Below are 241,734 nucleotides of genomic sequence, written 5' to 3'. Positions count from 1 at the left end.
TGTCTAAAAACAAAGATACTAAATAAGATGAACAATGTGGGTCTAAATATACCACAATATTTCAATGTTTGTGGTACTTAAACAGTATCTTATAAACATTCATTTTATAAAACTTGAGGATTTTTGAAGATACCTAAAAGTGTTACTGAAAAAAGCTCTGATTTAGTAGATGTTAGTAGTGCGATGACATTTACGATACTTATTTGAAATTGGTCACAGATAAAACCAGTAAAAAGTATAAGGTGTGATTGATCATGAAAGGAATTGGTATTGAGAAAGAATGAATTACACGATTCTCCATCATGTAACCAAGGGCACCCACACGACAGTAAGGAGGCGGGGCAAGCAAAGTTTCTGTCTATATATGAATGATGGATTAAAGTCCAATGAACTGTGAAAACAATGCTATCATCATCTGATGGAACACCTTGAAAATACAGCTCTTGACAGCGTGACATAGCTCAGTCTAAATGCAGAATGATTTACTGGGAAGTTCCAGCAAGTATTTTTTGAAGTGAAGTAGTTCTGAAGTTATTAACAAATGATTGAAACAAAATAACAGTTCATTTCATTACACTTCTTTCTAAAAATTAGCTGGAATGGGTCAATACTTAGTGAATTGTGAACATTATTGTAATTGATCAGACTTTAGGCTAAACTAAATAGGGTATTTTATTACTTTCCAAAAAATGGTACTGTGTGCTACTCAACCACAAAACCGTGGACCCTTTCTGTAAAGCGTTCAGGGAACGGCTATTGTCAGTGCCAGCAACTCACTCGCAAAAAGAGAGCAGTTATTATTCTTGATAATAATTACAACAATGGTAGCTTGACAAAACTCTTTTCATTAAGTTAAATAATTCAAATATGCAGCCGTGATAACATGCTGCGTGCCTAATTTGGTTCATTACACTGAATTTTAATATGTGGTTTGTACTACAGAGGATGCTGCGAGTCACAGTGGGCTGTCAAATGAATGTATTGAATAAATGCTCATCTTTGCCTCCCCAAAATACTGGGAGATTTTCCAGGACTATTTCAGCCAAATTGCTGAATTCTGTGTCTGTTGCAGTACACTTCATGGATTGCTACAAATGATAGTATAAATTAATTTAATTTTTTTCTTCTTTGCAGTACTCGTACTCATTCAGAATTATTTTTCGCACCAGACTGTGTATCGCAGGCTTACTACATGGCGTTTGAGAAGTCACAAGAATTTCGCTTATGTTCACTCACACACTGTAAGTCACAACAAAAGAATACATGCTGGAATAATACAGTGTCACACTGTTAGACTGCGTACAGTGGTAGCGGTACATTTTACTCTCAGTAATTGTCAGTAAGCATCAGAGGCAGGGGTGATGTTTTCGTGGCTGAGTAATAGTGACTGAAACGAGTGTCGTGACCGTGACAATAGTTTAATTTTATGGTACATCTCAACAACGTTTTTATCTTTTAGTTCACGTTTTTATTTTCTAGTTACGTTTACTGTTGGGTTATTTTCTTTATTTGTTATAGTTGTGATATTGTGGTCGCAAGGTAAAGCAGCACCTACACAATAATTTGCCAGATTATTAAGTCATGCTAGAAGAGAGGGAAATAATTAAAAAGCAGCCTGGACAGCTGATCAGTGGAAACATATCATATGGTCCAACATTTGGCCGGGTTCAGGTCTGGAGGACACTAAAATAAGCCTACAATCCTGATTGCTTGATTCAAATGGTTAATCAAGGAGGTGGAAGTGTGATGGTGTGGGCAGCAACATCATGGTATTCTGCTAGTCCCATCATTACTCTCAAATGCAATGTTACAGCCAATGATTATGTGAACATTTTAGGTGGCCAGGTGCAACCCATGGTTCAAATGTTGTCCCCCAACAATGATGTCATATTTCAGGATGATAGTGCACCCATTCACACAGCCAGGACACTACAATCATGGTATGAGGAGCATGCAACTGAACTGCAGCATCTTCCCTGGCCAGAACAGTTCTTGTGGGCAGTATTGAGCACAGACTCCAGAGCAGATTTCTGCCTCCCTCGTCACTAAGGAGATAGAAGAGGTTCTGATTGAAGAGTGACTTATCATTCCATTGGAGACTGTACAATCATTATATGCCAGTATTCCAAGAAAAATCACAGCTGTATTGTGGGCAAATGGGGGTCTAACCCTTTATTAGTAAACCATTATTATGGGCAAAAATGGGGTCCAACCTTTTATGAATAAACTATTCCCAAGTAAGTACAGGTGTTCACATTATTTTGCCTATCCCTGTATGTTTATTGTATCTGCTGAACCCTTTCACACTCACTATACAAAAATATCAGTCTTTCTGGTGGTTTGAGGGTTCTCTCCACACCACAAGCACACTAGAATGGTCCCATTTTCCACTGTCACAAACACTGCACATACATGTTGCTTACTCCATGGAAAGCCCTCGCCTTATCTTGGTCTGAGAGCTGTATGCTGAAGTAAGTAAGATATGCTTGTTTCATAAAATCACTGAAGTTTTTCATGTGTTTCTGTGGCATATATTGCTGCATATGTAACAAAAGGCATCTGGGTGGTTTACAGAGGCTCTGCTGTTTAAAGTCATATGTCCACACCTACATACAACAGTAAAGGAATGGTATACCATATCACATGAACTAGAGCTCATAGACAAAACCTGTGTCATATTTGGACTCGGAAGCCACAAAATACCCTAAAAGTGTTGAAACATTGCAGGCAACGAAAATAAAATTTCATTATGTGAAGAAAAGAGCAATGCCAGCTGAAATTGGGCATCGAAAAATTTGATGGTGAATGCTGAAAATTTGTGCTGAACTGGGACTCGAACCCAGAACTCCTGCTTAATGTAAGTGGTTGCCTCAACTGCCTTGGCCACCTGGACAGACATCTCATCTCACTCTAATTCTCAACTAATCACAAGTTAGTCGTGTCCACTGTCCAGTCGCCTACTTGCGCTCAGCAAGTCCTTTGTTGCTGCAAGAGGCTTTGATCCTGTTGTACATACAAGCTGAAGTTTACAAAACAAGTCCAACACAACAGACAACACACTGTTGTTGATACAGCAACCACAAATACCAAATCTCAAAGGAAATACTGATGCCAGCTGCAATCAACATTGAAATAATTCGATGGTAAAAATCGAAAACATGTGCCAGACCATTTGTTGACCAGTATAGTCCTAGGTATATTGTGGGTGTTGTTATTTCAAGTGGTGTATTTTCAACAAAAATAAATGATTGCTTCACCTATTTGTACAAAAAAGCTTACATTTGCATAGGTTGAGGGTCATCTGCCAGACTCTGTATGTTTCTTCAGTATTTACACTTTTGGAGGCATTTATTCTGTTGTGTAACCTGTTCTTCTCTAGTTTACCTGTGGTAACAGAAATTCATTCATGGACAGTGCTTGCTGTTAATAACATTTAAGGCAACAGATGACCAGAAGAATAGAAGAAGAGGGAGAAAGCCAAAGCGAAAGGTTGATAGTATGAGCAACCAAGACTCCAGTATGTAAAAAAGTTGAATAGGAGGTACCACACAATTGTGAGTGGAATTTAAACACACTATCTTCTCCAGAAAGGAAATGTGCTTTGAGGTAATTTTCTCTTCAAACTCTGATCAGTACAAAGGAACATTAAGTTTACTGTTAATGTCACACACAACTGGGCTTCAGGGGTACCGAAGAAACATCAAGAAAGTGTTTTACTAGAGCAAAAGGCAAATAGAACTGCTTAATTAGCTTATTTAGCTTATTTATATGTCAACTCCATTTTACTGATTTTTTTTTTTTTTTTTTACATGTGGATCTTAATGCATTTTACACCGGGTTTTATTTAATTTATGATCATCAGCACCTACCTCTGGTACCAGCAACTCATTTTTATTTGTCTTGTATTCTGAAATTCTCATATAGCATTATTTGCTAGTAGACCCCGTCTGAGGTGGTTGGACAGCCTGGTGCAAGTCTTTCTACCTGACACCAATTCAGCAACTTGTGCATCTTCATAATGAAGATGAGATGAAATGATTTGGACATCACAAACATCCAGTCCCCAAGTGAAGAAAATAACCAGCCAAGAATTGAGCCCAGTACCCCACGATCAAGAGGCAACGATGCTAACTGTTAGACCACAAGCCACGTAGGTCTTGCATACTAATTTATATTCATATGTATTCAAGAATAAAACCTGCCTTTGTAGTCATTAGACTTCTTTGTGACCTAGCTTTATGCCCAGAAAGCATAATAAAGTAGTAGTAGTAGTAGTAGTAGTAGTAGTAGGGTTAAGGTCACTGAACAAAATAAAATCTATACAAACATGACTTTTTAATGGCATAGAGCACAAGAGCACAATCAAGATATCTAATTCCATACTGTGACTACAGTTAATATGTTTCTGGGTATATAAATCACTAAACATGGTGCTGATTGGCGAGCTGACTTGACTTGCAGAAATACATAATTGCATACCTGGGACCAGAAAAGCTTAACTCATTTTCTTCACAGTTGTTTCAAGGAGAAAGCATTGCGAACCACATTGGGCAGGGGAGTGCTTACTCCTATTTCCATCAGACCTTCTCGATGTTGGCTGTGTGGGACGTCATGAAATATTCTGCCTGTCACTTGCAGAGGTTTGTAGTTACATGATGAAAGGCTCCCAGGATGCCGTAAAATTAAGATTTATTAAAAAATGGAACACTGAACGACCAAAAAGTTGGCAAAGATGTTAAATATGAATGCGCAATAAGGCACAGACAAATGAAAGAAAAAACATTCAATTTTTGTACAGTTTTTTTGGTTTTACTCTTACACTCTCTTGTATGTAGAAGGTCAATGAAAATGTGCGATTTTAGATAAGAAGTATTGTGAGCTCTATGCATCATATGTGTGCGTGAATAATATTGTATTGAACAACAGTAGCAAGTATTTTTTTATTTATTGAAGTGAAGAGAAGAAAATATGAGGAGGATTTTCTGGATTATGACAAGCACCTGTGTTTCTTGGAGTCTGCCTCCTGCAGGTACAATTAAAATGTAAGCAAAGTCTGATGGCCAAAAGATACAAATAAGCACAGGACATTTTAATAATGCAATTGTATTATATTCTACAAAAATGTGTTTTCATTCGCATAGTCAGTAATGTTTAGTAATATTTAATTAATTTATTTAATTCTTTTTTTATTACAACTGTCGACCGATGTGCTAAAACTTTAGGGCACCAGTTGTGAGTAGGGTTTGTTAACTATTGTTATAGTAACAAATTTCTATGACGTTATGAATCATAAAAACTAATTGCCTGTATTTTCTGTTTGCACTAATCACAACGGGGAGCAAGTAAAGCAAAGAGGCAAAAATTGAGGAGAAATTTTGGAAAGGAATCAGAATTGGACACAGATTACGTAAAAATTTTCAATAGTAAGCTGTTTCGTTCGGCACAGCAAAGTTAGGATGGCTACACAAGTTGCTTACATGGTTACACTTGGTAGTGCTTCCCTTTATGTAGATAAAAACCTTTTCCTCATTATTCCCTTCCTTGGATGTTATTTGCAAAAAATTTACAGCAATTTTTCAGTGTGATACATATTGTCAGTAAAACATAAAGAATTTTGCCACAATAGTTTGCACATCATAATAGACATAAAACAGGCTTTGACATCACGTGAATTGCATTTGTCAAGTGTAATGGTTAGCATATGAAATTTTTAACATTTTTGTGAGAATTTTATTTTTTGCATATTCATACAACATGGCCGAAAATTATATGCCTGTTGTTGATAACAATAGCAAAAACGCAATCAGCCAAGATGGCGTAGAATTGCAAGATCGAACAATTGAAATTCAGGCGCCATGCATGCCTACTGCAGAAAGTTTAAGTTGATCAGAGATGAGGGTTGTAGGAATGACAAATGATAGTGACACTCGGCAGCAGAACAACCTTGATGACACAATGTTTACAATTGCTGAGACAATGTCACATATCTCCCAGAGCGACATACTGCTCACGAATGAAATATTGGAGAGCAATTCCAATACGAATTTTGACAACAAGTTACAAACACCACTTGGTCACAACACGTACATTAACTTGGAAAGTACAGCTGATAGCAACCACAGTGGTACAACGGAAGCACTGCTATGGCAGTTATTATCCAAAATAAACGTGAAATTTGATTATGTGAAACACAGTATGAACACCAATTTCAGTGATATGAAACAAGATATGAATATCAAAATTAATAGTTTGACACACAATCTGAATACCATCACACAAGATCTAAATACAATGAAACAAGAACAAAAACAAGTATTCAAGGATTTGCAAAACGCGGTCTCACAGAAATTCGATGACTTAGCCAAAATTTTTCGCACTGAAATTGACGAAAAATTGAATGATATGAAAACACAGGTGAAGCTTGAAGTGCTTTCTGAAGTTAACAGTAATATTACAGAGTCGAAACAGAAGGTAGATTCTTTCAACAATCATAATGATCTAGTAGAACAACAGATAAAGAAAATCACAGACACAACCACAGTCATTGAAGCCACACAAAACCAGTTGTGTTCGACAGTAAAAAAGTAACCACTGACATAAACAAACTAAATAAAGACTATGAAGGTGTACCTCTAGCTGTAGAAGAGCTTCCTTTAAGAGTAGCAGCATTAGAAGTTGACTCAGCATGAGCTAAGAAGGAGAGAGAGAAGATCAATGAAAATTTGAGTGATATCATCAGAAAACAGAAAATGAAATAGTGAACAAGGTAAACATTAATCTACTAGCCGCAAAAAATAAGCCCCGCAATCTTTTAGAAGAAAATATTACCAGATCTCGAAGGAATACACAGGCTAACCACAGCCTGTTGGTATTTATCCACAAATTGTCACAAGTCCCGCAGCAGATACCAGTGACAGGAGTGCAAAGTGTAAACATACCCACAACTCCAATACCTGAACAATTACCAGCCTGAATTACAGGTAACTACAATAACCACCCAAATATGACCGAAAATGCCATGTGTCTAGCAATTACACTACTGGCCATTAAAATTGCTACACCACGAAGATGACGTGCTACAGACACGAAATTTAATCAACAGGAAGAAGATGCTGTGATATGCAAATGATTAGCTTTTCAGAGCATTCACACAAGGTTGGCGTCGGTGGTGACACCTACAACATGCTGACATGAGGAAAGTTTCCAACCGATTTCTCATACACAAACAGCAGTTGACCAGCGTTGCCTGGTGAAATGTTGTTGTTATGCCCTCGTGTAAGGAGGAGAAATGCGTACCATCATGTTTCCGACTTTGATAAAGGTCGGATTGTAACCTATCGTGATTGCAGGTTACCATATCGTATCATTGCTGCTTACATTGGTCGATATCCAATGTCTGTTAGCAGAATATGGAATCGGTGGGTTCAGGAGGGTAATACAGAACGCCGTGCTGGATCCCAATGGCCTCGTATCACTAGCAGTCGAGATGACAGGCATCTTATCCACATGGCTGTAACGGATTGTGCAGCCACGTCTCGATCCCTGAGTCAACAGATGGGGACGTTTGCAAGACAACAACCATCTGCACAAACAGTTTGACAACGTTTGCAGCAGCATGGACTATCAGTTCGGAGACCATGGTTGCGGTTACCCTTGACGCTGCATCACAGACAGGAGTGCCTGCGATGGTGTACTCAACGATGAACCTGGGTCCACGAACGGCAAAACGTCATTTTTTCAGATGAATCCAGGTTCTGTTTACAGCATCATCATGGTCGCATCCATGTTTGGCTACATTGTGGTGAACGCACAAGGGAAGCGTGTATTCGTCACCGCCACACTGGCATATCACACAGCATGATGGTATGGGGTGCCATTGGTTACATGTCTTGGTCACTACTCTTTGTGAACTGTGGTATCGTGTTGAAGCTGCATGGGCAGCTGTACCTGCACACGCCATCCAAGCTTTGTTTGACCCAATGCCCGGGCGTATCAGGGCTGTTATTACGGCCAGAGGTGGTTGTTCTGGGTACTGATTTCTCAGGATCTGTGCACCCAAATTGCGTGAAAATTTAATCACATGTCAGTTCTAGTATAATATATTTGTCCAATGAATAACCGTTTATCATCTGCATTTCTTCTTGGTGTAGCAATTTTAATGGCTAGTAGTGTATTTTTGCAGACGAAGGTTTGCCGATACATCAATAGTTTCCTACATTCACTACCAAAGGTAAAAGAATGAATTCCATTTTATTTATCAGTGCTTTTCATCATGTATTTCCATGCAACTGGACAGAAGCACAGAAAATCAGATTTGTTGTGGGATATACGCAAGGTCATGTGCTTTTATGGGCAAGTGAAGTGGGCGAACGTTGCAGCACTTACATCCAATTTGAACGAGCTTTTCTCGAGAAATGCTGTTCTGAGGCAGTGCAAGAATGACTCAGACACGAGGTTTTCAACCCTGCACCATTCAATGGCAAATGTGGATACTTTGAAAAAACACCTGAACGAGACACGCTACTGGACGAACCCAATATCACAGGTAGACGTGTTAAAAATTTTGAAAAGTCGTTTACCATCGCACATTAGAGAAAAATCAGTCAAAATGCCATAGCACAACACTGAATATTTGCTGTCAGTGCTTGATTCTATTGACTTAATCTATGAGGAAAGACCTGTACCCAAAAGGGCAATAGAAAATCAGGCATAACAACAACCTAGTTATGTAAATTAGGCGGTAAAATGTGATCTAAACACACAGCAAGGATGGTACACATGACAGCAAAATTACATACCCAGAGGTAATGAGTATGGTAGTGGGAATGGAAAAACCAAACAATTTAAAAGAAATTTCCAAAACAATAAGTGTACTTTCAATGCATGAGTGAATTACAATTCATCATCACAAGGCCCTGTGCCGAATATGAATGGAAACAGTCAGCCACAGCAGCGGCTGACGCGCAGCGACAATGCCATGTCTTACGCTGTACCGCAGCCGACCTTTTGGGCAGCAAAATAACTGCACAGCAGCTAACGACACAAATTGGCGAAGTACCCACACAGTGTGACTAACTGAAATTTCTCCAGGTAATGAATTAAGTCACACTACACCGTTGGAAAACACCAACCAGTCATAGTTAAGACCCAGGCTATTGACCTCTCGGGGAGCAGTGGCAACGCAGAACCACAAACATGTTTTATAAGGTTAGACAAACAAGGTGACATCAAGGATGATTTGTATCAGCATGAGTTAGATATCATAGATAAAGTCAAGGAAGAGCAAACACAAGGAGTCATTACGGTGAAAATATTTAACATTGACATACAGTTAATTTTAGATACTGGTTCAACTACTAACCTAATGTCAAATTCATTTTTTTGTGAATTGTAGAAAAGAGGCAAGTTCTCAACTTTTTTCCTGTCCAAAATTACAAGGTGCAAACTGCTACAGGCAGTAAGACTAAATTGGTTAAACATCAGGCACTTATTCCATTACAAATTGAACATTTTACGGTGCAACTTTCTTATAATTGTCTTATTGGCATGGACACGCTTAGAACATACAAAATGCAGATTGATATAGGTAATGGTAGATGCCCCTTTTGTAAAAGATCAGATCTTTTCTATTGATTTAGTCAGAACATCTGATGAAAGTAACAAAAGCAAATTTGATACTGAACAAGAAACAAACACTGAGGTTAGTTATGATATGGTAGAGCAGAAACTAAGTGAACCACAGGTACTAAATGAGATGCAATGACGAGAACTTTCTAACTTGTTATTTAAATATACCAGTGTTTCTAGTAAGCAGACAGGAGTAATCAAAGATTATAAACATAAATTTGAAGTCTATCCACATGAAGCATTTTTTGTAATGTCATACGCTATTCCATGGGCAAAATGAGAGGCAGTAAGGGAAAAGATCAATCATATGATTAAACGGGGAATTATACAACCTTCATTTTCACCCTATTGTAGTCCAATATTACCAGTAAGCAAACCAGATGGTTCTGTAAGATTAGTTCTTGATGCTAGAGGTATTAATAAGATTATAGTACCTGTACGCATAAGACCAGACAACATAGACGAACAGCTTCTAAAGTTTTACTATACAAAATATTTCAGTATACTTAGTCTCAATATGTCCTACTGGCAAATAAAGTACCATGAAGAAAGTTGAAAATATACAGCATTTGTCTGTGGTGGCAGAAGTCACGAATTCCGTATTCTACCTTTTGGACAGAACATTAGCGCGGGAGTGTTTATATCTGCATTGGACAAGGTTTTGAATTGCTTAGCAGTCACTGTTTATGTAGATGATATGCAAATAGCCACACCCACTTGGTTAGAACATATCAGGCTCATTGAACAGGTGCTTCAACACTTTGCAGATTACGGAGTAACAACAGCCAATTTTTAAAAAATCTAGTTTTGGTAAGGAGCAAGTCAAATTTTTGGGAAATGTTGTGTCAGGACAAGGTATGTTACCTGATCTCAAGAAACTTGATGCCATATGCAATTGTCCAGCTCCAAGGAATAAAAAACAACTAAAGATCTTTTTAGGACTAGTTTTGTTTTTTTGTAAGTTCATACCACAACAACTGATGAACAGTGATGCACTGCTCAACTTGTTATGAAGAAATATGTTTTGGTTGTGGGATGATAAGTGTCAAGAGGACTTTAATAACATTAAGCAGGCGTTGGTCAATGCAAACATTCTTAGCCACCTTGACATTCCAAGGATTTTTGTCTACGCATGATGCCCCATCTCAAGGGCTGAGGGCATGCTTGTTCTAGATGCAAAAGAAAGAAGGTAAGGAAGTACTCAAGTTGCACATTATCAGAAGCAGAAAGATCTTACTCCATGTCAGAATTGGAAAGTGTAGCTGTAATATGGGCATTTAAAAAGTTTGAACATTTTTTATGGGGCAAGAATACCGAAGTTTACTGTGACCATCAGTCACTGTCATTTCTTTTAACATGTAAACTATTATGCTGTCGATTAGCTAGGTGGTGTGTATATTTACAAGAATTCAATTTTGAGATCATTTATATTAAAGGAAGTCAGAAGGTTCTACATCTACATATATACTCCGCTAACCACCAAGCAGAGGGCACAATTCGCACTACAGTCATATTTCCTCCTCTCTGTTCCACTCGCAGATCACACGAGGGAAAAACAACTGTCTGAATGCCTCAGCATGAATTCTAATATCCCTTTTCTTTGAATGGTGATCATTGCGCTATTTGAAAGTTGGCAAAGATCGGATTTCGGAATTTAGTGAGCAGCCCCATCTGTTTAGCGCATCATCTATCAGCTAGTATATCCCACTTCAAACTTTCTCTGAGATTTGTAACGCTCTCACAATGGCTAAATGTACCAGTCACAAATCTTGCTGATCTTCTTTGGACCTTTTTAATCTCCTGAATGAGACTCAACTGGTAAGGGACCCATACAGACGAACAATACTCTAAGACTGGACGAACTAACGTATTGTAAGCAATTTCCTTTGTTGAAGAAGTGCATCACTTCAGGATTCTACCAATAAACCACAATCTAGAATTTGTCTTGCCTGTTACTTGTGTAATCTGATCATTCCATTTGAGATCATTTCGAATAGTCACACCCAGATACTTGACGGATGTAACCGCTTCCAAAGACTGGGAATTTATTTTGCACTCATACATTAATGGGGATTTTTGCCTTGTTATACGCAGTTTGTTACACCTACTAATATTGAGGGTCATTATACCACACATTTATTTTCTGCAAATCCTCACTGATTTGTTCACAACTTTTGTGTGATACTACTTTCCTGTAGAGTACAGCATCATGGGCAAACAGTCTAATGCCGCTGTCAATACCACCAACCAGATCATTTATGTTAATTGTAAAAAGCAGTGGACCTATTACACTGCCCTGGGGCACACCTGAAGTTACACTTATTTCTGTTGAAGTCTCCCCATTCAGGATGACATACTGCTCTCTGTTTGTTAGAAAACTTTCTATCCAACCGCATATGTCATCGGATAGACCATAAGCGTGCACTTTTTGGAGCAAGCAACAGTGCGGAATTGACTCGAATGCCTTTATTGCGGATGCCTTGTCCAGGTTACCACAATGTTTAGAGGAATTTGGTGAATTAACAGAGCAGGATGCAGAAATTACAACGTTATTAATGCAAGGTACAGCACAACAGTCTGATTACGGTAAGTTTTGTAAGTCAATGAAAATTATACTACAGCAAGATCGCAGATGGAGTAAAGTCATGCAAAACCTTAAGCAAGATGAAGGTGGAAAGGTAAGTAAGTATCAGGAGTACAAGGGCATTTTGTTTCATAGGAAACATGAAAAATCTGCTCAGTGGTGTGTGTGGATTCCTGAAGATTATATCAACGAATTTATAAGACAGACACATGATGTATGGGGACATTATGGCATAGGCAAATGTACTGAAAGACTTGCAACACTTTGTTATTTTCCATATTTGAGAAGGTGAGTCCTACAGGTATTAAGGAAATGTGCAATATGTCAAAAATCAAAACAGTCCAATGTGTCAAAATATACTGAGTTACACCCAATACTCACAAAAATCCTCCAGATATAGTATCCCTGAACATGGCTGGTCCATATCCAAGAAGTAAAGGAGGACGAAGATACGTAGCAGCACTATATGATATTTTCTCGAAACATATTGAAATGTATACCATTAAAAATGGAATAGCCACACATATCAGAAAAAGAATTGAGGGAGACTAGAAGAGTAGGTAAACCAAAGGTACTGGGTACTACTAACTGACAATGTTTCATATATTGTTAGGCAAAAGTAGAAACAATTTGTGACCTCACAGGGCATAAAGCACATATTAGTAAGCCTTTTTCAGCCAGAAGCAAGCCCAGTTGAATGAGTCTTTAAAGAATTTAACCAGTTTATTAGGACATACACACCTCACAAAAACACCCGATAGGTAGAATATGTAACTCCTTTCATGCAAGTGGTCAATACCCTTCCACATTCTTCAACAGGTTTAACACCTAATGAATTGATGTTCTGGACCAAATAAGTGAGTGGGAGTCGCTCATACCAAAGATACGCACTACAGAAATGACACTACAAGACAAAATCGAACAAGCCATGGTTACACTAGAAAACAGGGACAAGTATCGAAGGAAAATTTATAATAATAAACTGACCCCCATGAACCACAGACCTTGCCGTTGGTGGAGAGGCTTGCGTGCCTCAAAGATACAGATAGCCGTACCGTAGGTGCAACCACAACAGAGGGGTATCTGTTGAGAGGCCAGACAAATGTGTGGTTCCTGAAGAGGGGCAGCAGCCTTTTCAGTAGTTGCAGGGGCAACAGCCTGGATGATTGACTGATCTGGCCTTGTAACACTAACCGAAATGGCCTTGTTGTGCTGGTACTACAAACGGCTGAAAGCAAGGGGAAACTACGGCTGTAATTTTTCCCAAGGGCATGCAGCTTTACTGTATGGTTAAATGATGATAACGTCCTCTTGGGTAAAATATTCCAGAGGTAAAATAGTCCCACATTTGGATCTCTGGATGGGGTCTACTCAGGAGGATGTTGTTATCAGGAGAAAGAAAACTGGCGTTCTACGGGTCGGAGGATGGAATGTCAGATCCCTTAAAAGGGTAGGTAGGTTACAAAATATAAAAGGGGAAATGGATAGGTTAAAGTTAGATATAGTGGGAATTAGTGAAGTTTGGTGGCAGGAGGAACAAGACTTCTGGTCAGATGAATACAAGGTTATAAATACAAAATCAAATAGGGGTAATGCAGGAGTAGGTTTAATAATGAATAAAAAAATAGGAGTGTGGGTAAGCTGCTACAAACAGCATAGTGAACGCATTATTGTGGCCAAGACAGACATGAAGTCCATGCCTACCACAGTAGTACAAGTTTATATGCCAACTAGCTCTGCAGATGATGAAGAAATCGATGAAATGTATGATGAGATAAAAGAAATTATTCAGATAGTGAAGGGAGACAAAAATTTAATAGTCATGGGTGACTGGAATTCGATAGTAGGAAAAGGAAGAGAAGGAAACGTAGTAGGTGAATATGGAATGGGGGTAAGGAATGAAAGAGGAAGCCGCCTTGTAGAATTTTGCACAGAGCACAAATTAATCATAGATAACTCTTGGTTCAAGAATCATACAAGAAGGTTGTATACATGGAAGAAGCCTGGAGATTCTGGAAGGTTATGGTAAGACAGAGATTTAGGAGCCAGGTTTTAAATTGTAAGACATTTCCAGGGGCAGATGTGGACTCTGACCACAATCTATTGGTTATGAACTGTAGATTAAAACTGAAGAAACTGCAAAAAGGTGGGAATTTAAGGAGAAGGGATCTGGATAAGTTGAAGAACCAGAGGTTGTAGAGAGTTTCAGGGAGAGGATTAGGGAACAACTGACACAAATGAGGGAAAGAAATACATTAGAAGAAGAATGGCTAGCTTTGAGAGATGAAATAGTGAAAGCAGCAGAGGATCAAGTAGGTAATTAGATGAGGGCTAGTAGAAATCCTTGGGTAACAGAAGAGATATTGAATTTAATTGATGAAAGGAGAAAATACAAAAATGCAATAAGTGAAGCAGGCAAAAAGGAATACAAACGTTTCAAAAATGAGATTGACAGGAAGTGCAAAATGGCTAAGCAGGGGTGGCTAGAGGACAAATGTAAGGATGTAGAGATGTATATCACTAGGGGTAAGATAGATACTGCCTACAGGAAAATTAAAGAGACCTTTGGAGAAAAGAGAAACACTTGCATGAATATCAAGAGCACAGATGGAAACCCAGTTCTAAGCAAAGAAGGGAAAGCAGGAAGGTGGAAGGAGTATATAGAAGGTCTATACAAGGTTATGTTCTTGTGGACAATATTATGGAAATGGAAGAGGAGGTAGATGAAGATGAAATGGGAGATATGATACTGCATGAAGAGTTTGACAGAGCACTGAAAGACCTAAGTCAAAACAAGGCCCGGGAGCAGACAACATTCCATTAGAACTATTGACAGCCTTGGGAGAGCCAGTCCTAACAAAACTCTACCATCAGATGAGCAAGATGTATGAGACAGGCGAAATATCCTCAGGCTTCAAGAAGAGTATAATAATTCCAATCCCAAAGGAAGCTGGTGTTGACAGATGTGAAAATTACCAAACTATCAGTTTAATAAGCCATGGCTGGGAAATACTAACACGAATTCTTTACAGACAAGTGGGAAAACTGGTAGAAGCTGACCTCGGGGAAGATCAGTTTGGATCCGTAGAAATGATGGAACATGTGAGGCAGTACTGACCCTACGACTTATCTTAAAAGAAAGATTAAGGAAAGGCAAACCTACGTTTCTGGCATTTGTAGACTTAGAGAAAGCTTTTGACAATGTTGACTGGAATACTCTCTTTCAAATTCTAAAGGTGGCAGGGGTAAAATACAGGGAGCGAAAGGCTATTTACAATTTGTACAGAAAGCAGACGGCAGTTATAAGAGTTGAGGGACACGAAAGGGAAGCAGTGGTTGGGAAGGGAGTGAGACAGGGTTGTAGCCTCTCCCCGTTGCTATTCAATCTGTATATTGAGCAAGCAGTAAAGGAAACAAAAGAAAAGTTCGGAGTAGGTATTAAAATCCATGGAGAAGAAATAAAAACTTTGAGGTTCGCCAATGACATTGTAATTCTGTCAGAGACAGCAAAGGACTTGGAAGAGCAGTTGAATGGAATGGACAGTGTCTTGAAAGGAGGGTATAAGATGAACATCAACAAAAGAAAAACGAGGATAATGGAATGTAGTTGAATTTAATTGTGTGATACTGAGGGAATTAGATTAGGAAATGAGACGCTTAAAGTAGTAAATGAGTTTTGCTATTTGGAGAGCAAAATAACTCAAGATGGTCGAAGTAGAGAGGATATAAAATGTAGACTGGCAATTGCAAGGAAAGTGTTTCTGAAGAAGAAAAATTTTTATTAACATTGAGTATAGATCTAAGTGTCAGGAAGTCGTTTCTGAAAGTATTTGTATGGAGTGTAGCCATGTATGGAAGTGAAATGTGGATGATAAATAGTTTGGAAAGGAAGAGAATAGAAGCTTTCGAAATGTGGTGCTACAGAAGACTGCTGAAGATTAGATGGGTAGATCACATAACTAATGAGGAGGCCAAAATGCCCTCTTCTAAAGTAGAAACCACATTCACACAAGCACAACTCACACATACGTCACCACTGTGTCTTTGATCAATGACGCTGGACTGTGAGCAAGTGCACGTGACAGAACAAGCAAGCCATAGGTGATGTGGGTGTCGAGGAGGCTGGGGCTGGGAAGGGGAAATGCAGCACGTTATGGTTGGGGGAGAGTGCAGTGCGACTTGTGGGAGCATGCAGGGATGTGGTGGGGATGGACTAGGGCTGCTAGGTGCAGTTGAGATTGGAGCAGGGGATGGGGGTGGGGGGTGGGAGAGGGAGGGGCGGGGGGGGGGGGGGAGTGGAAAAAGGAGAGAATTAGAGGAGGAAAAAGATTAATGGGTACATTGGTGGAATCGAAGGCTGTGTAGTGCTGGAGTGGCAGCAGGGGAAGGGTTATGTGGTTGAGGACAGGGCAAGTGAAGGTTGGAGTCATGAGGGTTAAGGGAACATAGGATATAGTGCAGAGAGAATCCCCACCTGCACAGTTCGGAAAAGCTGGTGTTGATTGGAAGGATCCAGATGATGCAGGCTGTGAAGCTTTCACTGAGGTGAAGCACGTTGTGCTGGGCTACATGTTCAGCAACTGGTTGGTCCAGGTGTCTCTTGGCTGTAGTTTGTCAGTGGCAATTCGTATGGACAGACATCTTGTTGAGTATCATGCCCACATAGAAAGCAGCATAGTGGTTGCAAGTAAATTTGTAAATTATGTTATTGCTTCCACAGGTACTTCTGCAATATATTCTATGTTCCCATAAGCCCCTGGCCCAACCTTTGCTTGTCCCTGTCCTTCATCAACCTATTCCCTTCCCTGCTCCCATTCCAGCAATATATAACCTTCTATTCCACCAACATACACACTAGTCTTTTTCCCCTCCTCTGCTTCTCTTCTTTTCCACTCCCTTCCTCCCCTCACCCTGACTCAAATCTCCCAATTACAAGTAGAAGCCCTTCTCTGTCTTCACTCCATACCTGCATCCGCCTACAAGCAGCACTACACCCCCCCACCCCTACCCTGCTATACCTCCCCTTCCCCACCACAGCCTTCTCTTTGCCACCACCATCTACAAATTGCTTCTCCCATCAGGTGCAGTTGCTCGCAGTTCACATTCAGTGTTCAAAGACAGTGGTTGCGTGTGTGTGTTATCTGCTTTAGAAAAAGGCCTTTTTGAAGCTCAAATGTATAACAGACTATTCGTTGTGCCTGTCTGCAATTCAACATCTTCTCGATATTGTGAGTAGCAATCTATCTTGTTCATAATATTGTCGTCATTTATTATAAGAATATGCCTCAGTGACATGTTTCTAGAGAGAGGGGGAGGGGGGGGGGGGAGAAAGAGAGAGAGAGAGAGAGAGAGAGAGAGAGAGAGAGAGAGAGACGGTGTGTGTGTGTGTGTGTGCAAGGATAAAGAAGTGGGGGGGGGGGTGATGGCAAGTCTTGTTTGGGGGTGGATAAGGGAAAATGATAAAAGAAACTGTTAATATGGCCAGAACCAAACACTGGATCCATGGCTGGAATCCCTGATTAATTCCCATGGATTCATTAAAGCCCACCATGTTGATTAAATTGTGATGAAATGACAGGTGGTGTTTTATTGCACTCCCCTCAAGAATGCTTTCTCCCTGTACTTTATTGCTGTCTCATTCATTATTACAATTTCTAATTACAGAAACAGAGTTTTATAGTGTTTTATTTTGTTGAAGATGATAAGAGACATTTTATGACAGCTACGATGGAATCACAGGCACAAATTATTTCAAATTTGAACAGACTATGTCGATTGATCTGATGTGGTAAAAGTAAATAAAGCTTTCACAAACTCAAAGGTTGACCTGAATGCCAGTGCTTTTCCAGAAATAGTCCTACTGGAGATGGTATGCTCCTGTCTTCCTCCAGCCCTTGGAAGTTAAAGGGGGCCCTACAGTTTAATTTGGACTCTGAACCATGGTGCAACTCAGGATTTTTCTGGTTAACAAACATTGCTAAGTGTGAAAGAAGTGATAAGTAACAGGTAAAAATCCTAGGACTGACTGGGGATTGAATCCCAGGCCTTTGGATCTGTGATGTGGCAGTTCCTCCTGAGCCACCAAATTATACAAAAAAAAAATTGAATCCTTTTTAGTTGGTCTAAATCAATTGATGACAGAGTTTTTCTTATAATCCATATTTGAGATTCTCTAATGTAACAAGAAATTACTTTTAATCCTTGCTATGTTCTCTGCTGATCAATTTAAAGAAGAACTCAGAGAATGTTGTGGCTGTATATAGTTCATCGTATCAAATTTTTATTCTTTTTATATGTCTTTGATGGGTAGTAATCTTTCCCACAGCTGAGTAACCATGGTGTATTGACAGCTTCCTGGACTAATGGTCAATTTGTTTACGTCTCTGAATGTCAGACATGATACAATTGCTAAAGTGAAATTGTTTAAAGTGAAATGGAACAAAAATCTTGCATTAGAATAAGATGGACAGTTGGAGAAAAAGTAATAAGGGAAGATGACATCAAGATACTGGCACTGATCTCGGATCCAAATCAATTTTGTGTTGAGAGTTCAAATACACAGACTGACTTTACAGTTTTCTATGGTCTCAGTTTAATTCTCTCTTCCAGGTCTTTGTCTGTTGCCATTTAGCTCCTTATTTTGAAATTTTTCAATATTTTTCACTGTAAGTCCAAAAATATTTACATGTAAAATTTGGCATGGAATAATACAACTGTGGCAGATGTAAATGTTTATAAGATCACAAAAAAAACAAACACAATTGATGATCACATGGTATAGCACGAAAGAGTGATGAACACATTAATGCTGGACTTGTTTAGTTATATGCTAGACCAGCTTGTCATAGGCAGTTCACTGTCAGCAGATATAGTGAGCAACTAGTGTTAAGCTGGACTTTCAAGGTGTGTTCAGATAGTGTAATATGCCACACCCTGCTCATAAAAGGTAGTGTTCACATTATTGATCAATAGGCTTGTAAGCTCAGTCAGCATTTCAGTTGTTAACAGCTTTTTGAAGTCTTTGGAGGGTTCTTCATATACCTTAAGTTTAGGAACAGAATCAGCACTGGACACTTTTAGCTTTAATCCTGTGGCCCAGTTTGACACATTGATCTTTGCCATTTTATTATGAAGGTGACACTCCATCCACATAAGAGGAATGCCAGTAATGTCATTACGTGGAAAGGTAACAGAAAATACCAGTGTAATCTTTTGTCTCATTTGGCTTTGCCCAATATTAGTAGATAATTTACAGTTTTATTTGTAGAGAATCCCATACAGAGCCAAACTGAGTTAGTGTTCTATTGTACATTACTTTCTCAAAATACAGAAGCCAAACTGAGATGCAGTTTACAATTGAAAGACCGGCTGCTGTGGCCAAGAGGTTCTAGGCACTTCAGTCGGGAACCATGCTGCTGCTATAGTCACAGGTTCGAATACTGCCTTGGGCATGGATGTGTTTGATGTCCTTAGGTTAGTTAGGTTTAAGTAGTTCTAAGTCTAGGCGACTAATGATCTCAGATGTTAAGTCCCATAGTGCTCAGAGCCATTTGAATGCAAGCAATTGAAAAGTGAGTTAGGATTCTATTTAAACCACTGTCTCAAAAGCTTTGAAATGACTGGAAGGAGTGAAATTCATTTGTAATTGGAGATGATTTGGTCATCTACATTTTATAGATGAACTGTAGCACTGCACATTTACATTGTCCAGCAAACATACCATGAATCATTGATAGATCACAATAGTACATCAAGGTATTGTATAAGGTCTACTAGAATAATTCCACACAGCTACATTTGACAGTTTTTTTATCATTAGATCCATTTCTTGCTGCTATTATTAGGAACTAATCACCATTGTCTTGATCTCTTTCCTAATAAATATTGCTCCAGATAGATTTTACTTTATTCTTGTAATTTATTTATTGGGTGTAGTATTTATGTTTTGTGTTTTTGATGATAGACTGGATGAATTTACAATACCTGTGGCAACAGTTTCTGTTCTTGATTACAATCTGTCCTTTCAGATGTATACAGATGTAAAAGGATTCAAAATGTTGTAGAAAAACGTTTAAGAAGGAAGAAAGAGTAAGTGTTGTCATGAACATTGTCTGCTTCAACACTTCCTCCCCAACATACTTCCTTCAAGTTCTCTCTCAACACTGTGATTAATTCTGATCAGTTACACACAGCATACATAATTTTTACATCAGTTTCTAACCGGTCACTATGATTTATTGGCGAAATATTACTACTGTGACTAGATACACAATTTATCATGGTTGTGCAATAAGTTTCAACCAACATTAGGACTTACACTGCATAATAATTACAAACTAGTCATCAGAAATTATAGGTGTTTTCAGTCAGAACTATGGGGCAGGTAATTTACATTAAAATCTCACAAATAACACATGTCTAGTCAGCTTTGTTCATTGATACTCAAATGTCTCACAAAACTGAGGATATGTTCTGCTTATGGGCTGTATGCAGTCAATACTACAAGCTTTTGTTTTTCCAAATCCACTATTATGGCATAGTATTTTCCAATTTTTTTCAATTTGTGTATGAACACGGATTCTGAAGTATGTGGTACATCCACTCCCCTTTTATTGATTCTAGAACAATACGATATTAGTTTATATTTATCCAAGTGTACTTGGTCCAAATGAATTTTAATGTGTATATCTGTTGACATTCCATTTGTTCTTTCATTTTGCTAAATTGAAATTACAGAGTCAAACGCTTTGATGGAATTTGTTGAATGTGTATTCTTTCATTTCCATGATTCTGTTGAACCTGCAGGATTTTGCTTTGCATTTTTTTAAATCACTACCTGTCACACATTTTGTAGCTATATTTACTCTCAAACTCTTATCACTTGGATAAATTTACCATTACAGAAGGCCTAGTGGAGACATCCCCAGGGCAAGAAATGAAACTGTATTGACAGCGTTTTACAAATTCACAGAAAGTGTTGCTGCCAAAAGAGCAATAATGGTTGACAGAATTTTCTGATCAAGTGTTGCAGAAGAAACCTCAGTCACTTCCCAACAAGACAAATGTGCTAACCACTACACCACCCTCGCACAGTGGCTTTGCACAACTGCACGGACTATCCTAGCACACCTCCCTCCTCAATGGTTCCCATTCACGCCCCAGCCCGCTTGGTATTCCCCTTAAACTCGAACAGCATTGTGGAGGCTCTCCAGCTGTATTGGTTGGAATAACACCTTAGCAATGATGGAACAGTGGATCCTGCCTGAAACCCAGGCATAAGTGTTTTAATCAAATGAAACTATATGGTTCCACAGGCCTTTTAATACCTAAGACATCTATGATGTATATGCACAGAATGAAGCGATGAATGAAAATTTGTACCACGACCAGGGGGGTACCAAGTGAACTGAGCCCTGAATGGGAGTTTGTATTGAGGAGACAAGCATGCTAGGATAGTCCATGCAGTTTTGCAAACCCACTGTCCCAAGGTGGTGTGGTGGTTAACACATCTTACTACTGAGCAGGAGTCCAGGTTCGTATCCTGGCCTTGGTGCAAATTTTCATTTGTCTCCAGATGTACGATGTAGATGTTTGAGATTTGAAATTGTCTCTGGAACCACATAGTTTCATTTGATTGCAGAAGGGTTTGTGTATATTGGAGCAGAAAATGTGATTTAAAATTGCATAAACACAATAATAGTTTCATCAGTTCTGGGAGTGTTTCATTATAACTTGTATATGATCTTTATTGGATTATCATTATGATCTGTGGAGCTGTGCCCAAAGAGGTGATACAGCATTTCAGTCCACATTTTTTTTTATATTTCAGATGAGGTTTGACTCTACAATAATAAACACCAATGAATCAAGGAAGGTGCTTTCCTTGACTGCTCTGTCAGTTTCCCTGACTTGCATTGATAGTAAGGCCACTAGAGGAGTTGAAACATAGAATTTCTCATCTTCAACAGCTCCCTGTAAATAGGTGTGTCTTTTTATAGGCAGAACAATCGAAAATCTCAATGATGCTATTTTCAACTTGCAAACTCTGAAGCATACCATGTCATTTCCTATGTATTGGTGACATCACTTAACATCCTATAGCACTTTCTGGGTATACCACTATCAATGTCTGCCAGTGACAATCACAAGCTGTAATTCATAATCTGACAATCTTTTGCAACCACAGAAACAAGTTCCTGAGGGGAGGGGGGAAGAGAACTGCACCACTTGAATTTCCTAATATGTAGGCTTAAATTAGAGGGCAGCAGGGACTGAAAGATAATCTTACGAAACTAAAAATGCAACTTTATGGTGAGATAGAAACAAAACAATTACCAAAATGAAAGTAGTCTTTTTGAAAGAGCATATTTGTGAAATCAAAATCTTCTGCTGGATAATATTCAATACAGTATTTTCCACCTACACATTGTGACAACTATTGATCCTCCTTGGCATGCCGTATGATATGTACTGCTTGGGCCTCACCCTTTCTTTGATGGTGGCCCTCCTGCGGTTGTCTAGTATGTACGGAAGGTTATTTATTTATTTATTTATTTATTTTATTTATCCATCTGTTGACAATACATATTGTATGGATGTTGTCAATGGTACATGTAAGCCATTTCAAATAAATGGGACACAAACAATATATACGTAAAAAGGCACAAAACAAAATAATACAATGAAGTTAATAATAATACAATGAAATTAATATAGCCTATATACATCCGTGCTTGTTATTTTAAATGTATAGTCTGTTTTTCATAAGGCTTTAGTTTTGTCCTCCCTAAACGGCAAGTCCTTATATACACAACACTGCTTAAGTATATATTTACATCACACAACAGTTGTCCTTCAAGTATGTAAATGTAATGAATGATTAGGTACAGATAGAGTATTTTCCATTTGCCTTTATAAATATCATCAGAAAAAATTTATTGACCTACATAGTCATTTACAGAATAAAAACATTGTTCTACTAGAAATTTTTTAAATTCTGTTTTAAATTTGTTATCATCTTCTAACTGCCTGATGTTGACTGGCAGTGCATTGTACAGTTTTGCACCAATATGGCTCACATGCCTTTGTGTATTCGTTCTTTTTGTTCGCTGAGTATGGAGTGCTGCGCTATTACGGGTATTGTAGTTATGAAAGTCGGCATTTGTCTGAAAATCTGCAATGTGGGTCCTGAAATACAATACATATTTGTATATGTAGAATGATGGTATAGTAAGTATTTTAAGCTTTTTGAATATGGGTTTGCAATGTGTCTGTGGATGACTGTGAGTTATTATTCGGATGGCCCTCTTCTGCAACAAAAAAATTTGTTTTAGACGCCCTATTGTGGAACCCCAAAATATTATTCCGTATGTGGCAAGTGATAGGAAATAGCCGAAATATGCCATTCTGGCACCCTCTGAGGTACAAACATTTGCAATAATTCTGAGGGCAAAACAGGCTGAATTAAGTTTCTGTGCAAGTTTTATTACATGGTCATTAAAATTTAAGTTTTCATCCACATGAATCCCTAGCAATTTTGTGGATGTCACTCTGTCTAAAGCTTTGTCACCCCACACCAGATCAAGATTTACATTTTGACATCTTTTCCCAAACTGCATATAATTTGTTTTATTTACATTCAGTGTCAACCTGTTTGCATTGAACCAAGAATGGATGTAATTTAGTACTTTATCAGCAGTTGGTAGCAATTGGTTTGGTGCACTTATTATCACACTAGTATCATCTGCAAATATTATTGCTTTGGCTACATCATCTGAGGTGTGAAAATCATTTATATAGACAAGAAACAATATGGACCCTAGGATGCCGCCTTGTGGTACTCCTATTTCTACAATTTTTTTTTGCCTCTGATCCTGAATTTATTTTGTGGTAGGAGTAAGTTGATGTCAGTCCTACAACCTGTGTTCTGTTTTTTAGGTATGATTCAAACCATTTTTTTCCTATCCCATGTATACCCAACACTTTCAATTTTTCTAAAAGAATGTCCTGGTTCACAGTGTTAAAAGCTTTGGAGAGGTCTAAATTTACTCCTACTACACTATAATCTTTTTCTAGATTTTTAATTATTTGTTCAGTGTAGCACATTACAGCTGTTTTGGTATTTTTACATGCTTGGAAGCCATGCTGATTTCTGTTTAGTAAATTATGGTCATTTAGATATTTGTTGATTCGGTGCTCCATCAGTTTTTCTAATGAAACTTCCTGGGAGATTAAAACTGTGTGCCGGACCGAGACTTGAACTCGGGACCTTTGCCTTTCGCGGGCAAGTGCTCTACCAACTGAGCTACCCAAGCACAACTCACACCCCATCCTCACAGCTTTACTTCTGCCAGTACCTCGTCTCCTACCTTCCAAACTTTACACAAGCTCTCCTGCAAACCCTGCAGAACTAGCACTCCTGAGAGAAAGGATATTGCGGAGACATGGCTTAGCCACAGCCTGGGGGATGTTTCCAGAATGAGATTTTCACTCTGCAGTGGAGTGTGCGCTGATATGAAACTTCCTGGCAGATTAAAACTGTGTGCCGGACCGAAACTCGAACTCGGGACCTTTGCCTTTCGCGGGCAAGTGCTCTACCAACTGAGCTACCCAAGCACGACTCACGCCCCGTCCTCACAGCTTTACTTCTGCCAGTACCTGCAAGGTTCGCAGGAGAGCTTCTGTAATGTTTGGAAGGTAGGAGACGAGGTACATGACATTGGAGAGCAAGAGATACAAAATTTTTGGGACAACTAGACCCGAAGAAACTGTGTCTAACAAAAAACTGGTAAAGGGACTCCTTGCACTATTTAAAAGCATTCGTTGGCTTTACTAGATATACAGGGAGTGATAGTGCACAGTAAGCTCAGTTTTGGTGCGAGCAGTGGTGGGTTAGACCAAAGCTGTTTTAGCTTCCCCATCAAAATCAAATCAAATCAACCGTCTTAGATTGTTTGGAGATGATGCTGTCGTTTACCATCTTGTAAAGTCATCAAATGACCAAAACGAATTGCAAAATGATTTAGATAAGATATCTGTATGGTGTGAAAAGTGGCAATTGGCCATGAATAAGGAAAAGTGTAAAGTTATTCACATGAGTACTAAAAGAAATCCGCTAAATTTCGATTACGCGATAAATCACACAAATCTGAAGGCTGTAAATTTAACTAAATACTTAGGGATTATAGTTACAAATAACCTAAATTGGAACAATCACATAGATAATGTTGTGGGTGGAGCAGAGTGCGATTCATTGGCGAACATTTAGAAGATGCAACAGGTCTTCTAAAGACTGCTTACACCATGCTTGTCTGCCCTATTCCGGAGTACTGCTGTGCAGAGTGGGATCCGCATCAGGTGGGACTGACGGATGACACCAAAAAAGTTCAAAGAAGGGCAGCTCGTTTTGTATTATTGTGAAATGTGAATTGGAGTGGCAATCATAAAAACAAAGGCGGTTTTTGTTGCGACGGGATCTTCTCATGAAATTTCAATCACCAGTTTACTCCTACAATTGCGAAAACATTCTGTTGGCACCCACCTACATAGGGAGATATGATCATCACTGTAAAATAAGAGAAATCGGGGCTTGCACAGAAAAATTTAAGTGCTCATTTTTCCCGCATGCCGTTTGAGAGTGAAACGGTAGAGACACAGCTTGAAGGTGGTTTATTGAACCCTCTGCCAAGCACTTTATTGTGAATAGCAGAGTAATCACATATATGTGTATGTAGGTGTACTAAGTAATCTCAATTTCTCTGTCATCCACGAATCACTAATTTTGGTACCACTGACAGAGAGAGATCTTTTGATAAGATTCTACTATGCTAGTCATTCAAGGCCTTCTGCATTGTCCTCTCGATGGCAATATTCTTAGCCACTGTCCCTGTATATGCTCCTGTCCAGAACTGAATGTTTGAATTACTCTTTGAAATATGTCGAAACTGTCTCTGTATGTAGCTTGCTGAACTTTTAAATCTTTCTACCTTTTTAGGGTTCTACATCTCAGTTGTTAAAAATGGCATCCTTGCAGCATCATTCTGTTTGTCCGTCTGTCTGTTCAATTGCTGAAAACCCTTTTCCTCAGGAACAGGTAGACGTAAGTTGAAATTTATGTCACATACTGAGGTCTATGGTCCTTTGGTTCCAAAAAAGTTAACCCTCTAAGTCAATGCAATCAAAAATGTGCCATTTACATCACAAATTTTGATACTCAAAAACTCACTTGTTGAAACCCATAGGTACTTCTGCTTGATGTAGAATCATAAAATTTGGCAAGAAGCTAGGTTTCAAAGTACAAGTAAAGGAAAAAAAAATCATAAAATTATTAATTTGCAATTATATCACACGAAATAAATATATTAAAACATTTTCAAGAGTCTTGGAACCTCTGCGAGCAACATCTTGCCAGTGTCAGTGTGATATATAAATATAGACTTTAGTAATCATTATTGCTTCAACTGCCTGATGGACACTGACACCAGTTTCAACATGGCTATCTTCAAAGGGGTCAAGTCTATTTGTTGCCATGAGACATTTCCAACATGAACTGTTTGTTTGAATTAGCTGTCAGAGAGCATTTAATATTATACTGCAGGATCTCGTCATGCCTGCAACTTATAAAACTTTTAGTTCTCTCATTTGATGGCTGATATATTTAAGTTTTCTCCAATAATGATATTACATTGAAAATATATGCATATCCAATATTTTCAAGCTGCAGCAGTACCACATCTACAAGATATTTTAATGACAGCAATGTGATTGTGGGACATTTTTATTAATGAGTTGAGGTTTTCTATTCCATTTTGATACAAGCCTGGTGGTCAAAGAAGGACCCAATTACAAGTTTATGCCCAACCTTGATACTTAATCTTGTCCAAATAATCTCTCACACAGCTGCAAATCGTCTGTCAATGGATGTATACGTACTGTCTACTGTGATGAATACACCACCTCTGTTTCTCATTTGCCCATCCTTTTGATATACGCTTAAATTTACCCCAAAAATTTCACTACTATCAATTATGGGCGTGAGCCAGGTTTTTGTATCTAGTAATAGAGAGTTCTGCTGCCTTTTAGCACTGCTTCAAACTATGGGATTATGTTGTGAATGCTTTGACAGCTGAGCTAGTAAAATTTTAATTGTTTCATCTCTGGGAGGGTTGGGTTGGGTTGTTTTGGGGGAAGAGACGAAACTGCGAGGTCATCGGTCTCATCGGTTTAGGGAAGGACATGGAAGGAAGTCGGCCGTGCCCTTTCAAAGGAACCATCATGGCATTTACCAGGAACGATTTAGGGAAATCACAGAAAACCTAAATCTGTATGGCCGGACGCGGGATTGAACCATCGTCCTCCCAAATGCGAGTCCAGTGTGCTAACCACTGCGCCACCTTGCTCGGTCTCTGGGAGGAGTTTCCTGTGTTCAAATATGCATGAATTCCTTAGGGACCAAACTGGTCATTGGTCCCTAGACGTACACACTACGTAAACTAACTTATGCTAAGAACGCCACACACCCCCATGCCCGAGAGAGGACTCAAACCTCCGGCGGGGAAGGCCACGTTGTCTGTGACATGGAGCATCAAACTGCGCGGCCACTCTGCGCAGCATTTCTTTGTGCCTTACATTAACATTGATTGGTCCAACTGATAAGACATACATAGTTTTCCTTAAAAATATTCATCACCCTGTGCCAAGTAGTAAAAACCCATGGGAGATCTGGTTAGGATCAGGTCTGAAAAAGTTCAGTGCTATTCCAATCGCTCTTTATTTTACTTTAGTCATGAGCAATAAAATACTTCTTGTATAGGTAGTGGCTTAGACAAAGGTCTTTATTAAAGTACATTCATAAAACATTTGATATTAAATGCTTGTACTGCATAAATAAGAGTTTCAGTCTTCTTTCTTTTAAACATTGGTGTTTTCTTCAAAGTGCACTTCAGTATACACATCAAACAAAAAAGTTAAAGCACCACCTTTTATCACAATTCATTTGGAAGACAGATACCAAGCCTATGCTTTGACTGTGAACTCCTCAGCAAGCAGTGTAACCTTGCGCTCATGGCTACTGAGCCACTTGTTCATTTGCCTCGAAGCTTCCATTTTTCGGCGAACGTGTCCTATTAACTGCTTCATCCAGTGCAAGCTCTGACAAGAGCTGCTCAAAATGCACCATGGTAAAAATGATGCTATAAGCACTACCCAGTTTTCAGGTATGTCAGGAAACATGTGGACTGCTTTCTGTGAGCTACTTAGACTGGCTTTAGCTTTTCCAGAAAGCAAGTGGCTTAAGCTCACCAATGACATGACCTGAAACAAGAAAATTGTTCAGTAATTGTCCTTTCACAACATATTTAGTTATATGAGGATTGTGTCCAATCTGCCAAAACTGCTTCCAGTCAGTCTTAGTCTCTCTCTCTCTCTCTCTCTCTCTCTCTCTCTCTCTCTCTCTCTCTCTCTCTCTCTCTGTGTGTGTGTGTGTGTGTGTGTGTGTGTGTGTGTGTAAAATTATTTAATTGGATAGCTAAAAAATCTACTCACCAAGCAGCGGCAGAACACACACATAGAAGACTGTTGTAATTGGCAAGCTTTTGGAGCCAGTGGCTCCTTCTTCAGGTAGAAGGGATGAAGGGGAAGGAAGAAGGGTAAAGGAAAAGGACTGGAGAGGTCTAGGAAAAGGGGTAGATTTTGGGAAAGTCATCCAAAACCACAGGTCAGGGGAGACATATTGTACGGGATGAAATGAATGAAATGGTCGTATGGCATTGTTGGCTGGGAGGCCCCATTCGGAGGAGTTCGGTCGCCATATTGCAAGTCCTTTTTAGTTGATGAGAAGGAAAGACTGATTATTGGGGAATGCATCGGACGAGATTTTCGAATCTCATCCTATGCAGTCCCCAGTCAGTCAGTCTTTCCTTTTCATCCCATACGGTTGCCAATTACAATAGTTTTTTGGGTGTGTGTTCTGCCGCCACTTGGCGAGTAGATTTTTTATCTATCCAATTAAATAATTTTGTCAATAATTGTTTTCATTGTCATATACATATGATGTTTTCCGTAAGAGCATGCAAAAATGCAACAGGACATAGAGAATGCTCCACTGAACAATTTGATGCAGGGAACCTGGGATCGGAGACGCCAGCATAAGGAGATATTGAAGTAAACTTCTCTACTGATTTGTCTAGCATTACTGTTTTCCAGTGTATGTACAACTAACATGCATAAAAGTTTACACATACTGTGCTGTTTATTTGTATGCATGTTCTTTATTTCACGCAAGAAAGCAAAGAGAATGGGCCTGATTACTAGGAAGTCATGATGCTAGTTTTGTTTACACTAATTGTCCATAAGGTGGCTCTGTTGTATCATATTTGCATTGTCCCATGACAAAATGTGCTATGAATCAACAACAGTAGAGTACACTGCCTCACTTCAGTGGGGATGTCTGCAACCATCTCAATGTGGTTTTTCCTGGTCGCTGGATTGGAAAGGGAGGTCCTATTCCATGGTCTGCGAGGTCACCTGACCTGAATCCCCTTGATTATTTTCTATGGGGATATCTAAAGTCACTTGTGTTCGAGACCCTAGTGGCTACGGATATGGAATTAGTTGCCAGGATTGTAGCTGCCTGTTATGTGATCCAAAACACATCAATATTTATCAAGGTGTGTCAGAAACTTGTTCGCTGATGTCATCCATGCATTGGATGTTGATGGCCATCAGTTTCAGACGTTTTGTAAGATACGGTACAAATACCATCACTGTTTCAATGATGGTATTTGCAGTTAACAGTAACTAATGTAAATAAAGAAATCCACAGTAATGTGGTTTTATTACTATTGTCTTCTCAAGATGGCTTCTCTGACCCCAGGTTCCCTACCTCAAATTGTTCAGCATCCTCTATGTTCTGTTAAATTTTTGTGCACTGTTATGAAAACTAAATCTAAATATATCTACACACACACACACACACACACACACACACACACACACACACACACACACACACACACACACACACACACAGAGACAGAGAGAGAGAGAGGTAGGTTTAACTTATGAAAGATTTCACAGCCAGTTGCTCCTCCACCTGCCAGAAGAAGAGCTGATGGAGAAGGATGAGAGGTGGTGAAGAAAAAGGTGTGGAGAGGTATAGGAAAAGGGGTACATTATTTTGGCAAGGTCACCCAGAATCGCAGGTCAGGGAAGAATTACTGGATGGGATGAGACGGAACAACTGATTGTTGGGGACTGCACAGGACGAGATTTGAGAACCTCGGAGCTTAAAGGTGGTAGACAGGGTAAAATGCAAGATAGAGATTACTACTAAAACACTGCACACAAGCCACTAAGAGTGAAAAGCTAAGTGCACTCTATGTAACAGTGGTGGGAGGAGGGATGGCAAAAAATACACAGGTCAGAAAATGAAAGATGTAGAAAATTAAAATGGTGTGAAGAAAGGAGTAATTACTGTGAAGAAATGCTGAGATGGGAGGAATCAACATAAATGAAGGCCAGGTGGGTGGTGAGAACCAAGGACATGTTGTAGTGCTATTTACCACAAGTGGAGTTCTGAGAAACTGGTGTCTGGAGGAAGAATCCAGATGGCATTTGTAGTGAAACAGGCACCAAGATCATGACTGTCATGTTGTTTGTTGCTGGTATACACTCCTCTGCTGTGTCCATTCATCCTGACTGGTAACTGGATGGTAGTTATGCCAATGTGAAAGGCCTAACTGTGTTTACATAACAGCTGGTATATGATGTGTCGTTTCACGGTTGGCGCTCCATTTGATAGTACACGTTTTGCCAGTTAAGGGGTTGGTGTAGGTGGTGGTAGAAGGGTGCATAGGGACAGTCGCAGGGTGGGAGTCATAGGGTAGGGAGGTGGGTGCAGAAGGAGCATAGGGCCTGACAAGATTATTGCGAAGATTGGGAGGGCGACGGAAAGCTATTTTACGTGTGCTGGGCAAAATCTCAGACAGAATTGATCTCATTTCAGAGCATGATTTTAGGAAGTCATGGCCCTGTCGAAGTAGCTGATTAATAGATTCAAGACCAGGATAACCAGGATAATACTGAGTGACAAATTGGTGTTCTCTGAAGTTGTCTTTGCAGGGACCAGCAGTGCCAAATGTGATGGCCTGGGAAATTTGCTTTTGAACTAGGCTGGTGGGGTGAGAATGGGGTGTATTGATGTAAAGAATGTGCATTTGAACAAATATGTTTGCCTCGAATTCCATGGCTGCATGGGAGGGAACGTTTGAGATGGAAAGAATGACAAATGTGAAAATGTAATTACTGTTGTTTGTTAGTAGGTTTAATATGGACAGTAGTGTGTAGCTGGCCTTTGGTGAGGATGATATCAACATCAAGGAAAGGCAAGGGATTTGGAATAGGACTACATGAAATTTGATTGGGAGAAGGTATTTACAGATTCTAGGAATTTTAACAAGTCAACCTCACCATGAGTCCATATGGCAAAGATGTCATCAATGTATTTAAACCAAACCAGAGGCTGAAGGCTTTTGGATCCCAGGAAAGACCCTCCAAGTGACCCATGAAAAGGTTGGCATAGGTACGAGCCATCCTGGTTCCCATGGTCATACCCGTGATTTGTTTGTATGTCTGACTCTCAACGGTGAAGTATTTGTTGGTAAGTACAAAGTTAATTAAGGACAGAAAGAAGGATGTCATAGGTTTGGAATCAGGTGGGCACTGACTGAGGAAATGTTCGGCAGTGGACAACATCATGTACATGGGGGCTGTTGGTATAGAGGGAGATAGCATCAATGGTGACATGCAAGGCATGTGGTGGGAGTGGGATGGGCACAGATTTCAGATGCTCTAGGAAATGGTTGGTATCTTTTATATAAGAGGGAAGTCATTGTACTATGGGTTTCAGGGATTGATCAACTAAGGCACATATATGTTTGGTGGGTGCTTTGAAACCGGCAACTATAGGGTGGCCAGGATGACTGGGTTTGCGGATCTTACGAAGAAGGTAAAAGATGTGGCTGTTTGGTTTCAGTGGGGTAAGAAATTCTATGGATTGCGGTGTAAGTCCTTGTGAGGGGCTTCAGGCTTTTAGGAGGATCTGCTGGTCAGTTTGAATCACAAGGATAGAATCTTGATGGCAGATGCTGTATGCAGAAATGTCAGACAGCAGCTGGCATAGACTTTCACTAACATACTCCTGTCAGTCAAGTACCACAGTGGTAGATCCTTTGTCTGCTGGGAGGATAATGATGGAGCCATCAACTTTTAGTGAACACAGAGCCTGGAGTTCTGCAGGTTAGGGTTATATTGTAGGAACCTGAGGAAGGGTTGTGAAGCAATGCTGGATGTGAGGAAGGCTTGGAAGGGATAATTTTGAGTTAACTGTGGTGGATCAAGTTGGATTGTGGTCAGAACTGTTCAAGGCAGTGCTTAATGCCAGGGTTGCTTTTGCAAAAGTTTTGGGATTGGGCTGAAAAGTGATATTTCCGGTTGAGATTAAGTGTAAAGGAAACTAGGTCCTTCACCAAAGCACCACGATTAAAGGCAGCATTAAGGCTGAAAGTGAAACCCTTGGATAGTACAGTAAATTCAGGAGGGGAGAGAGCCTTATATGAGAGGTTGAGAACTCTGTACTGTAGTGACTGGTCCTTGTCATTATGAGTTACTATTGGTCTGGGAGGCAGTGGTGTAGACTGTGAGATGTTAAAGAGGTTGGCCAAGCTTGGTTTGTATGAGAGGAGTGGTGACTGAAGGTGTGGCTGTTTGGGGAGGTGCAGAGGGACAGGAAGGTAAACACCACTGTTGAGGTAGTTTAGGAGAACGTGTGATAGCTTTTTGAGATGAAGTCTTTTATGTTGCTGCAGTCTGAAGTTGGCTTGGCGGATGATACCATCCAAGGAAACATGAGAGGTGGATAACTGCAGGGTTTTGTAGAAGGAGAGAAGTCTGGTGGAGTGGAAATTGGCTGATTTCTGTAACAGACCAGACAATATTGTTCTACAGTTAAAAACACTTGAACCCAAGTGTACCACTAAACTTATCACACCTTTGTCAACTGACCTTAGAAACATCCATGCTTCCACGACCAAGACTGAGTGCAACCTGCGCACACTGTGCAGCTCCGGCAGGATTGCAACGAGGATAAAGATGCAGCAACATCAGGGCAAGAGACAACCACAGTGATGCTTCGCCAGGATGACGATGAACGGCACCACTCAGGCTGCGCTTCGATTCAACTGTGCGTCTCTGAAACATTTACATTTTCAACTAAAAAAATGACTGAATATTTTTGTCACTACAACAGACATTTGTGGTAGTTGTAAATGTCTTACTTTACCTGAATAAAATGCATGTATGCTCTGAAAACTGCAATATGCATAACATAATTTGGATCATCATCATAGCTAACAAGTTCCTTTAGAACAACTTCTGTCAAGTTCAGATCTTCATTGAGCATTCCAAGAGCACATAAAGCAAAATATCCTTCAACTGATGGTGGTTTTAGTTGTGCACTGGAACAAACATGGTATTATTATTTACAATTTTAATGTAAAACTTCCCCGAAATTTGTATCTATGTGGTGTAAGAAAAAATTCAAACTTTCACCCTCCCCTAGGTACATATTTCTCAGGGAAAAAGTGTTTACCTTTGTAACAGCAATGTCTTTGAGTCTTCAACTCCCTGGAATTTATAAGCCATTGTTGCCATAGCAACAAGAACATGAGATTTCAAGCCATCATCAGAAGCAAGCCAATGAAGGACACTGTCATACGTTTCATATGATTCCTCATATTTTTCAGCTGAAACCATTACAAAAGATATTAACAGAAATATAGTGACATGGCTTGCAGTTAAAAACAACTTTATTTTCAATTACAGAATACAATTTTATAAATTTTAAATACTTTCATGCATAATAAATTTCCATAGTAGGCAAGAAATATATCTTTTCCATTAATACTTTTCCTCGGCTATGTGTAGTAATAGCAAACACTTTTACTGTATGTTTAAGTACATGTATACGTCTGTTACGATAAGTCAACCCACTATTTACATTTTCACCAGTAAGAAGGTCCCTTCCCTGTACACTGTCCTTCAGCATATCAGTGGGAGGTAGTTCAAAACCTCTCCTATTGTCATTCATATATTGGTCATTTATTAAAGAAAGGAGAAAATACATACAAAAGGTATTACAGTTTACAAGCTATCGGGATCAGTGGCTCCTCCTGGCAGGAGGGTGAAGGGGCACGGAAGAGAGGTAAAGGAAAATGACTGGTGACATTTAGAAAAAGGGTAAGACTTTTCAGTTTGGAAAAGTTGTCCAGAACCACGCATAGGGGAGACTTAACGGATGGGATGAGAACGAAAGGCTGATTGGCGAGGACTGCACTGAACGAGATTAAAAAAACCTGAGAGCTTAAAGATGGAAGATGAGGTAATATGCAAGACAGAGATTACTGCTAAAATACTGTGCACAAGTTAATAAGAGTGAAAAGCTAAGTGCATTTTATGCGATACAGGTGGGAGGGGGGGATGGCAAAAGATAGACAGGTCAGAAAATGAAAGATGTAGAAAACTAATAGAGAGTGAAGACAGGAATAGTTACTGTGAAGAAATGCTGAGTCTGAAGAAATTAACATAAATTAAGGCCAGGTGGGTGGCAAGAATTATTTGCACCTGTGGAGTTCTGAGAAACTGATGTCTGGGGGAAGAATTCAGATGACAAGTGTGGTGAAACAAGAAACAAGGCCATGAATGTCATGTTGTAGAGCACGTTCTGCAACAGGATATTGTGTGGTGTCACAACACATCCTTGTTTTATGCCCATTCATCCTAAACGATAACTTGGTAGTAGTCATGTTGATGTAAAAGGCCAAACAGTGTTCACATAACAGCAAGTATATGATGCGTCATATCGTAGGTGGCTTTCCCTTTGATAGTACATGTTTTGCCAGTTACAGGGCTGATATAGGTGATGGTGCACAGGGCAAGTTTTGCAGTGGGATGGTCACAGGGGCAGGAGCCATAAGGTAGGGAGATGGGTACAGGAGCAGCATATGGTCTGACAAGTATATCCTGGGGATCGGAGGGTGACAGAAAGCTATTCTAGGAGTGGTGGGAAAAATCTCAAACAGAATGGACCCCATTTCAGGGCATGATTTTAGGGAGATAAATTCAAGACTAGAATCATACTGAGTAATACAAGGTGTACTTCTAAGCTGCTTTTGGAGAGATCAGTGGCACCAGGATCGGATGTGATGACCCACAAAATCTGCTTTTGAACTAGGCTTGTGGGGTAATTACATACAGTGAAGGCTGAGGTATACTGCTGTAAAAAGTCTGCATTACAAAAATATGTTTGCTACAAATGCCAAGGCTATGTGGGAGGGAATGTTTGACACGGAAAGGATGGCAACTGTTAAAACATAAGTACTGACGTTTGTTAGTAGGTTTAATGTGAACAGAAGTGTGTAGCTGACCTTCATTGAGGACGAGATCAATGTCAAGGAAAATGGCATGGGACTTGTTCAAACTCTACCCCATTTCCTAAACCTCAACAGTCCTTTTTCTTCGCTCCCTTCCCTTCCCTGTCAACATTTCTGCCACAAGAAGGAGCCACTGGCTATGAAAGCTTGTGGACTGAATTTTTTTATATGTATATTCTCCTGCTGTCACTTGGTGAGTGGATTTTTTAATCTATCCAGTTACTTGTATAATGGTTATTAACTGCCCAAGGAGCTAAAATTTCTCCAGGTAAGCTTTAACCCAATTATTTTCAAGTGCTATACATTCAGTTCAAAAGCAAGGTTCCTTCTTCCAATTAGATGAGAATTCTAGTGTAGAAGGCAAATCTGCGGAGATACTTGGCATTTCTGTAAAATGGTCACTACCGCTACCACCATACCAATATTTATAGACCCAAACAAGCTCTTGTGTAACAAATGCCTGGCGATAGATGGCCTTCATCTAAACAGGCTAGGCTCCAAATTGCTTAGCAAAATGTTTATTGATGTATGTCACACCTTAAAAAGTGCTAAAAAGGGAAACAAATAAACAGAGAGGGGGGATGCAAAATTACATGTGAGAAAAAAAAAAATAATAAATAAAAAACCAAAGAGGGGCAGCAGCCTTTTCAGTAGTTGCAGGGGCAACAGTCTGGATGACTGACTGACCTGGCCTTGTAACACTAACCAAAATGGCCTTGCTATCCTGGTACTGCGAACACCTGAAAGCAAAGGGAAACTACAGCCGTAATTTTTCCCGAGGGCATGCAGCTTTACTGTACGGTTAAATGATGATGGCGTCCTCTTGGGTAAAATATTCCTGAGGTAAAATAGTCCCCCATTCGGATCTCTGAGTGGGGACTACTCAAGAGGACGTCATTACCAGGAGAAAGAAAACTGGCGTTCTATGGATCAGAGCAAGGAATGTCAGATCCGTTAATCGGGCAGGTAGGTTAGAAAATTTAAAAAGGGAAATGGTATGGAGAGCTGCCTCTAACCAGTCTCTGGACTGAAGACCACACAACAACAATACATAAATTTAATTAAAATCACATGAACAAAGATTACAGGCAGAAAAGGAATGACAGTAAGAAAAATGACAGCAAATGAAGAAATTGATAGAATAATCAAATGATGTGACAAAGGAACAGAAATAAAAAATACATTTAAACAAATTAATTGAATAAAAATAATGATCAAAGTCATTTCAGCAAAAAATAAACAAAATTTAAAATCCAGAATGAGATTTTCACTCTGCAGCAGAGTGTGCGCTGACATGAAACTTCCTGGCAGATTAAAACTGTGTGCCCGACCGAGACTCGAACTCGGGACCTTTGCCTTTCGCGGGCAAGTGCTCTACCATCTGAGCTACCGAAGCACAACTCACGCCCGGTACTCACAGCTTTACTTCTGCCAGTACCTCGTCTACTACCTTCCAAACTTTACAGAAGCTCTCCTGCGAACCTTGCAGAAGGTTCTGCAAGGTTCGCAGGAGAGCTTCTGTAAAGTTTGGAAGGTAGGAGACGAGGTACTGGTAGAAGTAAAGCTGTGAGTACCGGGCGTGAGTTGTGCTTCGGTAGCTCAGATGGTAGAGCACTTGCCCGCGAAAGGCAAAGGTCCCGAGTTCGAGTCTCGGTCGGGCACACAGTTTTAATCTGCCAGGAAGTTTCAAAATTTAAAATATCTGATGGGTTTCAAAACACCTGACCATCTGCATGCTAAGGCCTTACCCTATTATTGCCATACAACCAGTCCATACAATACCACTTTTTTCATGCTGCTGAGTATCACAAAAAATTACAATTTTTTGCCTGCAAACAAGGCCCAATAAGATGAATGCCTACAGTGTACGACACCCAGTTTCTTAACTTATATAACTGTGCAAGCGGTTTCAGAAAGTTGATCCCACCACTTGGGACTTCTCCTTGTTAGTTTAAAAATCATGAAAGAAGGTTGTATATTTGGTAGAGACCTGGAGACACAGGAAAGTTTGAGATATTATACAATGGTAAAATCAAGCAGTGGAAACTCCAGGTTGGAATATAAACAACATTGAAAAAGATATATTGCTACTCATTGTAAATAAAGATGACACATTGAGTTACAGACAGTCACAACGAAATGGCTGTTCCACATTGAGCTTTCAGCCAAAGCCTTCTTTAAAACACACACACACACACACACACACACACACACACACACACACACAAGCATGCACACCTCATGCACAAATGACCACTATCTCCAGTCACTGCAGCCAGACTGCAAGTGATGCATTGAAGGAAAGCAGCGATTCGGAGTGGGGTGGGGAAGGGGAAGAGAGAGAGTATGGGTCATGGGCAGAAAAGAGCACTGTGGCATGGCAGGACAGGGCTGCTTGGCACAGTGTCGTGAACGCTGTATGGAGGGAGGTGGGGTGAAAGTAGGTTACCATAGGTTGAGAACAGGATAATTTCAAAAGCAGAGAAAGTATTGTAAGAATAACTCCCAACTGCGCAGTTCAAATAAGTGGGTGGTGGAGAGGAGGGTCCAGATGGTCCGGGTTGGGAAACAGACACTGAAATCAAGCATGTTATGTTCAGCTGCATGTTTGGTCTCGTCCACTGTTTTGCGGCAGACATTCATCCCGGTGAACAGCTGGTTGGTAATCATAATAATGTGGAAAGCTTTGCAATCATTGCAGCAGAGTTGGTATTTGACATGTCTACTTTCAGGTGGACAGGCCTCTGACGGGTAGAATAAGCCTGTGACAGGACTGGAATAAGAAGTGCTGGGTGGCTGGACTGGGAAGGACTTGCAGAGATCACATCCCTGTGGCAAGGGGTTAGAACTGGGAGTGACATAGGGATGGAAAACCACTTTAGGAGGGTTGAGAAGGAACTTGGGTAGGATGTTCATTATTTCAGTAACTGATGAAAGATAATCAAAGCTTTGATGAAGGATGTGGCTCAGTTGTTCCAGCCCAGGGTGGTACTGGGTGACAAAGGGGGCACTACTTTGTAGCTGGTTGTTAAAGGTGGTGGGAGGACTGGGGATGTGTATGGATATTGCACAGGAAACCTAATTGTGTACTAGGTCTGTGGGATAGTGGCTGTCTGTGAAGGCCTTTGCGAGACTTTCCGCATACTGAGCAAAGGAGCTCCCAGGTGGCCAGGCTGCATGAGAGAGATTTTTTGTTGTGGAAAAGAGAGCAGCTGTAGAAATACAGGTACTTTTGATGGTTGGTGGGTTTGATGTGGTCAGAGGTGTGTATCAAGCCATCAAAGAGGAGCACATCTAGTCAGAGGTGTGGATCCAGCCATCAGAGAGGAGCACGTCAACCTCCAGGAAGATGGCATGCAGAGCTGAAGAGAGCCTGGTGAAGTGGAGGGGGGAGAAGGTGTTGAGGTTGTGAAGGAATGAGGATAGGTTGTCTTGGCTACGAGTCCAGATCATGTAGATATCATCAATGTACCTGAACCAGAGCAGAGGCTTAGGGTTTTCATAGGCTGTGAAGGTTTCCTTTAGACACCCCATAAACAGATAGGCACACAAGGATGCCATGCAGGTGCCCATAGCTGTGTTATGGGCTTTTTTATGTACCTTCCTTTGAAAGGAAAAGCAGTTGTGTGTTAGGAAGAAACTAGTAATGTTTCTGAGAAATGAAGTAGTGGGTTTGGAGTCTGAAGCATACTGGGAGAGGTACTGTTCAATAGTGGCAAAACTATGGGCATGAGGGTTTTGGTGTATAGGGAAGTGGTGTCCACATTGACGAGTAGGGATCCAGGACGTAAAAGAATTGGGGGATAGTGGAGAGTCAGTGAAGGAATCTTTGATGGTGAAGGTATCTTTGACAGCTAGATTCTGAGCAATTTGTTGGAGGTGTTGGTCAGTGAGGGCCAAAATTCTTTCAGTGGGGGCACAATAACCAGCTACAATAGGGCATCCAAGACTGCTGGTGTGTGGATTTTGGGGAGCATGTAGAAGATGGGTGTTTGGGGTGTCATACGAGTGAGAAGGGAAATAGATTCAGGGAGAGGTTCTGGGAAGGGTCTAAGGCTTTGAGCAGGGACAGAAGGTTAGGTCAGGCTTCTGAGATGGGATCACTCTGGCAAAATTTAAAGGTGGATGGAAGGAAGCTTAGGTTTAACAACCCATTGACATCGAGGTCATTGGAGATGGAGCACAAGCTCAGACTATGTCAGGGATGGGGAAGGAAATCAGTCGTGCCCTTTCTAAAGGAACTATCCCGACATTTGTGTAGAACACTTTAGGGAAATCACTGAAAACCTTAATCTGAATGGCTGGACGTGGGTTTGAACTTTCATCTTCCCTGATGACACACTGTGGTGTACACAGGAACAATAAAAAAACTGTTACACATTGAGCTTTCAGCCAAAGCTTTCTTAAAAAAAAAAAAAAAAAAAAAAAAAAAAAACGCACACATTCACACAAACAGGCACACATCAAATGTATGTGACTGCTACCTCTAGCTACTCCAGCCAGAATGCAACTGTCCCACTGAACAAAAGCAGCAATCTGGAGTGGAGTGGGGAAGAGGGAAGATAGCAGGGCATGGTTGCGGGTAGATATGAGCACAGTCTGGTGTAGAGTCCACGGGTTAAACAGTGGCAGGACAGGACTGCCTGGCACAGCAATGGGAGGCTGTGGAGGTGGAGTTTGCGTGAAAGTAGGTTAAGGATGGGATGATTTCAAAAGCAAAGAATGTGTTGTTAAAATAACTCCCATCTGCACAGTTCAGAAAAGCTGATGGTGGAAGGAAGGCTTCAAATGGCCCAGGTTGTGAAGCAGGCATTGAAATCAAGCATGTTATGTTCAATTGCATGTAGTGCCACACAGTGGACCCCTTTGCTCTTGGCCACAGTCATGACGAATGATGATGTTCAGTTGCACTCCTTTGTAGCTGTTTGTTGGTGGAGGTGAGAGGATTGGAATGTGTGGGTATATGGCACTGGAGATCTGTTTGTGGACTAGGTATGAGGGATAGTGGTTGGTTGTGAGACCTTCAGCATACTACGCAACAAAGTTGTTGTCACTGCAAATACACTGTCCCTGTGTGGCCAGACTGTATGGGTAGGACTTTTTGGTGTGGCAACAATCTCAGCTGTCAAAATGTTGGTACTGTTTGTCGTCGGTGTGTTTAACATGGACAGATGTGTGAATGGAGCCTTCAGAGAAGGGGATGTCAATGCCCAGGAAGGTAGCATGCTGAGTTGAGGTGGAAGACTAGGTGATAAGGACGGGGGAGAAGGCGTTGAGTTTGTGAAGGAATGAGGATAGTATGTCTTGGCCCTGAGTCCAGATCATGAAAGTGAAACTGAACCAGAGCAAGAGTTTGGGGTTTTGAGGAGCTAGGAAGATATCATCTAAATGGCCCATAAACAGGTCGACAAATGAGGGTGCTGTGTGAGTGCCCATGGCTGTGTTATGGCCTTGTTTGTATACCTACCCTTCAAAGGAGAAATAGTTGTGTGTTAGGATACAGTAAGTAAAGTGTACAGGGAATGAGGTAGTGGGTTTGGAGTCTGAAGGACATTGGGAAAGATGGTATTTAATAGTGGCAAGACCATGAGCATGAGGGGTGTAGGTGTATAGGGAAGTGACATCAACAGTGACGAATAGTGATCCAGGAGATAAAGGGATGGGGGGGATGATGGAGAGTCAATGAAGGAAGTGGATGGTATCTTTGATGTGGGATTATGGGCAATTGGTTGGAGGTGTTGGCCAATGAGAACCGAAATTCTTACAGTGGGGGCACAATACCCAGCTACAATGTAGTGTCTAGGTTTGTTGGGTTTGCGGCTTTTGGGGAGCGCCTTCATATGCCCATTGCCTACGTCATTTCTCATTTCCCCAACACCATCCCTGCCACAGTGGACTCCTTTCCCATCTTTTGCACTAGTTCAGAAAAGTATCCCTTTCCCTGATTAAAACCCAGTCCCACACCCTGTTCTTTAAATGCTGCCTAAAACAAAGAATCTCCCCCCCCCCTCCCAATAGTATAACCACAAAATTTTCTTTTTCTGGATCCCACTCCTCCTTTCACAATGACCTTCATCTTTTCAGATTCCATCAGTCCCTGTCCCTCAAAAACCTGGTACCGAAGAAAGACCTCTCCACGACACAAGCATCCCAGAACCTCTAGTCCCTTCACAAGATACTGCTACTGTGTAATCTCTAATACATAGTCACACCTTTGAAACTGAATCCCTTGCTCTCCAACATGTAGAGGAGCATTCCAAACACCACCTCCATAAGTTATCCAACCTGCCGACATCCCACTGCCATCTTGGGGCACCACTGTCCAACCCCTGTCCTACCAACAGTGCTCCTCATCATCAACCCCTCACTGCACCCAGATCCTGCCTAGCTGACCTTTTCGATTTGCCACATCCCATCAAATCTAGAACTGATTGGACTTGCCAGTGAGCTACCTATTTTTTCTCAACTCCTGCAATGGAAACACTTCTTTGCCTCCAACCAAAGACAGTCTAATCCAGCATTGAACCTCGCCCTACTCAGTTCAAACCACCATCCAACCATGATCCTTCCCACCTCCCACCCAACCAGCTTGTGGCCCCCTCCAGGAATTCCTTACCTCCAACACTGCCTCACCTTCCTCCCCCAAGTTACTTTCCAAGAACACCAATCTTTTCACAGAAGAAAGGGGAGCCATACACAGCCTCAAAACAGATCCTGACCTAATCATCCTACTGTAGACATAGATTCCACCACTGTCATTATGAATTTGTACCCTCTGCCAATTGTTTGACTCCTCCACCTATAAACTACCGAGCAAGATGCTACAGTGATTAGCACACTGGACTCAATATTGTTTATATAAGGGTGAGACATTTATTTCTAAAATCAGATTTGAAAATGCAAAACACCTCCAGAGCCATATGTGAACTGTGGCTGTAATTTACTGGATATGAATTGCAAAAACGTAAAAAATTAAGATGGAATCTGGACAAATTGAAAGAACCAGAGTAGTTGAGTTTGAAAGGGAGCATTAGACAATGATTGAGGGAAACAGAAAACAGGAATAAAATAGAAGATGAAATAGTGAAGGCACAAGATAATCAAATAAACAAAAATACAAAGTACAGTAGAAGTCTTTGCATAACACAAAAGGGACTGAATTTAATTTAAAAAATGCACCAAATGAAGCATATGAAAAGAAATAGATATGTTTAAAAAATGAAACTGACAGAAAATGAAAAATGGGTAAACTGATATGGTTAGAGGACAAATGCAAGGTTGTAGAACCAGGCATAATTAGGGTCAAGACAGATTCCACCTACAGGAAAATTAAAGAGACATATGGGAAAAAGAGAAGCAGCTGTATAAATAATAAGGGCTCAGATGGCAAGCCAGTATAAAGCAAAGAAGGAAAACTTGTTGGTATATTTAGAAGGTCTATTAAAGGGAAATGAACTCAAAGACAATATTGTAGGGAAAGAAAAAAAGATGAGATGGTAGATATGATACTGCAAAAAGAATCTGATAGACCATTGAAAGACCTAACTCAAAACAATGTTTCTGGAGAACATGAAATATCTCAGAAGAATTTAAATATTTGGGAGAATCAGAGAAGATGAAACTAGTAAACCTGGACAAATATCTCAAGATTCAAGAAGGCTGAAATAATTCCAATTCCAAAGAAGGTAGACGCTGACAGTGCATATTACTGAACTAGCAGTTTAATATGTCATGGTAGCTAAATACTGAAATGAATTATTTACAAAAGAATGGAAAAACTGGTAGAAGCCAGTGATGGAGAAGATCAATTTGCGTTCTGGAGAAATGCAAGGGTGTACAAAACAATATTGACCATACGACTTAGGCAAAATTTCTGTTTACAGTGTTTGTAGATTCTGCATTTATATCTACATACATACTCCGAAAACCATTGTACGGTATATTGCGGAGGGTACCTTGTACCACTACTAATAATTTCTTTTCCTGTACCACTCACAAATAGAGTGATGTTAAGAATATTGGTCTGTAATTATGGGGGTCTGTTCTTTTATCTTTCTTATATACAGGAGTCACCTGAATCTGGACTTGGCAACTTATTTGTTTTCAACTTTTTCCAGTTGCTTCTCTACACCATGGGTGCCAATTTATGTGTCTTCCAAGAGGGAGTCTGCAACAGTCAAACGAACACGTGTTTATATGATCCTCCCTTTTGCTGTCGTCTATTGCCAACCTAGACTGGCCGACATGTGACTGGATAGAAGCCTTTGACTCACTTCGCAGTTTTATGTATGACTTGAATTTTTTTGGATTCTTGGCAAGATCTTTCACTAAGGTACGATGGTGGAAGTAGTTGGATGCTTCGTACACTGATCGTCTTATGAATGCATGAAGTTGTACTAACTTTCACTTTTCACCATTTGCGCACTCTTTTTTAAACTGAGAGTTCAACAATCTCCGTTTTTTCAGCCACTTCTGAATTTTAATATTAAACTCTGGAGGGTCATTTTATGTTTAATCCATTTACTTGGTACATATGTCTCCACAGCATAATTTACAATCAGAAAGCTTTTGACAATAATGACTGGAATACACTCTTTGAAATTTTCCAGGTATTTTAGCATTTATGCTACTCTGCAATCTGTGATATATCATATTGTGTAGAACTGCATATGCCGTTGTTGCTATGCAAGCCGGTAGCAAGGACAGGTTAGCCACTCTATGCCATATGGACTGGGAATGTGGGAGAACAATGTGAATAGGCTACATTGTCCTTGAGCAATGACAGGTCGAAGGCAACTCAATATCAGACTTGGTGCCAAGATGCACAACATCCATTATTAATACATAAATACTTTAGGAGTAAAGCAGACGACTCACGTAACAGCAGAAGCACTGAGTCATTCACAGGCACTTCTGATTGCCTCTCAACAATTCAGTGCTTCTGCTTTTAGTAAGTGCTCCCCTTTACTCCTAATGTATTTACATTATGTCAGAACTTCCCAATATTAATGTTTAACTGGCTAAGAAACCAATCTGACAGTGCTGAAGACTTTACCTATATTGATATCCATAGAGGTTGTAAACAATTTATAATGTATCACTGTGGTGGAGGGGAAGTCTATATGAACAACTTGATATAGGACACTTGTGGTCTATCACACTTAAAACTGGTCTACAAAAGCAACCTAAGCTACAACACACATGCATTTTCAATAGCCTCTCACTCTTAAGCCACTGGTTTTGTTGGGTGTTTTGTTAAACATATTAATTTAAACTTTTCCACAAGGGCAAAAGAAAAGAGACTACTGTAAACATTGTGCAAAAATTAATTATATTTACAATTCAGTCTAAATTTAACACTTACAAGCACAATAGTTTCATAGTAAGAAGGCCATACAAACAAAACATTTTAATTGTTAATTTTATGCTGTTAAAATTCACAATATTTTGGAGTAAAATTTACACAGACATGAATTTTACATTTTGTAAGTGCAAGAACAAGGGGTTTTTAATATTCAAGGAGCATTTTTTGCCTGAATCTCCTGTGACACACATGCACTGTAGGTTAGGTGGCTTTTGCAGACCAATTTGAGGTTGTTTTCCAGTCTGATAGACCACAAGAGTCCTTTAGCAATTTGTTCATCTAAACTTCAACTACACCACTGTGATATACTGTAAGTAGTTACTGTTTACATTCTGTACAATTACAATTTCAATTATTAAAAACTGACCCACAGAAATTAACAAAAGAATTAATTTAAGTGTTGATCCATCACGAAAGTGCACCCTGCGCAACCAGGTGGGAAACAGCAAAATGATGTTCAATGCAGTATAGCTATGCTGTACATGAGGTGAACACATTTTAATCACAAGTGCTTCATTTTACTTAAGAAAGTTAAAATTAAATTGATGAAATGGTAATTTAACTGAAGAAACATGGAAATAGGTACTGTGCATTATTTTATGAATGTTGTGGAGCTCAAAGTGTTACATTCAGATTCCACGATTGTTACTGTGATTAATGAGTTTAGATTGGCTATCAAAGCATTGACTGTGATAAGGAAGTCTTTTGCCCATGGTGGTTTGAATTAATAAATGAGTCTGCATCCCAAGTATTGAGACATTATTGTGTAGTACCATTCCCAAAAGCCATTTCAAACATTATTGTTTACAATCGCATGTCAGAAGCTGTGGCCTACAGAGAAGAAATTCAATGGGAATATCAAGACAGCTTTAGAGGATATAAGGTAAGCAAGCATCTACTTGGTCATATAGGGTAGAATCAAGGGCAGTTTGCTGTAATTTACCTTGGTGGTTCATCCAGCGTAGCCCTCCACATGCAACCTTCCACAAACAACAACTTTTGTGGTTAGTTTGTTCGACACAGTAATGTGTCATTGCAGGAAGTTCTCTTTTCTAATGTAACAATTTTTAAAGAGGGGAAAAACTGCAGTAGCAGATAAGGAGCATATAGTCGTCTACAATAAGCAGTTATGAGTCAAAGGACATGATAGAGAATCTGTAGCTAAAAAGGGAATGAGGCAGGGTTGTAGCCTATTTCCCATGTGATTCAATCTGTAGATCAAGCAATCTGTGATGGAAATAAAGACAAAATGGAAAGGGAATTAAATTTCTGGGAGAGGAAATAAGAACTTGAGGTATGATGATGACACTGTAATTCTATCAAGAGATGGCAAATTAGTCGTTAAATGGAATGGACAGTGTCTTGAAAACAGCCTATAAGGTGATACTAAGGGAATTAAACTAGGAAATGAGACACTAATGGAATGTTGCCAAATTAAATCATGAGAGGCTGTGGGAATTAGGTTCTGAAATGAGTCACTAAATTAGTAGGTGAGTATTGCATTTGAGGAGCAAAATAACTGATAAGGGTGCAAGTGAGGAGGATATAAAATGCAGACTGGCAATAGCAAGTAAAGCATTTCTGGAAAAAAGAGGAATTTGTTAACCTTTAATATCAGTTTAACTGTTAGCTAGTCTTTTCCAAAGGTATTTGTGTGGGATGGATGAGAATAGAAGATTTTACAATGTGAAGCTACAGAAGCATGCTGAAGATTAAATGGGAAATTCAAATAACAAAGAGATACTGAATGCTATTGTTGAAAAATTGAAATACACTGCACAACTTAACAAAAGGAAGGGATCTCTCTGCAGGGCACATTTTGAGACATCAAAGAACTATCAGTTTGGTAATGGAGAGAGAGAGAGAGAGAGAGAGAGAGAGAGAGAGAGAGAGAGAGAGAGAGAGAGAGTCTAATGAGCAATATATCAGGTATGAGGACAAAATAAAATCGAGATCAGTCCAATAACCACTGCCAGCTAGATGAGGATAGGTATTAAAAACTTAAGGATTTGTAATGCATTTTGACTACCCTAAAAAGTATTTCATTAGGTTGTGGTACATGCACCTTAAACCTTTCAGTTTTGGCAATGGGTTATAATGTGGAAAAACAGCGTTCCTGTCTGATGCAGCAGAACTGGTATGTGTAATGAACACTGCCATCATCTCCTCCTTACCATCAGAAGACAAATTAAAATTGAGTGGTGATGAAGATTTATAAACCAGTAAACCCCCAATTCTTTAAAGAATGAAATTCCCATGTACAAAATGCCTGATGATTTTACAAATGAGTTAAATATTTGCATTTATCAAGTAAGCAAGAAAAATTTAGGAAAGGTTTGAAATTATGCTTAAAGTTTGCTGGAAGCCACTAGGTGTTCTCATTATGAAAAACTGGATGAATACAAACTGAGTAATTTGCACTCCATTTTATACAAAAGTTAGTTTTTCATGCATCTAAATGCTTACGATGTCATATCTCTTCAACTATATGTTGTATGTTGTACATTAATATTTTTTGCAAGTACATTCAGTGGTATATGTGTATACTATCTGCAAACTGTGGTGTGAAGAGAGTTAGTAGTAAAGAAGTAACAAATTAAAACACCATGCCTGATGCTGGAGTCTGACTGCATGAACAGCGAAAGTGTAGCAAGCAATAAAATTTTTTCCTTTTGTAATTTTGTGGGGGGTGTCAGTGAGAAAAAGTTTTGAAAAGGTAAGAAAATATGTGAAAGTTGGTTGCAAATCATTAAGCATTCTCACATTACCTCGAAACAAACAGTTTCTAACTGTACTACTTGTCTTATTATGTTAAACTTTAACATAATATTATGCCTCTTAATGATTAGATTAGGAGAGTATTTTAACTTTTTAAATTCAGTCAATAATTATGAGAAATACTGAAAATCGTATTTTTGTTGCTGTTATGCTGCAACTGGCACTAGGTTCTGGGATAGTGTTTCAGTAATACAAATGCCCTGATAATAGACTTTTTTGTTACCTTTGAAATAAGCAACAGCCAATCCACACTGTGTCTTGAATGTAGCTTTCTTCACTTGTAAGTATGATTTGATTGCTGCGTCATATTGCTGTAGCTGTACCAAAACCCTTCCATAATTGGCAAAAACTATGTCTCGCTTTTCATCACCTTCCTCAGATTCAAGCAGCTGCAAAGCCTTACAAAATGCAGCAGCTGCAGTCCCGTACAACTGCTGTCTTTCCATCAGCAGACCAAGCATATTAAGTGCACATGCATCTTTTGGTATCACACCTATAAAAAAAGAAAGATTTTTTTTTAGGTCAAGTGTAGTAGTTGTTGAGGAACCAAATTTTTCTGAAGAGGTTCTACAATTAAAACCAAATACAATTCTTACAACACCCTTCTGTATCCTGAAAATACTGTCCCTGTAAGTTGAGTTTCACCAAAACAGGTTCCCAAGCTTATTAATGAATGGGAAGATGCAGAATAAACCAGTTTCTTCATTTATACATCATCTCCTACTAGATGAACTAAGATGCTGTATTAATTATAGGCTTGAGAAATGACTTGCATTATATTTCACTCATTTTCATGCACATTACTTCAAGATCTTATAAAATTGGTAGTGGAATGTTTCCTTCCATTATATTGATATCATAAAATTGGTAATTTTTTATACAGAAGGCTTTGGATTGCTGTATCATAAAGGTTAAATAACGTGTTTGTATTGTTAGCACTGTCAGAAACAGTATTGTATCGTTTTGTGGTATAAACATGCACTGTATGTTGAAGTGCTAATGTTTTTCCGAGGAAAAGTGATGAATAAATTGGTAAATCTCTCAAAAAGTAAAGTATGATACCAAAATGAAGTGTTTTTTTAAGAAACTTGTGTTTCATGGTAATAGATTTTCGAATAAAGGGAAACACTGTGTTCAATTGGTGGCATGTGAAGTTACAGACAATGAAATACAGGCAAACTTGTCAGTATCTAGAGAAACACCCATAAGTGCTTCGAAGATTAAAATAAAACTTTGTGATACACAGTTTTCTCGAAACGAAAGTGATGTAAATGGTAGGATAGGTTATATTCTGATAGATTTACATGTTCTAACAAGGGTGTTAGGTGAATGTGTATGTTGTAAAATATGTGGAGGGCCAGTTAGTTTAAATGAAGACAGTGAGGTATCAAATGGACTAACCAGGAAAGTTATCATTAATTGTGCCAACTGTAAATATACTCATTCATTTTGGAATTCTGATAAGTGTAAAGATAATTATTTTTAAGTAAATGTTAGGTGGTTTTATGGATTGAGAGTGACTGGCAAAGGATACACTACAGCAGAAACAATGTATGCTTTGGTTAATATGCCACGTCCACCTTGTAAAATTGAGAAGTGTGCACAATTTATTGGAGCTGCTGTGGAACCTGTTGCATGTAAGTCAATGAAAGGGGCTACAAATGAAGCTGATGAAATAAATGATGGTATATTCAACATACCAGTTGCTTTTGATGGCACTTGGCAGAAGTGTGGCTACAGTTCTAAGAATTCTGTTGCTATGGTGACCAGTGTGGATACTGGAAAGGTAATAGATTTCCATATTTTAACCAAAAATTGTTATAAGTGTAAATCAGGGAATGAAGAAGGGCATATCTGTGACAGAAATAATGAAGGAACAAGAGGTGGTATGGAGGCCTCTGCAGCTATTGAAATTTTTAGTTGATCTGTGAACGAAAGGGGAGTGTGTTACACTAAGTTCTTAGGTGATGGAGACTCAAAAGCATATAACAGTGTAGCAGCCACTCAGCCTTATAGTGAGAAGATTATCACAAAACTGGAATGTGTTGGTCATGTCCAGAAGAGAATGGGCACCAGGTTGAGGAAGTTGAAACAAAGTTTGAGACACAAGAAACTTTCTGATGGTAACACCATAAGAGGCAGGCTGACAGACAAAATGATTGATGAACTACAGCAGTATTATGGGATGGCCATTAGAAATAATACTGAGGATTTGTTGAAACTGAAGCAGGCAGTACGGGCTACCTTCTTCCACCAACTGTCAACTGATGAAAAAGCAGTACACCACCTTTGCTCTCCTGGACCTGATTCATGGCGCAATTACCGCAATGCCCAGTACTCAAACAGTTCATACAGCCATAAACATTCCATCCCAGCAGCAGTCATGGATATCATAAAACCTATTTACAGAGACCTGGAAAATCCTGAAGTACTGAAGAAGTGTCTGCATGGTCAGACTCAAAGTCCCAATGTGTCAGTCACTAATCTTATATGGACTCGCTTACCAAAAAATGTTTTTGTTGGAATGAAGAGTGGAGGGTCAGTGATGCTGTTATTGCTTTTAACCTAGATAACCCTGACGTCCTTCTGGAAGGACGACGTAACTCACTGTTGAAATTATTTATTTTTGCGAATAACGCATTGTTGCAATGGACTGTGATGCATTGTTATATGAAGTAGGCAGAGTCAGTTGCGCGCTGCGACAATCAGTTTGACGCTGTCGTTCATAGTGAGTGAGAAACTGTGTCTTGAAAATAGGGCCGATTTTACCATGGACGAACTGACTGACCTTGTCATCGATGGGTATGTATATTTTCTTTCATATTGCGTCAATAATTCTGAAACTTGTCATGTAATATCTTAAAGAATTAACCTATATTATTTATGGGCTCGTATTACGATTGAAAGTTTCCGCCAGTTGTAATTCAAAAATGTTTTCAACCGTACTTCCAGAAGGACGTCAGGGTAATATGTTGTCATTTTGTATTCACAGAAAACGGTGTACACATATGGAACTTTTGGACATGTTAGAATCAAAAGATGAGGAAATACCTAATACTGGTGTGAATGTAACATTACACCCTCTTCTAAATTCAACTGATGACATAACAGATGAAGATTCGGGTGCTGAAGAAAATCCAAGTGTAGATAAATTACCCGTAAGGCAGCTCAATGCTACAGCGCTACATGACCTAAAAGAGAGGGGCGTGGAAGCAACAGGAACAATAAGAGGAAACAGAGTTAAGAATTGTACTCTATCATTTGTAGATAAAATGATAAAAGAAAATAGAGGATCATATGAAATTTGTTCTGACTCAGCATCAGGGATTTCCATTGTACGTTGGAATGACAGCAATGTTGTTACTGTAGCCACTAACTTTGACGGAGTGCAACCACTACGCTCTGTAGCAAGATTTTCCAGGGAACAAAGGAAAAGGATTAGTGTGCTTCAACCTAACTTATTACACTCCTACAATACTCATATGGGACGCATAGATCGAACTGACCAAAATGAATCCCTATATAGATGCTCTATAACAGGGAAAAAGTCGTATTTCCGGATCATTGATCATTTTACAGACATTGCACAGCAAAATGCCTGGGATCTTTACAAGCACAACAAATAACCCATAGATCATCTGACATTTCGTCATCGAATTGTCACTGCAATTCTTGAAAGTAACAAATGAGTCACTACCAGCAGAGGATATCCTAGTGAGAGGGCAAAACTACATTCTAGATTTGATGGGAGAGAACATTATGTTGCTGAATTACCAACGGACGAGATAACAAAAATGAAGAAGCAGCTGAAATGTCGAAGTTGCCACAAAAAAACTACTAATATGTGCGTAAAATGTGACGAACCACTTCATGTTTGTTGCTTTTTTGTCTTATCATACTAGTGCATAAAATATGTGTATAGGTTCTTTTCTTTGTTTTTTGTATTTATTAGCTGTTTTAGCCCATAATTCAAATTTATTTATGTTTATTTGAAAGTATAAAAACCAAAACAAGTTAATTGTGCAATGTCATATACTTTAAAAACATGATCCCTTATTGTCCTGACGTCCTTCTGGAAGGACGCCCATTTTTCGAAATACTAAATAAAAATAAATACTCAAAATTGTTTTTACTTTCTTCCTTACAACCTTGTGAATGAATGTAGATAAGATATAAATCAATTTTTGAAAAACAAATAATTCAGGACCATCTGGGTTAATGATGGCAACATTGGTAGGGTGAAAGTGCTACAGCATATGGGAATTAATCCTGGAGTAAACTGCATCAGAGAACGGATGAACAAGGTTTGCATTGATAAAGCAGAGTATGCAGTACAATTGGCCACTACTACAAAGTCCAGAAAGAAGAAAAGAAGAAAAAACTTGGAAAAAGAGCAAGAGGATGATATACAGTACAGTGCAGGATGCTTCTGAGTGACTAAAAATAAAAAAAAGTAAGCATAGATTAAATGAGTTACAGTCTCTTGAAACTTCAGAAGCCGTTCCTGAAAATTTACATTTTCTGTTGCATTTTTCCCTAAATCTCAGAAACGACTTCGAGTAGAGTATTCCAATTTTAAGGGAGTAATGATGTACCTATACTGCGTCTACTGAACTAAAAAAAGAACATGATATTATCTATAATTAAAATTATTCAGGATAATGTACAAAAAGGTACACAAAATGATAACCACGTAATTAAAAAATTGTACTTCCGAAAGCAGCGGATGAAATACAATTAATGTATTTCAGTAGTCTTAGAACATACATTTTAACGTCCTGTATAAGTTTCATGTCAATGGCTATAGTGGTTCCTGAAATACAGGGAAGCCCAATCACTAAATTTAACCTTGTCGGGATAGGGCATTACAGCTCCCCTTAAGGTTGTTACCAATAATCTCAAAAAGTTCTGGACTGTTTTGCTTCAAAATTTTACAGAATACACTAATAAATGTTCAGACATACGTAGGCTACATATTTTTAATGTATATAGTATATAAATAAATAGATACTACATAAAAAGGAGAGGTTTTTAGCAAAAATTTGAGGCGGTCTTGGCCGATTTACTTCAAATTTTTGCATGATAGTCTAACAATTGTTCAGAAAGACATAGGCTACATATTTTTTAATATATATGGTACATAAACATATATACCTAATACATAAAGGGGAAACATTAGTAAATATCTCTAATAGTTCTTAACCGACTTTTTTCCTACTTTCCACTACCACCAATAAACTTTGAGGCAGTCGCAGGCTACATGCTTTTCAAATATAAGTGGTATATAAATATTTTTGTAATACATAAAGGGGAAACATTGTTAGCAAAAATATTGATAAGTTATTGACCATTTTACTTCAAAGTGTTACACGATACTCTATTAACATTCAGACTGACATACTCTATTACTTAGGTTTTCTGTTAAAACACTGTGAAAAAGAAAACACTGTGCTCTCAAAATGCATGGTTTAATTTTCTTTCTCGCAGTCGGTTTTAACTCAGATATAAGGGCATTTAAATCATCAGACAAATTGTTTCTTGCACATATATTCTTTCTCATTATATATAATTTTAAACAAAAAATTGTACACACAACTATGTGCAGTTTTGTTTTCTTGCCAGCCAGGGTGGCCGAGCGGTTCTAGGCGCTTCTGTCTGAAATCGCGTAACAGCAACGGTCGCAGGTTCGAATCCTGCCTCAGGCATGGCTGTGTGTGATGTCCTTAGGTTAGTTAGGTTTAAGTAGCTCTAAGTTCTAGGGGACTGATGATCTCAGAAGTAAAGTTCCATAGTGCACAGAGCCATTTGAGCCATTTGTTTTCCTCATCACAATCAGTTTTAAGAGGAAAGAGGAATATATCTATGCCATATCAACTTATTAGAATACTCCTATGAAATTTGAATCATCCAAAACTTTGCTGTCCTACCCTTTCAAAGATTAAAACTATGCAAAAGGCTGCAGCTATGAAGTTTTCCACAACGGAGCCCTTTCATGAAAATTTCTCAGTTCACTTGCCATATAAAATTCCGATAAAATTCCAAGCTTTTGATGATACCCTTCGTCATTGCCATCAGAAACTAAAACTGACTGTCATGAACTGACAAGATTCCCTCTTTTATACTCACAGTTGTGAGATTAAGCATCTGAAGATGGTGTTCAGAAGGAACGGGTATTCCGTCCGTGACATTAGATCCATGCTGTTGCAAAAAAATTGGCATTCAAACAAGCCCAGAGGACAAATACATAGAATGGCTTCCATTCTATGGTGCAACAACTTGCAAGATAGTTAGAGCTCTAAAGAGGCAAGGATTCAGGCCAGTCTTCCAACCACCCAGAAAAATTAAAGAAATGTTGTAAATCGGCCTTGGATTGCCAGGAATTTATATCATTCCTTGAGAGTGTAACAAGAGTTATGTGAGCTAGCCTACAAGAATGGTTGCTGATTGTTGTGTTGAGCATCAGCATCACCTTAAAATATAGGCATTTGGGCAAATCAGCAGTGGCACAGCACAACCTGTTAAATAAGCACTAGATTTTGTTTGAGCAAACAAGGATATATGCTCACACATCAAACTATTGGGACTCTGTCATGAGAGAAATGTTGCAAAATAGCTTCAATAGAGACACCGGCCATGCACTTTTGCATTGCATGGGAGCACACACTTGACAAGGAAAAAACAAAGGAATTCTTCTTGCAATTCATCACTTGATGTGATGGATAGTGCTGCTACCAACACTAGATAGAGAGAGTGCGAGCAAAATCTATTATGCAGAGGGCACCCCCTCTGTATGTGCTATCATGAGTTAGTCCAGCCAATAAACCAGCCAACTGGATGCCATCCTTTGGGTAGAAAAGAGGGAACAGTCAGATTTAGTCCCTGATTACGATGATGTAGGGTATCATTGAAAGTTTGGAATTTTATTCAAATTTGACACGGCAAGGTACAAGGAATGCTGTAATTGAAGCTACTATCCTCAGAGATCCAACAACCGGAGAGGTCTCTCCAGTACATCTTATATTAATAATCACAACGGATTCACCCACTGATTGTAAGTGACTTCATTTCCTAATAGAGGTTTTGTTTGCAATAACAACAAAAAAAGGCTCAAGGTCACAGACAGAGGGGAAGAGGAGCTGGAGAGAGAGGTAAGGGGGAGAAAATGGACAGAGACAGAGGGAAGGAGGAGATAGACAGCAAGAGGGGGAGGAGGTGGAGTTGGACAAAGAAAGAGGGCGAGAGGAGCAAATTGACAGGGGGAGGGGGAGAGAAGGTTTAGCAATTGTGAAGAATTTGCTAGCAGAGAACGTAAATACCTTAGGAGTCAAGGAGACAACTCACTGAAAAGCCGAAGCATTGAATCATCGAGAGGCCCACACAAAATGTGTGTAACGTGGAGGCATAGTGTGTGTGTGTGTGTGTGTGTGTGTGTGTGTGTGTGTGTGTGTAGGCATCAAATTAATTTGAACCATCTCTTATCAGTAGACTGCACTGTTTTATTTGCTTTGACTGTAACACAGTTTCAACAAGTAGTGCAAAAACTCAATGCAGCAATTTAAAACTAATTACAGTATAATGAAACATTCACACTTAGTGTTCTGAAAAGGAAAACAATGAAGTTTAGTAAAGTCATTAGAACCAGCTGATTAATTCTTTTACTTAAAATGTGAGAACAAAAATGCTTTGGATTTTATTGGAAAATGTAGTAACATTTGAAAGTAAACCCTTAATGCACCAGAGCCTGCAAATCTATATCACCATGTACTATTAGTTTTAGTTGGGGATAATGAGTTATGGATTTTAAACGTGGAAAGAAACTGAGACCTGACCAAAAGCAGAAGGAAAATGGCATGTTTGGAGGAGTATGGGAGGACGATACAAGTCAACCCTTGAGCAGGCGCATCTCTGTATAAAGTGTGTCAATTACAACAAACAATGTCTTGTACCATTTCATTGTTGTTTTACAACTGCAAGCCCGTACCTGTTCTTCCATTATCGCTTCAGCTAACATGGTGGTAAGTTGTGTTGTGATACATCCAAGTGAGTCACGGTAAAGAAAATAGCCCAGATTCCAAGCTAGCAGCACTGTACCATAATAAGGCCGCTATCTATGAGATAACTAGTAATCAAATACGCAGTTGGCAGGGATCTCATGCAACTGCACTATTTAATGTTTTAACTGGCTCATTACTGTTCAGAAACACTTGTCTCTGGTAAAAGAGTGATATAATAAAAAGTTTATTTCATTATTGTTTAAGTAAACAGTGATTCTGCTCATATGTGTTTACCTTGGTAATATAAACACAGCTATTCTTGATCTACATACAAAGTGCAACACACACCTGCTTGAGGGTTAGGGAAAGATTTGATATTTAACCTCCATCTACAGAATTAGAAATGGAGCAAAAGTCAGATTAGACAAGGAAGAGACAGGAAATTGATCATGGTTTCTTCAGAGAAACAATTTAGTATTCACTTAAACAGAAGGCACAGAAATTTAAATCTGAATGTCTGGACATGACTTTGAAAGTTGCTTCTTGCAAATATCAGTTTAGTGCTATAACCACAGTGTCATTAGCTCAATAGAGAATGTTGTTGTTGTTGTGGTCTTCATTCAGTTCTGAGACTGCTTTGATGCAGCTCTCCATGCTACTCTATCCTGTGCAAGTTTCTTCATCTCCCAGTACCTACTGCAGCCTACATCCTTCTGAATCTGCTTAGTGTATTCATCTCTTGGTCTCCCTCTACGATTTTTACCCTCCACACTGCCCTCCAATACTAAATTGGTGATCCATCGATGTCTCAGAACATGTCCCACCAACCAATCCCTTCTTCTAGTCAAGTTGTGCCACAAGCTCCTCTTCTCCCCAATTCTATTCAATACCTCCTCATTAGTTATGTGATCTACCCATATAATCTTCAGCATTCTTCTGTAGCACAACATTTTGAAAGCTTCTATTCTCTTCTTGTCTAAACTATTTATCGTCCATGTTTCACTTCCATACATCGCTACACTCCATACAAATACTTTCAGAAACGACTTCCTGACATTTAAATCTATACTCGATGTTAACAAATTTTTCTTCTTCAGAAACGCTTTCCTTGCCATTGCCAGTCTACATTTTATATCCTCTCTACTTCGACCATCATCAGTTATTTTGCTCCCCGAGTAGCAAAACTCCTTTACTACTTTAAGTGTCTCATTTCCTAATCTAATTCCCTCAGCATCACCCGACTTAATTCGACTACATTCCTTTATCCTCGTTTTGCTTTTGTTGATGTTCATCTTATACCCTCCTTTCAAGACACTGTCCGTTCCGTTCAACTGCTCTTCCAAGTCCTTTGCTGTCTCTGACAGAATTACAATGTCATCGCCGAACCTCAAAAGTTTTTATTTCTTCTCCGTGGATTTTAATTCCTACTCCGAATTTTTCTTTTGTTTCCTTCACTGCTTGCTCAATATACAGATTGAATAACATCGGGGATAGGCTACAACCCTGTCTCACTCCCTTCCAAACCACTGCTTCCCTTTCATGCCCCTAAACTGTTATAACTGCCATCTGGTTTCTGTACAAATTGTAAATAGCCTTTTGCTGCCTGTATTTTACCCCTGCCACCTTCAGAATTTGAAAGAGAGTATTCCAGCCAACATTGTCAAAAGCTTTCTCTAAGTCTACAAATGCTAGAAACATAGGTTTGCCTTTCCTTAATCTAGCTTCTAAGATAAGTCGTAGGGTCAGTATTGCCTCACGTGTTCCAATATTTTTACAGAATCCAAACTGATCTTCCCCGAGGTCGGCTTCTACTAGTTTTTCCATTCGTCTGTAAAGAATTTGCGTTAGTATTTTGCAGCCGTGACTTATTAAACTGATGGTTCGGTAATTTTCACATCTGTCAACACGTGCTTTCTTTGGGATAGAAATTATTATATTCTTCTTGAAGTCTGAGGGTATTTCGCCTGTCTCATACATCTTGCTCACCAGATGGTAGAGTTTTGTTAGGACTGGCTCACCCAAGGCTGTCTGTAGTTCCAATGGAATGTTGTCTACTCCACGGGCCTTGTTTCGACTCAGGTCTTTCAGTGCTCTGTCAAACTATTCACGCAGTATCATATCTCCCATTTCATCTTCATCTGCATAGGGAATAATACAACAATACTGAAATACAAATAGTGTACTGTATAACAGCAGCATGTGGCTTCCATAAACTTTATGTTCTTATCTGCAACAAAACACTGTTCACTAAAGATGTGCACTTTAGGGAATTAGTTCACTGGTAATGTTCTGTTTGGGAACCATTCATTTTTAGTTCTTGCTGTTCCCCTTTAATCCAATTGTGAACGATACTTGGCCTTTATATAAATTTCCATAAAAAGTAACAAGTGTTACTTCTGCAAGAAAAATTGAGTACCTTACATAGACAGCATGTTTTCTTTGATTCCCTTAGTCAAATGCCTGCTCAGAAAGCATCGCATTAGTTGGCTAACATGACGGGCCAATGATTACAAGCCAGGTAGAGAGAGGCCAGAGCAGACTGAACGAAGTATGGATTACAGAACCTGTTTATGGCTCAGTGCGGACAACCCCATTCACCATTCACTTCATTTACAGAGAATAAACTGAGGTGACAAAAGTCATGAGTTACCTCCTAATATCATGTCGGACCTCTTTTTGCCCAGCATCATGCAGCAACTCAATGTGGGATGGACTCAACAAGTTGTTGGAAGTGCCTTGCAGAAATGCTGAGCCATGCTGACAAATTCCAGTCAATGATCAGCTCAGTTGGATCAGAGGACCCTGTCTGTTCCATGTAAGCACAGCCCTCACCATTATGGAGCCACCACTGGCTTGCACAGTGCCTTGTTGACAATTTGAGTCCATGTCTTTGTAGGGTCTGCACCACACTCAAACCCTACCATGTACCTCTAAAAGTGATCATATTTTATGTTGTTGTGACAGAAACAAATGATCTAATTAAAAAACCATTCAACATCAGTTTAATTGACAACTTTTTCTTAGCTTCTTTTTGAGTAAGTTAAATGACCAAAATATGCAGAAATTTATCAGTATTAGACTTCCTTTGTTTTTATTTTCAAATACATTTGTGTGTAATTTTTATTATTTGAAGTACAGTAATACGTATTTAGTGAACTGTTAAATTTCATATTCATTTCAGTCTTTACTGTTAATGGCTATCTGTGCTAGTTCAGAAATTATCTTTCTTAAATAACTGATTACTGATTCCATACATGAGCATTGAGGGTCCTTTCAGCTGATGACTAATCAAAAATTGGTTATGTTTTTCGATTGTAACGATCTTCAAAGTAATTATGCGTGCTACATCACCAAAGTTTTGAAAAAATAAAAATGTCTTGTTTCTTTTCACTTATTAAGTTCCAGTGCTCTCCCAGCATACTTGTGTAATTGCTCCCACTACTTACACAAAGCTTCTAATTGTAGTAAGCAATTTCTCAGCTCCTGTGTTGGAAGCTTTCATTTTTCTAAATAAATCTTTAATTCGCACACAGGTAGTATGTCACTCTAATGCATAGTTAACTCACATGCTGGATCACTGTAAAAGAAAATTATAATGTTGGTTTGACAGATATAAGTTTACTTCAAGTTATTTCATGCTAGCAGCACCCATGCTAGTATATACGAGGTGCATTCAAGTTCTAAGGCCTCCGATTTTTTTTCTAATTAACTACTCACCCGAAATCGATGAAACTGGCGTTACTTCTCGACGTAATCGCCCTGCAGACGCACACATTTTTCACAACACTGACGCCATGATTCCATGGCAGCGGCGAAGGCTTCTTTAGGAGTCTGTTTTGACCACTGGAAAATCGCTGAGGCAATAGCAGCACGGCTGGTGAATGTGCAGCCATGGAGAGTTTTATTTCATTGTTGGAAAAAGCCAAAAGTCACTAGGAGCCAGGTCAGGTGAGTAGGGAGCATGAGAAATCACTTCAAAGTTGTTATCACGAAGAAACTGTTGCGTAACGTTAGCTCGATGTGCGGGTGCGTTGTCTTGGTGAAACAGCACACGCGCAGCCCTTCCCGGATGTTTTTGTTGCAGTGCAGGAAGGCATTTGTTCTTCAAAACATTTTCGTAGGATGCACCTTTTACCGTAGTGCCCTTTGGAATGCAATGGGTAAGGATTATGCCCTCGCTGTCCCAGAACATGGACACCATCATTTTTTCAGCACTGGCGGTTACCCGAAATTTTTTTGGTGGCGGTGAATCTGTGTGCTTCCATTGAGCTGACTGGCGCTTTGTTTCTGGATTGAAAGATGGCATCCACGTCTCATCCATTGTCACAACCGACAAAAAGAAAGTCCCATTCATGCTGTCGTTGCGCGTCAACATTGCTTAGCAACATGCCACACGGGCAGCCATGTGGTCGTTCGTCAGCATTCGTGGCACCCACCTGCATGACACTTTTCGCATTTTCAGGTCGTCATGCAGGGTTGTGTGCACAGAACCCGCAGAAATGCCAACTCTGGAGGCGATCTGTTCAACAGTCATTCGGCGATCCCCCAAAACAATTCTCTCCACTTTGTCGATCATGTCGTCAGACCGGCTTGTGCGAGCCCGAGGTTGTTTCGGTTTGTTGTCACACGATGTTCTGCCGTCATTAAACTGTCGCACCCACGAACGCACTTTCGACACATCCATAACTCCTTCGACTGTCGATGAATTTCAATTGGTTTCACACCACACAAATTCAGAAAACGAATGATTGCACGCTGTTCAAGTAAGGAAAACGTCGCCAGTTTAAGTATTTAAAACAGTTCTCATTCTCGCCGCTGGTGGTAAAATTCCATCTGCCGTACGGTGCTGCCATCTCTGGGACGTATTGACAATGAACGCGGCCTCATTTTAAAACAATGCGCATGTTTCTATCTCTTTCCAGTTCGGAGAAAAAAAATCGGAGGCCTTAGAACATGAATGCACCTCGTATTACACTGACATGACAGAAGTCATGGGATCGCAATATGGACATACACAGTTGGCAGTAGTATCGCGGACACAAGGTATAAGAGAGTTCGGAAATTGTTACGGAATTCAGTATTCCAAGATCCACAATGTCAAGAGTTTTCCAACATACCAAATGTCAAGCATTACCTCTCATTACAGGCAATGCAGCTGAATATGAAGCTTCCTGGGAAATTAAAACAGAGTGCTGGACTGAGACTCAAACTCAGGACATTTGCCTTTTGCGGGCAAGTGCTCTACCATCTGAGCTACCCAAGCACAACTCAAAACTCGTCCTCACAGCTTTACTTCCACCAGTATCTCATCTCCTACGTTCCAAACTTCATAGAAGCTCTCCTGCGAAAGGCAAAGGTCCCGAGTTCGAGCCTCGGTCTGGCACACAGTTAATCTGCCAGGAAGTTTCATGTTAGCACGCATTCTGCTGCAGAGGGAAAATTTCATTCTGGAAACACCCCCCAGACTGTGGCAAAGCCATGTCTCCGCAATATCCTTTCTTCCACGAGTCCTAGTTCTGCAAGTTTCACAGAAGAGCTTCTGTGAAGTTTGGAAGATATGAGGCGAGGTACTGGCAGAAATAAAGCTGTGAAGACGGGACATGACTTGTGCTTGGGTAGGTCAGACAGTAGAGCATTTGCCGCAAAAGGCAAAGGCCCCAAGTTCGAGTCTCAGTCCGGCACACAGTTTTCATCTGCTAGGAAGTTTCATATCAGTGCACACTCTGCTGCAGAGTGAAAATTTCATTCTGAATGCAGCTGATGTTTCTACAATTTGAAAATATACCAGCATGTAGTGTTGCACAAATATGACGCCAAATTTTGGGGAAAAAGGCTAGCTTACATTCAGGTTAATACAGTATCTCCAGATACGGTACAGTACAATGGAATATACAGATTATAATCTCATTTTTGCTCCCATGAGTGGGCATGAGGGCAATCTTTTCATAATCAGATACAGTACAATGTACTGATAGTGCTATTTAATTAGTGTCTATGAGGTACAAGATATGAGACAACTACTGAAATCTCTACATCTGATTCAGCTACAGAATGACCACATGGCTGACTGCTAACTGAGGGCCTGAATTTGATTCCCAGTACTGAAAGTGATTTGTCCTTGCAGGGACAGGGTGTACTCAGTCTCGATGAAACAGTGTCTGTATATGTGCAGATAGGTGTGTGTGTGTGTGTGTGTGTGTGTGTGTGTGTGGGGGGGGGGGGGGGGGGGGGTGCATGCGCAAGTGTATACCTGTACTTTTTCCCCCCTAAGGTAAGTCTTTCTGCTCCCGGGATTGGAATGACTCCTTACCCTCTCCCTTAAAACCCACATCCTTTCGTCTCTCCCACTCCTTCCCTCTTCCCCGATGAAGCAACCGTGGGTTGCGAAAGCTTGAATTTTGTGTGTGTGTTTGTGTGTCTATCAACATACCAATGCTTTCGTTTGGTAAGTTACATCATCTTTATACATATATATATAAAGGGAAACATTCCACATGGGAAAAATATATCTCAAGCTTCCCTCTTTCCTGATGAAGCAACCGTTGGTTGCGAAAGTTTGAATTTTGTGTGTATGTTTGTGTTTATTTTTGTGTCTATCAGCCTGCCAGCACTTTCGTTTGGTAAGTCACATCATCTGTGTGTGTGTGTGTGTGTGTGTGTGTGTGTGTGTGTGTGTGTGTGTGTGTGTGTGTGTGACATCCATATGATATGAACTGCCTCAACCAGTCTTTAACTATGTGAAATGGATTCAATTGTAAACAACACCAACAACATCAACATAAGCCATGTGACAGTGTGTAAGCTATCTGACACTATGGTAGAAATCAGTAATTAAGTCTATACGGAATGTAGTAAAAGAAAAGATTGAACAACAGGCCACAAAACAGTGTAACATCACTACTGATTTAAATGAAAGGGCTATAAATGATCAGTCACAGGCAGCAGGCATGTTTAAGAATCACTTTTTAAATCTAATAGTAATATAAGAACAACAGGTAAAGAGAAAAATCAAAGCAGTATGTCGACAAAGCATCTCATATAAATTTCAATCATATGGATGTTTCACCCACTTCTTCTGAAATTAAGATAATTATATATTCTTCCAAAAATAAAAGCTTGCCTGGATTTGTTAGTGTTTCCAACCAAATACTAAGGACTTATTTCTCTATAATAAGTGCAGTCTTTTCTGAAGTAGGTAATGCATTGCCAACTTAATGCATTTTTGCAGAGAGATTGAAATATGCTCTTGTCAAACACCTCTTTAGGAAAGGCTACATCAAACAATGAAAATTACAGATCTCTCTCTCTCTCTCTCTCTCTCTCTCTCTCTCTCTCACACACACACACACACACACACACGACCACCATATCTGGCAGCTTGGACTGGATGCCACTGTCACATAGAAAGATACCAGTAATCTGGAGCGGGCGGGAAAGGGGAAGGGATAGCAGGGTATGGGTGGGGGGAGAGTAAAGGGCTGTCTGTCACAGTGTTGGGAGGTTGTGTGGCAGCAGAGATGGGGGGTGAGTATGAGGAGTGAAAAAGGAGAGGGGTAGGGAGGGGTAAAGATGGTTGGGTGCATCAACAGGGGGTCGCACACAAAAAGTGTGGGAAACAGGAATAGGGAGGAGGTGATAGCATAGAGGGGTGTGGAAACTGTTGAGTGGAGAGTCTGGGGAAGTTGAGGATGGGATAATTTTGGGAGCAGAGAATGTGTTCTAAGGATAACTCCCACCTGCGCAGTTCAGAAAAGCTGGTGTTGGAGGGGAGGATCCAGATGGCTCGGGCAGTGAAGCAGCCACTGAAGTCAAGCATGTTACGTTCAGCTACATGTTGTACCACAGGATGGTCTACTTTCCTTTTAGCCGTAGTTTGGCAGTGGCCGTTCATACTGTTGGATGGCTGGTTGGTAGTCACACCAATATAAAGCTGTGCGATGATTGCAGCAAAGCTGGTAATGCCATGGCTGCATTCACAGGTGGTCTGGCCTTTGATGGGGTAGCATAAGCCTGTCAGGACTTGAATAGGAAGTGCTGGGTGGAAGGATCGGGAAGGTATTACACCTGGGTCTTCCACAGGGATATGATTCCTGTGGCAATTGGTTGGCATTGGGAGTGGCATAGGGATAGACTAAAATGTTGTGGAGGTTGGGTGGGCAACAGAATGCCACTTTAGGGATGGTAGGAAGCACCTTTAGTAGGATGACCATCATTTCAGGGTATGATGATAGATATTCAAAGCACTGACAAAGAATGTGGTTTGGTAGTTCCAGTTCGGCATGGTAGTGGGTGACAATGGGAGCACTTCCTTGTAGCTGGTTCTTGGGGGTAGTGGGAGGATTGCAGCTGTGAAGGCAAATGCCATGGGAGATCTGTTTTTGGACTACGTTTGGGGATAAAGCCTCTCTGTGAAGGCCTTGGTGAGGCTCTTAGCATACAGCATATTGGGCAAGGGAGTTCTCTTCACTGATGGCCCCAGGTGGCCAGGCTGTATGGAAGGGATTTTTCGGTGTGGAAGGGATCACAGCTGTCGAAATGCAGATACTGCTGGCGGTTGGTGGGTTTAATATGGATGAGGTGTGAATGGAGCCATCAGACACGAGGAGACCAATGTCCAAGAAGGTGACATGCTGGATTGACAAGGACCAGGAGAAGTGGATGGGAGAGAAGGTGTTCAGGTTATCAAGGAATGAATATAGGGTGTCTTGGCCCTGAGTCCACATCATGCAGATATTATCAATGAACCTAAACCAGGCTAAAGGTTTGGTGTTTTGGGAGACTAGGAAGGTCTCCCCTAGATGCCCTATGAACAAGTTAGCATCGGATGATGCCACGTGGTTATCTACAGCTGTGCTGGAGATTTATTTGTATACCTTCCCATCAAAGGAGAACTAGTCGTGGATTAGGATGAAGCCAGTAAGGTGTATGAGTAATGATGTGGTTGGTTAGGAGTCTGAAGACGTTTGGAAATATGGTTTTCAACAGAGGTATGATCATGGGCATGAGGGATGTTGATATATAGGGAAGTGGCATCAATGGTGATAAGTACGGATCCAAGAGATAAAGAGGTGGGGTGGTGGAGGATTGGTGAAGGAAGTAGTTGGTATTTTGACATGGGAGGCTACATTATGGGCAATTGGTTGAAGATGTTGCTCAATGAGGTTCAAATTTTTTCAGTGGGGGCACAATAACCAGCTAAAATGGAATGTCCAGGACTGTTGGGTTAGTGAATTTTGGGGAGCCTGTAGAAGGTGGGTGTGTGGGGCGTCATAGGGGTGAGGAGTGAAACGGATTCAGGGGAGAGGTTCTGGGCTGGGCCAGAGACTTTAAGCAGGGATTGGCATTTATGTTGGACTTATGGGATAGGATCATTACGGCAGAGTGTATAGGTGGAGAAGTCAGAGAATTGGCAGAGGCCTTCCATCAGTTAGTCACTGTGTCATAACAACAGTGGTGAACCTTTGTCTGCATGTAGGTTGATTATGTCTGGATTTGTTTTGATATTGTTTATGGCTCTCCTTTCTTGTGCTGAAAGGTTGATGCTCTGAGGAAACAATCTGAGGAAGGATGGTGAGGACAAGTTGGAGGTAAGGAATTCCTGGAAAGTGACCAGGGGTGGTTAGGTCGGAGGAGAGTTGAACACAGTTGAATGGTGGTATGAACTGGAAGAAACAGGGTTCAGTGTTGGAATTATGTTGGTTTTGTTTGTAGGAACTGGAGGCCAAGAAGTGTTTTCACTGCAGGAATTGGAAAAGAGAGAGTAACTCATTGACAAGTCCAACAAGGTTAAATTTGGGTGTAGGGTTGAAGGTCAAGCCTTTGGATAGGGCTGGAACTTATATGTGGCTGAGGATTTTGATGGAGAGGTTAACAACAGTGTTCCAGGATTGTCTCAGCTCTAGATTTAATGAGGTGTTGTTAGAGAATTTTGGGGATTGTGGCAAGTCGAAAATGTCAGCTAGGCAGGATCTGGGTGCTATGAGGGGTTGATGAGGAGGAACACTGCGCGTAGGACAGGGGTTAGTCTGTGGTACTCCAAGGTAGTAGTAGGATGTCAGCAGATTGGAGGTGGTGTCCTGGAACTCTCTTGTACATGCTGGAGAGCAAGGAATTCAATGTCAACAGTGTAACTATGTAGTAGGGATTGCACAGTAGCAGTATCTTGTGGAGGGAGCAGAGATGGTTCTGGGGTGCCTGTGCCATGGAGAGGTCTTCCTGCAGTACCAGGTTTGTGAGGGACAGGGACTGACGGAATCTGAAAAGGTGAAGGTCACTATAAAAGGAGGGTGGGACCTAGTAAAAGGAACTTTTATGGTTGCACCATTGGGGGGTGGGGGATGATTCCGTGGTTTTGGGAGCATTTAAGAAACAGGATGAGTGACTGGGTTTTAGCCAGGGAAAGGGATATTTTTCTGAACTGGTGCAGAACGATGGAGCAGGAGGTCCGTTGTGGCAGGGATGCCATAGGAGAAACAGGAAGGATGCAGAAATGGGCAAAAGACGGTGTTGGATGGTTGTGAGGGGAGCTGGATAAGAGAAAAGACACAAACAAAACACACAAAGACACACAAAAACAAGCAAAGATATACAAGAACATGTAAAATATGCAAAAATATGTGAAATATGCAAAAATATGTAAATATATACAAAAATGCATTAAACTGTGTGAAGTCATATAAAAATATGCACAAATACATTAAAAAGTATATAAAAGCATGGGAAAACGACACAGATGAGGTATGGGAGTATGCATGTGTTGGGATGTGGGAAGAGAGGGGGAAGGGGGAGCAGTTAGATCGAGGATTGCAAGTTCATGTGGCTCAGGTAGGTGAGGAAAATAAAATGCTAAAATATGTAAGGGTATCAGAGGAAGTGGGATCAACAGGAATAAATATAATTATCAGTAGGAAGAATTTGGGGCATCATGTGCTGCATCAGCAATCTGCACAGTCAAGAAGCCATGTATTGTATGTGAACAAGATCAGTGTGGCTCAGAAGTGCATGCTGTTTGGAATGCAGTGAATAAACACAGGAAAGAAGAAAAAGGATGAACACTGAGAAGAGTAATGCTACAGAGAACAGTAACAAAGGAAAGCATTAAAGGGTTTTGGGATGGAAGAAAATCTGTTAGGCAATATCAAACAATGGAAACCCCAGATTAGAATATCAACAATATAAGGAAAAGATAGATTACTACATACCATAAAAATGACACATTAAATTGCCGACAGGCACAACAAAAAGACACTTACACATCAGATTTTGGCCAAAGCCTTTGTCAGAAAAGGAAACACACACACATTCATTCACACAAGAAAGCACTCCTCATGGACACATGACTGCCATCTTAGTCAGCTCGGACCAGAATGCAACTGTTACAGAAAGATAGCAGCAATCTGGAGGGGGCGGAAAAGGGGAAGGGATAGCAGAGTAAGGTGGGGGAGGGGGGGGGGGGAGCACAGCACTGTCTGTCACAGTGTTGGGAGGCTGTGGGGCAGGGGAGAGGGGAGGGGGATGATGAGTGAAATAGGAGAGGAGGGGGAAGGAGAAAAATGGATGGGTGCATCAGCAAAGTGCAGCACAGAAAAAGGATGGGAGGTAAGAATAGGGAGGGGGTGATAGGACAGTGGGGATGGGGACAGTAAGTTACTGTAGGCTGAGGCTGGGATAATTCTGGGGGTGTAGAATGTGCAGTTCAGAAAAGCTGGTGGTGGAGGGGAGGATCCAGATGGCTTGGATAGTGAAGCAGTCAGTGAAGACAAGGATGTTATGTTCAGCTACATGTTGTGTCATAGGGTAGTCTACTTTTCTTTTGGACACAGTTTGGCAGTAGTTGTTCACCTTCATTTTCCAAAATCTTTGAGAAGGTTGTGTATTCGAGAATAGTACCCACCTGAATAACAATAGTACCCTCAGTAAATCACAGTTTGGATCTCAGAAGAGTTGCTCAACTGAGAATACTATTTACATGCTCACACACCAAAGTTTGCACTTTTCAGCACACCAATGAATATGTTGTTGTTGAAATTAGGTTTTATTCATCTTATAGTAACATCTTTTCATTTCAAAAATTCAGACCATTTGGATTTTTTGAAGTTCCATCTAGGCTTTGTATAGGAGAGTATGATGGGTATGAACAGTCCTACATGGAGAATTACCGGATGACACTGTCTGGTGAGAATCTGTTTAGTACTCTGCAGTGCACCTCACTGGGCATGTTGGGTTGTGGAATAATTTCTATTTTTATAATATGTACAAGTTTATGGTTACAAATTACTTAACTCACATCTGTTTCTTTTCCTTAAAAAAATCTATATGATCAGCAAGTAGCCATATTTACATATGAATGTGCAATATTATGTGAAAATAAAATGAATCATTCCATATAATTATATTAATTGCACAAATGAGTCATGCAACATGAAACTAACATCCACTGATGAATAAAAGCCTGCTCAGATTTTATGATGTGTTACAGTCTTCAACTATACTTACTCATTAGGTCATTATCATCTTTTCTCATCTCTTAGAATCCAGAAAAGTTCTTTTTTGCTCTCCCCTACCATCCATTTGCCTGGTTGCATGTTCTGCCTACCTTCATTTCACTTCCATTACAGCCATATTTACTTCTATTGCAATCTGTTCCCTGATAATTTCCAGCATGCATCTCTCCACTGTTTACTGAGAAACTCTTAGTTTTTGAATGGTTTTTCCATTAAAGGTTTGTGTTTCACTGTCATCCATCAAAACTGTTAATATACGATGTTTGTAAAATTTCTGTTTTGGAGCCATTTTAAAAACTTGGTTTAGTTTACAAAAAATATTCTCCTGGTCATTTTTTCTTTTCTGCATATGTATTTTTCTGTTCATCCAATCAGTGCCTACCTAGTCATATCCTTCAGCAGTCCTAATTACGAAAGCTTATCAAGTGTTTTTTTTTTTACTTAATTTGATGTGTTGACTGTACATTATTTTAACCTAATTATAGTTGATATACAGGCCTACTTTCAAACTTCCTTGATTAAATACTTCCATTCATTACTGAAGTTTACTTGCACTAGAAGCAGACAGTGCAATATCATCAAAAAACCAAGGTGGATCTGATTCTCTCCATCAACACATATTCCATTCAATTTAAGGATTTGAAAACGTCCTCTAGGAGTGCTGACAATAAACTTTGTATACAGGATTTATCTGCCAGACTCATTGTTCAGCTATGAATTTCTGACCATTCTGATGAAATCTGACAGAAACTCCAGCAGTGATGTATATATTCTTCAGGAAACTAAAATACGTCAAATTAAAGCCTTATTTCTTTGGGCTGTTAATACATATCAGTCAAAAACACTCTCAAAATCTATGAATTACAGACTAACTGGTAATTCATTGCTTTGTTCTACAAATTTGTTCATGACTTTATAATGGTCCATAGAGCTGTCTCCACTTCTAAAGCCAATTCTTCTTTTGCATGATTAAAGTCTAACATTTTTCTCTGTCAAGCTGCTAATAATTTTAAAGAATATCTTGTACGTTACCAACAGGAGAATGGTTAGTCCATAGCTTTTTATGTCTTATCTGCCTCCTCTCTCATAAACTAGAATAATTTCAGCATTGTTCCTGTTTTGGGGAATCATCTTCCTCATTATGTATTATATAAATGATTTTTCCACTTCCTTTTGCATTACGTTTCCTCCAGCTTTCATAATTTCAATTTAATCTGGTACTTCTCCTTTCTTCATAGCTTTACACGCCTAGTCTACCATTATGTCTGGAATGACATTATAGTTACATATGGCCCTAACCAATCAGCCACCATCATATTGCATGGGAAATCTGTTCCTGGGTTAAATTTCAAGGGTAATACCTATTTATGAATGCCTTAAAAATATATTTAGCATACTTCAAATCTTAAGGAGGCCTTCACAGACAGGCATTACCCTCCAAACAAAGTTTGTACACAGGTATCTTGTGCTACATCCACACAAGCCCCTAATCCTTCAAAATCCCCATGAACCAGCTGAAATAATACTCGCCTCATAACCCATATTATCTTTGTAAGGGACAACTTACCTACAACCTATGCCAGGGATCTGAGTATCTATCACCTTGCACTGAAATAAGGAACATCTTTCCGACCTCTCCCGAAACTATATTCTGACATCTGCCCCAATTATGGTCCATACCTAAGCTGCATGTAATTCAATTCACTGCCACATAGATCAAATTCCTGTGGAAGCCCCCGATGTTCCAAGCACCCACCCAGCACTTGCTGTTCCATCACTGGTATATTTTATCTTATCAGAGGCAGGGCAAATTAAGGAAACAAAGTCGCGTCATACACCAACATTTACCGTAACTTTTGCATGGTATTTAATGCTGGCTAATTGTTAATAAAATGACCATCCAAGTCAATGATCACAGCCAAATAGTAGCCAAGAGCAAAGTTAACCACGCAGTGGCATAAAATGCAGCTGAGCACTATATGCTCAACCTCGACAGGAGCTTCACATATGGAAACCCCCTCCCACCAATATCAATGTCTTAATACATCTCCTCACTGTTGCCAGGATGTAAACTGAAATCTTCCTCCGATGTAACTTTCAACCTCATAACCTTCTGGCTTCCAACTCTGCTAGTCCCTATCCCACCCCACTTCCACTCCTGACTCCAAGCTTCCCACTTTGTTTGATTGATCTACATCCACACATTTTTGTCCCTTGTCCTCAGGATCCCTCTTCCTCATATTACAACATGCCAACCTCCCCCCCCCCCAAACTCATTGTACGCCATGAGAAATTTCTCCTATCTGCGCCAGAGTGAGCTCACTAGTGCCACATTTCAATCCCATTCCATTGCTGCTCCTCCCTCCCAACTGTCAGTCTCCTTCTCCTCACCCATCCAGGCTCACTTAATACTTTACTTACTGTTAGGACTGTGGATATGACAAATAAAAGTCATGGATTATGTTTACAAAATCACTGTATCTATTCAAAATAGCCTCCCCCAGAATCAAAGCACAGCTGAAATCATTTTAAAAGTGTTTTGAAACAGTCACTGTAGTCTTCCGCTGGAGTTGCATTTAGTACTGCAGTACAATTTTCTTGGCCTTTCTTAATTGCATCATAACAGTATCCTTTCATTGCCAACTTGAGGAATAACCAGAAGTCGGCTGTGGCCAAATACAGTGGGTAATCCAGGACTGTGATCCATTTGCTGGCCAAAAACTCATGCTTGCACAATCTTCGCATTGTGGCTAGTGTGTCAACACGGTGGAGCAACCAGGAAGCAGCCTCTAGGTATTCGGGTCGAATTTGACGAATGCTTGCCTACAAATGCTGGAGTGCTCAAAAAATTTGATGTTGCTTCACTGCTCCACTGCCATTTTCTGATGAAAGTCAGACAGGTCATGTTACATTTGTGGTCAGGCTGACTGCTGCAGCAATGCTAGTGCTTTGATTTTCAACACAGCTATTTTTGACATTTCAAGGATCGTAACACCACAACTCACCAGGAGACAGCACTGCAGTTTGGAATTTCACACAAGGACTCCTAATGGAATTGTGACATACTGTGAATATATTTGTCAAACAATTAACACCTAAAACAGGGGCAGCCAAGAATTCAGCTTGCGAGTAGTGCTCCAGTATGAATGCCATGGCCCTCAATTTGGCTGCATATTTTCCCCACCACCATGGCATGCGAAGGGGGAAGAGGACATGGACATGAGAAGGGGGAAGAGGGGAAACTGAACAAGCTGTGTTTAAATGACAATGCAGGTGCACTGTATACAATTTGGTTTTATATTTCACATTTCTCAACAACACCGATCCAAAGAAAACACATTTTCAGTAAATTTAATTATTTTTGGCAAACTGAAGAAATCTCTTCATCTGGTATAAACTTTTGGCATATAGACAGATGCATACAGTTTCAAAGATTTTTGCACTCAGGCTGCCACTTAATCGGGACTCATTTATTTTCATAATAAAAAAAAAAAAAAAAAAGGTGTTTCACACACTTATGTTGATCGAAATATTTTAGGACTTTAGCAGCCTCATGACGGGGAGGTTGAAAAATGTGAACACGGTTGCTTTCAAATGAAGTGTCAAACAGTACCAGAAAAAGCTCAAAAAAAATGTAAGACTGACAGTGTCCTCAAAATGTTTAGGAAACTACTCTTAATTCTTTCAAGGCCACAATGAATTCTTCAAACCTCATGTTTTCTTTAACACCACTCAGCTAAGGGGACTAGATAGACTGTGTCTGTCAGAATTTGTCCCTTCTACAATGTGATTTTCTTTCTAAACACATCTCCACCAAATCAGAAATAAGTTGCTCCCTACCTTGCCATGTCTTACAGTAGGCAGTGTGCAGTCAAGTCCACCTAATGTTCTAATTTTCATTCCTGCATTTCTTTTGCCTTCATAAATTCAACAACAGCAGGTTTTAAATTGAAAATTGTTCAAAGAATGCCCCTTGACTTACGCAACAAACTTTGCTGTAATACAATATATGAAGTCTCCATACTCTTTGTTCGATTCCATACTAAACTGTTGCAACTGATAGTGGAGTACCGTATTTACTCGAATGTAAGCCGCACTCGAATCTAAGCCGCACCTGAAAAATGAGTTTCGAAATCAAGGAAAAAAATTTTGCCGAATCTAAGCCGCTCTTGAAATTTGAGACTCGAAATTCAAGGTGAGAGAAAAGTTTTAGACCGCCCCACCAAATAGAAACAAAGTTGGTCCATTGTAACGTGAAACACAATTGAGGTCGAATGGATGAAGATACAGCTACAGTAGTTTGGTTCGAGTCGTAAGCTTAACAGTTGAGCTTTACCAAGTAGCCATTGCTACGTGTCAGGCACTCCATCCGTATTTATATGGGTACCCTTCCTTTTTCACGTGCTTTGTCTGGTTTGAATCGACTGCTTATTTTGCTTTGATCTGATAAGTGCCATTCTCTTTGTTATAGGTGTTTACGTCACTCTCAGCTGAAAATGCATTATTGTACTGTGTCATGCCTTGTTTGTCGCATTCTGATAACAAGTGTTTACGGCCTGCCGCCACTCGCAGCGTGGCTTGCTTAGTGCGCGCTACCGCCGCTTACAATAAAAAAAAAGAGGAATTATCTCATTAGCAAAACAATGGCAAGAGACTGCTATTTGTTGTTACTTACACTGCTGCTTTCTCTGATAATGATCAACAAGAACCAAATAATAGCTGCGTATGATAGATGTTCTGAACGAGAGTTTAGCGAAAATTTTTCTCCATTTGAAAATCTTTGCAGACGCCTCTTTAGTACATTACATTCTGCACAGAAATTAGAGTCATCTTAGATTTAAAAATTTAGTCAGTTGCCGTGCTTCATTTCTGACTGTATCACTATTCAGCATAAGAATAATACGAATATAAACATGACATGATATGTATATTCATCCGCGTTTGCTGTTGTCTTGGTCCAGTTTCGTAGTTTATTAGGCAGACAGGATTTAAATGAGATAGCATCAAACACGAAAGAATACATAGCATAATGTTTACATTCTTCTACCTTTTTGTTTAATTTATTTACTGACGCACAGGTTTTGGCGCCAGTATTTATCTTTGTGCCTGCAAAGCATACCTGTGTTGCGCTACATATATTTGATGGCAGAAGTTAGTTGTGGCGACACCTACCAACATTTTTCAGAACTTCTGCTTATTTTGCACTCGATTCTAAGCTGCAGGCGGTTTGTTGGATTACAAAAGCCGGAAAAAAAAGTGCGGCTTAGATTCGAGTAAATACGGTAATGTGTGTGACATCTGAAATTTTACTATTTGTACAATTGACTTCTTCACACCCTCCATGCCCACAAATTTATCACAAAGAGCTTTTTAATGTATAGAACAAGGAATATATACTGTCAATTGATGTAACTTTTTTTGCTCTTTCATTGTCTAAATTCTATCTGCACGATACTGTAATGACACTTCATAGCAAATTCAATACCCGTTGATTAAAAAACTAGATAATACACACATAAAAAAATGTTTTGCATCACCCCGGCCCCCAGAACTCCAGAAGACAAACGTTGACTGTGGATATCTTATCACAGACACAGTCCCTTTGACTGTTCAGAGATGTCACTAAGCCCACCCAAAGATCTAAACAATCATACATGAGCAGCACCTATTAGATGGAGGGGGAGAGGGGGGGTCCGACAGCTGATCAGTCCCAGTCATTCCGCCAGTAAAGAAAAAAATGGCTCTGAGCACTATGGGACTTAACTGCTTTGGTCATCAGTCCCCTAGAACTTAGAACTAACCTAAGGACATCACACACATCCATGCCCGAGGCAGGATTCGAGCCCACGACCGTAGTGGTCGCGCGGTTCCAGACTGTAGCGCCTAGAACTGCTCAGCCACTCCGGCTGGCCCACCAGTAAAGAGGTACATGGTTTGTGTTGTCTGTAGTTCAACCATGCCTAGACGGTCAACACTGCCATTCGATTGCATCCGCTTTGTTACTTTGTGTCAGGAAGGGCTCTCAACAAGGGAAGTGTCCAGGGGTCTCAGAGTGAACAAAAGCAATGTTGTTCGGACATGGAGGAGATAAGAGACAGGAACTGTTGATGACATGCCTCACTCAGGCTGCCCAAGGGCTACTACTGCAGTGGACGACCAATACCTACGGATTATGGCTCACAGGAACCTTGACTGCAATGCCACCATGTATAATAATGCTTTTCGTGCAGCCACTGGACCTCATGTTACGACTCAAACTGAGTGCAATAGGCTGCATGATGCGCAACTTCACTCCTGACACCCATGGCAAGGTCCATCTTTGCAACCATGTTGCAACCATGACACCATGCAGGACGGTACAGGTGGGCCCAACAACGTGCCGAATGGACCGCTCAGGACTGGCATCACGTTCTCTTCACCGATGAGTGTCGCATACGCCTTCAACCAGACAATCATCGAAGATGTGTTTGAAGGTAACCTGGTCACGCTGAATGCCTTAGACCCACTGTCCAGCGAGTGCAGCAAGGTGGAGGTTACCTGCTGTTTTGGGGTGGCATTATGTGGGGCTGACATATGCCACTGGTGGTCATGGAAGGTGCTGTAACTGCTGCACAATATGTGAATTTCATCCTCTGACCGACAGTGCAACCATATCGGCAGCATGTTGGCGAGGCATTCGTCTTCATCGACAACAATTTGAGCCCACATCGTGCACATCTTGTGAATGGCTTCCTTCAGGATAATGACATCGCTCGACTGGAGTGGCCAGCATGTTCTCCAGACATGAACCCTATCCAACAAGCCTGGGATGGATTGAAAAGGGCTGTTTATGGACGAGGTGGCCCACCACCCACTCTGAGGGATCTATGCCGAATCGCCGTTGAGGAGTGGGACAATCTGGACCAACAGTGCCTTGATGAATTTGTGAATAGTATGCCATGACAAATACAGTCATGCATCAATGCAAGAGGACGTGCTACTGGGTATTAGAGGTACCGGTGTGTACAGCAATCTGTACCACCACCTCTGAAGGTGTCTGTGTATGGTGGCACAACATGCAATGTATGGTTTTCATGAGCAATAAAAAGGGCGGAAATGATGTTTATGTTGATATCTATTCCAATTTTCTGTACAGGTTCCAGAACTCTCGGAACTGAGGTGATGCAAAACTTTTTTTGATGTGTGTAGGTACTGAGAATTCTCATCCCTCTCTTCTGTCATTCCCATTCATTTGAAAAGGCTTGTGCCAATAGATTGTCAGACTGCTTCTTTTTGTGCAAACAACCACTGGACCTAAAAACACTGTTCATAGCACAAACAAATAGCAATGGGTAAATGGCATTGACACCACAATTCTGTCAAACTGAGGAAAGTTGTGCCAACCAAAAAATGCACCTCACAATACTAAATGAAATGTCACTCTGTACTGGGTATCTTTGGGAAGTATTGACAAAAGCTGAGACAGGCAGAGCTGCGCTCCGCACATTCAGCTCACGAGTGATTTGGCGAGCCATGGCTGGTCTGACCTACAGTATACAAAACATGGTTACCTTTATTCCTTACTATGAGATACTGTCAAAGAAGCAGATCACAGTAAACACAAAACAAAACATTATGTTCTTCCCCTAAGGTACAATAATAAGGCTATTTGAAAACATAATCAAACAAATTTTGAGAACTGAACAATAATGGTCAGTGTGAAGTCCTCAGAGAATTTTATAGTTCGCTTCAGTTTGTATCTGTGAATATGTGACTGTGCCTTAAAATGTTATGTTAAGCTATAACACAACTTTCACAAAGGGCAACTTACCAGTGTACCACATCATAGAATCACCCGCTACAGGTACAGCATGCATTTTCTCTACACTGTAAATGTAATGTGCATCTTTCTGATGAGTTTTTGTGTTTAGTAATGTAGAGCAAACCCAATGGGCATAGCCCAAGCAACTCTCAGGGTGTACTCCAAGCACAGTTGTGTGTCTGAAAAGATCCATTGCTTCCTGGACATCTACAGTTTCTGCTATGAGAGCCTGCAAAAAAATAACTTATTTTCAGAAATATTTGTTTCAAGTTCATTGACTACAGCAAATATATGTGCCTGTCACCAGAAAACCAAACCAGAAGTTGTAAAGCTCATGCATTTGAAATGAGAATCTGTTATATGAAAACTATAATTTTATGATTTAACTCAGGTTTTCTAGTGCATTTTCAGAACTGAGAGTCTGAATCTTCTGAATTATGAGAAACTTAAATTAAACAATTGTTTACAAGCATAATCTGCTTAGAAAGGCTCTTATAAAACTTCTGTGAGCCATAAAAATGCTGTAATTGCATCCACCATGTTGTTCAAGGTTCCCTCCACCAGATAGAGCTGAAATTGAACACTCAATATTTTTTCCACCAATATTATGTTTATTCCTCTTCCTGTAAAATCTTGCAACTTGAGGAATGGTTTTGTCAGGACAGTCACATACATACACAACAGATCATTTTACCTGGCCAATCCAGCATTCCACATACTCTGGATCCGCCCTTTGAGCTTTACCAAATGCTCTGTTTGCAAGCTTTATTTCTCCGAGGCATAAATAGAGTGTCCCCAAGTTGGTCCACGGTACTGCATTGTTTTTCTCCAGCTCTATTGCTTTTATGAAGGAATGTTGTGCTAACTTCAAATTGTTTATTTCTGTGAAGAAATAAGATATGTTTCTGTCGAAATAACTTTCGTCAAATTTACACATAAAAAGTGACGTCACCACCATCTTAGATTTTACATAGAAATGCTACTTTACCATGTGTATTTTTATTCAACAATCACTATTTACAATAATGGAAAAAGTTACTTTCTATACCAGTAGTTTCTTTCTTACAATGTCCTGTGCAAAAATAGGAAATTTATAATCAAAGTACAGAAGTAAATAATTAAGTTCAACATTCACAAAATGTAACTGAATCAAACACAACAGTAAACTGAGCCTTGGACTAAATTTTGGCATAACTATCATCCATGTAACTAAGCTGTACACAAAAAGGAATCATGTGGAAGCACCTTGAGAAGTGACGGTAATTATGGAACAAAAGGGGGAGGGCCAACTCATTTGTACAAAACCAGTACTGATAAAATTGAAGACAAAGCAATATTTTACAATTACCTTGCCAAAGTTTAATACAGGTTTGCTTCCTGCAACAGGACATACTAAATGCATAACACTAAACACTCATTTGATGCAACACACTACCAATAATGTAAAAACATTTACTATCCACATACCAGGAGATGCTGCAACAACTCCAAGTAAATTCCAGTGCTGGCAATTTCTGGGACTCAGTGTAACACATTTCTTTGCAGCTTTGAGAGCCCAGTTTCGCAGCTGATTTTTGAGATTTCGCATAGCAGTATTTTCTGCTTGGTATTGGTAATTCACAGCTAGATCATGCCATATGAGATCACTATGTGGTGAGAGAGTCAATGCTCTGCAGTAACACCTGAATTAAAGATATCAATGATAAGACTTGCTGCATACTAAAACACAAACACAATACTTATGCAGTGCATCATATCTTGTCTAAACATAATTAAAACCCCTATAACATAAAAAAATAACAGAATGATCATTACAGAAGCTAATACAGGCTAATACAGTTTATCAACGAGTGCAAGGCATGGGCTTGAAAAAGTCTCACATCTTGATTTCTGTGTCAGTGATACCTTAATCCAGAGTGTGTGTGTGTGTGTGTGTGTGTGTGTGTGTGTGTGTGTGTGTGTGTGTTTGAATTTCTGATGTAATTCCCCAGTAATGATCATTTTTCTCACAGATATCACCTTGTAAGCTTAGTGTGGAATGGGGCTTTGGTATTCATTTCAAAGACTGAATTGCAAATGTGTACCACTGCCAATCATGAGAGCAGAGGTGTCAAGCTTTGTCAAAAGAGTGAAAATTGAAGTACCAAGAGTGAACATGGATGTACCAAGCTGCTAACAATATGCTGCCAAGAATTTTGATACTGAGTGAAGCTGATATCTATGCAGTACTGTGGAGATAGGAACAGTGTTGCAATCAGCAGCTTGAGACGACAAGTCCTTGATCAAACATTGAACATGCCACTGAAAAGAGTCACAGAAACTCTTTATTATCTCCCAGGTAAATTCAGGAAGTCCCTTAATAATCTGATCCTGTTGGAAGTATGTATTAATGACACTACAAGAAAGTACTACATTCTGAGCTTACTTTGTAGCTGTCGATCTGTGACAGCTTGCAGCTTTTACTACAACCCTTTCTTGCAGAGTGATCCAACAATTATCAATTTAGGAACACAGTTTCAGATAAATTCATCTGATAGAATGCTGTTCTACCTGGAACTACATTAAGCACATCCTCTTTGACAACAGTGCACAAAAAGGGAAGGCTCCAGTGACAAGTTAAAGAACTGTTATTCCTTGAACCCCAAAGGAATTGATGTTTAAAGTCTGGAAGAAAGAACTAGAAGAACATGCATTACATTTTCCACAGAGAAAACTGTTTTACATTCAGATGTGAGCAATGAATTTTTAATTTGTCACAGTTGTGACTCAAGCTTGTTAAGTTTTTTATTCTCATATCTGGTTTCAGACCCACCTAACTGCCATAAGGTCACAGTCATGAAGGCAATAAATATTTTGAATACCTCAACCACATAGCGGAAACATGTCTACCATAATTTTAAAATGTGTTTATTTGGTAACATCATTTTGGCTGTAGCATCTTAAGATAGACATAGTCTTCCTATGATCTTTCTACTCGGAAATTTTTAAGCAGGTCATCGAGAGTTAAGAGTAATACAATAAGCTTCACCCCAAGAAAGTGAGCAGAAATTAGTGAGCCATTGCAAACTAGTGACTCTCCATTATGACACACACACACACACACACACACACACACACACACACACACACACACAATCTTGGGCACTAAGGCCCAACTGCGACTCACTGGCCGTTACTGCCTGGATACAGCAGTTAGCTCTGTGTGTATGCGAGTAGTGCTCCCTTGAATGTGTGTGAGATTTTTAGTTCTCAAGAAAGTTTGAATATTTCTGGCACTCTTTTTTACTGTGCCTCAAAGCCTCCTCAATGCTGCGAGCAGTGAATATCTTTTCCATATTGTTGTTAATACCAAGTCAGCTGCAGAGTCTCCTACATTCCACATAATTGCTTGTACACCAATACAGTCAATATTCATTAGTCACTCAGGAGCTACAGAGCCATTACAGGCGCTAGCAAAGCAGTTTACAATGGATCACTCTGCAGCAAATACGAAGCTCTCCCAGGTATATTGAGCAACAAGCCCACTTGATTGATCAATGAGACCAATATAATTTTTAAGTTGCTCAATCATGAAAAAGAAGTTCTGCAAATTTCATACAAAATTGGACAATGCATATTTGAATAATATACAGAAAAAATTTATTATTAGTCATTCATGAATAACACAAAATTATTTGTTCAAGTGATCGTTCATTTATGTGAATACAAATATTTATTCATTATTTAGCAATAAAGGAGTACACAAATAAAAGATAATTTTCAAATCCACAGATATGTATTCATTCAATTCTTTGTCATTCATAGCACTGAGGTACTTTTGGTTGCTTTTACATTAGTTCTCAGAAAATTTTTTTTAAACAATTTTTGAGCCATTTTATTTGACTTTGGAACATTTGCTATTATGCTATACAAAAAAATATGTTCCACATGTGCCGGACAGTGTAGTATTGTCTTAATTTCAGAATAACAACATCAGACCAAATAATTATCTCCTCCTGCAAAACAATGGAGAGGTTATCAATTCTGCAATAGTTCATGGCAGACAACTTCACTGTGGATTCTTGTCACTCTCCAGTTTTTGCACCCTTTTACATGGAGCCACATAGCATGGATCTAAAAGTCCATAATACACATTTTTTCACCTTGAAGAATATCCATGGCCTGAACATGTTATAAACTCTTATCAACTCTAATACAGTGTCTCTCACTAAATTTTCCAAAGTCAAGGTTACATGTAATGACATCAATTTATCTTGCATTGAATAAATTTATTTCATTGCACCATACACACTGTTCCATCTTGCAACATCAAGCCTACTGAGAGTTTGTCCTAAAACACTTCCTATTATTATTAGACATCCAGCAGCATTCCACAAACCATTGTATTTCATACTGTTTTGTGATGCACTTCTGATAGTGATAAGTATCATAAATTTTCATCAGGTTTTTAAGAACATGGTTAGTATCACTTGAAGCACGGAAGTTTAGTCTGAGCAGTGCAGTACCTTGAAAGTGTCTTGGTGACTGGATATTATTTTCTTCTAGACAACCATCTTCACCAAGGCTGTCAATTAACTTCACTTTCAGCAGTCATAGCTTTGCTTTCCTCTGACTCCACTGATCTACTGATAGACATGCTAAACTCTTTAAGGACTTTTACAAAATTGTGTCCATTATCATTTACAGTTGCAATGACTATTTTTGAGTCTACACTGAATTCTCTGTGAATTTCATCTAGCATTGTGGCTACGTGATTGTAGATATGAACTCTTGAGAATACTAATATTTTGGATTGTCAGTAGAGATCATCATCAATTCAGTGGGCCTTGACTGCAAAAAAAAACTTCTTTGCAGCTTCACAATTATGTCAGCAATTATATATATATATGCATTTGACATGCAGTAGTGCCTATTTCTCTGGTAAGTGTCCTTTGGCTAATTACATTTAAACTGTAATCTGAAATGTGTAGCATTTCAGTAAAAAATGGGTCTTCACAGCATTCAGTAGGACCATCGAATGGATCAAAACCTTAACAAGATAAATGTCAAATTTATCTTATGAAACATGGATGATTCATCATTATTTATGACTATGGCAGTTTTTAACTTTCCTCCAGTCTTGTTTCATCTAATTAGTGTAAGTTTGATATTAAATGGCTTGTTCTCTTTGTTTCCATTGTAAATGGTTAAAAAGTTTCATGGAGAATAAGCATTTCCATTAATCTGAACAATATTGGTTGGTTGGTTGGTTTTGGGGACGGAGACCAGACAGCGTAGTCATCGGTCTAATCGGATTAGGGAAGGATTGGGAAGGAAGTCGGCCGTGCCCTTTCAGAGGCACCATCCTGGCATTTGCCTGGAGCGATTTAGGGGAATCACAGAAAACCTAAATCAGGATGGCCGGATGCGGGATTGAACCGTCGTCCTCCCGAATGCAAGTCCAGTGTCTAACCACTGCGCCACCCCGCTTGGTGGTGAACAATATTAGGCGATCAATTCTAATAAGTAGCCACAACACACATCTTATTCAGATTTTCAGTTTCAATTTTGTGAATGACACCATAGTTGTCTTTGACTGTAAAAGTTATTTGATTGCAGTATTGTAATTTCAAATGTAGGGCCATTATCAAGTGTGTAATTGTGTTTTAGCACATTTAAAAATTTAAAAATTTAAAAATCTAAAAATCTTCTGACATGTATAGATGTTGCCACCATCTCTATATGTTGGGTCTTTTAATGTTGTTAACACGAAACATACCACATTACTACTCATGTACACTATCTTCTACATGACAACTGAGGTAGTTGGAGTGAAACTTCAAGTTTCAAGTCTGAAAAACTTACCAAAGAGAAGATCAATGATGACAGTGAATAATTTTCATCTAAACCGCTTATCACCATTTTTTGGAGATGTTAAATTTGAAGCATCTTGGTGTTGACTGTTACCACCCACAGATGCCTTACTCTTGTTCACTCATTTTGTAGAACTACAAACATGAGATAACTGTGTCGTCGTATAAAGTGGATCTGCACCTGTTAGCTTTAGCGGTCTTGGTATTGCAAATTAGTCTCTACTGGCTACATTTTTATCTTTGCCTAGTTACCTGCAATACTTCTACATGTTGGCAGAGGGAGAGAGGTAGGTAAGTAGGAGAGGAAGCACTGCCATGTGCAGGGATCTGTTGATCTACTGGGGGACTGAAATCTGGTAGTCTAGCACTTATACACCATTAATTAAATTTTTATAAATCAGAAAGCTCATTGAGCCTCCTCAACAAACACTGATTGCGTGTGTCACAGTGCTCACTGAGAAATAGTAATAGTAATAATAGTAGTAATAGTAATAATAATAATAATAATAATAATAATAATAATATATACAATAACATTCCCGTGGAGGCCCGGGAAAAGAATAGGCCTCCGGTATGTTCTGCCAGTCGTAAAAGGCGACGAAAAGAACAAACCACCAATAGGGCTAACCCCCCTTTTAGTGTGATTAGTTGGTTCAGGACAGAACTAAAGAAGCCTCGGACAAGTGCCGTCATGGTCGGGGACGACGCTTGAACCCTATGCCCGCCCACAATGGTAACGACACTGCTAGCCAACTGGAAAATGATTCAAATCCAAATAGAGGTGTTTTGCAGGATATGCTTCCTGCAACCACCCTAGAAGGAAAACAAATACAGAGGATGAGATGGTCAGATGAAATTAATCGACACCTCATGTTCTGTTATTACCAAGCAACAAACCTAGGAACCAACACAACTGGATACAGATCACAAGTATACATAACATTTATTACCAGATACCCAGAATTAAAATTTTTAACAGAACAACGACTAGCTGATCAGATCCGTGTAATAGTCAAAAATAACAGGATACCCCAGTCAGAATTAGAAAACATCAAACAACAAGTACAACAAATGCTGGAACAACATAATGTGCAATCAGAAGAAGAAGAAAATGCAGTAATGGACTCAAACATCCCAGAGCAAACAAACAAAGAACAACATGCATCAATTAAACAATCAGAGGAAAACGAAATCTTAAGACAGCCACCAGAACAAGCACAAATAGAACACGAAGTGACACACATGTTAGATATAGAAGAAAAATTTCAGCTGACATATATAGAATACAAAGACACAAATACAGACATTAGACCATTCTTCCATAGACCGCCAAATAACCCACAAGTCGAAACAACAATAAAAACTATCAACACAATCATACACAACAAAATAAATGAAAACACAACTATGGAAGAGTTACAACTACTGGTTTATATAGGAGCACTCACTACACTAAATATACACACTAGGCAGAGATCAGAACCAACAAACACACAGAAGAAACCCACAAAACCAGCATGGCAACACAGGCTGCAGATCAGAATAGAAAAACTGAGAAAAGACATCGGACAGCTAACACAATTTATAAGAAATGAAATGTCAGGAAAAAAAACAACGTAAAAGGTTAGGTAAAATCTCACAACAAGAAGCGATAGAGCAATTAGATGAAAAGAAGCAAAAATTACAAGCATTGGCCAAATGACTTAGAAGATACAAAAAAAGTGAAAATAGAAGGAAACAAAACCAAACATTCAACACAAACCAAAAGAAATTTTACCAGACAATAGATAACACACACATTAAAATAGACACTCCACCAAACATAACAGACATGGAACACTTCTGGAGCAACATACGGCAAACCTGGTACAACATAACAGGCATGCACGGTGGATACAAGCTGAAACAGACACATACAAGATGGTACCACAAATGCCTGAAGTGATAATTACGCAACATGAAGTCACCCGAGCAATTAATTCTACGCACAATTGGAAAGCCCGTGGAAAAGATAAAATAGCAAATTTCTGGCTAAAGAAGTTCACCTCAACACATTCACATCTAACTAAATTACTTAACAGTTACATTGCAGACCCATACACAGTCCCTGATACACTTACACATGGAATAACTTATCTGAAACCTAAAGATCAAGCAGACCCAGCAAAATATTGCCCCATAACATGCCTACCAACAATATACAAAATATTAACTTCAGTCATTACACAGAAATTAATGACACATACAACACAGAACAAAATTATAAATGAAGAACAAAAAGGCTGCTGCAAAGGAGCACGAGGATGTAAAGAGCAACTGATAATAGATGCCAAGGTGACATATCAAGCTAAAACTAAACAAAGGTCGCTACACTACGCATACATTGATTACCAAAAAGCTTTTGATACAAAGTAGATCCTAAATTGATACAGTTCCTAAACATAGTAATGAAAAATTGGAAAACCACACTTAATATTCAAACAAATTAAAATAATATCACATCACAGCCAATACAGATTAAGTGTGGAATATACCAAGGAGACTCATTAAGTCCTTTCTGGTTCTGCCTTGCTCTGAACCCACTATCCAACATGCTAAATAATACAAATTATGGATACAATATTACTGGAACATACCAACACAAGATCACACATTTGCTATACATGGATGATCTAAAACTACTGGCAGCAACAAATCAATGACTCAACCAATTACTAAAGATAACAGAAGTATTTAGCGATGATATAAATATGCCTTTTGGAACAGACATATGCAAGAAAAATAGCATAGTCAAGGGAAAACACACTAAAAAAGAAGATTACTTATTGGATAACCACAGTGACTGCATAGAAGTGATGGAAAAAACAAATGCCTATAAATATCTAAGATACAGACAAAAAATAGGAACAGATAATACAAATATTAAAGAGGAACTAAAAGAAAAATATAGACAAAGACTAACAAAAATACTGAAAACAGAATTGACAGCAAGAAACAAGACAAAAGCTATAAATACACTCCTGGAAATTGAAATAAGAACACCGTGAATTCATTGTCCCAGGAAGGGGAAACTTTATTGACACATTCCTGGGGTCAGATACATCACATGATCACACTGACAGAACCACAGGCACATAGACACAGGCAACAGAGCATGCACAATGTCGGCACCAGTACAGTGTATATCCACCTTTCGCAGCAATGCAGGCTGCTATTCTCCCATGGAGACGATCGTAGAGATGCTGGATGTAGTCCTGTGGAACGGCTTGCCATGCCATTTCCACCTGGCGCCTCAGTTGGACCAGCGTTCGTGCTGGACGTGCAGACCGCGTGAGACGACGCTTCATCCAGTCCCAAACATGCTCAATGGGGGACAGATCCGGAGATCTTGCTGGCCAGGGTAGTTGACTTACACCTTCTAGAGCACGCTGGGTGGCACGGGATACATGCGGACGTGCATTGTCCTGTTGGAACAGCAAGTTCCCTTGCCGGTCTAGGAATGGTAGAATGATGGGTTCGATGACGGTTTGGATGTACCGTGCACTATTCAGTGTCCCCTCGACGATCACCAGTGGTGTATGGCCAGTGTAGGAGATCGCTCCCCACACCATGATGCCGGGTGTTGGCCCTGTGTGCCTCGGTCGTATGCAGTCCTGATTGTGGCGCTCACCTACACGGCACCAAACACGCATACGACCATCATTGGCACCAAGGCAGAAGCGACTCTCATCGCTGAAGACGACACGTCTCCATTCGTCCCTCCATTCACGCCTGTCGCGACACCACTGGTGGCGGGCTGCACGATGTTGGGGCGTGAGGGGAAGACGGCCTAACGGTGTGCGGGACCGTAGCCCAGCTTCATGGAGACGGTTGCGAATGATCTTCGCCGATACCTCAGGAGCAACAGTGTCCCTAATTTGCTGGGAAGTGGCAGTGCGGTCCCCTACGGCACTGCGCAGGATCCTACGGTCTTGGCGTGCATCCGTGCGTCGCTGCGGTCCGGTCCCAGGTCGACGGGCACGTGCACCTTCCGCCGACCACTGGCGACAACATCGATGTACTGTGGTGACCTCACGCCCCACGTGTTGAGCAATTCGGCGGTACGTCCACCCGGCCTCCCGCATGTCCACTATACGCCCTCGCTCGAAGTCCGTCAACTGCACATACGGTTCACGCCCACGCTGTCGCGGCATGCTACCAGTGTTAAAGACTGCGATGGAGCTCCGTATGCCATGGCAAACTGGCCGACACTGACGGCGGTGGTGCACAAATGCTGCGCAGCTAGCGCCATTCGACGGCCAACACCGCGGTTCCTGGTGTGTCCGCTGTGCCGTGCGTGTGATCATTGCTTGTACAGCCCTCTCGCAGTGTCCGGAGCAAGTATGGTGGGTCTGACACACCGGTGTCAATGTGTTCTTTTTTCCATTTCCAGGAGTGTACTTATGCTATACCAATACTGACCTACTCATTTGGAGTAGTGAAATGGAGTAACACAGGCCTAGAAGCACTCAATACACTTACACGATCACAATGCTAGAAATATGGAATACATCACATACATTCAGCAACAGAAAGATTCACATTAAGCAGAAAGGAAGGAAGAAGGGAATTTATCGACATAAAAAAACCTACATTATGGACAGGTACACAATTTAAGAAAATTCTTTATAGAACGAGCAGGAACTAGCAAAATACACAAAGCAATCACTCCTATAAATACATCGGCTACACCATTGCAATTTCATAACCACTTCTACAACCCTTTAGATCACATAACATCAACAGATAGAAAAAAGTAAATTGGAAAAAGAAAACACTACATGGCAAGCACCCGTATCATCTAACACAGCCACACATCGATCAAGACGCATCCAACACATGGCTAAGAAAAGGCAATATATACGAGGTGCATTCAAGTTCTAAGGCCTCCGATTTTTTTTCTCCGGACTGGAAAGAGATAGAAACATGCGCATTGTTTTAAAATGAGGCCGCATTCATTGTCAATGCGTCCCAGAGATGGCAGCACCGTACGGCAGATGGAATTTTACCGCCAGCGGCGAGAATGAGAACTGTTTTAAATACTCAAAATGGTGACGTTTTCCTTACTTGAACAGCGTGCAATCATTCGTTTTCTGAATTTGCGTGGTGTGAAACCAATTGAAATTCATCGACAGTTGAAGGAGACATGTGGTGATGGAGTTATGGATGTGTTGAAAGTGCGTTCGTGGGTGCGACAGTTTAATGAAGGCAGAACATCAAGTGACAACAAACCGAAACAACCTCGGGCTCGCACAAGCCGGTCTGACGACATGATCGACAAAGTGGAGAGAATTGTTTTGGGGATCGCCGAATGACTGTTGAACAGATCGCCTCCAGAGTTGGCATTTCTGCGGGTTCTGTGCACACAACCCTGCATGACGACCTGAAAATGCGAAAAGTGTCATGCAGGTGGGTGCCACGAATGCTAACGGACGACCACATGGCTGCCCGTGTGGCATGTTGCTAAGCAATGTTGAAGCGCAACGACAGCATGAATGGGACTTTCTTTTTGTCGGTTGTGACAATGGATGAGACGTGGATGCCATCTTTCAATCCAGAAACAAAGCGTCAGTCAGCTCAATGGAAGCACACAGATTCACCGCCACCAAAAAAATTTCGGGTAACCGCCAGTGCTGAAAAAATGATGGTGTCCATGTTCTGGGACAGCGAGGGCGTAATCTTTACCCATTGCGTTCCAAAGGGCACTACGGTAACAGGTGCATCCTATGAAAATGTTTTGAAGAACGAATTCCTTCCTGCACTGCAACAAAAACATCCGGGAAGGGCTGCGCGTGTGCTGTTTCACCAAGACAACGCACCCGCACATCGAGCTAACGTTACGCAACAGTTTCTTCGTGATAACAACTTTGAAGTGATTTCTCATGCTCCCTACTCACCTGACCTGGCTCCTAGTGACTTTTGGCTTTTTCCAACAATGAAAGAAAACTCTCCATGGCTGCACATTCACCAGCCGTGCTGCTGTTGCCTCAGCGATTTTCCAGTGGTCAAAACAGACTCCTAAAGAAGCCTTCGCCGCTGCCATGGAATCATGGCGTCAGTGTTGTGAAAAATGTGTGCGTCTGCTGGGCGATTGCGTCGAAAAGTAACGCCAGTTTCATCGTTTTCGGGTGAGTAGTTAATTAGAAAAAAAAATCGGAGGCCTTAGAACTTGAATGCACCTCGTACAGTGAGACGGAAGGATTCATGATTGCAATACAGGATCAAACAATAAACACCAGATATTACAGCAAGCATATTATTAAAGATCCCAATACCACAACAGATAAATGCAGACTTTGCAAACAACAAATAAAAACAGTAGATCACATCACAAGCGGATGTACAATACTAGCAAATACAGAATACCCCAGAAGACATGACAATGTAGCAAAAATAATACATCAACAGCTTGCCTTACAACATAAACTAATAAATTGCACCACAAAATGTACTGGAGAATGATGAATACAAATTATACTGGAACAGAACCATTATAACAGAGAAAACAACACCACATAACAAACCTGACATCATACTCACCAATAAAAAGAAGAAATTAACACAACTAATCAAAATATACATACTCAATACAACAAATATACAGAAGATAACAGGAGAAAAAATTGAAAAATACATCCAACTGGCTGAGGAAGTCAAGGACATGTGGCATCAGGATAAAGTTGGCATTATACCAATTATACTATCAACTACAGGAGTTATACCACACAATATCCACCAGTACATCAACACAATACAGCTACATCCAAACGTATATATACAACTACAGAAATCTGTAATTACTGATACATGTTCAATTACACGAAAGGTCCTAAATGCAATGTAACATATACTGTACAGTTAAAAGGAAGTAACACTTGATCAAGGTCCGCGTCACTTTCCATTTTTAACCAGACATAACGTCTGAGAAAGGAAAGAATAATAATAATAATAATAATAATAATAATAATAATAATAATAATAGTGCAGTTGTAGTGTATATTATTTATTAGCTAAGTGACAACTAATTAACAACAAATAATTATTTGTATTCACAGACGAATTATCCCCTTATCGGTCAATAATTCATTCATGAATTATTATTTTTTAAAATTGTCTACTTATGGAGCCCTTTTCTGACAAATTAGTTGACTACAATTTTCTTTTCTCAGAGATAATCTTATGACTTCATCCACACTGGAATTCATTTTCTTCGTTATAGAGTTTCACATTATTTTCATTGTGCATTGAAACTTCTCAAGAACTCGAAATTTCTGGGTACACTTCAGTCTGTCCAGTGACAGTTACACCCAGCAGGAAAATGTGCCCAGGGCACAATATTCCTCTTCCTTTAAGACTGGAGTAAGAAACTAGAATTCACTTTGGTATCTGAGAATGTTGAAACTCAAGCCAATATGGTGGCAGATCAAGCAGTGAAACAATTCGTGAGATACAAAACAAATGGTGATCATTGGGGATGCATGAAGAGTGACAGAAACTGAGTGTAAAACAGACTGAAGAGAGATGGGCACCTCTCTAAAGGAGGTAATTTTCAGGCAAAAGATTGTGCCCCATTCTGAGACATTTAGGAGTCATTATTGTGAATTCTCTCTATGTTCAGTGATATGTCTTGAAAGGGAGACGCAGGGCTTGTTTGAGAACATTTCTGCACATAAGCATCTTATCATTTGTCATCCGCTCCCCTCTTTTCCCTCACACACAACCACATGTCAATTTCCACTACTAATTGTGATACACACGGTATCCAAATCTTGCACTTGGACATCCATGGCACCCCAAGTGGTCGGTACTAATTGTAATACAGTGATATGTACTGTATAGAAAACTTACGGTTTGAGCAACTCTGGCACTCCTCTCAGCTTGGGGTCCCAAGTTATTCCACACCCTCGAAAGTCATCTCATTTTTGGGTCTAAGGAACGAAAACTGAATGTAATCTAATCTAATGGTGGCTTGCAAAGACAAACTTAAGGGGTTGCCTGCTGCACTTTCGAAGTGTGCAATATACTAATCACCACAACACAGCAAAATAATACACTCCTGGGAATGGAAAAAAGAACACATTGACACCGGTGTGTCAGACCCATCATACTTGCTCTGGACACTGCGAGAGGGCTGTACAAGCAATGATCACACGCATGGCACAGCGGACACACCAGGAACCGCGGTGTTGGCCGTCGAATGGCGCTAGCTGCGCAGCATTTGTGCACCGCCGCCGTCAGTGTCAGCCAGTTTGCCATGGCATACGGAGCTCCATCGCAGTCTTTAACACTGGTAGCATGCCGCGACAGCGTGGACGTGAACCGTATGTGCAGTTGACGGACTTTGAGCGACGGCGTATAGTGGGCTTGCGGGAGGCCAGGTGGACATACCGCCGAATTGCTCAACACGTGGGGCGTGAGGTCTCCACAGTACATCGATGTTGTCGCCAGTGGTCGGCGGAAGGTGCACGTGCCCGTCGACCTGGGACCGGACCGCAGCGACGCACGGATGCACGCCAAGACCGTAGGATCCTACACAGTGCCGTAGGGGACCGCACCGCCACTTCCCAGCAAATTAGGGATACTGTTGCTCCTGGGGTATCGGCGAGGACCATTCGCAACCGTCTCCATGAAGCTGGGCTACGGTCCCGCACACCGTTAGGCCGTCTTCCGCTCACACCCCAACATCGTGCAGCCCGCCTCCAGTGGTGTCGCGACAGGCGTGAATGGAGGGACGAATGGAGACGTGTCGTCTTCAGCGATGAGAGTCGCTTCTGCCTTGGTGCCAATGATGGTCGTATGCGTGTTTGGCGCCGTGCAGGTGAGCGCCACAATCAGGACTGCATACAACCGAGACACAGGGCCAACACCCGGCATCATGGTGTGGGGAGCGATCTCCTACACTGGCCGTACACCACTGGTGATCGTCGAGGGGACACTGAATAGTGCACGGTAAATCCAAACCGTCATCGAACCCATCGTTCTACCATTCCTAGACCGGCAAGGGAACTTGCTGTTCCAACAGGACAATGCACGTCCGCATGTATCCCGTGCCACCCAACATGCTCTAGAAGGTGTAAGTCAACTACCCTGGCCAGCAAGATCTCCGGATCTGTCCCCCATTGAGCATGTTTGGGACTGGATGAAGCGTCGTCTCGCGCGGTCTGCACGTCCAGCACGAACGCTGGTCCAACTGAGGCGCCAGGTGGAAATGGCATGGCAAGCCGTTCCACAGGACTACATCCAGCATCTCTACGATCGTCTCCATGGGAGAATAGCAGCCTGCATTGCTGCGAAAGGTGGATATACACTGTACTAGTGCCGACATTGTGCATGCTCTGTTGCCTGTGTCTATGTGCCTGTGGTTCTGTCAGTGTGATCATGTGATGTATCTGACCCCAGGAATGTGTCAATAAAGTTTTCCCTTCCTGGGACAATGAATTCACGGTGTTCTTATTTCAATTTCCAGGAGTGTATATGGTAAAATGACTTTTCCATTGCTTTTTTAGTGCTGGCAGACACTTTGTCGAGTATTTTTATTCTTCTGTTGTGAGCTTGAGGTACAGAAAAGAATTCCTCTTTTGATGTTTAATGGTAAATGGGAGGAACAATGCATGTGGCTTAGGAAATGCTATGAATGTAGTGAGCATTTACCACCCTCCTCCCAATAATAACAGTACAGTATCCAGTTACCACCCCCCTCCCCCCCTTCCCATTCATGAACCACGGACCTTGCCATTGGTTGGGAGGTTTGTGTGCCACAGTGATACAGATAGCTGTACCATAGGTGAAACCACAACAGAGGGGTATCTGTTGAGAGGCCAGACAAATGTGTGGTTCCTGAAGAGGGGCAGCAGCCTTTTCAGTAGCTGCAGGGGCAACAGTCTGGATGATTGACTGATCTGGCCTTGTAACATTAACCAAAATGGTCTAGCTGTGCTGGTACTGCAAACGGCTGAAAGCAAGGGGAAACTACAGCTGCAATTTTTCCCCGAGGGCATGCAGCTCTACTTTATGGCTAAATGATGATGGTGTCCTCTTGGATAAAATATTCTGGAGGTAAAAAAAGTCCCCCATTCAGATCTCCAGGCACAGATTACTCAGGAGGACATCAATATCAGGAGAAAGAAAACTGGCATTCTGTGGATCGGAGTGCGGAATGGCAGATCCCTTAATCGGGCAGGTAGGTTAGAAAATTTAAAAAGGGAAATGGATAGGTTCAAGTTAGATATAGTGGGAATTAGTGAAGTTCGGTGGCAGGAGGAACAAGACTTGTGGTCAGGTGACTACAGGGTTATAAATACAAAATCAAATAGAGATAATGCAGGAGTAGGTTTAACAATACATTTAAAAAAAATAGGAGCTTGGGTAAGCTACTATGAACAGCATAGTGAACGCATTATTGTAGCCAAGATAGACACGAAGCTCATGCCTACCACAGTAGTGCAAATTTGTATGCCAAATAGCTCCTCAGATGATGAAGAGATTGAAGAAATGTATGATGCGATGAAAAGAAATTATTCAGGTAGTGAAGGCAGATGAAAATTTAGTAGTCATGGGACACTGGAATTCGATAGTAGGAAAAGGAAGAGAAAGAAAAATAAAAGGTGAGTATAGAATGGAGGTAAGGAATGAAAGAGGAAGCTGCCTGGTAGAATTCTGCGCAGAGCTTAACTGGATCATAGCTAACACTTGGTTTAAGAATCATGAAAGAAGGTTGTATATGTGGAAGAGGCCTGGAGACACTGCAAGGTTTCAGATAGATTATGTAATGGTAACACAGAAATTTAGGAACCAGGTTTTAAATTTTAAGATATATCCAAGGGCAAATGTGGGCTCTGACCCATATTTATTGGTTGTAAACTGTAGATTAAAACTGAAGAAACTGCAAAAAGGTGGCAATTTAAGGAGATGGGACCTGGATAAACTGAAAGAACCGGATGTTATAGGGAGTTTCAGAGAGAGCATTAGGGAACGATTGACAAGAACGAGGAAAAGAAATACAACAGAAGAAGAATGCCTAGCTTTGACAGATGAAATAGTGAAGGCAGCAGAGGATCAAGTAGGTAGAAAGATGAGGGCTAGTAGAAATCCTGTGGGTAACAGAAGAGATACTGAATTTAATTGATGGAAGGAGAAAATATAAAAATGCAGTAAATGAAGCAGGCAAAAAGGAATACAAACATCTCAAAAATAAGATCAACAGAAAGTGCAAAATGGCTAAGCAGGGATGGCTAGAGGACAAATGTAAGGATGTAGAGGCACATATCATTAAGGCTAAAATAGATGCTGCCTACAGGAAAATTAAAGAGACCTTTGGACAAAAGGGAACCACCTGTGTGAATATCAAGAGCTCAGATGAAAAACCATTTATAAGCAAAGAAGGAAAAGTAGAAAGGTGGAAGGAGTAGTAGAGGGTCTATACAAGGGCCATGTACTTGAGGGCAATATTATGGAAATGGTAGAGGACATAGATGAAAGTGAAATGGGAGACATGATACTGCGTGAAGAATTTGACAGAGCACTGAAAAACCCAAGTCAAAACAAGGCCCCAGGAGCAGACAACATTCCTTTAGAACTACTGACAGCCTTGCAAGAGCCAGCCATGACAAAAATCCAGCAGCAAGATGTATGAGACAGGTGAAATATCCTCAGACCTCAAGAAGATTATAATAATTCCCATCTCTATGAAAGCAGGTGTTGACAGGTGTGAAAATTACCAAACTATCAGTTTAATTACTCACAGCTGCAAAATACTAACACGAATTCTTTACAGACAAACAGAAAAACTGGTAGAAGCTGACCTTGCAGAAGATCAGTTTGGATTCCGTAGAAATGTTGGAACACGTGAGGCAATACTGACTGTACAACTTATCTTAGAAGACAGATTAAGGAAACGCAAACTTACATTTCTAGCATTTGTAGACTTTGAGAAAGCTTTTGAAAATGTTGACTTGAATACTTTCTTTCAAATTCTGAAGGTGGCAGGGGTCAAATACAGGGAACAAAAGTATATTTATAATTTGTACAGAAATCAGATGGCAGTTATGAGTCGAGGGGCATGAAAGGGAAGCAGTGGTTGGGAAGGGGGTGACACAGGGTTGCAGCCTATCCCCGACGTTATTCAACCTGTATATTGAGCAAGCAGTAAAGGAAACTAAAGAAAAATTTGGAGTAGAAATTAAAATCCACAGTGAAGAAATAAAAACTTTGAGGTTTGCCGATGACATTGTAATTCTGTCAGAGACAGAGGCTTGGAAGAGCAGTTGAATGGAATGGATGGTGTCTTGAAAGGAGGATATAAGATGAACATCAACAAAAGCAAAATGAGGATAATGTAATGTAGTTGAATTAAATCAGGTGATGCTGAGGGAATTAGATTATGAAATGAGACACTTAAAGTAGTAAATGAGGTTTGCTACTTGGGGTGCAAAATAACTGATCATGGTCGAAGTAGAGAGGATATAAAATGTAGACTGGCTACAGCAAGGAAAGCGTTTCTGAAGAAGAGAAATTTGTTAACAGTGAGTATAGATTTAGGTATTAGGAAGTCAAACATGGACGATAAATAGTTTAGACAAGAAGAGAATAGAAGCTTTCGAAATGTGGTGCTACAGAAGAATGCTGAAGATTAGATGGGTCGATCATGTAACTAATGAGAAAGTACGGAACAGAATTGGGGAGAAGAAGAATTTCTGGCACAACTTGATTAGAAGAAGGGATTGGTTGGTAGGACACATTCTGAGGCATCAAGGGATCACCAATTTAGTACTGGAGGAAAGTGTGGAGGGTAAAAATTGTAGAGGGCGACCAAGGGATGAATACACTAAGCAGATTCAGAAGGATGTAGGTTGCAGTAGTTACTCGGAATTTAAGAATTTTGCACAGGATATAGCAGCGTGGAGAGCTGCATCAAACCAGTCTGTGGGCTGATGACCAAAACATCATCATCCAGTCACCTACATAGATGATAGACTCAATCCACAAAGCTTTTCAGTGATGGAAATGAAAATGTGGTAGCATACTTACTATTTTTTTCCAACCTGTTTTGCAGATAGAGTTCATTAAAGTAGCACATTTAGATGACAATTACAGTTGTCATAAAAGAATAATTAACAAATACAGTGCCATTTAACAGAACTAAGGGGAACTTTAAAAATAATTCATCATTAGCTTTTAAAAGAGCTGTGGCAGACAGCAGAATATTGATGACCAACAAGATGAATGTGTAAACTAGTTAACAGTATCTGCAAACAGGGTAATTGTTATTAACATATTATCAGACACTAAAAATGCCAACACAAAAAGCAGCCACACATTTACATTAGCCACACATTTGGTATGTGCCTGTTTCCTTACTGCTTTAATCTGCCCTTGGCTATCTGCTGCTTCGCAAACTCCAGGAGTTAAGCTGCATATATTACCGGCTGAGCTCACTGAAGATAAAGGATGGTACAAAATTGGAATTGTTTGCAGAATAAATCTTTTCAGATCTGTTAAAAAATCACCTGAGGGATTGAAGCTTTAAGCAAGTGCAATCCAGAAAGCTAGGGTCTGGGACGGAGTCCCAGTCTGATACACCGTCTCAATCAGGAGGTTTTGAAACATTACACTGCGGGTAAAACTGTTGAATATGCAAAGGCTTTATTTTAATGATCAGCTAACAATGTAAAATTTCAGCATTCTTTTTCAGACAAGAAAATTCAAGCAGAATACGTAATCACGATAGATCATCAATTATGTTTAATGAAGTATGGTTATCTGTGTCAGACAACAAAATATGTTTCATCATCAAAAAGTTCAAACAAAAGATTCTTAAGAATTCAAAGTAATTACCGAGCTCCGAGCTGTAACACTTCTTCTTTGCTTAAATATTTCACTCCTTCCTCAAGATTAACAGTTGGTTCTGTCTGAGCAAGCCATGACTGAACCCGAAGTGTAGCAAGCTCTTCTGGAAAGCCTTGTATTAGATTGAATACATCTCCCAACAGCTTCCAAAGACAAGCCAAATTTCTTCTTTCTTCTACAGCTCTGAGAACAGAATCATGATAAAGAATACAGAAATAATGTTAGTGGATGTAAATGTGAAGTGATTAGTACTGTCTTCAAATCTTTCATTCTAATAACAGAGAGAGAAAGAGTACAGAACAGAAAATTCACTTAAGGCAACAAATAATTCTTTTTTTATATTCCATGGATCAGTTGTACAATTAATCATATGTAAATATAGCGACCATGCCGATAGTTAACTTAAAAAATAAATAAAATATAGATGTGAATTATTAATTCCAATCTACCACTCTTACCATACTACATAAATTGACATTCTTCTATATAATAGAAGTAATTGTTCAAGAGAAAATTTTTCAGTTTGCTGTTTGTCAGACTTTAATATAATCTGATAACTGAACAATACTTTTCGTGGAAGCATTGTGAGCCTCTTTTTGTATTAAACACAATCTTAATATGAAATAATGAATGTCATTTGTTTCTTCTTGCATTGTAATAAATCATTGTTCCTTTGGAACTGTTATAGGTTATTTACAACAAACATCACAAAAATATACTGTGAAGCAGTGATCAAAACAGATGTCTACTAGATGATTACGAGAGAGCACCACACATTATTGCTACAGCACGTTTTTGAACTATGAAGACATATTTTCTTAAAGATGAGTTATCCCAGAAAATTTTTCTATACGACATTGTTGAATGTAAATATTCAAAATATGTAAACTTACTGATTTCTCTCTCCTCAATATTTGAAACAATTGGTGTAGTGCTAATGTAGCTGATCTCAGCTGTTTAAGAGTTCAAACATGTGCGCGCGCGCGCACGTGTGTGTGTGTGTGTGTGTGTGTGTGTGTGTGTGTGTGTGTGTGTGTGTGTGTGTGTGCGCGCGCGCGCGCGCATGGACATATAAAATATTTGAAGCTTGCACCGAAGTTGTCATTTCTTCACCATGTGTTATATTTACCACTGGGATAGTGTGGAACTGAATACAGTAAAACCCCCTGTTTACACTTTTCAACAGACTGACCCCAAAAAGTGTAAAACGTATGAAAATATAAAATACAGGGAAGCATAGGAAATAAAGCACAGAAAAATGGAAAAATTACTGCCACTTTCTTTATACTGTTCAAACTATGACACTAAAGCAATTTAATTTTGCCTGTTTAAAAAAAAAAATGAAACACTGAAGCGAAAGTCTTTCATGAAACCACATTACAATAACATTCAAGAAACTTTTAATTGATAATCATTATAAAACTTTTAACACAATATTGGTTAAAATAGCAAAAGTTGGCAGTCTTCGTAAACACACAACAATAGGCATGAGGATTATAGCTTGTTGCAGACGAGGTCACTCAATTCAGGGACATCCTCGGTGAGAATGAGGGCGGAAATTGTTGTCATGTTAAGGAGCATCTTCAGGAGGGATTTTTATGCCTGAAGACTGCATGCCTAGAATGGATTAGTATATTTCACATGGAAGTAACAATGGTTTGTGAAAGCCCATTATAGAGACGGCCATCTTCAAAAGCAGCGCTTATTTGAATAATGACTGAAATTAAATTAAAGCTGTTGTAATACAACATAATGAGTACAAAGAAGGTTGCTACTTGAGTCACTATTGTCAGATCATGATCATTAAGGCAGTGACTTATGATATTTTCCGTCTCTTCCAAGCACTATGAACCTATTATACAGGCAGCCACGACCCAACACACCAACGACAAAAATCTTGCTCATTGTGTAAACTTTGTATCTGATCTGTGTTTTCTGCTTTGTTCCAAGGTTGAATTTGAGCAGGAATATGATGCACGTCTTGCAGAAATCTATATGAAAATCAATGTTACAGGTCATGATAACATCAAAGAAAACTTAAAATGTTGTAACACGGAATCATTAATGGTGAGAAAGCATTGTACTGAGAGAATATGACTTCTGCTGGGACTGACAAAAATCAATGTAAAATGAGGGCACATGTAAAATGTGGAAATATAAAAACAAGGTTTTAGTGTATGTTGCGCTTTTTGAAATTGAGAGGGAGAATAATTTCTGGAAAACACTTCAACAGTACTTTTAACAACATTATTTACCATTTGTTCTGTTGCTGTATGTTTGTTTGGAATGGTTACAATATTGGTGTCATCTGCAAAAACAAATAATTCTACTAGTTGTTTATTACACAGAAGGTCATTTACACGTGTGAGAAAAAAACAGTGGACCTAAGACAGAGCTCTTCTGCTTACTAAAAGAAGAGTGATCAAAAAACTGGTGGACAGGGATAAAAGAATTTGTGAATCACTTTACTCTGAGGGAGAGCCCAATCATTTAAGAACTACTTTCAGAAGAAATGGCTACTCTGACAGAGATAAATATGGCACACAATCCTAAAAGATCTGGAGTTCTAGTGAAAGAGAATCCACTAAGGGTAGGTTTGCCTACATTTAAAAAAAAAAAGGTCACAGATCACACCAGCATAATACTAAGACGACACAATATTGGCCCTGTGTTTAAATCACCAAGAAATGTGAGTGAATATTTGAACATTGCAAAGGATTCACACCAGCCACTTGCCACAGCAAGAGTATACAGGGTGTTCATAAATGAATATTGGGGTTTTAACGCATTATAATATTTATCAAATTAAACTTACACTTATAAATGATATGTCACATGAAGGAGCAACTCAAACAGATGTGTTTGGCACCAGTGCCCATGCGCAGCGCGCATGTTTCCACTGCAATCTGCAGGACAGCAATAGTAGCAAAGATGGTGACTTGTGAACAGAAAGCGTTTCGTGTTTTGCAGTTTGCAAAGACCGAATCTGTAGTTACTGTGCAACTTTCGTTCCAGCTGAAATTCGTTTGTGATCCTCCAAGTGATAATAACATTTGTAGATGGTACCATCAATTTGAAGATACCGGCTGCCTTCATAAAGACAACAGTACAGGACGACCAAGAGTTAGTGAAGAGACTGTTGAGTTAGAGAGTGAGTCGTTCACTCGTAGCCCAAAGAAATCAGTCCAGAAGGCTTGTCGTGAATTACAAGTTCCCATGTTGACTGTTTGGAAAGTTTTAAGAAAACGCATACAACTATGTCCTTACCATTTACAGTTATTACAGGCTCTAAAGCTGATAGACCATGGATTCCATGCCAACTTCACAAACAAAATGTTGTTTCATGATGAAGATTTTCTGGATCATGTTGTCTTCAGTGATGAATCAACCTTTCACCTTAGTGGACATATTAACACTCACAAATGCGTGCATCCGTGGCTCACAAAATCCTCACGAGGTGGTACAAATGCAATGAGATTCCCCTAAAGTGACTATTTTTTGTGCCAAAATCCCGGCGAAAGGTTTATGGGTCTTTCTTTTTTGGTACACCTACTGTAACTGGCACTTCTTACCTTCATACACTAGAGCAATGGCTCTTCCCTCAGTTGGAAGAAGATGAGCCAGAGAACTTCATTTTCCAGCAAGATGGTGCACCACCTCACTGGCATAGCACAGTACGTGATTGGTTGAATTTCACTGTACCCAAGCACTGTATAGGTTGCAAGGGGCCCAATAACAGGGCATGCTTTGCATGGCCTCCACGTTCGCCCAACCTAACGCCATGCAATTTTTTCCTTTGGGGCTTCATCAAGGATCGTGTGTACGTGCCTCCACTACCAGAAGACCTTCCTGAATTAAGAAGCTGGATTGAAGCAGCTGCTGCTACAATCACTGAAGACACACTTATCAACATTTGGGAAGAACTCTGCTATAGACTTGATGTGTGCCATGTGACAAATGGTGCTCACATTGAACATTTATAAGGTTCTTGGTAAAACTGTTTGAGTTGCTCTTTCATTTGACATATCATTTATAACTGTAAGTTTACTATAATAAATATTATAAAGCGTTAAAACCCCGATATTCATTTGTAAACACCCTGTATAAACTCCCTTGCATAATAGGTCAAATATACATAGTAACTACAAAAAGAAGCATCAACACGTCGCTTGAGGAACACAACAGCAACTGTGCCTGCGAAACAAGGATCAGATCACGCACTGAGATCAGGGAACCTCCAAATTCATTTCTTTGATACTATGGTTTTATCAAAATTCAATCATTACTATGCAAAAGAGGCCACAGGTCATTTCTTTGATACTATGGTTTTATCAAAATTCAATCATTACTATGCAAAAGAGGCCACAGGAACTCAAAAGCACAATGAAACTTTAATGGAAAGAAGGATTGAAAATAATTAGCCTTAGTGCTATGTGAAGTAAACAGCACTATCTCTTCCACACTACAAGCTCCATAACACACATTAGTGCGACTCCACGAACTTAGGCAGTGGTCTGATAATATCACAACCTCACCATTGTGTAGCTACATATAAAAAGCTTGGCTTTTTGAATTTAAGTTTCAAACTGATCTCTGGATCTTCATAGGCTCTGATGATGTCTCCAATATTCAAAGATGAACTTTAGACACAGCAATATGCCTTAGACCACAGCAGAATGAATATAAAAAAAATTCACCAAGGACACTTGGGTTTGCCAGAAACAAAAAAATAATGGCGGAATTAAAGATGTGAAAAATCACTAACTGCAAGATCAGAAAAATGGAGAGAATGGAAAAGTTTTTGAACACTGAATGCTATGAGCAATTTAAACAACAAAGAAAAGAGACATCTAGGATAATATGGGTAATCCAAACATAATTTGAGAAACAACAATACTGAAACACAAGAAAACTTCAAAAATAATAATTCCGATATTTATATCAGACCTTCAAGAATAAATAAAAAGGCTGATAAGCATTTTCTTCAAGACTGAAAGAGGTAGCGATGGCTTACATAACAATGAAAATCATGAAATACTTGCAAAATATTCTGATAAATTGTTAAACATCCCAGAACTTCGTCATAAATTAGATTTCTCAATCATTTGTGAGAATCAAGAACAATATACACCACAAGCCACTGAAGAACTCAGATAAACAATTAAATCTCTGAAAAAAATAATAATGTCAATGAGGAAGATTCCATATCAGCTGAACTTCTGAAATGGTCACAAACAAAGATTATAAAACATCTGCAAACAGTTTTTGAAAAAAAAATGTGGAAAACAGAAAAGATTTCTCTGGGAAGGCACACTAATACATCTGTCATAAGAAAGGCAATAAAGACTTCAGTAAGTATAGAGGAATATCTCTCTTCCCCGTTGAATATACATTATTTTCAAAAATTCCACTGTACAAAACAGTAAAAACTCTTGGTAACAATTAGATAAATATCAGAGGGTCTTCAGAAAAGGCAAATCCTGCTCACAACAGATAATCAATTTAAAATCTATAATCAGTCACAGACCATTGACCTCACAGACATACTTGCAACACTTGTGGATTTTAAGAAGACATTTCACTATCGATAATAGAACTGTAGACAAAGTAACCCAAGCATGTGGTGCTAAAATTAAATTGGCAGATCTAATCTGTGAAATGCTTCCAGACACAGTTCACAAAAATAAAGGTCATAGGCAAAATTTCTAAGCCCTTACTGGTGTAAGATGAGGTGACGGCTTATCTCCTCATCAGCTGGGTATTAAAAATATTGAGAGATGTGAAGTAGAGAAATTAAAAGTGTATCAAATATCACCAATAAAACCATGAAGAAAGAAAGGTACATTGAAGTAAGCAACCTGGAATGTGCCCATGACTTGTGTAGCATCTTCAAAACCAAGAAGTGCAGAAGTAAACTGGTCTCCTGAAAGTGATAGCCAATAAAGAAGGTTTACAAATCTCTGCAGATAAAACCAATTTTATCACTAACATAAATGCACCAAAGTTTTTATGGACAGACATTGGTAAAATAGAAAAGGTTGAAAAAAGTTCAAGTGTGTGTGAGAGTTAGTTCAATGGGCGACAAAAATCTGCCAAATACGAAAGAATACACAAAATTAAAAAGGCTTATGGAAAAAATAAAAGTATTACAATAATAAAGTGCACATTGAGAAATACAAAAATCATGCATTAGAACATAGCACCGAAACCAGAATGTGTTTATGCAAGTGAATGCCTTGCACTGTGCTGTATTCTAGTACTAGTGCGTGTGAATGTGAATGTGAGCATGCCAAGTGTAGAGTCGCTGCACATGTGTGCTTAAATCAATTGCCGACTGTATCAGCGCAGGCCCTCCAGTACAGGCCAGAAGCATGCACATAGGACAGTCTCCGTCATGTCATCTACTGACTAGGCCTGCCTATCCACGCATGGAGCAGCACTGACTCACCCTGACTATGTTGTTTTAGTTTGTACCGTTCCATTCACATCAGTTGTTCTGCACATCGTTTATGTTACACCTTCTATACATGTGGAGTCAGGAGGCTTATTTCCATTAATATGTCTGGTAACATGCATCCATCCATGTCCATTGTGCATTCCAATGGAGTTGGGAAATTCCAGGAGGACAATGCAACACCTCACACATCCAGAACAGAATTGCTACAGAGTGACTCCAGGAACTTTCTTCAGAGTTTAAACACTTCTGCTGGTCACCAAACCCCCCCAGACATAAACATTATGGAGCATATCTGGGATGCCCTGCAACATGCTGTATTTCACAAAGTTATACTGACCTCTTTGCAGTGCATCTTATGAATCACTGGTGACACAGTGCACAAACATGCTGGTGGTGTTTATTTTCCACGAAGTGTATTAACACTACATACAATACATACACACGAGTAACACATATGACGATCACCTACTAAAATCTTTGCAAATTTCTCTACACTGCTGAAGGGGAAGCTGATTCTTGGTCATTCTATACAGCAAATGTAGTGTTCTTCAGAGAAAGGCATCAACCCTATCACAAGTGCTGCTCAATTTTCAGTCTACATACAGACTGTATCTCCTCTACATTTCCTGTCCAATTCTCTTATGTGAGTAGACAAAATAAATTCACTGATCTCATGTTTAAATAGTGAAGATATTTTCAATTTATTAAGTTAATAGTTATTTTCAGTTGTTAAGTGATCTATTGTCTAAACAATAGTGGCAGCTGGAGCTGTCACTATCTAGCACACTCTAAAGGCTGCACAAGTGTAACATACTGTCAATACTGTATTTACTCGAATCTAAGCCGCACTTGAAAAATGAGACTCGAAATCTAGGGAAAAAAATTTTCCCGATTCTAAGCCGGACCTGAAATTTGAGACTCAAAATTCAAAGGGAGAGAAAAGTTTTAGGCCGCATCTCTAAATCGAAACAAAGTTGGTCCATTGTAATATGAGACACAATTTAGGCTGAATGAATGACGATACAGCTACAGTAGTTTGGTTCGAGTCGTAAGCTTAGCAGTTAAGCTTTACCAGGTGTAGCCATTGCTATGCGTCAGGCACTCCGTCCGTATTTATACGGGTATCCTTCCTTTTTCACGTGCTTTGTCTGCTTTGAATTGATTGCCTATTTTTCTTTCATCTGATAAGCGCCGTTTTCTTTGTTATATGTGTTTACGTCACTCTAAGCTGAAAATTAGTTACTGTACTGTGTCATGCACTGTTTGTCGCATTCTGATAGTGCGTGTTTACGGCCTGTCGCCACTTGCAGCATGGCTTGCTTTTATGCATGCTACCGCCGCTTACAATTTAAAAAAAAGAAAAAAGAGAGGAATCGTCTCATTAGCTAAACAATGGCAAGAGACTACTATTTGTTGTTACTTACACTGCTGCTTCCTTTGATAATGATCCAACAAGAACCAGATAATAGACTGCGTATGATAGAAGATGTTCTGAACGAGAGTATAGCGAAAATTTTTCTCCATTCGAAAATCTTTGCAGGTGCCTCTTTAGTACATTACATTCTGCACAGAAATTAGAGTCATCTTAGATTTAAAAATCTAGTCAATTGCTGTGCTTCATTTCTGACTGTATCACTATTAGGCATAAGAATAATACGAATATAAACATGACATGATATGTATATTCTTCCGCGTTTGCTGTTGTCTCACTCTAGTTTCGTAGTTTATTAGGCAGACAGGATTTAAATGAGATAGCAGCAAACACGAAACAATACATGGCAAAATATTTATATTCGTATTATTCTTATGGTGAAGAGAATACTCATGTGATTCACAATTCATAAAAGTTTCTATTAGCAACCATCTCTTCTCACAGGTAGGAAAAAATTCAGAACGTAGAGTTGGCCGTATTGACAAACATCCCAAACAGTCTTGCCAGTCGGATTTTCATAGTACATTGAAATGCTGCTACATTCGAAGATGAACAGTACGGAATTTGTATTTACTTCGTTGGATAATGTATGGAAATGCAGTGGTCGAAACTCAGGGCAGAGAAAAAAGCTCGTCTTCCACCCTTTTTTTAAAATTTATTTACTGACGCAGAGGATTTGGTGCCAGTACTTATCTTTGTGCCTACAAAGCATGCCTATGTAGCGCTACATATATTCGACGGCAGAAGTTAGTTGTGGCGGCACCCACCAACATTTTACAGAACTTCCGCTTGTTTTGCACTCGATTCTAAGCCGCAGGCGGTTTTTTGGAGTACAAAAACCGGAAAAAAGTGCAGCTTAGATTCGAGTAAATACGGTAAGTATTTGACAATGTGAATTTCACTGTCTCCACTACTAGTAGCTGGGACATTTTTCACAGCTTGATATTCAAAACCATTTGTAAGATATACTGACGATGTATGGTAAGTGGATCCACTCATTGCACTCATTGTAGCCCACCTTAGAGTGTCAGCACTTTGCAAATGGGAGAGATTTATGCGCTCCATCAGTAACACACATAATAGTGAGAGAAGTGCAGTTACTTTCTTGTCACTCATTAATTCACCATGAAGTGATTACAATATGGTTCAATTGCTTTACAATATGCTGTCAATGACCGGCGGCAAGAATGTGCCACATTTACCAACCCAGTCCCTTTCCCACCAATACTACATAGGTCACTGACATTACATTTCCAAATTAAATGCTCCTCAGGCATTGTTTGTTATGTAGGAACATATTTTACATAAAAGCTCACTTAACAACTACAATTTAAGTAAATACACAAAAAATAACTCCACTATTAAATATGAGCTCAGTGAAGTTATGTTGCCTACTTGCATACGAGAACTGGGCAGGAAATGTTGTGGAGGTATAGTCTGTCTAAATTGAAAAGTGAGCACCACTCATGGCATAACAGGTTGCCTTTCCTGGAAGAATGATACAACTGCCATACATCATCCTTAAGAATCAATTTCCCCTCTAGCTGTGCAGAACATCGTGCAGAGATTTACACAGAATGAGTCCATATGCCTTATGTGTACTAGTATTAGTAGTACCTAATATCTGCATTCTGTGTAGTGTTAAAGTACTCTGTGAAAAATAAACACCCTCCCAAGCATGTTTGCACATTGTTACCAGTGATTCATAAGGTGTGCCACTGAAGAGCTGGTATAACTTTATAAAACACTCTGTAGTTGCTTCTTGTAATGTAGTACGGTAGAAAGAATGGGTTTTGGCTGGTTGGTCCTCAGTTTGCAGACCTACAGTAGTGTAAAGAGTGTGTGTGTGTGTGTGTGTGCAGGTGTGGCGCGCGCGTGCGGGGGTGTGTGCACGCGCGCCTGTGTGCACGTGCGGGTGTGCGTGCGCATACACACTTAGAGACTGTTACTACTGTGAAACCCCTATTTTACATTTTCATGTGGTCCAGACTTAAAAAACACAAAATTGAGGAAAATGCAGAAATGATGAAAATATATAAAGATATATATAAAAAATGAGCAAAAAGAAACGTAATTGCCTTATATGATTAAATATCACAATACTCTCCAATAATTTGCATAAAATCTGTCTAAGTGAAGGAAATTAAATGTACAATACAATGTTTATACAATAATTTGTGGTAATAAATTTCACCAGTTCTCAAAAAATCACACATTTGTAACAGCAAGTAAAAACTCATCAAAAAATTGAAACTTTTATCTGGGTACAAGGTAATTGAGCTGTTTTCCAACATGTTACGACTACAAATTATATGTTCAAAACATGGGTTTTTGAGAGATCATCCTTTGTCCTCATCCAGAATAAAGCAAAATTGAGGAACATGTTTAATTAAACCAAAAAACATTACAGGAAATACATGGTTAAACCGTATGCATAAATGCAGATATCTGCTTAATCACATACTTTGTCACCATCGCTGTTATTGTTTAATACTTTTCTTATGAGCCGCACTTCATATGCTGACCACTGTTAAAGTTTTGTTTTAGGCTTGATGAGAGAAACAGAGACTTGAAAAAAATGAGTTTACTTCCCCAAATGATGTTACAAGCTTATTACAAGTCAGTTCGGTGAATTTCTGTACATTGTGTAAAAGGTAAATCTGAAAGAAGGCTCAGGTGCTACAGTTTCACTTAATGCCCTCTGTCACTGCTGCCAATTTTTATGATTTACGGCATGTGGTGGAAAGCATACAAGTGAGTTGTGTATGTAGTAGCTGCAACTGTATCAAGTCAGATATAAACACGGAAGTCTTTAACATGTGCTATCGCAAAACCTGTCTTCTGCACTGAAGATCCAAAGAAACTGGTACACCTGCCTAATATCATGTAGGCAACACTACGTGGCAGGACTTGACTAATGTCTGAAGTAGTTCTGGAGGAAATGATACCATGAATCCTGCAGGGCGGTCCATAAATCTGTAAGAGTATGAGGGTGTGGATATCTCTTCTGAACAGCACGTTGCAAGGCATCCCAGATATGCTCCATAATGTTCATTTCTGGGACTTTGGTGGCCAGCGGAAGTGTTTAAATTCAGAAGAGTGTTGCTGGAGCCACTCTGTAGTAATTCTGGATATATGGGGTGTCACATCAGCCTGCAGGAATTGCCCAAGTCTGTTGGAATACAAAATGGACATGAATGGATGCAGATGATCAGACAGGATGCTTATGTACGTCTCACCTGTCAGAGTCGTATCTAGATGTATCAGGGGTCCCATATCACTCCAACTGCACATGCCCCACACCGTTACAGAGCCTCCACTAGCTTGAACAGTTCTCTGATGATATGCAGGGTCCATGGATTCATGAGGTTTTCTCCATACCCATACACGTCCATCTGCTCATCTGAGCAGGCAACATGTTTGCACTCATCAACAGTCCAATGTCAGTGTTGACAGGTCCAGGCGAGGCAGCGTGCAGTCATCAAGAGCACACGAGTGGGCCTTTGCCTCCAAAAGACCATGTCAATGATGTTTTGTTGAATGATTTGCACGTGGACACTTGCTGATGGCCGAACATTGAAATCTGCAGCAACTTATGGAAAGGTTGCACTTCTGTCATGTCGAACGACTCTCTTCAGTTGTCGTTGGTCTCATTCTTGCAGGATCTTTTTCTGGCTACAGTGATGTCAGGGATTTGATGTTTTAACCGGATTCCTGATATTCACAAAGGACTCAAGAAATGGTCATATGGGAAAATCCCCAATTCATCGCTACCTTGGAGAAGCTGTGGCCCATCGCTCGTGCGCCAAGTATAAAACCACGTTCAAACTCACTTAAATCTTCATAACCTGACATTGTAGCAGCAGTAATCTATCTAACAACTGCACAAAACACTTGTTGTCTTATATAGGCATCGCTGACTGCAGTGCCGTTTTCTGCCTGCTCACAAATCTCTGTATTTGAATATGCATGCCTATACCTTTCTTTGGTGCTTCAGTGTATTTCCATGTAACATCTCAGTCAAAGGACATCATTTACATGAAAAGTATACTTTCACCACATCAGAAAATGCTTTCACCCCTAACTCCAATCCCGTCACTGAAGGGCCACTCCCCCTTTCCACACATCCAGTAGATAAGCTCATTTTATGTGCATTAGTGTGGAGTGGTGTGGTGGCTGTGCTGGCTATTGGGCGACTTAACAAGTCACCAGCCAATAAGAGTTCATTAGCTAGAATTGGGCAACATTTCCTCAATTATGACCAATCAGATTCTTTGAGACTCAGTATTTGAATTATTATTGACACTTATATTGTTGTTGAATACAGTACATAGAAATACATGCAAAAACATGAGACTAAGTTACAAGTGCCACAAGAAAAGATGACATCTCAGCCCCTTCATCATATATTGACTCAGTTCAGAACACTTCGCCTTGACTGTCTTGTTTTTCCATTACTGCTGCAACATAACATTAGTTGTATAATAATTGTGCAGTGAAGGTAAATGTTCCAAGTTTTGCTGGCAACACCAATCGTGGATTACGTCAGCATTTCCTCTCTCACATCTCCACAACAGCCTAAAATATTCCCTTAACTCCGCAACCACCCATGGTGGGGACCATCTGTCTTTTGTGCCACTTATAATTCATTCAGTCACATCAAATGTCAATAGGAAGAAAACGGACGCCGAGTAAGAACTTAGAATTGAGGTAAACCTTACTAGGAAGAAATGTAAAATCAGGGAATTTTTAGCATTGATTTTATGGACTTTTCACGGGAGCTACGAAATTATGGTGTAGAATCGTGAAAAACATACAATCGGAAAATGTAAAATTGAGGTTCCACTTATGTCAGCTTAAATCTGCTTCAGCTGAATCTGTACAAGTTAAGTGATAAAAGCATCAAATAATACTAGGACAACTCTCTACTCACTAGGAAATATTCAGAAATGTCATCTAAAATAAGAATGACACAGTAAAAGGTTTCAGGCCAATTCCAAAACTTTGAGACGTTTCAACTTCCATGTGAAAAGTCAGATAGATATATATGAAGAAGAGACTGGGATGAGTGTGAAAGGCAAATATCAACAACATTGGTGGTGAGAGAGTGAGAGAGTGAGAGAGTGAGAGAGAGAGAGAGAGAGAGAGAGAGAGAGAGAGAGAGAACTTTTGATTTTATGGACCACGCAATTTAAAGTTTTTAAAAAGGTGAAATTTGACAAGGATATGTACTCCGAATTTCTTTATTCAGCTATTCACTGTTCATCTTATGATAGAAAACTTGAGCATATCAGTGAGAGCCATGGAAGAATGGCTACATCAACAATGCTTCGTCTTTAGCAGATGAGCAACAATTTCTGGAGTCAGTCAAAACATTGCCATTGTTTAAAGCTTTAATATGCTAATTGAGATTTTTTTCCAGTGTTGGATACATCCTATCTGTTGTTCTGAGAACTACTTTCTATTTTCTTTTGTACCTTTTCATTTGATGAATAACATATGAGCCATGGCAGGGTTGCTGGCATTGCCTTTCAAATTCCTGGCACCACTAGCTTGATCTGTCATGTGATTTTCCTCTGGTTTGAGGCCACTAAGATCTTTGTTCAAGGTTGTTGATGGGGACGGGGTGTCTTGGGGTGTGGAGTTGGGGAGTGGTAATGGAGCGAGGAGGACAGTGAATAAGGTGGGCACTTGGGCCAGCTTCTCGGGCACAGAGTCCGGCGAGTTGTTGCTGGGCATATTTTTGTGCCAATTTGAATCCATGGCTGACTCTGAGTGCCGTGTTCGTGTGAAGCCTGGCCAGCCAACTCTAGGGCATGACAAATCAATGAAAAAGTTGAAGTCAATTTTGTTGTATTGAAAATTCTGGGCTCCCTTTGGAACCAACAAGTTTCAGCTTGGTCTTAACTGTTATTTTCTTAATGGCACCTACAGGTCTGTTGTGATCATTTCAGTTTCTTAGCTGACCTATTTCACCACCACTTGGCTCCTTGAAATGGAGCTGCTGTTTGCTTTTCCTGTTTCCTGAGTCGTGGCGATACTGTGTTTCTTCTATGTTGTGTCCGGATGCCTTCTCTTGAAATACGGCCAGATGCCGGTTTCGAGATACCTTTCAGCATTGCAGATGACATTGCTCTGTTAATTATATTGTTACGTAGAAGATCGTGTAATTAGATGATGTAACAAAGGTTTATTCAGCACTTGTACACACAAGAGTGCAGAGCGAACTGCCTCCGACCAGAACACAAAGTATATACACAGCTACAGAACATTCCAGTACAATGATGCTTGACATTTGTTGATACTTCTAGAATGTATTCGAACTGAATATAGAAATTAAAATTGTACAGTCCAGGTGAGTTTTGAACTCATGAGCCTCCGTGCAACAGTTTAGTATCATAACCACTACACCACAGTGACTGTGCTACTCAGCTTCTTCTGCAACATTGCTCCCTCCTTAAGAGAAAAGCGTCTCGGTGTTATGTCCTCCTAGTCTGGGAACAAGTCATCGATCCTGCATACTACTACTCCCGATGACTGATGCTCGCCCTGGTGGTGATGTTCTTAGAACTTCTTTTGCCTCTACGATCTTCATCACTTTTCCATTTGTTGCCTGTCGCTGGAGCTTCGAATTTACCCTGGGTTGCAGGATCCTTGTGGGGCTTCATTCAAATGACATGGACCGTATCTCTGATCTTTCGTCGTCTTGTGTTTGGGTCGAAAACTTCAACTTCATAAGTAACATCAGACAACTGTCTTACAACTTTATAAGGTCCAAAGTGGTGCCTGAGGAGCTTCTCAAAGAGACTAACCTTCCAAACAGGAGTGAAGATCCAGATGAGGTCTCCGGGCTGGTAAACAACAGGGCGGTGGCTAGCATCATACCTTCGGCGTAAATTTTCTTGAGCCTGCAGCGTGCAGAGTCAAGCTAACTGCCGAGCTTCCTCAGCTCTGGTTAACACCTGGCCAATGTAGTCGTCGTCCACGTCATCAGCATGTAACGGAAACACAGTGTCCATCATCGTAGTCGCCTCACGCACATGCAGCAGGAAAAATGGCATAAATCTTGTGGTGTCTTGTTTGGCAGTGTTGTAGGCAAACATCACAAAAGGTAGCACCTCATCCCAGTTGCTCTGCTCAACATTGACGAACACTGATAGCATCTCGACCAAGGCATTCAGTTAACCTGCTAGTTTGCGGATGGTAGGCAGTCGTCATGTGATGAGCAATGTTGCAACGATGGTTTATCTCTGTCACAAGATTTGATTGAAAAACTTTCACTCGATCCGTAATTAATGACCTTGGGGCACCGTGTTTTAATAAAATGTCTTCCACGATGAATTTGGCTACCTTGAATGCTTCGGCTGTTTTTACGGCTTTTGTAATGGCATAGCGTGTCAGATAATCAGTGGAAACAATAATCCGTCTATTGCCACTAGCAGACATTGGAAATCGCCCGAGGAGGTCAATCCCAAGACGCTGGAAAGGCGTTACGGCTGGTGGAATTGGTATGAGTTGGCCAGGTGGTTTCTGAGGGACTGTCTTTCTCCTCTGGCACTCTCGACAGTGCAACACATAGTGACGGACACTCCTAAATAAACCTGGCCAGAAAGATCTCTTGCGGATTCTATCGTTTGTCTTAATAAATCCTAAATGCCCGGCCTCAGGTGTGTCATGGAATTTCTGTAGGACATCTAAGCACATGTGTTTAGGAATTACTAGTAGCCACCTCTTTCCAAACGGATCAAAGTTTTTCTTGCAAAGTAACCATTAACTACATTAAATTGTTCATTCATATCTTCTGACCAATTTAAGGCAAGCATAATTTGAGGTATTTTGGTGTCGTCGTCCTGCTCAGCAGAGAGATCCTGGAGTGCAGGGAGACAGTCACTACATTCATCAAAGTCTTGATGGTCTAGCACAGGGTTTCTTGAGAGACAGTTGGCATCTTGGCTTTTGTTCCACTTTTGTACACTATGGTAATGTCATACTCTTGAAGACATAGTGCCCACCTGGCAAGTCATTCTGTTGGATCCTTAAGACCTATCAACCAACAAAGTCTGTAACAACTGTGAATGGCCTTCCACAGAGATACTGTCGAAATTTGCACATGGCCCAGATCACAGCAAGACATTCTCTTTCTGTAGTTGAGTAGTTTCTCTGCTTTTGTCAATGTCCTAGAAGCACAGGCTATAACCTCCTCTTTTCCATCTGAAATTTGCACCAGAACAGCACCAATCCCATACCCACTGGCACCTTTGTGTATGTCTGTAGGTGCTCTCTCATCATACATACCAAGGACAGGGTCAGGCATCAGAGCTTTTCGCAGCACATCAAAAGAATCTTGTTGAGCACTGCCCCAGATAAATTTAGCATAAGCTTTTACCAACTCTTGGAGTGGCCTGGCTTTGATACAAAAGTCTTTGATAAATCAATGGTAATAAGAACATAATCTGAGGAAGCTACTCACATCTCTAATACTTTTAGGAATAGGAAATTCCATTATAGATCTCAACTTTTCTGGGTCTGGCCGCACATTTTCGGTTGACGCAAGGTGTCAAAGTATTTTGATTTCTTTTGCTCCAAAGAGACACTTTCTTGATTAAGTTTCAGTCCGCCTTGTTGGAGACACTTAAGAATGGCCTTCAGTCTTTTTATATGTTCATCAAATGTCTCTGAGAACACTACAATGTCATCTATATAACAAAGACACATTGTCCACTTCAGGTGACGTAGAAGATTATCCATCATCCGTTCAAAAGTTGCTGGTGCATTACACAAACCAAACACCATTACCTTAAACTCATACACGCCCTCAGGGGTGATGAATGCAGTTTTCTCACGATCAGCTTCATCTACTTCGATTTGCCAGTATCCTGAGTACATATCCATGGTTGAGAAAAACTTAGCCCCCTTCAGACAATTTAGTGTACCGTCAATACGTGGAAGAGGGTAAATGTACTTCATAGTTATCTTATTAAGCTTCCTGTAATAAACACAAAAGCGATAACTGCCATCCTCCTTCCTGACGAGAACCACTGGTGACGACCATGGGCTCTGTGAAGGCTGAATGATGTCATTCTTCATCATTTTTTCTACCTCATCACGAATTATTTGACGTTCCGTTGCTGACATATGGTATGCTCTCTGGCTTACTGGTTGATGGTCTTCAGTGCTAATCTAGTCCTTCACTGTTTATTTGTCTAATTTGCTCTTCACCTGTGGACTGAAGCACCCTGAGAACTCGTGAAGAACGGCAAGTAGCTTTTTCTGTTGTTCCTTAGTGAGATCTGGTGATAGTCGAGCTAGAAGATCTTGTCTCGTAGTGGTACTGTTAATTTCGCCAACAAACTTGGCATGGGAGGTTTCTATGATGCTCAGCTGTTCTTCAATTAATGGGTCAGTGTTTGCTATGCACATGCATCTTGGAAGGATCTGTGGTTCTCGGTGACAGTTAACTATCCACAATTCACCGAATCCATTCTTAAACGAGACGATAGAGGCTGGGATGACCAAGTTATTCTGCAGTGGTATGCTTCTCTTACATTCCACTACAAGATCCATGGATTGATGCATGGCATGACATAAGACAGTTACCTTTCTAGCGCTGACTGCAGGAATGATCACTTCATCCAGCACACATAGTCTCCACATACTCAGATGCGCATCTTCCTGTCCACAGTCTCTCACCTCGTCTAGCATAATCTTCAAGCGACCACAATCGATAATTGCCTGAGAAGCTTTCAAAAAGTCCCAACCGAGAATGGCGTCATGACTACACTCTTGTAAGACAATGAATTCTACAGGCTGAGTAGGGCCAGTTATACCCACATGAATGGTACATCTTCCTGTAGGTTTTACATATTTCCCATTAGCCACCTTCAACAGAGATGTTTTGCTGTCAACGAATGATTTTTTGCAACTGGCGATGGTACTTCTCTGAAATGACTGAATATGATGCTCAAGAGTCCACAAGAGCTGGGGCTGGTCGGCCATCCATGAGGATATTGGCGTAGTTTCCTATCATTTTTGTAGTGATTGACGGTGGAGGATTTTTCTCCTCAGCGCCCTCACCTCCAAGGACGGTCGTACCCTTTAGTTTTCCAGGTTACGGCAGCTAGGTGATTGGCTGGAGCTTCAAATGCCGATGGAGACCTTGATTGGCATGTTGGCGAGTCTCCTCTCCAGCGGCTAGCTTGCAGCGATGGTGACCAATGTCTTACTGTACCCACATCTTCTTGTTCATCTTCGTCATACCGGAGTTGGCGTCGGCTAAGATCGGTCTGCTGTCTTCTGGTGTGGGCGTCATCAAATTTCAGCCGCCTTTCTCGACAATAGCTCACCTCATGTCCCAGTCATCCGCAGTGGAAACACACTGGTTGGTTATCCTGTGTCCTCCAGACGTCAGTCTTCCTTGGTGCCCAAACAGGTTCCTCATGCAGCATTGTAGGAACGTAACTTTGTCTGGGTCTCAACTTTTTCATTGTTTTAAAGAGAAATGAAGGACGAGAGATTGGGTTCAATGTCTGTTCCACTTCCTCCCTTATGACCTCTTGAAGCGTCTTGATTTTTTGCTCGCCGTGCAATCCAAGTGCCTTCTGAACTTTCTCTCTCACTATATGACGAAGAACACTTCTGAAATCAGTTGCTTCCTCCATCACAGACATCGATATGATGTTTGGAAGCCATTCAAACTTCTTGTGTGTAATTCTTTTTTTGATGCATTGTCTCGATATATTGGCACCATTTTATGAAGTTGTCTGCTGTTGAAACTTCCTTAAGGAGTAAGGCTTGATACATGTCCTCAGCAATGCCCTTCATGATATGTGCAACCTTGTCTTCCTCTTTCATTCTAGGATCCACTATTTTACACAGCTCCAAGACGTCTTGAATGTAGGATGCTGTAGTTTCTCCTGAACGCTGTGCCCTGCACTTTAATTTATCTTCAGCCTTGCTCTTCTGTCTTTGTGTCGCCAAAATACTTGCGCAGTTCCGCCTGGAATACTTCCCAGCTTGTGAACTTCTCCTCGTTGTTCTCATACCATTGCTTGGTAGTGCCCGCCAAGTAGAAAAATACGTTAGCCAAATATATGGTGTCATTACATTTGTTAAATTTGGCTATACGCTCATATACCTTCAGCTTCTTGTTTGGATCTTTGCCATTGTCACCAGAGAACCCAGAAGGATGTCTCACGTGGTGGCACACCATTGCTGTCATCGTAACATCCTCTTCTTCTTCTGTCTATGGTAGATTGCAATGTGTTGAATATCGCTTGAACTCTGGTTTCTTGCCACATAAATGGCGGCTCTGTCATGGCCTGATAGGGAGGCACTGTGTCGTCGATAATGTGCACTATCAGAAGTTCCAATACTCAGCGTCTCCATCAGGATAATGTCACATAGAAGACAGTGTAATTACATGAATGACGAACACTAACATGACTTAATGAAGGTTTATTCAGCACATGCACATACAAGAGCACGGAGCGAACTGCCTCCAGCCAGAACACATACAGTATATATACAGCTACAGAACATTCCAGTACAATGCTGCTTGACATTTGTGGATACTTCTAGAATGTACTCGAACTGAATACAGAAATTAAAATCGTACAGTCCAGGTGAGTTTTGAACTCGCGAACCTCCATGCAACAGTTTAGTATCATAACCACTACATCACAATGACTGTGCTACTCAGCTTCTTCTGCGACAATATAGGCTTAGGAGGTGCCTGGGTCTCAAAATTTACAATTACTGAGGCTATTTAATTGGGTTTGGCAGCCTAGTTTTGTATCGGGCATTTCACCATCATTGTACTGGTTGTATCTTACAGCGATGTGGGTATATCATTTGACTAGTTAGTGTTGCTTTCACGTAATTAACCTTGCTGTGTTAATATTTCTTTTTCCGGTCTGTACACAACGAAAAGGGCCTCGGAAGGCCAGTTCTCTCATTTTAACCTTTCTTGGTCTTCCTATTTGGTGTAGTGATGTGCTCCTTGTGTATAAGCCTCTTGATGCACCCCTGCTGAGGAGGCATTCAAATGCATTTGATAATTTTGCTTAACTGAAGCTGTTATCAATGAAGGCCTGTCTGTTTTCTATTTGGTAATTTTGCTTACCTGAAGCTGTTATTAAAGAAGGCATGGCTACTTTCATTTGATAATTTTACTTAACTAAAGCTGTTATTATTGAAGGCTTGCCTATTTTCTATTTGGCAATTCTACTTAGCTGAAACTGTTATTACCGAAGAACTGCCTGTTTCTTTCTAACTAAATTAAGAGCTATTTCATAAACTCTTATTATTCAAGTCCTATTACTGAGATCTGATATCTTACTCAATCTGTGTTGTCGTTAACCGAAATTGTGATTACCAAATGCCTACCTGTTTCAGAGGTCAATAAGGTAGTAACAGGCAATGACACATGACGGTACACGGGCCCTAACCTTTCACCTTACATCCCTTTACCCATAACTGTAGGTTTCAATGTATGTTTTCCAACAGGAAAGAAAATAGTGTTTACCTAGAGAGGGCATCAACTGCCTCCTGACAGGAATCCTTACAACGACCAATAAGCTTCTGTGATGCGTACGATCTTGCCAACAGCAAACAGGTTTCACCCAGTCCTTTAAGTGCAGGCACATACTTTGGATTGGCAGCAACCACAGCTCTGTAGTCACTCACAGATTCAACAAAGGAGCCTACAAGCTGGAATAGAGATGAGATAAGCCATAGTAAGTTACATGTATATAGTATGTTACATTTAAATAAAAGTGCAATTATTAGTGTTATGAATAATTAAACTAATGCACCAACATGACAGTATCATTTCTAGGAAAAAGTAAATCCAGCTTACTTGTTTTACAGAAGCAATTTGATATGCTGGATACAAGGCATCAGGAGACAGCTCCTGAACATGTTCATAACATTTTAGTGCTGCATTATATGATCCTCTTGCATAATAAGCATCAGCTAAACTCTCCCAACAATGGCTTAAATATGTGAAAACACAAAAATAAATTAGTATTGAATATTTCTTTAAAAAAATATTAAAAAGTAAAATTAATATCACTAAGTTGTTTATTACAGGAAACCTACTTGGTTAACTGATCAAATGTAATAGTTGCTAGTGAATCTTCCAGGTTATATGGTCATGGTCCATGAGATTCTTCCTAATTCCTAATGTTTTGTTCAGAAGTGCTTGTGGTTGTACTGAGTTTTGCCTACTGTTTGGCCAGACATCAGACAGTGACTTCAATATCATGGAAAAAAGGGGGCTGGATGAAATGTTACGAACAAAAGGATTTCATGGCCTACGACCCTAAAACCCAGAAGATTCATCAGCAACTAAGACACCTGGTTGTGAAAGCCTTCATTATATGTTTCTGAAACTAATGTTTTCAAGCTAATGAACTGTTACAGCAAGCAAGAAACAGTTTTCCGGAAAAGAGTACTCTGTGGCTTTGTAATGCAACAAATACAACAGAAAATTAAACATTTTACTGTTTTAGTCTGGAAGATGATACCACTGATGATGCATAAGCTAAAGAATAAACTCCTGTTGAATTGGAGTGCCACAACCTCAATTCCCTCACAACATGAAAAACATTCCAGTACCTATTACCACAAAATTTAAAATAATAATAATAATTAATATTATTATGTTGCAATTAGCATAAAATCAATCTTTAATGTTGTAAAAGAAATTACTCACTTGAAATTAGCTAAAAGAAGACAACCTTCATCTTACCTGTCACACAGGTCGGCACGTACAGCAGACTGTAGGCAGTTAATAGCCTCATCAATGTTACCTTGATCCTGGTGATGTAATCCAAGCCTAAGCCATGCCCACTTGGCACCTCCAGGACCTGCTTTTTCAGTTATGTAGTTCAAAAGTTGCAGATTCAGATCCTATAACAATATTTATTCATCTCAGAACCATCAAATTACAAGTTTAAAAAATAAAACAGAACTACACATTATGGCAATAGAACTGTTATACACTTATCAACATCAAACAATGCCACATCTTGGATGGAATAACAACAATATGAAAAGGAAAATTGCTACTCACCACCTGGAGGGGGAGTTGAATGGCAGACAAGCACACCGAAAAAAGGCTGCTAGATATCTTTAGGTACTGGAGTAAGTGCTTCATTAGACGTAGACAGGACAAGACAAGACAAGACAGGACAACACACACACACACACACACACACACACACACACACACACACACACACACACACACACACACAGCCACAGTCATTCCCAGTTGCCAAGGCCTGACCGTGACTGGTCACCATCCCAGCCCACACATGCCAGTGCACCTGGATAGTTATTTCCATTCTTCTACTTCTTTCATCTCCTTTTAGCCCTCCCAGCAGCCCCACGATCCTACCCCCCCCCCCCCCCCCACTCCCAAAGGTAGCACTAGCATATTCCCTCACCCTTATCTGGTTACCCCTCCCCTTCTCTCCCTCATGCCATTTCTGTACCCCAACTATCACCCCTGCAAAGACTGCCACCCACTTCAGACACAATCGAGCCTTAGTGATCATAGATGACAATGAGCATGTGTGTGTGTGTGTGTGTGTGTGTGTGTGTGTGTGTTTTGAATGTGTGATAGTGCATGTATTTTGTTTTGTCTATGCCTGATGAACTTACTTCAACAGCTAATAATATCTAGCAGCAGTTTTTTTTTCCTTTTTTTTCTTTGATGTGCCTGCTGTCCTTTTGACATTACTGTTCTACACTTACGATACTTAAAAAACAAATTAGACACTGCAAATTATATATTACAAAAGAGTGTTCAATATGGTTCAAATGGCTCTGAGCACTATGGAACTTAACATCTGAGCTCATCAGTCCCCTAGACTTAGAACTACTTAAACCTCACTAACCTAAGGACATCACACATATCCATGCCCGAGGCAGGATTCGAACCTGCGACCGTAGCGGTCGCGCGGTTCCAGACTGAAGCGCCTAGCACCGCTCGGCCACACCGGTCGTTACAAAAGAGAGTGCATTAGATAGACTAGTTTGTTTCAGAAGTGAGCAATGCCAACTGATTGGGTATTGCTGACAAGTGGTCCTCTAGATCGCACTGGATGAGGCACTCAAGGCAGGAATACATGTGTTTGGAAGACTAGACGTCACTGCAATCACATGCGTCAGACTGTACTGTGTATCCACATTCTACAAGATTTACTTTTGATCTTCTTGTTTCTGTTTACAGTTTGTTGAGAGGTTTCCAAATTTTTGAATTGGCCAGAGACTAATTCTCCTGATTGTTTCAGCTAGTCAAATGCCATAAGGCAGGTGTTATACTGATGGGGAGGGCTTCATTCTCTCTTTGCAGGTATCATATTCCACTAAATTGTTGGCAGTGTAATTACAACCATATGATAATGTTTAACTGGTCTAGTAACTTTCAAAATTTTGCTGAGTGCAACATCAACCTGCTTAGTTTGGGTAGATTTGTACCAGATGGGAGAGGCACATTCACTAGTGGTATACCAGTGCTGTTGTTTTAACTACTTGTGGTTTAGCACCTAATTTTCCAGAGGAGTATTCATAACAAAGATCCCAAATTTACTGCCCTGCAGGAAAGTTCCACACTCATATTATTCTTGACACAGAGGGCTGGCTGAAATCCCAAAGTAGAAGGCTCCAAAATATTTATCAAGTCATGGAACATTCATCATAAAGACACATTAGAAACCACAGGAGAGGGAGTGATCACTGCAGTTGACAAACGTATTGTCTCTATCGAGGTCGAAGTTGCATGTGACAATGAAGTTATCTGGTCACGTATAACAGGTCCAAAGGGAACAAAGTTAATTGTTGGATGTTTTTACCAGCCACACAATTCTGCAGTGACATTTCTAGAGTCATTCAAAGAAAGTCTATGGCCAGTAGTGTGTAAATACCCAGGATCACGCAATATTAATTGGAGGTGACTTCAACCTATCAAGTGTAGACTCAGAGGAATACGGTTCATTGTCAAGGGGAACAGACAAAACAGTCTTTAGAATGAGAGGAATAGAGATTAATTGCAGAGAGGTACGGACAAAACAGTCTTGTGAAGTACTTTTGAATGTGTTTTTTCGGAAAACTGCCTTGAGCAGCTAGTTAGAAAAGCCCACACACAATGTAAATATCTAAGACCTTGTAGCTACAAAAAAGTTGGACCTTATCAACAGCATCAGTATACAGATGGGGATTTGTGATTATATATCACAACTGACATCACTTAGTTCCAGTAAGATGGATGTATAGGAATTATAGCTTAAGTTTAAATAGATTTAAATCATAGTCTGGAAAACTCTATGCCTGGTAAACGATTAAGAATGGAAAAGACTCACCATGGATCAGTAACGAAATTCGGAAAATAGTGAGGAAGAAGAGGCAGTTGCTCTCTCAGTTCAAAAGAGAATGCACAAATGATGACAAGCAAAGGTTAGTAGAGATCCACATGCCTAAGAAAAAATTTATGCAAGAAGCATACAGCAACTGCCACTGACATACCTTAGCAAAAGATACGGCCAACACCTGAGAAAATTCTGGTCCTATGTAAAATTGCTAAGTAGGTCTAAGGCTTCTACCCAGCCACTTTTTGACCAATCTGGTGTGGTGCTTAAGATAGTGAAATGAAAGCCAAAGTACTAAATTTCCCATTTAAGTAATCATTCATGCAGGAGAATCATACAAACATACCATGATTTAACCATCAAACAGACTCTCAAATGGACGACATAGCAATAAACATCCTTGGCGAGGAGAAACAACTGAAAGAGCTGAAAACAAATAAGTCACCAGGTTTGGATGGAATCCCTATTCAGTTTTACAAAGAGTACTCTGTGGCATTGGCACCTTACTTACTTACATTTATTGTGAATCTCTCGCCCAGCGCAAAATCCCAAGTGATTGGAAAAACATGCAGGTGACTCCTGTATATAAGAAGGGTAAAAGAACGGACCCAAAAAATTACACATCAACATCCCTAACATTGGTATGCTGCAGAATCCTCGAATATAATCCCAGTTCGAATATAATTTCCTTGAGATTGAGAAGCTTGTCTATGAATATTCATGGTTTTAAAGAGCATCACTCTTGTGAAACTCAGCTTACCCTTTTCTCAAACGATACACTGTGAAATATGGATGAAGAGCAACAGGCAGATTCTGTATTTCTACTATTAATGAAGGTATGAGCATATGGAATAGGTTCCTAGATATACGAATGGCTCAAAAACTTCTTAAATAATAGAACCCAGTATACTGTCCTCGCAGGTGAGTGATCGCCAGAGACAAGTACATCATAAGTGAAATGTAATAGGACCACTATTATTTTCTATATATATAAATGATCTGGCGGACAGCGTGAGCAGCAATCTGTGGCTGTTTGCTGATGACACTGTGTTAAAGTTGAGCTACTGTAGGATGATACAAGATGACTTAGATAAAATTTCTAGTTGGTGTAATGAATGACAGCTAGTGTTAAATGTAGAAAAAAGTAAGTTAATGCAGATGAGTAGGAAAAACAAACCAGTAAGGTTTGAATACAGCATTACTAGTATCCCGCTTGATGCCTTCACATCATTTAAATATCTGGGTGTAACACTGCAGAGCAATATGAAATGCAACGAGCACATGAGGACTGTGGTAGGGAAGGTGCGTACGGCTGACATTAATTTATTGTGAGAGTTTTGGGAAAGTGTGGCTCATCTGTAAAGGAAGCTATGTAGGACATTAGTGCGACCTGTTCTTTAGTACTCCTCAAGTGTTTGGGATTCGTACCTAGTTGGTTTAAAGGCAGACATCAAAACAATTCCGAGGCGGACTGCTAGGTTTCTTACTGGTACGTTTGAACAACATGTAAGTGTCCAGGAACTCAAATGGGAATTCCTGGAGAAAAGGTGACATTCTTTTCAAGGAGCACTACTGAGAAAATTTAGAGAATTGACATTTGAAGCTAACTGCAGAAAAATTCGAATGTTGCTAACATACATTTTGTACAAGGAACATGAAGATAAGATATGATAAATTAGGGCTCATATGGAGGCACATTTTCCCTTGCTCTATCTGCAAGTGGAACAAGAACGGAAATGAGTAGTGGTACAGGGTACCCTTCACCACACACTGTACAGTGGCTTGCAAAGTATGTATAAAGATGGAGATATTAATTCCGTCACTGGCTTTCATTCTGATGCTGGCGCAGTGCTGCCCATTTGTAAGTACCCTGCCCAGGGTAACATTCAACTATTTTGGGTAGGTCCAGTGCCCCAACAACATTCCTCTCTATGTACCCTGGGAGTCTCCGAATGCATGTTGCAGATATGAAAGTTCAAATCTGTGTTTTCGTGGGGTTGAGCTTAAGTTGGTTTCTGACATATTATTGTTCGATTTTGCTCAAAATGCTTGTCTGTCCTGCACAAACCTCTTCATCTCTGAATAACTACTGCAACCAACATCCATCAGAGCCTGCTTACTGTACTGTGGCTAGGTCTCTCTCTACAATTTGTAACCACCATACTTTACTCCATTACTAAATTGTCTTTCCTTGATGCCTCAGGAAGTCCCCCCCCCCCCCCCCCCCCCATCAATGATCCCTTCTTTTAGTCAAGTTGGGACATGAATTTCTTTTTTCTCAATTAGATTTAGTGCCTTCTCACTTGCCATTCAATCTACACATAATCTTCAGCATTCTTCTGCAGCATCACAGCTGAAAAGCTTTTATTATCCTCTTGTCTGAAGTGCTAGTTGTACTCTTGTGCAAAGTTACATTCCAGACAAATACCTTCAGAAAAGACTTACATTGATATTAGATGTTAATAAATTCCTCTTTTTCACATATGCCTTTCTTGCTATTGCCAGTCTGCATTTTATATCATCTCCATTCCAGCCAAATAGCAAAACCCATCTACTACTTTTAATATCTCATTTCCTAATCTAATTACATCAGTATCACTTGACTTAATTTGACTAGGCCTACATTCCACTACCATTGTTTTACTTTCACTGATGTTCATCTTACAATCTTTTGAGACACTACCCATATCTTTCAACATATCTTCCAAGACCTTTGCCATCTCTGATGAAATTACAATGTCGTCAGCAAACCTCAAAGTTTTTATTTTTTCTCTCTGACCTTTAATTCCCTTTTCAAATTTCTCCTTATTTCCTTTACTGCTTGCTCAATGTACAGACTGCGTAACACGGGGAACAGGCTACAGCCGTACATCACGCCCAATGACTTCATGTTCAACTCATAACTGCAGCCTGGTTTCTATACAAGTTGTACATAACCTTTTGCTCCCTTTATTCCCTCCCTGCTACTTTCAAAATTTTAAACTATGTAGTTAAGTTCACGTTCCCAAAAGCTTTCTCTAATGCTAGAAATGTATGTTTCCTTTTCTTCAACATATCTTTTAAGAGAAGACAAAAGATCAGTATTGCTTCACGTGTTTTTACATTTTCCTGGAACCCCATGGCTGGTTTCTATCAGTTTTTCTATTTTTCTATGACTAATTTGTGTCAACATTCTGCAAATGGTGGTTTGATAACATTCAAATCTGTCAGCACCTGCCTTCTTTGGAAGGACATCACATCTAGAATGTAGAGTTTTTTTATTCATTACGGAATTCTCAACCACTTCTAGAAGTGATTTCCTGTGATCGTGCTAAATCTTTTAGGTTTCTGATCGCTGTGGGACAATATTACAGCGTCTCAAAAATGATCAACTCATACACAAAAAGTTGCAATTTTAATGACTCTTGTCAGTCGTCCTCTTGAATAAATTTCTGCAAATCCTCTTGCTCAGCTCACAGATCTTGCAACCTTGTGCAGCAGTTTTGTCATGGGAACAGCTTTCCAGAATCTCAGTAATTCTGAGGGAATGTTGTCTACTCCAGGGGCCTGGTTTCCAATTAGGTCTCTCAGTGTTTGTCAAATTCTTCTTACAGTACCCTATCTCCCATCTCATTTTCACCCTCTTCTTCTCCTTCTTCTTCTTCTTCTTCCTTCTATAATCTGAACTCAAGTTTGTTCCTCCGATACACACCTCTGTATATCCCTTCCACCTTTCAGCTTTCCTTTCTTTGCTTAGTACTAGCTTACCATCTCAGTCTTGATATTCATGCAGCTGATTCTCTTTTCTCCAAAGGTCTCTTTAATCTTCCTATTGGTGGCATCTATCTTTCCCTTAGTTTTGCATCCTTTTACATCCATGCATTTGTCATCTAGCCATTCTTCTTTAGCCATATTGCATTTTCTGTCAGTCTCATTCTTTAAATGTTTGTGTTCCCTTTCACCTGCTTCTTTTGCTGCATTTTATATCTTCTCCTTACATCAATTAAATTCGATATCTTCTGTGTTATTCAAGAATTTCTAATAAGCCTTATCTTTTTACCTATGTGATCATTTGCTGCTTTCACTATCTCATCTTCTATTGTAATCTTTTTCTGTTTCAGTCCAACACTATCTAACGCTCCCTCACAAGCTCAACAACCTCTGGTTGTTTCAGTTTTTCCAGGTTCCATCTGCTTAAATTCCTACTTTTTGCACTTTTTTCAGTTTTAATCTTCATTTCATAATCTACAAAATACAAACTGTGTCCACGCCCGTCTCTGAAAACATCTTACAGTTTAAAAACTTATTTAAAAAAACTCTGTCTTATCATTATACAATCAACATGAAACCTTCCAGAGTCCTAAGGCCTCTTCCACATAAATAACATCTTTTCCTGACTCTTAAACCAAGTGTTAGTGAGGAATAAATTATGCTCTGTGCAAAATTCTGTCCAACAGCTCCATCTTTCATTCCTTTCCATCAGTCCATGTACTCCAGCTATTTTTCATTCTTTTCAGTTTTTGTGCAATTGAAAGCCATTCACCTGTCACAATTAATTTTCATCTCCCTTAACTATCCAAAAAAATTCTTTAATATCATTATATATTCATTATATCTCTTTATCTTTCCATATGTAGCATTAGTTGGCATATAAACCTATCCTACTGTGTGCATTTTGGCTCTGCATCAATTGTGTTGTTACATATCAATCTGGAAAAGTGATGTGTAACCCTATGTCTATCTTGTTGATGAATCTTACTCACACCAGCCAGTGTGGCCGAGCGGTTTTAGGCGCTTCAGTCTGGAACTGCGCGACCGCTACAGTCGCAGGTTCGAATCCTGCCTCGGGCATGGATGTGTGTGATGTCCTTAGGTTAGTTAGGTTTAAGTAGTTCTAAGTTCTAGGGGACTAATGACCTCAGATGTTAAGTCCCTTAGTGCTCAGAGCCATTTGAACCATTTGAATCTTACTCATGAATTATAAAATGACATAATAAGCTAACATTCAGGAGAGCAAAATTGTTTTGTGGATTTGTTATGTATTTTGCATATGGTGAGTCATCTTGGGGAATGTGGTGTCTTCGAAGTGGGATCACAATTGAATTAACTTCATAAGAGGAAGTATGTGCATGGTTTTTGTGCACACTTCACAGATTGTCACCTCAGTTTGGAGAAGCTCATTGGCACTTGAGCGTGAGCCACAGTTCATAATATTGATAGCCATGGAAGAAAACAAATAAACAATTTAAATTTAATCATTCTCTGGTGATACTTAGAACTGCCAAGTTGATGTTTGTATTCTTATGTCAGACCTGGAGAAAACAGACTGTGTGATGTTCCTGTATTAAGAAACTATTATATAGAAGAGTTTACAACTCAGTTTTCAAAGAAGACATTGAAAAGTTCTCAAAGAAACTCTTCACAGCTCTTTCCAAGAACTTTATGTTAAGGCCTCTTACTTCCAGCTATATTCCAAATTGCAGAAAAGAAGTAGTCCAAGATATTTGCACAGTCAAGGTCTAGAATTCATCAAACTAAATACTATTCAATAAATACAAAACAGTTGTAAATCAAAACTAGCTCGTCGTGGAGTAAAAAGCCACAGATCAAACTAGTATGGACAATACAAAGATGGCAGAGGATGGTAGATTCCTACCGGCAGAGAGAGAGGGAAAAATATCATGTGGTGGGAGTATCCTTGATTGCGTGAAGTTTATTAGACAGGTGGGTAGCCTCCCATGAGTCGACTCACAATTGAGCAAAAAGGGATTTGATGTAAAGCTGCAAATTCACTCCCCAAGGGGGGGTACGTGGCTGCCCCTACCAGCCAGTCAGACAACGAATTTATTACCCAGGATACACACCTGGCAAGGAATCCAAAGGAAGTCAACTGAATAAACAGCATCACCAAGATCAGCGAGAAGGTCACGGATGGCAGAGCCCAAGGGGTGGTGGGAAAAATTCCGAGTGACAGCCTGAAGGCCACTCATTGAGTCTGTATATAGCAAAACACAGGTTGGTGACAACCATTTAATGAATCAGAGGGCCTGACAGATGGCATACGGAGGATGTGATGGCACCAAGCTGTGTCGTAGGCCTTCCGAAGATCAAAGAAAACTATGACAAGATGGTGGCACTGAGAAAAGACCTGAACTGTGGTTTCCAATTGAAGCAGATGATTGATCGGAGACCGTCCCTCCCGAAAGCCACACTGGTAAGGAGATAAGAGGTCCCGAGATTCAAGGACCCAAAAGAGCTGACGAACCACCATCCATTCTAGTAACTTGCAGAGGACACTGGTCACGGTAATTAGCCAGTAACTATCAAGGGACAACAGATTCCTTCCAGGCATAAGCACAGGAAACACAATACTGTCTTGCCACTGAGAGAGGAAAATGCCTTGAAGCCAAAATTGGTTAAATACCTGGAGGAGATATTGTCATTGTGGAGGGCTGAGGTGTTGAAGCAATTGGTTATTGATGGAATCAGGGCCAGGAGCTGAATTGTGGGAAGAAGGAGAGGGCAAGAAGAAGCTCCCACACAGTAAAAAGTTAACTGTAGTATTCCACCTGACGAGTGGTAAAATATAAGAAAGAAGCTTCAGCCCTCTGTTTCCGGAGAAGGAAGATGGTTGGATAGGAAGCAGACAGTAATGCAGTTGCAAAATGGGTTGCAAGTTATTTCACAAAAACTTACGTTTCTGTACAAAGGCCACCAGGAAAAGCAAGACCCGGAATGGAAGACTGCCACTGACAACCTTGGAGGGTGTTGTGTGTACCCTACACTGAAGATGAAGGGACAGAAGAACCTAGAGAAGGGACAAAGCACTCCAACACACCCACTTCCTCTATTTGATTAAGTAATGTGCTTTGGCCTGAACATGTTTAAAGGTAATAAGACCAGCAGAGGATGGGTGCCGCTTAAGATGTTGCAAGGTGTGGTGGTGATCACAGATAGTGATGGCAATGGCTTTGCTCCATCAAGGAACTGACCAACAGCAAATGGGGCCTGCCAAGTGAGGACGGCAATGCCATTGGCATGGATTATCTTATCAGACAGATCACAGATGACTTCATCAATACAACCTGACAAAGAAGGTGTAAACACAACATGGGAGGTATATAGAGACCAATCAGCATGATGGAAAGCCCAGCTGGGTAACCTGGTCATCAGGAGGTGGGAAGGGAATGAGAGAATCAATGGGAACTGGTCATTATCACAGGATCACCACTTGGCAACCAGATTAACGAATGAAGAAGCAGAGGGGAAGAGAGCAAAAGATCTATGGCAGAGAAACTACCATATGCAGCACTAAAATGAGCAGGAGAACCAGCACTAAGAAAGCGCAGCTCATGCTCTGCATGAAATTGGTCAATGAGGAGCCCCCCGAACAGACAAAAAAGCATTGCCCAGAAAGGGCATTTTTTTATTTTTATTTATGGTTTTAGGGCGCAAAACTGCTACGGTCATTAGTGCCTGGTCTTTGACTTAGGAAAAGGTAAAAAAACAAAACTGGAAACCAGCACCAATGGCAGCGAAACTCAAAAAGTGGGGAAACTAAAACCAGAAGGAAAGCTTAAAAAACCACTACAGAAGGGGGGTTGTTTGTCCCCAAAAAGAGCTTCAAATGACTGACGTCATCTCACTGGCACTAATAAACTCGAGAAGGTGATCGGCTAAGCGCATGTCATCTGCTAGAATGGAAGATATATCAAGTGACAGCTGTAGCCGGGCGCATATCAGAGTAAAATAGGGGCACTCAAGTAAAAGGTGTCTCACCGCCCACAGTTGAGAGCAGTGGGGACAGAGTGGGGGAGGATCGCCACTTAAAAGATGTCGATGGCTAAAAAGACAGTGCCCTATCCGGAGTCTAGCTAAAATTACCTCCTCCCGACGACAAGTTCGGGAGGAAGAGGTCCAAGCACAGGGAAGAGCTTTCACATCCCGCAATTTATTATCGGGAAGAGTTGAATAATGTGCATGCCATAAAAGAGCAACACGACAAATGAAACACTCCGTAGATCGGCGAAGGGAATCATGCGACTAGCAGACTGAACAAGAGAGACTGCAGCCTTGGCCACTATATCGGCCGCCTCATTTCCACAGATGCCAACATGTCCTGGGATCCAGAGGAATGCCACAGAGACGCCGAGCAAGTGGAGGCAGTCCTGAATCCGGTACACCAGAGGGTGGACAGGGTAGAGAGCTTGGAGACTGAGGAGAGAGCTGAGCGAATCTGAACAGATAACATACTGTATCCGCTGATGGCGACGGATGTATTGGACAGCCTGGAGAACGGTGTAAGGCTCCGCAGTAAAAACTGAACACTGGTCGGGAAGCCAAAATCGATTTGGGGTGTCGCCAACAATATAGGCACTCCCAACACCAAACGATGTTTTTGAGCCATCAGTGTAAATAAATGTGACATCCTTCATTTGTGCGCATAGAGCAACAAATGCCCGACGATAAACAAGAGAAGGAGTACCTTCCTTGGCAAACTGACAAAGGTCACAGAGCAGGCAGGTCCGGGGCCGGAGCCAAGGTGGTGCTGTACCCCAAGTTGTCAAGAAAGTCTTAGGAAAGTGGAATGAAACCGAATGTAGCAGTTGACGTAAGTGGACTCCCGGTGGTAATAGGGAGGAAGGGCAGCCTGCATACCCTAAATCCAAGGAGGCATCAAAAAAAATGTCATGGGCCGGATTAGCAGGCATGGAAGATAGATGGCTAGCATAACGGCTCAGAAGGACAGCTCGCCGATTGGACAGTGGAGGTTCAGCAGTCTCAGCATAAAGGCTTTCCACAGGGCTGGTGTAAAAAGCTCCAGACACTAAACGTAATCCACGGTGGTGGACAGAGTCGAGACGCCGAAGAATAGATGGCCGAGCAGAGGCGTAAACTATGCTTCCATAGTCCAATTTTGAGCGCACTACGGTGCGATATAGGTGGAGAAGGACCACTCGGTCCACTCCCCAGGAGGTACCATTCAGGACACAGAGGGTGTTGAGGATCGCAGACAGCGAGCCGAAACATAGGAAACATGGGAGGACCAGCACAGTTTTCTGTCGAACATTAAGACCCAAGAATTTAGCGACGTCCGCGAACAGAAGGTTGACAGGGCCTAGAGGTGAGGAAGGCGGAAGAAACTCCGTACTTTGCCAAAAATTAACACAAATGGTCTTACTGGGAGAAAAGCGGAAGCCAGTTTCGATGCTCCAAGAGCGGAAGCGATCGAGACATCCTAGAAGACGTCATTCAAGAAGGCTGGTCCGTTGAGAGCTGTAGTAGATCGCAAAATCGTCCACAAAGAGGGAGCCCGAGACATCAGGAAGGAGACAATCCATAATTGGATTTATGGCAATGGCAAACAGTACAACACTTAGCATGGAGCCCTGGGGTACCCCATTTTCTTGGGAGAAAGTAGTGTTCACCTGCACTTTAAATGTGCGCTCTGCCACAAATTCACGAAGAAAAAGGGGCAGCCGACCTCGAAACCCCCAAGAGAACAGTGTGTGGAGGATGCCTGTCCTCCAACAGGTATCGTATGCTCTCTCCAGATCAAAAAATATTGCTACTGTTTGGCGTTTCCTGAGAAAATTGTTCATGATATAAGTGGAGAGAGCAACAAGATGGTCAACTGCAGAAAGATGCTTTCGGAAACCGCATTGAGCAGGTGTTAAAAGACTTCGGGACTCCAGCCACCAGGCTAAGCGGCAATTTACCATACGCTCGAAAACCTTACATACACTACTCGCGTGAGAAATGGGGCGATAGCTAGAGGGGAGATGTTTGTCCTTCCCAGGTTTTGGAACAGGAATGACGATAGCTTCCCGCCATCTTCTGGGAAAAGTACTGTCGGTCCAAATTCGATTATAAAGGCGAAGGAGGTAACGCAGACTACGGTATGATAAGTGCAGCAACATTTGGATGTGGATACCATCCAGTCCTGGGGCGGAAGAGCGAGAAGAAGTGAGCGCGTGTTGCGAGTTCCCGCATGGAGAAAACAGTATTACAGCTTTCTCGATTTTGAGAGGAGAAAGCAAGAGGTTGCACTTCCGCTGCACGTCTCTTCGGGAGAAAAGCTGGTGGGTAATTTGAAGAGCTCGAAATCTCAGCAAAGTGTTGACCCAATGAGTTAGCAATTGCGACGGGGTCCACTAATGTATCGTTAGCAACAGTGAGCCCAGAGACTGAGGAGAAACTAGGCGCACCAGATAACCGTCGAATCTGACTCCAAACTTCCGAGGAGGGAGTGAAAGTGTTAAAAGAGCTAGTAAAGAAGTCCCAGCTTGCCTTCCTGCTATCGTGGATGATGTGACGGCATCGCGCACGGAACTGCTTATAGCGGATACAGTTGGCCAAAGTAAGATGGTGCTGGAAAACACGAAGAGCACATCGCCGCTCACGTATTGCGTCACGGCATGCCTTGTTCCACCAAGGAACTGGGGGACGCTGGGGCAAATCCGAGGTGCGAGGTATTGAACGTTCCGCAACTGTAAGAATAACTTCTGTAATATGAGTGACCTCAGCGTCGACACTAGGAAAGTGACGGTCATCAAATGTCGCTAGAGACGAAAAAAGTGTCCAATCGGCTTGGGCAAACTTCCAGTGGCTCGGGCGCATATATGGCAGTTGCGGCTGCAATCTAAGGACACATGGAAAGTGGTCACTCGAGAGTGTATCAGCAAGAGCTAGCAGAACAGTACCGACCGATAGGTCCAAATGCAAGAAATTTGTAGTGGAGGCAGACAAAAATGTAGGGTCCCCAGTGTTGAGGCAAACAAGATCTGTGTGGTGGAAGATGTCTATCAATAGTGAGCCGCGCGGACAAGGACGCCGAGATCCCCAAAGCGGGTGGTGGGCATTGAAGTCCCAAACCAGCAAATAGGGAGGCGGAAACTGACAAAGAAGATGAAGGAGATCAGCTCTTGCCATTGGTGTGGGTGATGGAATGTATATAGTACAAAGAGAGAAGGTGTATCCAGAAAGGGAAAGACAGACAGCGACAGCTTGGAAGGAACTGTTTAAGAGGATTCGGTGATAATGGAGAGTATCATGGAGAAGAATCATGAGTCCTCCATGTGCTGGAGTGCCTTCAACAGAGGGGAGATCAAATCGGACTGACTGAAAGTGGGGGAAAACAAAGCGATCGTGGGGACGCAGCTTTGTTTCCTGAAGACAGAAGATGACCGGCGAGTAGGATCGTAAGAGGATCGACCATTCATCCCGATTGGCTCGAATGCCGCGGATATTCCAATGGATAATGGACATGGGGTCGACAGAAAAGTGAAGTATGTGGCCAAGATCGCCCTCAACTCAGCGACTGCTCAGAGCCGGCGACCGACAGCGTGAAGCAGCATTCAGCCGAAGGCAGAAGATCCTGATCCATAGGTTGTTCGGGAGCAGCTCCTGCCACCAGCGATCGGCCGGTTGATCGGCCGCCAGCAGTGCGCCTCGGCGACTCAGAAGACGGCCGAGGGCGGTTACCACCAGGTGGTGCTGTAGATGAGACACACCGTGACGGGGGAGGAGAGGAACTGGGTTTCTTATTAGCCTCCTTGGAAACAGGACGTTGAGATGAAGGAGGAATCAATGGTTGTGAAGTCGGGGTACGTAAAAAATCTTCACGATTAGGCTCTTTTTTGGAAGTCTGGGTGTTTGATGTTGGGGCTCAGTATTTAGCAGAACCCGATGAAGGTTGTGCCATAGAATGAGCAGGTCAGAATGGGAAGGTTGAATGGGCAATCTTTGTGCTGGCCGATCTGACGACTGTGGCACTAAAGGTGAGGTCACAAGTCTGCGTGGCTGCCTCCTTTGTTGGCCGAGGAGAGGCAAGGACAGTGCTGTATATACCTGCGTGAGGCACAGTGGGCTTTCAACTGGCGAATAACTTTCGAGCAGCAAAGGTCAATACCTTTCCCTTCACTCTGATTTCCTGACTGAGCCGTTCGTCTTTAAAAATGGGGCAATCTCTAGAGGAAGCAGTGTGGTCACCCATACAGTTGATGCAACGAGGGGATGGAGGTGAACGAGTACCCTCATGGGCATCCTTGCCACACGTAACACATTTGGCCGGATTGGAACACGACTGGCTGGTATGATTGAACCTCTGACACCGATAGCAACGCGTAGAGTTTGGGATGTAAGGGCGAACGGAAATTATCTCATAGCCCGCTATTATGTTCAATGGAAGCTGAACTCTGTCAAATGTCAAGAAGACAGTAAGGGTTGGAACGATGTTCTTGTCAACCATTGTCAACGCGATGAACAGCCGTGACGCCCTGGTCAGACGGATAGTTTTGAATTTCCTCGTCGGACAATCTGTCAAGGGAGTGTGCATAAACGACCCCATGTGAGGAATTTCAAGTGCAGTGCACTTCCACAAGGACAGGGAAGGTGTATAGAGTGAAGTACACAGCAATTTTTGTGCCTGGAGGGCACTGACTGTTTCTAACAACAAGGTGCCATTTGGTAATCGGAAGCAAGACTTTACAGGACCTGCAATTGCATTGACACCTTTCTGAATAATGAAAGGGTTGACTGTGGAGAAGACTTGACCTTCGTCCGACCGAGAAACAACAAGGAACTGTGGCAATGATGGAAGAATTGTCCGTGGCTGAGAGTCGTTTAATTTTCGCTTGTGAGCAGACATAGTAGATGATGAGGAAACCATTGTGGAAGTATCCCCCATGATTACCGGCGTCCCCGATGGCGTGCTCCTTCCTTGTGAGGGCCCTCTCTAAGGGCACTCCTGCCTTAGGTGATTGTTCACGGATGGACCAATCGGCACTTTCGGAAGGTATCAGCTCGGGTAATCATCCCTCCCTGGGCCTGGCCGTTACCAGGGGGTACGTACGTGTCTTACCTGTCTACCTGGGGCAGGGAATTACACGTTACCCCGTCACCGGCTACGCGTGGGAATGGGTAGGTCGGCCTTCAGACATGCACAGGGATGAAAAAAGAGAAAGGGAGGAACAAAGGAAAGGAAAGGAAAGGAAAGAAGAGAGGTCTCAAACACTGCAGCAGAGAAAATGGCAAAGAGAAGAGGTAAGGAAAAGAGAAGGACAAAGGAAGGACAAAGACTTGCCAGTAGAGAAAAAGAAGAAGAGAGACTGTTATACAGTTTTGAGCGTCCGTCTCTGGATGTAGGCACTAAACATACTCCCAGAGGGAGAGAAAGGGAAGGGAAGAGGCGGAGGTGGGGGGGGTGGGGGGGGGGGGAGGATGTGGAAAAGGAAGGTATGCAGCCCGGAAAGGAAGGAGGGCCACACTAGCTCAGAGTCTCGTGCTCGCTACGCACGTATCCATAAAAGAGTTGTGAATCCCCATGGGAGGAGGGGGTGGGGGGGAAGGGCAATGTGTGTGTTGTCACAACTCATGGAGTGGGTGTCCACATTCACCCAATAGAGGGTCCGCAATTCATCAGGAAGACGTGTTCGAAACGCAAGCAGTGAAAGCATGTCAAGACGTGTTCGAAACGCAAGCAGTGAAAGCATGTCATGGGTGGCGGAACGTACAGCTTCACATCACCCCGATGACACATACCTTGACCTTCTCCTGGAAGGTATCTATCTATCTCAAAAGCCAGAATAAAGCATTGGTATCAGTGCAATTGTCCTTATGACCTTTCTGCACATGCTGAGCATAATGAATGCGTCATCATTCCAGATTGGCCTGGAGTTCTTCATAAGTTTGAAAGATGATGTCCCTACGAAAAATGACTCCCAGAACCATATTCAAAGACTGGACACCAGCAAGATGAGCTCCTGGACACCAGCAAGATGAGCTCAAGCAAGGACTCCAGACTGAGCAGCAGAAGAAGCTTTGATCAACAGTGAACCTGACAGCATCTTAATGAGAGACTTCACTTTAGCAAACTTGTCTTCAATATTTTCCACAAAAAATAATGGCTTCGTGGCTGTGAACGTGTCCCCATCTGTCCTAGCGTAGATCAGGTAGTGGGGAAGTGTTTCATCCGAAGCCACGGAGCCTGGCCATCCTACCACGGTATAGCCAGGGACAGAAAGGCTGCAAGGTCGTAAGAAGCAGCATGCAATGATCCATTACCAACCAAAGAGATGGCTGTAGAAGAATGGGCAGTTTTTTGAAGCTCAATACATTTCATACGCAAATTATCTACCCTGATACCACCCACACTGATCAGGGGCTCTCCCCATGGGCACAGCCCAGCCACAGCAAGGGCTGTCTGGCACAGCGACCATTGCTCCCAAATGACAAGCAACTACTCCTAGGCATACGTAAAAAATGTGATCCCTGTGTTGTCAGCGAGCTTAGCCACATGGGTACATAACAGTCCCACAACATGCACTGGCTACATGTGCTGGTGACTTAGTGGGGCAGAGGAGGACTATGGTGGGAAAGGAAGAGGGTAAAGAAGGGGGGAAGAGGTATCCACACCATAGATTCTAGGGATGGAGTTCTCCCCAAATGGCTTACACAATAGATAGAAAGGAACCATCCCAGCATCTGCAGGGTTGTTTGGGGGAGGAGACCAGACAGCGAGGTCATCAGTCTCATCTGATTAGGGAAGAACGACAAAGGAAGTCAGCTGTTCCCTTTCAAAGGAACCATCCCGGCATTTGCCTGGAGCGATTTAGGGAAATCACAGAAAACCTAAACAGAATGGCCTTATGTGGGTTTGAACTGTCATTATCCTAAATGTGAATTCAGTGTGCTAACCACTGCACCACCTCACTTGATACGGAGGAGCAGTTTAAAGAATTTTTTACAAATTAGAGTGAACAATTTAAGGAACAGCCAAACGAGTTAGAAGCCAAACTAGATACAAACAGTTAGAAGTAGATTTAAATGCTGAAGGTATTGAGTTAAAGGCTGAATGGAATGCCAGATCAGGTGAGATGAATGACAAGGTAGGTCAAACCAGCTTTGACTTAAAGGTTCTGTCTAAAACAGTTAACAAATTAAATGTGTGTTTATAGATGATCTGGATGTTAAAGCTGAACAACGTACTGCTGAGACACATGCAAAGTTAGATGTGACTAATATCAAGATAGATCAACACATTACTGAGTCACATCAAGAAAAATTAGAAATAAATAGAAATCTATTAGAATTAGGAGCCATTATCTTAAATATAACATGATAGATACATTCTGAAGTACTTGAATGGTCTGCCCTAATTATAAAAAAAAGTGAATGACTATTCTCTCGAATTAATATAGATTTTGAAGGCATTTCAGACACTAGTGTCAGACTTAAGATTGCAGAACAAGGTACAGATTCAGATAAATTAGAAACTTCATACTTTTCTTTGACAACAATGGAGGAATCTGTGGACATTTGAATTAAGCAAAAGGTTCAACAAAATACTGCATTATCTGCTGACAAACCTCTTTCGTCTGGTATTGTAGGGGAACAATCTATTTGGGAGAGATTGTTTAAATTTAATACACAGCTACAGTTAAATTGCTGGCTCATATATAAAAAGAAATTTTATCAATAATTCACAACTAATATCAATGAATTTGGTGGGCCATTATTATTAGATATTGTTTCATCTGAAATGTGTGTCTTTTGCATAGAATTTTTTAATCATAACTTAGTGTTAAAGGTAGGTGAGGAGATTGTCAACAGAAAGAACAGAGTTAGAGTCAGTTTACATTTAATTTTAAACTGCCGTTACAAACAGAAAGGCCATGATGGCTGGTGTTGCAAGGGTAGATCAGTCAACCATCTATACTGTTGCCACTCTAGCTACTGAAAAGGTTACTGTCCCTCTTCATGAACCACGTGTTTGCCTACATGTTTGTCTGGCCTCTCTACAACTTTCCTCCATTGTGGTTGCACTTACGGTACAGCTATCTGGATCATAGAGGCACACAAGACATCCCACCTCACCCAGATCCATCATTCATGGGCAGTGTTGTACACTAACCAACCAAAACACAAAGCGCACTGATAATTATTCTACCACATTGCAACATTTTTTTTTTTTTTTCAGGAAAAATGACAATGTAATGCAATTTTGGACAAATGAATGGGACTTCTTTTGTAATCAATAAAAGACTCCTGAACATTATTTCCCACAAGGAAAGCAATGTATGAAAGAAAATAAACACTTTTTTTTCTCTGACTGAAATTTGTTATCATTATTTGTTAATATAGTGTACTGATACAATTTATAAGAGCTGCATGCTTCCTCTCTTTTTACCACAGTGTTTCTTGATTTGCCCCACTTGCCTGAAGGCTATTCATGAAGACGAATGGTCTACAATTTCAGTCATTAAAATCATTATTATAGAAAATATGCAGCTGAAACCCTGTCCTGAAATGCAAATAAGTTCCTCCTCAAAGAAATGAAGAAAAAAAGTGTGCAGAATCAGTATAACAATCATGGGATTTCATTACAAGAATGGCATACACCACAAAAAAAAAAAAAAATCCAACAAGGAAGTCTATGGCAACAATAGATAACATTACGGACACAATCCACGAAAGACATGCACGATTTTACAGTCACGTCAAAAGAATGGACGGGAATAGGTTCTTCCAACTTTTTTAACTGAAACCCCAAAACTTTAATGACCTGATTTAGAAATACCAAAGAAGACTTCAAACTCCTACAAAACAACTCATCATTGTACAGCAGTACAATATGACTTTATACACCATGATGGCATCTGGTAGGCAGATCCTGGAGATATACCTAAGGAAAAATCAATGAACAGCCAAGGACATATTTGTTTTTACCTGCCTGTGTAGCATGTTAAAGTGTAGCAGTCATATAAAAAAGAACTACAAACTGGACAGGTGCTACTAGATCTCACCCACTTAGGGTTCTGGACAACTTATTTATGTTTATAGACAGTTAATCCATTCCGGGAATCAAGAATCTTGACCATTTTTGCTTGTATCAATATTGATACTGGCTAGATATCGATCCCAGGGACTCCAAGATTTTCGAGAATGTTTTAATTCCAATAACATAAATTTGACAACAGTCATGCAGGAGGCAGGCAACCATTATTATAATAATCAGTAGTTCTGCATTCAGGCTGACTGGGTGGCAATGGTAAAAGTCAAACATCAGGAAAAAATGACTTTATTGCTCATATGATGAGTTTTGGAATTTATCTGTCATCAGGTATCCAGAAGTGATTACAGCACGTAGATGTGGTGTTTCACGTTGTACGTGAAACAAACATTCTCAGGCTAGTCTGAAGTTGTTTCGTAGATTGACGTGTTTTAGCAATACACTGCAGGGCTTTATATATACAAGATTGTGAAACCTGGGCTATCTACTACAGGAAGCACACTTTTTGTCTCAAAGGAAATATCAGAACTGGCCCAAAGAAGCTACTGTAGCTTAGTTAATTTCTGAGCAACGGGAAGCTCCAGAGCTTGGATTTTCCACAATATAAATTTATCTACTACAAACTGGAACTGGATATGAAGAGGCTTCTCTGCTCCTTTCAAGAACAGAGCACTGGATAGTGTTGAAGGCATCATTTCAATGCTGATTCTGATGCAACAGTGCTGTTTTTGTCTAACTGGTGAGTTGTAACTCGATGAAGCAGTAGGATGAGACTGCACTGTAATCCAACCGTGGTCGTATCAGTGAACTGTTACAGGGCAAGTGTTATGGTAGCATGTGCACCCTACTAGGTACAAACCGATGCACAGAGGATGTTTATCATTTAATGAACCTTGGAACCCAATGTCAGTCACAAGTTGTAGATAAAGACAGGAAATGCGTAGTTGAGGTTACTGGTATTGTGTAGTCCCCCAAATTCATCTGTGGAACAAGATGCCACACAATTTGCAAGTAAACACCACTACTAATAATTTGCAAGGTGATACAGCTAGTCCAATATTTATAAATCAAGAAAAAAAGGTAGAAGAACCTAGTCTATGCCAAATACTCCAGAGTTACGTGACAAATGCATATAGGCAGATACTGTCTGCATACTATAACAATTTGATAGTCAGTGAGATAAATTGCAGTATCAGCTGTAAATACGATATACATTAGTGGTCTGTGGACAATCTCTTTTGTTTTGTTGAGACTGTTTTTAGTTTATGAGGTAGGAAACACTGAAGTTTCATGAGAAACTATGAAAATACAGATTGGTTGGCTGGATGGTTAAAGGGACCAAACTACTAGGCCATCAGTATCTTTTTCTTCAAACAACAGATCTATATAACTGTAGATCAGAGACAGCCTACCGCACAAAACCACGGGGAAGAAAATCCGAAGGTCTACCAATGGTAGCAAGCTGAGCTAAGGGTCAGTAAGAAGAAACGGAGACAGAGAAAGAAAGGCAAAACAAGATGCCCCAGCTGGAAGCCCCAAAAATTAGAGTGCAATGAGGTGACACACATCCCCCAGCCCCAACCACTTACCAGAGGTACTCTCCTCCGAGACTGCCTTGTAAAGACTAGAAATGCACACAGGGCAAGAGAAGCACACAGGGCCAAAATATGAACAAGTCTAACAGACCACCACGACAGGGAGGGGGGGATTGGGGGGGGGGGGGGGGGGAAAAGAAGGATAAAAGAGCAGGTAGGGTGAGGACTGGCCTGGACCACCAAGCCCAAACAGTTACAGCCTGGTATGGGTAGATGAAGGAACAGAGTTTCTGCCAATGCCTCAATGGGCCAATAAGGTTAAACGCCCCTCCCTTAAAGAGAGTGGTAAAAGCCCACTTCATGAATAAAACGTAAAACTAAGTCAGCCACTGGAGCATCGTCTCCTAACACGTCTCCTAACACCAGTGGTAGCAGCACGTCAGGGAGATTAATAAGAGTCCACCACAGGACAGCTAGATTGGGGCAGTCTAGCAAAATGTGGAACCCCGTCAAACAGGAACCACAACTACAATGCGGTAGGTCTTTGCTATGGAGGAGATGACCATGAGTTAGCCAAGTATGGCCGATACAGAGCCAGAAAAGGGTGGTTGAGTTCTTGCGAGAGGCCTCCATGGAGGACCTTCTCAGAGTCGTCATCTCCTTTATCATCCATAGTTCACCTGGTGAAGCCAAGAGACAAGCCATTCTATATTCCAGGCACCTAAAACCTGACAGCGTAATACCAACTGGAGATCGGTTTTTGGAATACCAATCTCAACGGTCGATTTATTGGTAGCCAGTTTCTCCAGGCTATACTGACCAAGGGATAGCACTGGTCAAGAACTTGCAAACTGCTCAAGGAGTCACTGCAGATGAGAAAGGACCCACCAGTGCAGGAATGGATATGCTCAACAGCACGAGAGATGGCTACCAACTTTGCAGTGAAAACACTACAGCCATCTGGTGAGGAGAGCAGTTCACTATGTCCTGCATGAATATAAGCAAAGCCTACAAGACCAGCAACCATCAAGCCATCATTGTAGACTACTTGTGAACACTGGGATGTGCCAAAGATAGAGAAAAATTGGCGGCAGAGGACCTCTAGATGAGTCGAGTTTTTCGGACCCTGTGGTAGGTCAAGATGAAGCTGTGGTAGAGGGATGCATCATGGAGAAATAAGGGAGCAGGTCCAGAGGAGAGTTGGAAGAGAAAAAAACTGAAGTTCAGAAAGGATAGACCGGATGCAGATAGTGATCCAGTAGTTCGCATGATTAGGGGAGCTGCTAACGTGTGTAGCATAATCGACAAGCTGTTGTTGGCACCTGATCCACAACACTAAGACCCCAGACTCCACGCGTAAGCTGTACACAGGGCTAATTCAAAAGGCTCTTGTTGCTTGCTGAGCCCCACAGTTGGGTATCAGATCCAGTATCTGCAATGATGTAGAACCGTATGCCAGACTCCCATAATCATGACGGGATTTCATCAGGGCTTTGTAAAGTTGCACAAGGGTAGTGCAATCTGCACAGCAGCTGGTGTTAACTCAGGCAGCAAAATGTATTAAAGTGCAGCCAGCACTTTTGCTTAAGCTGAAGATGGGGAATCCACATCAACTGAGAATTGAAGACCAGTCCTAGAAAGCAGTAAGTCTCCAACAAATTGAGTAGTTGGTTGTTGGGGTAAAGTTCTGGTTGGGGGTGAACAGTATGATGTCGACAGAAGTGCATGACATGAGTCTTGGCCGTGGAAAATCAAAGCCATAGTTGAGGGGCCCATGCCTGCACCTTTCGTATGTCTCTTGCAGTCGATGTATAGCAACACCCACACAGAAGGGCAGTAGTAGATGTAATAGTTGTCAGCATACAAAGAGGGTGATACTGAGGCCCCCACAGCTGCTGCTAGACCATTGATGGCTACTAGAAAGAGAGGGACACTCAGTGCAATGCCCTGAGGGACCCCATTCTCTTGGATATTGGGGGGGGGGGGGGGGGGGGGGGGGTACTGTGGGAAGCACTAACTTGAACATAAAGTGCAACAGGAAGTTTGGGATGAAAATCAGGGGCAGAAACCCAAGGACCATACTCGTGTCAGGTAGTAAGGATGTTTTGTTGCCCTGTAGTGTCATAAGCCTTTTGGAGGTCGAAGCCAATGGCTAAAAGACGTTGATGTCAGGCAAAAGCTTTACGGATGGCAGACTCCAAGGAAACCAGATTATCAGTAGTGCCTTGGTGAAAACCACCCTGAGAACGGTGCCAGAAGAATCCGAGACTCAAGGTGCCAACATAGTCGCCTGCTCATTATGTGTTCCAGCAACTTACAGAGAACATTGGTGAAACTTAATTGGGTGATAACTGTCCATCTCTAAAGAGTGCTTACCCTGTTTCAGTACTGGAGCACTGACGCTTTCTTGCAGTTGCAATGGGAACTCACCCACGCTGAAGGTGCGGTTAAAGATGGCAAGGATATGACGTTAACAGGCCACTGATAAGTGCTTCATTATTTGGTTGTGGATGTGGTCCAGCCCTGGGGCTGTATCAGGGAAGTGGGCTAGGACACTGACAAATTCCAGCCCAAAGATAATTGCTTTCACTCCAACTGCTGTTTTAGGACACGAAAGGCAGGATGATAATCATAAGACGCTGAGGCTTAGCATACAGCAGAGTAAAATGTTCAGCGACAGCGTCTTGGTCAGCGTAGACAGTGCCATTCAAGGTAATACTAGGTACGCCTTCAGGTGTCTGGTATCCATACACACATCTGATTTTAGCCCAAACCTGCAAAGGAGAGGTACGTTGTCCAATGGTTGAAACATACTGTTCCCACATTCCTGCTTCCTTCTTTTTATTATGTGGCGGACCCGAGCACCAAGCCGCTTGTAGGCAATGAGGTGCTCAATAGGTGGGTGTCCCTTATGGCTTTGGAGAGCCCGCCCACGATCTCGAAGGGCGTCTGGGATTTTCAAGGGACACCAAGGTACTGTCTTCCGTTGGTTGGAATGACCGTAGTTGCATTCTGACCTTTTTCATCGATATCTCCATATGGGGGGGAAGCCAAGGTCAACAGCAGATGTGAAAGCATCCTAGTCAGCACTGTTGAGAGCCCATCTGGGCAGGCGTTCAGGGGAGTGAAACTGAGGGAGACACAGGAAGATTGGGAAGTGGTCACTACTACACAGGTCATTGTGGATGGATGAGAGAAGACAAGGACGCATAGTTGAGCAGCCCTGAGTGCCCACTGTAAGAGATGTAACGAACAGGAGTACCACCGTCGCCAAAGGGGGCATCATCATCATAGCTATAGCATATGATATTGTTTGACATGCTGAGTGCAACCACTTGTACTACTTCTTGGCCTCTTGGTAACTGAGTTTATCCACAGTCTTGAATTCTTGTCTTCTTTCCTCTCCGGAAAATAGTGCAGTCTGGTGAGCAGGGAGAATGGTGCTTTCCAAAGTTGACACAGATGGGGGAAGTGCACAGGGAGTGTTCACATGCTGCACTCATCCACAATTTCAGGCAATGAATCACCCTCAAAGGCCAAGATAAGGACACCAGTAGTAATCCTATTGTCCTTTGACCCCCTATGTACATGATGGACAAAGTGCAAGGTCAAATCAGGAAAATTAAGCATCCGGAAAGCTTCAGATCAATACACAGTTCCATATACCACATTAGATGACAAACTCAAGGAAAGGTACAAACAAAATAGGCAGCCAACCAGCATTAAAAATAGTTAGGAAAAAAGCCTTATTGAAGGATTATTGTGTTGTGCAAAATGGGGGTTTCCTTGGAGGAATAATGGTGTTAGGGACATTGTACAGGCTTATCTCAATCGAGCAGGGAGGACTGAAAAGAGATTTCATGACAATCAACCTGGGCATGAGTGGGTAAAATCTTTTTTGAAAAGAAATAAAGAACTAACGATTAGAGTAAATGAAAATGTGAAGAGGGCAAAGGCAGCAGTTACCCAAGAAACAGTGACTGATTATTTTAAAAACCTTGAAGTGACCTTGAGTGGTCTCCCTCCCTCCAACATTATAAACTATGACAAGACAAAATTTTGTGCCGATCCTGGACAGGTGAAAGTAATAGTGAAGTGAAGCACAAGACATCCTGAAAGAATAGTGGATAGTTCTAAGACAAGTATCAGTGTGATGATAGCAGTACCTACCGACGGCTCAGTCCTCCCACCATACACAGTTTATAGGGCAAAACACCTTTAAGATACTTGGACAGAAGGGGGCGTAACTGGTGCAGGTTACAATAGATATCAAAGTGGTTGGTTTGACCTAACAATGTTTAAATCATGGTTTGTTGAAATTGTCTTGCCTTATGCCTGGCAATTAAAGGGACCTAAATGATTATAGGGACACTCTCTCAAGTCATCTGTCATATAATGTGATTAAACTGTGCCTGGAACAGGACATTAAATTTGTGCTTCTACCACATAATTCTACTCATTTGAATGAGCCACCTGATGTGGCCTTTTTTAAACCTTTAAAACTTGCTTGGAGAAATGTGCTAAATGATTGGAAACGGAAGAATAGAGGAGTGGTGCTAAAATTCAAATTTCCTAGGTGGTTGAAGAAAAAAAAAAAGACACCTTTGAAAACAAAGCTATCAAGTCCAAATCAAATGTAATATCTGGGTTCAGAAAAGCCGGAATTTTTCCTGTCTGTCACGATAAAGCCATTTCACAAATTACAGATAACAATGCACATGGCACCAGCTCATCAGAAAGCTCTTGGGCAGCAGCCTTCGAAATGCAATTGAAACAGATTTGCTCTAATGAAACAAAAGGAAAGTTGTGCCAAGCAAAGCATTTAGCATTAACTCCAGGAAAGGGATTTGTTATCAGCGACTTCAATGAAAATTATAGTGATGTGGCTGCAACCAGGGATTCCCTATCCGGAACATCTAACAGTGATCTATAACAGCACAAGTCAAATGAAAATGAAGAAATGGACAAGGAGAAGGATACAGATCGGCATACATTTAAAGAAAATGATTTCACCGTAGTAACATTTCCTAAAAAACACGTTAGGTTTTTTTATTGGTAAAATTGAAAGCATCTCTAAAAAAACCAATGAAATGACATTTCTGAGAAAGGAAGTTCCTGATGGTAACTTTTAGTTTGTCTTTCCAGAAGGTGACGATGCAACTTATGTAAAAAGAGCCCAAATTATTAAGAAAGTTGTTCCAGAACATAGAAGGCAAGGTAAATTTATTTTTGAAGGGATAGATGATTATGACATTGAGTAAATACCTTTCACATTGACAATGACACACAATAACTAAAAATTAATATTTGTTTGTCAATTTTTGTGAATGCAAGTTTTTCTATAGCAAAAATCTCAAATTTAATGACCTTGTAAAAATTTGTTTGGTCTAAAAATTGTAAAATTTTGTTGCAAATACAGCAATATATTTTTTAAATATAATGGTGATCGGATTCACCCCAACTGAGGAGGGGAAACCTATCCACAATTGACTTAAAATAATAACTGCAATTATAAGCTAAAACTAATGTAATACATGAATATATAATTATCAAGGTTGTGAAATTAACATACTGAATTTTTATTCCGATAGCACAACAATAAGTAGATGAAATTTAATAAAATAATAAAACTGCCATTTTTGGTCGGATTCACCTCATTTTACAGTATTGCTGGGAGTATTTTCTTCCCAAGGCGTAGCAAGTGAAGGGAACATTTTATAGTTGTGTATCTCTGCATTGAAACAGGACTGTGCTTTAATAGACTGCTGGGCCATTGGGCCACCAGTAGGAGATAACTTTATTCGCTTCATTTGTGGCTGATCCACCATGGTGACACCCCCCCCCCCCCCCCACTCCGGACGGGGGCTCTCCCAATGGGCACCACCGAGCCTCAGCGGTAATCCATTCCTCGGAGTCCCCATGCACCAGTCATGAAGGGCACATACTCCTTGGCATACATGGGGAGTTTTCAGCTCAAGCATCAACAGTGCAATCCCTGCATGGTCAGGAGGCTACCACCATGCAGGTACTTGACAACCCGCCCCCACAATGGGTTGGAGGCCATGTTGGGTTTGGGGTGTATTACCATATTAAAGGGAAGGGTACACACGTTAAAAGGGACAATGGTTTAGCACACACCGCATTGGGTAACTTTCCTTGCACAATCTGCACTTCTGGAGAATTTTTCACCAAGAAAACCATCCAATGAAGAAGCAGAGGGAAAAGGGATAGTGGAAGTATAAGCATGCAGCATGGAAAGGAAGTAATGCCGCAAATGTTGGGGAGCCATGGTAGTCAAGCATGTACTCACAAAAGACTTATAAGGCCCCTGGGGGGGGGGGGGGGGTGGATTATAGGCTTACTTCAGGCAGAATTTCCCCCACCATGTTCCCATTCCTGAGTAAGTCTACTGCAATTAAGAGTGTGATCAGCGTCCGAAGTCCCAGTGGTTGTCTCCAAACAACTCCTTTGCCTCAATAGCTTTCCACCCCATATACATATAGGGCATCTTGAGTATGAGGATGTTTTAGAGTGGTTTGTACTATCCATGTGATCCAAGCAGTTAAGCTACCAAGATATCTATTACCCATGTTCCCCGACACCTGAGTTTCCTGACCAATGATAGTCACTGCAACACATCAAGAGGTTATAGCAGTAACAGGGCACCAACCTCCTGCTTAAGATCTCAGGTTAGCTAAACCCAAACCCAGTCGGAGCTTGACTAGCTTCTTGTGGTGCTCATTATTTGCCACATCCCAGGTCCTTGTGTCACTGAATGCTATGATTGAATAGATTGTTACCCAAATCCATCTCACCCTCCCTACTCAGCTTTATGCTGTATTGATGAATGAGGCACAAAAATTGAAAAGTGAGCTTGCAGGAATGCTGAACATAAATTCTTTACATGAAGAATATTTTTCAGTACTTTTCGCTCCACCTTGCCAGTACAATCCTGCATAAAATCAAAAATACACATATATTCTTGAGAGTTAGGCACAGTTTATTCTTTCTGTGTCTCCATCTCATATTCAATTCTTTATTTCAAACGTGGTGAGTAAACAAAACTTGAAAATTTCAGTTAACAAAAATACTTTATATTCAGTTTATTAATAATGTTAAATTTATATATAAAAACAAAGATGAGGTGACTTACCGAACGAAAGCGCTGGCAGGTCGATAGACACACAAACACAAACATACATACACAATTCAAGCTTTCGCAACAAACTGTTGCCTCATCAGGAAAGAGGGAAGGAGAGGGGAAGACGAAAGGAAGTGGGTTTTAAGGGAGAGGGTAAGGAGTCATTCCAATCCCGGGAGCGGAAAGACTTACCTTAGGGGGAAAAAAGGACAGGTATACACTCGCACTCACGCACATATCCATCCACACATACAGACACAAGCAGACATATTTAAAAGACGAAGAGTTTGGGCAGAGATGTCAGTCGAGGCAGAAGTGTAGAGGCAAAGAAGTTGTTGAAAGACAGGTGAGGTATGAGTGGCGGCAACTTGAAATTAGCGGAGATTGAGGCCTGGCGGATGACGAGAAGAGAGGATATACTGAAGGGCAAGTTCCCATCTCCGGAGTTCGAATAGGTTGGTGTTGGTGGGAAGTATCCAGATAACCCGGACGGTGTAACACTGTGCCAAGATGTGCTGGCTGTGCACCAAGGCATGTTTAGCCACAGGGTGATCCTCATTACCAACAAACACTGTCTGCCTGTGTCCATTCATGCGAATGGACAGTTTGTTGCTGGTCATTCCCACATAGAATGCATCACAGTGTAGGCAGGTCAGTTGGTAAATCACGGTGGTGCTTTCACACGTGGCTCTGCCTTTGATCGTGTACACCTTCCGGGTTACAGGACTGGAGTAGGTGGTGGTGGGAGGGTGCAAAAATGGTTCAAATGGCTCTGAGCACTATGGGACTCAACTGCTGAGGTCATTAGTCCCCTAGAACTTAGAACTAGTTAAACCTAACTAACCTAAGGACATCACACCCACTCATGCCCGAGGCAGGATTCGAACCTGCGACCGTAGCGTTCTTGCGGTTCCAGACTGCAGCGCCTTTAACCACACGGGGAGGGTGCATGGGACAGGTTTTGCATCGGGGGCGGTTACAAGGATAGGAGCCAGAGGGTAGGGAAGGTGGTTTGGGGATTTCATAGGGATGAACTAACAGGTTACGAAGGTTAGGTGGGCGGCGGAAAGACACTCTTGGCGGAGTGGGGAGGATTTCATGAAGGATGGATCTCATTTCAGGGCAGGATTTGAGGAAGTCGTATCCCTGCTGGAGAGCCACATTCAGAGTCTGGTCCAGTCCGGGAAAGTATCCTGTCACAAGTGGGGCACTTTTGTGGTTCTTCTGTGGGGGATTCTGGGTTTGAGGGGATGAGGAAATGGCTCTGGTTATTTGCTTCTGTACCAGGTCGGCAGGGTAGTTGCGGGATGCGAAAGCTGTTGTCAGGTTGTTGGTTTAATGATTCAGGGATTCCGGACTGGAGCAGATTCGTTTGCCACGAAGACCTAGGCTGTAGGGAAGGGACCGTTTGATGTGGAATGGGTGGCAGCTGTCGTAATGGAGGTACTGTTGCTTGTTGGTGGGTTTGATGTGGACGGACGTGTGAAGTTGGCCATTGGACAGGTGGAGGTCAACGTCAAGGAAAGTGGCATGGGATTTGGAGTAGGACCAGGTGAATCTGATGGAACCAAAGGAGTTGAGGTTGGAGAGGAAATTCTGGAGTTCTTCTTCACTGTGAGTCCAGATCATGAAGATGTCATCAATAAATCTGTACCAAACTTTGGGTTGGCAGACTTGGGTAACCAAGAAGGCTTCCTCTAAGCGACCCATGAATAGGTTGGCGTACGAGGGGGCCATCCTGTTACCCATGGCTGTTCCCTTTAATTGTTGGTATGTCTGGCCTTCAAAAGTGAAGAAGTTGTGGGTCAGGATGAAGCTGGCTAAGGTAATGAGGAAAGAGGTTTTAGGTAGGGTGGCAGGTGATCGGCGTGAAAGGAAATGCTCCATCGCAGCGAGGCCCTGGACGTGCGGAATATTTGTGTATAAGGACGTGGCATCAATGGTTACAAGGATGGTTTCCGGGGGTAACAGATTGAGTAAGCGTCAAAGATTTACTGTCCTACACTCGTACTCTCTGATGGAAGTATCACTTTGCCACGAAGAAAAATGATCCTAATCCTACTCCTAATGATCCGACTCCCCAAGACACCATCCAAATTGAACCCTGCCTGGAACAGTTCCATCCTCCGTCACAGCGGGACCCACCTCCTCTTCCTCAAAATCACCCCCTCCAAACTTTCCAGGAATTTCTGACTTCCAGCCTTGCATCTCAATCCTTCTTAAAAAAACCTTAATCCTACACCCAACATCACCACTGCTGAAGCCCAGGCTATCCGTGATCTGAAGGCTGACCGATCCATCGTCATTCTTCCGGCAGACAAGGGTTCCACGACCGTGGTACTTGATCGTCGGGAGTATGTGGCTGAGGGACTGCGTCAGCTTTCAGGCAACACTACATACAAAGTTTGCCAAGGTAATCCCATTCCTGATGTCCAGGCGGAGCTTCAAGGAATCCTCAGAACCTTAGGCTCCCTGCAAAACCTTTCACCTGACTCCATCAACCTCCTGACCCCACCGACACCCCGCACCCCTACCTTCTACCTTCTTCCTAAAATCCACAAACCCAATCATCCCGGCCGCCCCATTGTAGCTGGTTACCAAGCCCCCACAGAACGTATCTCTGCCTACGTAGATCAACACCTTCAACCCATTACATGCAGTCTCCCATCCTTCATCAAAGACACCTACCACTTCCTTGAACGCCTGGAATTCTTACCCAATCTGTTACCCCCGGAAACCATCCTTGTAACCATTGATGCCATGTCCTTATACACAAATATTCCGCACGTCCAGGGCCTCGCTGCGATGGAGCATTTCCTTTCACGCCGATCACCTGCCACCCTACCTAAAACCTCTTTCCTCATTACCTTAGCCAGCTTCATCCTGACCCACAACTTCTTCACTTTTGAAGGCCAGACATACCAACAATTAAACGGAACAGCCATGGGTAACAGGATGGCCCCCTCGTACGCCAACCTATTCATGGGTCGCTTAGAGGAAGCCTTCTTGGTTACCCAAGTCTGCCAACCCAAAGTTTGGTACAGATTTATTGATGACATCTTCATGATCTGGACTCACAGTGAAGAAGAACTCCAGAATTTCCTCTCCAACCTCAACTCCTTTGGTTCCATCAGATTCACCTGGTCCTACTCCAAATCCCATGCCACTTTCCTTGACGTTGACCTCCACCTGTCCAATGGCCAACTTCACACGTCCGTCCACATCAAACCCACCAACAAGCAACAGTACCTCCATTACGACAGCTGCCACCCATTCCACATCAAACGGTCCCTTCCCTACAGCCTAGGTCTTCGTGGCAAACGAATCTGCTCCAGTCCGGAATCCCTGAATCATTACACCAACAACCTGACAACAGCTTTCGCATCCCGCAACTACCCTGCCGACCTGGTACAGAAGCAAATAACCAGAGCCATTTCCTCATCCCCTCAAACCCAGAATCCCCCACAGAAGAACCACAAAAGTGCCCCACTTGTGACAGGATACTTTCCCGGACTGGACCAGACTCTGAATGTGGCTCTCCAGCAGGGATACGACTTCCTCAAATTCTGCCCTGAAATGAGATCCATCCTTCATGAAATCCTCCCCACTCCGTCAAGAGTGTCTTTCCGCCGCCCACCTAACCTTCGTAACCTGTTAGTTCATCCCTATGAAATCCCCAAACCACCTTCCCTACCCTCTGGCTCCTATCCTTGTAACCGCCCCCGATGCAAAACCTGTCCCATGCACCCTCCCACCACCACCTACTCCAGTCCTGTAACCCGGAAGGTGTACACGATCAAAGGCAGAGCCACGTGTGAAAGCACCCACGTGATTTACCAACTGACCTGCCTACACTGTGATGCATTCTATGTGGGAATGACCAGCAACAAACTGTCCATTCGCATGAATGGACACAGGCAGACAGTGTTTGTTGGTAATGAGGATCACCCTGTGGCTAAACATGCCTTGGTGCACAGCCAGCACATCTTGGCACAGTGTTACACCGTCCGGGTTATCTGGATACTTCCCACCAACACCAACCTATTCGAACTCCGGAGATGGGAACTTGCCCTTCAGTATATCCTCTCTTCTCGTCATCCGCCAGGCCTCAATCTCCGCTAATTTCAAGTTGCCGCCACTCATACCTCACCTGTCTTTCAACAACTTCTTTGCCTCTACACTTCTGCCTCGACTGACATCTCTGCCCAAACTCTTCGTCTTTTAAATATGTCTGCTTGTGTCTGTATGTGTGGATGGATATGTGCGTGAGTGCGAGTGTATACCTGTCCTTTTTCCCCCCTAAGGTAAGTCTTTCCGCTCCCGGGATTGGAATGACTCCTTACCCTCTCCCTTAAAATCCACTTCCTTTCGTCTTCCCCTCTCCTTCCCTCTTTCCTGATGAGGCAACAGTTTGTTGCGAAAGCTTGAATTTTGTGTGTATGTTTGTGTTTGTGTGTCTATCGACCTGCCAGCGCTTTCGTTCGGTAAGTTACCTCATATTTGTTTTTATATATAATTTTTCCCACGTGGAATGTTTCCCTCTATTATGTTAATGTTAAATTTACTAAGATATCTTTTCCAGGAGGAATCTGTGATAACATATGCACAGATATCACTTGCGTTTATTATCAGTCCAAGAAGTGTGCAAGTTAAGTAGATGTATCACTTTACAACCGGCTGATCTAAACACCCAAGTTCTGTGTAACTCCAACTTATTCCAGATGATCAACCATGTACTTACCACATACTTCTGTCGCCTGTAGGTATCACTGAGTCCAATCCCAGCCTCATCACCCCGAGGATTAAGTTGAAATGCTTTCTGATAACAGCGTCGAGCTTTATCAAGATCTTTGTCATTTAGACTGTAATATCTTCCCAAATACACAAAACAATAATAGCTATTTGGGTCCAGTTTGGTTGCCTGTTAACAAAACACGCAATTTGAATTATTGATGAAATCAAAATATAGTTTGTATATTTTCTATGTCAAAAGATTCACAATGTGCTGCAAGCTTTACACAACTAAAACAGAAGACAGCTAAAAGCAACCAAAAAAAAAGGGGGGGTATATTTCTGATGAATATATCATTCTGAATGAGGTGACATTATGCACACTGGACACAGTTATTCATTTCAAATGTCTTTCAAATATATGGAATAACTGAGGGTACGTGTGGAAAATCAGTGTGGCACCAATTTTAGGGTATCAAAAAACTACTGAAGCAAAATGTTGGTAATGCAAAAGTTCTACAGAATAATATAATTTTCTAAATATTACCACAGAGAAAACACAAGGAATAAAGTGCTGTCAATGTCAGAAGCTACTTACTGTAATCAGGACTATATCAGATGCTTAGCATGTTCAGCATATTGATTATATTAAACAATGTACATTCACAAACTAGTCTTTTCATAAAAACCATTTGATGTAATGATAGGATTTAAAATGATTAATCAACCCCCTTCTAGGTGTATTAATCTGATAGCAACTGTTTCACTTGGATTTATTTTACCCAACAGCTTAACGAAATAAAATATTCACAAAATGAGTTAAAAAGATACCAGATTTTACATTCCAGCAAGGCAGTTTTTCGTAATTGATGCTATGAGTATGGAACTGTGATCTCTTTTGTTATAATAAATAGACAAACACCTTATGGATCACAACTTTTTATTACTGACTACTTGTTTCAATCTTCACAACAGATCACCTTCAGGTCATAATAGGTTGAGTGACAATCAATGAATTAGTGTGTTTATGCATGAAATATGCGGCAGTCTCTGTTGAAATCCTTCCATCACTCAACCTTCAATGGCTAATAGATGATGTGGAGGCGCAGATTGAAATCAGTAGTTGGCAGTAAAAAGCTGAGATCCAGATGATGTTTGTTTATATGTTAAAGCAGTTTTTGCCACTCAGTGTCAGATACTTAGATAATACTTTCATCAATGATAATTCTCATTCTTCAAGGAGTAAAACATGTGCGGCTCACTAATTTCTGCAATGTCACTTTGGTGGTTTGAGAGCCACACTGCTACATTGCAGCTTCTCAGTTGGTTACATGAGTCTTATGGGTACAGTTCCAGACTTTTTTTACTACAGAAAATAGTTACTCAAACAAGACAATAGGTTGAAATGATGGTGTTTTTTTTCCAAATTCAAAAACATTACCCATTTATTTGAGTAAAATCAACATCAAAGACTAAGAAAATCCCAACAGCAACTAGGAAGAAAAAAAGTGCAATATCTGCGAAAAGGGTTTCTGACCCGAGAAAGTATATTATAATTAGAACAACATTAAGCATATTCAGTAACTGTTTAAATATTGAAAACGGCTGTAGCAGACAGTTCTTCAAATACAGTGTTTCCCACGAAGGGGTTTACACTGTTTGAACTTTAATAACACTAACAAAAATTAATGAAAATCATGAATTTTTAAGTCATATACATGCTCACAACATTACTGATGATGTTTTACTGCTGAAGACTTCAAAATGTCTTCAATTGACAACAATACAGAGTCTGCAATGTTGCAGAACAGATCGACAAACTGAAATGGTTGCCATTGGAATGCAGTCAAAGGCGGTCACAATTGCATCTCTCTCATGTTATCCAGCTTATGTGGCTTTGTGGTATACATGGTGTCCTTCAGAGTTCTCCACAGAAAGAAGTCTAATGGCGTTAGATCAGGAGGTCTGGGTGGAAACTCAACACTGTTTCACCCAGGAACTGCTGCATGTCACAATAAGGCGAAAGAAAGAGGAAAAAAATCATGTTTGTAACAGTTGATGAACAGCTGCTGCTATTCTTTCATGCAACATGGTAAGGTACTTTACACTTGTCACTGTTGCTCTAAAAAAGAATGGTCCTCCAAGTCTTCTGACACATACCACACCACACTGATAATCCAGGAATATTAACAGCTCGTTCTTTGACATGGGGATTATCTTTTGTCCAGTTCAAACAGTTATATCAACTGATGCTTCCATTCAATTTAAATGACATATCATCAGACCAAACACTGACATCAGTCAACTGGTTATTATCACAAATCCGTTCACAAAATTGAAGGCCCATATCCAGATCATCCTCACTCATTGCATGAAGCATCCTGGAAATGTACGGTCCCGCACCTTGCTTGCTTTAAAATGTAGTGAACACTATTTGCTTGCACCTGACTCACATGCAGCTTGCCTTATGGACTTCTTTGAGGACCTTGTGAAAGCCTTCTCTCTCAGATTCGTCATGATATTCTGTTAACATTACATGTAAAGGAGGTGCAATCTCAAACTCTGCCCACCATCCGTCTTTGCACTTCTTTCATGTTTTGACATTTCAAATAAAAACCACTTTCTTTGGTCCAAGGACAAGTTTCCAGGCATCTTGTTATTTATATGTAGTTACTGGTGACTAAAAATTGAACAAAAGAAAAACAGTTGAAGAGCTACACACACTAGTCATGAGAGCATGATACAATCACAATTGGATCTGTTTATCATTAATACTTCAGCTATTAAAGTTTAAACAGTGTAAACCCCTTTTGCGGGACACCCTTTATAAGAAGAAAGGTTTAAATATCTAATTAATCATTTTACTGTGAAGTAAGGAGCACTGATAAATGGTAGCGAAGCAAAATACTTTAGTTTTCAAACAACAGATCAGTACTGAATATCAGTGACTAGAAAAACTAAGAATCATTTAAAATTCAAATTCTTGCAGGTCATCTCCTAACTCCATGTGCTTGCATAAATTCCTCAACTGTTGATTTGTGTGCCAATACTCCACCACAGTAGCCCCCTCTTGAGAGTAGGACAGAGAACGACCAGCTGAGCGATATTGCCCAAAGTAGAGCACAGCTGTACTGCTCCTGTGTTGGAGTGTCATTACCAGTTGAGCCACAAATCTCTGTAAAAGCAAAGTATAGCTCATTATCACTGACTGAAGATTTTGCTTGCAGGATCTGAGGATGCTGGGAATACATAGGAATTTGGGCGCAATTTGACTCTTAGTCTGATCACGAGGTGTGGCCATTAATTGCACGCACTGATCACGTAGGAACATGAATTTGCTGTATGTAAACTAGTTGACTCTGGGCCAGACCAATGTATATTTTAATAGTTCTCAAGCTGAGTAGTACAATAGGCAAAGTATCACTCCAGGTATTGCCGTGCCACATGAGCACTGCCTTTCCACCATTCCATTACTCGTCAGGTGGCAGCTTGTAGCCTTGAGGTGGGAGTTTCAATTACTTCTGAGAGTTCTGAAAAAAGCAAACAATCAAACTGATGGCCACAATCCATAGTCACTGTAGGCAGAACTTCAAATATGACATCCACATGCAAACAAACTCATTAGCCACAGCCTCTGCCAAAATATTGGTCTCTCTTCTGGCCAACAGATAGAGCTGTCTATTATAGTCAATAAGTACCTGTACGCAATGGAGTAAGGGAATGGTCCAGTGACATCCAGGTGCATATGTGTAAATCTTGTTTCTGAAGTGACTGTATCTCCAATAAGTGTGAAGCCATGTTGACTGACTTCGTTTTGCTGGCAATGTAAACATGCTCGCACTAGCTGGCAGCACTGCTCATCAGCTCCTGGCCATGTAAAACACTGAGTTACCTTTCCAGAGTGAGAAAGATCACGAACAACATGGAATATCTTCTCATGGTATGTTGTGGGAATGTGGAGGCGCAGTTGATCTTGTGGTGTGTCACACCATAAGGTGACTTCCAATGCTGGAACAAATATTTCCTTAAATTTGCAACTGGAGTTACAACTGTGCAATAGCATTTGTAGTTCTGGGTCCGTGCACTGTCAGTGATGCCCGTCCACAACATTCCACTGACTGCATTGTATGCTCATGAGAGGCAATGTGACACAATGTTTTTAGTCCACTTATAAGGTGATTGTCCGTAGTAAACTGTCCTATATACTCTAAATGTCTTATGAGGCAAGGTGGGCTGTGCTGACATTCTCTGGAAAGCTGTGATGAGAGGTTGATGATCTGTGAAGACAGTGAATGTCTTTGCTTCAAATTCGCTGCAGAACTATTTTGCTGTTTTGTACACTGCAGTAACTCTCAGTCTCTTGCAGACCAAGGGGTTTGAGCCTGCATAAGTTTACAGGGAAAAAAGCTAACGGCTACCAAGTTCCCAATACCCACTACTGTAATGCTGCACCAATGGCCGTTTGGCTAGTGTCTACTGTTAAAGCTAACGGCTCAGAGTGATTTGGATGAAAGAACAAGGTAGCCATTGCCAATGCATCCTTAAGTCTATTAAAGGTTCCAGTCGTCGTTTGTGTCCATGATACTGGGTGATTGCTGGAGGTATATTTTCCTTTAAGAGCGACAATGGGTGGGGCTTGTATTTGCACAACATTTGGTCAATCTCTTCAGTAAAAGTTTATGATGCCTACAAAACATCTTAACTCTTCATAAGGTTTTGACTGAAGCATATTCAAAATTACCTGAATGTTGTCTGGGAGTGGTTTGGTACCCTGTGTCAACACTTCATATCCTAGAAATTTAACAGACAGCTTCCCTAACATGCACTTGTTTATGTTTAGGAGGACACTATACTGCTGGAGATGTTGAAATCATAACTGTAAATGCTCCTTGTGTTCTTGCTCACCACTTGAAGAAAAAAAAGATGTAATGTATATACATGAAACAAAAATTCTGGCCTCTTCAAATTACAATATGTAAAGTGTTACGATGTCTCAAATGTGCTGCACAATCCAAAATGAAAATAATGGAATTCAAATAACACGAACAGGATAACGGCGACAACCTTAGGAATATCAAAGGGGGCTACAGGAACTTGCATATAGGCCTTGTCACAATCAATTGCACTACAAATCGTAGCACCGTGTAACGCACTTGCAAAGTACTGGACATTAGTAATCGCATAGTGATCTGGGATGGTCCTAGCATTCAGAGCCCTAAAATTGCAGCAAGGATGATAGGTACCACCTTTTTTTACTCACCAAATGGAGTGGTGACACCCAGAGGCTGTCTGATCTGCATGTAATACTTGTGTCCAACTACTTGTTGAAATGCTGCTTGGTTGCCGCTTAATGTTCTGGTGCTAAGCGGCGGGCACAGGCAGAGAGAGGCTGTTCAGGAACTGTTCGAATGTAGTGCATTGTTGCATGCCGCATTTTCTTTTGAGGTACGCTTGGCATGACTAAGTCTGAAAAGCTTTGTAGGAGTTGCTGAAATGGATCGTTATCCTCACTAGCAATGGTGGTTATATTTGGACTTTTCATCATTGTTGTAGGGTTTCTATGTTGTAGATCCATCTTGATTAGCTGACAATTGTGTACATCCACAAGAAGCTCAAAATGGTTTTAAAAAGTCCACCCCAAGGTAGGAATGACTGTACTGTTTGCAGCTTTTAGTGTGCAGCTCTCCTTACAATGTGCAGTTTTAGTGCACTGTGGGGATGCGATGCTAATGTCCGATCTACTGCCAATTAAATAATTTGATGCCGTTCACTATGTCTTTCGCAAAGATATGCTTTTCTGAAGCACTTTGTATTTGCTGATATGCACACCGTGAGGAAGTGCAGTTGTCATGGACTTGCTTTCGCTTAGTGCCTGCAGGATGATTGAACTGTTGTTTGTGGCTGATAATGTCCCTTATCGCTTGCTTTTGGCATTTGAGTAACAGCACAGTTGTTCACACTTCCTACCTGATATCAGAATTTGACATGATACCAGCACCACGTGGAAGCGTGACTTTTGTCGACCCTTGACTTGCAGCTGTGTTTTTGTGCAGGTTGAAAACCATTTGTGTGGTGGTAGACTTCAATATCGTCCTCTAAAATACTAAAACGGTGCTGTAAATCTTTTAAAGTGTCCAAAAGTTTACCCTTTTCCTGATTTGTTTCAACAAGAGTGGTGTCAATCTGAATTTATTGTGTGTTGCTTTCTTTAACATTATCACAACACACAACGTCCAGAACTGAGCTTGTTGTTGCACACTTATTCTGAGTGAGTGCAGTAGGGGGAAAATGGAAAATTGCATCTATTTTCTCTGTTGAAATTGATAATGTAAACTGTCATATAGTACCAAAATGATACTCATCACAGATGGAAGACAGTGGAGACATACTGCAAATAATGTGTCTTCTGAAGAAAGGTTCTGACCTGCCAAATCAAGCAGTTGTCATAATACTTCTGATGGATTTCCATTTCTGATTTCCTCCTTATGTAGGACGCGTTGCATATCTTGTTCCTTTTGCACTGACAGGTGCTTTATTACTGTGTCCTTAAGACTCTGATATGATTGCTTGGTGACTGGCTGCAATATCAAGTCTTGCACCGCTTTAACCAGCTCCTGATCCATGTTGGTGGAGATTAGGTTTAGTTTGTCTTCGTCATTGTGCACACTGTATTACTGAAAGATGCATTTCACTTGAACAAACCACTCTTCGGGAAAAGTTGACCAAAAAGTTGGCATTTGTACTGATTTTGATGTAGGTGAAATATTCATTTGTGAAGAAATTGATGACAAAATGAGAGAACTGTGATTCTGCTGCTGCCTATCTTCCCGCGTGAAGAGGGGAGGCACTTGATCTACCATTTTGTGGTGGCATAATATGTTATATGATGTGGATGAATTAATCTCTGAATTGCAAGGTTACCACTGTAGTTTCTTGTTTTAGCCCAGCATAAGGAGTGCTGGTAAATGGTAACAATGCAAGATACTTTATTTTAACTTTCATATAAAACATCGACACCAAATACCAGCAACTAGATAAAGCAAGTATAATCTAAAATTGCAGATCATCTGTCAACTCCACGCACTCACATCGATTCCTCGACTGTTGATGTGTGTCGCCGATATGTTGCCACAAATATGAGATTTTAACACTGTGCTGTTATTGTGAATACTGCATCTGTCAATTGAAGAGCTAACAGGATTATGTGGAGGCACCTATTAATGAGATTATACAGGAAGTGGGTCTGGCCATGTTTATCATAAAAACAGGTTATCAGCTGGCAAACAAGGTAGAATTAATCAGATGGGCGCATAAACACAGTGATGGAAATTTCAGGATATCTAGATGACTGCATGAATGTTTCTTCTCATCCCTTCCCACCAGATAACTTTTCAAGTTAACACAGCATATTTGCCTACTATGATGAGTATGGACACATACCATCATCACGATTCATCAACACTGACACAGTTGAAGGCAATCTGTAAAAATTATTGAGGCACCTTATTGTGCCTTATTGAGGCACCTTATTTTTTAGTTATTGTCTATTATCTCTTATTATTAGTTTTCCCACATTGAGTTTTATTTGCCTGTTCTCTGTCTCCCTTAACCTAGCCAAACCAGCCATAAATAAGTAGTTCTATTGATGAACCCATATGGAAGAGAGTATGTAATGGAAACTCAAATATGCAATAATAGATATAAATGACATTTCCACATTTTTTTCTTTAGCAACAATTATTAAGGAAGAGAAAATGCTGGATTCCTTATGTTTATTCTCCATATCACATAATACACATTCTAGCATCGCAATTCAGTGAAGCTGAGAGCCGCTCCACAGCTACCTCAAACATCAGTAGTAATCAAAAACCCCTCCTTTCATAGTTCAGGTACATTATTTCCATTGCAAAACTAACATCAGTGTCTTCATCATTATAACAGATCATGTCTTTCAACTCAATTTACAGTCAATGTATGTAATACATTTGTAGATTCATGTAGCCTTACTAATAAAAAAAAAATTAAACATATTATTACTATGCCTTTGAAAAAAATTACTGTCAACTACCACCAATTATTTTTTCATCTCATTCACCTGTCACTGACTGTTAATCAAAAGAGGCCAAGATACTTCTTGTTTTCTGGACTTTGGGTATCAAGCCTCTGTGAAGGATTTAAACCCTTTGTTCATGAATTATGGGTTTGTAATGAGCTACATGGCATCCATAACATAAAATCCCTCAGTGGAAACAAACTTTTCTAACCTTTACTGATTACATTTGCTCTCAAGAAAACCATCAAATTTGAACTAAACCAACTTGAACAACAAAAAGTCTCTGATAACATCAAGCCAATGAGCCATGTCACTGGTTATCTTCAAGAAGCCTACTGGCAAATCATATTTGTGACAACTTCAAAGCAAACATTAACACAGGCCAAGGATGACATTTATTCAATTTCCTGTGCCAAAGAATTTCTCTTCCAGTTCACCAGCAGAAAGTGATTCTTCGTGACTAACATAGCCAATGATTATGATTAGTTACAAATAAGCCTACTGTTCATGAAAGCTCAGCACATCTAGCAGTGTAGCAGTGATGGCCTGTGGAAAAAAGGTGTTCCATTTAAATGAAGATTAACTGTGACAGGGCATATGTGAAATTAAAGCCGCTATTACACTGCATCCTACTTAGCAAACTTCATGCTTGGCAGCATGTTGATTTTGGCAGCTGGTATTTCCAAATATGGATCAGACTATCACTCTATCACAATGTAGTTCTGATGGCTTCAAAAAACCAATATATCTCTAAGCCCTTAATCAGAGCCCACAAAAATTATTCCCAGATTATGTAGGAGGCATCAGTATTAAAATACTCCAATAACAAATTCTATACCTAACCTTATAGCTTGTGGGTCTAAACGATGACATGCTTTTAACTACGAGATTTATTTTAAACCAATGTTATAGAATGTAAACAGTGATTTACTCTTATTATTTCCCACTGGCTCTGTTCCCTCTGTAAAGATAACACAGTAAATTGAGAATGATTATGGTCTCCAGCAACTCTTATCATGCCCCCTATATGGTTGGCCCACAGGGATTCCACATTATCCAGTCTCTCTGCTTGCTTACTTTATGCTGTGCCTTTGCCTTTGGCTAACAGAAGGTGTCACTAAGCTGCACACACAATGAGACGAGAACTTTCTGGTCATCCCCAGATCTTTCAAGATCAAATCATGTAGGTGAATTAAGTTGGGTGATGATGAGGGTATTAGATTAGGAAATGAGACACTTAAAGTAGTAAAGGAGTTTTGCTATTTGGGGAGCAAAAAACTGATGATGGTGGAAGTAGAGAGGATATAAAATGTAGACTGGCAATGACAAGGAAAGCGTTTCTGAAGAAGAGAAATTTGTTAACATCGAGTATAGATTTAAGTGTCAGGAAGTCGTTTCTGAAAGTATTTGTATGGAGTGTAGCCATGTATGGAAGTGAAACATGGACGATAAATAGTTTGGACAAGAAGAGAATAGAAGCGTTCGAAATGTTGTGCTACAGAAGAATGCTGAAGATTAGATGGGTAGATTACATAACTAATGAGGAGGTGTTGAATAGGATTGGGGAGAAGAGGAGTTTGTGGCATAACTTGACTAGAAGAAGGGATCGGTTGGTAGGACAAGTTCTGAGGCATCAAGGGATCACCAATTTAGTATTGGAGGACAGCGTGGAGGGTAAAAATCGTAGAGGGAGACCAAGAGATGAATACACCGAGCAGATTCAGAAGGATGTAGGTTGCAGTATGTACTGGGAGATGAAGAAGCTTGCACAGGATAGAGTAGCATGGAGAGCTGCATCAAACTAGTCTCAGGACTGAAGACCACAACAACAACAACAACAACAATGTGGTTATGGGAGGTGGGCAGAAAACCTGGCACACTTCTGCAGATATTTGCCCCCTACCTAATTCCCCACAAAATATGGGACAGGATCCTTATTGACAAAGTAGGTCTATTCCTTAAGTCAATGTGAACCAATAGGCCGCACTCTGGGTATTACAATGAAACATTGGCTATGTAGGGCCTACCAGAGACCGTCAAGCCCTTAGTTCTGTCAGTATAGCTACTCAGACTGTTTCAAGATTGAAACAGAATACTGTACTAAATAGCACCAGCATGCCATACACAGTGCAATGACTAGGCTAAGTGGTTGGACAAACTTTAAAGTGCGAAATGCAGAAGGTCGTACGGGTGATATGCACTTATGGAAGGTCTGATGGTCTTTTTGGGTAAATCTACACCTACATCACACTGTGCAAACCACCTAACAGTGTGTGGCAGGGAATACTACTGTTAACACTAACTGATCGCCCCCTTCGCTGTTCCACTCGCAAATGGCACATTGGTAGAATGATTGTTGGAAAGCCTCTGTATTAGCTCTAATATGTCAAATTTTCTCGTTGTGGTCATTTCATGAATGTATGTGGGAGGAAGTAATATGTTGTCTGACTCCTCTCAGAAAATGCTTACTCTAAATTTTGATACTAAACCTCTCTGTGATGCCCAACACCTCTCTTGCAACATCTGTCACTGGAGTTTGTAGAGCATCTCTGTACTGCTCTCATGCAGATTAAATGAACCTGTCACAAAACACACACTCAAGTACATCGCCCTTCTCTATCCATTCTATCAGTCCTACGCGGTAAGAATCCCAGACTGATGAACAATAGTCAAAAACCAATCGAAAAAGAGTTACATCTCCTTAAGATTCTTCCTACGAATCTCAGTCTGGCATCTGTTTTTTCAACTATTTGTTTTATGTGATCATTCCACTTAAGGTTGCTCTGGGTAGTTAATCCTACATATTTTATGGTAGATACAGTTTCCAGCAATTTGTCACCAATTGTGTAGTTATAAAGTACTGGATTTCTTTTCTTATGTAGGTGCAATATGTTACATTTATTTATGTTTGGTGTCAACTGTCAGACATGCAGTATTCCTCAGTCCTCAGCTGGTCATTTTACAAATCAATAGTCTTCTGGCACTGCTACTTTCTTACAGACAACCGCCTCTGCAAACTGCCTTAAAGCACTTCTGATGATTTCTATTAGATTGTTTATATACTGTATTTTACGGCCTATGAGAACTACAGACTAAGACGCACCATAATTTTTAAATAATTTTTGTTAAAAATAGCATTTTTATTATTAGACTGCTAACACAGACTAAAAATATTAGTTTATAAAACTGAACTGGCCTTTAAAATCCCTGAAAATTGTCATCTGAACTTTCTTCTTCTTCCTCTTCTTCTTTTTCTTCTCCCTCCTCCTCCTCCTCCTCCTCCTCCTCCTCCTCTTCTTCTTCTTCTTCTTCTTCATCATCATCATCGTTATCCTCTTCATATATAAGATAGTCTTCACTGCCATCAAGAGTGTTACTTAGGCTGCACTCCTTGAAAGATTTAACAATAATGTCTTCTCTCACCCTAGACCATGATTGTTTTATCCACTGACATACTTTTTTGATTCTACGTCATTTCAAGCTCCCTTCGGCATGAAGTCATGTAGTGTTTCATCCAGCATCCATTTGTTCCACTCCTCTTTATATACACTTTAAATTCTTTATTTATCATGAAATCAAGAGGTTGTAATTGTGAAGTACATCCTCCCGGAATAACAGCAAGCTCGGTATTTCCCTGTCTCAACTTCTCTTTCACAGAATTTTTCAAATAACTATTAAACTGATCTAGCACAAGAACAGAACTATTCTTCAATAAAGCACCTTTCCTTCTCTCCCACATTCTGTTAATTCATAATTTCGTACCAGCCTCATCCATCTGGCCCTTGTCATGTACATGAACAACAACATGTGATGGCATTTCAGAAGGTTTTGGCATTGTTTTGCACTTGAATATGATCACTGGATAAGTTTAGTACCACAGCACAATATGAAAGGACAACAACGTAGTCCATTTTTTCATGTCCATTCCTATGAGTCCTGCCTATGAGACAGGCAAAATACCCTCAGACTTCAAGAAGAAAATAATAATTCCAATCCCAAAGAAAGCAGGTGTTGACAAATGTGGAAATTATCGAACTATCAGTTTAATAAGTCACAGCAGCAAAATACTAACGCGAATTCTTTACAGACGAATGGAAAAACTAGTAGAAGCCGACCTCGGGGAAGATCAGTTTGGATTCCGTAAAAATATTGGAACACGTGAGGCAATACTGACCCTACGACTTATCTTAGAAGCTAGATTAAGGAAAGGCAAACCTACATTTCTAGCATTTGTAGACTTAGATGAAGCTTTTGACAATGTTGATTGGAATACTCTCTTTCAAATTCTGAAGGTGGAAGGGGTAAAATACAGGGAGCGAAAGGCTATTTACAATTTGTACAGAAAGCAGATGGCAGAGTCGAGGGACATGAAAGGGAATCAGTGGTTGGGAAGGGAGTGAGACAGGGTTGTAGCCTCTCCTCGATGTTATTCAATCTGTATATTGAGCAAGAGTAAAGGAAACAAAAGAAAAGTTTGGAGTAGGTATTAAGATCCATGGAGAAGAAATAAAAACTCTGAGGTTGGCCGACGACATTGTAATTTTGTCAGAGACAGCAAAGGACTTGGAAGAGCAGTTGAATGGAATGGACAGTGTCTTGAAAGGAGGATATAAGATGAACATCAACAAAAGCAAAACGAGGATAATGGAATGTAGTCGAATTAAGTCGGGTGATGCTGAGGGAATTAGATTAGGAAATGAGACACTTAAAGTAGTAAAGGAGTTTTGCTGATGACGGTGGAAGTAGAGAGGATATAAAATGTAGACTGGCAATGGAAAGGAAAGTGTTTCTGAAGAAGAGAAATTTGTTAACATCGAGTATAGATTTAAGTGTCAGGAAGTCGTTTCTGAAAGTATTTGTATGGAGTGTAGCCATGTATGAAAGTGAAACATGGGCGATAAATAGTTTCAACAAGAAGAGAATAGAAGCTTTCAAAATGTGGTGCTACAGAAGAATGCTGAAGATTAGATGGGTAGATCACATAACTAATGAGGAGGTATTGAATAGAATTGGGGAGAAGAGGAGCTTGTGGCACAACTTGACTAGAAGAAGGGATCGGTTGGTAGGACATGTTCTGAGACATAGAGGGGTCACCAATTTAGTATTGGAGGGCAGCGTGGAGGGTAAAAATCGACGGGGAGACCAAGAGATGAATACACTAAGCAGATTCAGAAGGAGTAGGTACTGGGAGATGAAGAAGCTTGTACAGGATAGAGTAGCATGGAGAGCTGCATCAAACCAGTCTCAGGACTGAAGACCACAACAACAACAACAACAGAATCATGTGAGTGTTGTCACTTTTTAAGGAGTGTTATCAGCATGGGAGGCTGTCTGCCAGATTTGAATCCATCATGACAACGGCATTCCAACATTCAGCCACTATCATGGAATAACATTGATGGTCCACCTTGCAATGGACACCCGCCATCAACAGCACCATCTTAAGGCCACTACTTACAAATTATGGTGCATAAATGTCCCTTGGACATTGCACCCAATTTAGAGGCTACAGTGAGGGTTGTGTGCACTTTACCATCTTGCTAACGCTGTCTCCCTCCTGCCCCACCATCACAAACCCAGAACACTGTATAGCCTATGATGCATCATCACAGTCTACAGTGCCAGTGAACTTGAATTGAAAGTGATTTGTTTTATTGGTGATGGTACAATATTTTTGTTAGTAGCTAGTTTCGTAATGGAAAAAAAAATAAAAGGTATTCCTATGATGCAGGCTATAAATTGAAAGTAATAGCATATGCAGAAGATCATGGAAACTGAGCGGCATTTCGGCCCTCCACCAATAGATAAAACCATTAGTGACTGGCGGGCTAGTAAAGAAGAACTGAAAAAATGACGAAGACAAAATGTGCAAATACGGCACTGAAAGCAAAATGACTAAGGCAAGATGATGATGTATTGAAATGGATTCAAGAACACCATCACATTGGCATTGGAATCAATACAAAAATGATTCAAATACATGCTCGTAAGATAGCACTACAGTGGAACTTAACAGACTTTAAGGGTGGAGTTGGTTGATGCTACATGTTTATGAAGCTTCACGGTCATAGCATGCGAACCAAAATCAAAATATCTCAGAAAATGCCATGCGAGTATGAGGAGAAAATATTATCTTTCCATTGCTTTATTATTCAATACTGAAAGAAAAGCAGTGCGGAATTAAGCCAAGTAATGAATGTGGATGAAACTCCTCTGACATTTGATGGGCCGAGTAGCAGAACTGTGGCCTTGTAAGGTTCTAAAACTGTAACTCACCAGATGGTAGAGTTTTGTCAGGACTGGCTCTCCCAAGGCCATCAGTAGTTCTAATGGAATATTGTCTACTCCCGGGGACTTGTTTCGACTCAGGTCTTTCAGTGTTCTGTCAAACTCTTCACGCAGTATCATATCCCCCATTTCATCTTCATCTACATCCTCTTCCATTTCCATAATATTGTCCTCAAGTACATAGCCCTTGTATAGCCCTCTATATACTCCTTCCACCTTTCTGCTTTGCCTTCTTTGCTTAGAACTGGGTTTCCATCAAAACTCTTGATATTCATGCAAGTGATTCTCCTTTCTCCAAAGGTCTCTCTAATTTTCCTGTAGGCAGTATCTATCTTACCCCTAGTGAGATAAGCCTCTACATCCTTACATTTGTCCTCTAGCCACTCCTGCTAAGCCATTTTGCACTTCCTGTCGATCTCGTTTTTGAGACGTTTTTATTCCTTTTTGCCTGCTTCATTTACTGCATTTTTATATTTCCTCCTTTCATCAATTAAATTCAATATTTCTTCTGTGACCCAAGGGTTTCTACTAGCCCTCGTCTTTTTACCTACTTGATCCTCTGCTGTCTTCACTATTTCATCCCTCAGAGCTACCCATTCTTCTTCTACTGTATTTCTTTCCCCCATTCCTGTCAATTGTTCCCTTATGCTCTCCCTGAATTCCATGCTAACTGACCCCTCTTCAGGACGACAACATGGCAGCAGCGGCCTCTATGCAAATAGAACATAAGTGCTGCGCCCGACTGGTCGCTGCCCAGTTCTACAAGAAGCCTCAAGATTAGCAACCTGAACAGGAGCATCAACTGTATTACTTCACTTGTATTAGGAATTGTATATACTGAAGAACTTGCTTATTGTTTGTCGTCCTTTGCTTGCAACACATCTGTTTAACACAAAGTTAAATATTGTTATATTTTACATTTTGTAATAAATGTTGTTTGAATGTTGTATAGCAATCCGAGAAAGCAGGTTTCCTAGACACCCCATATTTTGATGGCTACGCAGGATTGAACAAACTGTGTACTGTATGTATTCAATGTATTCAAATATTTGAATAAAGTCATTAACAGACTTGAGCTTACTGGCAGTCCTGTGCTTAAATAAAAGTTTCTCCCCTTTATTAACCTGACCATTTGTAGACAAGAATTTGGAAGAAAAATCAAATAAATTTTAACTGCTATGTGGAATGAATTCCTCACAATGTTTGTCTAAAACCTAACACACTTTTACTTCAGGGCAATAAATATGATTCCTACGAAAAAAATTGCCAAAACTGCTATTTTGCAGTGAAATGCATGAGAACATCGCACGAGTGTGCAACTTAAAATATGGCCCCCACATTGGTGGGTCTGGGTAGATCACTGCAACCAGAGCCCGGGCCTGATGGGGGCTTGGGGCCAGTCCTAGGCAGTCTAATTTTTTAATTATCAATACTTAATGCAAACTACAAAAAATAGTTTGGATATTTTTTTAACAAATGAAATTTTAGAAGATTCTACAGTTAATCATGGCCCAAAATTTAAAACAGATATTTATGACAAATTGCTTATCATAAATGTTTAATAAAGTTGTCACTGGCAGTTATTGTCATTGCGTTTGTTAGTGAACTTGTGTGTGTATTAATACAGTAAGGCCCGTTCCCCTACACATCCCCTCTCATCAATCGCATCTGCCCTCCCTGTCTTGGGTATTTTCTGACTAGCCATTTCCCTTCTTCCTCTCTGCTCTATAAACAGGCACATTGCGTATCAGTTGGAGTCCACCTGTCAACTCCATGTGACATGTGTTAAATTCTTCCTTTTTGCCTGCTGCTACTGTGAGTGATTATGTTTCTTTGGTTAAGTTTCACATTAAGTTATTTTGTATATGAGTGTTTTGTTTTGATATGATTTTAATTATGTGAAAATATTATTGAACAAGATAAGGTAAGAGTAACTTTTACTAATAATCCAATTTGAGAAATGTAGATTTGCGTTATAAATAAATATAGTCTGGCAGGAACATATTGTTTCATTTCAGATTACATAACACAACATGTTAAGATGTCAAGCTATAAACAAAATCTGTGGCTTTGAAAAGAAAGCTGTCATAAGACAAATTAGGAAAAGCAGCTACAGGTTGTCAGACTATTACAAAATATTTGTAGTGTCATGAAGATGAAGAGTTACACAAAGTTTAGCCCCATGAGACAGCAGCACCTACACCAGCCTCAGGTAGCCAACTTTCATGCTCAGTCGTTCAGGCAGTTTCAGACTAAAAATATGTACAACATATCAAACAATAACAAGACACTTTCAATTCTGAGCAGCAAACTGAATCAGAGGAAACAAAAAACAATAGAAATTGTCTTATTGTACACCAAGTAATGAAAAATATGCTAATCTAGCTCTTAGCACAAATACTGATGACACAAACACTTGTATTTTGGATAATCCTGGTACTTTACCTCCAGTGACGAGTGATACACTGTGACAGGAAATATAATCATCTTACACTTTTTTCTCAGCTTTTCAGATCAGATCAAAGTGTTTTCCACATTAAGAGCTTATATACTACAGTCTACTTTGAACAAAATCATATCATAAAACCTGTAATAAATGGACTATCAGATCATGACATGCAGCTCCTTGTTTTAGATGTAAATTCTAAGCAGTTTATCAAGACTGCTAAATCTGAGTACAGGAGAGTAGTCAATCAACCAAAAATTGAGTGTTTTAGAAAACTGCTCAAAGATATGAACTGGAAAGATGTTTATAGTGCTCATGACATGAATGAAAAATATAACACATTCATGAACAATGTCAGTACCATGGTTGAAACCTGTTTTCCTCTAAAAGTTACTCAAATTAAACAGAAGTCTATAATAAAACCATGGATTACACAAGGAATAAAGATTTCCTGTAAGACAAAAAGGAAAATGTATCTGTCGACCAACAATAGCTCCAATGCTGATGATTTAGCTAAATACAAGGAATACGGTAAAATATTTAAAAAAGTAATTCAGACATCTAAACAAATGCACTACGAGAAGAAGATAGCAATGTCAGGGAACAAAATAAAAACAATATGCGATATAGTGAAAAATGAGACTTGTAGAAACAGAAAGGAACAGGAGCAAATAGCATTAAGGGTAGATGACACATTAGTAACCAATGGGCATAGTATGGCAAATCTATTTAACAAGTACTTCATATCCTTTACTGATAAATGGGATTGTCAGGATCAGTAAATAATGCCCTTGAATATCTGAAACTAGCCTTTACAAATAGCTTCAGGTACGTGAATATGTCACTCACTTCACCGAAAGAAATAACTTCCATAATAAAATCTTTAAAAACAAAGCATTCTAGTGGTTACGTTGCAATATCAACAAAGTTAAGTAAGGCATGTTCTTGTGAGTTTAGTACAATTCTAAGTTACTTGTGTAACCAGTCAATTATAACTGGGACATTTCCTGGCTGGCTAAAATATGCAGATGTTAAGTCTCTATTCAAGAAAGGGGATAAAGAGATACCATCAAAGTACAGACCGATTTCACTTTTGCCAGCATTCTCAAAAATTTTAGAAAAAGTAGTGTACAGGCAGCTTCTCAACCATCTGACCACAAATAACATATTATGAAGAAAAATAACATATTATCAAGAACACAGTTTGGATTTCTGAAGGGTTCTGATATTGAGAAGGCTATTTACACCTACAGTGAAAATGTACTTAATTCATTAAATAACAAGTTACAAGCAGCAGGTATTTTCTGTGATTTGTCAAAGGCATTCGATTGTGTGAACCACAACATCCTTTTAAATAAATTAGAATTCTACGGTGTCACGGGTAGTGCTGCAAAATGGTTCAAGTCATACCTCGCTAACAGGAAACAAAGGGTGTCAGTGAAAGGGACTAGTGAATTAAGTCATCAGTCATCATCAGAATGGGAAGAAATTACATGTGGTGTCCCACAAGGATCCATCTTAGGGCCATTGCTTTTTCTTATGTACGTTAATGATCTCTCATCAGTTACACTGCTAGAAGCAGAGTTCATTTTGTTTGCAGATGACACAAGTATTGCAATAAATAGTATGTAGAGTGTAGTTCTAGAAAGATCTGCTAATGATATTTTCATGGATATTAATAAATGGTTTAAAGCCAACTCATTGACATTAAACTTTGAAAAGACTCACTACATGCAATTCAGAACCTGTAAGAGGTTTCCACCCAGCATATGCATAAAGTATGAAGAAGAGCAGATAGAAGAGGTTGACGGTCTTAAATTCCTGGGATTACAGCTTGATAATAAATTCAGTTGGGAGGAGCACACCACAGAACTGCAGAAACACCTTAACAAATCTGTATTTGCAATTCGAGTGTTAGCAGACATAGGTGACATAAAAATGAAAAAGTTTGCATACTTTGCCTAATTTCATTCCATAATGTCATATGGTGTAATATTTTGGGGTAACTCTTTAAGTCAAACAAAAGTTTTCAGAGTCCAAAAGTGTGTAATACATATTATTTGTGGAGTAAATTCACGGACGTCCTGTAGAAACCTCTTCAAAGAACTGGCTATACTAACTACTGCCTCTCAGTATATTTACTCCTTAATGAAATTTGTCCTAAATAATATACCTCTTTTTCCAACAAACAGCTCAGTTCATACATACAATACCAGGAACAAAAATGATCTGCACAAGGACTTAAAAGCACTTACTTTAGTTCAAAAAGGGGTCCACTACTCAGGAACACTCATCTTCAATAATTTGCCAGCAAACATAAAAAATTTAGTTACAAATAAAGATCAGTTTAAAAGGAGCCTGAAAGACTTACTAGTGGCCAACTCCTTCTACTCCATTGACGAATTTTTTAATAGAAACAAATGATGTACTGTATACGAGGTTTGTCTGGAAAATACGTATAAAAGTTGAATAATAACTTTATTTTACAATTATTCAGGTATTACAATATGGTCTCCTTCAAAGTACTCGCCCTGAGATGCGATACACTTCTGCCAACGCCGTTTCCACTGTTGATAACATTGCTGAAAGTCTTCAGTTGTGTTGTTGTTCAGTTGCAGTGTCGTTTCCGCCTTGATGGCTTCCACATCTCCCAAGTGCCGCCCCCAAAGCACCATTTTGCATTTCGGGAACATTAAGAAGTCACACGGGGCTAAATCGGGTGAGAAAGGCGAGTGGTCTGTAACAGTGATTGAGCTTCAGGCCAAAAACTCGCGCACAACGAGCGACGTGTGAGCAGGCGCATTGTCGTGATGAAGGATCCACCTGCCCCCTTATGCCAACTCCGGTCGAACTCGGGCCACACGAGCTCTGAGACGTGTCAGAACTTCAACGTAAACATTTCCGTTCACTCTCTGACCGGGAAGGACAAATTCCTTGTGAACAATGCCCCTAGAATCAAAGAAAACAATCAACATTGTCTTCACATTGGACCTTGATTTTCATGATTTTTTTGTTCTCGGTTCTCCTGCTAGTTTCCATTTCTTGCTTTGAGATTTGAGCTCCACATCGAATTCGTAAAACCAGGACTCGTCTCCAGTGATGACTCGGTTGAGAAAGTCCCCTCGTTCCTCTGCTTCCAACCAATCCTCACAGCACTCAACCCTCTTTGCTTTCTGTTCTGGCGTCAAGAACTTCGATACGATTTTCGCACACAATTTCTTCATTTCAAGTTTGTGTGTCAGGATTTCGTGAACGATTGTTTTGGGGATTGACAGCTCGTCAGCAATCATTCTGACTGTCAATCTATGGTCTTTAAGAACACAAGCCCGAATTCGTTCAACATTTGCATCGGAACTCAATGTCGACGTGGGCGAGGGTCATCATTCACTTCTTCTCAGCCATCCCGGAACCTTTTTAACCACTTGTTAACGGTTGGTTCCTTCAGAGAATTGTCTCCGTAAACCTGTTTCAAACGCTCAAAAATCTCATGGTCATTCTTGCGTAGCTTTGCAAGAAACTTGATGTTGACGCGCTGTTCCTCAATCAGAGAGAGCTCCATGCCAACGGCGGATGAAAAAAGGTAACTGTCAACAAGCTGCTGCACACTCCCACCTTCACACAGAGTACTCTCACTCGAACTGAGCGTTGATGGGATTGATTACAGCAGTAGTCCCACCTGGCGGTGACTGCAACTTGTAACATAAAGACATTATTCAACTTTTATATGTATTTTCCGGTCAAACCTCGTACATTCCTACTATTAGTATTGTTATTTCAGCTTTTTTTTTTTTTTTTTTTTTAAAAAAAAAAGATATGTTCTACATCCACGAGGATCTCCTCAGCACGGAACAATGGAACGAAAAACTAATGTAATCTAATCTCAGTCTTCCAATCAGAAAAGGACCCGATGAAGCTTTTCAACTCCATACATGAGAAAAAATTTCAACCAATTTTTCTGAACCGATGTACTGCAATTAGACATTTTTGTACAATTCCAGTAATAGTGTCTATGGATGAACTGTCTTTTAGTAAACTGGTAAACACACTAAAAACCTTGCAAAGGAGCACAAGAACCAAAAGTTGTCTTACCCATCAGCAATTTTAGCAACTGAGAATGAATTTTGACTTTCCTGACGTAACTGATGATTTTGGTTAGAAGAAAGTTCAGAATCAATTACATGGAAGGTTACTTGTACATTCAGACTTAAGGCAAAAAGTAAGGACACAGAGTAATGTGTAGACAAATTAAATGAGCACAATGAGGTCTGCCAAAAATTACTTTCTTCAATTAAGAGAATTACCTTTGCCACAAAGAAGGTTGTGAAAGTGCAGTATGATAATCTGCAGCAATTCACTATTTGAAAACTACTGTATTGAATGACAGTTATTAAACTAGGTCATAAGAAATTTAATATATAAAATTTGGTTAACTTGTAATAAAAGTTCACATTCTGACTCATTTAAAGTTTAAACTGTGCAAAATTTTATAAATAAATGCGCTACCTTTAGGAAAGCTATCAAACTCTCATCATGCTCTCCTTTCTCCCAAAGCAATTTTCCTTTTTCCAACCATATTTCTGACTGGCTGGGATCAGTAGCTGCTGCTGCATTTAATGCAGCCAGAGCTTCTTCAAATTTACCATCTTTTTTCAACATAAGTGCTTCAAGTAGTAACGCAGATGATTTGTTCTCATTCCCTATTATGTCGAAACACTTTCTTGCTTGTTCAAACTCATCTAGAGAGATGTATGCTCTTGCCATACAGATGAGAATGTCAGCACTCAAGCCATAAGATGACAAAATCTGCAAGAAAGAAACCACATAGGAATCTGTAAGTGTAGAATTACTTAATTATTATACACAAATGTCACACACTGTACAAAGATAAATCTTCTATTCCATTTTGGCATTGTAGTGCATACTAGGATGCAATTCAGGATACAGTATAATTTACTGCCGTGTACTGATGTGTGTTTTCTAATTTTTCATTGGGCTGGCTGACTACACCGTGCAAACATTGTACATCTGCAGTTCGTATCGGGCGAGGGGTTATGTTGGGTGAAGTGGATGAGAGGTGAAACAAAGGATGTAGGGTGAAGGGTGAATGGTGGCTAACAGCTGGGAGGGAGAGAGAGCTGATGCATGGGACAGCAATGTGGCACGTGCACCAGTGATCTCCTGCAGTTCACAAAGATGTAGGGGAGTGGACTGGGAGAGTAAGAGAGAGAGAACGGAGGAGGGAGGGAGACAGAACAAGAGTAGGGGATATTGTGAGGAAGAGTGAGTAGGTGCAGAATGAGTGAAATTAGCGTCGCAGGGCAGGGGGCTATCAGAGACTGAGGTCAGGAGGATTATAGGATCAAAGGATGCATTGCAAGGACAACACCCATCTACCTAGTTCAGAGAAGCTGGTGTTGGAGAGTTTGAGAAGTAGCTACTAAAATCTAGCATGTTGTGCTAATCTGTATGTTCCACCACTGGGTGGTCAGTTGTGCTCTTAGCCACAGTTTGGCAGTGCCCGTTCATCTGAATGGACAGCTGATTGATGGTCATGCCTGCATAAAATTCTGTGCATAAAGTGCAGCAGAGCTGGTATGACTGCTTTAATATGCCTATGATAGGGAAGGATAAACCTTTGGTGGGTTTGGAGTAGGATGTCACAGTAAACTGCATTGGAAAGGTCTTGTGCTTTGGCCTTCCATTGTCATGTGATAAAGGGTTAGGAGAGGGTGCAGTGTAAGAATGGATTAGAGTGTTGTAAAGACTGGGTGGGTGGTGGAGTTACACTACAGAAAGGTGGGAAGACACAGTACTGATCAAGGATGCCCTGAGTAGTTGTTTTCGAGCTTTAGATTATTTCCCACAGCAATGTTCTCAATGAAGATAGATGAACATAGTGCAACAGCATTTAGAATTTGGTTTTAGATCTATCTTCTGTGATTTAGAATTAAAAGGTATCTGACAATGGGAACTCATGGTCTTGGAGTAGGGCCTTTGATTAGTAAGCAAAATGTCATGGGTTCCAGGTTTGCTTAAATTTTGAATAAAAATTGTCAGCAATGGCAGCTGAAGATTTCTGACAAGAAAAGTCATCCTTGTTTTTCCAATGGCCTTGTCAAAGACTGTGGAGGAGTGGACAAAGGTTGGCCTTTTCAAAGAGAGTGGACGAGTGGACAAAGGTTCAGGGCACTGCCTTTCTCTTGGGCTGGAAAACCATCAAAAAGGTGGAAGAATCAGCAATTATTAATGGCATGAGCATGTAGAAGGCTATGCACTAAGGACACATGGGCTAATGTGTAGCCATAGTACGTGTGGTCTGTTACTGGAAAAGTGTGATGGTGATTTCTCCATTGGTAGATCTTGGATTAGTCCCCCATTTGGATCTATGGGAATGGACTGTCAATGGGGGTGGTGACCACGAGAAAAAGATGGAATACCCAATGAAGGGATAAAATTCTATGAGTCAGGGCATGGAATGCCAGAAGTTTGAATGCAGTAGGAAAGCTAGAAAATCTGAAAAGGAAAATGCAAAGGCTCAATCCTGATACAGTGGAGGTCAGTGAAGTGAAATGGAAAGAAGATACGGATTTCTGGTCAGATGAATATAGGGTAACAGGACCAACAGCAGAAAACGGCATAATGTGAGTTTGGTTCATTACGAATAGGAAAGTAGGGCAGACAGTGAGTTACTGTGAACGGTTTAGATTAGAGAGCAAACCAATGCTGACAACGATAGGTCAGATAAACACACCAATTTCGTAAGCACAATAAGAAGAGATTGGGAAGTATATGAGGGTGTTGATCTGGTAATTAAGTATTTAAAGGAAAATAATAATCTAATAATTGCTGGGGATTGAAATGTGGTTATAGGGGAAGGAATAGTAGAAAGGATTATGGCAGAATACTGGCTAGAGAGTAGGAATGAGAGACGAGAAAGACTAACTGTATTTTGCAATAAATTTCAGGTAGTAATAGTGATTACTCGGTGCAAGAATCATAAGAAGAGAGAAATGATTGGAAATGACCTGGAGACACACGAAGATTCCAAATGGACTACATCATAGCCAGATGGAACTTTTGAAATCTGATACTGGATTTAAGACATACAAAGGAGCTGATACATACTCAACCATAATTCAGTAATGAAGAAGAGTAACCTGAAGTTTATGAGAATCATACAGAAGAATCAGTGTGGAAGGGAAGTGGGATACAGAAGCACTGAGGAATGATAAGAGGTGTTTGCTAACAATATGGATACTGTGATAAGGAATATCACAGTAGGCAGTCCTGTTGAAAATAAGTGGACATCTCTAAAAAGGGAAATCACAGATGCTGCACATTCGGACATGAGTACAAGGAAGGTAACTTCTAAGAAAACTTGGTAACAAAGAAATACTTCAACTGGTTGACGAAAGGAGGAAGTACAAAATTGTTCCGGTAAAGACACGAATACAGCAATATAAATCATTCAAGAATGAAATAAATAGGAACTGCAGGGCAGCTAAAGTGAAATGGCTGCAGGGAAAATGTTAAGAAATCAAAAAAGAAATCATTGTCACTAAGACTGACTCACATATAGAAAAGTCAAAACAACCTCTAGTGAAATTGAAAGCAAAGGTGGTAACATTAAGAATGCAATGGGAACTCCACTGTCAAATGCAAACGAAAGAACAGATAAATGGAAAGAGTACTAAAGGCCTAAACAAGTGGGAGGACTTGTCTGATAAAGTTTCAGAAGAAGCAACTGGAGCCAACAAGTGTTGATATAGGGGATCATGTATTAGCGAGTTACAATTTAAAAGTGCTCTGGAAAACCTGATGTTGAATCAGAATTTATAAAATCATTAAAGGGAAATAGTAACCAAATTACTATTCCAGTTGGTGTGTAGAATCTATGAGACTGGCAACATGTCATCTGACTACTGGAAAAATATTATACACAATTCCAAAGATAGCGAGGGCAGATAGGCACAATCAGCTTAACATCTGATGCATTCAAGCTGCCAACAAGAATAACATACAGGAGAATGGAAAATAAAACTAAAGATCTGTTAGATAATGATCAGTTTGGCTTTAGGAAAGGTAAAGGCATCAGAGAAGCAGTTCTTACTGCACTGTATAATGGAATCAAAGATGAAGAAAACTCAATATACACTCACAGAATTTGTCTATCTAGAAAAAACATTTGACACTGTGTAATGGTGCAATATGTTTGATATTCTGAGAAAAATGGGAGTACGCTAAAGGGAAAGACCTGTGATATACAATATGCATAAAAACCAATTACAGGATCTGTTGTATGGAATGAACAGTCTACCGGTAATAAGTACAGAATATGGACTGAGAGTAAACCAGAAAAAAGATAATAACGAGAAGTAGTGGAAATGAGAACAGTGAGAAATTATATCAAAACTGGCCATCATGAAGTAAAAGAATTAAGGAATTCTGCTATTTTGGTAGTAAAATAACCCACAATGTACGAAGCCAGGAGGACATAAAAAGCAGGAAGTAGTGTACTGGTGTCAAACATAGGCCTTAATTTGAGGAAGAATTTCCTGATAATGTACATTTGGAGCACAGAAATGTACGACAGTGAATTGTGGACAGTGGGAAAACCAAAACAAAAGAGAATCAAAGAGTTTAAGATGTGGTGCTACAGAAGAATGTCGAAAATCGGGCGAACTGATATTAGAAGGAATGAGGTGGTTCTCTGCAGCATCAGTGAAGAGGAAAATATGGAAAATACCGACAAAAGGAAGGGAGAGGATGGTAGAGGGTGTCCAGCAAAGGACTCCCTGATTTCAAAATTAAATACCTTGAAAACTACAACTGATAGATGTGTGCAATGATAGGTATGTTTACTGTGAAAGTTCTGAGAATTTTACATTTAAGTTATACAGAAGTTTCAAAATAGTTCTAAAAGGTGCTAATAGACGTGCTGTATGCTGTGCAGCTCATATAATATCAGCGTGCACAATTTAACTTGTACTCTGCAAGCAGTCCCTTCAATCACATCAAAATCTTTTCAAAATGCCCACCACCCGCAGTACAGAGGTGGCACAAACAAAAGTTGAAAGTTGCCATCGTATCTTGTAGTATCTTAATGGAAATGGATCCAGATGCCATGCAGATAGACGATTCAAGCTCACCCAGTGGGATGGGATGGGTTTGTAGACGGTGTCTTTTAATGTGTCCCACAAAAAGTTATCACAACAAGGAGTCAGATCATGTGAATACAAAATTCAATCCAGGCCTGTGCCAGTAAATTTGCAATAATCCAATGCAATGACTTTATTCCTAAAGTATTCATCATTACAGTGAAACACTTGTTCGGTGTGATATGGTCTTGCTCCATCCTGCATGAACCACTTGGTGCCTGGTCAGTCCTGCAGTGCTGGCCGCGTGGTGACAAACTGTTACAAAATTGTAACATAACATTCACTAGTGATCATTTCTCACATGAAAAAGGGGCCAATAATGCCTCTGCTGCATACCACAGTCCAAACAGTAACTTTGGGAGAATACAGAGGTTCCACATCACACAAATGGGGATCTTTGAAACCTCAAAATCACCAGTTTTGTTTATGCATGACACCATTCAGAAGGAAGTGATCGTCATCTGTGAACCAGAAGCAGCCAACATGAGATCCTTCATTACCAATCATTGTGAAAATTTGGTTTGCAAAGTCAGCTCTCTGCTGCAAAGCTTGTACAGATATGGCCTGGGGCCAATAATCCTCTCTAGATCACCAGCCACACGGTCTGTACACTGGAATTTGGCAAAGAGCTTGCAAATGGTTTTTGCACAGGGTTTTTTTGGAACATTAAATCATGTTTGAAGCTTGTGCCTTGCTCCTGTAGGTTGGTGAGCTAACATGTTATATTTTGTTCAAAGGAATAAATGACTTGAACTTCTTTTTTTGGTTCACAAACCTCCTTTCACATTTCAATGGTGGAACTGATTGCTCAGAGCTGCAGCATATTATTTATAGGCATTATGTATTGTGATTACACTACCATCTATCAGCAGATCACCGAACTATTTCGAAACTCTTATATAAAATTCTTACAGTTTTCACAATAAACATAATGTTTTTTGCATTTTTCTATCAATCTTAGTTTCTGAGATATTTACATTGAAATCAGACACACTCATTATGCTGCGAAACTGTCAAGAATCTCACCTGGCCATCTGTTAACAACAAAATATCCCAACCAATTAGATTCAGGTCATACAAGAAAAGTACCATAACATAGGACCATAAATAATGAATCAGTAACAGTGCTAATACACAAATAACAAGAATGATGGGAAGTGAGTTGTAAAGCAGACAATATATATAAAGGGGGGGATGGGGGAGAAAATTAAACAGAAAGATGGATCAAGGATGGACAACTACAGGGATTAAAATATCTCAAGTACTCTCTCACTCAGAGGACAAGCAGTAGTCAAGAGCCGAAACTCCTTTAGCACCAGTATAGTAAAACCCTTCATTCGGATATTAAGATGGTGTAAAACATACACTGAGGAAGAGAGAAAATTACTTACATCACTAAAAAGTGCTAATTCTCGTTTATGATGGTGTTTCTAGCAGAGTAGTCAAGTCTTCAGCTAACTTAGGAGGACTATTATTAAGCTGTCTTTCAGTCATTAACTCAGTGTAGGTTTCTTGACAGATTTAAATTATAATTAGCATGCTCCTCTATAAAACTGGAGATAAGCAAACCACTTCTAATTACATGTGCATTTCATTATTCCTATTGTTGTAAAATGTTTTTGAGACAGTGGCTTATGATAGAAGACCAACTCATTTTTCGGAGAACTTGTTTAACTGCTACCCAGTTTGGCATTTGTGAAGGGTTCTCCACACAAGACTTCACAGCTGAAGTTACGGCACATCTAAACAAAAAATATTACTCTGTTGGTATATTCTGTGACCTTACCAAAGTGTCTGATTGTGTGGGCCATAAAATACTGCTTAGCAAACAAATTTTATGGCAGTAATGACATTTCATTAAAAAGCGAAGGTTACACTGAGAATACGAAATAATATAAGATTCTGGCTTTCATTGTGGGTTTTGTAGTATACTGAACAAATAAGACAATACTGGCACGTTTTGATTATGGGTTCTATAGTATACTGAACAAATATGATGATACTGGCACATTTTTGTCTTTACGGAGGTTGCAATGAATAGAGAGACAGTAAAAAGAAAAGTTTGTGACAAACCAGCATCAAGCAGTACTAGTTTTGTGAAGTGTTGCTGAAGTACTTCAAGTATCAAATAAATTAAAAGGAAAGACAAAAGATGCTTGCTTGGTTTCACTGGAAACTATGAACTCACCTCCTCGCATTTGCTGACAGCTTCCTCACATTTTTCTCTACCTTGCATACACAATGACTTTACAAGGGCAAAATTCAAGAGATGTTTCATATCTTCCTGTGGCTGGTTGAGATTTACTAATTTTGATAGTGCCTCTCTAGCACAGAATTCTGAATCAACAAAACAGTATGTTGCAAGGTAGCACTGGCACAGCAAAACATAAACATAACAAGAGTTTGGCATCATTGGTACCACTGAAAAAGCAATAAAAATTAGCTGCAGAGCCAAAATGAAACAATCTTTCGGGCTTTTTTAATTTCTAAGAGAAGGAAATCAACTAACTAAATTTCTCTCTCTCTCTCTCTCTCTCTCTCTCTCTCTCTCTCTCTCTCTCTCACACACACACACACACACACACACACACTAAACCAGCTTTAGCTTTTCCCTTACAAAAACAGAAACTACCAGTAGTACTCACCTTGTTTCAATACCTCACAGGCATCAGTAAAGCTACCATCATTAAAAAGTTTAGCACCTTTTGCAAGCAGTGCTAGGCCTGAGTTCTGGTTTAGGGCAAGAAGTCTACTAATGTAATCTTCAATACAACTGTTAACATGATTAACAGATTGAAGACAATGTACTGTAGCTTCACTGTAACATTTGCATATCCATTCTAATGGATATTCCATTTTTTTATACAAAAGATGCATATTTATTGCTTCATTCATAAGTTCCTTATACTTTTTACACTTATAAAGTAATTTTAAGTATTTCTTGTAATAGTCCTCCTTTTCCTCTTCCAAATCATCTTGCAGGATGAGAGACAATGCATCTTCCAGCTGTTAATAGACAGAAAAAAAAGTTTGAATTTAGTCTAGCAAACATAAAAATTTTATGCACTTGCAGGAAAGAAAGGCTGCTGCTGGATCACTGACCTTTGTGAAAGTAACACACTTAGCAAACAAAATTCATTTCACTATAGTAACATCAATAATACAGCATCATCAGTGTAAACTGTAACACAAAGGGCACATGTGACCGAAAGAACTTTACACTACAGATTAGGAATGTCACATGACTGACAATACACCAGTGATAAAGTTTGCAAAGCAATACATAATCTCTGACTTTGACATTAAAGTATGGTGTGAGGTCGCCAAATACTGTAATCAGAATGAATACATAAAAAAAAAAAAAAAAAAAAACAAATACTGACTGTGGAATTGCCCGCACGAGGAACCACATGTTACACTCTAAAACCTCAAATGTAAAGGCAAAATCAAACAATGGAAAATACAGGCTGGAATAGTGAGAGCATTATGAAAAGGATAGATTGCTACTTACCATATCGCAGAGATGTTGAGTCACAGACAGACACAATGCAAAAACTACTAGACAAGTAAGCTTTTGGCCAGGAGGCCTTCCCCTGAATTGGACAATGCGCGCGCGCGCGCACACACACACACACACACACACACACACACACACACACACGTGCAATAACTATCTCTGGCAACAGTGGCAACAGAGGACAGCTTTGGCAGTCACAGACAACAGTGGTCATGTGTGTGTCAGCTGTGTTTGTGTGAATGTATATATGTTGTCTAATTCAGGAGAAGGCCTTCTGGTTGAAAGCATAAGGTTAGCAGTCTTTTTGTTGTTCCTGTCTGAGACTCAACATCTCTGCCATATGGTGAGTAGCAATCTATCCTTGTCATAATACCGTCAATATACATAGGTTGAGATCACACATACTATACAATGTCACCCTCAACCATCACACTTTAGTGTTTGGCAGCCACGTAACTAAAAAATACAGGCTGTCAGAGAGCTGCCAACACAGTAGGATTTAACAAACATGAAACCATCAATATAGTACAGGTTGAAGTGGGACTCACATGAAATCACTAAATTTTACCTTTAAGCAAAGCAACATCAGCATTTACATGCACATTTCAGAAATTTCAGAATAAGATGGTTCTAGTATTTGGACAATAGAAAATGACACTGTGGCATATACACCACCAGTCTTGTTTGTAGTATATTCCGTGACACCTTTAACACACATCTAGGTCCACACTCAGTGCAGTGCTTCCCCTTTGAATCTATACCGTGGACAACATGTATGCTCCTTTACAGCCATGTGGACAACATGTTGATTGTCCGTGCTGTAACCACATAGGGTGGTTAATTCAATTATCTGTTTAAATAGTGTGCCCTGCACACACAAAATGTTGCAGTACAATCTGTTTTCCAAATACGGTCATCCTGCTCTGTTTGAACTCACTCACGCTGATATTGCACATTAATGAGGTATAGTGGCATTTGCTTTCAAGTTTCCACTTCATCCACTTTCTACTAAGCCTGTTTGTCATTAAGATCTTTCCAGTCACAGATGAAAGGGTTCTACCAGAAATTTTTTAACACTACCTCTTTGTAAATTTAGTTACATAATGCTGGTACATCGTTCAAACTTTCCTCACAATTTGTATTTGTTTGGTCTCGTCTTATAGTGTGGCAAAATTTTCACAAATGTTAAAAAAGCCAAACAAACAAAAGGCTTTTCAATATTGGAGGATATAGAATAAACCCTAAACACACAAGAGAAAGGATACAAGTAGAAGTGAAACATGTCTAGGTACAGGCTGCTGAAGTGTTATTCCTTCTTGCCTATGAAGTCATTTAAAGGAAAAGGGTATGAGCATTGGCTAAATGAAAGAGCTAATTAATTTATTACGAATGTGCCTATAAACAAAAATCCTTCATGTCATCATAATGTTTGAAACTCAGTTTCTTTACTGTTATTTCATTACTGGAGTAGTCCTAAAAAGAAAAAAAGGAAGATGGTGTGGATTGGGTGGGTGGGGGTGGGGTGGGAGTGCTACATAGCACAGGTACATTAACATCAAGATCATTGTTAAGTACAGTATTAGTTCAGTTGCACAAGGATGTAGAAGAAAAAAGGCTGTGCACCAACCGAAGTGACCATATCATCAGTCACCTGTAACAAATTGGAGTAGCTATTTCTAGCTTCAGAATTAAGGAATTTGTTCTTCGGGACTCAAAGTAATGTACAATAAATATACTCGCTTCAAAATTAAGAACATTAAAATCTGCAACTGTCACATAAATTATTTTTAACAACGATCTCTACAATTGCATAAAAGTATGTTGACAGGTAACTTACTTTTGCTGATAATTTTGCATTTAGGTCTGGAATTTGTCCCAGAACTGTTACCAGAGTTCTCAATGCTATAGATTTCTTCTCATCACTTACAATCTCAATTTGATACTCCAGAATTTCAGCAAAAGTGTCACATTTCTTGCTCTTCAGAGTTAGTTCCGCTAATTTATTGCAAATTTCCCTATATTTGCCTATATCACTGCAACAACAATAAAATAAAAGAATGAAGCAATTAACAAATCAGTATTTCTGTAACTGTTGTGCTTAGATTACACGGTTTTCAAGAATGATAGTACCCTTACACTCTGTTTAGTACTAATTCTTCCATCTTTATCATTTTAATTCTTTTTTATTCCATTGGATAACTGTTACACTGGCATATATTGATGGCACATGTTCACTAAATTAAGGCAGTAGTAAATGCATTGTGTAATAATACTATTGCATAGTATGTCAATTTCAAATGACGAGTTACTGTCACAGAACTGGGGGGTGATGGACATTGCCTATTATTAGGAATCATACCAGCAGTCACCTGGAATGATTTAGCAAAATATTGGAAAATCCAAATAGGGATCCAAGGGCTAGATTACAATCCTGATCCTTCACTACAGAAACACTATCATTAACTCCATACCTTCAATTACAACCACAATTAAATAGGAGTACACCTGCTGACAATCACAGTTAATTGTAAGAATACATCCATAAAAGAATTAGCTTCTAAAATCCTCTTTTTATCAATTTTTGAGTACTGTTCAGCAGTTTACAACCTTAATTAGGCAGTTTTTGTTGACTGCAGGCCACAGCTTTGACAAATCTTGGAAATAACGTATTTCAAAATGTGAAACAGCCATATAATTTATTTTAAATTGTATGACTAGTTTCAGTCAGAGGTCATTTTCCAGCACAAATTTTTGTTAATTGTGGAAAAAGGGGGGGAGGGCACCAAATGTGTAAAGGATTTCATGATGAGTGCACTACTTTATAAAGGGGAAACTATTTGAACTGTTAACAGTCACTGCTCTAAATGTGATTGTTTTCTGAAGCCAAGTAAGTCTGCAGCTAGTAAGCACTGCATATTGTTGGCCATAAAATAAACTACAATAACACAAAAGTAACAGTACAGATCTCAACTATTTAGGACAAGACCTTTACTGAAGTATTCAAAATCTGCTTGTCAGAAGATGTCACTGACTGTGACCGGAGATCACAAGTATGTGACACACACAATTTGCCAATGTTCCAGTATTCTATTTACGCATAATTTGCAATTACAACTTAAAGTTTATCCAAAATGTATCTGCAGCACATGATAGGGGTGAAAAGGACACCTGAATAAATATACAGGATTTACAGTAATAAAACTGTAATAAAATTGGGATGGCAACTCAATAAGGTCTAAGCATTTTTGGAGTTGAAACTCGTGTTATTTATGACTGCAAATGAACAGGAAATTTGAAAAAGTAATGACGACTTAAACATGATGAAACATGACAAGCAGAATTGTTGTTCTTATGCTAGCCACAAATGTTTTAAGCTTGCAGCTATGAAGCATATTTCACTGTAAGAAACCATGCACAGAAAAAGACACACAGATAACTTGTAATCCTTTAAAGCAACTGATGCAATATGTTGATAGGTAACACACCAACTACAACCTGCAAAGTGAACTCAACAGTGTAACTATACTAAATACAGATTACATAGTTGTTGCAGAGAGTCACTCTAAGTGTGGGTAACAACTAACTTTCGTTGCCTTTCATTGCCTCCTTCTGGGCACAACTGCGCTTGACTATCACCGTTTGTTTATTCTGATCTGGGTACAGACTATATTTTTAGATTTAATCTCGAAGTCTGCAGATGATGGTGTTATACACTGCCTGATAAAAAAAAAGTGAGGCACTCTGGAGACATGATCTCTGTAATTTCACACACACACACACACACACACACACACACACACACACACACACACACACACACCAACGGCAGGTATGTAAATGATTAAATTGACAAGTTGCACACAGGCACAATTAAAAGACACTTACATAAAACTTTTGGCCACAGTCTTCCGCCAGCAAAAGGGAAACACACACACCTTTCATACACACAAGCAAGCACACCTCGTGTACACATGACCAGCAACTGGCCACTTGGGACAGAATGCAACTGGTCCAACTGATAGTTGCATTCTGACCTAAGTTGCCGGAGTTGGCGCTCATGTGTGTGTGAGATGTGCTTGCTTGTGTGTATGAATGGTGTGTGTGTTTCTCTTTTGCTGATGAAGGCTGCGGCTGAAGGCTTATATAAGTGTCATTTAATTGTGCCTGTCTGTAGCTTGTGCCTTCTTTACAGTAAGTAGCAAATCTATCTTTTCCTACACTGTTTATGTTCCTATCTGGAGTTCCCATTGTTTAAATTGCAATTCTCTGTGACAGGCAGAGTGTCAATCAGAGTGAATCAGTTTAGTTGCTGTTCAGTGTTATTACCAGGATTGATATGGTATGTAAAGGGGTGCAAACAGCATCGAATGTTGAGTGATCACTATGATGGACAGAAAGATGTGTACTCATCAGACAGCACTCTCAGCACCTGACAGAGTTGGGACTCATTGTGGGCCTCCACATTGCAGGCTGGACAAAGCACACAAAATCCATATTTGCATGGCATTTGGATAAGGCAGATGCCCGATGTTGGATTGGATGGGAACTTGAGAGCAGGCATACTCACTCTCAAGATTCCAGTCGACCATGTCTGTATTGTACACCAAGCACATTGTAACCCTCCACATCTGCATCTGCCATCCAGCTGCAAGTGATGGACTCCCTGCAACATTCCATGTCATCTTGCACCATTGTAAGAGACTATCAGCAGCTGGTGTAAGGCATTACCAGCCAATGCAAAAGCTACTGTTAAAACCACAATACCAATGACTGTGTTTGGAGTTGTACAGTGACCAGAAAGCATACACTGCTGATAAATGGCATCACATTGTGTTCAGCAGTGAATTGTATTTCTACACTACCCTTGATGAACAGTGGGGAGTGCGGTGGAAACTGGGGAGAGGACACTTTCTTACAATGTTTTGGTGAGGCAACTCAGTGTTACTCCTAGTGTCACAGTGTGAGGAGCCATTGGGTATGGTTTCAGTTCATGGCCAGTGGTAACTGAGCATAATGGACATCCTGAATCCATAACACCCATATGACAGTATCATGGTGCCATTTTTCAACAGTACAATGGTTATTCATACGTAGAACCTATCTCTATGAACTGTCTGCATGATTTGAGGTACTCTAACAACTAGCACGATCCCAAGATCTTTCCCCAACAGAACAAGTGTAGGACAAGTTTAGTCATCATACTCCATCTCAGTGCCAGTATCTGCATCTATAACTAAAAAGATACTCCACAAGCCACCACGTGGCGCACTGCAGAGAGTACCCTATAATACTACTAGTCAGTCCCTTTCCTGTTCCGCTTGCAAATACAGCGAAGGAAAAATGACTATCTATATGATTCCGTATGAACTCTCATTTCTTGTATCTTATCTTTGTGGTCCTTATGTGCAATGTACTTTGGTGGCAGCAGAATCATTCGGCAGTCAGTTTCACATGCCAGTTCTCTAAACTTTCTCAATAGCGTTCCTCAAAAAGAACGCTGCCTTCCTTCTTGGGATTCCCATTTGAGTTCCCCAAGCATCTCCATTACACTTATGTGTTATCAGAATCTACCTGTAACAAATCTAGCAGTCCGCCTCTTAACTGCTTTGAGGGAGGAGGAGGAGATTAGTGTTCAAGTCTCATCTACGACAAGATCATTAGGGATGGAGCACATGCTTGGATTAGGGAAGGGTGGAGAATGAAAGCAGACACGCCCTTTCAAAGAAACCATCCTAGCATTTGCCATACACGGTTAAGGGAAATCATGGAAAACTTTAATCAAGGTGGCCATATGTGGGTTTCAACCATGGTTCTCCTAAATGCAAGTCCATTGTGCTAACCACTGTGCTATCCCACTCGGTCTGAACTGCTTTGACGCTTCCTTAAATCAGACCTGGTATGGATCCCAAACGTTCGAGCAATACTCATGAATAGTTCACACCAGTGTCCTACATGTGGTTTCCTTTACAAATGAACCACACTTTTCTAAAATTCTCCCAATAAAATGAAGCCAACCATTTGCCTTCCCTACCACAGTCCTCACCTGCTCGATCCATTTAATATTGCTCTACAGCATTATGCCCAGATATTTAAATGATGCGACTATGTCAAGCGCGACACTACTACTGACGCTGTGTCTGAACATTACAGGTTTGTTTTTTATACTTACCCACACTAACTTAATTTTTTCTACATTTGGAGCTAGCTGTCATTAATCACACAAACTAGAAATCTTGTCCAAGTCACCTTGTGTCCTCCGACAGTCACTCAACTTTAACACCTTAGTGTACACCACAGCATCATCAGAAAATAACAGAAGATAGCTGCCTAACCTGTACATAGACAACAGCAGTCCTGTCACACTTCCCTGGGGCACTCCTGCCGGTACCCTCGTCTTGACGAACACTCACCATACTGTGCTCTGTCTTCAAGGTACTCACATATCTGCGAATCTCTTCCATATCCTCATACCTTTGTTAACAGCCTGCAATGGGGCGCCATATCAAATACTTTCCACAAATCTATAAATATAGAATCTGTCTGTTGCCCTTCCTCTATAGTTTACAGTACATCATGTGAAAACAGGGCAAGCTGAGTTTTGCATGAGCAATGCTTTCTAAAACCATGCTGATTTGTGAAAATAATGTTCTCGGTCTCAAGAAAATTTATTATAATCGAACTGAGAATATGTTCAAGGACTCTGCAGCAAACCAAAGTTAGGGATTGGTTGGTAATTTTGCGGGTCCATTCTTTTACTTTTCTTATATACTGAAGTCACCTGTGCATTTTTCCCATTGCTTGCAACTTTGCACTGGGGGAGAGATTTGTGACAAATGCAAGCTAGGTAAGGGGCCAGTGCTGTAAAACTTAAGTGAATTAGGATGCTATCAGGACCTGGTGACTCACTTGTTTCTCTATACCAGGCATGACTATTACCATGTCCTCAACATGTACGATTCTCTCCCATGAACAATTTCTTAAATGCAATATTCAAAACTTTGGCTTTTGTTTTACTGTCTCCAACTGCCACACCACCCTGGGCCAACAAGGGACTAAATGAAAATCTTAGACACTTAGTGCATTTACATAGGACCAGAATTTTCTAAGGTTCTTCGCTAGATCTTTTGCTAAGGTATAGCAGTGGTAGATGTTGTATGCTTCATGCATAGATCTTTTCACAGAGACATGAATCTCTACCAATCTTTACCTGTCGTCATTTGGGCGTTCTCTTTTTAACAGAGGGAGCAACTGCTTCTGCTTCCCCAGCATTTTCCGAATTTTATTACTGGACCACAGTGGATCTTTTAATTCCTTAGTCCACTTACTGGGCAAATAACTCTCCAGACCACGATTTACAATCTGCTTAAACTTCACAAATAATTCATCTATGTCAATCTTGCTGGAACTAAGTTATGTCAATTCACTAAATGAGATGCTAGCAACTGCTTAACTGCTTCTTCTAGCAGAAACACTCCCCTAGACTTCTCGACGGATTTATTACCTTCTGTAACCATAGCTGCTATAATGACATTATGATTGCTAATCCTGATTTTTATACTGACATTGATAACATCCAGCCTATGTGCAGCTACAAGGTGTAAGATATTCTCATGCCAAACTAGCTGCTCAAAACAGTTCTCAGAAAACTGTGTTCAAAAGTACTTTGCAGGAGTGTCTGTCTTTACCCCTGCAATGAATCCATAGACTTTCTGGTCTACACTTAATAGATTAAAGTAATCTCCCACTAGTACTGCATGATCTGGGTATTTATGCACTACTAATTGCAGCCTTGCTTTTAATGATTCTAGAACTGTCAAAGCGGAATCGAGTTCCCGGTATAAACAGCCAACAATTAACTTGGTTTCACTTACACCTGTTATATGTGACCAGGTAATTTCATTGTCACACTCAACTTCAACCTCAATAGGTACAACAATTTTATCAACAGCAATGAACACTCCAGCTCCTATGGCGTCTAATCTGTCTTTCTGATATAAATTCCGTGACGCACTAAAGAGCCTTCCACTTTCGGTTTCAGCCAGCTCTCGATCCCGAGAATAATCTGAGCACAAGAACTTCCCTAGAGGGCAGTAAATTTGGGAACTTTGTTACGAACACTTCGACAGTTTACTAATAAAATTCTGACATTCTAAGTGTCTTTATTTGAATGCGGTCTGACTCCCCTTACTAAGTATCAACTGGTGAGTGTTCAACGGAGTACCTCTCAAACTATTGCCTAGCCTAAAAACTGTCATGTGCACTCCACAAATACTCTGCTACCCGAGTAGCTGCTTCCTTTGTGCAGTGATCCCCTGACCTATCAAGTGGAGTCCTACAAATCCCCACCTGATAATGCAGGTGCAGAAATCTGCAGTCAAGACAGTCACAGAGTCGACAAAGTCTTTGGATGGGAGCCTCCACTCAGCTCCAAATCAAAGGACCTTGATCAACATTTGGAACAATGCTGCAAATTGTGAGCTCTCTTTGCACCCCACGTGTGACACCAGCAGCTTTCACCACTTCCGCCAGCTGCCTGTAAGAACTGAGCATGACCTCGGAACCCTTGCGACAGGCGTAGTCAGTGCCAACATGAAGCACAACTTGCAGGTGACTGCACCCTAAATGTTTGATAGCAGCAGGCAGGGCCACCTCTGCATCTCAGATTAGGTCCCCCAGCAGACATACTGAGTGCACATTGGCTTTCTTTCCAACTCTGAATGCTATCTGTCTAAGGGGCTCCATAAAGTGCCTAATGTTGGAGTTCTTGACAACTAGTAAACCTCCCCCCCCCCCACCCCACCCCCATGTGCTTGCTCAGACCCAGCTGAAGCAGCAGCCACATGTCCACTCAGACCGAATGTGTGTGGCCAGACAGCCAGTCTCTACAATGGCCCTCCGACTTTAGTGAAATGAACACATTAGCACCACCAATCTGCTGTGGGGGTGGACCCACTGCACCAGGTACACTAGGAGGTGTCAGAGCAGCAGAGACCATGGGCAAAACAAGTGACACGCCATATTCTCCACCTCCACTACATCCCGAGACAGCAGCCTGAATGTGACTGACTGTAGCCAAAGCACATTCAGCTGTTCACGAACTGCAGCAGTTGTGTCCGCACACAGCACGTACACATCCAACCCATCCTAAATAGTCTAATTGAAGAAGTGATTGTAAAAGCAGACAGAATCCTAGATACGCAACTTGCTATCCTCCTGATGTGTTACCAATGGATGCTGGTGCGTTAATGAGTGATGTAGCTGGCTGTTCAGAAGAAATCGAAACTACACTACAGACTGAAAGCATTTACACTTACAAAAATGTGATGTTAAACCTCTTAAACAGAAAAACACACATGAAATTTAAGAACTATACTATGAAGAAAACACAGGAAAAGAAAAACACTTAACTTGCTGCTCTGTAGATGTGTATCAACCCAGAGCTTGCCTGATAGCATGGACCAGTTACAGCAGTTTTGGGCCAGTGAGCTTCACGGGAGTATACAGTGATTTTACGGCACCCTTCCCAACTGAATCAATGCTGCTTCCAGGACAGAGGTGGTGCAATATCATGCTGATAAGTGGGCTCATACTACCAAGTACTTCGTAAATATGACTTGATTTTGTAGTCACTGAAATATCATCATGTACCTTCTCAACCCATGAAGTTTCATTCTGTTGCCTTCTGGTTGCTTCCTTTTTTGTCATGTAGCATATATTGTTATATACTTTAGTTAAGTTATAATCAAATCTTGAGAGGATGTCAGCCTGGTGCAAAGATTCAGTTAGCTCTATACAAATAGTAATGAAAAGCAGTGCACTTCAGGAAATATAAACATAGCCGCCAAAGTTTACATGATTACCAAGTCAGCCATGCTGTACAAATGTTTGTTATGTGGGAATATGAAGTTCAATCTTTACAAAAGTTGCAACATGGATCAATCAAAAGACAAGTTTCGATTCAGCAGTAAAATATGGTAACGTAACAAGTTTATCTACATGATGGCTTTCTTACAAAATACTTTCATTCCTCATTCTGAAATACTGCTGTAGTTTGCGGAATGTATTCAGTTGGATTAACAACCAACATGGAGCATGTGAAAAGAGGAGCAATGCAAATGCTCACAGGGTTGTCACATATACATTAAACAATCTCAAGTATAGGATACTCAAAGAAATAGATTTCCTATGTAGTATAAACTTACTTACAAGATTACAAGATACATGGTGGTATCAACATTTGTACGTCCTGACTCTGTAATGACCATTAAGATAAAATTAGATTAATAGTTTGTAGTGGCATGACACAGTTTTTATCACCATGCCCAAGCCGTGAATAGAAAGACAAAAAACACAAAATAAAAACAATCCTCCAGTAACAAATCTTACTGACAATTTGCAGTGTGTTGACAGGAGAAACCAGTTGCAGGCAACAGTCGCCTAGACATTATGTTTCCCTTTTTTAAGTAAACATACTTAGTAGGAAATACAACACAAGCATGACAGAGGTGGAAAAAGAAATAAATAAATAAATTAAAAAATACAATGGCTGGGTGAGTGTCAACTATTGTCAGTAGCGCTGCAGCAGTGGCTGGAAATGACAGCTCTTACTCTTTCTTGCAGCGAATGTGAGGTTTGGACTGAGATTAAATAAATAAATAAAATTAAAAAAAAAAAAAAAACAAACAAACAAGAATGCAGACCAAAATTCATCTTGAGCTGTGTCAGGTGTACAGGAAAGTCATTAACAATTACCAATGACAACATTATGGAGATGCACTGAGAACTGTTTGTGCTTTATGGTGACATGTTGTCCCATGATATGGATCTCAACATCTATTTTCTGCAGGTATCATGAGCCTTGTTTCATGAAACTGTCAATGAGTAAGTGCTGCTCAAGGATGCTCTCAGTTACCAACATACTTTAACTTATGTTCATTTATCAGTTCCTCAATATGTTCCTACAGAATCATATAAAGCCACTACCTTACAAAACTCACACTGACATGAGGAGGATTTCGTTCATAAAATACCAATGTGTCCTCGTTTGTAAACAGCCAACAATAATGTTTGAGAGAGTAAGGCAACATTTAAAGTAATGGTTGTGTATGTTTCACTTCAAAAATTAGCACAACTAATCAAAATAATCCTGGAACATTTTTATCATTCAATATATGAAAGTTTCATGTAACTTCTTTGTTAACTTTTTTTACAATTCCCAAAACAAATTTAATAATTATGGAAGTATGCAGAAGTGACAGGTATAAGGCTATGTAATATGGATGAATGTTTCATGTGGTAACATCATTTGTGGTGAAGTAAGATTTTACAAATAATGACTGGTGTACAGTGGCCTTATAATACTGCAAAATTCGTTGTCTGCAGCCCATTTTACTGGATTTTTGCTTATGACAGCACCTTGTAGGTAGTAGATAATGTCCACATCAATTCTACACTTCCAGTCTGGCCTCATAGAATAAATATGTAGTGAATGATTAGTTTTTAGTCTAAAAACATCTCCACAACCATTACTTCCTCGGTTTTGTCCAAAGCAAAATTCCTGTTTCTTAGAAGGTGTTCTTGTTTTGAATTCAACTGATTTTAATTTTGTCTGAGAGTTGTAGAGCAACACAATGAGCTTGCTTTTCACTGACACCCAAGTTTCCTTTTGTTCAGAATACATTTCTTTCAGAAATAAGTGTTAAGAAATATCTTGTAGGTAACAACAGGCAATTAGCAGTACCTTTTAGTTCATAACTACTTACTTGTGACTATTTGATGCTACAGCACTGTTGAAACCAGTAGCCTAAATAAAGTGTTAAAAAAATAATGACTGAGTGTGTATATTTTCACAATGGGTCAAATGGCTGCTGTCCCTCATTCTATATTTTTACAATGGATTTATGATTATATGGGAACAGTTCCATGTGATAAACCAACATGAAATGAAATGTCATCAGTCCAATAATTTGCTGTCTGTTCATATTCCCAATGTTTGAAAAATGGACAAGTGGTCACAACAAATATAACTTCCAATACTTGTGTTCCCTCCATGAAGCTACTTATGTCAATGAAACATTACAACTTTGTTTATACACACTTCTGTCACCACCTGCAGAGTTTCAAATGGTGATAACACGGTAAAAAATGAAATTTATCACTGAATACTCTTCATAAAAGTGTTTTGAAAACAGGTACTTTGTGAACGCCTCCTCGACTATGATCTACATACCCATTCTGCAAACCAATGTGATGTACAGAGTAGTAGGTGCTTAGCACTGCACTACATGTTAGGATTTCTTCCCACACCAACAGCATATGGCATGCATGAAGAATGAAGTTTAAGTAATCTGTGTGCACTGTAATTAGCATAAGTTGTCTTTACAGTCTCCATAGGAGTGATATGTGGGAGGATGAAGTATAATTCTAGATTCTTCACTGAATACTGGTTCTTGAAAATTTGTAACTATGCTTTCAGGAGACAATGGGCATCTATCTTCAAGTGTCTGCCTAATCAGGTTTTTCAGTACTTCCATACACCTTTTCACAACTCAAATAAAGCTGCAATTATTTGTCCTATTCACTACGAGTCCCACACAGTTGAGAAGTATTATAAAATGAAACACAAGTGCTTCATAAGCAGGCCACTTTGTAGATGGACTATTTTCCCAGTATCATGTCAATGAATGTAAGTCTGCTTTATCTATGACAGAATGTGTGGTAACACAGTTTCATAGCCACACAAATTGTTACATCCAGATATTCGAGAGTGCACAATTGTACAAATTTGAAAATATAAATTAATCATCAAGAGCTGTCTGAGTAACTTTGTAGATAATAGTTCATTACAGATAACTGTATCATGTGCAAAAAGTCTGAAGTTGGTAATAATATTTTTCTTCAGGTCATTAATATACAAAACGAGCAGCAGTGTGTTTAAGAACTGTGCTTCTCTCTCCCTCCAGTAGATTATGGAGGCAAAGTGGGATAGAGATTTTGCAATTTTCCTTTCTCACTGGGAAATAATGCTACACAGTGCGGTAAGCAGAAACTGCTTATTTTAAGCTTTCGTAAACAAATTTTTATTGGTTCACGTTAACAACAGGACATTTTATGAAACAGAGAAAATTTTAATGCAACATGTAAAAAAAAGAAAAAAGCAATACCATGCTAATTTCCACTTTTATGTCAACATTCTCGGACAAAATGAGGAAATCTTTCTCTCCTGATGCCTTGATACACATCAATTCTCTATTCAGTATTATTGTACAGATCATCTTGGATGTCAGAAGCTAGAGGAAAATGGATCATCATCATTCTTTCCCCTTCCTTTTTTCTTACAAAATTTACTTAAATCATCTCATCCTTTGGTGTGCCAGATAAGTTTTGTCATGTGGTTTTCCTCTGTGATAAAATACATTACAATGTAGTCCTTGGCTCGTCTCCTAGTTCTTAGTGGAAACTGACATTTTATTTTGCTACTGCTGTTATCATCTGCACGAGTCTAAATTTTTTGTTCAACTCTTGTCATCTAATATGTCAATGGTTCAATTGGTTGGACATTAGTGGAAATCTGATGCCTGGAGATACTGCCATGGGTGGCAGTTGTGGCAACAATGAAGCCAAAATTGGTAGCTTGTTGAATCACTAGATCCAGCTATGACAAGCTTTTCTGATAGAATATCTATCCATATCTTCTTCGACTCTGAGCGTTGGAAATTTCCTTGCACTTTCTGCAGTGCTTTTCCAGGATCCAATAGTATTTTGCGTTTTCAGGACCTACAGTATCATACACCATGCTGTAAAGCCAAAGGTGACATTCTTTGGCACATTCTCAATTTTTTACAATGCTTCCATCAGTTTTCTTGGAAACTAGACCTTTGGCATATATCTCTTGTACAGTTTTTTCCAGTTCATCAAAACAGTCCTCAATGCTGCTTTAATGGGTCTAAATACTGCAACATCCAAGGGCTGAGTGAGATGTGTAGAATTCGGAGGCAGCATTATAAAACAGCAATATACTGTGGTCATTAAACAGCTTACACTTCCTGGAAGAGCTCTCTTCGAAAACTGTCCCCCATAACAGTTTTTCTTCCCTTAAACCTTATTAAGTATGGCAGAGCTACTTTCACAAACCATTATTCAAATAAAGGCATGTCATACCAACCAGATTTGCTTACTTCATAGCGTGAGTCCTCAACATGACCTTTTGTCCATGTTAGGTCGAGACTTGTGGCCACACTCCTGTAGGCAACAAAATGTAGGAGTATTTCTCCATTTTCGGATACAGCAAACATTACACTAACTTGCTGTTTGCTGTAATCAATAACTCTTTCTGGATGTCGACATCCTCTTCTCACAATGACCCTGGAAGACCCAGGATCATACGTGAAATTTGTCTCGTCACAATTTAGTATCCTCTCTGGAGAAATATCTTTCAGATTAGCTACCGTATTCTTAAAGTACATAACCAATTAGACATTCTTCTTCAACAACAGCCCTTGATCTCACATTTTCAGGTAGACAAAATGTTAGATTAGCATGTTGATGAAAGAGATTCTTAACCCATTCTCTCTCACATCTGGTATCCTGGGACTCGTTCACTTGATGTCCATGCCACTCAAGGAAAAGTTTTTACCATACCCCTAAAATCACCACTTTGAAGGGGAAATCCCCACTGTGCACAGGTTGAAAACCCTTCTACTGTTAATTTTTCATGTTCTTCACTTAAAGCTTTCGGGTCTCCACATTTTCTCTTAAATTTTTCCATGTACCCTATCTCCCAGTGGTGTTTTTGGAGCAACATATTCCTTGGCTATTTTCCTTAAGCTTCTGCCACATCTCTCATCCTCTGCAATAACTTTTTCATTGCTTTTTTGCCATATTTAAAGAGGCCAGTGCTCCCAGCAACCTTTTTTGTGCTTTCTGGCTATGTCCCACTTCATCCTTGAAAATGGCAATTATTTAAACAAAATAACCTCATGAATAAATTACTGACAAAAATACCACAATAATTTGTGTACAACAGAACCTCAATTCCGTGTCTGAGACTGTTGGTTACTTTGAGAAATGTAATCATGTTTTTCAGTTATGGAGGAGGTCTGAAGATATCACGTAGTTTTCCTCTCCCTACATCAAAAGAAAAAAAATAAAATATTCTGTGAATTAGTTACCAACAAAACTAACGTGAAATACAATGTATCTGCTTTATTAAATCTTGATGATCAAAACCAAGTGGAGAGACTAACTTCAGAGTCACTAGATGTCTGCAACAACAAAACAGCAAAGATACTATTACATCCCACATCATCCCAAATGTCCTGCTCCATTCTGCTCTGCGTTAAGGTTCAATCTTAGTCTTCATGAAATTCAAAATTCTGCCGCCTTTTATTCTGAGAGTTCAAATGTAAAATTAATATAAGTCTGAAGCATGGGAATTTTAATGTGTTAATGTAATATAACCAATTAGCACTATCCGAACTTTGGCCTCATTCTGTGAAACTGGACAGATGGTAAAAAGTATGGTTTTCTCTGAATCAGTGTAGTTTAGAGAATGTCATCTAGTGGAAACTGGGGCTTATATTTCAGGATTACTAGCTTTGAATGCTAATGGTCACTCATCACTTGTGATCTAGTCCACTCTAAAACCCCAGGCACAATGCCCCGCATTATTTCTATTCACTCTTCCAACTGCACACTGTCACAATCTAACACTGTGTGTTGATCATTTCCATAATATAACTTTCCGATAACTCTGCGGGATCTCAAGACAAGATTTTATACTAGGAATGATTTGTTTACCTTTATCAGGTTCTCTGCTCACCACATATTTTAATTTCATTATGATGCACACTGTTTTTGTTACTACTCCTGCTGCCAGTGTGTTAAATCATCTTTACCATGACCACTGGTTAATTAAACTAACAGTTTTCATTTCAAATTAAGGACAAATATATGGTAATTTATAGTATGGGAATAAATGTAATCTTTGATGAGCCAGGAAAATTAATTCAATATGCAAAAACATGCTGTGTACATGCCAAGTGTGACTGAAGGAACAACATATGACATGAAACAAAATGTGAAATTAAAACAAGGAATTGAAACACACACACACAGCCTACCTTACAAATGTACAACAAATTGCATTTATACAGCTTGTGTATGATTTACTAAGCAACAAACAATACTGAACATAGCCGAGTGTTGCGAGGTGATATACAAAGGCACATAGACATGAAATTCTAATTTATCGTCATTACTCTATCACTGAAAAGATGTACATACGTTTCAAGAATAAGTAGCTGCTGATATACTGGGTAGAGTTCCTTGTAGGCTGTTTCAGAATCATCCTTTTCATAAAAGGAGGCAAGGCCTTGCCATGCAAGCAGTTGCTTTGGTGAAGCTTCAATAGCCTTTCTAAATGCATTGGGGGCTTGATCCCTCTTGTCAGATTCTTGCAATGCAACTCCAAACAACACAAGGCCAACATAATTATTACGATCAGCTTTCAAAACAGCCTGTTAAAATGAAGTACAAATTATTGCTCTTATAATCCAAGAGTGGCCACAGTAATAAACAATATGTTCGGGAACTGCTACTGCCATGTATCAATTTTCGTTTACAAATGCACATTTTCACATTTTAAAATAACTGAACATACCTTGCATTTCTGCAGTGCAGTATTAAAGTCTTTATTTTTAATAGCTTCCCGTGCCTCCTTCAAATTGGTCTTTATTTCTTTGGCGTCCATCCTCAGGTTACAATTCTATCAGAAATGCTTTCCCTAAACATAAAAAAAAAATCTGGAAGAAAACTGCATGGAAGCATTTTAGTTCATAAACAAGTAGTAAAGGGCCACAAGAGTAGCCCTATAAGCTATTGTTGACAACTTCACTGTGCTGAATGATATGAAGTGTATCGGAGCAAGAAACCAACTGAAAGAGTAAAATTTTTATTTGTTTTGACCTTTCTATTAATACGACACAACAGCAGCTGCAAAACAGTTTATTTCATTTAATAAATTTTACAATTGTGAATTGAAAAAAGAAGGTATATAGCGTGAATTACGTAATAGGTACTGTGCTGACATTTGCCACTAATGCTTTAGTTAATCTTTAGTTTGCTTGTAAGACCTTTAGCTGTTTTCAAAGCTTACTTAACATTTTGTACGTTGGGTAAAGATGTAGTCATACTCAAGTTCATTCGTTGTTCTCAGTCCAACGAATAAATGCTACTGCTACTTATTACGCATTCATATTAACCGCAAATATTGCCAAGAAATTGTGCCAGAGTAAGAACCCAAGCTACTTAAAAACAGGCTACAAAATTTTCGTGAAACAGCAGCACATAATGATCTGATCGCTCACTTACGAGCTAAACATATATTTTGAGCATGAACAGAATTCCATATAATACCAACGAATTATAGTATGAGGAGTTTGTTAATTCATTATGTTTGCATAACTGGCGCTGACTGCAAGCAACTGAGAGTCTTAAATGTTGTTCATCTTCTGCCGTAAAAGTTCACGATCTTACTTTCTGTCCTAGAGTCTGCTTCACTATTGAGGCTACTGTAATTTGAACAGTGTGTCAGCATGAGTAAAACTGGACGTAAGAAATCAGAATCACCGTTTTACAAAAAGTATGGATCCGTAATAAGTGAATACGATTATGTTGTTTTGTTCTTAATTCATTGTCATTGTTTATATTTTAATCGAACATCATTGTATACTAAAGAGAATGCAACCGCTCCCCTTACCTTCAAAATGATTTTTTGATAAAGGTTGCTACTTCTACAAAAAAATATTTATTCAAAAGAATCTGCATCAATATAAAACAATTCTACAGTCACAAACGTCATTTCTTCCACCAACGCCTTCTGCTAGCCGCTGCCGCATGTAAGATGCGGCTCATGGATATTCTTTATCGTTCTCTTCGCGGAAGTGAGTGAAGGATAATCGACTGTTGAGTATTGACTGTAAAAAGTGCATGCTCCCTCGTCGTATCAAATTCCTAGGCAGAATGAGATTATGTGGACTCTTGGTTTTTCCTGTCAATTTTATCACATAGCATTATGAGAGAAGACCTGCTCTCTATCGTGTTGACATCATTTGATACTGGAGAATTTTAGAAATGTACTCGTGGAATCTCTTGCGGAAACGCTCTGTAACTATCATGCATGCAGCTGAATACCACAATAAATTGAGAATTCTGGAGCACGCTTTTACCAAGCAGGTCACCTCAAATTGTCGTAATGTTTTATTCACTATTTTTACAAAATACCAAAAACTATAAACAGATCGATTAACATTTGACGGAACGGAACAGGACTGAACAGGCCAACAAAACAATCTACATTTCAAATGACGGCATTTACAAAGGCTGTCAACGGAACGGAAAGGGGCAGTACGAGAAGGAACGAGACGGCAAGGTCAGGGTTTTCCGGGAAGGAAGATTTGATGTTGACATTGGTAGGGCACGGTGCCGTCGTTTACTAATATCTTTGCCGAGCTCACTTACGTCATAGTCTGAAAAAAAAGCGTAGGTCATTCCCGGTTTTAAGAAAGGCTGCAAGACAGATCCACACCATTATAGACTTATATCGTTGATGTCAGTCTGTTGTAGAATCATGGTACATGTTTTATGCTCAAGAATTATGACGTTTTTGAAAAATGAACATCTCCTCCATAAAAATCAACATGGATTTCGCAAGCAGAGATCCTGCGAAACTCAGCTCGTTCTGTTCCTCCATGAGATCCACAGCACAGAGGACAACGACGCTCAGATTGATGCCGTGTTCCTTGATTTCAGTAAGCCATTTGACACAAGCCCATATTGCCGTTTAATGAAAAAAAACGAGCTTACGGCGTATCGGAGCAGACTTGCGATTGGATTCAAGACTTTCTTGCAGATAGAACCCAACACGTCGCTCTTAAAGGAACAAAATCGACAGATGTAAACGTAATATCCGGAGTACCACAGGGAAGTGTGACAGGACTGTTGCTGTTTACAATATACATAAATGATCTAGTAGAAAGCATCGGATGCTCTTTAAGGCTATTCGCAGATGATGCAGTTGTCTATACCAAAGTAGTAACGCCAGAAGATAGTAAGAATTTGCAGAACGACTTGCAGAGAATTGGTGAATGGTGCAGGCTCTGGCAGTTGACCCTGAACAAAAATGAATGTAACATATTGCGCATTCATAGGAAAAGAAATCCATTATTGTACAGCTACACTATTGAAGACAAACAGCTGGCGATAGCGTATGCCATAAAATATCTAGGCGTAGCTATCCAGAGCGACCTTAAGTGGAACGACCACATAAAACAGATAGTGGGAAAAGCAGATACCAGACTCAGATTCATCGGAAGAATCTTAAGGAAGTGTAACTCATCCATGAAAGAAGTGGCTTATAAGGCGCTTGTTGGCCCGATTCTTGAGTATTATTCATCTATCTGGGATGCCTGTCAGGTAAGATTGATAGAGGAGATAGAGAAGATCCAATGAAGACCGGCGGATTTCGTCGTGGCATCGATTAGCGATCGAGAGAGCGTTACAGAGACGCTAAACAAACTCCACTGGCAGACGTTACAAGAGAGGCGTTGTGCATCAAGGACAGATTTACTATTGAAATTTCTGGACAGCACTTCTAAGATCAGACAACATATTGCTTCCCCCCACATACATTTCGCATATTGACCATGAGGAGAAAATTCGAGAAATTAGAGCCAATACAGTGATTTACCGACAGTTATTTTTCCCACCCACTATTCGCTAGAGGAACGGTGTTGTAGGGATCAGATAGTTGTGCCGAAAGTACCTTCCGCCACACACGCCATTAGGTGGCTTGCGGAGTATGATGTAGATGTAGATAGTCGTGTATGTTGCGCTTTTGTGGTTTCTAAATCATTGTTATATTATTTTGCTATGTGTTCGTGACCCACTGCAAATGTGTAATGCACACTGGATATTTTTTACACTGTGTGTTCTTCCACAAGAGAGGCCAGATATCTGAAAGCGAAAAATTATTTTGGTTTTACGACAGCTGGACAGAGGTGACACCTACACCAAGTATAAATAACAAAATAAATATGTGGAGACGCAGTTAGTCGAAGACTATCACCAAAAATAGTGAAGTGTAGAATATCTTTGTTTCCTAACCTGATGATTTTTTTTGTTTTCTTATTTGTTCCTACTAGTACGGCTCATGTTTTTGGTGTAGGGAGTGCCCTCTCTGTGCTGTTGCATGTATTAACTTGACAGTTCCGTGAAGTGTGTGGCATTAATATCTTCCATGCTTTAATGGATAGATGTTCCCACAAGTGGTGACCCCAAAGAAGGTCATACTTTAAACATGAGGATAGTCCAGTGGCTACTGTGGACGCCACCTTGACAGAAGAATTGTCGTACAGTTCGCAACAAGTGACTCCTTTTCCTCCAGTGACAACAAACGTCGGTCAAGTACCGGGTAACCTCGCGTGATTCGCAGCACATGGACAATTCGTCAATTAGCTGTATCGCTTCTTTAGTACTGCTAGGAAAATTCAACACTCCATCGTACGTGCCACAACAACTGGACCTATTGTTCCCGCTTCTGGAACTTTTGCTCACCATTAATGTATTTGTAATGGTAACCTACAATATATTCTTACCGTTAGTGCTTAAGACACTCAGGACTCTGTTGTTATTGTCTGATATCGTTCATGACATGCCATCTGTGTGCAAATACAGGCATTTTAAGAAAATGTGCTTCGTCGAGTGCACAAACCAACAGATGTTCGAACCCATCAATTTTGAAAAGTTAGGATATCGGAGATAAACCGCTTCTTGAATTCTTGTGTCATGACTGAATTTGAAGTGTCTGAGGTAACGTGAAAACAATTGTGGTTCAACCAGTTTCCTTTCGTAATCAGAAGTTCTGTAGCTTCAAATAACAACTTAAGCTGTGACTCTCAATTACTTGTTGGTGACCGGTTGCATAATATTTTGTTATGTGACGAGGCATGTGGCGCCCCACAAACTAGAAGTGGCATCGCGAATGTAATTACAGCGTACGCCATTAAAGGGGAGCAGCTTCCACTATCTGAAGAACTTGGGTCACTCCATCGCGATTTGAGGAGGAGGAGATTAGTGTTTAATGTTCCGTCGACAACGATGTCATTAAGGACGGAGCACAAGCTCTGGTTAGGGAAGGATGGAAAAGGAAATCGGCCTTGCCCTTTGAAAGGAATCATCCAGGCATTTATCTGAAGCGATTTAGGGAAATCACGGAAAACTTAAATCTGGATGGCCAGACGCGGGTTTGAACCGTCGTGCCGGCCTCTGTGGCCGAGCGGTTCTAGGCGCTTCAGTCTGGAACCGCGCGACTGCCACGGTCGCAGGTTCGAATCCTGCCTCGGGCATGGATGTGTGTGATGTCCTTAGGTTAGTTAGATTTAAGTAGTTCTAAGTCTAGGGGACTGATGACCTCAGATGTTAGGTCACATTGCGCTCAGAGCCATTTGAACCATCGTTCTCCTGAATGCGAGTCCAGTGGCGCGATTTGAGCGCTCTCCAGCAGTACTTTTGGGACCGTGACGTCAGCAAGCGCTTGCGCAACTGCTGTTAGTATCAAATCTATTTCGGGCGATTAGCTAGAAAAAGCACTCCTTCATGCAGCTACCTAAATGACAGCAGTGAACCTAACTGAATTGCTTGCACGCTACCATCACAGCGAATAAATGGTCTCCCATTTAAATGTTCTGGAGTCAGTTCGTGACAATCAAACTAGTAACAGACATGTCACGCTTTCTGGCATGTCGAATCGATAATCTATTATTGATATATCAGGGAGGAGGAGGAGATTAGTATTTAACGTGTCATGGACAACGAGGTCATTAGAGATGGAGCACGAGCTCGGATTAGGGAAGGATGGGGAAGGAAATCGGCCATGCCATTTGAAAGGAACCATCCCATCGTTTGCCTGGAGTGATTTAGAGAAATCACAGAAAACTTAAATCAGGAAGACCAGATACGAGTTTGAACCGCCATCATCCTGAATGCAAGTCCAGTGTGCTAACCACTGTGCCACCTCAGTCTGTTATTGATATATTAAAGACAAATGTGTTCTCAGGCAGAAAGAAGTGGAGTTTTGGGGCCATCGGGTTAACACTTTCAGCATTCAGCCTGTATAGAAATGAAATAGAATAATTACATCAAAGGGGATTGCTTACAAATCACTCCTGCAACCAGTTCTAGAATATTACTGAAGTGTATGGGGACTCTGCATCTGTGGTCTAGGGGTAACGTCTTTCTTTCACAATCAAAACGTCTTCGGTCCTGGGTTCGATCCCCGCCACTGCCTACATTTTGATAAATAATCAGCATTGGTGGCCGAAGACTTCCGGCATAAGAAGTCAGCCTCATTCTGCCAACGGCCTTGTCAAAGAGGGCGGAGGAGCGGATAGAGGTTCAGGGCACTCTCTTGTCCTGGGGGTGGGAAATTGCTCCTAAAGGCGGAAGAATCAGCAATGACCAACGACATGAGGATGCAGAAGGCAATGGAAACCACTGCATGAAAGACACATAACGTGTATCCACAGGACATGTGGCCTGTAATTGAAGAAGTGTCATGATGATCTCTCCATTGGCAAAAGATTCCGGAATAGTCCCCCATTCGGATCTCCGGGAGGGGACTGCCAAGGGGGAGGTTACCATGAGAAAAAGATTGAATAATCTACGAAAGGATAACGTTCTACGAGTTGGGGCGTGGAATGTCAGAAGCTTGAACGTGGTAGGGAAACTAGAAAATCTGAAGAGGGAAATGCAAAGGCTCAATCTAGATATAGTAGGGGTCAGTGAAGTAAAGTGGAAGGAAGACAAGGATTTCTGGTCAGATGAGTATCGGGTAATATCAACAGCAGCAGAAGATGGTATAACAGGTGTAGGATTCGTTATGAATAGGAAGGTAGGGCAGAGGGTGTGTTACTGTGAACAGTTCAGTGACTGGGTTGTTCTAATCAGAATCGACAGCAGACCAACACCGACAACGATAGTTCAGGTATACATGCCGACGTCGCAAGCTGAAGATGAACAGATAGAGAAAGTGTATGAGGATATTGAAAGGGTAATGCAGTATGTAAAGGGGGACGAAAATCTAATAGTCATGGGCGACTGGAATGCAGTTGTAGGGGAAGGAGTAGAAGAAAAGGTTACAGGAGAATATGGGCTTGGGACAAGGAATGAAAGAGGAGAAAGACTAATTCTGTAACAAGTTTCAGCTAGTAATAGCGAATACCCTGTTCAAGAATCACAAGAGGAGGAGGTATACTTGGAAAGGGCCGGGAGATACGGGAAGATTTCAATTAGATTACATAATGGTCAGACAGAGATTCCGAAATCAGATACTGGATTGTAAGGCGTACCCAGGAGCAGATATAGACTCAGATCACAATATAGTAGTGATGAAGAGTAGACTCAAGTTCAAGACATTAGTCAGGAAGAATCAATACGCAAAGAAGTGGGATACGGAAGTACTAAGGAATGACGAGATACGTTCGAAGTTCTCTAACGCTATAGATACAGCAATAAGGAATAGCGCAGTAGGCAGTACAGTTGAAGAGGAAAGGACATCTCTAAAAAGGGCCATCACAGAAGTTGGGAAGGAAAACATAGGTACAAAGAGGGTAGCTGTGAAGAAACCATGGGTAACAGAAGAAATACTTCAGTTGATTGATGAAAGGAGGAAGTACAAACATGTTCCGGGAAAATCAGGAATACAGAAATACAAGTTGCTGAGGAATGAAATAAATAGGAAGTGCAGGGAAGCTAAGACGAAATGGCTGCAGGAAAAATGTGAAGACATCGAAAAAGATATGATTGTCGGAAGGACAGACTCAGCATACAGGAAAGTCAAAACAACCTTTGGTGACATTAAAAGCAACGGTGGTAACATTAAGAGCGCAACGGGAATTCCACTGTTAAATGCAGAGGAGAGAGCAGATAGGTGGAAAGAATACATTGAAAGCCTCTATGAGGGTAAAGATTTGTCTGATGTGATAGAAGAAGAAGCAGGAGTCGATTTAGAAGAGGTAGGGGATCCAGTATTAGAATCGGAATTTAAAAGAGCTTTGGAGGACTTACGGTCAAATAAGGCAGAAGGGATAGATAACATTCCATCAGAATTTCTAAAATCATTGGAGGAAGTGGCAACAAAACGACTATTCACGTTGGTGTGTAGAATATATGAGTCTGGCGATATACCATCTGACTTTCGGAAAAGCATCATCCACACAATTCCGAAGACGGCAAGAGCTTACAAGCGCGAGAATTATCGCAGAATCAGCTTAACAGCTCATGCATCGAAGCTGCTTACAAGAATAATATACAGAAGAATGGAAAAGAAAATTGAGAATGCGCTAAGTGACGATCAGTTTGGCTTTAGAAAAAGTAAAGGGACGAGAGAGGCAATTCTGACGTTACGGCTAATAATGGAAGCAAGGCTAAAGAAAAATCAAGACACTTTCATAGGATTTGTCGACCTGGAAAAAGCGTTCGACAATATAAAATGGTGCAAGCTGTTCGAGATTCTGAAAAAAGTAGGGGTAAGCAATAGGGAGAGACGGGTCATATACAATATGTACAACAACCAAGAGGGAATAATAAGAGTGGGCGATCAAGAACGAAGTGCTCGTATTAAGAAGGGTGTAAGACAAGGCTGTAACCTTTCGCCCCTACTCTTCAATCTGTACATCGAGGAAGCAATGATGGAAATAAAAGAAAGGTTCAGGAGTGGAATTAAAATACAAGGTGAAAGGATATCAATGACGTGATTCGCTGATGACATTGCTATCCTGAGTGAAAGTGAAGAAGAATTAAATGATCTGCTGAACGGAATGAAAAGTCTAATGAGTACACAGTATGGTTTGAGAGTAAATCGGAGAAAGACGAAGGTAATGAGAAGTAGTAGAAATGAGAACAGCGAGAAACTTAACATCAGGATTGATGGTCACGAAGTCAATGAAGTTAAGGAATTCTGCTACCTAGGCAGTAAAATAACCAATGACGGACGGAGCAAGGAGGACATCAAAAGCAGACTCGCTATGGCAAAAAAGGCATTTCTGGCCAAGAGAAGTCTGTTAATATCGAATACCGGCCTTAATTTGAGGAAGAAATTTCTGAGGATGCACGTCTGGAGTACAGCATTGTATGGTAATGAAACATGGACTGTGGGAAAACCGGAACAGAAGAGTATCGAAGCATTTGAGATGTGGTGCTATAGACGAATGTTGAAAATTAGGTGGACTGATAAGGTAAGGAATGAGGAGGTTCTAAGCAGAATCGGAGAGGAAAGGAATATGTGGAAAACACTGATAAGGAGAAGGGACAGGATGATAGGACATCTGCTAACAAGGGAACCTCCCCATCGCACCCCCCCCCCCCCCCCCAGATTTAGTTATAAGTTGGCACAGTGGATAGGCCTTGAAAAACTGAACACAGATCAATCGAGAAAACATGAAGAAGTTGTGTGAATTATGAAAAAAATTAGTAAAATATACAAACTGAGAAGTCCATGCGCAACATAGGCAACATCAAGGAAAGTATGAGCCTAGGACCGCCGTGGTCCCGTGGTTAGCGTGAGTAGCCGCGGAACGAAAGGTCCTAGGTTCAAGTCATCCCTCGAGCGAAAAGTCTATTTACTTTATTTTTGCAAAGTTATGATCTGCCGTTCGTTCATTGACGTCTCTCTTCACTGCAATAAGTTTAGTGTCTGTGTTTTGCGACCGCACCGCAAAACCGTGCGATTAGTAGACGGAAGGACGTGCCTCTCCAGTTGGAACCGAAAACATTTGATCGCAAGGTCATAGGTCAACCGATTCCTCCACAGGAAAACACGTCTGATATATTTTATACGACACTGGTGACGGCATGTGCGTCACATGACAGGGAAATGTTGTCGACCCATCTAACTTGTACACTTTAGCGAATGGCTAAAATGATTCTTCTACCTTGCCCGATTTAGGTTTTCTTGTGGATGTGATAATCACTCCTAAAATAGTAATGAAAACTTAAGAGTTTGTCACATAAACTGAAAATACAAAATTAAACTTTTCGCTCGGGGGAAGACTTGAACCTTGGACCTCTCGTTCCGTAGCCGCTCTCGCTAACCACGGGACCACGGCGCTCCTTGACTCCAATTGTCCTTTATGTTGCCTATCTTCGCATGGACTACTCAGTTTGTATATTTTACTAATTTTTTTCATAGTTCCACACAACTTCTTCCTGTTTTCTCGATTGATCTGTGTTCAGTTTTTCAAGGCCTATCCACGGCGCCAACTTATAACTAAATCTGAGGGGGGTGCGATGGGGAGGTTCCCTTGTAAAACATGAGGGAATGACTTCCATGGTACTAGAGGGAGCTGTAGAGAGCAAAAACTGTAGAGGAAGACAGAGATTGGAATACGTCAAGCAAATAATTGAGGACGTAGGGTGCAAATGCTACTCTGAGATGAAGAGGTTAGCACAGGAAAGGAATTCGTGGCGGGCCGCATCAAACCAGTAGACTGATGACAAAAAAAAAAGGGGGGGGGCTATACCAGATAGGACTAACAGGGGATACTGAACATACACAGCGAAGGGCAGCATGAATGGTCACAGGTTTGTTTCATCTACGTGAGAGTGTCACAGAGATACTGAATGAACTGAAGTGGAAGACTCTTGAAGATAAGTGTAAACTATCCTGAGAAAGTCTGTTAACAAATTTTCAGCAACCAGTGTTAAATGATTACTCTAGGAATGTCCTACAACCCTATACATATCGCTCACCTTGGGATCAGAGAATAAGATTAGAATAGTTATAGCATGCACAGAGGCATTCAAACAATAATTCTCTCTGCGCTCCTTACGTGAATGCAACAGGAAGAAAAACTAATAATGGGTACAATGAGAAGTACCCTCTGACATGTATCTCACAGTGGTTTGCAGAGTATAGATGTAGATGTAGAAATTGATATGATTAAGTCTGATTCTCTTTCAAACACATTTTAACAGTTACGCCATCTTCCTCTCACTGTGGACTTACAGGTGCTCCTCACCGTAATCCTGCCAGGACCAAATTCAAGACCTTACAGATGCTATCTACGTTTGACAGGATCAAGTCCAGTTTAAGGGACACCGTTCTTTCAGTGTGTCCTGTCCATTCCATATCCTTGATTATTTTCATTGATGCTGACCAGATAAGATAGGGAAAGATCTTCAGCAGTAAATAAGAAATATATGGCAACTGCTTGCATTCTTTTCTCACAAACTGTCAGAGTCGGAAATAAAATGTAGCGCCTATGACTGAGAACTGTTGACTGTGTAGGAAGCCATTAAGCAATGCTAACTGATTGTAAAAGCTTGCCACTTCACAGTTTTATTGATCACAGACTTTTTTTTTTTTTTTTTTGCTTTCACTATTCCACATAACTCATTCTCACCAAGACAATTCCGCCATTTGGAATCTGTCAGTCAGTTCTAGATCGATATTCGCCATTTATTGGTTGTGGATAATGCTGTGGCTGACTGTTTTTCCAGAATTAATGCTGTTTCAGCAACCATTGCCTTCAAGTGACTGGTGGCAGAGCAAGACACTGATGTGGAATTACAAGATTTATCAAGAAGTAACATACAGGATTGCATATATATGTAATATCGCTTGGACAACTTCCTTAGTGTGGTGACAGACTTCTCAAAACTGACCACTCCTTTTCGTTCCACAGCGTTTTCGGAAACAGTTCTTTCATTCCATTCGTGGACTCCCCCCATTCTGGAGCCAACTACTCTATACTGATTGTGACTAATAGCTTTGTATGGGTGGGCATCAAGCGTGAGTACAGGCTGTTGGTAAATATTTTCTAACAAATGACTAAGGTGGGATAACATGTATAAAAACCCATTGGTTCTTACAGGGAATCTACACAACATTTTTCTCACACCCATGTTGACTTGGTTGGACCACTCAAATGTGTTAAAGGCTTTCAGCATATTTTGGTTGGTATATGTGCTGGGTTTCGGCGGAAACTGTCCCACAAACCTTTCTATAGTCTCTCGGTTCAATTATCCGATTGATGTAACATCATGTTAATTTGAGCTCATCTTGATCTGCCAACTGACAAACTTTTGTGGTTTTACACATCATCATACAACCAGTATCACCTGTCCAGTAATGGGATGGTTGAATGTTGGCACCAAACTTTTAAATCTGCCCTGATGTGTAAAGTTTCATCTCCATTGTCAGTTTTACCTCTAGCGTTGCTTAGTCTACATGCTGCATTCAAACTCAATATTGGTGCTTCAGGGGTGGAGTTCTTGTATGGCAAGTCCATCAGGCTTCCTCCGGAGTTCTTCAGCCAACAATGTGGCCACCTGCCTAGGGATCTGCCGTTCTTATTACAACAAATCAAGGACTGCATTTCCAACATCCATCCATCCACAACATCCTGCTACATGGAGGCCCCTTGTTTTTATTCACCAAGATCTAAGTATGTAATCTCATGTTACGCTTCAGCCTCTGTAAAAGCTCTTTTACAAACGTCTTACATGGGTCTGCATACTGTACTGGAACAGCATGAGCTAACGGTGATAGGATTGGTTAACGAAAAGCATTCAAGGTTTCTGTCAAACATCTCAAGGTGGCGCAGCTGCTCCAGGCAGACAACACTGCAGGTCGCCTGACGCCTGCATCACATTACACAGCTGCCGACGAGCCTACGCCTTTGCTAGACCAGTCTCCAGATCTGGTGCTTACGTTGACTAAAGCAGCTGTCGACGAGACTATGCCATTGCCGGACACTCATCCACTTTCTCTGTTTTCCACACAGTCTGCGTGAGGGCCGACGTGATCGTATGTCACAAATAACCCTTCATCCCAGGAGCTCTGCTCTATGTAGAAGGGGATGGAGAGGGATGCTTTCTGACAATGCAGGTAGTCGGAGACTATCGCTAAGAGAAGTGAATTGCGGAGTAACTTTGTTTTCTGAATTGGAGACCTTTTTGTGTTCTTGTTTGTTTTGTCAGTTCATTTCATTTTGTTGGCTTAGCGAGTATCTTCTCGGTTAAGTTGCATGTGTTGACTTGGCAATTTAACAAATTGTGTGGAATTACGGTAATATCATTCGTACTTTATTGTGGCTCGACATTCTCACAAATATTAATAAAGCAATTTTCATTAAATAATCTTTTTTTTAAACCAAATAGTCTGCTTTATTGAAGGAAAAAATATAGTTGTTTCTGACATCATTTGATACATAGAAAAAAATTGAACAGTAGAAAAGCTACACAGGCTCTATGTATTCCCTTATAAATGTTTTTGTTGTGTTTGTGTGTATATATTTTCTCTAAAAAATAAATGTCGATCTTTTGAAATTTGTTTGAGTTCTCAGCAGTATACAACACAAAACTGATCAAATAACCTCCATTATGAAGTTTGCTTTCACCTTTAATAAAATTCATCATTGCTAGTTCCTTAAATCTGATGCCATATTCTGACATTTTGCATCAAGAATGGTGTTGCAAGGTTAGTCTTAATACTTTATTAAAACATTTCATACATACACGAGAGAGTGTAAACGATTTGAGAATTAAACAAGAGAACATAAAAAAACAATAAATAAATATGACACCATACAATAAATGGCAGTCATCCAGAGACGCCCATACCTGAGGAAGGAGGGGGCCACATCCCTCCCCTTCCACCCCAGGTCTCAGGAAAACGAAAGAATGTAGTGCAGTCAGGTGTTTTTCGTCAAAGAAACTGATTTAAAAATCCATATTACGCAAGTTTGTAACAGGGTCGGAATGACTACTTCAAGTTGCTATTCATCTTCCAAAATATTAAAAGTACTCCATACCAACAGGTAGGCCTCCTCATATAAACTGTCCTATGGGCGCCATAAGAATCAACAATAACTGCATTGCATAATGTTATTTTCTAATGAAATGGGTGTGGGGTCCAGGACGTGTGACACCAGGTGGAGGGGCAGGTGGTTCTGACAGGTCAGTTGTAGATTCATCAGGTGTTTTGTCGAGCACCTGTTGTGGCTTGTACATGATGATTGGTGATTCTGCCAAGTCTGTCATAGATTCATCAGGCGTTTTGTCTGGCACCTGCTGTGGCTTGTCTGGTTTGCAAATACCAGCAAAGAAGATGCAGAAAGCAGGTTTAAGGCGATCGATGGAAATTGTAGTTGAGGTGCCATGAACATAGACCTTAAATGTCTTCTCATCTCAACTAAGGGTTGTATTTGGTTCGTCATATGGTGAATGCAGAATCTTGCACACAGTGTTGTGTCTAACAGAAACCTCATTGCCTTTCCAAAGATCAACAAAATTGAAAGGTCGGTGAGTGTGCTCTCTCGGTGTGATCGGATGCAGCTTGAAGATGTGTGAATGAAATTTTTGAACATAATCTGATACCTCAATTAGGTCGTGGGCTGTTGCTTGGGGTTCACCATAGAGAAGTTGTTTTTCTATGGTGTTAACATCTTTCTTGATGGAAATGCAGGGACCATAGGACAGTTTCTGTCCAACACAGTGAATAATGTTATCACAGAGCCAGTTGCACAATTTTGGCATAAATCCAGCGATAGTTAACTGAGGAACAGGCTAGCCGCAGGTTAACTTGGAGTATGCATTGTACAATGCCATTTTATTCCCCAGTTAGTTATTTTCGGAATAGCATCCATGTCCAGTTAAGTTGGCAACAACTGAAGAGAACTCTGGGTATTTTCGCGTAGATCATTTATGTAGTCGTCGTCTACAGAAATAGGGTGTGAAACCTGAGTGATAAGCACTCCTCATAACAAAATTATTTGCTTGAGGATACTTTAAAGCTGCAAATTAGAAAACACGAAAACTCCTGCAGTCTCAGTCAATGAAAATATTAATGCAAAACATTTAACTAAATTGGTAGGGTACTTATTTGTGCAACAATAAAACGATATATCTTCAAGTTCGTTTAAGAATGGGGTGTTTGGTGTTTGCCAGTCCATTATTAACTATATTGAGAGTATATGAAGAACAAGATGCCAACATTTACAATAAATAACTACTATCTTTTTTATAATCCTGGGGTAGAAATGTAACTATGGCATCTATAAAACTGGAGGCTGCTGTTATTGTATCTCACCCTAAATGTTTGAGGAAGAGTAACCACTTCACACATAATTTTGTACTGTGTAATCTTCTCTAGTAGCTATATGTAATCTGGGAGGGCAGGGGAAGTAACTGTGGGTGTGACACATTCAGTGTGCCCTTTCGTCTTTTCTACAGTCATCTCAGCTTAGAACTGACAGTTTTGTTTGCATAATAAAGATACCTGTTGTCAAATGTGAAACAATTGGCAGAGTTTAAGATGCTGCTGCTTCAGAAGAAGCTTGACAGGAACCGAGAAGGGAGGAAGAACTAATTGGTCAATAACAGAGCATAAAGCTCAAAATTAGGATCAGAAAATAAAAATTAAAGCACATGATTTCAGAATAAAAATATATTAATTCATAATCATTAGTTTATTTTATTTTCATTTAATTACGTCAGAGAATGGAGATAATGGAAAAACTCTCTTGTGCATGTTGTTTAGTGCCATATAAATCCTTATAATAATCCTGCTGGCTGTCTGCTTGCCAGTAGCAATAAAGTCTCCAATGAACAGAAGGAAATCACCAGAGGCAAAATATTTGAATGTCCACAGTAGCTGGTTCATTGGTAGAACAGAGTCATTTCTGAAAGAAATAAAGGGATTAAACGAGACAATTCAAGGGAAATTTAAAACATAAGTTGCCAGCCACTCCCACTGTTATGGCTATGTCGATTTAATAAACAAAGATTGCTGTTAGCTGAGTGACAAGTACCTATGTTCTTCTAACACAATTATAACAATCATTTTATGAAGAATATGGATACTGTTGCGTGGATAATACGAATAACTGAGGAATACAACAGCTATCTGCTTTCTTAAAAAAACTGACTTCTCGTTAGCTGACATGTTAAACTTAGCTTGAGTAAGCATAAATAATTTACATGTTTATGAAAATAATGCTAGATGATGGACAATTTTGTTGCTCTGAAGCATTCACTGGGAGATGGGAAGTTTTTGTCTAAATGGGAGATAAGAGTGAACAATATTTTCTTCTATAGATGTTGACTAAGTGAGCTTGGGACATTAGTATATTATTAAACTTTTTGTTACATTAAACAAGCACAATAAGCCATCAGTTTCACAAAACTGGTACTTCACACAAGTACAATATAAGACATTTGAATTTAAGTTATCTTCAACTAGCTACAATTTGACATAAAGGAAGACACTGAAAAAAATTTGATACTTGAGGAAAGTTTAAAACATAGCACCCAGGAACTCCTTCCACATGCTACAACTACATATATAGCTATTATTTTATGATAAATATGTTTAGGCATCTGTGGATAATACTAATAACTGACAGGCACAACAGCTATGTTGTGTAGCTGGGGACTCATCACTTTAAAAAAAATGGAAGTAGGAACTTTCCTCTTAATCTTACTGAGTTAAACTTGTCCCAAGTAAGCACAAATAGTTCACAGACCTCAGTGAATGATGGTAGAAGGGTGACAATGTTGTTGCTCTGAAGCATTAATAGGCCCGTGATGCTAATATTTTCACTAAAAGGCGGAAATTTGTTCTGATACTGCTGTGGTGTTTACAAAAAGGGGCACTCCCAATATAAAACGAAGTGGAACAATATTTTCTGCTACTCACATACTGTGGCAGAGTGAAACTGAGATACTACTGTTTTATCAAAACTTTTGCAACACGAAAAATCTGTGGGAAGTGTGGTATTCGGATATTAGTTGCGTATAATAGCAGCTAACATATCATAGGATTTCATACAAATATATTTTATTGCCCTATAAGGTACCAAGCATATTATGACAAACATCGATCAGGGTGAATTAACTGCAGTTCCAGAGAGGTTAGTTGAACTACCTCAGAGCAACGATGTTGTTCCAGGCGACTCCACATGGAGTTACGTCACCACAGCACCCCCCCCCCCCCCCCCCCAATTGCTTGAAGCATATGGGAGAAAGCTGTGTGCACCGGCGGGATATCAGAGTGGTGGAGGCGTTAATCGCTGAAACGTCTTAATTGGCGAGATGCGCTGGCGGGTGCAGTGTGCAGCCAAAGTGTGAAAAAGGAGGAGCCGCCAGAGGCTGAGTAGAGGGGATGGTGGTGCGGTGTAGGTGATATGATGGTCGCGACCGGCGAGGCAGTGGGAGGAATGACGTCATCATTGGCGAAAGAGGAACAGGCAGCGCACCCAGCATGATGATAAGAGGCTGGCGAGGCGGCTGTAGAGGTGACGTTATCCCAGGTGTCGGCAGTGAGAGCGGCATACACAGGGGTGGTGACGATGAGCGCTCAATCGGTCGTGAAGCGAGGTGTTCGACGAAGGAGGGCAGAGGCGGGGCATGTTCGATTGACCAGGAGACTACACTGGGGCCTGCCTGCCTATTTGCGAAACTGACTGAGACAACTAACAGTGAGTCATATGGGATGACACCAATATCTTCTGGCAGAAAGTCACTCTTATTTAATTGTACTTTGAAGTGAGTGTCTGTTGGCTGTGGAGGCGCCAATGCAGAGTATGCCACTGGGGCATCAGCTAAAGTCCATGCTGGCTTCAGTCTGTTTAAGGTCTTTGTAGTGGTCTTTCCTGACACAACAATGTGAAACATGTTGGTGTCCCACTAGACTATGCGGTGTGGCATAGGGGTGGTGCGAAGCCAGACTGATGGCATCTGTGCACAGCATGACATGGGAACATGTGTTTAACTCCTAGGCGCTACAGACTGGAACCGCGCGACCGCTACGGTCGCAGGTTCGAATCCTGCCTCGGGCATGGATGTGTGTGATGTCCTTAGGTTAGTTAGGTTTAAGTAGTGCTAAGTTCTAGGGGGCTGATGACCTTAGAAGTTAAGTCCCATAGTGCTCAGAGCCATTGTTTAACTCCTTATGAACAAATGTCATAGGCTTTGTGTGATGGGTAAGTGGTGGCACGCAGGTGTTGCATATATACTCACGCACTCGCTGCACTAGTTCTGGCAGGTCATGGTCCAATGTGGCTACATTTAGTGCCAAATTCTGCAAGGCTCACCGTATAGGACCTCAGCAAGTGAGGGGTTCAGATCTTCTTTATGAACAGTCCTAATTCCGAGAAGCACCCAGGGCAGGGCAACAGTTCTTGACTGCAAGTGGCAGATTAACACTGCCTTGAGCGTTCAGTGCCATCCTTCCACTAGGCCATTTGACTGAGGATGGTAAACAGCCATGTGGAAATGATGTCACCCGCAATATCGGCACAGTTCACTGAACAAAGCACATTCAAATTGCTGGCCTTGGTCTGTTGTCAGTGATGGAGGATAGTCGAACGTGGTAATCCAGTTGCAAACAAAGGCCTTGGCAACTTTGTTGGCTGAAATTTCTAGTAACAGGGTGGTCTCAATGCAATGTGTCATGTGGTCAATCATGGATAAGATGTACTTTGAACCCTGTGACTCAAGGGATGGCCTGACAAACTCAATATGAACATGCTGCAAACGCCCCTTTGGGATACGGAATTTCTCAAAGGAGAGCTAAGCATAACATCCTACCTTTGCTTCCTGACAAGGGCCGCAGGCCCTGGTCCATGAAACACAACCAGGCTCTGCTCCAATGGAGATTAAGGGGACGTTGTATGTCCTATGCTGCCAATGTTAAATTATCGATTTTTGTGACCCTTTTTAAGACACCAACTTACAGTTTTCCATAATTATTGAATGCACCTTACTAGTTACACTGAACTAGAATTATTACTAAAATTGCATTGTGGGGCATTTTATATTTTTTTTCAAACTCTCAATTTTTGACAGAATTTTGTAAATAAATAAAAATAAAAACAAAACAACTTAGGATATTTTAATTATTCTAGTTCCGTATGTGTTGAATCTCACACTTGGCATGCTGTGAAAATTTCATGTCTCTACCCCAGCACTTTTTATTAGAAAACAGATCATTTACTGCAAAAAATGTTGTTCAGAGATATTAAGGTTTAAAACTTTTTTATTGCAAGCTCTTATGTAGATTTACATTTCTGCATCTTTTATTTACTAAAATTGCCCTGGCCCATAGTCTGTGTCTTCTTCAGTGTAACAACAGCCCAGTGCTTGCCTCCTTCTTTTCTTTCTTGCTTCTTTCATCATTTGCTGAGCAGCTAACTCTGCTTAATGTACACGAAGCTCATCCAATTCCTGCTGTGTTCTATCCAAATCTTACTCCCAACTTCTACAGAACCTTAAATATTTCATAGTTCCCACCATTAAAAGTTATTACATCATCAGACACTGTGAACTTTAGAGTCATAAGGCCAACAAATACATTTTTAGGCACACAGCACCACACAACATTTTGAAGGACTCATTCACATTCTAGGTCTTCCCATGTAAACACTTCTTTAGTAGCTCAGGATTTTCCAATTCTCCGTAAATATGTTTGATTGCCTCCATTGTTGCCAAAGGAAGAGAATGTTTATGTGTAAATTCATTCAGGGTGCCAGAAAATTTAGCTTGCCTATATTTACACCAAGTGTTTGGTGGAGGCGGACAAAAAGAATGATATGGCTTTTCATCAGTTGATATTGGATGGAAGAAAGTGCTCCACACAGCTCTTTTCATTTTCTCTAATTTGTCGCACTTATCTCTAATGGCCTTCCCACAATATTCCTGTAATTCATCAATTACTTTGTCTGTTAGTCTTCCAGCACATTTTATTGTCTTGCCATCGGACACTACAGCAGTTTCAATGAAAAGTAGTATCAGAAACAAAGGACTGATTTGTTCATTCGTAATGCCAACTTCTGAGACGCAGCAGTAGGCACAAAACAAAGCAATTCACTGCCTTCTAGACTGTGTAGTTTACAAGATATGACTGCTCACTATATGTGTAGCCGCGAAATTTGACATTCACACATCAACATTCAAAATATTATTTGAAGGCCTCACAACTGTCTGATTTTAAAGTATTATATACCAAAATGTCCAGGAAAGTCCAAAGTACATTATGGAGTAGAAAAAAGAAAATGTCAAATTTCAACGAATTTCACATACAATGTCCCCTTAATGCGAGGGGTTGATTGATGAATGCCAAGAGCTGCTAATGTAGGTAGGTCTATTTGTTGTTGAAGAGCAACACCTATTGGAATTGTGAATGCATCAACCAACAAAGTAAGAGACACTCAGGCAACAGAGTGTGCTAAAATTGCGACCTCAGTGATTGCTGTCTTCATGTTGTTAAAAGCAGTTTCTGTTTCGCTAGTCCATTGTAATTTGTTACCTGATTTCGGCAAACCTCGTACACATCATTCACTGGAGTGGCCAGCAACACATGGTTGCACACAAAGCGACGATAGAAGTTAGCAACACAGAGAAATTTGCGCAACTCATGACTATCACAGTCTGTAGAAAGTTGTGTATAGCTTTCATCCTCTCCTGTGGTGGCCAAATTTGTTGGGTGTGAATGGTATGCCCTGGGAAATGAACTTCTGATGCTACAAACATGCACTTTGATGGGTTGATGAGTAAAGTGAGTGAAGATTTGCCATAAATGCATCAGATGTTCATTTTTGCAGCTGGAAATCACCAAAACATTCTCAAGTGGAGATTATGAGTGACTTTCTCATAAAACGCTGAACTGAAGCAGACTGAATGGAGTACAGACAGCCATCTTAGGTATGTCTTCCAGAGCACTGGTTATTTGCAAGAAATCATGTACCAAATTTTACTGAGAAGATGTGTTTACTGTGGATACTGAATGAGAATGCTTCAATGTGTAGTACAGGAACCAATCCAGAATTCCCATGGCGTTGAATCGCCAGTAATCATTGGATGTACGCGATCTGTTGATCTTCTTTGGGGCTGTGTGTAGAGGTGAGGCTTAGCTGCTGTTTGATGGATGACAGATCGCTTGGGTGAGGACAAAAGAAAGTTCTTGCTTCACTACCTTCAATTTTTTGGGTGGTAACCGACGAGGTCTAACGTGAATCGGTGGTCCCAGCGTTGTTAGAACTTGTTGCAGTGTTGAGTGCTGAACAGGCGCTGGTATGGGTAGCTGCTGAGTGATTTCCACCAACTGCTTGAATATGGAGAATCACCAGTGATCATACATACAGCAGTGTTGACCACACAGTGTAACCATCCACAGCTAGATAAGTTAGTGATTTCATCAAGAAGGCGGCGGTGGTGAAGGTTTGGTAGCAGGCCATAAAATGATAAAAAGTCTGCTCCAAGGATGGGGGTGTACTGTTTCTATCACAATGAATTGCCGCACAAATTCTCAATGGCTTAAGTTCAGTGAAAGTGTCAGATGACCATATGTCTTCACTGTGGAACCATTGGCAGCATAGAGCCGACAGTCATCACTGCTGTGGTGAGAATACATCTGCACATGTGTCCAACAGAAACAACAGTTTCGTCCACTGTTCGATGTCAAACAGTCGATGGTTGCCGTCTAAGAAGCAAGTTCCCATTGTTACTGACTTCACCGTTTTCTGTCCTACTATGTATAGGTAGGGAACAGTTTATGATCACTGATACTAGCGATAATACACAGACTGGTGGAACGAATAGGTAATTCCTGAAGTCAGCGGTGGGGGAGTTCACGAAGTGAATGGTTAACCAATGGCGAGTCCATAGCGTAACAGTCGTCTTAAACATGCACAACAGTCCAAGGAGCAATTGAAATCACAAACTTAAAACACACAATGATGGGCTATATTGTTCAGTGGTACGTAACTAAAGGGTTCGAAGAGCAAACTTGAAAGTGCCTGGCCACATTATTTACAGACAGTCTCACATCAGTGGATGGCTCTGTGTGACATGTTTGCCATGGCGATACCTCATGCAGGAGCAACCTGCAGCTCGAGCATGTAGTCCAAGTATCTCCATCCTTTTGTCCATATCAATACTTAGGCTGGGTGGAGAATCGGAATCACTGTTATGCACTAAAACCTTTTGATAGGTAAGTAGGATCAGAGATATCTCAGTCTGTGCCATTTCTTCAGGGAGGAGGAGAGAGAGATGTCAGAAGCCCAAAGGTCATCAATGCAATTGGCTGGGTCAAATGCCAGCGCATGGTGTAGGATTGAAAATTGAAAAATGAGTTCTATGGCTCAGCTTGGTCCTGTCTGCAGTGGAGTGGGTACAGGCTGCGTAGAACATAGTGCAAGGAATTGACCGCCATGGAAATCTGAGTCTGAAAATGCTCCACCTCCATCGATTGTGTTGTGAGGGGATCTCTGCTGTTGGTGGGACCCAGAAGTGGTGTAGGGAATGGAAGTGATTCCACTCCATTAGCTCCCATTCCTAGTCACTACCGACCGCCTATAAACTACTGTACGTAAGGGCAGTGGTTATAGTGGTAGCAAGCAAGCTTTTCCTGGTACGGCTCCACATATTGTGCCCAGCTGGCAGTTGTGGGGAAGTGGGGAGGGTCGATATGTCTTAATGCAGCTGTAGCTGATTTCAGTGCTTGACCAAATTGTCCTGGACAGCCATTACTTCAAAAATTTGACACCCACTATTGCCAACAAAGACACCTTAGGTCCATCTGGAGTCCCAGCCAAACGTGCGAGCCCAGACATAGGAGCCCAAGTGGTGATATGACTGTGTGCATGAGTGTGTGTATGTGTGGGCGGTGGACCCGCAGAGCCAGATACGTAGGACAAAGACAGTGCAGTGTGCACTCCTGTAAAGTTTTCACCAGGCTACATTCATTTTCAAAAATCCTGAAATGCAGATGCTGTGAATTGGGGGCCATTGTCAGAAACCTGTATGGCAGTTGCCCCCTATACTGCAAATATGATGGACAAGTAGTTGCTGCCGTAGTGGTAGTCATTTGAGTCACATATGGAAAGTTAAAGAGGGAACCAACAACTAGCAATCACATTACACATGAGAACGGTCTGGTAAAATCAACACGCACTCTTTTCCAGGGTTGGTTATAGCATGGCCAAGAGTTGAATCGCTATGCTGGTGGTAACTGATTGTTGGCATAGGCCAGCCAGTTCCAGACAGTGGAAGCAAGGTGTTGCTGGAATATGTAGCCTGAGTATCTCTGACCTGAATGAGATTTTCGCTCTGCAGCGGAGTGTGTGCTGATATGAAACTTCCTGGCAGATTATAACTGTGTGCCGAACCGAGACTCGAACTCGGGACCTTTGCCTTTCGTGGGCAAGTGCTCTACCATCTGAGCTACCCAAGCACGACTCACGCCCCGTCCCCACAGCTTTACTTCTGCCAGTATATCGTCTCCTACCTTCCAAACTTGACAGAAGCTCTCCTGCTCTCTGACCTGTTGTCTAATCGATTCTCATAGCGGACTGGCAGTACAAATCACTGTGAGATGTTGAACCTGGTATATTTGCCGTCTCACTTGGAGAATGGCATTTTCTAGCTTCAGAATCATTTAGTCTGTGGTACCAGCACATCTTTTCAGCTGAAGGCGAATGGCGGCGGTTCTTCGCTGAGTGATTACGCTGTGATGTCTGACTGGGATGCTGTGTTTGAAGAGTGACAACTTGTGTGGTAAGCCCAGCAATTTGTCCTTGTAATTGTCTGATTGTGGGCATATGGCTGTAACACTTGAGAACTGATACATATTAGCAGTACGGTCCACTGTTTGTGCAAAGGCGTCGAAGTCGCTGCCGCATATGGTGAGTATCTGGTGGCCGTCGACAATAAGCGTGACGGATGTTTCGTAGAATATCTTCATTAACAGCATTGCTTGCCAGGTGCCGTAGGCGACGCAACGGCTGTGAAGAGTTGCGATCACCTAACACTTCAGTGTGAAAAAATGTTTCTAATCGTTTGGCTTCAGATTGAAAAAAGCAGTTGATTTGAACATTTTTAATGGCAGCATATTTATCAGTGCTTGTTGGCGAGGTCAAAATATCCTGGACTTCAGTGGCCATATCCTCGTTGAGAACGGCAAATGGAGTTAACTATGCTTTGTTTCATTGGAAGTTGTGTGGACTACCACAGAATCTCGAGTTGTGGAAACCACAGAACACAATTTTCTTGACAGAAGATGGTGATTTAACTGTCATATGGTTCACGAGAATGTTTGTAGGCATGTCGACAATTGGCATCGGATTTTTTTATTATAGATAATTAGTATTCAATACGAGGTAGATGCTTGATGCAATTGATGCAGTGTTTTGTAGTTATGTGTAAATTGAAGTTGGAAAGGGAAAGAAAGGACGGGAAAGGGAAGGGATTAGTGATGTCAGCTGCATCAGAACATTATGTGAAATCAGCAGTGACAAGTGAAAGTGTGTACCAGACCAGCATTCGAATCCAGATCTCCTGTTTACTAGGCAGGTGTGTTAACCAATGTGCCACCTGGCACACAGTATTATCACAACTACACAGACTATCTTGACACACCTCATCACCGACCCACACTCCCGTCGAGCGCCACCTACTTACAGTCCCTGACCATTTCCTCAATTTTCTCCATTCCTGCAGGAGGTCAATCATGATTGTGCATCTATACTGAAGAAGGTGAATCCATTGCCCAGCTAGAAGAATCAATTATATGAATCTGTGGTGTCTGTTCTTTCGGACATGTTCACCTTCTTCGGCGCAGATGCACAAGCATGTCTGAACTCCTGCAGGAATCTCAGAGTTGTGAGCATGGAGGAAGTGGACAGGGGCTGTCGACGGGTGGCGTTCGCTGGGAGTGTGGGTGCCAAGATAGTCCGTGCAGTTGCGATAACACTGTGTCACTCATAGTGCAGAGGTTAACACACCTGCCTAGGAAGCAGGAGATCCCGGGTTTAAATCCTCATCTGGTACACATTTTCATTCAACACCTCTAACTTCGCGTAATGTCCCAACGCAGCTGGCTTCAGTAATCCCTTCCCTTTCCTATCTTCCGCCCCCCCATCACCTTCAATTTACATATAATGTGTCGCAGCTGTGGATTCTGCATGGCGTCTGTTCTTTCACACATGTCCGAAAGAAGACACCAAAAATTCATATAGTTTCGTACTTAGTTTGCGATGTGGCGTGATTCAAAGTCTCACTGATCACTAAAAATGTTGCGGATTTAGTGTGAATAATTTATTAACAATATTTGGTACATACACAAGAGAACACAAAAATTCGAGAACAAACAAGAGAACATAAAAAACATTGAATAAGTGTGAGATAAAAGAATAAACGGGAGACAGCGACAGCACTGCAGTGCATAACTACATTGCGTCTTTGTAACATTTCATTGGTATCTCATAATCTCAGTTCCATCATTTGGTTTTGAGCTAAGTTCATTGACATCGTTTTAAGATTCCGTCATGTGTGAACACTCCATCATTTCAAGATGACGCTACCTGACATTCCGTTCTGTTCCAGTCCATACCATTCCATTCTATTCTGACATCTAGTTTGAAATGGCCTTTAATGTTTATTATTATAGTTGTACCTTTTATCTAATTCAAATTAAACTTGCTAACTGTGTTGCTCGTGATGTATAGCTTTCACAAATATTTCAAGTTGCACATTTGATTTTTGCAATTCTTCTTTCAGCAGGCACTATTTATATAATTATTTCTCGATTGTGTAGGTCGATGGATATATGATACATATCCTGAATAAAAGTCTAAAAGTTGGTGATTCAAGCCTCAGTCAGTCCTCGCATTTTTTCATCACTTAAGGCTTCTATTATCTATTGCATTTGTGAAAAATGCCAAGTTTCACTGGCGCGCAGGGTCCATGTTAATTCTGCGCCCCTGTAGAGCTATTACTTCAGAGGTTAGAAGGAAGATGAGCATACCCAGGGCTGGTTTAGTGCCAAAATGACACAAGTGACCACTTGGAGCATCAAGATGAGAGGGGTGCCAGCAGTGCTAAAGTGCAAAATCTGTGTAAAGGGTCTATCATAATTAGTAACAGAAACTGACATCGATGAAAGTATATGAATGGAAGCAAAAACTTTCCAGCGAACATGAGTTCCTAAACGAGCTGTTTGGGAGATAACAACGAATGTGTGGTTATGGACCACAACTGACTTGAGTATGAAAGTTTGTCTTAGTTAGCACAAAAGTATTTGAAATGTGAACTATTCGATCAAACACCCATTTAAATTTCACCCACGTACATTAACAGAAATGAATTGCTGATTTAGCACATTACATGTCAAAATCTGTGTTCCTTGTGTCATCCTCATATGACATTAATGATTGAATATGTCTGTTTTGTATCACATATAGCTGTGCAGTTCCCTTTTCAATTCTATACATAAAATTTTTGACCAGTTTAACAATTTTCAACTACTGAAAGTTACCTACTTACTGGGGAGTTTTCTTAACATGTAACATACAACTTATGCCGCCAAATAGTCTCTTATGTTTAACATGTTAATACAAAATTAGATAATATATTTTGTATTTATGTTCCACGTTTTTCAGTGGAAAGTGAGATAATTTCTAAACTATAGAAATAAAAAGTTCCATTATTAAACAAAAAATGAAAAGAAATTTTGAATCTTCTTTCTTTGCACTCAGTTTAATGATATCACATTTTCTTTGTAGCTTTTTCCAAAAGCTTTTAAAGTCCTCAGGAATGACCTTAAAAAGAATTTTTAAAATTTTTAACACTGAAATAAGATTCAGAAATGTATTTCCATCACAGGGGAACATCTACTTATTTTCAAAGAAAAACAGCCCACTTCCATGATTACTAACTTCATGTTTATTTTTAAACATCTTACCAAGTCACCAGAGATAGTCAGTTGAAGTTTGAGGGGAGAGGCTTGGCAGGTAGCAGGAAGGAGGCATTGCCAACTGAATATGGCTGTTGTGTGTGAAAATGTTCTCAAACCAGCCCTGAGCATACCACTTCCAATATAACAATGGGTATTAAAGAGTGTTTTGATAATAACATTGCTTTATTTTAAAATTTCTATTTAATTAAGCAACATTATTTTACTTGAATTACTGTTATAAAACAGACTCACTCAGAACAGAACGTAAGGAAGTAAGAAAAGAGTATTATTAAGCCTTTGCATTTTTACTACCTTGATCCATTTTAATATCATGTTATATATTTTTGATATTTGTTAATTTAATTATAATTGTCATAAAGTGTTTTAATAACTAAAAAATACAGTTTTCTTCCATTACTTATTATGCAGGACATGATGCAATTCAGGCTTCATAGCATTACTGAAGGCACTGTAAACTTTTTATTAATGTAAACATAGAAAGCTTTCTTTAACACATAACTTTATGAAATATGCTCTTGTTGGAGGTAGTACACCACTACTTTCCTCTTGACATTTGAACTGTATTACCCAGCTAGTTGTAGAAAAAGCTACAATATATGATAGAATATAAGCAAAGAATTACTTAGTATATTTTTTGATATGCATAATGCATTGTCTGCAAGAAATGGCCAATGACAAAAAATTCCAGGCCCTAGTGGAGATCAGATCTTGAAGATGTGAACCTGTACTCTGACAATTAACCATTAAGCCACAAATTAGGTAGTCGAAAGTAAGAACATCCGTATAACTGAGAACAATTTCCTCACTCCCCCCTCCCACAGCCTGGAAAGTGTACGTTGCACAGGCAGTAGAAAAATTTCTTTGACATATGAAGTCTATGTTTTCTCATTAATCTTGTTAAAATACAATACTGATTGTTTTCATGAGGTTTTGTCTTCATAGCGTTTTGCATTAAGAAATTATGAAGTAATTTATAGCATCTAATATTCGATGACTTCTTTAAAGCGGTAGTACCATATGGTGATAAAGTCATATAGACTTCAATAAATTTCAAAAGTTTGTGATTTCTCAAAACACATTCATCGTTCGATGGAATAAGTAATAAAGACACAATCTAAATTATTTTCCAACCATATTGTATCTTTTTATTCAGTGACATGATATGTTCAAAATCCTGTGACCAAAAGATAGTATTCTACTGTTAAACAGACCAACAATGACCTTGTGAACTAGATGGTCAAGAGAAATAAAAATCCAAATAATATTTGAAATCGCTGTTTTTAGATTGAATGCAAAGCAGTATCCTCTGTAGTTTACAGTATGGTCTTACTGAACAGTGATTATATTTTGAAATTTCTTATGTTTTAACATTTTATGAAGAGCAAAAATTTGTATGGCGTTCGTCATGACAAAAAAAAAAAAAAAACAGATATCACTCAACCTTATTCACTGATCAACAGTGAGAAGATGAGAATACAAAGATGAATTAAAGATTCATGTAATTTCTTTGTGACTCCTTGATGTAAGTTGTCACACAACCTTGTTGTAGATGGAAGGAAAAGAGAAAAATGCCTCGAACTGTTGGCGCAGGGACTATCCAGCTAGGTAGCATTCAGTTCACAAGACTATAGGAAAGCATGAGAACATTTTATGTCACATGCTGTGTTGAAGACTTCAGGAACTGCTATTGACTTTCTTTAGGGTTCGTTGCAGGGTGCTTGGGAGATGCCACTATGAATTTCATAGCTGATAGTTTTCGTTCAAAGATTACATGTAATGAAAGTATGCCATTACAAGGCAATGTCACATTGACGATTTATAAAAAAAGTAGTTTTTGGTATGGTCTGTTGTAATTAAAGGTCACATAACGACATATTGGCTGTTAAAGCCTTCATACTATCTAAGTTACAGAAAAAAGTCTGAAGATTCACAAGTTTATCATGTTTTACTGGTTGTAAATACAATGTTACAAAGTACAAAGTTGCTGGTTCATGTCCTGCGGTTTCCAGTTTTTTTTTTATCTTCAAGTTCCTAAATATTCTTGGACTGCCTCATTACAGGTCCTTTGACAGAAGTATGTTTTGTAATATTCTGTGTTATGCACATATGTGTGTACTGTCTATCTCAGGAGTGTGTTGTCTTTGTTAATAATTTACAAACTGAGCATGAGACACACAAAAGCGAGTAAATATTCAAAACATTTCATCATCCGGGAAAACGAACAACCATTCAGAATAAAAAGCATATAAGAGATCGACACATCTGCAAAAGAATGACTGTAAAAGGTAACTTAGTCTCATGCATCTATTATGAGATATTTATTTTAAGACTATCACTCAGAATAAAAACATTGAAAAGACTGACAGAATTGCAAGATAATTAAAAGCCATCTATAAAACATAAAAATAAGTTTATGAGCTATTTCTTTTTGGACACAACTTTTCCAAAGAAGAATGTCTTCAATTAAGGTACATCTTTAACTACCAATATGACATTTTTAATCATTTTATTACAACAAATTGTACCAGTACCGACCCATTTTCGAGAGACCCTCAACGTGCTGGTATTCTGAAACAGCATTTATTCATAGGACATCATTTAAATGAGTCATTGTTTTAATTCGTCTGCTAGAATGCCTACTCACCATTTCTAATTACAAAAAGACGCCATCAGCTAGTTTTCAGAGTTTCTAAATATAAATGTATGTTGTTGAGACATCTTGAAGTTTGTTTCCACAAATTATTGCATTCAGCTCTGGCTGGCTTGAGCTTGTTTTCTCGTTGTAAATCAGCAAGGCCTCTCGCTTTTGGGGTTGATGAAGGCATATTAGGAAAAATAGTTAATACAACTTTTTCAGTGAGTTTCGATGTTAGTTCTTGCAAACTCTTTAATGTCTCCCTTATCCACAGCTCAATCCACATGAATGCAGAACTTTACACATTCATAAGCAACATAACATTGCAATTCACGTACCCTGCAATTAAGATAAAGTGTAATCTCCTGTTCTACCTGATTTAGTTGAATGTTATTATTCTGAATGTCACATTCGCCTCACATGTTGTGAAATGAAGGTTCCCGAAAATTGATAGAGAGTTCTTTCCGTCTTCGATGCAGCATGTGATGTCAAAATGACATCACATGTGCCTCAGGTCTTGTGAACCGTTAGCCACATCCAGCTATGCCGAAACTCCATATCGGCAAAGAGTATAGAATGAGCCAGCAGCCAACTGTTGAAAGACAGCCATCAGCTACACTGCATTAATTGTGAAAAAAACATTAGTAGTACTGTTTGTTTATGAAATTTTAATGGTGCCTGAACTTTAGTATGGGTGTTATGGCAGTACGGTTCTGATCAGGGCATAATAAAGTTGTCAAACTGTGGGAGTGCAGTTTTGATCTGGGTACAGTCTTGTTTCCTGACGAAGGTTTGGTAAGACAGCTTGAAAGCTTGGTTTTGGGTTAGTACTGAAACGTCAAGCGTTGATTTAGGACAGGTTTCTAAAGCACATTCTTGTAGGTTCCTTGAGTTATTGGTGTATGCTGTTTTTTTACTATTAGATATTGAATGGCTTTCGAGTTGCTCGTCAGTTCAGGGGTATTGTATTAACAAGGTTTTGTGCTGGGAGAACCTCAAATGATTTGTCAATCGATCATTAGCTGATAACAACTCGAATGCAATTTTATGCAAGTTTAGAGTATAATATTTGGATCAGCCCAAGTCCTGGTTAGTTCCAGCGTATAGTAGGAAGCGTGACATATCAATTTTGAGGGAGAGTGGATTTTACTTATTAGTCGAATTTTTTTGCTTTACATGTAAGGAGATTATTGACTTTGAATGATGAGTCCACTTCTGAAAAAAAAAAAAAAAAAAAAAAAAACAAAAAAAAACACTGAATGTTCCTTTATGAGTGTGGAGCATGGAATTTAAACAAGTTCCGTTGGTTGAATTCTGATCCCTTTAATGTATGTTCTGAGCACAAGCGAATCGAGTCCATTTTTGGTCCTTTTGGACTTTCTTCACTTTTACGTACTATTAATGAAACTGCTTTCGGATCATAAAATATTCATCTCTGTACACTGTAAACAAGTGTCACAAGATTGGAAACGCCCTTGAGCATTGAGGGAAGCAGTTTTTTGTTGAGAGCACGATGGGAGTATGTCTACTGTCACAGTTTGCATGGTTTGTTTTGTCAGTGTGTGAGCTCTAATTAAAGCAGATTGATGATTATGAGTGATTCGCCTGAAATATGGAAGCTAACATATGGAAATATCAACACAAATGTGCCCATATGTGTTAATCTGTATGTGCTATTTTTAAAAGAAAAATTGCTCTTAAATGTTAATTATCTACTGTAGTTTTTGGTTTATTATAGAAATATTGGGAAATGACATGATGAGTTCATTCTCATCATCCATGATCTTACATGGCTGGCGTCTGAATGTTGGTGGATACTTCCATATACTTGATCAGGAATTGGTCCAGTCACAGGCACCTAGCCCATTGCATATGCCATGTCTGTTATCACTTAATGACTCGGACCCTAGCACAGATGAGTGCTTGTGTAACATGTCTCTCATTATATATGTGTGTAAATATTTTTGGGTCTACATGATACTTATCTGCAGCTGTTTTCCTGTCAATTCTAGAAATACTCGCTAATGTATTAATGTCTGGACAGTCACAGAAATCTGTTTCAATGGACATGTCGGACCAGTGTGAGACAGGAAATGTCTGTTTACATATGTAACTCTCCAGAAAAACAATTTTTGTTCTTACACAAAATGCTTATCGGTCATTTTTTTCTTTTTTCCCTAGAAATACTGAACAAGTATGAACCCACACCCTGGCCATTCTCACGAACACCCACGTTAAGGCTGTCATCGTGGCTGTCTGGACTGTCAACACGGCGATCTCTGGCAGTTATCGTAACAATTCGTTAGCCAGCAACAGTTTGTCAGCCCATTCTATTAACATGCACCAGGTATGTCATGTTATGGCACTGCCATATACAGGGGTTCAAGTCACACACACTGGAACAGGATCTCATTTGCCCTGATTGGGAACTCAACCAGGAACTGTGACACGATCCTGTGACTGAAAGCGTATCAACATGCCTGGAAACGGAAAATTTCTAAGATCCTAGATGATCCACAATATTCCAGCATAAAATGTAATGTGACCCTGTGTTGTGAGTTTACAGTCACAAAACATGACGTTGTAAAACACCAATACATTTATGTGGGAAACTGATGCAATTTCGCTAGGCATTCCACTTGCTGAGTTGTACGAGGGATTAAGCAAGACCAAAATAACGACCTCATTCTGTGAGTTACAAGAACGAGAGTCCGGGAAAGTCGTAATTAGGGTTCTGTGGTCGAACATCTGTAGACTTGTTTATGACTCAATGCGTGTAGAGTGTTTATATATCCCTCTTCCTGGAGAAATACTTCGAAAACGAGACATTGTTCATGTCTAAAGTTCGAACGACAGTGCAACAAGCCTTTCACTTGTGAGAAAAACTTGAAGATACGTCCAGAATGTAATCAGCACTACATGCCTAATATTTGTATAAGCACAATGGCACTGCATCCGCAATCGTGCTCCTGAATGTTGCTAAATTTGAGAGGCAGAATCTCCACAAATCGGTTCATGTATACACCCTGGGGAAAAGCATGTCTGATCAGCTCGATGTGTAGAAGAAGAGGATCGAGGATAAAGCTATTGAACCCATTCACTTGTAATTTGCAGGTCAGTGCAAAAAAACAGATTTGTTGCTCAACCCTCATGACACTAAGCAACGTTACTGCTGGATTAGAAACGTTTCCCGCCTAATTTCCTTTCAGTTGACTACAAATAAGAGTGTACACTCTAAGACAAAAAAAAAAACATGCACCACAAAGGAATTATCCGAATGGGGCGGAAATCGGTATATGTAATGTACATGATTACAGTTTCAGACAAAATGGGTGATTTATTCAAGAGAAAAAACTTCATAAATTGAGCAAGTCAGTAATGTGTTGATCCGCCTCTGGCCCTTATGCAGGCAGTTATTTGGCTTGGCGTTGCTTGATTCACTTCTTGGTTGTAGAACTGAGGGATATTGTGTCAAATACTATCCAATTGGCGCATTAGATCGCCAGAATCCCGAGATGGTTGGAGAGCCCTCCCCATAATGCTCCAAACGTTCTCACTGAATTTCAAATCATCATATTCTATATCAGGTGCGAGTGTCTGTATCTTTGTTTCGTCGCTCTCTCGCAAAAAGTGAATTTTGTACCCAGTACAATACTTGTCATGTTTGAGAGTCCTGGTATCTAAGTCAATCGTGACATCACTGCTTTTATGTCTAAGGAAACATTTAAGTTTCGAGAACTCAATAATAGTGTCCTTCTCACATAACATATCTAAACCTATAATAATTACGAGGGTCATTCAGGAATTAAAGAGACAAATTGATCTGGGGGAAAACTGTTAGTAGGACAAGTTTGGTACTTTTATGGCGTTAAGTTGGCATGACTGGAATGAGCACTGATCAGCTGATGTATCAACATTGTTTTGTTTATAACCTCAAAAATACATTTCAAGATCGAGAGTCGCCTTGAAACGTCCACATTAGTTGAACAACGTTCCGTTATTCGTTTTTTGTTTACTGAAGGCGAGAAACCAGTGAATATATACTGCAGAATGTGCAAATTTTTACAAGTGGGTAGAGCAGTTCAAAAATGGTTGCTACTCAGTGACTGACGAACATCGTTCTGGCCGACCAGCTGCAGTTTCAACTTCCTCACTTGAAAGTCGAACTGATGACATTGTTCATGCCGACCGCCGTGTGACTGGGGAAATGATAGTTGATAAGGTTCAAGTTAGTACTGGTTCAGTTCATAACATTATCTATAACAAGCTGAAGTATCGCAAAACATGTGCAAGATGGGTCCCAAAAGAATTGACGCAGCTACACAAGGAAACAAGGTTGAGGGTTGGCACAGAGCTAAAGGAACGTTTTGAAAATTTTAACTTGTGATGAAACTTGGGTTCACTATTATGAGCCGGAATCCATGGAGTGGAAGCACGCCAACTCACCTGTCAAGAAAAAATTCAAAACCCAAGCATCAGCAGGAAAAGTCATGTTGACAGTGGTTTGGGATACTGAAGGCCCAGTTTTTTGTGATTATCTCGAAGAGCAGCGTACAATGATCAGCCAACGCTACTCGGATTTGCTTTTAAACAAGATGAAGCAAGCCATGAGGGAGAGAGACGACGTGGACTCAGAGGAGAGGTATGATTCTCCAGCAAGACAACGCACGTCCTCATATTGCTCAACTAACCTGTGAAATCATCGACAAAATGTGGTGGGAGGTACTGCCTCCTCCCCCTTACAGTCCTGATTTAGCACCTAGTGATTTACATTTGTTTGGTGCACTGAAGGAGGCATTACGTACTAAGAGGTTCCAGGACAACGAGGACGTGAGAAGGTTTGTGGGTAATTGGTTCAAACATCAAGATAAAGAGTTCTTTGCAGGCGGAATAAAAATGCTTGCAGCCCGTTGGAACAAGTGCATAAATGTTCAAGGGGATTATGTTGAAAAGTAGAAAAAGTATTGTTACGAAAAAATAAACGCTTTTTCCTCCAGACCAATTTGTCTCTTTAATTATTGAATGACCCTCATAGTAACTAGGAATGGCCATTGTACTGTTCCATTACCCGTCTTAACAGTTAGATTTATCGTGGCTTTTCCTGGCTGGGTTGTAAATATTAGCCAAAGACAAATAATAACAGATGATGATAATAGTATGTGATCAGAGTATGTTAATACAAACGTTGGGCGCTTGACGATGGCTTTTTGCGTATTTAAGTTTGACCGTTAAGTTTGATTTTTCTGAAATTGTTCTTTATCGGACTTCGTACAGGGTGACGCGGAATGACGATAATGTTTGAAATGAGTAGTGGCAACCATGGATAGGTGGTAGCACTGCGGGTTTGTGACAGTTAGCGAGCAAATAGTCCGCCATTTCAGTAATCATGGATCAGTGGAACGGACAACAGCGTGCGTTAGCCATAAAATGTTTTATAAAAACAGTGATAGTTTGGTAGCGGCGCAGAGGGAGTATCGACGTTTTTATAATTTAGGACGTCGTAATGCCGTTCTGTCGAAACGCGCGATAAAATGTTAGATTAATAACTTTGAAGAGACTGGATCTGCCCTCAAGAAGAAACCAACAGAACGACCAAGAAGTATGTGTTCTCCAGCGAACTTTGGTGTTGTACGGGAGCCTGTCTTATGGAGCACAAGGCGTTCAATTCATAAGCAAGCAGCAGTGGTTGGAATGCCCCGTGTTCGCAGAATTCTTCGTCTTGATTTAAAATGTCATCCGCAGAAACTACAGATGGTGAAACAATTGAAGGACAATGATCACCGGTTACGATTAGGGTTCTGTCAACAAATTATAATAAAAATAAACAATGATGATGAATTTCTAAACAAGTTGTGGATATCAGATGGGGTATATTTTCATCTCACCTGTTATGTGAAGAAACAGAACTGTTATTGGCAAACACAAATCCTAATGACGTTCATGAGCGCCCTTTACACGCTAGTAAAATGACAGTTTGGTGTGGTGTTTCATTACATGGGATTATCGGACCGCATTGTTCCACAAATGAACAGGGAAACGCAATAACTGTCAATGCCGATCGTTACGTCACTTCTAGTTTTATTGGATTGTGGAAATGTTCCCGTTTTTCTGTGTCACCCTGTAGATTGAATAATTTCAAAGTTTTGGTTCGTGCTGGACCATTTGTAACACCTAACCTTTAGCCTTGCCAAGATGCCGTTTAATTCGAACAGTTGCTCACAATATAAGTGAAGCACAAGATTAAAAAATATCATTGTGTTCACAAAATACTATACTAAATTAAGTTACATAGACACTTACATTAATTCTGTTGCTGTGTACAACTATGAGTACGCCTAGCGAGATTGCGTCTCAATAAAATAAATAATGGCGGTGTGCGCAATAATTATCTGCAGTGATGGCAGATATGCGTCCGATCGGAACCGGCTCAAAAACAAAAAAGGTGCCATCTTATCAGCAAGACAACTGAACTGCGCAATTATTCTAATGTTTCAGCGGTTGCACGCCACAATCGATACAACCGCTTATACTAATTACTATCTTAACTAATTCTTTATTTATATTCTTAACTTATATCTACTTTTTTGCAATATATCCACGCCCATCCTGTAAACGTGCCTTTGAAAACTTCAGACAAAATGGAAGATTTATTCAAGAGAAAGAGCTCCATAAATTGAGCAAGACAATAATAGATTGGTACATCTCTGGCCCTTATGCAAGCAGTTATTCGGCTTGGCATTGCCTGATGCAGTTATTGGTTGTAGTCCTGAGGTATATCGTGTCAAATCCTGTACAACTGGCGCTTTAGATCGTCAAAATCCCGAGATGGTTGCAGCTCTCTGTACAGAAATCTCCAAACTTCTCATTTGGAGAGAGATTGGGTGAAACTCACGCCAGTGCGTGGGCGTTATCTTGCCCACATGTTAACCCAAGATGGCTTGCCGTGAGGGGCAATAAAATGGGGAGTAGAATCTCATTGACGTAGCGCTGTTCTGTAAGGGTGACATGAAAAGAGGTCTTACTGTGAAAAGAAATGGCACCATAGACTATCACTCCCGGTTGTCGGACCATATGGCGGTAGACAGTTAGGTTGGTATCCCACTGCTGTTTCGGGGCGTCTCCAGATATGTCTTCAGACTGGAATTTCATTGACTGGAGTAGAATTGTCTTCCGTGATGAGTCCCACTTCGAACTGAGACGCCCCAATGAGCAGTGAATACGTATCTGGAGATGCCCTGGAACAGCCCTGACTGTCACCTGCCATACGCCCTACACCAAAGAGTGATGGTCTGGGGTGCCATTTCTTTTCACAGTAGGACCTCTTTGGTTGTCATCTGCTGCACCCTTACAGCACCATGGTACGTCGATGAGATTCTACTCCCCATTTTGTTGCCCCTCACGGCAAGCCGTCTTGGATTAACATGTCGGCAAGATAAAGCCCACCTGCTCATGGCGTGAGTTTCACCCAATCTCTCCCCAAATGAGAACGTTTGGAGCATTCTGCACAGGGATCTCCAACCATCTCGGGATTTTGACGATCTAAAGCACCAGTTGTATACGATTTGACACGATATACCTCAGGACTACAACCAACAACTGCATCAAGCAGTGCCAAGCCGAATAGGTGCTTGCATAAGGGCCAGAGGTGTACCAATATATTATTGTCTTGCTCAATTTAGGGAACTCTTTCTCTTTAATAAGTCTTCCATTTTGTGCGAAACTGTAACCATTGTCTGCACATGTACATCACATCCATCAATTTCAATCCCATTTGGGTAATTCCTTCGTGGTGCATCACTTTCTGTCTTATAGTGTGTTTGGTTTAGGTGTGAATGCATTTAATTTGAGCAAACAATTCATGTAGCACCAGAGGGCTGCTCTGCCCAAGATATGGTAAGTGTAGATATGGCTACTGAGTCGCAAAAGTTCAAACAATTTTCTACACAAAGAGCGAGTACCTTTTGCAGTGTACGCTGATCTCGAATGCCTGCCCATTCAGTGGCAGGCAGTGAGGGTGATCCCACTTCCTCACATACAACTCTCACAGAATGACACATACAATTTGAGGTATCACTAAAGGCGGTTTGTTCATATGACTCCAGTTGCAATTATTTTAAATCATGAGATGTGGGAAAGCCTGCACGATGGTTGCTTTCTGAGCTTCAGGCAGTTACAGAGGTAGTTGATGAGATTTATCATAACAATATTCTACTAATTATTCAAATGTTCAAATGTGTGTGAATTCCTAAGGGACCAAACTGTAGAAGTCATCGGTCCCTAGACTTACGCACTGCTTAAACTAGCTTAAACCAAGAACACACACACCCACGCCCGAAGGAGGACTCGAACCTCTGGCGTGAGGGGCCACGCGATCCATGACATGGGGCCTCTAACCACGCGGCCATTGCGCGTGGCTACTAATTTTTGAGTAGGTAATTAGATCACTCACGTTTGCGAAGCGAGGGCGGTACGCTTCACATATTGTGGCGACAAACGTTAAGCAGTAGTTCATATTCCTGCAGGAATTTTTGTGGGCTGAGATTTGTGCACGTCGCTCCATCCCATAGCGAGTGTGCAGTTGCCATTAGTTTTGACTAAGGAAAATTTTACATTCTGCGGAATGCAGGAAAGTTAAGACCGATTGAATTCAGTCAAGGCCAGAGTAGGGAATTAACGTTTCAGATCCAGCACGGAGATAACGCCGCCGCAGTTCCCGATTGGTAATGTACCAAAGCTCATTAGGCGAGATTAAATGTTGAGTCGAGATTTTGTTTACTCCAACCTGCATACGCTTTGAATATAGAAATTCAAGAGTTAATTACTGACTATTTCTCCACTGAGTACATGAGAGTTTTGATTAGTTCAAAAGATAAAGTTCATTCTCCACCAACTTAGCCCATTGCTCAGCTACGACAACATAGATGTAAATATCATTGATAAAGGTTTAATTGTTTAATTTGTTATAATACTTTCATGTATAGAGATAAAGATTTAATAATCACATATTCAATGTCTAAATGTTAATTAATTTGTTGAGAGTTGGTAGTAATTAAACCCCCTTGTTGTTTATGACTTGAACCTTGAAAGCTTTGATAAATTAAAATATAGAATGAGAAAGGGAGAGGTTGTGTTATCATTCTAGGACAAATGCCAAACTGGTCATTTATATTAATTTGAGTATTCTTGAATTCAGAGGCATTTTAAATAATTTTGACACAGGGCCATAATTTATAGCTATGTGGAATGCCTATTTACCACCCTGGGCTTGAGACGACAGTTAAGATACATTATCCATCGGCGCGTAAGATACATTATCCACTTGCATAAAGACCATAAGATACGTCGCCCGTTTACAAGGAGAATGTGCGGTCGCAAGAAGACCGGGCTCCAGACGGCCACGTGGTACTTCCGAGAGGGAACACGATCGTGTTGGGTGGGGCTTTGGTGCATCGTTCTGTACTTATGTTAGTTGTCCCATGTGCAGTGAATATGAAGAAGTAAATGGGCAGAAAACTAATGTCTGTGGAATTGCCCCTCCTCGCCCTTCCCTCGCACCCCATCCCACCAGCTCTTTTTACTCACTGTTTGACACATCGTCCGAATTTATTTTTACAGCAGAGTTGTATAATACCAATAAGGATTTTTTTCGCCACGCTTCAGGGAATTCCTGCTTTCTTCCAACGGTCTTTCACATGCACAGCAATTCTCGACAGAATTGTTGGTAAACGCATTCCTTTGAACAGTGAAATGAGATGGAACTATAACGCCAGAACAATATCTCCCATTCACGAAAACCATCTGGGACTAACAAGTTTTAAATGAAATAACTGACAGTCCAGACTCTATCTGACTGTCCAGACTCTAGTGCAGTGACTATCGCTTCAAAAATAGCCTCCTATACTTTGACTTGGTTTTTTTCCCCCCTCTGTTTTTCAGAACATGTTTTTGAAGACTGAACTACTCTTCAACGTTCTTCGGAAAAAAACCAATGACGCACAGTTGTGCTGTCTCAGAATGCATAGCTTACAAGAAGCTTAAGAAATATAGATAAATTGATCGACTTTTTAAATTCTATGAAATGCTGGACTAATTCGTAACCTGAAGTTTCTATGAAGACAGCTAAAACGATGGATAAATGCATTGGCAATCCTTTGATGTCAAAAAACAAAGAGGTGTACTTCGAGGTACTGGATAATATTGTAACACAGCTTAAAATAAGATTTTACATCGTGATAAACTCCTCTTCCTTAAAGCAGGCACTGGTACTCAGTTTGCCAATTATGCTCAGAATTTACCTGTAGGCGGTTTTGATTCGTTGTAGTGCGTTCTTCAATTGTGCACAGTTATGTGTACAACTGAAGGCTGTATTTTCTTCCCAGCTCAAAGAAACATTTCACTCTGTCTGTTTGGGAGATATTATCACAAGAATGATTGAGTATGAAACGGATCAAATTCTTCCAGAAGCTTTCAAATTATTTTGTCCAACTGACGCCATAGTGCCGGCACGGTAGCTCAGCGTGTTCGGTCAGAGGGTTAGCTCCCTCTGTAATAAAAAACTGAGTTAATCGATCAACTACGAAAAAGAAAGCAAGCAAGAAGACCCGGATTCGAGTCCCGGCCGCAGTACCAATTTTACTTCATTATCGTAGATAATAAAAAGAGACTTAAATGTCTCAGGGAAATATTTAATTGAAAGATCTGGAATACATTCATTTTGTGTTTTTACCTTATAAGTAATATCACTGCTGTCATGTCCTCTCTTTTTATAATTATTAGTTTCTCTTTAGATATACGTTGGGGACGTTTATCTGACTAAGCGGTTTTTATGTACGCTATTTTTCTCTTGACAGGTCAGATGACAGTGGATCAGCGATTTACATGTTTACATAGTTGCCGTAATAACCAAGTTATGTGTGGAAATTCGGCTGTTTTTTTGTTATTTCTACAGTTTTAGTTCTAATTTTGTTGTTGCCTGGAATTTGTTTTAGTTGAAATTTTCATGTTCAATTTTTATGATCTCGTAACAATTTTTTTATTGTCTATGATTTGTGATGTTTTCTTGGTGTTATGTCTTTGTTGCACACTCTTCACGTTGTTATCGCTGTTACTACGTATATTTATTATTTAGTGTTTCTGTTTGATTGCTTTAACTGTTTTCATGCTTTATAATGTGAATAAAGTTTTCTATTTACTTTTAGTGCTTTAGGTCGGTTTGTTCATTTAGCAAATTTGTGGGGTTGTTTTTTGCATGTGAATATATCTCTATTTTCTCAAGGATGTTCATGATTGCTCCCTTTTGGCGTAATATGAAGGATTTCTAGTGCTTCGTTTATAGGTTTTATCTCGTGTTTCTCTGTTTGTAGATGACGAAAAAATGTAGATGGGTTGTTTTCATTTTCTCTTGCTTTCTCTTTATATGTAATCTTGAAGTTTCTACTGGTTTGTCCTATGTAGAATTTGTAACATGTGTTACATGAAATTTTGTAAATGGCGGGGTGCATTCGTTCCACAGTCTAGCATAATGTCCACATCTACTATATGTGAAGCCTGTTACAGGGGCTGACTCCATATAGGGTGCACTTTGACCTAATAAAATTCACTGTATGCACCTAACCAGCATACGACATAGTCTTCCTTCAAATGTCCCTTAAACTGATTCATACAGATGCCCTCTCTAGTTCTACCAAATTTCTCTTTAAAACTCATCTGCCAGTTCACTCAGTCTACCATGACACTTGAAGAAAAAATATATTCTTCACTCACCCTAGTGCACTGATGATGCTGTACATCAGCCCTCATCATTGCCCTAATCCACTCGCCACATCTAACGCCAGTTATAGTGGAGTCAGGATAGCTTGAGGGTTAATGATCTCACGAAAGATCACATTGTTGGTACGTGGTGGTTAGCAGGGTAGCAGGTACATCGAAATGGGTAGTCAGCCATAGTAGACTCATAGAAGCAGTGAGAAAACAATGACATGGTTACTCATCTCAATCAATATATCAGTCGAGAACGATGACTTGCTGTGATTAGCAGCAAATGACATGGGCTGGCCCAGGTTGCAGTGTTGATGGCAGCAAAACCAGGCGGATTGTAACAATAGTCTTTGGGCGCACGTCCGCAGCAGCAGAGAGTGTGCATAGCAGGCAGGCAGTGACCCAGCAATAAGTCTGGTGCAGGTGTGAAAAGTGTGTAAGTGCCCTGAAATCGGCTGAAGTCAGCCAACAGATAGCGTCTGGTTGGAAGAGACCAGTTAAGCTTCCAGCCACATCAGGAGTAGGCAAAGCCCATAGATGCGGAACTAGCACAAGCAGTGTCTAGTAGCAGTAGGCTGGATGACCCACATCAGGTCATCGATCGCTGTGGAGCACCTCAGAGCAGGCTACAGATGATGACAGATACGGCATTGCAGAAGTGTACAGTATTTATGGTCCCCGACCCAGTTCTGTCGCGACAGAGCATAATTTCTGACCATGGAAGTGGCACAGAACTACACTTGGAAATGGTGTAATCTGGATCACCAGAGCCATGGTCTGGCCATCGTACTATGCAGCTTTGACAGTGTTCCAGTCACAGCAGCAGCGACAGGGGCAGGGTGTGTGGTAACCAGTCAGAGCTTTAATGCCGTAGCAATGACCGTCGTATATGATGTGTAGGGTTAATGAGAAAAAGGTAGGAGAGATAGCGTACAGAGGTATACAAATATATTTCCCTCGTCTCAATGGAATAGGGCAGAAAATACACAAACAACGTATCTTCAGCTAAGCACTCCATGTTGTTCTCGCACAGGATTCTGTCATTATCATCATCATCATTAATATTGAGGCCAAACACCAGTTAAACTAACGGAAAAAAATCACATCACCAAGAAGGAGTCGTGCGACACAAACAAAACTTGGGAGGCGCGTTTCTGCATCTCAAAGATGATGTCCGTTCCAGTTTCGCGACAATCGCGCAAGAGTTGGCGCTAGCAACGCTACTATGAGTATTCAACCAGGTTTGCTTTAACGGTTGTGAGCGTTAGTTACCTTTGAGATTGGACGTGGTGAGTTGATATTAGTCAAGAATGTCTTTAAGACGAAAAAGACCTCATTATAAACGCCTCATTACTTTTGAACTAGATTGTGTAATAGGGCTACTAGAGGCTGGATGTTCCTTCTGCGATACTGCAGAAAGACTTGGCAGGAATGTAGTCACTGTGCACGATTACTGGCAGCGGTGGTCACGAGAGAGTATGGTCGCAAGAAGACCGGGTTCCAGACGGCCACATGCCACTGTTGAGAGGGAACACGATCGTGTTTGGTGTGGGGCTCTGACGCATCGAACTGCATGCGCAGCAGCAATTTGAGAAGCAGTTGGCACCCTAGTGACACAATGAACTGTTACAAATCGGTTGCTTCAAGGACAACAGAACCAGACGCCCTGTGGCGCGCATTCCACTGGCCCAAACCAACGCCATTGCGACTTCAGTGGTGTCAAGCGAGAGCTCATTAGAGGGCAGTATGGAGGCCTATTGCATTTCCTGATGAAAGCTGGTTCTGCCTCAGTACTTGTGATAGCCCTATGTTGGTTAGAAGGAGGCCAGCTGGTGGCCTACAACCAATCTGTCTGCTTGCTGGACACACTGGACCCACATCTACAGCTATGGTCTGGGCTGTGATTTCGTATGACAGCAGGAGCAGTCTCGTGGTTATCCCGTGCTCCCTGACTGCAAATTTGTACGTCAGTCTGCTGATTCGACATGTTGTGCTGTCATTCATGAGCAACATCCCGTGGGGTGTTCTCGCCCTCATACCGCTGTTGCAACCCAACATGCTCTACAGAGTGTCGACATGTTGCCTTGGTCTGCTCGATCACCAGATCTGTCTATAATCATGCACATAGGGGATATTATTGGACGACAACTCCAGCGTCATCCACAAGCAGCATTAACCGTTCCTGTACTGACCGACTAAGTGCAACAGGCGTGGAACTCCATTCCTCAAACTGACATCTGGCACCTGTACAACATAATGCATGCATGTTTGCATGCTTGCATTCAACATTCTGGCGGTTACACCGGTTATTAATGTACCAGCATTTTTCATTTGCAATGGCTTATCTCGCGCTTATATTAACATGGGATCTTGCAATGTTAATCACTTGACTATGGTTCAAATGGTTCTGAGCACTATGGGACTTAACATCTGAGGTCATCAGTTCCCTAGAACTTAGAACTACTTAAACCTAACTAACCTGAGGACATCACACACATCCATGCCCGAGGCAGGATTCGAACCTGCGACCGTAGTGATCGTGCGGTTCCAGACTGTAGCGCCTAGAACCGCTCGGCCACCCCGGCGGGCAATCACTTGACTATGTTACCTAGACAAATGTTTTCCTGAAGTTTCATAACTCTACATTAATTATTTTTCGGTGTTGCGATTTTTTTCCCCTCATTGTATTTTCTTCTATTGATTTTGGATGGAAAGAGATGGTAAAGGTGAACAACATCCTCATGTAGGAGGGAATAGGTATACAGGGTGTTACAAAAACGTACGGACAAACTTTCAGGAAACATTCCTCACACACAAATAAAGAAAAGATGTTATGTGGACATGTGTCCGCAAACGCTTAATTTCCATGTTAGAGCTGATTTTAGTTTCGTCAGTATGTACTGTACTTCCTCGATTCACCCCCAGTTGACTCAACTGAAGGAAGGTAATGTTGACTTCGGTGCGTGTGTTGACATGCGACTCATTGCTCTACAGTAGTAGCATCGAGCACATCAGTACGTAGCATCAACAGGTTAGTGTTCATCACGAACGTGGTTTTGCAGTCAGTGCAATGTTTACAAATGCGGAGTTGGCAGATGCCCATTTGATGTATGGATTAGCACGGGGCAACAGCCGTGGCGCGGTACGTTTGTATCGAGACAGATTTCCAGAACGAAGGTGCCCCGAAGAAAGACGTTCGAAGCAATTGATCGGCGTCTTAGGGAGCACGGGACATTCCAGCCTATGACTCGCGACTGGGGAAGACCTAGAACGACGAGGACACCTGCAATGGACGAGGCAATTCTTCGTGCAGTTGACGATAACCCTAATGTCAGCGTCAGAGAAGTTGCTGCTGTACAAGGTAACGTTGACCACGTCACTGTATGGAGAGTGCTACGGGAGAACCAGCTGTTTCCGTACCATGTACAGCGTGTGCAGGCACTATCAGCAGCTGATTGGCCTCCACGGGTACACTTCTGCGAATGGTTCATCCAACAATCTGTCACTCCTCATTTCGGTGCAAATGTTTTCTTTGCGGATGAAGGTTCATTCCAACGCGATCAAATAGTAAATTTTCACAATCAACATGTATGGGCTGACGAGAATCCGCACGCAATTGTGCAATCACGTCATCAACACAGATTTTCTGTGAACGTTTGGGCATACATTGTTGGTGATGTCTTGATTGGGCCCCACGTTCTTCCACCTACTCTCAATGGAGCACGTTATCATGATTTCATACGGGATAGTCTACCTGTGCTGCTAGAACATGTGCCTTTACAAGTACGGCACAACATGTGGTTCATGCACGATGGAGCTCCTACACATTTCAGTCGAAGTGTTCTTACGCTTCTCAACAACAGATTCGGTGACCGATGGATTGGTAGAGGCGGACCAATTCCATGGCCTCCACGCTCTCCTGACCTCAACCCTCTTGACTTTCATTTATGGGGGCATTTGAAAGCTCTTGTCTACGCAACCCCGGTACCAAATGTAGAGACTCTTCGTGCTCGTATTGTGGACGGCTGTGATACAATACGCCATTCTCCAGGGCTGCATCAGCGCATCAGGGATTCCATGCGACGGAGGGTGGATGCATGTATCCTCGCTAACGGAAGACATTTTGAACATTTCCTGTAACAAAGTGTTTGAAGTAACGCTGGTACGTTCTGTTGATGTGTGTTTCCATTCCATGATTAATGTGATTTGAAGAGAAGTAATAAAATGAGCTCTAACATGGAAAGTAAGCGTTTCCAGACACATGTCCACATAACATATTTTCTTTCTTTGTGTGTGAGGAATGTTTCCTGAAAGTTTGGTCGTACCTTTTTGTAACACCCTGTATACACAAAGGAGGATTTCGCTAGCTAATTTAATATTACTGCAAAGAAGATTGAGACAAACGTTAACGACAAACCTCTTTGTTAGTGCTCAAATCTCATCGAAGGTGAGGAAATTGAACTGCTAAATAGATAGGTCTTAAGCTGGGAACGCAATCTTCTAGAGTGAGTACAATACTCGAAACTGTTTAGATAATAATTTACATGAACTAGTGTTTCTTGTTTGTATCTGTTGCTACATATTCACGAGTACACTATTAACAAAACATTGCTGAAAACGATGAGTATGTTCTGAGGTTAATAAACAATCAACATCTGAGCAGTGTCACGCTGAAATTGTTCCTGGGAGATTTATTACTAGTCATGTTCCGTCTTTCTTCAGACTGACACTGATCTGGTACTTCTGTCTGTGTGGC

At 40.4% G+C, this 241,734-nt stretch overlaps 1 protein-coding gene across 1 annotated transcript; it reads right to left on the bottom strand.

Annotated features, from left to right (window-relative positions):
- Positions 1-28,017: 28,017 nt before the first annotated feature.
- On the bottom strand, positions 28,018-197,689 carry LOC124795353 (tetratricopeptide repeat protein 37). Its single transcript, XM_047259345.1, has 20 exons — positions 197,534-197,689; positions 196,436-196,558; positions 196,060-196,292; positions 181,613-181,808; positions 178,904-179,264; positions 178,447-178,679; positions 171,604-171,903; positions 150,324-150,503; positions 117,513-117,673; positions 116,619-116,754; positions 116,286-116,470; positions 95,862-96,056; positions 77,605-77,819; positions 76,832-77,019; positions 76,147-76,366; positions 48,063-48,332; positions 33,858-34,011; positions 33,549-33,723; positions 33,272-33,457; positions 28,018-28,522 (listed from the first exon to the last, which is right to left on the bottom strand). Exons 2-20 carry the CDS (start codon positions 196,523-196,525, stop codon positions 28,226-28,228), a joined length of 3,975 nt encoding a protein of 1,324 aa, XP_047115301.1. The 5' UTR covers positions 196,526-196,558; positions 197,534-197,689; the 3' UTR covers positions 28,018-28,225.
- Positions 197,690-241,734: the final 44,045 nt, after the last annotated feature.

The sequence above is a fragment of the Schistocerca piceifrons genome, chromosome 4, assembly GCF_021461385.2.
Source record: "Schistocerca piceifrons isolate TAMUIC-IGC-003096 chromosome 4, iqSchPice1.1, whole genome shotgun sequence".
Classification (NCBI taxonomy): Eukaryota; Metazoa; Arthropoda; class Insecta; order Orthoptera; family Acrididae; genus Schistocerca; species Schistocerca piceifrons.
This window is presented reverse-complemented; position numbering and strand designations above follow the sequence as displayed.

Coding starts and splice junctions, on each gene's coding strand:
- LOC124795353 (XM_047259345.1), bottom strand. CDS start 196,525: ATGGACGCCAAAGAAATAAAGACCAATTTGAAGGAGGCACGGGAAGCT. Junction 181,809..196,059: donor CAGCTACTTATTCTTGAAAC/GTATGTACATCT, acceptor TTGTTGTTGCAG/TGATATAGGCAAATATAGGG. Junction 33,724..33,857: donor AAGACATTGCTGTTACAAAG/GTAAACACTTTT, acceptor TGTTTGTTCCAG/TGCACAACTAAAACCACCAT.